The 286,092-nt window shown below is 35.0% G+C and overlaps 1 protein-coding gene and 1 pseudogene across 1 annotated transcript; one reads left to right on the top strand and one right to left on the bottom strand.

Annotated features, from left to right (window-relative positions):
- The first annotated feature begins 62,552 nt into the window (after window positions 1-62,552).
- On the top strand, window positions 62,553-274,901 carry LOC129069486 (neuronal growth regulator 1-like). Its single transcript, XM_054572219.1, has 4 exons — window positions 62,553-62,616; window positions 79,158-79,278; window positions 96,369-96,520; window positions 269,537-274,901. The coding sequence occupies exons 1-4, from the start codon at window positions 62,553-62,555 to the stop codon at window positions 269,659-269,661; spliced, it is 462 nt and encodes a 153-aa protein (XP_054428194.1). The 3' UTR covers window positions 269,662-274,901.
- Window positions 235,101-258,759, bottom strand: LOC129069250 (Y-box-binding protein 1-like; annotated as a pseudogene).
- Window positions 274,902-286,092: the final 11,191 nt, after the last annotated feature.

Below are 286,092 nucleotides of genomic sequence, written 5' to 3'. Positions count from 1 at the left end.
AGGGGGCAAGGGAAAGGGGGGGGGGGGGAAGGCAGAGACAAATGTATTTTAAAAGTAAATAAATTAATAAAAAAAAAAAACAAAAAAAAAAACAAAACACAGTTTCATTAGAATTCAAATTAAAAAATCAAACTTGTTTTTTCATGAAACTTGACAAGTTACTTTTAAATTTTTTATTAATAATGTAAGAAATGTCTGAAGAAGAAAAGTCGGTGAGCAAGTTACCCGAACAAATATCAAAATTCATTATAACTCTATGGTGATTTGAAAGCGTGATACTAATACAATAGATAAATATACAACCAGCACAGAACAGAGAGCACTTAAACGAATCCATGCATATATTGAATTATGATATATGAAAGAGCAGGTATTATAGATCAGTAGGGAAAAAATAAGCCACTAAATAAATGGTTTGGGAGCAATTACTTTTCATAAATAAAAAAAGAAAAATATACTTTGCAACATAAACAAAATCAATTCCAGATAAACTGAGGATGTAATTGTGGAAGACAAATTATTAAAATCCTCTAAAATACAATGTAAGAGACTATCTTTCAATATTCCGTAGGGAAATTTCCTTAAACTAAACATTAAAATAAAAACTCTTAAAATAATGACATACATTATACCACAATAAAATTCACAACTTCTTTTATGAAAGAGAACAAAAAGAAAAAGTATAAATTGGGAAAGATATTGAAATACATAAAGCCAACAAAGATTAAATATACATAAAATATAAAGAACATCTATTTAAAAAATAAAAAGATCCATGGAAACCCATAATGTGTCACAGAGTAAAGCCTAATGGATCATATATAAACATGTCCAACCTCATTTTTGTTATGAAAATACAAATTAAAACTGTAACACATATCATTTCATATGAACAGCTTAAAAACACTTTAAATCTTTAAATATTACATTTTTTTGAGAGAATGTAGTACAAAAAGAACTCTCATACTATTGAGGAGGATGTAAATTGAAACAATAACTTAGAGAAACAATTTTATTTCACCTAGTAAAATTGAATATGCACATACCCTACAACCTAGCGATTTCTTTCCAAGGTATATGTATATGTATGAACCAAAGGGCACATACAAGAATGTTAGTAGAGACATTTTTTATAGTATCAGCACAACTAAAAACAACCCAATTGTTCATTAACATTAAACTGAGTATAATAGGTTTCTATACAGAAATGAAAGCATATATATAATATCTTACATGAATCAGTCTGGATGAATCTCAAAAATACAATTCTAAACTAAAGAGAAAATAGAAAAATACATATAACATGGCATTGTTTATATAAAGTTCAAAAATAAACAAAACAATATACTGTTTAAGGATGACCACATAGGTGATAAAACTAAAAAGGTGTGTTTCCAGAACTTAGATGAAAATGAAAAGAAATGAAAACTATGAAAGAGATGATGGATTATTTGGAGGACACTGAACTCCTGTCTAATATATATGCATTTCTAGGAAGAGACAAGAACTTTAAATGTGCTACCTTAAATGGGTTTGAAACACCTACAATTACCCTACATTTGGGCAAAATCATCTCACTGCTGCTGCCCAGAATTTGAGGGAATACTTTACTGCATATCACTAGTCAGGAAAATATCAAAATTTAAAATTCAAAGTATGACTGAATATCGCTTTGCACCATCATAAACTTGAAAAGTTATAAGTCAAACTATCATTAAGTTGGAAATCATTTGAATGAAGTCTTTTTAGAAAAGAAGACATAGGAGTTATTTACAAATTTACAAATGCTTGGAGAAAGTTTGATTTAAAACCTTCATCCTTTGGCATATCAAGAAGTAAATAAGAAAATAAAAAATGTTATAATATTAGTGATGTTGAATATATATATTCATATATAAATGTTTATGCATATCCATATATATATATATGTGTGTGTGTGTGTGTGTGTGTGTATGTGTGTGTGTGTGTGTGATTTTGCACCCCTAAAGAATAAACTATGTTTCAAGGCAGCCACAGAATTTTTATAAATGGTATTTATCTACAAGACCATAAAAATATCTCAAAACATTTCCCAAAACAGAAATTGTATGGGTCATATTGTCTGATCCAATTTCAATAACAGATGTTTAATTCCCCAAAGCACAATGACAAGACTGCAAACCTCTGGGGAAAAAGATCTTAGGTAACTTATTTGGTGCCTTTTAGGAAATAGCAGGAGCGAGTACACTATATAACAAAACAGACCAGATTCAGGGAAAATTATGCTCAAGAGTAACTTTATAAGTTTAATTGTGTTTTATTAGGAAAAGGAAAAGAATACTAGAAATGAGGTAAGTAATCACCATGAGAAGTGAAAAAACAAAACCTGAGGGAGATTTTCCTGTTAAAAGCTTATTGGGTTGGATAGCCAGGGACAGTACTCTAGAGTGCGACAACTTAAAAGTGCTGCTAATTAACAAACTGAACAAACAAGCAAAATAAAGACAGATTCGTAGAGAGCCGTCTGCTGGCTCTGGGAGGGTTTGGTGGGGATGGGTAGAGGGATCAAGTGAAAAATAAAAAGAACTCATGGACATGGGAAAAAAAAAAGTGCTGGACCGCTGGATAAAATTTCAAAGGTGTTTTAAAATGCATCACGGTAGGGGATCCAAGATTGCGATGGGGTAGGTGGAAGCTATATTAAGCTCCTCCCAGGCCCAAACTTAAATACAACTAAATTATACAACAATCATCCTGAATAACCAACTCAAGACTAGCTGCAGAGGATTTACAGAAGAAGCCACATCAAGATTGTAGGGAGGGCAGAGATGTGAAAAAGGCTGGCCCTGTTCCCACAGGCAGCAGGTAAGATCCTGGAGGAGTATATCAATTGCCAAGTTTCCTCCTGAAGAGAGTGGGGTCTCAACCCCAAACCAGTATTTCCCAGCCTAAAGCACCAGTACCAAAGCCAGGAAAAAGCACCCATATAACATGACTGTGAAAACAAGTGGGAATTCTGTCTGCCAGGGAAAGACAAGACTCTTATAGAGACCTAGACACACTCTTAAAGGGCCAGCAAACAAAATCTTGTTAGCAGCCACTCACCATGCACTGACAAAGAGAGGGCAGAGTAGACTGGAGTCATGTGAAGATAGACTGGGCTTTGTAACTCAAGAGAGCTGAAAGGATGGCTGCCAATGTCCTTTCTCTGAGTCACTCTCCTATACCATAGACACCATCTTCCTTGGGTGGAACATGACCTCTCCATATGGCACCAAACTGGGTGAAAGCAGTAGACCCACCCTCTAGGTTTTCTGTAACCTCACCCTGTAGAGTCTGCCCTCTGCTGAAGAATCAGCTGCCTCAGCTGGGGGTGCAGAAGTCTGGGAGACTTAGGGAGTGTTAGTGACTGACTAGTGTGGCCCTTTCAGTCACTGACCCTCATAGACAACCAGCAGGTGAAAGCAGACCTTGAGTTGCCTTGGGACTTCGGCTAGCCTGTCCCTGAACTCAGTGTTGGTAAAAATTAACTTTTCTTAAGTCCTTTCAAACTGTGCAGCCACAAACTGTGGATTGATTTGTAGCTGCAAACAGGTTACCCAGGACTAGGCACAGGCAGGGCCTGACATTGGCCTGCCCCAGAGTCCCTCACAAGAGGCCACAGAATTAGCACACCAAGTGGCTAGCTTCAGAAAATGTCATAACAAGATTCAATGAGCTTCACAAGTGGCATATCCAAAGGGAGACATCAGCAGGCAACTAACACTGCTGAGGCAAATCCTGCTTTGTGCAGTCAACACCTGCACAGCAGCTTATATATTGTGATCAGGGTTGATCCTCATAGTCAGTCAGCCTGAGGGTTGACCCCGTGCATGAACAGACCAATAGCAATCAAGACTCAATACAACAGGAGGGCCTACAGAACCCATACTAGGGAAATTACTGGAGCACCCGGTTCAGGTGATCAAGGATACCCACAGGACACCTACTACAAAAGGCCACTTTACCAAGACTTGTAGTCAAAGCAGATCTATCTAATACATAAAAACAAATCTGAAGAGGCTGCCAAAATAGGGAGGCAAAGGAACATTCCCCAAATGAAATAATGAGAAAAATATCCAGAAAAAGAGCTAAATGAAATGAAGGCAAACAATTTATCACATATGGAATTTAAAAAAGTTGTTATAAGGATGCTTAAGAAACAGAACTACAACTGCATATAAAAGGACATAGAAACCATAGAAAAGAACCAGTCAGAAATGACAACACAATATCTGAAGTGAAGAATACACTAGAAGGAATAAACAGTAGGTTGGATGAAGCAAAGAACTTGAATCAGCAATTTGGAAGACAAGATAACAGAAAACACCAAGTGAGAGCAGCAAAAAAAAAAAATAAAAAAAAAAAAATAAGGGTAGTTTAAGGGCCCTTTGGGACAACATGCAATACAACACCATCCACGTCATAAAGGTACCAGAGAGAGAGGAGAAAGAGCAAGGGATTGAGAATATATTTGAAGAAATAATGACTGAAAACTTCCATAAACTGGTGAATGAAAAAGATATACAAGTCCAGGAAGCATAGAGACTCTTAAACATGATGAATCCCAAGAGGCCCACAGCAAGACATGTCATAATTAAAATCTCAAAGGTTGAAAACAAGGAGAGAATCTTAAAATCAGTAAAAGAAAAACATTTGGTTACCCTTCAAGAGGATTCCCATAAGAACGTCAGTTGATTTCTCAACAGAAGCATTTCAGGCCAGAAGTAATTGGCATAAAATATTCAAAGTGTCAAAAGGCAAGAGGCTCTAACCAAGATTATTTTACCCAACAAGGCTATTATATAAAATTGTAAAAAGAAATAGTCTCCCAAATTAAAAAATAATAAAGTTTAATAAGTAAAATAATAATGAATAATAATACTAGTTACTACCAAACTAGTATTACAAGAAATGTTAAAGGGTCTTTTTTTAAAAAGAAGAAGAAAAAAACAGAAAAACATAGTTAAAAGAATAAAATGGAAATAAATATGTACCTATCAATAATCACTTTAAATGTCAATGGCTTAAAATGTTTGAATAAAAAGACACAGGTGGCTGAATGGATAAGATAGCAAGACCCATATTCATGCTGTCCACAAGAGACCTACCTCAGAATAAAAGATGCACAGAGAATAAAAGTAAGGGAATAGAAAAAAGATTTTTCAGAGAAATGTAAAAGAAAAAACAATATCTGGGGTAGTAACACATATATCTGAAAAAATAGATATTAAAACAAATGCTATAGAAAAAGACAAAAAGAAAGGCACTACATAATGAGAAAAATATCAGTCCAAGAAGAGGTTATGAACTTTGTAAACCTTTACACATCTAACTTAAGAGCACCTAAATATATAAAGAAAATCTTGGTGGACATAAAGAAAGAGATCAACAGTAGTACAGACAGATTAGGGAAATTTTAACACCCATTGAAATCAATGGATAGATCTACCAGACAGAAAATCAAAAAGGAAATGATGGCCTTAAATGACACACTAGAACAGATAGATTTAATTGATATCTTCAGAGCATTTCACCCCAAAGCAGTAGAATATACATTCTTTTCAAGTGCAAATAAAACAGTTTCTAGGATAGACCATTTGTTAGATCAAAAAGCCAGTCTTGATAAATCTAAGAAGATTAAATTCATATCAAGCATCTGCTCTGCCCATAATGGTATGAACCTGGAAATCAATCACAAGGGAGGAAAAAAACCTGAAAAATATACTAAGACATGGAGGTTAAATGACATGTTGCTAAACAATGAATGGGTTAACAATGAGATCAAGGAAAACATCAAGAGATATCTTGAAACAAATGAAAATGTGAATACAACAACCCAAAATTTATAGTACACAGTAAAAGCAGTCAGAAGAAAGGAATTCATAGCACTATAGCCTACCTCAAACAAAAAATCTCAAATTAATTGTCTAACTTTACACTGAAAGTAACTAGAAAATCAAGAAAAAACAATACCCTGAGTAGAAGAAAGAAAATAATAAAGATCAGAGCAGAAATAAGCAAAATAGAGTCTTAGAAAAACACTAAAGATCAATGAAACAAAGAGCTGGTTCTTTGGAAAGATAAACAAGATTGACAAATATTTAACCAGACTCATTAAGAAAAAGAAAGAGAGAAGATCCAAACAAATACAATCTGAAATGAAAGAAGAGAAGTCATAACTGACACCAAAAATTACAAAGAATTATAGGAATAGATTACAAACAGCCATATGCCCACGAATTGGATAATCAAGTAGAAATGGATAAATTTCTAGAAAATATGATTTGCAAAAACTGAATCAGGACGAGTCGGAGAATCTGAATAAACAGATTATAATTAGTGAAATTGAAGCAGTAACCAAAACCTCCCAATAAACAAAAGTTCTGGACCAGGTGGCTTCACAGATGAATTTTAGCAAACATTCAAAAGGAACTAATACTTCTCCTTCTCAAACTATTCCAAAAAATTTGAGAAAAGACTTCCAAGAGCATTTTACAAAGTCATCATTGTCCTAATTCCAAAACAAAATAAAGACACTACAAAGAAAGATAATTATAGGCCAATATTCCTGAAATTCGCAACAAAATATTAGCAAACCAGATCCAGCAGTACATTGGCAGGATCATACACCATGATCAAGTGGCATTCATTCTGGGGATGTAAGGTTGGAACAATACTCATAAATTAATAACATGATACATCACATAAACTAAGTGAAAGATAAAAATCACATGATTATAACAATAGATGCAGAAAAAGCATCTAATAAAACCCAGTACCCATTTATAATTTAAAAAAATCTCAGGAAAGTGAGAATTGAGGTAACATATGTCAACATAATAAAAGCCATGTATTACAAAACCACAACCCACATCATACTCAATGAGCAAAAACTAAAAACATTTCTCTTAAGATGGAGCAAGACAGGATGTCCACTTTCATCACTCTTATTCAACGTAACACTGAAATCCTAGCCATAGCTATCAGACAAAGAGGAAATAAAAGACATCCAAATTGAAAAGAGAGAAGTAAACCTGTCATTATTTGTAGATGACATGATAGGGTATATAAAGAACCCTAAAAATTCCACCAAAAAGTACTAAACCTCATAAGTGAATTCATTAAAGTAACAGGACACAAAATAAATATCCAGAAATAAGTTGCATTTTTATACACCAATCATGTGAACTATCAAAGAGGGAAACAGACAACAATCTCATTTATAATTGCATTAAAAAACTTAAATACCTAGGAACAAATTTAACCAAGGATATAAAAAACCTGTACTCAGAAAATTATAAGACACTGAAGAAATTGAAGAAGATACAAATAAGTGCAACCATATACTCTGTATATAGCAATGAAAAATTAATATCATTTCAATGTCCATACTACCCAAAGTGATCTATAGAGTCAATGAAATTCTTATCAAGATACCAATGGCATGTTTCTCAGAACTAGAACAAATATTCCAAAAATATATATGAAACCACAATAAGATAGCAACAGCAATCTTGAGAAAAAAGAACAAAGTTGGAAGAATCATGTTACCTGATATTAAACTATACTACAAGGCCATAGTAATCAAAATAGAATGTTACTGGCATAAAAACAAATATGATAGATTAATGAAACAGAATGGAGAGCCCAGAAATAAACCCACATCTTTATAATCAATTAATAGTTGACAAAGAAGGCAAAAAAACCCCCCAAAAAACCATATGATCTCACCTATAAGTGGAACCTAACCAACAATACAAAGATGCAAAGAAAATAAGACCAGCAACACTGAAAGGAAAAGAAACCAACAGAGACAAGAGGGAAGGAGGGAGGGGGGTGGGGGAAAAGGAAGGGAAGGGGAAAGTCAAGGAACATATAGCAAGGACTCATGGACAAAAACCAAAGGGGAAGAGATGAGGGAGGGAGGCAGGGGGCAAGGGAAAGTGGTGGGGGGTAGGCAGAGACAAATGTTTTTGAAAAAATAAATTAATTTAAAAAAAGAAAAAAATAAAATGCAAAAAACAATCAATGGGGTAAAGATAGTATATTCAATAAATGATGTTAGGAAAATTGGACAGATACATGCAAAACAAATGAACTAGACCACCTTATTACACCATACACAAGATAAACTCAAAATGGATTAAAGACTTAAGTGTTAAACTCAAGATCATAAATATCCTAAAAGAAAACATAAGAATTAAAATCTTGGACATTTCTTGTAGCAATATTTTTTTTCTGATATATCTCCTCAGACAAGGGAAACAAACATACATAAAAAGAAACAAATTGGACTATATCAAATTGAAATGATTTTGCACAGAAAAAGAAACCATCAATAGAATAAAGAAAAAACCTCACTAAATAGGAGAACATATTTGTCAATTATACATCTGATAAGGAAGGGGTTATTAACCAAAATTTATAAAGAACTTATAAAAATCACACCAAAAATAACCCCCAAAAATCCAATTAAAAATGGATAAAGGACCTGAATAGATACTTCTGTGAAGAGGCTTCTGTAAAATGGCTTATAAATATGAAAAGATGCTCAACATCACTAATCATCAAAGTGCAAATTAAAACCGCAATGAGATATCATCTCACACCTGTCAAAATGACTGTTATCAATAAATGAACAAACAAATGTTGGCAAGAACACGGAGAAAAAAGTACTCTCATGCACTGTGGGTAGAAATGCAGATTAATGTAGCTACTGTGGAAAGTGGTATGCCGTTACCTGAAAAATTTAAAAATGAAATTGCTTTATGACCCAGCAATTTTACTTCTGGGAATATATTCAATAAAATCTGAAACACCAATTTAAAAGAATATATGCATCTCTATATGTATTGGAGCATTATTTATAATAACAAAGATTTGGAAGCAGCCCAAATGCTCATTGGTAGGAGAATGAATAAAAAAGCTGGGGTGTATTTACACAGTAGAATAGTACTCAGCCATGAAAAAGAAGAAAATACTACTTTTTGCAACACTTTGGATGGACCTGGCGAGTATTATGATAAATGAAATAAGCCTGTCAGAGAAAGATAAGTATACTATGATTTCACTTTTATGTGGAATCTAATGGATAAAATAAACTAAGGAACAAATAGATATTCATAGATACAGAGAACACACAAGAGGAAACCCCCCCAAATGGAATTATCTTCTCGAGGGTGAGCCCCTTGCAATACAGGATTCCTCCACTAGATGAGTGTTCTAGGAACCCACCTGTATCAGTGTTCTATCTGGCATTGTTGTAAGAGGCTGAGTTTGGTCTCTGTGAATTTTTTTAAAGAATTTTTCATGATTAGTGTATTTATGAGTGTACCTGACCACACCATGCTGAGTATTCAACAGTTTTTGACCAAAAATGACATGACCTCCATCCCTACCCTCCTTACTCACCGATCTTTCCCCAAGTGACATTTTTGTTTTCCCCATATGAAAAAAGTCCTCAAAGGGAAACATTTTGTCATTGTGGAAGATGTAAAACAAACAAAGAAAAAAATGCCAGAAGTACTAAAAGGCATCAAAGTCAATGAGTTCCAAAACTTTTTTGAGCAGAGGAAAAAATGTCTTGATAGGTATATTGGATCAAATGGAGAGTTTTTTGAAAGTGAGTGAAGTTTAAACATGTAAGAATAAATACACAATTTTTTATAAATAAATTTCCTCTTTTTGCGGGGAGGTTTCCTTCAGACAACAGTTCTCAGATGGAAAAAGCATTGAGGCTGAGTGAAAAGTTGAAGAGATTAAGAAAAAAAATCTCCGGGACACAGACAACAATATGGTGATAGCCAGAGGGAAATTGGGATTGCTCGAGTTAGAAGAGGAATTAAAGGGAGGTGAATGACTTGGGATGATGATGATGAACACACAATAAAGTAAACAGATGATGAATTATAGCATCGTATATGTGCAAACTATATAATTTCATTAACCAATGTCACTTTAATAAATTCTATAAATATAAATAAATTAATAAATAAATAAAATGCATGATTGTAACTGAGTATTCAAAAAAAAAAATGCTCTGCCCTAAAGTTAATCTTTTAGAACAAGTAGGAGATAAGTAAGTTTAAAGTGTTAATTTTTTCCTCACAGTATCTGCTGAACTGTTGAGATTTTGAATGCCCATTTTGATGACTTTATCGGATTTATAGAATGGGAGATTCAGGGCCCATTGAAACAATAGAAGAGCACCCCTGAATAAAGCTAAGACTTACAAATGTCTAGATCTTAGAATATAAGAATTAATAAAAAAATATATCATATGTCTCAAAAGAAAACTTAAATAATTTTTCTTGTCACTAACATGGTTCTAACATCATGGAAGAAAATTATCCTGAGAATTTATTATCTCAACTAATCCACAAATAAGTTTGCAGCCACAGTCAGTTTTACTTAAATACTGGAAGTGGCTAATTGAGTTTATTGTTGTCCAAAATAGGTGAAACCCACAGAAAACTGGCAAAAAAAAGCAATAAGAGAAAATAAAAACAAAACCCCACAAAACAATAGCATCGTCTGAAGAATTACAGCTTCATTCTAGGCCTCAAAAACTCTCTATGGGTAAAATGTCAGTAAACTTAAAAGCTCAGAGACAAAAATAATAATTTACAATGAAACAATGAGACACAAAGGACAATTAGTGAAAACAATATACAAGAAAATTAAACTTACCAAAGCTTCAGATATTGAATTTCAAAAATACAAGCTTAAATAAGTAAGTATGAAGCATAAACATGAGTTAGGAATAAGCAGTTTTAAATAAAAATCTTACAGACTTCCAGATATGAAAATTATTTTTTTCTTTCTCCCTCTGTTTTATTTTTTTTAATTTTTATTTTTTGTTCAAATACATTTGTCTCCACCTTCCTACCACCACTTTCCCCTTCCTCCCTCCCCTACCTCTTCCCCTCCATCCTTCCCCACTTTGGCTTTGTCCATGGGTCCTTTCTACATGTTCCTTGACTTGACCCTCCCCTTTCCCTGCTCCCCCACCCCTTCTTTCTTGACTCTGTTGGTTTCTTTTTTCTTTCAATGTTGCTGGTTTTATTTTCTTTCTTTGTTTGTTTTGTTGGTTATGTTCCACTTATAGATGAGATCATATGGTATTTGTCTTTTGCCCCCTGGCTTATTTCACTTAGCATAGTACACTGTTGGTGGGAATGCAGACTGGTGCAGCTACTGTGGAAAACATTTTTGAATTTCCTCAAAAAGCTAAAAATGGAACTGCCTTTTGACCCAGCAATTCCACTGCTGAGATTATATGTTAAGAATCCGAAAACGCCAGTTCAAAAGAACCTATGCACCCCAATGTTCATAGCAGCACAATTTACAATAGCCAAGTGTTGGAAGCAACCTAAATGCCCATCACTAAATGAGTGGATCAAAAAACTATGGTACATTTACACAATGGAATACTAAGCAGCAGAAAGAAAGAAAGAACAACTACCCTTTGTGACAGCATAGATGGAACTAAAGAACATTATGCTAAGTGAAAATTAGAATAATTAAACTTAAAAGTACCGCAACCAAAGAACTGGAATAGATATAGCTAAAGAGAGAATTAGTGCATTGGAAGAAAGACTTGGAGAAATTATTAGAATAATATTAATAGATACTGAGAGATTTAATTTAAGAAAAAGATATAAATAATAGAGTACAAATATCTAAAATATATAAAATATAATTCCATAAAAACATGTCACAGTGAATGGATAAATGGGCAATAAGCAATATTCAAGAAACCTAGCTCAGAATTATTTTCATAATTATTGAAAAATATTTTAAAAACTGTAATAATTTTAATAGATCCAATAAAATTCAAATATATTATGTAAACTCTTAGTAAATTATGAAGAGAAGAAAACTTAGTAAATCTCATAAGAAGCATGTACAAAATTTCTACATCAAGTATCTTAACTAACACTAAAAAATTATATGCTTTCCTTTTCAGATCAGGAAAATAATTGGACCATTAACACCCTTACTTAACATTTCAGTAGAGGTTCTAAGATTGCATTACACAAAGACAAAGAAGTAAAACATTAAAAAACTTAAAAAAATACCATATTATTTTTATTTGTGGATAACTAGGTAAAGCCAAAAGAATCTATATCAAAATTATTAAAATTATTCATAGAATTTAACAGCAATATTGAATAACTCATCAACAATCAGAAACTGTAATTATTTTTAAAAATTTACTCAAAATTGCAAATATAATAAAAATATATCTTAGAGAAAATATGTAAACTTTCTATGGAAATATTACAAAGTTTATTGGAAAGAATTTAAGAGACTTTACATGAATACAGAGGTCTACTGTATTTTTTTTTCGGAAAACTCAGTATGTAAATATAGTGAACATATTAATTGTCCCCAAATTGATCTATAAATTGATGTGATTTCAACTGAGATTCCAACAGACACTTTTGTTAAACTTGATAAACTAATTTCTAAAATTAACATGAAGAAAGAAGCTAAGACAAGTCAAGATAATCCTAAAGAATGAAAACATTGGGAGGACACATGCATCATAATTTTGATAGTGTGGTGTTGATGAAAGGACTGATATATAGAACACTAAATAGATTAGAGACACCAGAAACAAACAGGCAAAACAACACCTGAAATGCAAATCTAGGTTTATTTGATTTCCCAGCTTCTCCATGTAATTTCCAGAGTAATGTTTACAAAATACGAGTCTGATACTGTCACTATTCTGCTTAAAAATCTGTGGCTTTCCATTCTTTCAGGACTATATCAGTCTTTTGACATGGCCTACTACCCTCTTCTGTCCTCTGCTTGTTTGCTGAGTCTCCTTCCCGAATCCCTTTTTTTTATTCTTAGTATTATGTCCCACCCATTCAGTGGTACTCAGTTTCCTGAATTCATCATGGTTCCTTAACTCTGAATGTTTGAACACACCATCCTAAAGACTTCTTTTCTTGTCATCCTATTGATGGGTTAATTTTCCACTGCCCTAAATTCTGTGCCTGGAACCCAGGAAATAGCTATTCAATGAAATGTTCAAAAAATAAGACAAAAAAAATGTCATATTCCTGGCAGTCTGTTCTCAATGGAAGGAAATTTCCACACACAAGTGTTATATGCATGTACAATTGAATTCTTTGATGTGGCTATTACATTAGACTTGCTGTGAACCAATCTGACAAGCAGTTTGTAAGGGGATATTATTAAATTTGTTGATGGTCAGTCACTCAGAATGTGTTCATTTAAGATAAACTTTGAATAAATACTTCATTAGTTCCTGCATTATATCAATTTTGTTAAAAAATAAATCACATTCTAACTATGCTATGTAACTGACTGATGAAATAGATGCTAAGCTTTAATGTAATAAAGAGAAAAGTTTTTAATATGAATATTCATTCTACCATACATCATAGCTGCTCAGTGTTTCAAATATACATAAGAAAACTATCTAGCTTAAATTATCTTTATCACCTTTTGATTACTTCCAACTAGACATAAACAGGTCCCTATCTTTCCTCATAGTATAAATATAATAATGCATACACTTTTCATTGCTTGTTCACATAACGAGTTTTGTAGGTGTGTGCATCCTTTTCCTTTTATTACTGCACCTTACAAATTTATCACTATGTATCTGCATGTGCTCTGCAAAGAAAAAGAAAAGAAAAGTTAATAGAATCTGAGGCTCAATCCATATCAGGACATAAGTTTTGAGGCCAATTTTCAAATTGACTTAAAATAGATAAGTTATAACCCAATTTCCTGTTACCAGTAAATCTTATTAGCATTTTTCCATTACATTTTATAGGGTAAATTCTGATTTATGCTTGATAATCTTGATTCTTTCTTTACAATTTGAGTCTCAGATTAACAGGATTTTAATGTATTAGGATGCTAGACTGCGAGTTATCCATGCATTACTCCAGCCCCACTAACTTTCTCATTTGTAAATTACATTTAAGGACATTACTAAACACCAGACTCAGTGTGGTCATGCAGAGACAGTGAAGAATGAGATGCATGCTCCATGAAACAGGCTTTTATTTTAATTTATGTTAAGTTTCCAAATCCTAAATTAATGAGTAGCAAATAACCACCTCCAAATGGGCTCATGTGGAAATATTTCTATTTGTGGCTATCTTTCTAAAGTATATTAAGGGTTTGCTCTTTTGTGGCAGTAAAATAAATGTGATAACTTCACACCAGAATCCAGTGCTCACTCAATGACAGTACAGCAGACTTCCAATAAAAGCAGCCACGCAACTAAAATTAAAGTTCAATATCATTAATTTAATTATAGTACATGATTATTTGACAGTGCTACGGATTGGATTTAAATGATGATATTGTAATTGATTGTTATTCATTGAAAAGCATGAAGTAATGATAATGCTTCCTGGGTGGTGGCGAGGTAAGAGTTTATCCTATTCAGGGACCAGATTGTGGGAACAAATGGTTCCTGTCACCATCAATGAATCATGGAGGATGGAAATTGAAACAGAGGGCTGTCTCTGAGCATGTAGGGCAGAATAATGACCACCATCATTAGAGAGCTAACAATGTGCCAGTCTGTAGCTAAACACTCTACACACATTATCTCATTTAATCTCTACAATAATCCAAGGGGATGGATAATGTTATCTCCCTTTTACAAATAAAGGAAATGAAATTCTGAGAGTCAAAGTAACCCACACACAGTCACACACTGCATAATGAGGAGTGTGATCTATCTGATTGGAAAGCTCAAGCTTTGAACTGCCACTTACACTCCCTCTGGTGAAAATTCGCAAAGTGAGCTACCTGCAATCTTAATGTTCTTGGTGTTTGCCAGTCACAACATTTATAATTTACATTCTAATGGCTGTTTGCTAGGCATGTTCTTCTTCCTTCCACATTCTTTCAAGCCTCTCTTCCCCCTTACCTCCTTTCATGATTTGCAAGGGGGGACTTAGTGAGTAAACTGTTTTATTTTTCATCTATTTTGTCAGATGGCTCTATCATACAAGAAAAAAAAATAAGAAAGGTCCTGTAATGCACCCTTTGGGTTAAACTTAAAAGAGAGAGTGTTAGCAAGACAGTGGAGACCACTGGCTGGGATATTTGTCCAAAGCAAGGCACCCAACCAGGTTTGAAGCAAGTGCTGATGGAGAAGAAATATCCTACTTCATGTGAGGTCACCTATAGTTTGTTATTGTTTTTCTTTGTCTTCCAGCAATCCTCATTGTAACATCAGTTTTATTTGCATCGATTGTAGCTCATTGGAACTTGGGCCTCAGAGGAAATATGATAGGGGGCTAAAACATATATTTTTTTCTTACCAGCTGCTAATAATCTGTTAGTTGAGAGATAAAATTTAGAAGACATTGACCTTCCTTATTTTCATTATTAGACCACAATACCTTTAAAGCACAGGGAAAGAAAATTATTCTTAACAGTAACTTACAGAATAACGATGGTCCACAATTTACAGTGTGTTCTCCCCAAAACATCTTTAGTGTCTTGGAACACTTTTCCCAAACAAAAAATAAGAGTAATTAAAATGTAGACCTTAGAAAACATTTCTGAATAAATTATCTCATTTTAACTCTCACATCTATTCTATATTGAAAATAGAATTTTCCTATTTTACAGATAGAACAGCTGACTTTTATAAATATTTAGTAATATGCTGGAAGTCAAACCACTCTTTATTATCAGTATTAAGTTTGAAATGCTGTTTTGTATAGGAAATTTTGTTCCTTGTACTCTGTGCCACATCCATACTTGTTTACCAGCTGGCCACAAAAACTACTTTATTGCATCTGAAGTAGGTGTCTGGTAGTAAATATTAGAGTATAAAGAGGAATTTGAACCCAGTCAGGTTTAGGAGGCTGTACCCTTAATAATTTTGCTATACTAAATTCAAAGATAAAGCTGAGTTCTAGTAAAATCTCCATCGAATAATGCACTTGTTGAGCCACCTTCTCTGGCTTCTCTCAACAAAAATATGAAGTACAGAAGATTTTCTTTAAAACCTTCCCATAATTCTTCTGTACAATATTTCTTCACATTTGGATAGCTCTCTTCATCAGAGACCCAGGCATAAAATTGCAGCTAGAACCCATATCTCCTGACCCCATCTGGACCTCTGTCCACCCTGTAACCAGATTGCAAGACTAATTTTTCCATCTGGCACCATATTTCTGGAATTGTTATTCACATTGTCACATGTGTGTACTTCACAGACTTTGATTTTATTACATAGTTACACAGAAAAGCTTAATTCACTACAATGTCTTAGAAACCAGCTTTTACTGTCACTGTGGCAGTTTGCATTGATTGCTCAAAACATTCTGAATTTACATTTCAACTGACTTACTCACATTGAAAATTAAACCTTTGTAATTTTAGCCTTAAACTTGCCAAGGAACAAATTATTCTGTTTTGGCATTAGGTAAGATTCTATTTATTCGACATATGGTTTCTACCTACTTAGGGAGCCTGACATTGGTCAAATGCACTGCCTTCTCTGTATAGCCTGCTGTTTTCTTTTGCTTTATGGACTTCAATTTATGACCAGACATAGTAATGAATATTTTTCTATAGGAAGGTACACTATAATAATATTAGATATGTTAATACCTAAGCAAATATTTGTTAATACCTACAGACAGATGCTTTCAGAACACTGGTAATTGGTTTGTTAAATATGAGGTCATGAGACTTTTTTTCTACAGACTCCTGTAGTTGGGAAATAATAGAATGGTTTTGGTAGCAAAATAAATCTTTGCTTAGAATGAGGTTTACAATGCGACTTAAAAATCATTGTTCAAAATTACATTTAAAGAATGATGAAATGAGGAAGTTATTCAGCCCTGTCTGCAGAACTTTCTCTGGTATGTAAAACCTTTGAAATAATAACAAGAACTATACTTTAGCATAAATTTACTTAACAAAAGAAGAGCAAGCTTTTACTACTGAGTAGGTATACTGCTAGATGGAGAATTTGCAGTAAATCCCAACATAATTGCAGTTTGGGCTTGAAATATTTCACCATGAATGTGGTTCTTTTTCCTGTGAAAGGCTTGAATGGCATTTCCAAAGATAAACACTGCCTATTCTATGCCCCAAGTGAAATAAAAATTCTGCAGTAACAGATCCAGAATGGATGTTAGTATGTTTCATTTTTAATGCTGACTGAGTGCCCATGCTTTGGCTTCTAAAGGAACTGAGTGTTCTATTCCATGGTGGGTCTTTTTTCCACACTTTGTGATCAAAGGTAGACAAATGAAACTCCCTCAAGGGCTTGCTTAGCATGTGGCTTCCATAAAGGAATTATTCCTGCTTTGAGACCCATGCTTTTTAATGCAAATGAGTATTGTCAGGAGTGGTCTTGAATATCCTAAAGTTTTTGAACGGTTTTCAGAACAGGGAAATGGTATAACAGATAAGGCCATTATTTGGAAGTGGATTGTAAATAATGTACTTGAGTGACTAAGAGGTGTAGATAATCAGGTTCCCTGAAGCATTTAGGTTCATTAGTGCATTCACATTGCAGAGCAGTGTCAGCAATTAATGTGAGTGGAGAATAAGATGAGACTGATGACTAAACTATTAACTTCTTGAAGGCAGGGGCTCTCTCTAGTTTACCATTGTGTCCCAAGTGCCTGGCAAAGAGTCTGTCGAATAAACATATTTCATGTTTTATGGATGCGTGAACCCTGTATTAGAATTTGACTCTATCATGTAGGCACCAGAGAGCCCATAGAATTTCAAAAAATAAAAATAAAATACATATCTTAAAGGAGAGTAACTAGGATGTTAAAAGCTCTGGAACATGTATTTTATAGATAACTGAAATAACTGGTACTATGTCACCCAGAAAAACAAAGACTTAGGGAGCTATAATTATTCTCAAAATATATGCAGTTCTATTCAATGCAAAGTGGAATAAATATCTGTGTAGTTCCAAAGAGAGAATCAGGACTGGTGGATGAGAGTTTCATGAAGGACAGCAAGGCTCAATTTAAGGGAAACGAGTGTTTGACGTGGGAACAAACTGCATGTCACCAGTGTGTGCTATAGCATGGCAAGTATTCGAGCAACGTCGAACATGAGCTCCTAAAAGTCAGGGACCATGTTTATCCCTCACGTCTATAATCATACTCATCCCATGGAAAGATTCAATAGATGTTTATGGAATTAATATAGCACAGGCTCCATAGAAATCTCTCAGAGATAGGATAGTCCTGCTCATTTCCCCCTTTTTAACCTATGCATCCATTTTATTTGTAGAAGGCCCTCTAGTTCCCTATAATTTAAAGCCAATAGGAAGAAAATTGAACTTAAAAATTGAACTAAAATAAGATGTATTTTTTTCCCCGACAGCCAAGACAAATGAAAATGGTGTGTAAAGGAAACTATAGTTTTAGAAAAATTAGTTTTATTATTACAGAATATTGTACTTTCGCTATCTAAGTATTTCTCATTTGTCAGATGAAAGTTAGCCTATTTTAAAGTGTTTAATATATTTTCATGAATGATTTAACTTTGCAAATAGCTTTAGTAAATATTTGATATGCTGTTATTAAATTTTCTTTTGCTGACCTAACCTTTTGACAGTTATTTTACTTTGGCCTGATCTTGTCAGATTTATACATTTCCACATTTGGATAGTCATATCAAAGAAAGATTTGATAGAAAATGTATGTTTAGGCCTTCTTATTAAAGGTTATCTATCCTAGAAACTTACATTTTTCTAGATAAAGTAAGTCCAATGGCAGGCACTATTCTGCTGCTATTCTGCTGCAATAATAGGATCAACCTAAACAGATCAAGGAAAGAGGAGTGTCAGAAACACAAAGAGATATTTTGTACAATATACCTTAACCTTGCCTGAGAGATGTGATCTTTTTTTCTCCCTAAGAGGCCAAATAACACAAGGCAAGGTTTTGATTGATAGTGAAAGAAAGTTGTTGAAATCCCACGAGGTTTCATTTTAAATTATGTTCAAAAAGAAATTAATAGACTTGATATTACTTATTTCAGTACAAAATAACAGACTTGACACATACATCTACTGCCCTTATCTTCCAAATTTCCACTGAAATTACAAAACAAAATAAAACAAAACTGTGTGTATGTGTGACTATAAGAAGTTGAGAAAATTACAAACTGGAAATTCTGGAGAAATCTTAGAAGACAAAATATTAAACAACATAAAGTTGAAGTAGAAAACAATGAAGTAATAAATGCAAGGATAGGAGCCATCCTTCCAAGTTCAGAAACATCATGTGCCAATTTCATCAAGGTAATTAATGAAATAACTACTTCTAGAACAGTTGGGATAGCCGGACTCTTCTTTCATCCCACTTACTTTCATTTAGCATATAAATAAAATCCAAGTGTTGTACTCTAAGAAGAGAATTTTCTGCATATTGTGAACTAATGATGGCAATGTGGGGACCTAATAAAACAGGAATATTTTTTGAAAATATTAGATACTAACCAAAGACATGAAGAGCCCAAATTAAAAAAGAAAAAAAAAAAGAAGAAGTCAATTGTATTTCAGAAGGAAATGAATAAGAGTTCTTCATTGCTGAACTAAAACGGACTTTTAACAAGCACAGGTCTCAGCATGCATAAGAGCTTCGCCCTCATGCATCCTAAAATGGAAGTGGTCAGTCAGCATATAGTCAGTATGCCCACATTATAGAAAACATTATTTCTCAAGAGAGTTACCTACCTTTTTAACATAGAAGTCTGATAGGGAAACAGTTGACCTACCTTCAGAGAAAACATAACACTACTACCCAGGTAAATAAACCTAATACTTTAATAATATACATATAAAATTAAGAGCAGTAATTTGGCTGTAGGATTTCACACAAGCCACACTATCAATCATGTGGAAAGGCAAAATAAAGACATTTTCAAATAGGCAAATATGGAATGTAGCTCAATTTCTCAATGAGGAACTCCAGTAAAATTTTAAAAGTCTACAAGAAACAAGATGGCATAAGACAAATTAAAACTTGACAGTTGATTGAACTGGCAAAGGCAAAGAAAATACAAAAGTAATTAAATGGGATTCCAGTAGACTTAGGCATTCTGGAATTTTTTCTTTTAGGAGTAAGAGTTTAATGACATAGGACATAGCAATTACCATATTTTGCCATCTATAATGAGGTTTTTTCCTCAAACTTTCAGGAAAAAAAATCCTTCCTTTTAATTTTTCAGTTTAATTTTTATTTATTTATTATGGTACAAGAAATTTTCATAACAAATAATTACAAAACACAAAAACAGATACAAGGTACAAGAAATTTTATGTACCACTAACAAATTTATGATATTTATGCATCATTAGTACTACATCTTTATTTTTCCCTCAAAAATGTGGGTAAAAAAGCATGCATTATATGTGGCAAAATATGGGTACCTTTTGTAATTAAGAATATTTATCTATCATAAATTGAAAAGATGGATTTTGTTGAGTTTAAATCACTAGGTTCAAGATATAAGCAAAGATGACAATTATAGATAATAATAGAATAAGTATATTGCAAACATTGATAATATAAAATAACATGACACAAATTAAAATGTAAGAAACTGAGAAGAAAGAAGGAATAATTCCTAATCTATTCACCTTTCTTCTCCAGGAGTGAATACATATAATTTAAATATGATCAGTAGAAATCACATACTATTTAAGTAATACAGATAACAACTATGAATACTAAAACTCAAAACTACTAAAACTAATTAACTTCAGAAAGTTAGTAAATAGCAAAACACATTTTGGAGGAGTTTCTATATGTTTTCATGTACAGATATTATTTTCATCAACCTGAACTAGTTTTAATTATATTTTTAAATTAATCTACATACTGAGGAATTTCAGATGAATACAATTTTTATATAAGTTAGATATACAAAAGGTCTGTCTAAAAGGTATCCAGCCATGTAATATGAAAAATGGAGACATTTATTGAAGAAGATACAAGATACAAGAAACACTGCATATAGGATAATCACACCACAGTCCTCTTCAAAGTAGGCACCTCAGGACCCCACACAATTCTTCCAATCATCATCAGCTGCCTCATCATATTTTCTTGAATCTTATCAATGGTCTGAAATCTCTTCCTTTTCAAAGGTGATTTTAGTTTTGGGAAAAACCAGGAGATGCAGGGCACCAAATCTGGGTTGTAGAGGGGCTGAGTCACCTGAGTGATTCGATGTTTCTCAAAAAAACTCTGCAGGAAATGTGATGCATGAGTGGGTGTGTTGTTGTGTTGAAGCTGCCAATCACTAGTTGCCCACAGCTGCAGACTTCTGAATCATCTAGTGTCCAGGGAAGAACGTTCAAGCTTTATGCAAAATTTGACACAGATTTATTGCCCCACTTGCTCAGTAATTTTGAATGTGACAGCTTACACAGTACACATGCTCATTCAACAGCGTCTACCACCCCCACTGACTAGTGCAGTGAAGTTGTCGTTGTTCACACATGAGCATTCCAGTCCACTCTCTTTGGCTGCCAGGTTATAGTTGCCATTACATTAATAACAGTTCGAATTTTTCTGGACAGATCTCGTATATTCATTGACACTTTATAATAGCTTTATATTATGAATTCCTATTTTTTGAGGTTATAAAGCTAATCACATTTATGTTTTAATTTATTATATGTTAAGTATTGATGCCCATAGTAACTATGTGATATACCCATTATTAATATTCTAATTTTGCAGTTGAAAAAACTGAGACAAAAACTTAAATGTTTTGTCAATAAGTGATATAACCAAGATTCAGTCTATAAGTCTAGGGCGTGGAAGTACCTAATATCTCTCAATATATGCTTCTTTGCAATAAAGGAAGGGAGCTATCACTATTCAACAACTGCTTTTCAGTTCCATGATCCACACATAATCATCTCCAAATCCTTTAAATACCATTGGATTTGAGAATGATAATAGCAAAACCATCTAAGCTTTATCAATGGACTAGAATGATGCTAACACTGTGTTAATTACATTTAATTATTTAATTCTTTCACAGTCGCTATAAGTACTGGCAATTGGTTCCATCTTATTGATGAAGAAAACTGAAGCTGAGAGTGGGTAAATAACTTGTTCAGTGCCTTGTACCCACTCAATGGTAGAACTTAGATTTAAACCATAAATTCTTTCAGAATAGAAAATCTGCTTACTTAATCACTAGACTATAGTGCTTCCTATAAAAAAATTATAACTATTTATTAAGTGTCAACCATGGTGCTGACCACTCTACTTATATTACTTAATTTAATCCTTACGACTCTTAAGAAGTACTATTGTTATCCTTATTCTACAAAGAAAGATTAAATAGTTTCTCCAATGTCACAATTATTTGGTGACAGAGTTAGATTTTAAAACCAAGTCTTTGATTCCTGAGCCTAAAATTTTAATCTCCATGAAACATTTCTGTTGAGCCATTAACCTAAAACCAGAGAACTAATAAGATATATTGAATAAAATAGAGAAAGAAATGTTTTAACTCTTAATATTGGCAAGATGGCAGGGCAGAAAGAAAAGACATAGAACTTAACATCAGATAGACTTATGTTCTAATTCTTATTTTTTCACAAATTGGCTGGCTAACTTTACACATTTACTTCTTTCTTCTGAGTTCAGTTCTCTTATGAAATGGACATAGTAATAGATAGAGATACCTGGCATGAGGATTAGAGACTATGTATGTAATATATGTGACATGTACATGGATAATAAATGTTAGCAATTTCTATTATATTTCCACTGATTCATCCTTTGGATAAATATCTCCACTAAAATTTATTCAGTGACCTACAGAATGAAAGATAAAGTTTTTACTAGTCATAGAATACTCATCATTTACATTAAATGATGTAAATTTAAAGCATAATTATTTGGTCCATAGTTTGATAATCTAGCTCTTATAACATGCATTATAAAAGATGATATCAACAAACCAAAGATGTTTAATATTAATAATATTTTCAATATGTGTAGAATTCTATAGATACTGTTTCTGGTTTGTTTTTTCACAATCAGGGCCTCAGGAGCTGATAGAGGAACCTTGAGTAAACTGGAAAAAAGCACCTTCTCTGGGCAGGTGCAGCCCTGAAGGGTATAAGCTTCTGTAAGCAGAAGAAATTTTGGAAAGGATAATACCCTCTCTCCTCTTGGTAGAACCCAAATCCAGGATTTGTAATTTTGTTGTTGAAGAACAGACTAGATTTTAAGCCCACTTGTTTTCCTATGTGGGTGCCTTCATGCGATGTGCAAGCTACTCAACTGTTTCTTGTTGCCCTGCTCAAATAACTGAGGATTAGAAATCTTCTTTGGCTGTTTATAAATTGAACTCAGAGAAGTATTTGAACAGGATCAAATGACAAGCAAGTAAGAATGTTGAATGTTCCAATTTCAATGATCTTTCCATGAAGTTACTACCTCCAATTCATGAGATTGGGTCAAACCTGTTTCAGAAAATTGAAGATTTAACAGTCTGCACAGTTGTGATACAAAAATAGTCTTCTAAACTTTAAAATCTCTCCTTATTAAGTGAGACTTCCTACTTCACATTTTGATTTTGCTGAAGAATTAGTTCGAGTAATAATTTTATGGCCTACAATAATATTTTCACATTAACTGTCAATTACAAAACTTACCAAAGTAAAATATATTCAGAAGTCTGTAATTCTCTAAAGTTTTTGGTCTTCCAGAGTTCCTTTAAAATGGCTTGAATGTATATTTTTTTATAAACCATAGTTAATTTTATTTTACTCTTTTCTGTTTATTATTATTTTATTTATTATATAGACCAGATAGAGTCGTCATCTTAAAAACGCTTTGCCCAAAAAACAAAAGATTACCTACATGAGACAGAGATGAAATAGACACCATTTGCCATATGAAACAATTCTGCAGCGCTTTAACACATGGCTCATAGTAAGTGATTGAGAAGTTTGGCACATTTACAAGGCGTTTGGCACAAACTTGAAAATCAGGCTTCTGAATCCTTGGTGCAAAGAAAAAAAAAATGTAGCTATTCTTGCCCACATAAAATTGTAATTATTGCCAAATTAATGAATAAATCATAAAGCATGTAGGCAACAAAAGTAAGTTCATTTAATTAAGGATTTAATTATATAACCATTTTTCCTTAAAAATAATAATTAAAAAAACCCCTCAACATGGCGATCTCTATGCATCGAACACTGTGCTAAATATTGTGGATCTATCTAGTGATAAATGAAAAATTCTTGCTTCTAAGGAGCTCAGTCTCTAATGTAAAACACACATGGGAGTATGCATTAATATTATGGATGTACAGAGCAATTAATTATGCTTTGAATGGAGCTGTGCAGTGACCATAGAGGGAAATGAGATTTGAAATATGACTGAAAATATTAGTCATTTGGTAGGGAAAGAAAGGATGTCTAGTCAAGGGACTTCGGACAAGTTACTGAACCTGTTTAGGTTAACGTTACTACACAAGAGTACAAGAATGTTGGTTTTCAGCCATGTTGTTGTAGTTATTAATTTAGTTGTAAATCTAACTACGGATTTTGAAAACTTTTCTTGTCTATTGTGGAAACACTTATTAAGCATTCCCAATAGTTTGTTGTAACAAACTTCCTCCTTATTATCTATTACCAAAGGAGGCAAGCCACCAGGGACAATCAAACCATAGAAACTGGCATATGTAAAGTTCACGCCTGGCTCCCTGGACTGCTCTTTGTAAGCTTGTTTTTTCAGTTGTTGGCATCTGCTCCCCAATCCTGCCAGGCCTCAAGTTTGCCTCTCTTTTGTATCCTTGCCTTTATTAAAATCCTTGTTCTAGAAAAATGTTGTTCTTAAATTAATTTCTTTATGTTGGACATTTAGAAATAAACTGAATGAAACTGAATGTCTCTTTCTAAATACAGTAACAAAATATTGGGACATCTTTTGTAACTCACAATTGGGTTTTATGGTAATATAAAGCAATAAATAAATGATTGTACATATGATATTTACCAGTGTGATGTTTAGAGCTAATATGAGTATTTAATCCACTAAGAACAGATGTTTGGCAGAGAATTCCATTTTATTCTTGATCTTCACATTTTCCAATACTTACTACAGTTTTTGTAAAGGTCGAGATAGAATCCTTTTGATCCATTGTTAGAGCCCATTCCCAAGGATGGTTCCTGTGAAGAAGCATGAGGTTTTGTTTCCCTTTTAAAGAAACCACTAGTTCTTTATGCTATTGTGCTTCACTGTCTGAGTGTAAAGCTATTTCAAGACATGTCTTTGTGTACTGCTGTTTCACATCTCCTTATCAAACTACAGTGGTCCATGGGGTTCCTTGCTCAATACTCTTGCATCATTCTATATTTTGTGTGACAACTCCTAGTTATTATTTTTGAAGTGAACAATATTATTAGATGTCTATCTTTCAATATTATGGCCTGGAGCCAACTTTGGGACACTCATTTCACGTGTTAATAAATGAATTAGAGGCATGCTGTAACTATTTGGAAAATCCAGGTCAAAACCTTCTCCAAGAACCTCACTAGATATTTTCAGCAAATTGAGAATCAGAGGGTTTTACTTAAATTATCAATAGAGATAAATCATCAAATTCTCTCCCAGGGCTGTAGAAGCTAATTAACAAAAGCTTTCATAATTGTAATGGCAGAAAGAGCCTAGGAGATATCTAGTCCAACCTCTCAGTTTATAGAGATGTTAAGAGAGTCTATCCTATGGCAGAGGGGCCAGGAGAACCATTGTGTCTTCTAATGGAAAATTCTGCCTTTTCACTGCATCATGAAGGGTGAATGATAATTAATTTTTATGTCAACACTCTGGATTTTTGCAACAGGCAATGCACTTGACTGGGGGTATGGAGGGAGCGCTGGGATTGACTTTTGGGTCAGTCAGCCTCCGCGAGAGCTCAGTTATGATTCTTAAATGCTCTGAAGTCGCACAAGCGTTATTCATGTTTTTCACCTTAAAATGGGAAAAATTAAATGGGGTTGTGTACTTCTAGCTTAGAATTCTGCATAAAATATGCACTTCAAAAGATAATAATACCAATATGTGTAATAATAATGATATTTAATGTTGCTAATGAAGCTTGATAGGGTAACTGCTCAAGAAATCTTGGGATAAGGATTGTGACAATGTTCTGTAACAGACTTTTATGGCATTTTTTCCTTTTCTTTTGTGGTGCCTTTACAGCTCTAATTAAACTATCATTTGTGAAATAATTTCTCAGTGCCTTCTAGACCTGTAGATGGACAAGGACTTGCTTGTTTTGCTTACAAGTCTACTCCTCAAGTAGCACAGTGCCTGCAAACAGGCAATACATGTATTATTATCCTGTTTTCTAACTTTGAAATAGCAGAGGACATGTGGAGTGGGGAAGGATAATGGAGGGAAGTAGGTGTTCAGAAATCCATACTCTGGATCACTGCAAAGCTCTGGATTATTCCCAGGGCAAGTAGGGGAGATGAATTTGAATCAGATTTTGTGAGACCTTCACAAGCACCTGAAAAAGCAATAATTGGTACTTCACCAGATACTCCTATCCTCTAGGAATGCAAGACTGCTTTGCAATACAGATATTCTGCTTGCTATTTCTGCAAAATATATATTCTGTGTTTGTATACATTAATGCTAGAAGATTCCTAATACTGTAGAATCACTCACCGCAAAAAGAATGGGAGTTTGCAAATTTCCTGCATTTGCATGCAAATGTATCTGTGTGAATGTTTTAATGCAATTTTTATTCAAGAAACCTATTGTTTTTAAGACTATCACAAGGCTTTAGGCTACAAATGGTGTCATTTTCATATTTATTCCTGCCTGTTTAGTATATTTGGTTTGATCACTCTGTTTTTCAGACATGTCAATACACAGGGCCTTAAAATTCATCTCCCCAGTATGGTAACAGCAGAATATTGTGATGGTAGGAAATTGTAATCCACCTCATCATTCTTTTGACATTGTTTCTGTAAGTGCAGACTCTGACTAATATGTAGCTTATAGATGAGCAGTATGTTTGTATAAGAATCCTAGGGACTAACTTCAAAAGTTAAACTTTGCCCTTTAAGCATCTCAGTTCTCAGAAGTTTGCTGACCTTCATCCATGGGGCCAGGATGATGTGAGGCCAGGATGACATACAGCTAGGATGACTAAACCTAGTCAGGATGGTGCACACGGGACCATCACATGCCTTATCAGAACGGACTGTGCTGGTCTGTGATTTGAGAACTTTGCAACCCTCTCCCTTGATCAATTTGTTTTCTCCCTCCTTATAAAAAGTTCTTCCTCCACTGAGAGGTGGAGATGGGCTTTGAGACATGAGTCCCCATATTCCCAGGAGATGGGCTTTGTGACATAACTCTTCCATCTTGCAGATGGCCGGCCTCTGAATAAAACCACTTTCCTTTATATCAGCACCTGCCTCTTGAGTACTGGCATTTATAGCAGCAGGCATCTGGACATATGTTTGATAACAGTACATGTTATTAATTCCTTTGCTTAAGCTATTCTTCCACATTCTGTAAGATCCTTAAATGTTTAGAGCATCACTATAATTTTTCTAAACCTCCTACCTCAGTAATTAGTCCAGGGCTCAGCCAAAATGAAGATACTTAATAAAAACTTCTTGAATAAATGAATACAAGCACACATGATAAATTCTCTTCTGAATGGAATTAAAACTGTAGTTTTGACTCCACAGGAGGAGTTTCATTTGGATGAAGCCAAATGCAAACCTGAAAATTCCACTAACAAACATGCAAATTCAAATGTATGTAGACTAGCTACAACTTCAACACTAAACCTCACGATATAAAGTATGTTATATTTTTGCGATCACCATTTATCTAGAGAATTTTTTGCCACTGAGAAAATACTTAGTATTCCATCACTGAACTCATGTGTTAAAAAAACTTCTCCCAAATTTATGTATTCATTGAAAACCAGAACCCCATAATGTCAAAACTTTATTTATGTTTAGAATGTATTCACTTACATTAATAGTATCACTTGTCATTTCTGTCAGAATGAGTTCAGAAATTATCTATCACTTGACCTATTTGATATTAACCGACAATAAATCTTGCATCCTATCTCCCAGCTGGCACTGCCTTTCTATATCCTACTGAATACATTCTGAGGACAGAATATGCACTTTCAAAAAAAAACAGATCATGGACAAAGGAAAGGAGTTAATTATGAGAGAAGTCAAAACTGTATTCATGATTTATTTATTATATTTCTTGTTGGAGTTTACTTTTAAAGACTTCTGAGAGCAGTTTTAGGTGTATAACATAACTGAAAGGAAGATACAGAGATTTCTCATGTACTTGCTGTCTCAACACATGTGTCTTGCTCTCAATTACCAACATCATTCTCCAGAATGGCAGACTTTTTTTTTTTTTTACCAAGAATGAACCTTACAATGACACATCAAAATCACCAAAACCCCATAGTTTACCTTAAGATTTACTTTTGGTGTTGTGCATTTTATGGGTCTGGACAAAAGTATAAGGACATATATCCATCATTATAATATACAAAGTACTTTCACTACTCGAAAAATCCTCTATGCTCTGTCTATTTATCTTTACACTCCCCTGCCCCCACCCCAAGAAACCACTCATCTTTTTATTTTCTCCCTGATTTTGTCACTGGGGAGACCTGAGTCAGCGGGCTGCCTCTCCTCACTTCTTGTCTTGCTCGCAAGAGAAGAATTCAAGAAAGAGACAAACACATAGCAGAATGAGATAGCAAGTTCATTTATGAAATACATAGAGGAAATAAGGTAGTAAGTTTGTTGGTAAGTTTGGTCTGTACACTTGAGCCAAGCTGACTATTGGGATTCAGGGGTTATATACTTTAGTCAGCTTATAGGTTCCCCCTCCACCTCATCTCACTAGACCTTGGGATTAATGTCCAGTTCCACGAGGTTTTCTTTCCGGGTTAGTGAAAAATACACACAGACTTTCATGGGCTCCCCTCCTCCTTCTCTCATAGTTTTGTTCATGAGGTTTGGAATGCCTGGCAGTCATATACGACCAGGCTCAGGACTGCTGGGTCAACAGGTGAGCCATGTCTGCCTTTTGTTTCTAGCCTCCTGTTCTAAGTTCTTTATTAGATTGTAATATTGGGAGCCCTGGTTTATTTCCCCTCTGGCTTCTCGTTCCTAGCTGCTACCTCACAGTTTGGTTTTGCCTCTTCCTAAATGACATATACAGTTGACTCTTGAACAACATGGTTTGAACTGCATCAGTTGCATGCTCCCCGCCCCAATAAACATATAGTCAGCCCGCTGTTTCCTTCGTTTTGCATCTTTAGATTCAACCAGCCTGGTTGTTGGTGGGTTTGGTGCCCCTAACCATATCCCCCAGGTTGTTCAAAGGTCAACTGTAGTTGAAATCATACAGCCTTTTTGATTGGCTTCTTTCACTTATTGAAATATGTATTTAAGGTTTCTCTATGTCTTTCATGGGGTGATAGCTCATTTCTTTTTAGCACTGAATAAAATTCCATTTTCTGGGTATACCCTATTTTTTATCCATTCACCTACTAAAGAGATTTGTTGCTTCCAATTATTAGCAATTATGAATAAAACTGCTGTAAATGTCTGTATACAGGTTTTTCTGTGGGCATAAGTTTCAGTTACTTTAGGTAAGTACCAAGGAACATGAGTACTGGATCTTATAGTAAGAGTAAGTTTAGTTTTGTAAGAAACTATCGGGCACCTTCCAAAGTGGATGTATGATTATGCATTCCCACCAATGATGAATGAGAGTTCCTGTTACATCCTCACCAGGACTTAAAGTTGTCAGTGTGCTGGATGTTGGCCATTCTAATAGATGTGTAGTGGAATCTCCTGTTTAAATTTGCATTTCCCTGACACACATAATGTGGTAAACTTTTTTCAAATGCTTATTTGCTGTCTGTATATCTTCTTTAGTGAGGTCTCTCCTAAGGCTTTTCTGACCATTTTTAATTAGGGTGTTGTTTTTTTTTATTGTTTAATTTTAAGAGTTCTTTGTATTTGGATAACAGTCCTTTATCAGATATGCTTTTTGCAAATATTGTCTCCCAATAGGTTGCTTGTCCTCTCCTTCTCTTGACACTGTCTTTCACAGAGCTTAATCTTTCTTTTTAATTTTAGTAAGTCCCATTTACCAGTTCTTTCTTGCATTGATTGAGTCTTTGGTGTTGTGTCTAAAAAAAATCACCACAGATAAGATAACTTAGATTTACTCCTGTGTTATCTTCTAAGAGTTTTGTAGTTTTACAGTTTACACTTAGGTCTGTGGTCTGTTTTGAGTTAATTTTTGTGAAGTATGTGAAGTCTGTGTCTTTATCATATGAGAATGTCCAGTTGTTCCTATACCTTTGTTATAAAGATGATATTTGTTCTATTTCATTGCCTCTACTTCTTTGTCAAAGATCAGGTGACATTTATGGGATCTGTTTCCTGGTTCTCTGTCTATTCCATTAATCTGTTTATTCTTTCACCAGTGTTGCACTGTCTTGATTATTGTCATTTTATAGTAAGTCTTAAAGTCACATAGTATTAATCTTCCAACTTTGCTCTCTCCTGCAATATTGTGTTGGCTATACAGAGTCTTTTATTGATATCAATAAAATAACCAGCTTGGATTTTGATTTGAGTTGAATTAAATATATAGATCAATTTGGGAAGAACTGACATCTTGAAAACATGGAGCTTTCCTATTCATAAATATGGAATATCTCTCCATATATTTAGTTCTTTGATTTTATTCATCAGAGATTTTTGTAGTTTTCTTCATATAGATTATATATATATATAATTAGACTCATAACTTTAATTTCTGTAAATAGTATTGTGTTTTTAATGTCAAATTCCATCTGTTCTTTGTTAGCATATAAAAAAGCAATTGAATAATATATATTGACTTTCCTACAATCTTGTGATAATTGCATAGTAGTTCCAGAAGTTTTTAAAATCAATTCTTTTGTTTTTTCTACAAAGATAAATGTCTTTTGTGAATAAAGCAGTTTTCTATATTTCTTCTCAATCATTGTACTTGCCTTATTGCATTAGCAAGGGATTCCAGTATGATATTGGAAAGAACATTGTGAAAGAATGTCTTTGCTTTGTACCTGATCTTACTGGAAAAGCTTTGAGATTCTCACCATTAATTGTGATGCTAGATGTAGAATATTTATGGATAGTCTTCCTCAAGTTGAGGATTTTTTCCCTTTATTTCTAGCTTAGTAAGGATTTTTATATGAATTGGTATTAAATTTTGTCAAATGATTTTTTTCTCCATCTATTGATATAATCAAGTGATTTTTCTTGTTTAGTCTGTTGATGTCATGCATTATATTGATTAATTTTTTAATGTTGAACAAGTCTCGAACACCTGGAATAGACCCCAGTTGGTCATGATATATAATTCTTTTTATACATTTTTGGACTCAATTTGCTAATATTTTGTCGAGAATTTTTGCATCAATGTTCATGAGAGACGCTAGTGCGTAATACTTTTTCTTATAATGTCTTAGTCTGGTTTTGGTATTAGGGCCACATAGAATAAGTTAAGAAGTATTACTTCTACTTCTGTCCTCTAAAAGAGATTGCAGAGAATTAATATAATTTTTTCCTTAAATGTTTGGTCGATTCATCAGTGAACCCATTTGGACCTGGTGCATTTTGATATGAAAGGTGATTAATTATTGATTCAGTTACTTTAATAGATATAAGTCTGTTCAGATTGTTTGTGTGTGTGTGTGTGTGTGTGTGTGTGTGTGTGTGTGTGTTTTGTCGGGGTTTTTCCCCCCAAGAAATTGGTCTATTTTATCTAGGTTATCAAATTTGTGGGCATTGAATTGCTCATAGTATTCCATTGTCATCCTTTTAATATCCATAGGATCTGTAGTGACATCCCTTTGTATTTCTGATATTATTAATCAATGTCTTCTCTTTTTTCTCTGTTATTCTGGCTAGAGACATCGATTTTGTGGATTCTTTTAAAGGACGAGCTTTTGGTTTTATTGATTTTCTCTATGCTGTTTTCAATTTCATTGATTTATGTCGTAATTATTTTTTTCTTTTCTTTTTTTTCTTTTACTGACTTTTGATTCAATTTACTCTTCTTTTTCTAGTTTCCTAAAGTAGAAAATTAGATTATTGAAATTAGATCTTTCCTCTTTTCTAATAACTGTATTCAATGCTATAAATTTCCCTCTAAAATCTGCCTCTCACAAATTTTGGTAAGTTATGTTTTTATTTTCATTCAATTCAAAACATTTTAAAATTTCTCATTTTTTTTGGCCAATGTGTTATTTAGAAGTGTATTGTTTAATCTCTATGATTTAGAGACTGTTCATTTATCTTTTTGTTATTGATTTCTAGTCTAATTCCATTGTCATATTATAACAAACATTATATGATTTCTATGTTTTTAAGTTCATTAATGTGTATTTTATGGCTTCAAATATGGCATATCTTGGTGAAGATTCAATGTGATCTTAAGAAAATGTAATTTTTGCTGTTGTTAAATAAAGCAGTCTTAGATGTCAATTACGTGAAGTTGATTGATGGTGCTGTTGAATTCAACTGTATCTTTATTGGTTGTCTGACTGTTGGATCTGTCTATTTCTGTGAAAGTGGTGTTGAAGTCTCCTACTATGATAGTGGATTTACCTATTTCTCCTTGCAGTTTTATCAGTTTTTGCCTCATGTAGCTTCATGATCTGTTGTTAGGTGCATAAGTTTTAAGGATTATAGGTATTCTTGGAGAATTGATTCCTTTTATCATTCAATATCCTCCTTTATCCCTAATAACTTTTTCATTTTGAAGTATATTTTGTATGAAATTAACAGACCTACTTCTGCTTCCTTTTGCTCAGTGTTAGCATGATATATTTTTCTACATCTATTTACTTTTAATCTCTATGTTGTTTATATTTAAAATGGGTTTCTTATATTACAGAGTTGTGTTTTGTGATCCACTCTGACAATTTAAGTGTTTTAATTGCTACATTTAGGCCATTGATTTTTAGAGTGGTTTTTGACATAGTTTAATATCTATCATGTTCATAACTGTTTTCAATTTATGTCTTATTTTGTTCCTATTATTGTCTTCCACCCTCTTTTCTGACTTTTAGATTTCAGTTGAGCATTTCATATGATTTCATTTTTTTCTTTCTCGACATATCACTTATACTTCTTTTTCTTTGTTACTTCTTTATGTGACTGCCCTAGAGTTGCAATACACATTTTCATGTAATCCAAGTCCACTTTTAAATAACATTATCACTTCAATTCAAGGGTAGTGATATAATAAGAAAATAATTGTAATTCTTTTCATTTCTTGTATTATTGTTGCCATTCATTTCATTTATTTATAAACATATGTAAGCATAAATATATATATATGTTTATATACATATATCATGCATAGCTTAATCAAATACATTATTAATGTTATTTTTGAACACACTGTTCTATCAATTAAAAATAAGAAAATTAAAAGTCACCATTATACTTTCACTTATTCTTTTTTTTATGTAGATACAAATTTCTGACCTGTATTATTTCCTTCCTGCTAAAGATTTATTTTAACATTTCTTGAAAAGCAGATATACTGATATCAAATTCTCTCACTTTTTATTTGTTTGAGAAAATCTTTATTTCTCTTTCAGTTTTTTAAGGATAATTTCAGAGAACACACAATTCTAGGTTTTTTTTTCTCATAACAATTTAATATTTCTGCTCTCTTCTTGCTGCATGGTTTATTAGTAGAAGTAAAAAATAATTCTTATCTTTGTTTCTCTGTATGTGTTTTTCTTCTCTTATGGTATTTATTTTTTGGATTTAATATTTATTGTAGTTTTTTCCATTACCACTTAGTCTCCTTAGACCCCCCTCCTCCCAGCAATCACCACACTGTTGTCCACGTCCATGAGTCCTTTCCCCTTTTTTTCAATCCCTCCACCCCCTTCCTTCTCCCCAGTTGTCATCCTACTCTTAATCTATAAGTCTGTCCCAATTTCCCTTGCTAGTTCAGTTCATTAGATTCCACATATGGGTGAAATCATATGGTGTTTGTATTTCATCTGGCATAATGTTCTCCAAGTCCATCCATACCATTGTAAAAGTTTCTTTCTTTTTTTTATGGCTGAGTAGTATTCCATTGTGTAAATGTCCCAAATTGTTTTATCTGCTCATCCATGATGGACACTTGGGCTGCTTCCATATCTTGGTGATTGTAAATAACACTGCAATGAATATGGGGGTGCTTATGTTCTTTTGAATTAGTGTTTTGGGTTCCTTTGGATATATTCCCAGAAGTGGGAGAGTTATGTGGAAAGGCAGATCAATTTTTACTTTTGGGGGTATCTCCATACTGCTTTTCACAGTGGCTGTACCTATCTGAATCTTCCAACATTTTTTTTAATGTTTGACTTTTTGTAATTTGAAAATGATATGCCTAGATATACATTTTTCTTTTTTCTTTCTTTTTTTCTTTTTACAGTTCTCATGCTTGATATTTTTTGAGCTTAGCTTCCTGGATCTGTGGTTTGATATCTGGCATTAATTTGGGGAATTCTTAGTAATCACTGTTTCAAATGCTTCTTCTGTTCCTTTTTCTTTTCTACTTCTGATATTTCTGTTATGTATATGTAATACCTTTTGTAGTTGTCCTATATCCTTGGATGTTCTTTTCTGTCATTTTCAGTCTTATTTTTTTTTGCTTTTCAATTTTCAAGAATTCTATTGATATATCCTCTAGCTCAAAGCTGCTTTCCTTAGCTGTGTCCAGTGTACTAATAAGCCCATCAAAAGCTTTCTTTATTTCTATTACTTTTTTTACCTTTAACATTTCTCTTTGGTGCTTTGTTAGGATTTTCATCTCTCTGACTACATTGTCTATCTGTTCTTATATACTGTCTCCTTTATCTGTTAGAGCTCTTAGCATATTAATCATAGTTGTTTTTTCCTGGCCTGATAATTCCAACTGCCTTGCCACATCTGGTTCTGATGCTTGCTCTGTTTCTTCAATTTTTTTTGTATGACTTGTAATTTTTTTCTTGCTAGCTATTTATGATGTACTACATAAAAGAAATTGCTTTTAATAGGTATTTAGCAATATGGTGGTGAGGTATGGAGGAAGGGGAATGCTCTATGTTCCTAAGATTAGGTCTCTTTTAAGGTGCTTACGCCTCTAGACTGTGAACTTCACAAGTGTTTCTTTCTTTTGAGGGGACAAGATGGCTAAAGTGGTCTGGATTTGAGTATTTTTTTTCTCCAAGTCAGTTAGGCTCCTCTAATACCCAGCAGGTTAGGCTTTGCTTAACTAGTTTCACCCAAGGGAAGGCGGGCTGTGTTAAAAAAAAAGTAAGTGCTCTGGTGTGTTTCAAAATGGTTCCTTTCCCCCTTCCCTGGCAGAAGCCTGAGGGAATTTTTCATAGATATTTACTGTGGGAATCTGGTCAAACTTCCGACGGTAAATCTAGCAATATTGTACCCTCACCCCCAACCAATAAAATGGATTCCCCTGGAGTTTTAAATTTTAGAGTTTACACACTGAGCCTCCAAAAATTCATCACTTACATTTAAGGTTTTCAATGCGGCACAGCTTTCCTAAGTGGTTTCTTCTGCTCCGGTTAGCTGTGGTTTCCTGTACTTACGTAGGTGTCTCTTTACTCTTGGGTGCAGCAGTTTGCCTTCCTCTCTTCTCCCAGGATCTAGGAAGAGTTTTTGATTCTTCAGTCTACTCAGCTTTTTAATTCATTTTTTGGACGGCGTGGCGACTTCCAAGCTCTTTGCACACAGAACTAGAAACTGAAAGCTCTAGTCTTTAAGTTTTAGGTCCAGGGTTGGGTTTAGAGAAAAATTGTGCAGAAATATAGTCCAGATATATATATATCTGGATATATATATACTTCTCCTACTCTCCTCTACTTCTCCTCTACTTCTACTTCTACTTCTCCTACTCTTGCCAAAGGAAATAAGATTCTTCTACTTGAAAATAAGTATCTAGAAAAGGAAAATAAGTATCTAGAAAATGCATTTCAAGAATACATGCATAGGATGATTTGAGGTATAGTGACAAGATTTATTAGAGTAAAAACAAAGGAAGGTCTTTGGCGAAATCTCATCCATCACCAGGTGGCTCAGTTTTATCTTGCTAAGAAAGAAGTCCAGCCTTGGGAGCCACCAGCCCACACTTGTCCCCACCAAGCCCTGGAGGAGGTCCAGGACCCAGAGCTGCTGTGCCTTTAGCCCAGTACCTAAGGCGTCAGTAGTCCAGCACTGTCTCTGATCTCATTTGGCCTATGATCGGTGCTACACGTGGGCCCTTTCAGCTGCTAAAGAGAGAGCAACTCAGCCCTTTTTTGCTTTGATTGTATTTCCTTGGGCTTGGGAGGGAGCAGGCTTTCTTTCAAACTATCCAATCTCTTTCCTGGATCTCCCCAGGGCTAGGCTGGGCCCACCCCCTTATCCAATCCCTCTTTCCCAAATTCGTCTCCTCGCCTTTGTGATCACCACTTTGGCTCCTGCTGGGCATGTCTCATAGTTCTGCTTGTCATCTGGCTTCTGCTGTGCATGCCTCTGGGGAGGAATTTCCCCCTTGCTGTTTCTGACCACCCCATAATTTGGGTGGATGTACCAGATATTCCCTTGGGTGACTGGAAAGCTGGTCCTTCTTCCCAGCTCAGAGAGATGGAGGGACGTTAATACCCTAGGTAGGACAACGCAGCTATATGTTGGAGTGTCTGGGAAGCTATTTCCTGACTTAATTAAGCTTAGCCAGCTTTCTTCCACCTCTTCTGTTAGTACCTAATGAGTTGCCTATTCTAATACTACCACCAGTTTCCTCTATTATTATCTTGAATTTGTGTGGAATATTTGTTACAATTGGTTTACCAATCTTGATATATATTAATATTAACTAAATTTATAGTTTATAGGGTTTACTTGATATTGTACATATTTTAAGTTTTGACAAATGCGTAATGTCATTTGTCTACCAACACAGAATAGTTTTTCCTTTCCTAAAAAATGTCCTGCCATTCCACCTGCTCATCCCTTACCCTTTTCTCCTGAAACCCTGGCAACTACTCATCTTTTTACTATCTTCAGAGTTCTGCTTTTTGAAGAATGTTGTGTAGTTAAAATCACACAATAGGTAGTCTTTTCAAACTGGCTTTTTTCACTTAGCAAGATATCTTTAAGTTTCCTCCATGTCATGTCTTGACAGCTTATCTTTTTTACATGATAAATAATACACAGACATTTGTGTAATGATTGTTTTTCAGTAACAAAGGGGGTTATCTGAGGTGTCATGTGGTAGAAAGAATAGTACTTTTGAGCCTTAGAACCATGGGTTTTAAAAGTAGTTTTGCCATGTTTTAGCTGTGAGTTTGGTCAATTACTAAAGATTTTAGAACTGCAGTTTTGTCATATATCAAATGAAAATATTATCCACCTTGAAATGATCATGATAAGAGAATCCCATGCAAAGTCTTAGCCCAGGGCCTGACCGTGCTGACCACAACAGGGGCAGCAGCTGTGACTGCCACCGAAGTAGTAGTAACGTGATCTTTCCAGTAATAAGTGTCTGCTTTTAGTAAATATCACTTACTTCATAAATACAAATAGACAAGTACAGTAATTATTAACAATCAGATAATGCTGTGCAGTCTATTGACCAAAAGTAAAATAAATAGAAAATAAAAAGCTTTTATTTTTGAAATAAAATTACTTCACATTTACTAAGTATATTCCAAAGAGTGTTTTAGTGAGATTGAAATCAAAGATAGTAGATTAAAAGGAGAGTCAAGAGTTACAGATTCATAGATTATGTTTACAGTCACCATTGCCGCTTTTTATTCTTTCAGCCTACTATTGAGATTATAATAATTTATAAGCCTGAAAATATTTGAGATTTTAAACAGAAAAATTGGAGAAAGCAGATTGTTTTTAGCATTGATATTGGTTACACTTTGTATTTGAAGAACCTAATACAGAGCTTTGATCTGCATCAATGAATTTACTTTGTGTTGAGGGGAGTGAGAGTCAAGTACTCAATGAATTCCTACATCTGCCAAGATGGTTTAAAATATTGAGTTAAAGAAAATGAGATAAGACTCTAATATAGAACACATGATGGTTTAGAATAGGGCCTGGCAAATTGTTTCTGCAAAGGGTTAAATAGTAAATATGTTAGGCTCTGTGGGCCTTATGGTCTCTGGAGCAACTATTCAACTCTGAAATTGAAATGTGTCAGTATCCACAGATAATGTGTAAACCAATGGCTATCTCACGGTCTAATAAAACTTTATTTATAAATATAGTCAGATGGTGGATTTGACCACAGTTTGATCACTTCAGGGATAAAAAATGAGAAAAAGAGTGGAAACAACCTGAAAACATTTTATTCAGATTACAAACTAAAATGACTAATCAAACTATTTTTTACTAAAGACTGATAAAGAATGATGCAGATTCATATTATGACACAGTGTAAATAATTAATAATTACAGATGTGAGAAGATATATAGTTTTTTTAAAAGAAGTATTTCTTGAGCACTTGGTAGAGATAATATACTCTTGTTTATTGGACAGTGGAAAAATGAAGGTTTTGGATTTGGAGTTGGACATACCTTTTATTTAATCTTAATTGTCATTCCTGTTTATATAATTTTGCTTATTTTATTTTACTTTTTTTGTGCTTTAGTTTCCCTGCTTGTAAAATACAGGTGTATCCTACATCAAGTAATTGTTTTATACAATAATCAAAAGAGCTTTTATAAAGCATAGACTCTTATTCTTAGAATGGAAAAGGTACACTGAAGGAATTTACAAGTAATTATTTACATGTTAGGTAACTTCAACATAGAACATTGAAGAAAAGTAATAAAAATACCTTATGTAAAGTTTTGAGGATTAAATAAGATAATGTGTGAAAAAAACAGTACAGTGCTTGGGACGTAGTAAATGTTCAATTGATATCAATTGCTGCTGTTGTTGCTATTACAACTAAATACAGTAATATACAATATATACACATATATATGCATTCAAAGTGAGTTCAAAATATGCAAGATAGAATGTGATAAATCCTATAACAAAGATATAAAAATTAAATCTGATTGAAGAATCAGAAAAGAATACATGAGAAATTACATTTGAACTGTCTGGGTAGAATGAATTGTATTTCAATTAGTGGAACTGAAAGTTATTAAAGATAAAACAAGAATGAGAGTGAAAAAGAGAAGCAGGGATTCGACAGGCATGTTCAGTGAGCAGTAACTTAATGTGATACTATTTATAGAATCTACCCATTTTCTTATTCAGATCTCAAAGCAACCATACGTGCTGGACATTATTGTACATACTTTGTAGAAAAGCAATCTGGATTCAAAAGATTTAATGACTTTTCTAAGGTTATACATACTCATCCTGGAATTGAATTCATATCACTCCCCTCACCACCAAGTCAGTGTTATTATCACTGTACTATACAAACTCTCTAAAGCAAGTGGAGCTTAGTGGAAGCTCAGTCCCCCATGCGTAGGTCAATTTTTATTCTTTGATTTAAATATTTTATATTGCATATTTTATTCATTAATCAAAAATATTTATATCCTTGATTTCATTTTCTTATTCATTCAAAAAATATGTTTTAATGCTTCCTGTGTGCCAGGCACTATTCTAGGAAATGACATACATCAGCAGAGAAAACAGATAAAGGTATTTGCCACTTAGTAATGGGATTCTATTGTTTTGTTTTATTATCTTTTTACTTTTTAAAAATTATTTTTAAGACTGAGGTAAGAAGGTATTATCAAAACACTTAATACATCTCTCAGAGAAGAGCATGAAGTTGTTTATTATCTAATTATCATTCTATTTTCCTAAATAAAGGAATTAAAAAAGCTGATGCTTCAAAGTCATTGGAAAACAAAATGACATATCTGTATAGTTCATATTAGCTAATATTTACTTTCATTTTTTTTCTTTTTACATTAAAAATCACAACTTTCAATATGATGGTGACATTGTACTTATCTTAATCAAAACTTTAAAAATACAACTAAAAGAAGAAAGCTTTATTAGAAGAATGTTCTCTTTTTGGAAAAATATGCAAGGCCAAAAGGAAAAGAAAGAAAAGTATTCTCTTAAGGAAGCTGCAGGTAGAAAGCTTATATGCTCGCTTCTCAATAACAACATAAAAACACAGGATTCACTTATGGTAAGAAAGACACAGATCTACATTTCAAAATTTATTATTTCTGCATTTGTTTCTTCACAGGTTCCAAACACTCTTTAAAATGTGAAACTTGTGCTTACTAGTTTTAGGCTTAGAGATAAAGATTCAACTTCCACAGAACAGCTGGATCTAATTAGAACCCAAAGTTCTGATTCCACTTGATCTGATTTCCCCATCTGTATAGAATCATTGCACCATAAATAGTGTAAGCTATAACTTCCAGTTCAAACCAGAAAGAAACTGGCAATCACGGCTCCTATTATGCAAGGGTCACTGAAATTTCTATTTAACATCACAGCATTTCCATTTAGGCTGACTCGATCATTTAGAACTTTTCCACCAATAAGTGAATATAAGAGAAATAAAAATTTTTCTGTCATACTTTTATTCATTTATTTTTGTATGGGGGTACTTAAAAATCTGAAGTGTCAGACTCAGTAATAAAATGTTCTCTAGTATCAGCAACAACTCCTTATCATATACTTTCATATGTACTCACTTTTGTTTTATGTTTTGTATACAAGAGTACAACACTAACATTTTCTCCCTCTTTGGTTTATAAATTGACTATTTAATGGACTTATAGAATAAACAAATATTACAGATATAAAAAAGGCCATCTTTCCCAATTATATCATTTTAAAAGGTGGAGGCTGAAGGTCAAAGAAAGTTGTCTGATTTGTCATTTGTCACTTACGAGATGTAAGAGTGAAGCCACAGACTTCTGACTTCCCTCATAGCATTCATCTCAGTATTCAAACGGATTGGACCAGGAAACCCTGCTGTAAAATTCACAATTTGGCTTCTTCTTTTGTAATAGTAATATAAAATAGGTTTCACAAATCAGAGAATAAAGAGACAAAGAATCTTTATTCAAAAATAATCAGTTAAAATTTTAAATTTTATTCCATATATTCTGTGCATATAGTTCTGCACCTTTCTCATTTTAATATATTTCATCCTGTCCTCAGGTAATTAGATATTCTTCATGAACACGTTTTTTGTTTTTTTAATGGGAGTTTTATTTATTTTTTTAAGGATTTTATTTATTTATATTTAGAGAGAGGGTAAAGGAAGGAGAAAGAGGGGGAGAGAAACATCAATGTGTGGTTGCCTCTCGTGCACCCCCTACTGCAGACCTGGCCTGAAACCCAGGCATATGCCCTGACTGGGAATTGAACCGGAGACCCTTTGGTTTGCAGGCCGGCACTCAGTCCACTGAGCTACACCAGCCAGGGCATAAACATGGTTTTTTGTTGTTTTTTTTTTAAATGGTTAAATGGTGTCTTAGACCAGTGTAACACAATTTAAAACAGCAATTTTGTTGATAGGCTGTTTTCAATTTGGTTATATAATAATATATGATGACAATCCCTATACTTGCCCTTTTGAACATCTTTATTTATTTTCTCATGATAGATTCTTTGAATCGTAATTCTTGGGTCATAAGATATGCTTTTAAAGCTTTCTGCTATGTGTTGCCAAATGGTCCTTCCGAAAAGACTATGGCAGTTTAAAATACACTCTTGTTACATGAAACATTTGTTTTTCTGCACACACAACTCACACTTAATATTATCATTGCATAATATTTCATATCTCATATGTAAAATATAACATGAAATTTAAATTAAATTAAGAGTAAAATAAGACATTTTCCATATGATTTTGGGGCATTTCTACATATATCTAAACAACCAGAGAGTGGTGAATTTAAGAAACTGTGGACAAGAAATAGTCAAATTTCAGCTGAGAGGATCAGAGAAAGCCTTGGGCTGCAGTCTAAAACAAGTCATTGGAAAATCATCTGAGTTGTGGAACTGAACAGAAAAAAAAATAAAATTGAAGAAGTAAAAAGAAGATTTAGGTGACATTAGGGAACGGTAACAATGAAAACAAAACATGGTGGAGATATATAAGGAAGTCAGAGAAAGGCAAGTCAAAGTTTCCCTATCCAGTCCTGTGAGATGTTGCCAGGAAGAGTTTGTGGTCAGGGCCCCATTAAAGGCTCATACCAAAAAAAAGCAAAAGAGAAACAATCTAGCAATTTCTATGCTTTAATCCTGGGTGTCAGAGTGGGAAGAGTCCTCTGGAAGTGTTCTAGCTCAACTGCAGCTTCCACATGAGGAAACTGAGCAGTTAAGTGCTTTGCCTACAATCTCATCTTGTTAAAAGAGCCAGAAATAGAATTCAAGCCTTCTAATTCCCTACTGAATGATCTCTGCACAATTTGATAGGACTACCACATCTTCCTGCAAATAGTTGTAATGTTATGTTTAGGTCTCGAATGGATTATTTAAATTCCCTGAAACTCAGTTTCCTCATTTTTAAAATGAGAAGACAGAAACAAATAAACATGGACATTTTTTGCTTTAAGCAAAATTATTGTATTTCATCTGCTTATAGCTGACACTCAAGTTCTTTGTTTTCTGGGCCATCTTAGAAATCTGTAGATTTCTAATCTTACACACACACGCGCGCACACACACACACACACACACACACACACACATGCACAACGCATTTCTCTGCATATACACTTTTAAATAGTTGGACTGCTTTCTTCCCTGTGGTCAGGTAATTCAGAAACTGTTGTGGTTTTTGTTTTAAATTGAATTTCCTGAACAAAATTGTTTCTTGGCCAAGATGATTTATAAGGTATTTGAGCCCCAAAGCATTATTTTGAGAAAGTTATAAACAACTGTGAATGGGGACAGTGCCAGTTGACTATGTATTTTTTCTGGCTCAAGAAAAAGTAGTCGAATACACTAAATATTCTTTCCTATGGGAAATGGATTTCCAATTGCTCCATTGCTTTCATATATATATATTTATATATATATATATATATAAATTTTACCTTCTTTCCTTACTGTGTATGCTTTTATGAATAATATTTGAAGTAATGACATGATTTGATTTTCTAGAAATAAGTGTCACACTCATATGCATAGTGTGCTAAGGGTAAACCCTGTCACAGGGCAGATTGTTTGACATTTGTACGTATCAGTGTATGGTGCTAATAAGGCTGAGATCATGCATTCAATTCTTGTTCTTTGATTCTCTTTCATTTCTGGCTGCAAGAAGTAACATTATTTGTAACAGTGAACAAAGGAAAAGGTGTACAAGAATCTATGTAAATCTATCACTACCACAGAGAAAATAACAAATAAACTAAAGATCACTCCTGAATCATTGAATGGTCATTGGAGCTTGTCAGGAGGCGGGGGGAGAAAAATGGCTTATGGGTAGTTCATCTTTTAGCACAAAATCAAAGTAGTTATTATATGTAGCCTCAAATGTTTATTGTAAGCAAATGACTATTTCTTCACCAATAAGGATATAAATAAGATTTTGAAAAAGATGTATGACTCTCCTTTCAAACCAGAGATAAGGACAATGCATATTTTGTGGATTCAGTGGAATTTTGGCTGGTCAAATTTCTGAAAGTTGTTCTCAAATCTAGGTTAATGGACCTCTGGGTTAGAGAAGAAATTACCACATGCAAGCATTTAGAAACCCTACCAAATGAATCAGTGTTGCCAGGTGGTTTTCAAAGATAGAAAGTGGTGGGGGGAAAAGTTCCTATGGCTTAGGCTTGGGACTGGAAAGAGCACACAAAGAATGACTGGAGTCTTGAACACATTTGGTACAATATAAAGAATTCTGTCGGTTTTTCTTTTTTTAGAAAAGAAGTTGGTTTTTTTTTTTCTATTGGCATATCTTTTAAATAAATGTGACATGGCTAGAGTCAACATATTGTGAACATAAAGATTATTTTTCCTAAAAGTGAAAGACTAGATCCATAGCTAACTTGTTCCTTAACATTTTCACTCATACACAGTATCTGTAATAATGATTAGTAAATATAAATATATAGAGGGACAGTATTTTAAGTTAGAAATTTTAATTCAATTTAATGCAAATTGCTCTCTTTTGGTCTCGTTCACAATGCTGCAGTATTTCTGTTGGAAAGTCCTGAAGATCTCTCTCAATAATGCAGAAGCATTCTCTCTGAGACTTCGATATTATTTCTACTCAAGGACAAACAGACTCCTTTATGCCTGACTTTGAAACAATATATGTATTTTTAAACATGAAAAGAGAAGCCATTTTTCAAATGCATAGTGCTCATTAATAATTCTCTCATACCGTGAACAGATTGTCTTGCTCTCTTCTACACATTCTACTTCTGAGAGCTAGGATGAACCAATGTGTTAGGTCTGCCCTAAGATCAAGCTTTCTCTTAATTGTCATGTACTGTATAGTTCTCAAGAGAAAAAAATCAGTTAATTTCTGTATATTTTTGGCATATTTTCCTTTGTAATGAGAGGGTTCAGGTCAGTTACATTATAGTTAAATTCTGAGGCAATGCTCTTTTTCTAGAAGAAATATGCCAATGCAGGGTGACCTACCAGTGTAGGTTCACTATCTCTTAGGAAACCACTGAGAAAAAACTGAAATGCTGCTGAAAATATTAATGTATGTGAGTCATATCTAGAATATGTATGTATACGTGTTTATATACATAAATGTATATATACAAATGTACACAAATACACATTGTTGGAAATAGCAAACAATCCATGTCTGAAAAGTCCAAAATATTACAATTCTAACCTTTCACAATTAGGGCAAAGTGCCAATACTCTTTCTACTTCTGTAAGATAGTGGGAGCATTAAAAGAACAGGATGACATTCTGAGAAGTGATTTTTCTTTCCTAAGAATGTTAGGATCCAAAAATACCTGTCTAGAGTTCATGACCTGTGCTGGACAAGTTGGGCGACCAGTGATTAAATATGGAACTCTCAATCACTACTCAACTTCTCACCAACCCAGTATATATCCACTGATTAACCCTGAGTGAAATTTAATACCCATTTTCCCTATTCTATGTAATCTGTCAAAGAACTACAGACAATGTGGAGATAAATATTAGCCCCTTACTTCTGGTATATTTTTCAAATGTCCAGAAACTTCAGGCTTAGTCATTTTCTGTAAAAGAAATTAAATCTTACCATGGACTTCATAAATGGTTCCACTGAATATTTAATAAGCATAAAAAGTCCTAAGGTAATGATCTATTTCACTCATTTGTTACTTTATCATAAAAAATAATTGTTGGGAGACTACTATTGTTTACTGCTGCAGGAATTTGAAAAATACCTAATTCAGTAATATGTTGCATTCCTAAAATTATGTTATATAAGTAACACCTAATATGTGATAAATAGCACTTGTATTGGTCTCGTATAATTTTCTGCATCCGAGGATTAAACTGTTTGTGGAGACACTACTATCTTGAATATTTAGACTGCTATCTTGAATATTTAGTATACTGAGCTGTTACGCTCAAAATATATCACAAAGCTTGATTTACTTGCTTTCAACAAATGTGCATACTATGTGCAAAGTGCTGTAAAGGTGCTTGCACTTTTCAGAAGTCAGAAAATGAGAGGTTAATGTAAAAATAACTCTAAAAATGTAATCTAAGATTTCTGCTCAAATTCAAAAAAAGGGAAAATTGAAAGGGTATAATGTAAACCTGACCTATTACTTGGGTTGGTTTCTAAGTTGGATTTGAGGGGTTCAGTGCATGAGAGAATGTCTTAATATGGTTTGTCAAGATAGCAATAATATATAGACTTCTATAAATGGTATCAGAACAGCCAGTAGGAAAAGCCAGTATAAAGACAACTGAAGAGGAAAATTAATTGTGTGATGGGGAAAAATAGTTCTTTCTAGCAAACTTCAGAATGCTTCATTAACAATATATGAACAGAGACTACTCTGGGGAAATTATCGGATTAAGCCTCTGGATAAGGATCACTCGGGTACTGGAAGTTAACATAAGAGGATGTTAGAAGATCCTTTCATTGTTAATAATAAGAATGTTATGGATGTTGTGCCAGGCTTGATGGTAAGCACTTTGATGCCTCTCCTACTTAATCCTCACTACATCAATATCATTTCCATTTAAAAGCTATTAAAATTGAGGTATGTATTTTAAGTATCTTTCTCAAGATCTCACGCCTATTATACTCATTCATCAACTATTCATTGAATACTTATCACATGCCAGACACTGTCTTAGAGTCTTGAGATACATGGGTAAATAAAATAGAAGCCTCTTTCATGGAGCTTTCACTTCAGCAAACAAAGATAGCTAATATAAGACTGGCATAAAAAACTAAACAACAAAAAAGTAAATTATATATCAGAATGTGATAACACCATGCAAAAAAAAAAAAAAAGTAGAGAAAATGAAGAAAGTCTGAGGGTAGGGAAATATTTTTTTAATGGAGTTCTTCCTGTAGGCCCCTTTAAGAAGATGACATTTGACCAGGGACTTGAAGGAAATGAAGAAGCTGGGTAGGTGGCTATCTAGGGAAGAATATTGTCAGCTCCAGGGAAAACTAGTGCTGAGGCCTGAAGGCGAGAGTAATGCAATTGGAGAGAAATTAAATCAGGCAAAGAAGCAGTCAGAGTCACAAGAGTCAAAATAGAGGAGAATGAGGGCCATGGTAGAGGTTTTGGCTTTTGCTCCCAGTGGAATGTGGAGCTCCCTTGGGTGGGTAGGGTCTCTGTCATTGTTAGCCCTATGGAAGAAGCTCTCACTGGGCAAGGGAGGAATGCTCTGTCACTTTGTGTTCACCTCCTTCTGGCAGTTCAATGTTTTTTCACAGCAAACATTTCCCGTAAGTAATTAAAACTGCTATAAATTGTTTATTGTTCATTTAAGTGACTGGGTTTTTATAAAATCCATGAGAAAAGCTAATTAATAATTTCTATTGACTGTTTATTATTTCAAATAATATCAAACACCAGCTCTGAAGCCATTCTATTTACCACTAAATGAGTCTGGATTGTTTCTGAGGCCCTATTGGATTTAGGAAAATTACACTATTTCTGAGCCAGAATTCAAAGAAGCTTGGAGTTTGCAAATTGTAGCAACCACCCACATGCATATACATTTGTGTATGAATTATGGAGTCATCAGTTTAAAGAATAACAATATCCTCCTCTCTCTTTCCTAAACACTGATTCTTTCCTCATCTATCTAGCTTCCTAAGAGTGGGTCTTATATTACAGAGGCAACATAATAGGCTAATGTATTTCTTTCTGGTAAGTTTAGCCCAGTACGATTGAAAAGTCAATGATATATGTTTCAATGCTGTCAGGAGCGTATGTTCATGATATAGTCTTTCCTATAAGTCAGCCGGGCAAGGGCTCCGCTAACTGCCTGCTGAGCAGCCCAGCATTGAGGAATAGACAAGAGTCACACACAGTAACTATGCTATTCACTCAACTTTTATTGAATGCAAGTTCACTTAAAGTAGAACATCAACATACATAAATATCCTACTCACACTCTAACAATCTAAGAGAATCTCACACACACACACACACACACACACAGCAATCAGTGGGGGATAACAAACCCAAGTACCAGAGTCTCAGTCTGCAAGTCCAGGAGACAGCACAGTGGGCAAGGGGGTTGTCAGTGGCTTGCACAGAAGGATCTCTGGAGCCAGGTGGGCTGCAGGTCACATGGAGACCTCAGTCCAGCAGGGCAGAGTCTCTGATGGCCAATGGAAAGAGAGATCAGCATGGCATGGAGCAGCACGCTGGTAGGGGGAGCTCAGCTGTCTCTCCAGTGGTCTGGAACCTGCCTCAGTTATACCCTGAATATGGTGTATTCTATCCACCCTTTTGGGACTTTTCAATAAATGTCTTGACACTCCTGATGCCACATGTGGAATCTGCCCAGGAACCTATCTATGGTGGTCTTGCTCTGCAGACATGGCTATTCTGATCACATGTGCAGATATTGTGTGTGCCTCCTTGCCAGATATGTCTGCTCTGACTTAGGTAGTTTCCCTCTTGAACCAAAGCATCAAGGCTGACAGACATTTTAGTTGACATAAGAGACTCCACTTTGTTCTATGTACTTTATGCTATCTTGATTGGACCAATGCCATTTCATTTTTCTGCTCTCCACAAATGTAATGTTTGCTGCTTGACTTTGTAATGTATTCCAAAATTTAACCACCAATTTTCCAATGGTCCATTTTTCTCTGAAGTATGAAACTGCTATAATCACTATATCATTAATACCACCATGACCACTCAAAAGATATGTTGCTTGACACATAAGGTCTCTTTTGTCCAAAAAGTTGCATTCATATACTTTGGAAATTGTATTCTGTAGACTTGTTGACAAGCCTAACATCGTGGGAAGAATTGGGGAAACTTCAGAACAAGTCAGAGGAGAGCAAAGGAAAATATTTGGGGGTACATGTGGTTTCATAGCACCTTCTGTCACACTAAAGAGTAGGCTGCCTACTTCGTCAGGCTGACCTGGCTGCCCAAAACAGGGTAGCAATTATCTTATTTAAAGGAACTGGGAACACCAAATTTATGGTTTTACTACTTTATCTGCTCTCTTTTACTTCTCTTTTTTTGAATTCTTAATTTTCCTTATTCACTTCTGAGTGAATAAATATAAATAAATATATTTAACTCTGCCTAAAAGTCCCAGTAATACTCACAAGCCCAATCCTAGATATAACAGTGACTATTTATCTGCCCAGAACTTTTGCCGCTACAGGAAAAAGAAACATCAAAAGAGATGAGGAAGAAACACATTCAACTTTTATAGAAGAGATATTTATATATTGCCTACTGTAAGCTAGAATAAATATTTATAGATTTCCTACTGCACACTAAATACTAAAGCAAGGACAGTCTATTAATTCTAGCAAATATAAAAAATGAATGAATGAATGAATGAATGAATGAACAAATTAAAACAAGAAACCCTGCTGCATTAATTTATTTGTGATCTCATTTACAAAATATTTTATTTATACCCACATGATCTCTTTCTCTTTCTCCCCCTTTTTTTCTCATTCTCTCTTTTCCCTTTTTCCTTTCTCTCTCCCTTCCTTCCTCCCTCCTTCTGCCTTCCCGCACCCCCTCCCTTTCCTCCTTCCTTTCTTCTTTCCTTCCCTTCGTTCCTTCTTCCTTTCTCTCTCTTTCTCTTTGCAGTCACCAAATTACAATTCAGTGTCCCTCTCTTTTATTTTTAAACATGATCTGCTCTATAAATTATCTTTATTCCATGGTTTAAACATTTTATAATTGGTTCAAACACTTATTTTCTAGCCATGTTTCCACTCATTATTAGCAGCACCTGCACCAAGAACAGTTGGGTTTGCCAGTCGTGAGAGTTACAGCCCTGGCAGCCTACCCTAATCAATGTCTGAGTGTAGCTGCTATGCTCTCCTGACCTGCAGGCATGTTGGTTATTCTGATCCTGTCTCTCATTTGTATAGAAGCCAGAAACTCTGCCAAATTATGTGATGATGACAAATGGGAACTGGGACAAAGTGATCAGGTAAATGCATTAACTCACCATACTTCCTAAGTCCCCGAGCATATGGATCATTCTAAGGAAGAGCTTAGGGACATAAATTAGTGAACCTTACAGAGGAGTTCAAATGAATGAATCTGGCACTTCCTGTTCCAGCGAGATGTCATCCTTGTCACTTTTCAAGTAACCCCAGAATATGTGAACTATTCTTATCCCTACATCTCTACTCTGGCAGACACCCTGTGCTGTTGAAACAGACGCTTTTCAGCATTGAAGTACATTGTGAAGTCTGTGCTAGGTAGTATACACCACACTTACCTGCTTTATTCATGGCTGACTATGCTCACTGATGTCATCCCCACTTGTCTCATGGTACTTCTTCTATCCAAGTTTGAATCTGAAAAGGGATCTTGCCCCCAGCATTTTTCCTGTGACAGTCCCAAGATTTAAGAAGTAGACTGAATGGGCTTCTCCCCAAGGTTCTGTTTTCACTTTGGCCTCATTTGGTTGCAAATAAAATTCTTACAAGAAGCAGACTAACTTAGACAATGCACAGGAAATACACACCACTGGGGCACCCATCATGGCTTTCATGTGCACTTTTGTTAGCATCCATTTTTCAGTGTACAAAATGTTTTTATACACTAATGGGCCTGCTTTGTAAGAACTTTATTCTTTTTTAATGTAGTTCATAGAGCTGTAGCTTCTCAGCCTTTCACTGGTATTCAGCAACTGTCTTATTTTTTGTGAGATACATATGTGTATCAGCTATAACACACTGTCAGTGAACAGTGATTTTCAATCAAATAGGCTGTCAGTAAAGCTGATTCACTAACAAGAAAGCTGTCAAGCTGTGACAGCTGCTGTCTTTGCTACCCAAACAATCTGTTCTGCACTAATGGTGACTTGTGCACTCCCATTTATTATACAGTCGTAATGAGCAGTGTCCTCAGAAACACCATCTGAGTTAGTGGATTTACATTCTTTGTTGAGTGGGTTCTGCAAAATCAACACCAGCAGAATTAGCATCTGGTTTTCTACAAAGATTTTGAAGGAGCTTTTTTGTTCAGAAGTTTTGGTTAATTGCTCAATGGTGAGGAGTCATCCACCACCCATTCCATAAGTATCTATTGAGGTTTTACTATGTGTCCAACACTCTGAAATATTGGCAGCACACACAAACATAAGAATAATGTCTGTTTGTTTTTCTTTTACCCATTAATTTCAATCTATTAATACAGCAGATGTCTTTTCACTCCAAGTTAGACTTTGTGTTGTAGTTAGAAACTCTAAATTTAGTAAATAATAAATGACTTCTTAATTTTCCAAACTGAGGTTGAATATTTAAGGTCTTATATATTCAGCTCTTGAAATAATTTCCTCTAGTTGATACTGAATTATTAATGAAGAACTTTATTTTTCAAGTAATTGTCTCCTTGGGAAAGATTTAGATTGGTGGGAATATTAAATTCCAGAGAATTAAATTTACCAACCACTTCACATGCTCTATCACTTTTGTTAAGACAGGAACTTCCTAACATTAATGGGAGCCAGGATCTTCCATTTATGTTGTTTCCTGGTTTGAATCACTAGGGGTGACTGGGGAACAGTGTGAAGGGAAATAATTCACTCTGATACTCTGAGACATCTTCTCCTCTGCAATCTATCTTTTGAAGCTAAGAACATTTCAGTTTCAGGGAAGCTCCATGTTCCAGGAAGATTAGAGGCCTAAACTTCATGAGTCTCTCCAGAGCCAATTTTGCATACACACAGCTCTCTCCACAGCCAAAGTTTCTGCTCCCTTTGTGATAGCAGTGTGGCCACAAATCAACCAAGAGAGAATGCCATGTTGAATTGCATTTAGTACATAATCTGCTTCTGCATGAAGTAATCCATGGTGGAAACTGTTGACTAGACAGCAGTTCATTCACATTACAAACAATATTTGCTCTTAGAGAATAACAATAGAGGCCACATAGGGGCTTATAATTATGTCAATTAAGGGCAAGCAATACATAAGGTTGGAATTGAACATTTCAGAAAAGAAGCAGAGCAATTTTGTTTTGATCCATGGATGTTTGTTTGCAAACAACAACAAAAATAAAAGTAGAAATCATCCTTAAAATTCAAGTAGGAAATGTGTGCTGAGTGACCTACTTATTCTCCTTGGAGAGCCCTGATTGGTTTCATGTTCTCCTCTCCCCTCCCGTAACCCCTCTGCTAATACATCATGAAGACACTGTAGATGAAATGTACATCTCTATTCATGCTGCCTCTGGTACTCAAGTGCATGAATGACACATGCTTGTTGGGCCCACCGCACATTGCCTGGCAGGTCACGAATGCCTGGAGCCCAAACACAAGTGAGTGATGGTTGGTGACTCTGATTTCCCTCTTCACCAGCAGTGCGGTATTTGCTCTGAGAAAAGGTTTTAAAATAATGGTGTCAAAGGAGTATACTCACCTTCCATCTTCCTACACAAACACACAGTCTTCTACCATACCGCCAGACCATCATACACATTAACCTTCATACCACCCGAAACATAGAGACTGAGAAAATATTGACAAAGTGTCTTCAACAAGAGCAACAAAAGAAATAGGAGCACAAACCTTTGTGATGGAAAGGGGTTTTGTTGAACTAGCTCTTTGTAGCCACATATCGAAGAGTTGTGAAAATGTTCAGTAATTACAACTCTTTTTTCTGCTTATGAAAATTATAAAGCATAAACTCATGTAATTAAAAAAGCCACTTGATTTTTTCCCCATTTTCTTCCCCCCGTACCTATATTTATTCTCAAGTATGCAGAAGCATTCCATGTGAGGAAGGTCTAGTTTTCTGTTTACTCTCGCAGTACTCTGAGCACAGGTGCATGTGGCAGAGAAAATGAATGTGCCTTCCCTTTGATACAGTGGTACATGCACATGAGAAGCTTCAGCTTTCATGTGGGGGTGTGACTTTGAGGTGTAAACTTATTGTCATGCATTATATCTTTATTTTATTCCTTCTCCTTGTAACAGGTGAAATGAATATGAGTATAGCTATTAAAATCTACCAGCCATTTTTCCCTCAATGTTCAGGCACTGTGGTATTATCCATTTACAGATTCTGAATTATGTGGAACATGGGGTTTTTAAAGGATACAGCTTGTATCGTGGCAACATATGGAAAGATTACGGGAAATGTCACAGTGTATTAATAATTGTCCTCTCTGAGAATATAAAGATTTTTAAATGCAAAGGTTTACTACCCATATGATAGTAGTAGTTAAGAGTGTGATCTCAGACACTTTGTTTCTCTTTCTCTCAGCTGTGAAATGGAAATCATAATAATACTAATGAAATGTTGTGAAAGTTGAATGAGTTGGCACATGAACTGTGTTTGCTTAGAATAGTTCCTGGCATAAAATAAAGTGCTCAGTCTTTGCTACCTTTTGTCATGTACCTTGTCCTTCATTGGGATGGGATATAATGGGCTAGATTTTAATTTTCTGTACTCATATATGCTCAGTCCTCTGGTTAATTGTAAGGATATGACTATGTCCTTGTTGTCTCACACCCTATTTGGAGAATCAAATATGAAACAAAAATTTATTGCTTTTGAGTTCCTTTCTTGAGCCAGACACTTAAGTGCTTTATTTTTATAATCTAATTTTTACAAAAACTCTACAGCGAAGGTGTGTAGAGTTTTCCCATTTTACTAGGAGTAAACAGTATTATGAGGTTAGATAACTTGCTCAAAGACTCATACAGAATTTAACTCTGTTCTAAAGCTGTACTGTGCTGCCATGGAAACAGGTCCCAACTGATCCACAAGATGGGGACCTACTGGAGGGAGGGATGATGTCTTTCTGCAAGGATTTACCCAGGCTTCAAGGAAGAGGTGATATCCTAATGAAGATATCTATTTTCTCATGGCAAAATTAATTGATGAGAGTTAGCCATATCCAAACTGCTTGTAGAATAATCTATTTTTTACCTGTGTAATGAAAATTTCTGGGTGAGAAATATCTGGATTTCAATCTAATTTGTCAGCTACATAAACTTGGGGGGTTACTCAACCTAATTTCAACTTATTCATCCTTAAGGTAAAAATAAAATAACTTCAGACACACATGTTCTTAAGACAATGCATTTAAAGAACTTTGCTGCTTCCAACACTTTATTATTAATTTAGATTAATTCTTAATATAGGTACTTAGCTAGGAACAAAATGAGTGAGGACGGATTGGGTTTATGAAGCCTAGAGATGGCAACATGGGTTAAGTGACTTATGTAAATGTTTACTAACTCTATTATCCAGATGATTCTTCCTCTCCTTTCTCTTCCCCTTCATCCTCTTCCTTTCATTATTTTCTTCTCCTTTTCCTCCTAGAGATAAACTTAGTAAATTTTGATTAATCATAATGACAGCAGTGTGACTGCTTTCCTATTCCACCTTCATTATAATTATAATTACATAGCATATGAAAGTTTTATATATATTTTATGTAATTTCTATAAGCAGTGAACATTTAGACTCTTTCCTATCATTATCACCTTGCTATCTATAGAAATTAGATTGCCCAATACTAAATTATATACCTAAAAATAATCACCTCTGTAAAGTCCATCTCAGTTAAACTAAGCACTCCTTTAATCTTTTCTTCCTTTTAATTTAACATATAATAAGACAGTGATATGGGAAAAGCCTCACTCTTTGAACTGAGAAGAATTTGTTTTATTCATTGGTAAATGCCCTAAATTTCTAGGACATATAAGTTACTTGATGAATGTCTGTTTCTAAAAAACTTGGAACCTGGCAATATGTCATGATGTTCTAGCTTATTTGGATTGTTTAGACTATACATTTGAATGAAGGGAATATCAAAGCCATCCAAATGAATGAGATATATACACTATATTATTAGAACCCCATAACTCTAGGAAATATTGTTAAACCAATTATTTTCTGTCATAAAAGGGGAAACATAGAAATAATATTGGTTAGCAGTCTTCACACCATACATTTCATATGATAAATTTCTCCTTATTTACCCCACTCCTGATCCCCACATAAATACTTATAAACATGTGCATTCTCATTTATTTCAGTACTCTTCCTGATTTTGAAGACCTGGGTTACTATTACAGAAATAGGACCTGAGATGTATAGTAAAAGGTTCCTCTAAAGATCTCCAAGTACGTTTATAAAAACTATCTAGATTATTGCTTAATGGAACACATATGGTTTATTGTTATAACTAAAATTTTCATTGAATAACATTCAGTTATTAAAATAGTTGTTTTAGAAAATTTTTGAAAATGACAAACAATATGATAACCAACTCAAAATAGTACAGGCATTCTATAAAATCAAATTCCAATATACCATGAATGTCTGGAAAATATTACTTGATAATATCTCTTAGAAAGCATTAGAATCTGATAGAATTTTATGGAATCTTCTCTCAAAATGAAGAGCTTGACTTTGAGTGCAATGATTCAGTGCTATTTCCTATAAAGCCATCTTTCCATGATAAACCTTGCCCTGATAGTAATTCTAATCTTTTATAGTTTTACTTGTCACATGAAAGTCTATTTACCTTTGTCTTTCAGAAAAATATTTCCACCATTTTGATAATAAAAATAAAAACTAAAAGACATAAAAATGAAACTGTTTAACAAAAACTAGGAAGGTATGGAATATATGTAGAACTCTTATATTATTAATTTCCCTGAAACCAATTATAAATAGAAATTATTCTCTTCATGTGTCTTGATTTTTAAATTTCTTCTCTTATTTACTTTCTCTTTGACAAGGCAAACAATATATTTTTTTCTCAAAACTTACTGTAACACTTTTTTTATACAAAATAGTTAGCTGTTTCTGGGTCTAGTATAATACTACCATTCTGAGAATTTCTATTCAGAAAATATTTAAAAGGTATGAAAAACCCATCTATATATGTATCATAGAGATCATTATATGTGCATAAGATTAAGAGCACTTTAAAAATAACCAACTACTTCTATGATTTACTGTCTCTTTGAATATTTGTTTTGTGTTTAAAATTCTGTGCTTTTATACAATGTTATTTCTCCTGGGACAAGAAATTATATATATATATAAAGATCTCATATGTGTAGCATGACATAGACAATATGAAAGATTCTTAAAGCTCATAATAATAAAATAAGAGACACTAGTTTTTGAAAAGCCCTCTCTTGATCTTGCAATCTCATGCCTACCCATAACATTAATTAACACCTTTGCACACATGATTCAAACCTTCATAACCCCAAGCAGGCTTCTTCTCTGACCCCGAGACCTTTCTACCCATGTCTTCATCTGATATTGACTGTTGGCTATCTCAAGAACATTTTAAACTCACTATGTTCTCAAATCAAAATTAGGATTCTGAATATCTTTCTGTCATCAACCATTTACATTGTTCTCCATTGTTGTGATCATACATCTTATTGTACTAACCAAAAACTCTTGAGTAATTTTAACATCTCTGTCTTCCTCTCCACTCATATCCAATCTGTAACCAATCCTATTCATTTTGTCCCTGAAATAATTCTTTCAAATCCTTTCTCATCTTTCATCTCTACCACTATACTTCTGTACATCAATCTTGATTGCTACAATATGTTCCTGACTGTTCTCATCCTTTCTGGCTTTCCTCCAAATTACATTCACCTCACAGCAACGGTAATAGTTTTTTTTTTTTTCTTGTTTATTTGTTGTGAAGGATATTTATTTTGAGCTAGTAACAACTAATGCATATCTTTTCTGATACTCTAATTAAGAACAGTCAAACTGGATTTTTTTTCTCCTATGTCTTTAGGTTTTTATTATGCCATGTTCCCTTTAATATCTATCTGTACTGATTGCTACAGGCTCAACTATTTTGCTGAGAATCCCTCTCCTACTATTTAATTAGTGTGGATGCATTTATCTTCTATTTTCATTAATTTATTGCCCCTCAATTATGACTAAAACAAGTGCTTGTATTTCTTAACTTCCTGAGAAAACTTGATTTCTTATTTTTGTTCAATTCTTTTGTATACTACCTTTTAATTGTTTGAATCTGCAGCAATATTATTGTTATTTTTCTACCTTTATTAAAGGAGATGGAACATCCTTTTTATAATAATAAGGGCCCTCATTCCTTTTTACTTATTAATAAAGTCTAAGACTCCTCTATGAATAAAACTTTGGATCTCAGCAATCAAAAGCCATTTCCTGAGTCCATGGAATTAGTAAATTCAGATCCAACTTGAGACCACAATAGTGAGGAATGATCCTTCAGAACCTCATATTTCTAAGGTTAGCTCTTTCAGAGTCTCCCTTTTCAGTCCTGATATAAATTCAAAACATAAAAGAGAAACAGAATTTTAGTAACTAAAATAGCAGTTTCTACCTATTTGGGAACTCAGGATCTCTGCAGTAAGGATCTGGCCTTCTATCCTCCAGATGTCACTGAAAAACACCCTTAAAGTGTGAAAGATTCCCACCTAGTCTACATGACCAGGCTACATGTGACTGTAGAGTTTAATGTTAAGCTTTAGCCATTTACACATTAAAGTTGTTGTTGCCTGACCAAGTCCCTATCTCCACCTGTTTTCTCTGATTTTCTTGGTTTATTATTCAAGTATTTTGCTGAGGTCAACCACTGGGAGCAACTGCTATTTGCGTAAGGTCAGACCATGGTGGCCCACTATGTTACTCAGGTCATACCTGTTAAATTGACTCTTTATATATAATATTTCTGCTCATCTGTATCATAAAAGTCATTCTCTTAGGACAAAGACCCATACGCTAGTGTGAAAATCCCATATGGCACACACCTAAGACCTAAAGCTGCATTCTTGTTCATAGCAGTTCAAGACAGCTATACAATTATAAAAATTACTCACAGAGCACTTATAACCCCAAGTTCAAAACAACCTAGCCCTTCCAAAAACCTCTCTCTCTGAACGCTTAATTTTGCTTCTGAAATCCTTCTCTTTGCCTGTTCCTCAAGGTTTCTGCCCGCATGCAGTAGGTGTAACACATAGGAGAAAAGTGCTGATCTTCCAGAGACATACTAGGAAATCACAGGCGTCTTCCCCGCTTGAGCTAGCTGGTTTTGTAAACTCTCCCGTGTCCTGTTGAGAGCTGGCTACTTAAGAGTAAAAAGACAGATGGAGTCAATTTGTAAATGACCACGCCTCTCCACTTGCAAATATTAGCCTTCTTCCTCCTTTAAATGGGAAAAAGCAAGTGGGTGAAGCCAAATACATTAAATTTAAAATCCCTCCTCTGTCCTTGACTTTCCATGAGAATGGATGTGGATGTTTCTCCACCAGCTCCCACATTCAGTTAATCCTTTCCCCCAGACCTTTCCAATTCTGTTGAAAAGTCCCTAATTCACCTCTTAATGATGAACTAAACTGAGCCAATTTTCACCTTTTAGACTCAAATTACTACAGTCCACCCCACCCACAATTATACGAGATTCAACTTTGCACCACAGGAAAATACCAACAGTACAAGTAATGAGCCTTTGAAATCACTCAGGGAAAGTTAAGTGGTGTAAACATTAGAAGCAACTACCAGGGGACTGTAATATGTAATCACAGAAAAGGTGACAAAGAACTCCTGCTGGCAAGAGCTCCAGGCATAGAAAAGGTATGCACTGTTTAATTATGAAAGCAGTAAGATTAGGCATGTTCAATCAAATCCATACATGACAGGGAAATGGGAAGAAAAACAGAAAGCATTTTTATTTCTTCTAGCATTGTGTATTAAATTACCACAAAAAATATACAATTTGGCACAAACTAAACTTCAAAATAATTTAAGCTTTTAGAATTAAATCTATTTAGAAATACTTTAAAAGACTTAGGCAGTTATGTAGATTTCCTAACAAAATACTCTAATAATTAATTCATGAAATTAAATAAATATTCAAAGACTCTTGCCATGAAAACACTTACTGGATTGGGATGAAATTTTGTCTGTCACTTTATTTTTCCCCTCACAGACTTAAGCTATTAGACAAAAAACAAATCTTAAAAAACTTTCCCAAAAGTCAACAGATTATGCAATAGAAAAACTTCATTTATTCACTCAAATTATAAAATTTATTATGTGTAAAGCATAATTCTAGCTGTTAAAGCCATAGTAGCCTACAAACAGTGAATGCTCAATAAATGTTTGTAATTAACAGAAAAAAATGATAAATATGACTTAAACCCTACCTTAGAGGTTATAATATACTAAAGGAGATAATAGTATTATTAACAGTGCTGCTATACTAATAATATGCTATATTAATATACAGCTATATGTCTTTTCTATGTATAATTAAATACCATAATTTGCATAAAATAATGCAATGGTTATATATAATGGCTTTATTAGTAATAATACAGCTATCATAGAAATTAAATAATATCAATTAATATATATAAATAGCATACATCTATAGAAGATTGTTTTCATAAAAGTAATGCAAAAGGTGAACTAGAAATATAAGTAAATAGCAAAAAAATAAAATGGTATATGACATTATTGTATCTCTATCCTAAATGGTCAACTAATGACAAGTTAGTGATTTAAAAAATATGCATATACATATTTATGAATGCATACACATATAAACAAATATAAATACATAGATGCATACATACCAAATTCATCAATGGATAAATGATACTGGAGGGTTGGAGGAAGATGAATGTTAACTACCTATATTGCTTTGCCAAATAAACAAACAATCCCTCTGGATAAGGGTGGCGGTAATGTTGTGTGATAGCACCTCACAGTTTCAAGTGTTCATTACATGCCAGGCCTTCCTGGTGTTCATTCTTCATATACTCTATATACTCATTCTGTGTATAAAAACCTCAAAAACAATAAAATGTTTAAATTGTTACTATGTTTGTGTGGCACTCTACAACTAGTAACTTGTTGGATTTTTAATTCAGAGCCCGTAAATGCTAGACTATATAGATATTTGTATCTAGGAATTTTTCAGTTAAGAACCTCCTTGCTAATTCTTGTATGACCTTTGTCTTTCATACCCTCTCGTGTTCACTGAAGGCAAATATTATCCACATCAGGAATAAGATTGTCTGGAGTTCAAAAATATAGACCTCCTCTGACAAAGTTATGGTTTCATTAGCATTCAAGTTCTGGTTATTTTTATTTATAAGTGAATATGAATTTTTACAAAGAAATCTTATTACCATCCTAATAATCAATTAACATATATTGATTGCCCACTTGATGCAGGCCCTCAACTAAATTTTAAAAATAGCATATGAATCTGGAGCTATTAGTATTTTTTTTAATATGAACAAGTTGGCAAAGACTTGTGGAAATACATTATGGCAAATGGGAAGAGAAATTCTGTTGATAAATGTCAAGGATTCCTATTGTTTGTAAAATGTGAAAATTATCATTTTTAATTGCATACCTCTGTGTTTGGTATGGAAATAAGCTGACGTCTCAGCAAAGCACTCGGTATTACCTACCCTAGCAGAAAGCTTACAATCATCTGACATTGGACTCATTGTCAAAATGTTTTAAAAAGCCTGCAATCTTTAAACAATTAAGACAAATTATAATAATTTAATGATTTTGAAATGAGCTTGTCTCTTAATGAACAAGCTAAGGAAACTAGAAATAAAATATGATGGAAATTGTCAAAATAACAACAACAAAAAAATGAGGACACTGCTTTTGACATTTACAATTATTTCGTCACAAATATTTGTTTAATTAGACAATGTGGTAAATCACCAAGGTGAGACTGAAAGTTACCAAAACTGAATTCTGGTATAAAAGTTAATAATTTGAGTTCATAATTATTATGCACATGCTAGTTATAATAATTTACTGTCCATACCAAATCTTTATAAGCATTGTAATTAAATATAAAATGCATATTAGAATTATAATGAGTAATCAGGGCAACATAACTAATAGGCATGAAATTCCCAAAGCTCATTAAAATGTTAAAAGACAAAACCTGTTCTACCTACTGTTTTTGCATATTTTCTATAACTAAATGAATGCCAACAGAGTCTGTCTATTGTTTTACCATTTTTGGTTTTATGAATTATGCATTTAAAAGGCCTCGCAAACATTTGGTTTAGTTATCAACTACAGGCGTATTTTCAGTTTGGAAGTAACAGAGCTAAAACACACACACCATATGCACACACAACTACATTGAAATTATTTATTTTCAGGCTATTACTAGGCCATCTCAAAAGATTTACTTCAGTAAGAACTTATGGACATTACAGATATGACAGAGAGCAGACACTTGAGTGAGAAATAGATACTGACAGTCATATGTCACTAAGAAGTGGTTATTTGTTACATAGCATTGTTGTAGCAATAGTTGACTAAAACATGGCATAAGCCCAAAGGTTACCTGTGATTGCTTTCTGAATCACAATAGATTAGGGGAAGCCATAGACAAACACTGCTTGATTTTTTTTCTAGAACCCTGATGTCCAGATATATAGTATTTTAATGCCAAGTCACAGGGTGTTATATTTGATATTGTATTATATATAAAAATAAAGTGCTGAAGTTAACCATTTATTTTTAGATGATTTGTTCCAAATAGTATTTAAGTACTCTAAGGAATATGTTAAATTTAATTATATATAAAAATAGGTATATTTATATATAGTATATACCAGTGATCAATATATAAAGCATCAGTTGATAGTAGATTAAAACTGTGGTACATTTACATAGTGGCCATAAAAAAGAAGGAAATTCTACCTTTTGCAACAACATGGATGGACCTGGAGATTATTATGTTAAGTGAAATAGCCAGTCAGAAAAAGATAAATATTGTATGAGCTCATTTATATGTGGCATCCAATGAATAAAATAAAATGATAAACAAAATAGAAACAGAGGCATAGACACATGGAACAGACTGACACTTGTTGGCGGGGAGGAACTGGATGAAAGAAGGTAAAGGGATTAGCCAAAGAACATACGTGCAAAAAACGCATGGACACAGACAACAGTGTGGTGATGGCCAGAAGGAAGGAAATGTGGGTGATGGATGGAGGTGGGCAAAAGGGGGAAAAAGGGGGGAAAAGAGGGAAAAGCTGTAATAGTATTAACAATTAAAAAATAATTATTTATTATATATTGATAATACATATATTTTATGTATTTATCTATGTATAAAGGGATGAAAAAACAAGCTATTATTATATAGCAAAATATCAAAAGCATGAAGGTGACATATTTGTTGACATTGCATGATTCATTTCACAGGCACACAATTCCTGTATGGATTATATTTCGCAGTGAGGGAAAAGATGCAATCATCAAATAAAGAAGTAAATGTATACTATGTCAAACGGAGATTATTATTATGGAGAACAAATTAAAGGAAGGTTAAGAAAGAAGGGATTGTAGGTAAGGGGGTAGGATTATTATTTTATATGGGGCCTCTGTGTAATCCTCTTCAGGAAGGCGAAATGGGAGTAGAGCTTGAAAGGAAATGAAGATGGAAGCAAGACATAAACATGTCTCAGTGGCAAGTATTCCAGGCTGAGGAATTATCAAGTACAAAGAACCTGAAGTAGAAACATTCTTGTTCCATGTTCCATAAATATCTAGTAGTCCAGTGTGACTAGAGCTGATTGGGCAAGAGAAAATGGACAGAAGTATGGTCAGAGAGAGAGCAGGGAAGTCAGATTACTTAGGGGTCTTGAGATCACTGTAATGAATTTGACTTGTGTTCTGAGTGAAAGAGGAAGCCAGAGTGTGGCTGTGTGTCATAGTACAGTTGGGGGACTGGACTTGTTTTAACAGAAACGCTGACTGCCATATTGAGAATGGCCTACAGAGTGAGCAAAGACAAAACCAGGGGTTACCAGTTAAGAGATTTGCAAGCAAGAGGTAATGTTGGCTTGCGCCAGCATGATAGTTATGGGGTGGTAGGAGTGATAGTTATGAGGTGGTAGGAGTGGTAGGTGGTGGATATGGGGTGGTAGGTAGGTAATATGCATTTTAAAGGAAAAACCTACAAAACTATAGAGTCTCTCAAGACTTGGAAATTTTTTGTAATGGCATTTATGAACTGGAAATAGCAAGTGTTCATCAAATGCACAAATGAGGTTTACAGGATAATTGCAGTAAATAGAGAGGAATCTCATGATTTTTTACTTAAGGGGCACTAAATAAGATTTAGATTGAAAGGAGGATATTGGCTGAAGTGTAGGTGTATATAATATGTGTGTGTGTATATATATGTGTAGGTATGTGTGTGTGTATGAAGGGGGATACAAGAAAATGGAATTTTAAAAAAATTATATATTTATTCTTAGATGTTTAAACTTCAACACCTTCAAAGTACTTTCCATTTGATGCAATACACTTATCGAGACGTTTTTGCCACTGTTCAAAACAGTAGAACTTAATTGACTTTAATACCTTTTAGTGCCTCTGCCATTTTTTGTTTTATTTCTTCCATATCAGCAAGACATTTCCCTTTGAGGACTTTTTTCATCCAGGGAAACAAACAAAAAAGTTGTTCACAGTGAGATCAGGTGAATAGAGAGGGTAGGGGACATACTGTTTTGGGTCAAAAACTGGTGGACACTCAGGGTTGTGTGGGCATGTGTACTCATAAATCACCCATCATGAAATGGGCAAATGTGTTGAAAGAGTCTTCAAAAAAATTCACTGTAGCCAGATGCATCCTCTCACAACACCACCAGCTGGTGAACTGATACAGGTGGGTTCCTAGAACACTCACATAACAAGGGAAGCCCGTACTAAAAGGGGTCCACTGTCCAGAAGATAATGCTGGTTTATTTTGGGATTATATCTATATCTATCTACATCTATATCTATTATCTATTATCTATCTATCTATCATCCATCTATCTATCATCTATCTATCTATCTATCTATCTATCTATCTATCTATCTATCATCTATCATCTCTTTCTGAGCAGAAGAGGAAAGAGCCCAAATATTTTCTTTAATAATTTATTCATATGCTGCTGTTGTTAACATGGAATTTCTTATTTGTCAGTCAGACTTTTCTTCTCTTGACACACCTTTCAGTTGTCAAATTACTTTGGCTATGAGGCAGAGTTTTCTCATACTATATTTCACTTAATCTTTTTAAGAAGGATGACATTTTCTCCTTATCAAACATTCTTATCCACAAATAAATCCACTGTATTGTTTATCAAAATTATAGTCTTTCTACCTTCCTTCCACATTTTTTTATTTCTTTAAGATACACTATTTGTAAGTAAAATGTCTCTTCTAATTTGTCTTCTTAGTTACTACTTTTGCTTTTAGTTACTATTTACTATGTTTGTTGTGATTTAGCTTTCTCCATAAATAGAATTTTCCAAAACTGTGTTCTTCAAATGTAAAGAAAAATTATCTCTCAATTCTATGTCTGGTATCACTTTCTGTTATGTTGTTTTTCTCCTTGTTCATAAGTTCATTGCAAGTTTCACAGTCATGATCTTGGTTGCTTTACTCTTTAAACCATATAGAAGTATTATAACAAAGAAAGCAACTTCCACAATGCAGGTCTAAGAACACAGCTGATTGCCACCTCAAAACAAATGAAGAGGTAGAAGTGGTTCAGTTTAATATTCATTTTCTTACTAGGGAGTCTGTGCATATGGTTTTGAAAAATGTCATTGACTTAACACATTCCTATATTCTCACCAGACTTCTAACATTCTCCTTCATGCATTTCAGGATGGTTGTCAGGGAGAAAAGAGTAGTTAACACCAGTATTTCTGTAATATAAATCTTACTTTTGTCTTTAATTTTTTTTATTTTTCTCTCTATGCAAAGGTTTTCGTTTGTTCAAGATGTGTTTGCAAAGTAACTCTTCAGATATATTAGCAATGGAATTTATTCATTTTTTTCAGAATTAAACAATTTTAGTAACTGACTTTTAATCATCTTTTAAAATGTCCCATTTTAAGATTATTGAAGGTCACAGGTGCAAACAGAAAGGATAAGCCATTCAGTCAACTAAAAAATCTAATCCAGTGAATATTCTGAATAGGGCAGAAGTCATAACAGCTCAAGGCTCCCTAGCCCTTCAGATTTACCATTAGGTCCATGGAGAAGCTGGCCCTGAGACAAGGGAAAAACCTTGCCTCTAGTGAGATCCAGTGAGAAATTAGCCTAAGGAAAGATCCCACCAGTGTTATCCCCCTCTATTACTAAGCACATCTTTATTGCTATCATTTTTATATGGATTGACTGCAAAAGTCTTAAATTTATATATGACTAATTTATTTTGATCTTCAAAAATATACCATAACTTAAAACATAAATATAAACAGAATAGAAACCTAAATAACATATCTGAACTGATACAACTAGAAAATTTTCCCCATGAAAAAAAATTCCTCCCAAATTTTCACATTTTATAGGTAATTTAAATAAACATTTGAACTCTTTTAATCTTTATATTTTGGGGATTCACTAAAAAATAATTTATAGCAGGAAATGTATTATGACTTTAATGTGAAAAGAATACATTCAAATGTTTAAGGATTCAGACAAACTTTGTTACAAGACAGTCAAGATAGCATGTGCTGAGAGAATAGAGATGCCTTTGGAGAATCCCAACTTCACAATTCCTGCAAATGTGTCCAGCATAGCCAAATCAATCAGATACGGCTGTAATTTCAGCATGACTGATAACAGAGAAGAGATCAAATCATGAGTGAAGTCTAAAGAAAGAAAGCTTGAGTTCACCAGCTAGGAAAACAGTGAACCATTTAATTCCTATTGATAAAACTGGTGGCCCCATAAATTTCAGGCGTTTTACAGTGGATGCCTCCCTGGAGTGAGCGTTGCTGACTGCGAGGGGACCGCATCTTCACATCGTAATTTCACTAGTGCTGGCCCTTGCCAAAAGCATAGGAAGGAATTCTGCCTAAACACCAACAGACTCCTCACTGTATAACCCTTTCTCCCCTGACTGTTCTTTTATCAGCTTCTTCATGAGTTGCAGACAACCTAACCATTTCATTCTTCAGTGGCTTCTAGCAGATACGCATTAGTAATCAACACAATATCAGATCCATTCACACCACAAGATACCTGATTAATGAGAGCTTAAGTATATTTAACCCCTTGGAAAGGGTTAATTATTCTAAGAACATTAAACCATGAATCTAGGAAAAGAACCCCTTATTGTTATAGTTTTAAAAATGCACAGTTTTTTTTTCTTTGAGTGTGTAGGGGACCAGTGCAAAGGCCTTCAACAATGCCCCTAGAATCAAACTTAATATGCAGTGACATATCTTAGCTCTGAAGTGTTTTACAAAATATTTTTTTATGTACCTGCACAAACATAATGGAATCAGAGACCACAGCTTAACATACTGTCATATTGGATGCTAATGTTTAATAAAACCATTGAAGTCAGTTTATATGTGAAATTCCACTTATTATTGTCTTTCTCCTGAAAGAGCAAGTGATATCATCACATGCTTAACTGAATCAATACCTTGATCTTTTATATGTCCTGACACCTAATCAACCTCCACAATTGTATGTTTTCCATGAAAGGAAACCTTTGTGTTCCATACAATTTTTATTTTGTATCACACTTATAAACCCAAGCCTCTTTGAATTTTGTTGGTTAGCTACACTAAATAAAGCAAAATATGAATGAAATTTGGGGAGGAAAGTGATATACTAGTCTAGCTTTTAATTAATCACATGTTTGCAGTACCTAGACAGTGAATCTTTTAATGCTTTTAAAAACTTTTTATTGATTTTTTTTAGAGAGAGGAGAGAGAAAGAGAAACATCAATTTGTTGTTCCACTTATCTATGCATTCATTGGTTGATTCTTGTATGTGCCCTGGCAGGAGATCCAACCCGCATATTGGGATGACGCTCTAACCAACTGAGCTACCTGGTCAGGGAGACAATGAATTAAAAAAGAAAAAAAAAATCAGTTTCCTTTTCTACCCATATTTTCTCATGATTCTATGAATTTAAAGGAAGAATAGCTGTAATACCCTATTCACTTGTAATTATTCCTGTTTAATAATAGCTAATGTTTTCTCCTTAGTGAACAGCACTGTTGGATAAGCACTTTGCATAAAGTGGTTTATACTGTCTATACAGCAATCCTGTGAAGTAGCCACTATTCATCTTACAGGTGAAAAAAACTAAGGCCTAAAGGGTTAAGTAAACTTAGTGAATGTTAGAAACACTTTTGTTTGACTGCAAAGTAAAGCCTTTTTACTCCACTATTTTGTTACTGTGTAAATGTTTAAGGTCATGAGGAAGCTGGAGGTACTTACAAACTGGATTATTTTCATCCCCTGTGAAAGCAGACAAGGAGTGTAATTCAATGTGAAAGCCTTTTACGTCATGAAGATTATAATTCTACTGTATTTCAGTAGTATGATTTAAAAAATCTTACTAAATATAGTTTTTAAATTTTCTCTCAGCAATAACATGGAGTTGTCTGCAAGAGCAAATTATTCCATAAAGCTTCAAGCTTTCCATTTGCTTCATGGAAAATGTTTATTGACCTTGTAATCCATTTCTGTGGGATCTATGATAACCATTTAAAGGTTATCAAATTTTGTAACTATCATTAATCTCATCTGTAACAATAACTTATTGAACATGTCCTATAATATGTGTTTTATGGTAGGTACTAGAAATCTTTTTTTTATTTTCTAAGACTGTCCATTTATTTGATCAAGGCTGCTTTAGTGTGGCTCACAAGTTCTAGAATTTAGACCAAGATCAACATGCTTATTTACCATGGTGTTTTCTTATGTAGCTTCTGTAGGATGAATGTCTTCATGACTTATTTTTCATTAGTATTTCTCATTCTTCTTTATTGTTGTCATTATTTAACATGACACTTTCATCATCACCCATTATTTTGAGAGGGCATGGTGGTGTTCAAATTCTTTTGCAATTGAACTCAAACTCTTGTTTCATTTCAACTACCTTAGTTCACTAAACCTATTAAAGTAATATTTGGACTTACTTTTTTTTAAATAATAAAGCTCCCTTTGAGGATACCAAGAGAAGAAGGTCTTTGTGGCTATTGTCATGTAATTAAGAAAACTTGAATCTCAATTAGTTCTGTTGCTTGCACCTGCAAAGCCTGGAGTTTTGGATGAAGAACCTTCAATTATTTTCATCCTGAAATGACTGGCTAAACAATGAAAGGAAATAATCCCACTGAGTAAATGAAAAAGGAAGAATGCTTTTTTATGAGCATCTAATTGCATAGGTGTTAAATGCTCCCTCCCTACCCTTTCACTGCTGGCTTTTCCCAACATCTGCTCTTTGCTGTTCCCCACATCTGTCTAATAACAATCTTTTAAAAATTACCTTTTTACTCTCCAATTGCTGCAGCTCACAGTCACATACAATTTTACCCAAGAGCAGTATATCTAAATTTCAGCAATACACATAAATCAGTTTATTCCAAAAGATGCTATTTGTACACATGAATTTCAGAGACCTTCTTTGCTACTTTGGTGTAACTGAAAGACATTACATTTGAGCAGAACAAAAAACTATCTAAATGGAAAGAGAAACAGCTCAAGAAACCCAAACCCATAGAGAGGCACACATCTGCACTCCCACTCCCTGTAGACACAGCTTACATTGCTGGGCCAGGGCCAAAATTCACAGATCAATGGAGTGTGATGGTAAAAGAAACAAGCTCTAGGAACAATCCCTCAGGTTGTACTATTTCATTGTCTTTTTTAGGAAGAACCCAATTTGATGTCTTAAGACATGGAATATTTCAGTGGAAAATGAGTGTTTTGTACAACTTAGCCGAGCATGCTTATAATTCACTATTGTAACTCCAGTTGTAGAATTAGTCATACGTATGTGTTCTGAGGTATATATTCCTGGCAAGTAAGTGAGCATATCTTTATGATGCAAATAATTGAGGATTTTTCTTTATGTAAAACTATGAATACATAATAGGTCTTGAACTTTTTGAATTAGTGATGATTTTTGACCTGAAAAGTCATGGATTACACAACATAGCTTGTGGAATAGACCTTAGACATCTACTAGTCCATTGTCCAGGTTACTAAGAATATGTCCCAAGAAATACAGGCCCACAAGAACTCAAATATAAAATCTCTTGCAATTTTGTGGTCTTATGTGTTTGGAAAAAGCTCTATATGATAAGAAATTCATAAGGCAAACATGGAAATCACAGTTTCTGACATATGTTCTAGAAAAGAAATTTACTGGACATCCTCAGATATTTCTGTGGTCACAGAACTCTTTTATTTATACAAATAAGATTCAGAACGGTGTAAACTTGGAACTTTCACTATAAATGTCCTGTCACTGCCAGTTAACTAAAGTGAGTTGTCTCAGGCCCAATGTGACTAATGATCTAATTAATTAAAATTTATCTCAATCCTGCCTTTCCTTTGGGTTGGCCAATGACTTCATCATCCTCAAGAGCACTGTAATAGTCTCCTGGCTGTACTGCCTGTTTCCTCACCTGCCTCTCTGCAGGTCATGTTTAACACAGCAGCTAAAAAATCTTTATAGAATGTTCATCAAACAATGTCACTACTCTACTGCAAACCTCTAAAACTTCATCTCCTTAGAGTAAAATTTCAAGACCATCTTATTCCTCCTTTAATCTGTTAAGCATGGTTCTATCTCAAGCATGCTTCCTCCCAACTCAGGTCTTGACTTCTCTCTTATCTCTATTTTAATAATTTCCTACAGATATCCATATGATTCTTTTTTTCATGTCACTCAATTCTCTACTCAATTATTGCCTATCATTGAGGGGCTTTTCTTTTACCCCGCTCAATTTTTATTTTAGTTCATATCAATCCCTTACTATTTATTTTTTATTTACTGTTCACACATGCATGTACACTCCCCCAAAATAATAAAAAAAAATCCCCAAATTCAAAAATATTAGTCCTATGAGGCCAAGAATATTTTTTTCATTAATGTGGTCCCTAATAAATGTATTTGTTGAATTGATGAAGGTATTAAAAATAAATAATTGGATTACTCCTCTTCCTCTTAAACAGTCATTTTCAATAGAGGCAGAATGATATGAATACGGGTTTATTCACGCTCCCAAGAAAAATCAATAGAACCTTCAAGTTCAAGTTGAAAATTTTTTCCTCAACATGAAATCCATGTGAGACTCCCCTCCAGATTGATTATTCATAGCTCATAATAGTTTAATTCTGTAACACAAAAAATACCCTTTTGATTTTTTATTATGTTCAATTTTAATTGTTGATTCATTTTTATATGCTTCCATATGACATTTTAGGTTATCTTTCCACCTATGGTGTTCATCACAGCAGCCCACGAACCCTGGACAATAAGATCATGTTCCTTTAACTTGTGTGGTAAAGCACCCAGTGCTCATCCATATGCACACTGTACTGCATAAAAGCCTTTTAATGACAAATTAGATTTTTATTTTAATTCATTACACCTGGGTTTTCAGGCAATGTTCCAGATTTTATGGCTTTGTTTGTAATGAGTCATGGCCCCTTTGACAAACAAGAGACTAATTAAACTAACCAGCTTATCAATAGAAGCTTGTGATGGGTCTCCTATTGCATATGGTTATTTCGTCTTCCATAACAGTTGGATATCATAAAAGAGTATGGCCTGTTAGTGTGACAGGGAGAAAGAGAGGTGAAAACTTGTGAGAACAAGAGTGAAAATACTATCTTACCTATACCTTCACAATCAAAACAGTGTCACAATAATAGACAAATAAGTGCGGTTTTATTTATACATGTCTTCTGTATACATTATTGTCTTTGAAAGGGGAACATGAATGTTTGTTTAACACAGAAATCATTATTAAATGATTCCTTATATGGCTGAGTGTGTGTGTTTGCATTTATGTGTGCATATATGCATATATAGTAAATATTTACACATATCCATATATAAAATTGGGTGTAGGTATATTATTACATAATATTTTCTTATTCAAACTTTTTGTGTAAACAATTTTCATTTTTTTTACCATTGTTACCAAGTACTTTAATAAAAATATTTCTTTGGGAACATTTCTCTAGAAATTTAAGTTAAACCTTTAATATTAGCAATAACAATACCACAGACGTATAGAGGTGCTATAATTTCAAAGTGAAGTATCACTCTTAACATAAAATAATGAATTTGTAAGGGTATTTTTAAAAGTAAAGGCAATGTTCTATTGTAAGAGTGTTTATAATTTTATATTCACCACATACTGAAAAATCATTAAACTCTGTACTTTTTTATTGCTTTCTAGAGAAACCTAAAATATATGCAAAGTGCACATTTACTCAGGTTATTTGAATGAATTAGTATTTGCATCTTCAAAGTTCCTATCGTATTGAACTTTTTCTCATAATGTTATTTAAAATATGTACTATGTTAAAAAGTTTGGTAGAAAAGAAAATATTTATGAAAAGAAGCATGCGTATAAAATTCTAGAAGATACCATAGAAGAAAATCTAGATGAACTTGAAATTGGGGATGACTTTTTAGAGATAACACCAAAAGGCATAATCCCTGAGAGAAATCATTGATAAGCTGGACTTGATCAAAATTAGAAATTTGACTCTGTGGAATACACAATCAAGAAAATGAAAAGACAAGCCACAGACTGGTAGAAAATATTTTTAAAAAGCATGTCTGGTAAAAGACTGTTATCTAAAACATAGAAAGAGCTCTTAAAACTCAACAATAAGCATATAAACAACCTAATTTAAAAAATGGACCAAATACCTTAACAGACAACTCACTGAAGAAGATACATACAGAGATGGCAAGTAAACATATTTCAAAAAATCATTCCATACCTATGTCATTAGTGAAAGGCAAATTTAAAAAAGAAATACCACTATACACCTATGAGAATGACTAAAATCTGAAACACTGACAATCCAAATAGTGGCAAAGATGTGGAGCAATAAGAACTCTCATACATTGTTGGTAGTAATGCATAATTGCACAACCACTTATGAAGACAGTTTGGTAGTTTCTTGAAAAACTAAACATACCCTTACTATATGATCCAAGAAGGGCAGTTGCCCTCCTTGGCATTTACTCAAAGGACCAGAAAATGTATGTCTACACAAAAACCTTCACACAGGTTGTTTATAGAAGCTTTATTTATAATTACAAGTGCTTGGAAGTAATCAAGAAGTTTTTCAGTAGGTGGATGGATAAACTCTGGTACATCCAGACAATGCAATTTATCCAGTGCTAAGAAGGAAAGAGCTGTCACGCCATGAAAAGACATGGAGGAACTTTAAATGCATGTTACTGAGTGAAAGAGCCAATCTAAAAAGTCTACATATTATATGATTTAAACTATATAACATTCTGGAACAGGCAAAACTATGGAGACAGTAAAAAGATCAATAGTGCCAGGAGTGGTGAGAGATGAATTAGCAGAGTACAGAGAAATTTTAGGGCAGTGAAATACTTTGTATGATATTATAATGATGGATGTATGTCATTATGCTTTTTTTCCAAACTTAGAAGGCACAACACTAAGAGACCCCTAATGTAAACTATGCATTTTGACTATCATGATATGTCATTGTAGATTTCTCAATTATAGTAAGGGATATGGATAATGGAGAAGATAAACATGTGTTGAGGCAAGGAATATATGAGAAATTTCTGTACCTTCTGCTTAATTTTGTGTGAATTTAAAACTGTTCTTAAAAATGACAGCACTTACAACTCGAAATATTTCCACTTAAACTCTTATACAGCCTTCTCCAACTCAGTATCTTAAGTGTCCACTTCAGCCAAATGAAGTTACCTGAATTCCTCTCTTTGTTTCACATCTGTCAAGAAATCCAGTTGGCTCCAAGTTTATAACAAACTCCAAAGCTGATCACTTTCCACTACCTCCAGTGCTATCACCCTAGTCAAAGCTGCCAACATAATTTTGCCTTGTTTACTACAATAGTCCTCAGCTTTCATCCTGGCCTCAGTGTGTGTGGTCTTTTCTCAACACATGAGTCAGAGTGATACCTTTAAAACAAATATGACATTAGCCCTCCTCTATAGTGGTTCACCATTTTACTAAGAGTGAAAGTTAAGTCATTAAATTGACCTTAAAGTCCTGTCTGACGTTCCATCCTTTGGCTCCATGTATTAGTCAGGGTTTTCAAGAGAAACAAAACCAATTTTATACACACACATACACACACACACACACACACACACACACACACACACACGAGTTAACCCTTGAACTATGTCAGGTTTAGGAGCACTGACTCCACTATGCAGTTGAAATACACATATAACTTTTGACTTCCCAAAAACTTAACTACTAATAGCATACTGTTGACCAAAATTTCTTCCTGATAATATAGTCAATTTACATATATTTCATGTCTTATATGTATTATATACTGTATTCTTACAATTAACTAAGGTAGGGAAAAGAAAATGTTATTGAAAAATCACAAGGGAGATTCTAAGATAGCTGTAAAGTAGATGGATACATCCACATTCTCCTGGCACAAAACTGGATTTACAGCTAAGTTATAGAGCAATGGACCTGCATAGCCAACTGAAGGCCAGCTAAACAGAAGTATTATAACGAAGGATTTACAGAAAAGACTACATAAAGATTAGTTAAGAAGGGTGGATATGTGGAAAGGTTTGGCCCCACATCCACATGTGGTGGCTGAGAAACCAGAGGGATATTTCACCTGCAAAAGTTCCCTGAGTTGGGGTCTCAAGACCATGCCAGGATCCCCAACCCAGAGTACCAGGGACAGGAAGAGGAGTCTGTAGAGCATCTGGTGATGAAAATCAGTGGGAACTCAGTTTGCCTGGAAGAGAAGAGAGTCTGCTAGAGACCCAGAAGCTATCTTCCTATGGCTGAGCACTCCTATTTTTACAACACCAGCCTGGTGAAAGCACTACCCCATCCTCCAGCTACCAGTAACACACCTTGCTGAGCTCAAGTCCTGCAGAGGGGTCTGCTGACCATACCTTTGGGTGCTCTTTTTCTGGAGAAGTTCTTGGTAGAGGCTCAGACAGTGATTGAACTGTTTAACTTAAGAACAGGGGTCATTCTTCACAACTTCGTGCACACTACCCTCTCACCTGTTAAATCACTTTGCCTGTTCTTCTACTCTCTGTGGCCCCAGCCTGCTGAGCTCAGTCCCACAGGTGAATCAGAGTGCTGCACAAAGCTGGGACCTTGAAGCATGTCTCCATGGAAGGCTCTTGTCCAGTATTCAAATAGGCACTGTGTTATACAGTTGAGGTGTGGAGAGAGGAGATATTTGTGCTTCTACTGTAGGTTTGGCTGGTGCCACTTCTCTGATACAAGATGCTTTTGATCTTTCTTCCCAAGTCCTGGTGACCCCACCCTGCTAAGCTTGCTGCTTGTAGAGAGTCTGGCTGGCTTCATCTAACCTGAACCTGCAGTGCACTCCTGGGAGACCTATGGTTGGAGACTATGGCAGAGACTGAATGTATGGCTCTGGAGTAGGGACCACTCCCCCCCGCACCCCATTGAGTTCCTGACCATGCTACCCCCAAGCAGGAGACACACTAGCCTTGTCCTCCCAACCCTAGTCACTCTGCCCTATCAAGCTTGCACCTTGTGGAGGGGTCTGTGGGTTGTAACCAGCTTGGGTCCACTCTACCGTTTTTCTACAAAATGTTCTTGAGGAAGATCAGGCAACCTCAGGGAGTGCTGCTGTGGCCAGTAGGAGAAGAGAGAGCTCCGGGTACCTTGGAACTTTTACTGATCTGCCCCAGGCTCAGAGCTGGAGGAAGCTAAACCTTGTACACAGCTTGGTACCTCCCATGTACACCCAGTACCAGTAGAGGCAGCCACAAACAGTGAATTGTGTGGTAGTCCAGACAGATAGCCCAAAGCTGGTTACAGGCAATGTCTTACATCAATCTGCACTAGAAACCAATCCAAGTGCACCCAGAACCAACACAACTAGTGGAGGGATTTAGAACACACAGAGCTGACCCCAACTAACCACATAAGTGACATACCCAAAGAGAAATCTTAGCAGGCACCAGAATCTGCTGGAAACAACTTCATCTCAGAAGACAGTCAGTCCCCACATGACAACTCATACATTATGATGAAGGTCTATTCTTACAGTAAGCCAGCCTGAAGTTTAACCCCACCCATAAGTGGCCCCATAGCATTCAAGACTCAACTACAAGAAGAGGGCACACATAACTCACACAAAAGATATTCCTAGAGCACCTAGCTCAGATGACCTGGGAGACTGCACCACTGACCGCCAAAAGACACCTATATCAAAAAGCCATCATAGCAATTTTAGGAGTCTTAGCAGATTTACTGAACACACAGTGACAAACACAAGAATGCAGATTAAATGGTGAGATACAAATATGCCCCGAATGAAAAAACAAATCCCCAGAAAAAGAATTAAATGAGTTGGAAGCAACCAAGATACTAGATGCAGAGTTCAAAACAATGGTTGTAAGAATGCTCAAGTACCTTAGGGGAAGAACGGATGATCCAAGTGAGAACTTATAGAAAGAGAAAGAATGAAAAAGGACATAGAAGCCATAAAAAAGAACGAGTCTGAAATGAAGAATACAATACCTGAAATGAAGAACATACTAGAAGGAATAATCAGTAAGTTATAAGAATCAGAGGACTGAATCAGCAATTTAAGGACAAAATAAGAGAAAACACCAAAGCAATACAGGAAAAAAAATAAAAAATGAGGAAAGTCTAAGGGATCTCTGAAACAACATTAAGGGTAACAATATCCACATCCTAGGGGTACCAGAAGGAGTAGAGAGAGAGTAAGGAATCAAGAACCTCTTAGAAGAAATAATGAAAGAAAACTTCCCTAACTTGATAGAAGAAAAAGACACCAAGTCCAGAAAGCACAGTGTCCCATACAAGATGAATGCCAGGAGGCCCACACCAATAATAATTTTAAAGAAAAATAGAGAATCTTAAAAGCAGCAAGAGAAAGATAACTAGTTACCTACAAGGGAGCTCCTATAATGCTGTCAGGTGATTTCCCAACAGAAACACTTCAGGCCAGAAGGGACTGGTATGAAATATTCCTAGTGATGAAAAGCAAGGACCTACGACTAAGACTACTCTATCCAGCAAGGCTATCATTTAAAATTGAAGATAAAATAAAGAAATACACAGACAAAAAAAAAGCACAAAAAACTAAAGGAGTTCATTACCACCAAACCAGTATTGCAAGAAATGTTAAAGGGCCTTTTTTTAAGAAGAAGAAAAAGAAAGTAATAAAGACAGAGAAAGGAACATAGTTAAAAGAATAAAATGACAACAAATACACACCTATAAATAATCACTTTAAATGAAAATACCCTAAATTCGCCAACCAAAAGACATAGGTAGCTGAACATATGACTCATATATAAGAAAATATGACTCATATGCTGTTCATTGCAGCACTATTTACAATAGCCAAGATCTCAAATTTGCCCAAGTATCCATCAGTAGATGAATGTATAAAAAGTCTGTGATACATTTACACAATGGAATACTAATTGGCGGTGAAACAAAAGGAAATCTTATACTTTGTGACAGTATGGATGGACCTGGCGTGTATTATACTAAAAGAAATAAATCCATCAGAGAGAGACAAGTACAACATGATTTCAACCATATGTGGAATCTAATGAACAAAACAGAAACAGACTCATAGACACTGAGAACAGACTAAAAGCTGTCAGAGATGAGGCAGGTTGGGTGGCTGAGTGGAAAGGGTGAAGAGATTAAGCAAAAAGAAAAAAAACTAAAAACAAAAAACAGTACCGTGATTGCCAAAGCAAAAGGAGAATAGTGGTGGGAGGTAGAATAGTGCAAATGTGGGATAAATGGTGGCAGAAAGAGACTTGACTTTGGGTGGTGAGCATACAATGCAGTATGCCGATAATGTATTAGAGAACTTTACACCTGAGATCTCTATATTTTTATTAACCAGTGTCACCCCAATAAATTCAATTAAAAAAAGAAAAAACGTGTGGATGTAAAAAATCTTAAGTCAATACACTTACATTACTGTACTCTATTTATTGATATAATAAGCTTATATCATTTGTTTACTAGATGAATCAGCTGTCAGTACCTATATCAATAGTGTCTTATATGATAGAAAACACTATAGATGGTATATGTATTACTATTACTTTCATCAAAAATGAAAAAAATAATGTGAAAAAGAAATTCATATCTATTTACCTGTGTAATGATTCATGCATTGATAATAAAGAAGCAGGAATATGATTGCCTGATGGTAGCCTTGAGTGAGGTATATTTGTTTCACAGTATTAAGGAAATCTCAAAAAAATGTTCCAATATATTTATTGAACAAAATCTGCATATAAGCAGACCCATGCAGTTCATACCTGTGTTGTCCAAGGGTCAAATGTATGTATATATGTGTGTGTGTGTGTGTGTGTGTATTATGTTATGAGGAATTGACTCTTGTAATTAGACAGACTGAGAAGTCTCACAACCTGATGTGTTTAAGCTGGAGACCCACGAAAGCCAATGGTACAGTTCAGCCCCACTCTGAAAGTCTGAGAACCAGGGAAGCCAATGGTATAATTCCTACTCAGAGGATGTCTTAGCTCAGCAGGGGCAATTTCTCCCTTCCTCTGCCTTTTGTTCTCTTCAGTCACCTAAGGAATTATATGATGTGGACCCACATTGGAAAAGGCAATACGTTTTCCTGAGTCCACAGATTCAAAAGCCAACATTTCATGGGTACACCAAGTAACGTTTAGCAAATAACTGGACACTCGGTGACACAGTCCAGTTGACACAGAATTACCCATCACACCCCATCTCCTGCTACTCTCTCTCTTTCTCTTTCCTTCAGCCACACTGATCCCCTTGGTATGTCTCAAACAAATCAGGCCTACTTCAGTCTCAGGGTCTTAATGTGAGCTGTTTCCTTCTTCCTGGAAGACTTTTTCCAGATATCCACATTGTGGATAAATGAGTGACTACTCATTTATATTTGTTTTGTTTTTAATCTTACTTTCTCAATGAGTCCTAGTGAAACTACCCTACATAAAATTGTCATCCATCCTTTGTTCTAATCTCTCTTACCTTGCTGTATTTTTACCATATCTAAATTACTTATTTAGCCTACTTACTGCTTACATTATCTTCCCATCCCCTACCCCATCTAGACTATAAGCTTCATCATGTCAGAAAGTTCAATTGCCTTGTGTCCTTAGAAATACCTGACAATTATTGATGGCTCAATGACTATTTGATAAATAAAGGAACAGCTATACTATTTTTTAAAATTCTTTCTCTTAAGTGTTTTTAAAGATTTTATCTATTTATTTTTAGAGAGAGAGGAAGGAGGGAGTGAAACATCAATGTGTGGTGGTCTCTCACATACCCCCTGCAGGAGACCTGACCCACAACCCAGGCATGTGCCCTGAGTGGGAATCAAACCGGCAACTCTTTGGTTCACAAGCTGGCACTCAATCCACTGAGCCACATCAGCCAGGGCTAAAAAAAACTTTCAAGCATCAGTTTGTGCCAGGCTTTGAGCTCTGATCTCTGAATATGTAAATTGAATCAGCTATGTACCTGCCTTCAGGAAGCTAACAAAGAAGCCTGAACTACTCATAAATAACTACAAGATATAAATAGTTGGGTATGAGAGATTTATAAAAACTACTCAGAGAAAGGAAAACTGTTTCCAGTGAGAGCAACAGGGAAGAGTTTGGAGACAGTGACACTTAAATTGGTGCTTGAACTGTGGAAATGAGGAAGAATAGTATTCCAGGTAGAAGAAACCACATTATTTAAAAAAAAATCACTAAAGAGCTAGGACATGGGGAGTAGACAGGAACAAAAGAGAATATTGAAAGAGTTCAGGTTTTGAATGAAACAGCCTGACTTCAAATCCAAATTCTACAACCAAGCAGCTGTGTGACCTTAGAAAGATTATTTAACCTCTCTAAGTTTCAGTTTCCACATTTATAAAATTGGGATAACACCATCTAGCTTAGAGGATTAAGGTGAGGAAATCATGAACAAAAATCACCTAGCCTGACTCCCAGCGATCACTCAGTAACTGAGAGCTATTGGAGCGTAGTTCGACTGGAGAACAGATGAACTGTTTCCCTCATCAAAGCCATTTTCCAATAGGCAGCAAGGCCAAAATGTATTGCATTTACTCTACACTTCCTGGGAACATTCATCTATTGTCCAACTTGAAAAATGAGGCTGAAAGTGACTGACTAGTCTTGTATTAGAAGCATAAAACACTGAAAATGTGATGCATTGGCCCATCAGACATAAGATTACTTTGAATATAGAAGAAATGGAAATATTCATGTGTTATATTTCTGCTGAAGATTATTTTAACTTACCCACAGTTTATTTGTTTGTTTCTTTTTCAGTTGCTCCTACGATTCAGGAAATTAAATCTGGCACCATGTCCCTTGGACGCAGTGGATTGATAAGATGCGAGGGTGCAGGTGTGCCGCCTCCGGCCTTTGAATGGTACAAAGGAGAAAAGAAGTAAGGACTTTGTGATTGTTATTGTGTTCCAAGCACTTTGAGCTAATGTTTGTGTTTCAGATACTTACTTTAAGCAATTTCTTTAACTGGCTTGAATGATTCTCAACAGCCTCCTCGCAGGCAAGCAAGCTGAAGGGGCCACGTGGGAAGTAAGAGTAGCTAATAGCATCCAGAAGAAACGTCCACTTTGGTTTATATGATCTTAGAAATGCCTGCAAATCCCTCATCACTCATCGTTTCATTTCTTTTCCTCCCTTCTGAACCAGCACACCATTGCTTTTGCTAGCAACCATGTTTAATTGGGAAGTAAACCAGCTCTTAAAGGACTTGGGCACAGATTCCATGAGAACACTCCAAAAGCAATCGGAGCTGCTGTCTCTGCCTGGCTTTCTTGATAAGCCTTAACTCTTTTACCTACCTTACTCTCCCTCAAGACTTTCTAACATGTTGTTTTATAGCTCACTGTGTATTAGATATTTTGTCATTAAAGGGGCTGTAGAGGAAATAAAATACATGGTTAAAGGACTATCCACCATAATTTTAAGGTTACTCTAACTTCAGCTCTGTATGATTGCCCCCTTGAGAAGCCTCGGAAGGCCTTGGCAAGGGCTGTTGAACAAGAGAAGTCAGGACTTGACTACTTTCTCTTTATTTTCAACCAGTAAGCTCATCCAAACCTCTTTAGCTGGTCTTATCAGCTATCAAAGAAGAGTGGTATCCCTGTGTATTAAGTGGAAGATGGAATACAGATGGAAAGGTGTTACCTATACTATATATTCTTACTTTAAAACTAGGGAGGGATATATTTGAGAAAATGTTAGGTTGAACCACAACTGTGGTTTTACCTAAATTTTTTTGCAACTATTTTGTATGAAACCTCTTCTACAATTTGGGATATTCAATTTTTCATTCTTTTTACTAATTAATTCATGCTGTTACTAATTCTAAATTGAACTATATGTGGCTTCATGGAAGCCCCCGTATTTCTATGCATTTAAAATACGATAAATGACAAACCTCTCTGGGGTCACCTTGTCACACCATGTAAGATTAGATATCTGTTAATACAACTTTTCTCAGACTCTGATTATCCAGGTTGCAGTTTTTTCAGTTTGTGATTACCTTTATGGACAATCACATAGAAGAGTGGTTCTTAATCCTTCGAAAGTTATGAAATCCTTTATTCAAATGCAATCTTATTTGGAGGCCCAAAGAGTAATATCTATGAAAGTAACACTCTTCTGGTAGGTATGGAGTAGGTGACTAGAACCTCAATTCCACGTGTTTAGAAGTCTCCCACACATGTATAAGATGTCCTCACAGTGCACCATTCCCCCGCCCCCCCAGACCTGCCCTACGCTGGTTCTCCACAAGAAATTTTTTAAAAATTTAAATAGTGAGAAACTATTTTACATATCTTTCAAAGCTACTTTTGAGTTTGTATCATTCCTTTCCTAAAGGCCAACAAACAATTATCCCCAGCAGTGCAATACTAGGAATTGTATTACCGGGCTCATTTGTTAACGTTCACTTTGCTTCCGAAATTTTATGAGTTAATGTCCTGACTATTTTTTTGGTTGTTTGGTATCTTGGGTTTTTTTTTTCCTTTGCTCTTTCTCTCACCCTCTTATTCTCTCTCCCCTTTCTCATTCTCTCTTTCTCTTCCTTTCCTAAATACAGCAATCATTAAAAAAAAAGAAAAGTCTACAATAATCCTTACTCTGTTTTTTGGCTCATAGAAAATATAGCAAAATGCCAATTGATGCTCAAATCATAACTTCAGTGATTTTTTCTCCTACTGAGATGGACTGTATCTTTTATTAGATTTTCAAAGAAGTTTAAAATCACTCCTATAAAAGGTAGATTGATTTTCCCCAATGCCCTTCGGCAATACACTTACACACCAAGAGAAAATCCAGGAGCTGTGAAAATCAAATGCACTTGTAAAAGGCAAACATATTTTCATTTCAGGGAAAACTATACATTTATCATTTGTTAGGGTTATAGCTGAGTAAATATTCAAATTCTCAAACACCTTTAGTAGATATAAATTCATCTCAATATTATAGTAAAGCACATTTGAATATTTGTAGGAATTAGTAGAAAGAAGGATTCTGGTTGCTGAGTGGCTGTCATTATGCTCACTAAGTGGGTCTGCCATGCTAGTTATAGAGCCAAGCCATTCAACTATTTACCTCATCACTAACAAGCACCTGTTATCTGACAAGCAGTGTACTAATTTGTTAATAAAAATTAACCAGTTTATTTTTATTATGAACCTATAAGATAGATACTATTGTTTTCTTCATCTGGCTTGGGAGAAACAAAAGCAGAGAATTTTTAAGTAATTTGCACAGGTTGATACAGTTAGTAGCAGAGCTGGGGTTGGAACCCAAGAAGCCTTGCAAGTAGAGTCCAAGTAACAAGTTAACCCAAAATTTAGCAATTTAAAATAATAAACATTCCTTATCTGAAACAGTGTTTTCAGTTTTGGGTCAGGAAATCAGGGGCAGCTTAGCTGTATGTTTGTGGTACAGAATCTCTCATCAGGCTGCAGTCAAGATGCCACCTGGGACTGGTCTTCTGAAGACTGGGGGAGCGCTGGAGCCTCTGCTTCCAAGACAGCTCACCCGCATGCTGGCATGTTAGTGCTAGGTATTGACCGAAGGCTCAATTAATCACCATGTGGACTTCTTCATAGGACTGCTTGACTGTCAGCATGACACAGCTATTGACTTACCCCAGAACTAGAGATCCAAGAGAAAGCAAGTTAGAAGCTGCCATATCTTTTATGATCAAGTCTCAGATGTCATGCTCTGTCATTTCAGCAAGACTTGATTGATGACATAGGGTGGTCCAAATCAGTGTGTGTGAGTGGAGGAACAACACAGAGGCATGAGGATCAGGAGGTGAGAATCATCAGATGCCATCTTCAAAGATGGCTCCCACACTGTCTCCCTCATGTATAATATAGTTATTTTTATTAGAAATATTAACCACTTCACCTTAATTTATTGCATTGTTTAGATAAGCATCATGAAAATGACTCAAGTTTTAATGTTTATAATTAGAATATTATTTCATGCTATACAAAGATCATTTTTAAAAAATACTTTAGTCTCTTTTAGCATACCTGGCAAGGACAATCCAATTAGACTTAATTTTACTTCATATACATTTAAGTATTGGGAAAATAAGAGTTGTGTGTTCAATAATATTGGGAACCACAAATTTAATTTTTTTACTTAAAATAGAGAAGATTAATAAGAGAAAAATACACACTTCTGTAGTGAAAACATACTTTTGGAACAGGCAAAATACTATTAAGCAAATCATATTTTTGATGACATGAAATTAAGTTAATCTATGGCTTAAGAATAGTACATTCATTTACAATTAAGACTATAAATATAAATTAAATTTTAATGGACTAATATTTAAATAGGTATTGCAAAAACATGGGATCTGTATCACTTTGAGAAGATATCATTATCCTATGTCTTAGATGAGAATTTTGCAATTTGTTTGCTTGTTTAAATTTCCTTCTTCTTTTAAAGATATCTTCAAATCCCAGCCTGAGGTCAAGAAAGACATGCCTACTGATTTCTAATGACATTTAACTGCTCCAGGCTTTTTAACTAGTATTTTATTTGCTTTGCCTGTATTCAGGCAAATAACCAATAATAGCAATTCTTTTTGGAATTCTTTAATAACAACAGGCTTTCTTTCTTAATCTTCCATCATAATTTAAGACAGGGATATGAAAGTTACAAATGAGGTAAGTACAAATTAACTCAATGAATGAAAAACAAGGGCACAGTAAAACATTAAAAAGTATCCACATATCAGTTAAAAAAAAAAACAAATGTGCAGCTAAGAAATTGAGTATTTTGTATTTGATAATGAGTACCTGTAATATTTGGACATTTTGAACAATAAGTTTCAAATTTAATCTATGCACTTTTAAATAATCTTTACCACAAATATCTTGTCAGTATATCTCTCATTTTTGAATCCTGTTAATTGTTCAGCTTATACCACGGCTTTAGAGGAAACCGTGATAAGCATTACCATTTTGTTTTGGATTAGTTATCTATGTGCCTAAAACATGCATGAACAGATATTTACAAAATGTATTCAGGTACCATTGAATGGATAGGAAAATGTCTAAAATCAACCATGTAGACTGTAGAGTACACAGAGGTAGGATGACCTTTTCTGGTCAGGTCAGGTTTTCAACTCTGGGAATGGTGATTTTTCATACTTAGTTTTACAGAGGTGAAATGAAGTTGAGAATTCATAATGAAATGAAGTGACCTTTTCTCTCTTTTTTCTTATTCTAGATATATACTACCCCATCATCTAGACAGACCATAAATTTTATCTGAGTATTCACTTTAAAAAAAGAATATGAGAGAGAGGGTCTTCTCCCCTTCCTTTATTTTCTAGGAAACCAGAAAATAGGTTAAAATATTTCTTTGTACCTACAGTGTTCCTCTTTTTTTGCTGTATTTTATGTAACTTATTTATGTCAAAGGTAGGCATACATTACATTTGTATAACACATTGTGATATTCAAAGCATTTTCATATATGGCAGTTTTGCAAAATGTGCTCATTTTTACCCTTTACTTACATACTGTCAGCTCTTCAAACTTGGAGTGCTGCATGAGAGAGATAGAAAACAGAAAGCTATAAGCATATAACAATAATTCAAATAATGTAGACTTGCATACTTCTCAACCGATAAATTTCAGAAAGACATAAAATGGAAAACTTTGTTGTCCCTTCAATTGGTCTTCATTTCCATGTACTTCTGACAGTGTGTCCCTCCATTGTAAGTGATAGTCTCATGTCAAAGATGTGTATTTAATATAACATAGTCCTAAAACTACTACTTTATGTGGTCCTCACCCATGAGTAGTGATATAAAAACAATAGTCTACAACACTTTTGGAAAATATATCCCTATGAGTGAAATTTAAGCCTTAGCAAAAACTACTGATACTGCATACTTCTTTACAAATTATATATATATATATATATATATATATATATATATATATATATGAATTTCTGAACTAGTATGCTGCATACATTAAATTATGTACAACAAATAACACTTAAAAATGAGATATTAATGGACATAAATGGACATTAATAGATGAATGTTCTGTCACTTTCTTCCCACGCTCCAACAGGTTACTTTGTACCCACCTTGGGGTAGTTCCCCTCTATTTTGGAGACTCTTGTAAGTATGGCAGCTTAAAGTAAGGAAGTTTAAGGAATTTTCAAGGCTAATTTTAATTGCATGTAACATGCAACTTTTACCTTACATGCTAACTTTGCAATCTTACTTCACACATTATATAATTCACTCTATACAGTCATACCTATTCCTTGCATCATTTTAACTGGATTACACTTGAGGGGGGGAAAGATCCTGTATCTCATAAGGTTAAACAACTTGTGGAAGCAAGGTACATGATGAGGAGTAAAATCTAATTTCTAGGAAACCTTGGAAGGTGATGAATATGCTTATGGCCTTGGTGTTGATGGTTTCACAAGTGTATACTTATGCCTAATATATAACCAGCTTTGTATATATCATATGTACAATACAGGGTGAGGCAACAGTAGGTTTACATTTGTGAGTATGTGAAACACAGAGTTTATTTTCATATTATTATTTACTAAATACTGTGTTACTTTCCATACAAACAACTTTAAACCTACATTTGCCAAACCCTGTGTAAATATCTACAGTTCTGTATATGTCAATCATGCCTCAATAAAACAATTCTTTTTAAAACAACCAAAAAAAAAACTCTTAATTTTCTGACTCATGTCTGAATATCCTTCATCTAGATTTTACACCACAATGTTGATTACTCAGAAGAGCAGAAAAGGCTAAAAATAAATCTCTCCTCTCTCTCTCCTGTCTCATACTCTTATTTGCAAAGCCGTTCTTACAAGAGTGAGCAGAGACATGTTTTTATATAGAATAGTACTGGAAATAACTTTATTACCACCCCATGTTAAAGATGGTTTTCCTTGCTGAGCTCATATTTTATTCTTCATTCAACATTATGCATCGGGCACTCTACGTGAGATACGGTGAAAATTTTGGAAGGAAATAAGTTCCTACATTAAAGGAATTTGAATTTTTAATGTTATCTCATTATTATTTTATTGTGTTTATTTATTTATTTGTTATTTTATTAATTCCATGCTGTTGATATTTCACTTCTTTAATGGGGCATCTGTAATAGTGTGAACAATAAGAAAAGATTTACAAAAATAACTAGAGTCTTACCAGTACAAATCCATCTTCCCTGTGATGACTTTGTCATCTGAGGCCGGGAAGGTAAAGGGAAATATGTGAAACGAGTGGGAGCATTTCAACTACTGAGAACCAGAGAGCACATGTCTCTGTAACACATAAATTCATGCTATTTTATTTAAAACTTGGGGCTAGTTAGGCAATGCTGAAAGTGGACCGTCTCCAGGATGCATCTCCTGACTTAGAGTTTATGATTCGTCATAAAAACCACCACAATGAACTAAGTACTAAGTCAGAAAATCCTAAGGGAACTCTAAGCCAAGTTTGGTAAAGGTGCACAGCAAGGGTCCGTTCAGCTGAAATCAAGATATTAACAAGTGCTTTGGGGAAAGGTAGCGTTTGTGTCGGACACCAAACGGTGAACAGCCTTTCCAAACATTGCAAGGGATCAGAAATAATCGCAGGCAAGGACATGTGAGCAATGTCATGTAAACATTATTTGAAGAGAGTTTTTTTTTTTTTTTTAATGTCCTGTGGTACAGGATATGAAAAGAAGTAAGGTTAGAAAGGCACTTCAGGCAAGAATTGGAAGGTCTTAAATGTAATGCTAAGACATTTGGACTTGATTCCACAGGCATTGAGAAGGCACTGAAGGCCTTTTCACAAGTAATAAAATGACCCACTCCCTGTCTCACAAACTGTTTCTTGGAGCAGTTGGGAGGAATGGAAGGGAAATATATACAATTGGCTGACACTAGGGTATTGGCCATGCAGTTAAAAGAAAAAAAGTTAGCAAGAGAGAAAAGGTGGTATTTGTATATTTCAGTGACTGATTAGATACCAAAAGAAATGACAATTTGAATGTGATTCCAAATTGTATATCTCAATAACAAGTGAATGACAAAACCATTAGCTGAGGCTGGGAACACAGGAAAAGAGGTTTGGGATGGATCAGGCTGAGTTTGGTGTGTGACACACTGAAACAGAGATGTTAACACTTATCGTGAACAAGCGAATGTCTTCAAAAAGAGTCACTCACACATATTTGTGTCTTTCCACAGTGTCAGGTTTATTAGGGGAGACCTCGCAATGAGCCAACTGAGTTTCACAGAGGTTACACGCAGAGAAGGGAAGCTTACACAATAGAAATGAGCACAGTGAGCATAGGCCCAAATCCTGGTCACTGGCCATATCTGCAGATGGAGATACAGGCCTCAGTCTCAAGCGAGGTTTTTACAGTCGTGGCGCATGTCTGGTGGACAGGAAGTCTGGCAGGGATCCGAGTATACCCTTGGTACAGCCAAGCTTTAGCACCGGGTGGTCAGATCTCTGAGTTCTTATAGCCACAGGGGCACGAGGTCCCACTCATGTTGGTATCCAGGTGGAGTCTTTATCCAAGTGTCCGAACTTGTGGTTTGGAATGTTCCAGGCCCTTCCTAAAGGCATTCTTGTTATATCCCATTAATCTCAGTCTTGACATAGCACTTGACATAACTGTCATGACTGACAGGGACTCCAAATTTGATTGCCAATGGTGACCAAAAAGTCTACTCTGCTCTTGCTGCTCCATATGATACTGCGTACACAGTCCCAGTAGGGACATTCCATACACAGTAGGAATGTGCTTGTGTCCTTAAATTGATAGTTACAGTTTCAAAATAAATATCTGATCTTATCACTCTATTCTTGAATCCCTTCAATGGTTCTTCATCGTCCTTAAATAAAGTTCCTAATACCACAATATTACATGGTAAGCCTGTCTTCCTGTTCTGGCCCCTGTTTACCTCTCTGGCTAGGAATCTTGCCATTCTACCCTCTTACAAGAAGAACAATAGTCATCTGAAATATTTAATTCCCAAACTGTGACATGATCTTTGTCTTTCAGGCCTCTTCATACACTGATCCCTTTTCTAATAAGCCTCTTCCACACACACACACTTATGCCTAGTTACCTTTGGCTGGCTTTATTCCACTAGTCTTTAAGTCTCAACAGAGATGTCGCCTTCTCCAGGGAAACTATTTTTTTAAACTATTGATGGAAGCTCTCCAAAAATACCCCCATAAACTTAACTCTATCAAGCACTTACTAAACCGTACTCACCTTTTTCACCCTTCCATCACTCTTTGTACACTAGAATCTACCTGAGAGTGAAGATTCTGCCCCGTTCACTGTTGTGTGAATACACTCTATTGTAAGAAGGTGTTGGGTAGCTTTGTAATAATAATAAAGTAGAGCCACTCTTATTTGAATACGCTTTAAATTCATAAGAGGATATTAGTACAAATTCATCCTGCCATCCTAAGTTGAGGGCTGCTGGAAGCTGGTTTCTATTGCTCAAGTCCAACCCCCCAGGATTTCTTTTTTTGTGAATGTGGTCTCTGCAAAATGGCTGTGCTGGTATATTGTAGGGTGAAATCTGACATTAAAATCATGGACACCTTGATGTTAGAAAAGCAGCTCAAGCAGAGGAGAGAAATCTAGTCAGAGGCCGGGTTGTCAGGGATACAAGATTCACTGCCGTCAGGAGAGGACTGACATCTGCACTGTAGACTTGGTGTATTTGAAGTAGGGTTAAAAGGCAATATCTTTCCGGTACTGATTCAAACTGTCACAGAAAGGCAGCCCAAAGGTCTCTAATCTAAAATTATTGATTTCATTAGAATTGATAAAGTAAATAAGACATGCATTTTAAATAGCCTAATAAAGTCTAAATCATTAAAGTGTCCTAATATATTATAATAACATTAATTTATTCAAATGTGCAACTAAAGATAGATACCCCTTGGGGCTAAAACAGTGATGCATGATCTTCTTCAGTCTGTTCTTAGGAATAACTGATATCATATTGTTTTTGAGCCTTGAGTACCAAGCAACATGAAAAACCAATAGGTTGCTATAGCAGCATGCTCACATAAATTTTCATTTCTCTCTAGTTTCTTACTCTTCCTTTTAACTTTTTTTATCTTCCCTGCACATCTGTGAAAAGCCTCGATGAGGTTGATAATGCACATGTAATTGATACTGAGTTTGGCATATCTTAAAATCATGATGCCCTGATCTTTTCAGTCACTCTCCTACATCTTTTCTTTAAAAATAATTTCCTGTGTGCTCAATATTTAATATTTTGCTGCCATCTGAGAGAAAATGTATCTGTTCTGTCTCAGAAACAGACTCTATCATTAAACAATAATAACACCTATCATATATCTAGTGCCTACTTCATTTGATATATATGTGCATAGATATTACATTTTATATGTTTAAAAATATTACCTCAACACTTTGAGACTGGCTTTATTTTTCCCATTTCACAGATGAAATAACTAAAAATTATTAAAATGTGAAAACATCATTTATTCAGTCAAGCACATAACAATTACTTACTGTGCACCTACTAAGTACCAAGCACTAAGCTATTCGCTTGGAATACAATGAATAACAATACCAACCAGAAACCTTGTCCTAATAGAGTTGCGTTCCATAATCATACTAATGCATGGAAACTTACAAAAGAAGTTCTGTCACCAAGGGAAATATTTTATGTTATGATGATGATTTGACCAAATCACTGAAAACACAATAATTCGGTAACATGATTAGCACTTGAATTTAGAGACTCTTTTGGAATTACCTAAAAATATTGCATTCTTGCCATTTGTCTGGGTTGTATTTTTCTGCCATTCTCGTTACATATTGCATGTACGCTATAGGGAGAGATTTATTACCACCCAAATATTTAGTGAACCTAGGGGAAGAAAACAAGCAATAATTGCTTAGTAAGGTTTGTGTGCTGGGGGGGGAGGTAGTATGGGGAAGGAGGAAGGCAACAGCTCATTTCTTGCTTCTCATTTGGAGACTGCAAGTAGCCTGAAAAGTTGGAGGCAGAAGACAGACTCTGTAGGAAGCTATATCGAAGGGCATAACTAGCCCCAAATAGATAGTTAAGAGTTCAGGGAAATCTCCAGATAGTTCCCTGAACTGAACCCTACATTTTTCTTTGACTTCCTACCCCATTAGATTCACCCCATTGATTGAACTTGGCTTTCCCTTGAATGGATGTCACATAACATTTTGTTTAGTTGTTTGTTTTTTTCCACTGGTTTTATTTGATTTCCTTGAACAAAGGTGATTTCTGACTTGTTGCTCCAAAGGCAAATACCATACTCTCATTTGTACATGATGATTTGAATACCAACAGATGTTTTGGGAGAATACCAGTAGTAAAAAGACATGCATTTGAATTTTGGTTCTGCCACTTGTCATATGGTGCAAGATGAATTAACTTAGTATTTTAAAATCTCTTCTCTCTCATCTGTAAAATGGTCTAATAATGCATATTTCCTAGGCTTGTTATGATGATTAGTTGACACACATTTGAATATGCTTAAATGTTTTCTGAACATCATCATCCCATCTGTGCTGTGACTGTTCAAGACCAGACAGGTTCAGGGTATTTATAGAGACAGAAGAATGTTCACAGAGCCACTGGGATGTCTGACATGCCTTTATTCAAGGGTGGATGATCCACGCACGCTGCAAGCTGCATGTCACACTGCATGTCACCTGTCCCCTCTGCATGAACCCAGTGTGGGCCCTTAAATTCCCCCTGCATATCTGTGTCTGCGCCCCACTCACAGAAGTCCATACCTCCTTAAGTACCAACACAAGCAAAGCCAGCCTCAGGCCAAAAAGTTAAGTAACAATCCATGAGCTGTGTGTGTGAGCCAACTTCATGTTACGGGAACTGTTTATCGGACCCAGACTCAAGGCTATGAGAACACTGCTCTATCAGACCCTTTCAAAGTTGTGAGAAACTGCTTCCCTTAGTTACCCAGACACCTGGGTGAGAAAGCCAGACTGCCTCCACTTACCCTACACTATCCATACTCTTAACATCAATCTTTTTTGTACAATGTTAAAACTTTTATGTTAGATTACTTTAGTCATACATGTGTTAAGAACAGCTAACATTTTCCATACACAGAAAGCATTTGTACCACAATGAGAAGACTGGAAGTACAGCCATGATTTAGAAACAAAATATATGTAAACAAGAACTCTATCATTGAGAGAGGCATTATGAGATGTATTGTGCCCTTGGACCTATATATACTATCTCATTCTCACCTTCAAGTCTTCAGATGGAGCTAAGGTCCTTTAGATAGTAATTATGTCATATGCCTTTCCTTCACTTTGGTTTCTAAATCAGTGTCTTAAGCATAGAAGGCAATTAATCATTATTTGATGAACAAACGGAACTTCATTGCCATTAAGACCTTATCAAAGTTCTACCATTGTTACCAGATGGCTTCGGCACCACAGGCTGGCTCTGTCCCTGCATAGTTTAATCCCTTTGCATGTCAGGAGACCTCCAGGTTCTTAAATTATGCAGGCAAATTTCAAGACACAAGTCCAGGTGAAAGTAAGAGTGAGTTTATTAAAGCTTGGAACAGTGAGACAAAGGAAGGACCCCTGGTGACAGGATCAGGAGGGTAAATCCAGGACCAGCTACTGCTGCCCGTTGCTCCCCTGGGTGCAGTCTCATAGAGATTCTTGGAACTTGGGATAGAAGAAACAAAGTACATGCCTGAGGAGAGGGAGGAGAAGGGGCAAGGGCTCACTCAAAGACGAGTGTGCACTGGCATCCTTTGTCTTGAGGGTTTTATCTATTTTCTATAGATGGGAATTTTAAGGGAGGTCCCAGGGAGGATCTCAGCAAAACATTTATTAAATTTCTTTTTGTGTCATTTAGATGCTAATGTATTAAAATAAGTGTATAATGGAGTTTAGAATCAATCTCTGGTTAGTTTCATCTCTTTCTTGGATTAGTCTGGATAATCTTTGTTGTTGTTGTTATTTATCTCCCTGGCTAAGGCCATTTACACCACCTGTATCTTTGGTTAGGGAGGATAGAGTCTTGTGATTTATCATGTAGCTCTTAATTGCTTAGCTGTTCTAGTCATTTGTTCAGCAATTTGTCTCCATTTCCTCATTCTACTTTCTAGGGAATTTTCCTGCTTTTTTACTAACCTGCCTCACCATTACCCATGATTTTTTCTAAATCTTTTTTTCAGTTATATCTTTAGCTCATACACCTCTTAGAGCTCCATAAACCTACACTCAATTGCTGGGAGCTACATTTCTTTCTGTAAAAATTACTTGTATGATTCAAGAACTACCTTCCTTCTTGTACTGTCTTTCATCTATGCTAAAAGATTAATTAATAAGACCATATTAATTTTACCCATTTATACAACATAATATATTATTATCATATTCCCTCGCAATCCTAGTCTTATGAAAGGCTTATTATTATTTGAGAATACCTCTACCATTCCAATTCCAAGTTATTTTAATATTGTAAATGTTGCTGTCTGATACTTTCATATATGTTTCTTATATTATCAATGAAGTTTTTCTGTGACTATTTGCACCTGAAAGTTTGATCTCTAGAAATATGTATTGTTACTGCTGATATGGAAAGGCTGTGAGTAAATAAAAGTCCCCAAATGTCAAGGGAGGCTGAATTTATAAAAATAAAAAGGATGAGGTTCGGTGTAGCTGTTCCATTCATTTCTGCAATCTTAGCAATCAGTGACAATGGCTATGTGGTCAGTTTTGCTGTTGTGCTGTTGCTGTGTGCTCCCCTGGCCATCCTTGATAGCTACTGACTGAGAGAGGTTATGACTGCAAAGTTCACGAACATTTCATGAGTCAGAAATATAAGTAATGTTAGTTATTAGCATACTGTCTATGACACTTGAAAACCTAAGCAGTTACTCTAATTCAGAACTGGTGAGTTGATCAGGCTGTGTCAGTTATGAGTTGGCAAGCAAATGGCCTGCTGTTCACAGATTTGAGGCATTAGCAAAAGGCAGAGGAAGCAGATCAAGGCCAATGGTCTTCAGTACGTGTCTTTGTCCATTTGGGTTGCTATAACATGATATGACAGACTGGGTCTCTTAGGAACCACAGAAAATTATTTCACAGTTCTAGAGGCTGGAAGTCTGAGGAGGTCAAAGTGTCAGCATATCTGGTGAGGATCCTCTTCTGGGTCACAAACTTCTTGTTATATCCTCACATAGCAAAAAAACCTAAGGATCTCTCTGGAGCCTCTTTTATAAGGTATTAATCCCATTCATAAAGGTTCTACCTTCATGACTTTTAAGCACCTCTCGAAGACCCCACTGACTAATAACAACACCTCTGGGTATTAGGATTTCACCACATGAATTTGGAGGACACAAACTTTCAGATTATAGAGATATAGAACAAACGCCTATTGTTGGCAGAGGCTAGGAAACCAGAGTAATAGAAAAATCTCATAGCTATGAGGTCCGCTGAGTGGCAAAAAAGTGAAAAAATAAAAATGGCTACATGTTTCTTAACAAGCACCACAGGCTGCTGATCTATTGCAGAGGAATGAAATGCTATATTTAACTCCTATCTCAATGAAACTAGTTTCTCTCTCCTTTCAGGGGGAAGAGGAATATAAGAAAAAAAAAATCTCTCATTTTATAATCTAAGTCAATACAAGAATGATTCACTTAGAACTCAAAAGAATTAAGTGTTCATGAAAAAAAGGTACATAACTCCAAATAAGGCAATATTCTGAATTTAGTTCTCTGGCTTTATTGAAAGGTATATTATAAACTATTGCTTGAGTTGTCACTTTAGATGTCACATCACCGAGGCAAGGAAATCTGGTTTCAAACAAGTCTGAAACAGAGTTGAAAATCTATGAGGCCAGTATCGTCTGTGAACTGGCTCAAACGTACACGCTTGAAAACGATCAAGGATTTTCTTTAACACAAAATAACAATTCAATTCACCAACTCTATGTTTTTATTAATAAAAAGAATTATTATATTTACAGAAAATATAATTATTTCCAACCATATTGGAATAAATATGTTTCTTAAGGAATAAAGCGCCATCAATTAAAGAGCTCTTTTATTATTTGTTTTTAGTCAAGGGGTAAAATGACATTAGGGCCATACTGATAGGACCTCTTGGTGTGGCTCAAATTTCTGTATCAAGTAACAAAGAGTAGATGTGTTCATCTTAACAGGGCCTCCACTGTAACTAAGATACCCTTTGTTTTAAGCACATGTTTGTATGTCTGATTCTTATCTTCGGCTTCGACCTTCTCAAGGCCTTCAAAAGTCTTCAAAGATCAGGTGTTGCCCAGCCTAGACCCTAATCACACAGCACAGAGCTCATCTTTGGAGCAATTTAAATGACTATTTTCAGAATTGATATAGCCGAGAAAGTCCTTTATTCCCCCAGGATACCTGCAGGAAAATCACAGAAATACACTCTTAAGAGATACATTCTACCTCAGAAGTCACTCTCCCTCAAGGTCAGCTTTGCAGAGGCTGTCGCAGCCATCCACCAGGCAAAGATAAGCTCTGAAGTGGTGTTTGAGGAGTCAACATTTTTGAAACTCCCAACTATATCAGAACAGAAGCTTTGGATTTTCCAGTAATCTCAGGGAGCTAGCTTTCCCTAGAGGGAAGAACATAACCCCAGGGAAGATACTTTTCTTTTTTATTGGCCATAATCACCTGCTAGGCTGATCAGAGCAACAGGGGTTAGAGCACTAATGTGCACTGCTGGCCAGAAGCCAAAAATGGGCCTAGACATGCAGAACATGGATACGATGCGTGATTTAGCAACATCTGTGGTTTAGACATCAGATACATTAAAGGGCAGAGAACTGGAAGCTGGTTTAGAGGGACAGCCATAAGGAAGATAAGCACACAGCGCCATGAAGTAACTGAATATCCTCCCTTGAGATTTTGTCCCCAGAGTCTAGCCAAATGAAGACACTGACTTTTTTTCTCAATTCTCTAGCAACAAAATGAATCTTGGTGTGGTCGACGAGGCACAATGGGGATTTAGTAGTCTAGGGAGTTGCTGCGTCCTCCAGAGCGCAGCATACATGTGAACAAATTGATTCAAGACCAAGGCTCATGCTCGTAGGACAATAAAACTGGGATTCTAAAATATATAAGAAAATAATTGGTTTACAAGCAAGTTATTAATACAATATAGAAAAATGAGCAATAATCACTGTGGGAATTCAGCATAAATTTTGATAGATTTGTAGTTTGAGAGAGATGAGTAGAAGCTGCCATCGTTTTAATATTTTATGCCCTAATTTCTGTGTCACAGTTCAAGATCATTAGGTTTATTGCTCACATTTAAATTTTTCAACACTTTTTCAACCCAAAGTTTTATTAATCTGATTAAAGTTTGAGTTTTAGATAAGCCGAATCCAGCCAGTACGTGAAATATAAGTAATCCCCAGAGTAATCAAGCATGGCTACTGATTTGAATCTGCATTTAACTGCAGGATATCTTATCTAAATTCAGATGCAAGTCACATAACATAATGCAAAGGACTTCAACCTAAACTCTCAGGGGAATGCCATTTATTAGCATCTTAGGAATTAAAGAAATATGTAGTACTGAAACTTGAACACATTAAAGAGGTAAAACTAACATGCCTTTTGGCATGTTGCAAGTGTTGCTGGCACATCTTTTTTACAATAAACATAGGGGTTAGTTAAGGAGAAGTTATCAGCTGGTTGGTATCTTCATTATAGCAGAATTCATCATGAGAGAGCATTTCTTGAAGGGGCCACTGACAGGGGCTTACTAATCCCAGTGTTGTGGGGACGTCACCCAGACTCTATTGACCTATGGGCTATTTAGTATTTACTTAGGATACTACCATTAAGTGCAACATAGGATTCAAATATAAAATAAAGTAGGTCCATATAGCTGTGCTTTTTGAGGAATTTAAAGCAATTGAATTTATTTGGGTTGAAAAGACTTATGTGTGTAGAAACTGTGAGAGAGAATAATTCAAGAATTTTTTTTGGCTTTGTAATCTCATAAAAATTTGGAAAGAAACATGCAGAGAGAAAGAGAAGAGAGTCATTTAAGGGGCATCAGAGAGAGGGAGAGAGAGGACTAGGTAAAGATTAAATGAGGAGGAAAAGCCCTAGGTGGCAGAGATAAAATGAGATGATGACGACGGAGTGTAGATTCAGGAAAAGAGTGAGCAGGTGTGGCCCTGGCAAACGCTGGAAATGGTAACGCGATACCAGCCACCGTGAGAACGAGGGCCTCTGCCCACAGTCTGCAGAGAGGTTACTGGGGAGCCTGGGAGGAATCCGGTAAAATTGAATCCTACATTAAGGCTCAGAAAAGTTAAAGGGCTTTCCCAGGCACATTCCTAAAATACGGCAGAGATGAGACTCTCCTTTAAATACTATCCTCAATACTATACCGCATCTGGGTTATACAGGGCAGCGGTAAAGTGGTGTTGACCCTGAACTCAGAACCACCCTATCTCAGTTGTAGGGTTAACTTTAATGGCAGTTAACCAACAATATCATCTGAAATGGTTCTTGACATATCCCAGCCAGTTTGTGCTTTTAATAGACTCTTTATACTTAATTCCTTTTGCTCTTTTTCGACTCTAACAGATGAGATGCCACGTTCTGGTATGTTTCATTTTCTAACATACAAAACAATGTATAACTAGCAAATGTATATATCAGCTCAGTTTCTTAAATAGTGCAAATAACCCCATAATAATGGTCTACAGCTGTCATATAGCCTCTCCTGCCAGTGTCTACTAATGAAAGAAAAATACAGTTGCAACATTATCTCACTATGTACTATATTCACCAGTTGGCAAAACTTCCCATAGGATGCCATTACTATCCCATCTAAGATAAAAATGGAAATCATATTTATAATACATATTTACCTATTTTATTTTATCTTCTAGGCTCTTCAATGGCCAACAAGGAATTCTTATTCAAAATTTTAGCACAAGATCCATTCTCACGGTTACCAATGTGACACAGGAGCACTTCGGCAACTACACCTGTGTGGCGGCCAACAAGCTAGGCACAACCAATGCGAGCCTGCCTCTCAACCGTAAGTAACACAGTGCTGCCAAAATGCCCCCATGGGCCTGTTGGCTCCTTGCCATCAGTAGAGACAAAACATAACAGGATATATTCATTTTAAGACTCGGCCTGATGTGACACGTTCCTTACACAGAAGAACTTGGCCACAAAATAGTATGTGTTTAGAATTTTACAATCTATACAGAAGTCTACATGTGCTTAGAAAAATGTCTTAAAGCTGAGAAAAGAAAAAAAAGGCTTATATAATAGAACGCACTAACAAATGTCTTCTGGATAAAGACAATTGGTTTGGTGAAGGCTTTTTGTTCTGTTTTTAAAAATGCATTATAGTATCTTGAAACATGGATTGATTTGGGTTGAATTTACTCTTGACTGGTTTTCCTTGGATGCTAATCTGGGAATAGCAAGAATTTCACATGCCATAAATAAAATGAAATAGTAAGTAAATGATCATGTACAAAAATATTTTATCTATATAGAGAACACTTTCACTCAAAACTATATTTTAGAATACAGCTTAAGGTTTTACTAAAATAAAGACTACATTTATAATGTACCTTAGTTCCTAAGGACTAGAAATGAGAAAAAGAGATTCAACACAAGGATGAGTTGAGGGGAGAGCAACCTATTGTAATGTTTCTTCCTGTAGTTTATTTTGGTGCTTTTTAGAAGCTCAATCACCAAAAGAGTGTTATACCATTAAATAGCCCTGATTTGAAAATGTAATGTTTCTCCACATGTTCAAAGAAGATGACAGAGAATACACTATCTTTTCAGCTTCACAAAGTTAGCTGAATCATCCTTATCTCATATATTTTTATAGAAACCTGGTGTATATATTTATGCAATCATCCTGTGATCGTAAGCTGTCTCTGAAAAACACAAATATTGTGGAGTTAATCACAGACATGATCATTTTCATTTCTCAGAAATAAGGATGGGGTATATAATAGTCTTAGTACTTACAATATATCATAATAAGAAGTTTTTTGATTTGTGAACTTTGAATAATTATGATTTAGGAACTTCTGATGCTAAATGAATGTAACAACTTGTTAATAAAAATAATCATTCGTTTTTTCAGCTTAATATTAATGTTTTATTTTTATTCCTTTTTTAATAATTTATTCTTCAATTACAGTTGCCCTGCTTCCTCCCCATGCTCTCCCTTGCCCCGCCCCCTATTCACACAGTCCATCCCCACCATTGTCCATGCCCATGAGTCCTCTATACGTGTACTTAATTTTTTTAGCATCGCCACTCTGAAAGGAAAACATTGCTTACAACACAATAGGTGCTCGAGTTTCTCTCATAAGGATGATATATTTAGTGTAATTATAAATAATATAAACCATTGAAAATATTATAGAGCAGTGTGAATTCCAATTTAATGTAAATATTGATACTTCTTTGGTATGTTATTAATATTTTAAGTGGTTTAAATATTCAAGAATCTGAAAGAATAACTGAATTAAAAATGCCAAGTAAAGAAAAATTTGAGTTAATAACATGTTAAGTTTTTGCTATTTCAATTTCTAAGCAACATTCTAATACTCAAAACTGAAGTATCAATGAATGTAACAAATTAGGAACAAATGTCACTTATTTAAGTGTTTTACTCTGGCTACCTTAACACAATCATCTGGAAGTGAAGCACTACTCAAAAGACTTCTAAACTTGGTATCTTCAGAATGGACTTCAATGATTTCTCTCTCTCTCTTTGCCACTGGCTTCCTGTTTGTAGAGGTGCTGTGAAATACCAGTGTGATTTGATTTACTTGTTTATAAAGACATTATATGTAAATATTCTCTATAATTATGAACACAGCCCTGGAAATTTGAAGAAATATCCATATATAAGAACTCTTGTATGCCCTCATCTGAAGATCTTATTGAATTAAGCCTTTCTGTGTACAATAATTATTTTTATATATTTTTCATCTCTTCACCAAATTATGTTTGTTAAGAAGACATACAAACAATATATGTCAGATATCAAATTTAAGTATATGAAAGGCAAATGGGGTCAATGTTTAACTGAAAACATATACAAAAATTAGACTTCGGGCATTTAAACACATTTTTATGGTATTTCAAATCTCCTTGGAATGGTGCAGTTATCCAACACAGGCATAGTGAACCTGAAAACTATATGTGGGGAAAGGCAGCATTCCTAAAATACTTACAGTGCCAGCTGGAATGAAAGCAATGCGTCCCTTGATAAGAACTCCTGTCACATCTTTACAAGATCTATGAATGGGAGGGTCTTCAACTTCTAAACTGATCCAAGACTAGAAGCCAGTCTAAGATGATCTAATACTGGCCTATGATCTGTTTATATAAATACACACACACACACACACACACACACACACACACACACATATATATACGTATATATAAATAAATCTATTACTGAAGATCAACTATTTCTATAGTACGTGAAACAAACTTGACCATCTTCTTATCCAGGAGAAAGAAAGTAGGCTCTAGAGTCTACACCAGTATACATGGTGATATTTGGAACATGCCATGAAAAAGAAAATCTTCCTGCTTCCAGAGTTTGTATTTCTGAGTAGTTAATATGCTTAAAGACAGGGTAATTAAAAAAATGAGAGTTACCTAGCATAGTGCTTATATATAGCACACACTCAAACTGGTTGATAATAGCATTTCAGCAGAGCCTTATCTGCTGGGAATCAGCTCCCCACCCATAGTTATTTAGGGTAAATCCCAAGGCTGTTATAATCTACTCCTAGTTTGTAATAAACTACATTTTCTAAGTCACCAAGAAGACAAAAGACAATAAACTGTAATCTAGAGCTTTGTCATAGCTAACACTGTCCAATATGCAATGCAGCAATTTTTGTTATGTAAATGTTTTAGTGTGAATGTTTCACATAAAGGGAATCAAGAAATTCTTTGCTTGAACCACAGTTTTACCACATCAGTTGTGTGTGACTTTGAGGAAGTTACCTAAATGCCAAAGCCTCAGTTAATTCATTTATAAAATGGAGGCAATGATAGCTCCCACAAGGATGAAAATTAAATGAAATGATGCATATAAAGCATTTATCACTCATCCTGTATCAAAGTAAACATTCAATAAATGTTAAGCATTGTTATTATATTATATCCTCCAAGATCACTCTCTTTGTTTCAAAAAGTTGTATATAGATGGCTGACTTTATCTGATGACTGATCACCAGTACTTTATTGAGTATTTAGATGATAAATTCTTACTGGCAAGCCAGAAAGAAAGCATGCAAATTTGAAATAATATCCCAATTCTAGCTTATAACCTCATCTCTTGTTCAGTGCCTGACCCAGACCTTGTGGCACTAATTGCAGACTAAATGTGATGTTGGAGACTAGAATTTTATACATCTGGGGGATTCAAAAAGTAAAAGCAGAACTGAACCAATTGTTCTATTTTGAGGCCCAGGAAATTCATTCAATAACAGCATTCATTTTTCAAGTGTATGTATATGCGTTTGTGTGTGTGTGTGTGTGTGTGTGTGTGTGTACTGCCTACAATGTGCAAAGCATTGTGTTAGATGCTAGATGCTGGAAAGAGAAGGATGAATACAATTGGAGTCCCATCCTCAAATAATTCTTAGACAAATGAGATAATGGGGATAAGAACACAGGCAACTGTAAAGCAGTATAGTCAGTTGTACTGTACTAGAGTAGAGAAAAGGCTGATAATTCAGCCTTGAGTGTCATGGAAGTACTGTCCTCTGAAGCAGGTAATATCACTATGCACATTATAACGGAGACAACTCAAATACCATTTTAGCCATCATTGTCTCATTTTTAGAGGCAGAACTTTGCAGAATTTATTCCACAACAATCATCAGCACAATGAGGGAATGATCAAGTCAGTCTTAATGACTCAGGACAAGCTACAGAGGAGATGACCCTTGAACTAAGGATGTGATTGGGTTGAGCCTAGGTGTGGGAGTGGTGATGAGAGAGGGAGAAAGAGAGAGAATGAGAGAAATTCTTTAGTAAGGAACTGCATTGATATGGCAATATGAAACTGACACATTTGAAGACATGATTAGAGTAAAAGGTAAAAGAAGAGAATGTTGAGAGATGAGGCTGCACAAGTTGGTAGAATTAGGACAGGAAGGGGTGCAAATGAATTTGGACTTCATCCCCCTAGTTTTGGAAAGCCAAAAAGAAAAGGATATAAAGAGATTTAGTTTCTGAAAAATGTTCTTAGTTAATGTGGAGGGCTAAACCCAGCTTATTACATTTGCAATATTAAAGGCAAAAGAAGATAATTGCACAAAAAGAGCAACAGGAATGAGAATTGAAAGATAATTAAGAGAGAGGAGTTCACGAATAGACACTAGGAAAGGAATTGGAGGACTCTAGGTAACTCCCAAATATAGAGAGAATAAAAGGCAATTGCAGGAATCTAGGTAACTTCCAACATTTACTTTAGATGACATTAGCCAGGATAGAACATAATAGGAAGATGAACACTTTTAGATTTGGGAAGAAGGTAGAGATTGAAGGAAAAGAAATGTTTAATTTTAGACATATTCAGTTCGAAGTTATGTTCAGTAGGTAGCTGGATATGAAGTCCAGAAAGGTGATATGATTCAGAAGTTATCACAATAGCGGTGGCAGTTTCAGTTATGAGTATAAGTAATATTTCTCATAAAGCTCATGTAGAGTGAAGAGAAGGGCAAGGGCCAAAATCCAAGCAAAATCAATATTGAGAAGATCACGGAGGACTGAGCAGAGAAAGAGAAGCATCCTGTAGAAGCATGTGTTGATGGAGAGGCAGAAGATCAGTACTGTGGAACCCATGGAAGAAGACCGGGGTGAGAAGAGGGGAAGCCAGCAATGTTGATGCTACGTTGGCTCAGAGAAAGACTGAAAATCAACCACTGTGTCTGACCATTGACACTTATTGGTGATCTTCATCAGACCAGCTTCTGTAGAAAACTGGCACTAGATGTCACATTGCTGTGAATCAAGGTTAAATGAGATGAGGAAGCAGAGACACAAGCAGTTATCTCCCCTTCCACAGGCTGGACTAGGAAAGGAAGACCGCAGGCCGGAGGTCTGCCTTGATGCCCCCGCAGCTGGCCAGATTGGGGCTTTTTAAGGCCGAGTCACCGTATACCTATCAACAAGTCCCTAACCTAAAAGGGTGCAGAAATCCCTGCCTTTGGTGAACTACTCTTGCCATTCTTCTTGCTTTTTTTGCAAGCCTCCTTCATTCCAGTTTGTCTCTTTTCTCGCATCTCTCTTGGGTCCTAGAGAAACAATAAAGTGTTTGATTTTATATGAAGTTACCTGCAATGTCTTTGCTTTCCATGGCTTGTAAACCTTAGACTGTAATTATAAGAGGGACTGGAGTTGCAAGTACAGAAGCTAGCAACTTCATCTATGTAACTACTTCAAGAGGCGTATATACTTTGTCAGTAAGGAGAAAACAAATTGTATAGTGAAAAAATGCAGCAAAACTAGTATACAATGAATCATCATCTAGACTATCTGCCCAGAAGTTTCTGAAATATGTCTGTGTTTAAAAAGCCTCTTTGTGTTTGTGTGTGTGTATGTGAAAGAGAGAATATGAGTATTTTGCAGTCACTGTAGATCATCCTCAGGGAAGAAGTGTTTTAACAAAATTAATAATGGATACAATATGCCAAGTATTCATAGAAAAAAGTTTTATTAAGTAAAAAACTGGGATTCATAATTATTTGGTATTTTATTTTAATTTTCAACTGTGTTTTGCTTCCTGAACCTGAGCAACTGAAAGAGATGATTTGCTTAAGTGTTCTCCTTAAAGAATGTGAACTGAATGGTCCCATCCTGCCATCTATGGGTCCAATTCATCAAATGTACACCACCTTTTGATCAGTAATGTAATAACCAATAAAAGTCACATATGTAAGCAAGATATTTTATATATGTTTCAATTCCCACTTTCACAAAGGAACAGATATTTATTACAGAACACGTATTAAAGGGCTCATAATCCGATGGGAAATAAGGAAAAACAGTTAGAAGGAGGAAATCTTAGCTACATAAACCATGTGCTTACAGTTTGCATATAGTTTAATACAAACTTCCCCTGAGACCCAATATATGAAAATATTTGGGATAATTCTAGCTTTAATATTAGCAAAGTCTTTGTTTATAGTCCCAAATAGATAACAATAATATTATTACAATGTGTGGATGCCAACCTCCTCTTTAATGTGTTCTCAAAAGTGCTGTGTCAAATCTTTTGCTAGAAGATAAGCCTTAAAGATGATGTAGAGACATCTTTTCTTGAGTGTGTATGTGTGCATGTACACATGCACATTTATTCCAATAAGAAAGCATTTGTCTCAGAAATAGTACACATAAAATATTCAAAGGACCCACCAAAATGGTCTTTTCCCTGACTTAGCAACCCTGTGGAGACAATAATGAAGTTCCAATTTTAAATGCTTTATACAATTAGCTATTTAACTTTCTGGAAAATCTCTTATGTTAGAGAATATTGCTTCCCAGTCAGCTTAATTTGATGGACACCTCCTCTTTGAGATTAAAATTTATACACATACACATGTATATGTATATACATGCACATGCATGTATATACATATACATATATATACATGCATATATACATATACATACACACACGGAGTATAGTGTGTGTGTGTGTGTGTGTGTGTATCCAAAAGGAAAATGGAAGAGACTATTACAGAAAGTAAGAATGTGGGCAGCATAACAGTGTTTCCCTGTTTAGATCTGACTGATGCAGGCAAACATTATTTTTTGACTGATTTGTTGAATATAGAACCAGCTGTGCCCTTGTAAGTAATATTTCATCTTTCTGCTGGCTTCAAATGTCCCACATGCCAGTTAGCAATTGTATGGGCTCTGTTATTTTTGACTATTATAACGAACCTTGATTTCCTGTGAAAAGTGATACCACAAATCTGAATGATTCATGTTTTAGATTGAAGTTGATCTCCCCTCCTGCAACTTAAAAGAGATGGCAGTAATAAATTTAGACTTGGTGATTTTTGAAGACAGCATGCTGTGTGAGGCAACTTGCTTTATCCTTACAGCTTTATGTTAAGAGGAAGACTTTTGAGGGTGTTTTAGTAATAAATATTCGACAAAAATTAGGTTTGCAGTTGCAGGTCGATTTTGATATAGCTAGATCAGCTTATCGAATGGCACTACTAAACAGCAATACACAGGCACTGACATAATTGTAAAACCAACCAGTTGCCGATGCAAACACATTTGCTGCAATGGAGTATGAGTAAAACAAGAGGACTTTCTTTTTTCCCCAACCTTACCTAGAACTTCTGTGTATTCTCAAGAAGCCAGACGCAAAATGGTCATTCAGTGCCATTTGCGAGTAATCCAACATATTGAAACAGAATAACTGTTCGAACCTGTGACGGCCCAGCTCGCCAAATTGCCACTAGTGAGGACCAAATACAAGTACTAACAGAGCTTTAGCAACCCATGTCAATTGTCAGAATGTTAGAGCTGGAGTAAGTCTCAGGTATTACCTAGTCAATTTTTTTCAACCTTTTTAAAACAATGGATTTCTTACTTTCCTTAAATAAAACCTATGCAAACGTTTTTATATAAAAAATATAAAATTGTACTTACTTTGGTTGATTTGATGGTGAATCTGGAAAATTCTCTCTTTTTCCTCTTATATCGAATGACACCATGACCCTAAGGCCTGCCAGAAGTCATAGAGTTCCAGAAAATTTGGTTTTAAAATTTCTGGTTTAAAATTTTGCTTTGTAGCTGAGGGACCGGAGGCCCAAAGGTGAGTCAGAACTCAAAGCTGGACATTGTCAGTGCAGATGTAGGGCTAGAACTGAACTTAGCTTACCCTACTTCCAGTGTTCTTTCCACTGTACCCCCCAAAAGCTTTGGACTCAAACAAACCTGATTTGAAACCACAATTCCACACTGCAGGATGCCGACAGTTCTCGCAACCCCAGCCCTTAAGCCTCAGTTACCTCACCTATAAAATTGGGAAAATAACTTATTTTATAGGATATTTGTGAGGATTAAATGAGATAGGATATATGACTCATATATAGTGCCTAATCCAAAGGAAGTGCTATTTAATTGTTAGTTTCATTTTCTTTTCTCTGTTATGTAAAATCTAAACACTGAAGGGTAAACCCAACGAGGCACAGATCTACATCGCCTTAATAACTGTGTAACTTTATCTCACCGAATATCCCAGAACAGTACTGGTTCTTTGATTCATTTATTAATGCACTTATGTATATCACTATGATATTGTCTTTTTTGTTAGAATTATTAATTAAATCAGCCATGCACATAAGCATTCACTTGCACTGATGGAAAAAATGATCAGGTTGATAGAGAGGGTTGTACAAGATTAATTGCTCCACTAATGTATTTCTCTCAGGTTAAGAGGCATTTTGACAGCTGCATCCTCAAGCTACTAGGACTGCACATATGTCCCTATAACTGACAAAGAGTCAGTAAATACCAAAGAGCAAAGTGAGTGTTGGTATTTGCCACTGTCATTGATCAGCCTTGAAATGTATCAGCTTTGTGGAAATTAGGTGTCAAAAGATACATTAAAAAATTAAAAGGAGTTTCAAATTTAACCATAAAATTTTATTGGGAGCCCTAGCTTAGAAGTGAGACAGTTTAAGTTCTAGCCTTTACTTGTAGATACTTAGGTAAAACACTGACTCTCTGGCCTAAGTTTCTTCATCCATAAAACAGGAGAGTAGGATAACGAATCTCCAAGTTCTCTTTCACTTAAAATGCTTTAAGGTTCTAAGAAATCTATATGTTTTAAAATAACATTTATTAATTGATTGTTATTAAAATAGTTACATTTACTCCTTAACAAAGTAGAAATGCTGCCAATATTTCCCTTCTGTATATTTTTGTTGTTGAACTCAAAATGATTTTTATTGACAGAAAAAATTGTATTTTAATGTGTTTTGTGCTGTGGTGAGTTTCCATAAAGTTTAGCTCAATAGCACTGCTGGCCTAATCATGTTGTCATCTCTGCAAAGAATTTTGCTCTTCAGGGAAATTTCCTTTATGTTCGTAGTTTCAATTCTGTTGGCCAGTAACCTATGAAAAGGCACTAGAATCGAACTTTTGCTCACTGTTTTATTTCACAAAACTTTAATCCTATAACAAATTAGGCCAAAACGTGACCCTGTATATATGGGAATTGTGGCTATTAAGACTTTGAAAAAATAAAAATATGCCAACATTTCCAGTCTTAAAAAATCATATTACCAGCTTCTGTTTCAATAGTGCCTTTGCTAGTCTTTACTCTGACAGACTGTATTAGAGGTCATTGAGAGATTCCCCTCTCATTATTTCTAAGAAGTTTCTTCAAGAATATTTACACAGCATGCACTCTTTTCTCTGCTGCTGTGACTAGACTTGAAGTATGATCTAATGGTTTGATTGTATGATAATGTCCGAGCTACTCTCCCACCTCCTCTTCTGTGCTGCAATTCTTTTTCTAAAAAGTGAAAATGAGGTCCCTAATATAAGATCTAAGAATATGTGTGAATAAAATGATTATCATAAAGTGCTAAGTGGTATTTTTTATAAAACTTCGTATTTCTCCTAAGGCAATGTGAAGCATAATTAATAGAGAAGATCACCAAAAGAGAAAGTAAAGTAAAATTACCCTTTTTCCTTTGTTTTGGTGTTCCAGATTTAGGAAACAAGAGAAAGAATTAATTGTGAAAGCAATGATATTTCAATGGGCCATGTTTTCTCTAAAGTGCTGTAAATTCTGTTTCAGTAGCTGTAAAACTGCTGGGAAAGCAACTGAAAAGGCCGTGTCCTCATTGAATGTGTCCATGCAGCGTGGACTGGATTTCCTTACTTATAAATATAATTCATTCAGGATTTCCCTCCAGAGACACAAACTAGACACCTGCCCAATATATACTTAAGTAAGATTTGAACAAATCAAGCAAGATTTGCTTGCACAGAAATGTTATTTCACCTATGGCGTGGCCAGACATTTTTAGTAGGTTGGATTTTTCCCAATTCTATACTTTTTTTTCCAAGTTTTCTCTTCCAGCAGTTTTAAGGAAAAGAGGTAACCTTGGTTACTCCGCTCTAAAATGTGTTATTAGACAGTCACATGCTCTTCGGTTTCCTTTCTTTAATTTTTTAATCAATCAAATTAGTGCATATGTGGGGCAGCCTAATTAGTGAGGCAGATCAGATTTCTTGTCAAAGAACCATTAGAGTATCACTCAGTCCATTTACAAGGAATCACGGGTTTTCTGAAGTACTTTGTAAGACAAGCTCTAACAACATATTTCCCTAAAACTGGAAGAATAATAGCTTATGTTTTAAGAATTAGTGGCTGTACCCATAGGGAAATTTATATTTTCTCAAAAAAAAATCGTAACATCTTGGGAGCACTGTAGTTTATGATATAATAACATGCTTACCCATATGTAGATAATATCTATAATCAAACTATTTAGCTGAGTAAATATATTTTTAAGAAGACTTGCATAAGCTATTGTTGCACAACTCTGCAGGCTTCACTCTGTTGGAAAAAGATAAATTGAAAGGGTTTATTTCTCTCAAGCTAACATACTGCCTGTAGGAGTTCGGATTTGACATTCTTTGTTACACCAATTTTATTTCATACTTCAGAAGCACCTGTATTTCCCCAACATCCCTCCTGCCAGCAGCACCCGGAAGCATGGGTCCTATATGCCAAAATATTCTTAGACTGCCACATGTTACTATCATAATAATCTTCCATCTATTATTTACTTTTCCTTGTTAGCATGTTCCCTGATTCTTTTTTCCCCTCTTATCCTTGTCATCATTATATGTATTTCAAAAAGACAAAAATCATTACTGTCTCACACACTATTAGAGATAGGCACTCTCATGTCCTATTTATGTTCTGCTTTCTGAATTATTCCCTGTTTTTTTTTCCTTTCTTTCTCTCATTTGTCCTCAACTCTTGGACTTAATCATTACCAAAACAGATAGGTAGATGCTTCTCTAACCAGGAGTATAGATTTGAGAAGCAACTAAACAGTTCCTGAATAGGCAAGCTCAAAATTGCTTTTGAAAGCTTCATCACTGAAAATGTAATCAAACTTAGCTTACCCAAAATTGATTTAAGTTGCAGCCCAAGGGCCAACCTTTGACCAGGGCAGCGTTCACACTAGCATTGATTCTGCCTGCAATTGAATTACTCAGGCAATTCTGTGCACTTTCAGCTTCAGCCCTGGAGTGCAAATGGCCAATTTGGGAAGCAACTTGGTTGTGCTTGAAATTTGCAGGAAGATTTTCTCATATGTTCCTGGGGAAAAATCATGCTTACTTTTTAAAAATATTCTCTTAGTCACAGAATTGGCTGCTTAAGGATATTTGGTTTATTTTTATGTTTGTTTAGATTTGAGAAAATGTTGCTTTTCCCATGGAATCTCTTCTGACTTAAAAGAAGAGTTCTAACCCTTTGATACATGTACTAAAATTTAGAGAAAATGAAAATTAATGAGGGAAAAATAAGGCAATGTAATATTATGCTATTAAATAGAGAAAAAGCCAAGAAACACATTGAATTTTATAGTTCTAGAAGCATAAGATAAAACAAGAATATGTTTATTGTAGTGGAAACAAAAAAATCTTCTATAGGTCTCCATATCATTGCATTCTATGACAACACCTCCCTCTCTTTCTTTCTAGAACATTTTCTAAGAGTCACGCAAAGAAACATTACACATACTCTTCCAGACCATAACAGGCTTTCATTATGCATTTCTATTTTTTTATGTTTACCTCATTGTACCACATATTAATTGTATAGCATCAACCCTGTTCACAAAACTACTTTTCACACAGAACATGCTATCTTTATGCACTTATTTTACATACTTAAAATTAAAATTAATGATAAGATTATATAATTATAAAGAAGTTTTGAGCTGTTATTACACTTGTTTTTTTATTTGCTCACTTAGAAATGGACATAGCTTAACATTAAACAGAATATATATGTAAAGCACCTGGTGGCTAGTAGGGATTAATTAGTTGTCTTTCTTTCATAGCTTCCATCCCTCTTATTATATCCGGTTTCTTGAACTTTATTGTTAAGTAGTGATAATTTGATTTAGTCTCTTCAAACCCATGTAACGCCCCCTCATACACCTGGGATTTTATTCTGTCTTCATGATAAACCTAAGTGTCCACACAAACACACAACATTCCTTGTTTACATTTGCTGCAAAACAAAATATTGTCCTCCTAAAATGGACTACCACCATGTTTCATTCCCACTCTACATTAATTTTTAAGCAACATTTTACATTAACACCACAATATATTTCAGACCCAGTGTTATCTCTCTGCTAATCTGTCTAGAGTCAAGGGAGGTGGAATACCTATTAAAATGCTTTCCAACATAGGTGGAATCAGTTTGTATTATATCACCCCCCCCAAAAGATTAAATTATTTTCTTTTCACATTCTTCTTACTTATTTACAATAAGAAAACTATAGTTCATAGGCTGCATACCTTGAGACTTAATGTCATAATTTTAAAACTTTAGTATTTATTCACTTACTCAAGTTATTGACCATTTAACACTAGTCTTGTGCTATCTTTAATATACAGAGGTGAGCTAAGAAGACTTGATTCCTAACCTTTGAAGACTGTTATGTTTAAGCCTGAGGCTAGGGACACAAATAGTTACCACAAAGTGTGGTCTATTTGTAGAGAAGAGAGAGAAAGGGGAGGGGGTGAGAGAGAGAGAAATTATTAAGGAATAAAAGAAATTCTATATGGATGGAGCACTGAGGGCAACCAAAGGAAACGTGGAAAGATGAGAATGGGGAGAAAGGCAGATGATGGCTCATAAAAGGCCTTGTAAGCAATCGATACTTTCTTTGCCATATTATAGAAGTGCCATCAGCCAAAATCTATTTTTATATATTACTGATTAGTTTTAAAATGTTAGTGACAAAAAAAGACATATAAGTATTATTGGAATGTTGTAATACTTTGGTTCTTAAGCTGCCTTATGTATACTAAAGCAACCCCAGTTACGAAGATAAAGGCTACGTTTGGTCTGAGCCTTAATTCCTCTACCACTGTGGCACTCCTCAGACACATACGACTATAGTTTACCTCCTTATATGTTTCTAGAAAACCATAAATGCTGTGCCAATTTTCACTTAAAGGAAGAGCACTAAGTTCACTCTGTTGATCTGTTGTGCTGATCAAATAGTAAAACAATTAGTACTGAACTATTTAACGAGATTTTTAACTTTTTAAGATATCCCCCTAATTTTTTTCTAGTACACTGTTAATCTGTTAATCTATTTGCTAATGTACACTGTAGTTGTTTGGTCTAATCTCTTTTTCCTTCAAACTATACAAGACGCTAAACAAAGCTCTCCAAAGAGACTTTGGAGCAAAATCTTTAATATCTACATACAATAATAAAGTTAAATACTCTTGCCCCTGAATGAACCCATAGAAAACTTCTCTATATACATTTATAACAAATTGTTTTCTGATTAGAGAATCATGTAATTAGTAATGTCACAGTTACAGCTGATAGCTAACCGTAAAAATGATTTTCATTTCTTGGAAAACAGCCCGTAAAGATAGTTTTACCAATTTAGTTATGGTCCCTTCTTTCCAGTGAAATATTTGACATAGTATGTACTTTCCTAGGTGAGAAAGCTAAACTGCTTTAGCACAAATCCAGCCTCTTTATTAATCTGCAAATAAATATAAATGCCTGTGCATATCACACTCTACTCATTGCTGAATGGTAATGTAGGGAAAGAGAAGTGTTAGAAGAAACATATAGCAACCTCTGTTCAGTATGGCAGGTTGTGAGATCAAACTTAGTATCTAGGCTCAATAAGAGAGTGAGGAAAGGCAAAATGTAATGCAGTGTTCCATCTAGATAAGATAATCATGGCTTAAGGAGTTTAGACAGAGTATTGGTACTAAAAAAAAAAAGAAGAAGAAGAAGAAAGAAACTAGCTTCTAGCTAGTATTCTGCCGATAGTGATTCAAAATCACTCCTTTGTGTTCTCTTTAAACACAAAGAACATCATTATTACCCTTTGTAATTTATAATAGTTGAGTTCAGTGTGAGGTAGGTCTAAACTTTAATTATTTTGAAACATAGTATGCTATGTTATTATTATTATTGTTGTTGTTTTTAGAGGAAAATGCAGCAAAGTGACAACTTTTTACAGAACAATCTCAAACAAAAATTTGGCTGATTACCTCATCGATGGAAAACAATAAACTGCTATCTTTTATTATGGTGTTTGGAGATGATTAATTTAACAATGTGTGTGTGTGTATGTAAAGCTAGATTAAAAATCAGCTAATATTGATTTCAGTTCTTCATGATCATCATAGTGTGTATAGCTTATAATTGTTATAATCCATTCTAAAACACCATCAGATACATGGTCATTTAAGCACATTGTCACGTTTATCACTTATAGGAGCTTGGTTGTTCCCTCCAAATTGTCGATAGCTCGATGGTTTCAGCCATGTCACAGGCTTCCTCACAGTTGAACCTTTAAAGCTATAAAATTCTAACATTTGTCTTATTTTAAATGACCTTTGAAACTAAATGTTTAAATCAAATGCCTAGAAACAAAAGCAAGTAATTTAATCTACATTCTATTTTACCATTAAAAATCTATGGAACCAAAGTGCTTAGAGACCCTCTACCAAAAGGAAAGGAGTATTTCATGCACCCGTTTATCATTTTTATTCATTAGTATTGAATTCCTATGAATAACTTTCTAGATAATGTTACTAAAGCATCAGTTTTAGGATTAGGAATAGTGGCAAATGACAAAACCCAAAATAATGACTTAAACAAAATATAACTATATTTCTCTCATGTGTAAGCCTGAAATAGAGTCTGGAGCTGAAATGGCTACATATATCAAAGACATAGCTTCCTTGAATGAGTTTGTTGCACTTTGTAGAATCTGTGTCCAGGTTGCTTCATGGTCAAAGGTATGCCATTTCAAAGCATCCTATCTATACTTCGCTCTGCAGGAAGAAGAACAGAGAGAAGGAGAAAGTCTCAACATTTAAAAAAAAAAATAATTCCCAAAATCTGTATACCACTTACACTTCTTTTTTTTCCAGCAAAACAATGTTTTTTTTACAATTTTTAATAAAAATTATTTGTACATATGTATATTTAAAATGTGCAGTATGATGATTATTGTGTGCACACATGTAGTGAAATGATTACTCAAGCTAATTATATCTCCTACATAGTTATAATTTTTGTGTGTATAATGAGAGCATCTGAACTCTCTTAGCAAATTTCCAGCATTTAATACAGTGTTATAACCTATAGTTATCATCTGTACATTAGATCACTAGGCTTAATCATTTTACATAACTTCAACTTTAAACAACCTCTTCCTATTTCTTTCCCAAGTATGAGTAAGGAAAGCAGTGACATTTTCTGAAAGATTCACAAGCCCCTTGGACTAAAATAGGGCATATATTTATTGATATTTCCACACCAAAAAATTGTGCTGAATCTTGGGGGGGAGAACAATAACAAAGAATTCTTAAGACATACACCCTGTTCTTAAGGCACTAAGCATCTATAAACTCTTATCTACTCTTCATGCTTCTCTTCCACTCCTCATTTTATACATGAAGAAATCCTTCCACAGAGATAATAACTGTTCTTTGGCATAACTAGTTAATAGTAGGACCTAGATAAGAAATCAGATCGCCTAGCACTTTACTTTTGACAACTCTGCTAAAAAAAGGCTAAGGAAATCTGTGTCAATGTCTGTGAAGTGTCTGAGGTTGTACCCTACTTATAAACTAGTGTTAGCAGCGACAGTTTCATGGATGCTGGCAGAAAATGCAAGACTCTTGGGTCAGGGATGTGAGACTTTATTACTCACAGTAGCCAGAGAGTCACCATGTTTGCATCTGTTCCCTGAGTCCCAGATTCCCACAGAAGCAACATGAATGGCCTACATGGGTGCTGTCGGTGCCGTGAGTTCTGTTAAAGGAGATTGCTGAGCTTTGGTAACCCAGTGTTTTATAGCAGCCAGTAAGCAAGCCTGCTCAAAGGGAGACATTACCTGATTCTCCAAGAAGTGGCTTGAACAAAGAGCATTTACTCTTTATTCTTTGCTGAGGCCTTGCATTCTCGGCATTCCCAACAAAACATGTAGCAGTGTGAAAGATCCATGAGGGAGCGTGTTCCTACAACCTGGGGAGGTGGAGAGATAAACATGGTGGATATATCCTCTAAAGTAGCTCCTCCCAGACTGCATTAAGCACAATAACATACTGAAGACCTTGGCAAATGCACAGATTCAGCAACTCTGAAGCAGAATCTGAGATTCTAAATTTCTTCAACTTCCCATGGATGCTAATGCTGTGAGACCAACAAACACCCTTCTTTAACTAGTAAGGCTCTAAGGGCAGTTTGATTAGGTCTGAGAATGGCTTATTTCAGTCACCATATTCTAGATTCTGGACCCTCTCTCTCAAAGGCCCAGAGAGGCTCTCTAGTTCACTGGCTAGGATTTAGCAGACTATGAGAAACTGATACTTAATAAAAATATATGAGTCCAAACATATCTGAGTAGACCCCAGCATATTACTTTATTAATTTACAATAAGAGAGTGACTTGGATTACAATGTTCATATTATCATAATCAGCTAATTCTGTTCCTAAAATGAAGCTACATGAGAAGCCATGTTATAATCAGAAGTCATTTTATTAGTTTATCATGACATATCACTATGTGACAAGAGAAAATACTTGAAGTCTGTAAGATTAGCTACTCACTCCCTGTAACCAGCCCTGCATAGGACACCAAATCATAATCAGCAGGTTGCTTGGTGAGCATGGAATCAGGACAAGGGGAGATAAATAAATCAAATATTTAATGGTATCAGTGTAAAATCAACATTGTTTCATTCTTTTTAAAAAATGGCAGTTTTACCAGTGGGATGAAATATGCATAAAGTTCAATAATTCCAGCTCTCTTTTCTCTGAGTGGTATATACATCACACCCATCTCTAAATCTCTCCTCTTTCCGGGGTTACCTCTGTGGCTTTTCTTTATCTATGTATGCAGCTGACCAGATCCTAGGTCTCTGTTTCTTTACCCTCAGGAGTAACATGTTCTTTGTTTAAATTTGTCATATAGTCAAACAGGTTTCTGTCAAGTTCTGTTTGCTATATAATTTTTTTTTGTCTTTAAAAGGTAATTTTGCATATATTTATTCTGATCAGTTGCTTTCATAACTTAACTCTCAAAGGGCAAGCTAATTTCCATCATTTTCAATTCTGCAGGTGAGATGAGGCATAACCTATCCAAAGGGCATTCAGTCAAACACCAGCTAATTATCTCATTGCTTATTTCTTCATCTGATTATTTGGATTCTCTTTAAAAATTAAAACAAAATACTCTCAAATAAAAATTTTAAAGTGAGATTTTTATTTTCCTTGAAGCAGTTTTAGGAAAGTTGCCATTGCGGGTCACATTTATGAATTACACTATCACTGTTCAAACCACATCAAGTATTGTGCAATGTTTCTATTAATTTTTATGTCTAATATGGTCAGAATCTATATGTACTTAGAAAATGTCTCTAAAACTTAATATTATGGAAAGACATTAATTGTACACACACACACACAAACACAGCCTCTCCAAAAGTTATTCAGTCATGTAACATGAAAAATAGAGGGTATTTATTGAAGAAGATACAAGATACAAGAAACAATGTACACAGGACAATGAGGCCTCAGTCCTCTTCAAAGTAGGTACCTTGGGACCTCACACAGTTCTCCCAATCACCATCAGCTGCCCCATTATATTTTCCTGACCGTCATCCATGGTCTGAAACCTCTTCCTTTTTAAAGGTGACTTTAGTTTTAGAAAAAGCCAGAAATCACAGAGTACCAAATCAAGGATGTAGGGGGGTTGAGTCACCTGGGTGATTTCATGTTTCTTCAAAAAATATGCAAGAGAAGTGATGCATGAATGGGCACATTGTGATGATGAAGCTGCCAATCACCAATTGCCCATAACTACAGCCTTCTGAATCATCTAAATAGTTTCCAAAGAGGAATGTTGAATCTTAACGCAAAATTTGATGCAGATTCGTTGCTGTACTTATTCAGTCATTTTGCTGTACAAAATGCAGTCATTTTGAATATGACAGATATACAGTACACATGCTCACTCAACAGCATCTACCACCCCCACTGACTAGTACAGTGAAGTTGTCATTGTTCACACATACACATTCCAGTCCACTCTCCTTGGCTGCCAGGTTACATCGGTGTCACGCAAACCGTTGTCATATTAATAATGGCTGGACTTTTTCCGGACAAGCCTTCAGACATATGTAAATAAAATCATACTATAACCAAACAGTCTCTGCACATAAATAAACCACGTTCTTTGGAAATTATTGGCATATTAGTCTACCATCTGAAAAGTGGAATATCTTTTCTCTACAGAAACATACATTTATTCATCCTTTCATTACTAAATATGGACTCCACTAGAATCTATATCAGTTTTTGAGAATTCAATGGCAATAAGCCAGCTGTAGCCCCAATACTCAAGAAATATATAATCTGTGGAAGATATTAACATGTTGACAGAGAATATAACACTCAAGGGTCCGGCATGACTTTCCAAAGAAATTGATATCTAGTCTGAGACTTTAGAACAAGTGAGTGTTAGGCAGAAAGGAGAGGCTGGCGAGAGAACTTCAGGGAGATGACACACTATGTTTAATCCCCAAGGCAAATGAGACCATTTCTCAGACAGGTTCATAAAAGTCTGTTTAATCCAAAATACAGTTGAAGTAAAATCACAAATTGATGAACATAAGAGGAAGAAAAATATCTAGTTGCCGGATCTTAGGTCTGAAGACCATAAGGGTGCTAAAAAGGTCATTTTACCTAACCCTTACTATTTGGGATGGGAAGACTGCAGAGCAGTAACAAGTCTGACATATCACAAGAGTTAGCATCAGAGCCCAGACCAGAAGCCAAGTCACCAGAGTTTCCCTGAAAACGTGGCCTCAGTGGTAGAAATCACTATTCATTGGAATTTGCATACAGCTGTACAATTGTATTCAGAGTTCCAATTTAAGATAGCATGTATTTATAGTATTACACGTTAGACTCAGAAACTTTAATTAATATGCTCTTAGATGAACATATGTATGCTTATCAGTTAGGGATTCAATTTCATTGCTAGTAAGAGATGTCTGATAAATAGTGTCTTAAAAAATTGTGGTTTTATTTTCTTTGTGCAACTAAAAATCTAGAGGAAATAAAAAAACCTGGTCTGTTATGTTGGCACTACAGTTTTAACAAAGATCAACAATCTATCCCTTCAACCTTAGCATGTTTGGGTTGTCTCATTTGCACATGATGGCAGACAGCACTCCAACATCACAACTGTGTTCCTGTGTCCCAAGAAAAAAGAAGGGAAGGGCACAGGCTTGGTAAAGCTGCTCTCTTTTTAAGAACTTTCCCAGAAGCTCTACCTAGTGACCTCTACTTATATGAATACCACTCTTTTTTGTAAGAAAGACTAGAAAATACAGTGTTTATTCACAGGTCCATTGTTGCCCTGACAGAATCACCTGTTAATGTCTAAGTCAGAAGGTTGGCCAGGGACTCAGAAGATGTTGCTTCTTTTCCTAGTTTAACCATTTTCTTAACATTTGAGCAGGTCTCTCCATGTCTGTGAAATGTTTCCTTCATTTTTCAACTAAAGTGCAGTTAAATAGTTTAGTTTTGAAAATTTCAATAAACTAAATAGGTTCCTCAATCTTTATTGTGGTTAACCATTTTACCCAGAGGTTTGTCAGGAAGAAATAAAAAATAAAAAGAAGGCTCAGACCCCTAAATGGAGAGTTTGCTCTCTCCTGCAATGCTTACACCTTCACCCAGGAGAGGCTGCGAGGCATGGTCGGGGACACAGAGTCAGATAAAAACAGATCGGCCTGGCAAGCTTGCTGGTTTACACAATACATTTCAGACCTCTGGATGTCATTGGCTGGTGAACAGAATGCTATAAAGGCCTTAAAGAAATCTTTTAGCCTTTCAAATTGCTATCATGAAAATAAAGAACATGAATACCCCAATGTCCAAGCTCCTTTCCCTCCAGGAAATAGTTCTATCTGTTCAAGTAATCGTAATCTACGTGGCTCTCATTTTAATAAAGACCATTGTTTATTTCTACATAGAGCTCTCTTTACAGTCTTCTCAAGTGGCATGAGAAGATTAAACTCATATTTTATGTCTTATATATAAGTTAGTAGAACAAACTTCCTTAGTTCAATTTCAAACTATTTATATTCTTAGCACAACGGCTCATACCCATATTAAACAAACTCATTGTGTTCTTAAACCAGAGGAAGTGACATGTGACTTCCTACGACGGAGAGAAGGGCTACCAGCAATGAGGATTCTCCTCAAAACCCTTATTTGCTACAAGAACTCAGCCCCTGGAGGTTTTGTTTAGTCCTGGGCTTCTCCAGGGACACTTCCTTTGCCAGTCATCTCAGGAACTGAAAATTGCTTTAAAGAAGATATTAGCAAACCAATCTAAAATAACCATCTTTTTTCAACTGTTCATTGATTACTCCTCCAGGGATCCCTTTGAGAATGTAACAAACCCGAAGCCAAGGTGCCATGTCTATTATTTTATTAGTGTCTAATCCAATGATATGTGCAGTCAGGCATTTATTACCTGGCACTGTTTCCATAGTAATGCCTCTAGCCTAGAGTAGGCTAAGGCACTTGTACATTTGCAAGCCTAATAGGCACATTGAGTAGTTGTGATTAAGAATAGGGAATGGAGGAGATCTGAGAGGTCACAAATGTTTAAATGGCTTGTTAGAGTTTTAAACTCTAATGAACAACTTGCAACAGAGCTAAATAAAGCCTATTTAAATCCAGGAATCATCAGTGTTCTAATACAAGATAGAAATCCTGACTCTCAAAGCTAATTTGAACAATTAAAGTTCAGAACCATGGCTTGAACAAGTTATAAATTTATAGTATAAAACTTTGCCCTATCCCAGGTTTATACTGGGTATTGTATGAAAATTAGCTATGATGTAGGCAAGGCATATTTGTCTGTGGCAGTTTTATATGACTGACTCTTGAAAAATCAATGTTATAAAAAGTGTACTTTGAAGATATCAGCTTTCCGTATAATCATCTCACATTTCAAATTCTAAAGTTTTTATTGTGTTTGTTAGTCTTAGTTTTGCATATTTCTGGCCAATTATTTTGTTTGACCTGGATCATGGCAAAGTCAATTTGGTCAATCATACAGAAAACTACTTATAGGTAATTTTAGTATCAAAAAGAGACATCAGTAAATTGTCTTTTTTCACGAATGTAAAACAAACCAACCAACAAAGACCACACAAGCACAAAAACAACAAAAAACAATTACAAAAGCTTTGAACTAAAGTATCAGCTCCAAACGAAATCTTTTATTAACTGTTTAACCTTTCAATTTAGTTAAAGCTTATAAACACTTTAGCTAATTTTCCTCTGGGGAGTACGATGATTTGTTCTATAAAATTTGTTCATTATCTCTTTATGTATTAAATAAAAAGATGTAGCTAAAGTCATACATTAATATTCCAGAACATTTTTCTTTAAAAGTAATAGTAATAGGAAGTACCCAGTATAAACAAAGCTTATAAGTATTATGAAAGAATAATTTTACCATGCAGCATAGAATAATTCAACCACTGAAAGTATGCATTTACAAATAAGAATAGTTTTTATAATACAGATTGCATATTTTATCTTTTACCAAAAAGATATTGCATAGTAGTTGTATGTCACTTTCCAATTTGTAAATGTAGGTAATTTTAGTACTTATAAAGCCATTCAGACCCAATATATTGCTCAGGTTAATGTACCAGAGCTAGTGAGGAAAAAAAATGGTATGTGTATTCAGGCCCCCAATGAGCTATATAATCATAGGCAGGGAGGACAAATATAAAGTTCTGTGAGAGTGACTGTGGCATTGGGGTACACATGTAATTATGTCCCACTTGCCAAAGAGAAGGCCATGTGTAAAAAAAAATCCAAGCCTATAATAGCAACAAATTAAAAACAATTTCTTGCTATAAAAGACATAAAAAGTACTAAGCTACTCCCTTCCAGAATCTTTTTAAAACATGATCTCCCCCTGGAAAACTCCTCTGTGTGTCAATGGATTGTGAAACACAATAATAGATGACATTGCCCAGATTACACTAACTACTTAAAAATACCTTATCTGGTCCTCAAATTTTCTTGCATAAAAACATATTTTCCTGTTTTTCAAGAAAGTGAGTCATTGAGAGGTTAAGTAGTTCAAAGTCACAGAAACAGTTCAGTGAACTTTATGAAGCTAGAACTTCGTTCTGTAAAATCTAGTACTTGTTACCCTATAATCAACATGACTGGAAAAGAAATAGTGCTTAAGCAAGAACGGGGGAGAGGAAATGACCCCACTGGTGAGCCACACATATGTCTAACCTGTTTTGAGTGTCACCTGAGACACAGTCTAAGTCACCAATTTATAGCTCAGTGGGGAAGAAAATCCCTCATTGACTTCACGTATAATGATGCTTTTAGTTTCCTTTTTCTAGAAGACAAACTGCAGCTCTCTCACAGTAACCCAAATAAAATCCAAGCACCAGATATTTAGTACACTTAGTAAGGGCAATAACCTTGGGTAACCTCACTAGTGGGGAAAATGAAGAGCACCTGTTAGCGTCAACAATAATAAATAAATATTTTGGTATATGAACATCCTCACGTGTGTGGTGGGGTGTGTGTGCGTGTATCTCCTCACCTGAGGATTTTTTTTTTTATTATTTTAAAGAGAGAGTAAAGGGTGGGGGAGAGAAAAAGAGAGTAACATCCATTGACTGCCTCTTATATGCACTCCGACAGGGGATTGAACCCACGACCTAGATAAGTGCTTTGACCAGAAATCGAACCCACAAGCTTTTGGTACACAGGAAGATGCTGCAACCAACTGAACCATCTGGCCAGGTCCCCACTAATATGTTTTTTATTTAAAACTAATCTCCAATACAGAACTCATCATAATTTCAATAAATATTTGAGTGGCTAATAATGAACAAATTACTTCTTTTTGAGTTTGCTCATTGACATGGAACCTCTAAGTTTCTCAGGAACTCCTGGAAGCCTGGCCTTGTTCCTGGCCTTCCAAGTTTTCTCCCTAGGTCTCTAGGTTATCTTTCAGGGATAAAAATAGAATCAGAGACACAAGGACTAAACGTTTGGCAGGAATTATTCTTTTCTAGAGCTCATCATACTGTAAGGTCCTGTGACTCTCAGGTGTAGAATGCATATTGCCTGTCAAGGAAGGCAGAAAAGTCCTCTACTCTGCTCATTTCATAAACAGGTTAATAAAATGACTTCCCTAAAACAGTGAAGGAAAGCAACAATCCACCAGACAACAAACAAAAGTGCCTTTTCTCTTAATACACAGTGTGATTGAATGGGTGGGATGAAAATGCTATCATTTTATGAATCTTTGAACTTACTCATTGCATATGCTGATATAATTTATTGTGAGAAGAACAATGACAGATCAATTACAATGTGAAATCTGGAGTGAATAACACAGAGGAACTGTGAATTTCTACATGTCTCCACTATGTGGAAATCAAGCATCAGTACAGCAATTGCACAGTTTACCTGAGTTTTATTCTAAGTATCAAGAAAGCAGAAAAGCAGCTGCATGTAAACAATCATGACTAGAAAATATAAGTAATTATTCAAAAAAGCACAGATGATTGAAGTATAGATAATAGCAAATGCTTATCAATTCTATATCATTTTCTGCTTTTTGCTGAAAATATTATTTTTAGAACAATCTCCCCTCAAGTCATTTTTCTAATACTCAGCTGCTATATTCATAGCAGAATCTATATTAAAAAGTGCTTTTTTGAAACTTCACCAAACTCTGCAATATTTAATAAATTTTATCTCAAGTAGATAATTTTGAAATATGATATAAATAAGGATAGAAAAAGGAAAGCATAACAAAAAGCAAAGAAAATAATTTTGGTGTGTTTGCATTTCTCTAAATAAAATTGAGAACTCTCTCTTTTCTCTGTTTATTCTCTAATTGTCCCAAGGGAATCAGAACAGTTCTTTTTGACTCTTACTGTTTAATCTTTTGATTCCATACATCACTGTATTCTGTATTTCTGAACCAGTATCAGTTACAAAGCTTTTAAGTGAAAGTGGATTATCTTTTATTCAAAAATTTAAATGTGGCCAACAAGAGAAAGAGCAGTGAAGGCTAAACCACAGATTTAGAATATTAATAAGAGGCATCACTTATTTTTCTCAGCTCAGGGGTGTCAGGTTTGTGCATGCTGCCTCCCATAACATCAGATGTGGGAGGCTGAGGCCATGGTCTCCTATGATCCTACCAGATGGCCTGTCAGTGTGGTGATGTAGTATCCACATGGGTGAGAGCAGTCAGGAAGGGATGTGGATATCTCTTCCTCATCTAGGATCCGTTGTCAGTGCCGTCAACTGATGGATTTTAGAAAAGACAATTGTGGAGTTCCCCGCTGCAGGCAAAACAAGGTTATACATGGACCGCAAGTGTTTTGAAGGCAAAAAGCAAGAGGCAGAATGGCTCCTTGTCCCCTGTAAACTTGTCCTTTACAGCTTTCTTCCAGAGTCCACTCATTTTTAAGCCACTCCCTCTCCACTCTCCATGGTCATTCTTTGACAACTCTCTTCAGACTCGAGCCCAAGTAACACAGAACTTAGTGTAACATTTTCCTTTGTTTCTCCTCAATATGAGCAAATCCTCCCTTGTTCTAGCCTCTGTCACACCTGCTTTATGTTTCTGTGCAAAACTGTTATTCACTTTCCTTCCACAGAAGACCTCACTGACAAATTAAACCAGACTCTAACATTAGTATGGAGAACAGGGGAAACGTTTGCATTCTGTGATGTATAAGAGGTGCCCTACTTAAATTTTTGGTTTTTTGCTAAACAAAGGCCAAGTATATTTGTTCCTTTCCTCTGTAAAATACTTTGCCTGAGACTCTGCTGTTGTTCTTAACCACCACACGACTGCAGCCAAGTACTTTACAGGTTTAATTTTTTTTTTTAATTCTTGAAATGCAGCAAAGAAAATAATTAAAATAAGATATTTGTTTTTAAATTCAATGAAGTAAAATCTCTGTATCCTATTAGACTATTCTTGTAGTTTTACTTCCCAGGACTTTTTCGTGTCTGGGCCCCTCAGTCCAGACTTAAGCTTAAGCAGAGGTCTGCAAACTACTACCACAGAACAAATTCAACCACTACCCATTATTGTGTGGCCTATGGACTAAAAACGATGTTTGCCTTTATTAATAATTGGAGAAGTTAACTGAATAATAAATCATGGCAAATGAAAATCACATGAAATTCAAATTTCAGTCAATAAATAAAGATCTTTTTTTCTTTTTTGGCACATAGCCTTGTCTGTTTGCTTATGTATTGTCTGTAGCTACTAAGAGCAGAGTTGAGAAGCTGCTAAGGAAGTCATTTAGCCTGTGTTGCTATCTGGTTCTTTACCGAAACAGTTTGCTGACCCCAACCTCAAATTGTGAACTTAGACTAAGACCCAAGTTTAAATCTAACTCTGTCATTTACTAACATGTTACTCTCTGTGATATAATACCCACATCACAGAGAGCATGGTTTCTATGAATAAAAGAGAAGATGCACGAAGACCACCACAGCAAATTATCTGATAAAGAATAATGTTAAATAATTTTTTTTTAAAAGTTGCCTGAAACATTTATTACTAATTGTTACCTTCTCTGTGCCTGGGTTTCCTATCTACAAAATACAGAAAATACTATAAGATATTTTGTTCTACCTTTTTGACATATACTTCTAATGACAAAATAACATTAAAAATATAGTTACTTTGATAGTTAAAAGTATTATTCAAAATTCATTTTCCTAAATCTCTCTATTAGCGTCTAGGGCTGTCATTACAAATTCCCACTAATTGATTGGCTTAGATCAACAAAAATGTATTCTTTTACTCTTCTGGAGACCATAGGTCCAAAACCAAAATGTTGGTAGGGATGGTTCTTTCGGGGGCCCTGGGAAAGAATGTGCTCTGTGCCTCCCTCCCAGCTTCTGGTAATTGCAATCAATCCTTGATGTCTTTTGGCTGGTGGCAACATATATTCCATCTCTGCCTGACTTTAATGGCCTCTTACCTGTGTGCCAGACATTGTGCTAAATCATGGCATATATTTTTATGATTAGACATAGATCAGCAGGAAAATATTATCAAAATATACATAATAAAACATCTATAATATTTTGAATTACTGTATAAGGCTGTTAAAGAGCACATTCCTACCTGAAGTATTTCTGAGAATGTTGTCTTCTCCAGCCAAAAGTACTCCCTTGCTGCCCTCGTTAGCATCCTCTCTTTTTGAATATCTACAACTTCCATTTTATTCGTTACATTTAGTCCATGTTCCTTTCCTTTCCTCGGGTTTATTTGTTATTTCTTTTTCCATGTACCTGGTGAAGAAACTGAATAGTCAGCTGGTACTCTGTGTGTTCCTGTCTGCAAGCCAATACTTGTTGCTCTGCCCTATTTAACAGGCCTGCGTTCTTGATGAGAAAATATGCTCTGCAGAGAGACCAGTACAATGTGGGCAATCATATGGAGAGACACTTATTTTCCCTGCTAAGCAAATAGCTTATTACTGAAAACCACTAAGAACTGAGATGAAGTCTGTGTACAAGAAATGACATGAATCATAAAAGTCTTAGTCAGGCTTAAACCATTGTGTGTGTATACATAGAAGCATTCATAAGCACACAAACCCCAGCTGTTTATTTTTTCCTTTTCTTTTCTTTTGAATATGCCTTAATTCTCTAGTAACCTCAAGCCAAGGATTAAGTCAAGTAAGATCTCAGTGGGAATTTGATCCAACCCTGTTTCTGGGTAGAATTCATAGAAAGGCTCAAAGCAGTGGAAGGATGGCCTTCTCCCAGGAACCATCAGTGAGTGTTTTCTTTAGTACTAGTTTATTCTACATGGTTACTTCTCACTAAATGAGCCATTGGTTGGTGTGAGGAGGAGATCTCAGCACTGGTTATTTACCTGAAAATACCATGCAAAATGTGTTTGCTTTTTTAAAGATTTTTAGTTCACAGGTACTCTTAGCCTCCTTTTGGAGTTAGTATGATGTGTAGTAAAAATAGATGAACCCTAAGCTGAGGATCAGAACACCTGAATTTAAAACACAGTTCTGCAAGAGCTTCAAAAGTCACCTAAGTTCTCAGGACATGAGGTAAGATTCTCTCTGAATCTCTTTCTAGCTTTGAGTCAGTAATTATATGATCTGTGAGTTCAGTTTTACTTTTGTGGGTCATAACTAGTCAATCATAGCCACATTGTTCTTGTTGCCTTGACAATTTTATGAAAACTATTGGTATACAGAAATGATAAAGCACCAATATTGATTAAAAAAATATTTCTCTGAACTACAAAAAGAAATTATGTTTTTCAGGGGTATCTTTTGAGTGCCTGCTGTATATCTTTGTACTTGTGAGCACTAAGGGAGGGGAGAGAGATAAGAGAAAATATTAATAGAGGGGGCACCAGGTTTTGAATTGTATAAAAATGGAGGTGTGAAAGAAACAGAGCTTTTCTTTTTCTGTATTCAAAACAAAAAAATAAAAGGGGGAGAAATAAAAACTAGTGGATTCACTGGTTACCATGTATATGATCTTGCTGTGGTTAGGACTTTGTGGTGATGATTATGCAAGATGATGTCCTTACATTCCCTAGTGAGGAGCTGGTCATCCTAAAGAAGTGCTTCTCTAACTCTAAAGTTCACTCAACTCATCTGGGAGTCTTGTTAGAGATGCACATTTTGATTCAGTAGGTCTGAGCTGGGGCCTAAGATTCTGCATTTCTAACAAGCTCCTACATAATTAATACCAAAGTGTTGAGTAGCAAGGGAACAGGTATTTGATAAACGTAGTGCTTTTGTCCTTCTTTTTTCCCCATCCAAGCTCAAGTACGTTTACTTTGAAATGATAGATTGGAAATGTTGTGGTTTTTTGTTTTGTTTTGTTTTGTTTTATTCTCATCAGTATGCCTGTTCTGTATCAAAGTCATCTATCACCTATAGTGAGGCCAAAGCACACCAACAGTGCATTATTTTCAAGTCATCTTATGTCAACCTGCTGGGACAAGTCCCCCAACTTTTATTCAACACTGTGATTCTTTCTCCTTTAAAGCTACTACTGTCAGTTCTCAAATACTAAAAATTATTGATTAAAGTTGTCAACCTCCTTTACACTGGAAAGGCACGTTCCCAGTAAAATTTTATTCTTTTGCTTGTTTTAGACTTACCTCTATTAAGCAAAGGTAATACAAAATTAAATAAACCTTTTGCCTACCTCCAACCTCATGGTTTTACCATTTTTGATAGTCTTCTGTTTCTTCAAACAATAGCAAAAGGCCTAGAAAACATTTACTTGTTTTTCTACTTTCTTTTCTGTAAATAATAAAAGATAATTTACTCTCCCTCTGTATGATTGAAGCATATTTTAAATTATCTATTTAAGCATGGTCTGTAATTAAAATGATGTGGACATTTAGGGCATTATTCTCCAAAACTGCTCTGTGAGTATCTCTGAACTAGCTCATAGAGTCCAGGTACAAAGCAGCATAAACACAGTGAGGGAAAAATCAGCCATGTCTTGGGTTTATGCACTGACCATTTATCTATCAGCTCCCACGCGAAAGCTATAGATATGTCTTTCCAGGAGATTAAGTATCTCCCAGAGTCAGCAGGAAACCTGAATCTTCTCTCGCTTCATTTAAATAGAAGGTAGTTCAATCTCTTTGTGTTCCAATATGTAGCATGGAACAATTCCTCTTTAAAAATAATAATGATAATAACAACAACAATAAACAAGGAAGCATATACCTCTGAGAGATTCTATTGTTTTTCATAAATACTCACTTCCCTCCGTGTAAGAGGATTATTTATCTCCACCAACTACTAAATGATGTGAAGGCCTCCCTCCCCTCGACATCAGTGTTCACCACATCTGGACAGAAGCCCTGAGAAATTTCAGTAGTTTGTCTCAGGCTTTTCCTCTATCATGAGGGCATTAACCAGGTAAGAGATATGCCTTGAAACTAGCCCTAGAAGGAAGAAGACAAATGAAGAAGGAAGAGAATTACAGTTCACCTACTGTCAACAAGTTACTTGGGCAAGAAATACATTTTTTTTGTGGGAGACACTGAGAGCTTAGGACTATTACCACAACATAGTCCAGCAAAAAATGATTTATGCAAATGATTTAAAGGAAAGGAGAATGAAACTCCTTTTATAGGGTGAGATATAACCTAAATAGCCCAGTAATTTTCTACAGAAGTTTTAAAAGGTAAGTGAGAATTAAGAAGTCACATTATGCCTTATGTCTTAGTAAATCTATACTAGGGAAGGTATATAGATTTAATGTGGATCTTAGTGTGCTTACTTGGAATTCCCTGTCTTAAATGCTGGGATAAAAATTACTTTGAGGTATAAAGAAAAAATCAGATTATTAATATTTGCAGGCATGTGATGGGAGTAATGGTGAGCATAGCAATATATTTGCTAACCTTGTTCTAGAACCAGGAAAAATTCCAAATTAACCTTAAGATTTATATGCACTATTTTAAAGAATAAAATCATATTTCTCTAGGTAGATTCTAGGGAAAATTTATGCTTTTAAATGAGTGTAAAGATAACAACAGAAAAGGTAACAATGTAGAGTAAGTTCTATTAAGAAAATTTACTCTTTTCACTCTTTCAACATCATCATTTTCAAACCAGAGAATATTATGCTAAGTGAAATAAGCCAGTCAGAGAAAGACAAATACTATATCATCCTACCTATAAGAGGAATCTAATGAACAAAATAAACTAATTAACAAAATAGAACCACAGGCATGGAAACATGGAACAGACTGAAAGTGATCAGAGGGGAGGAGAGAGGGAGATAATGGTGGAAAAAAGGGGAAGAGACTGGTCAAAGAACACGTATGAATGACCCATGGACATGGACAACAGTGTGGGAATCAACTGTGGGAGTGGGGAGGAGTAGAGGGCAAGTGGTATAAATTGGGACAACTGTAACAGAATAACAATAAATGATTAAATAATAAAAAGATAAATATTTTGCCAAATAATCTATTTGGTTTATTCATAATAATCTAAATCAAACTTTGGCACCTATTTTGAAACTGAATAGCTTTTAACCATAAGGGAATAATAAGAACTTTACTAATTCATCATCTTGATGATGATACATGTTGACATCAAGATACTTCTCGAAGACCGTATCTTTGTGCCTCCATTTCTCTTCAGCCCAAAAACCAGCAGCGGAATAGATTTTTTAAAAAGTGACCTCTAAATAAAGAAGTGTAATTACTCCGAATCAAAAGTATGGTTAATCATATGTTTGTTTTTTTTTCAACTCCAGCAAAAGTGCAATTTAACAGTCTCCTACATCTCAGTGATTCATGAATGCTATGTTTATGCATATTCATGAAAGAAAGACTTAAAAAGAATACTTTGTCACTTTTTTTCCTTTTGATGTAGGCAGAGCAGATACTAAAATGACACCTAAGCCATCTGTTCAACTCTTAAAACTTTAGAACTCAACATGATTGGCCACTCAGGATTTCGAGTGTCTGTATGTTCATGGTCAGTGCTTACCTTCAGTTATTTGGATACCAAAGTATGTGGAGAACAATGATATTGAAAACTGGGGACCCTAAACACTTCTATTTCATATGACTGTTTGCTTTAACAGGTGCTTCATTTCAATTCTACAAAATGTTTAGGATTATCAATTCAGATTTGATTTGAGATTGGCGTTTTATACATTCAAATAGCACATAATTTTTTCCAGTTCAGTAAACCTCTGTCGTTTACCTTTAAGGAGTAAAAGACGGTGGATCTAGTGAATGCAGAAAGAAAAACTCTTAAATAATGTGATATTACAGCTTATTATCCAAATTTGAAAACTTTTTAGAGTAAAAAAGGGACCTATTAAAAACTATTTAAGGATTGCCTCACGCAACCTATGACATAAAATCACACTGACTGTGGGAATATTTGGAATCTAAATGCTAAATCAAAATTAAGAGGACCATTGATCTTTGTTAGAGGCTTGTTTTAATAATGTTCCTGGTAAACTCTTTAAACTCACTCAATCACTTTGTTGGCTAAAAAGGATGTGCGGCTGTTGAAATAGCTCAGTGAGATGAAGAGCTGTCTGCCCTAATACTTACTCTCATGATCATTGACAGGATGTGCTAAGGACTTTATACATAGCGTATTACTTAGTTGTTACTGCAATATTATGATATAGTTTCCCAATTTTACAGAACATAAAATTGAGTCTAAAAGAGATTAAATAACTTGTCCAACTCCATATTGCTAGTGAATAGTGAAACCTGATTCAAAACCAGTCCTAGCTAGCTAGCAAAAGCTCCATTATTTTTTAAAGCTCTTGAGAACTTTTCCCTTAGGTGTAGCCTTCAGAGGAGTGGCCTGGGAGACAAAAGTCAGAAGAATCTTTTTTACCTAAGAAAAGAGAATGGATATGAAGCTCACTCTTTTATATAGCTTCAAATCCTGTCTCATTTAATAACTGTTGGAGCCTTGGCTGTTCCTTCGTAAGATCCAAAATGTTCACTTTCATGAGACACAAAATGTAGAGTTTCAGAGATAAGGGTAATTCTAATCATCTTAACAAAACTCCAGTCTGATCTAGTAGAAAGAAGATGAATTTGTGCTCAATTTGCTATTCAATCTGGTGGGTGACTTGGGAAGTTGTTCTGCCTCTCATAGTCGCTGTGGCCTCATCTAGTGATAGTTACCTTTCAGAACTGAAGAATGACAGTAAATTGAATAAAATATATGATGGAAAAAATTATACAATGCCTGGTGCATATTAAGATCATATTTGTAATGCAAGTTGACTTTATTAGTTTTCCCCTGGCCCATAGCACAGAAGGGATTTGAAAAAGAAGATCTGGGTTTAAGTCTTAGATCTGCTATTTATTAGCTTTTTAGCCTGGAGATAATCTTTGAGATTCAATTTCCTCATCTTCAAATGGATATTGTAATAATAGATGCACTTGATATCTCTACATGTCACTATAAGTTGCATTAAAAACTTTTTTGTAAAAGTGTATAAAAATGTTCTGTATAAATTGCTTATATATAGTTATCATAATAATCATCATTATTATCATCATCATCACAGTTGTCATTATCATCAGTACAGCCTTTTTGTGACTAAGGCAATATCTATGAAAGTGGTAACCATGGACACTAGACTTCAAGTTAAGGTGAGGCTGCTGATCTTCAGACAATGCTTTGAGAATACTAGGTAGAATAAAGTAAGTTAGGATGGAATGGTAGAATAGAAAGTTGAAAAAGTAGGTCCAAACTGAGATCCTGGTAGTCTTTTAAAGAGTATGAAATATGCATAGCATTTGCAATCCCTGAAGATTGTGTTTGCCAGAATGTAACCTGAACTATTTTGTGATTTAAGAGAGATTAGTGTAGAAAAATACATACACTTAATGGTGTTTTGCTGAGTATTAAGTTCCTTGCAAATAGTAGGATCTGTCCAGAGCAAATCACAGTCCTACTTGGGAAGCATGTCACAAACCAATTTGAAGAATTTCATTTAAAGCTTAAAGTGTTGTTATTGTTGTTGTTTGTTTTTTTTTATTTCAAAATACTTTGGTAAGAACTTTTGGCATGATGAATATATTCTGCCTAGTACTGTCATAGTAAATACATGACACTATGTGCCTTTGTCAGAACCCACAGAAATGTACATCATAAAATAAGCTTTATTTTATGAAAATTAAAAAAATTAAACAAGATATCATGGAAATTCAAGATGAAATGCAGACTGTGACAAATGAATTTAACTGTGTAACAAATAAATCATATAACCACACTGAAATTAGTGTGGAAAAGTGCAGCTGATTTAAGGAAATTTGTAAACTTGTCTTCAGATTTGATACTGTAAGGCTAAAGATAAAAATTAGCTGTATTCTAGTTAGTACATTTATTTCTCATACAATTATGGCTAGCAATTCTGAAATCAATATTACATGTATACTGGGTTGAACAAATAGGTAATGAGAGTCAGCTTTTCTGCTATCTAAGAAAGAAATTACAAATGGGCAAAGACAAAATGCTAGAATTAAGTATGTGGTGTTTGATTAGGGTTGAAAATATCAATCTGAACTCATGTTGATTTTAATATAGATACAGATAGACATATAACTCAGTAATGATGAGCACATCTCATACCTAAGTCTTTGTTTCTAATACCATTCTCTAATAATAGAAACTACATTTTCTTGGAGAAATGGCTGATTCTAAAACTTGGCATGGAAAATGCAAGGTGAGCCTAGAATACTTTGTCTAAAAAAAATGGTTGAAGAGCAGTAAAAATGACACAGGGACTACACAAAAGAGTTCAAAATGACCAAAACTGGAACAATTTAAGCTACAAAATATTGATAGCATTAGATTATAACTCAAAAAATAAAATAAATATCTGTGAGTCTGTACTGATATAAATGAATTATGTAATACATATACAAAGGGTGAAGAACAATTCTTCCTTACTGAAGAATTGTAATTAATCAATGTAGGAATGCAGGAAATACAGAACACCATAGTAATTAATGCTGCAGGTAAGAGCTGATGTCTATTAAAATGAGTGTGAAAATTAGAAACAGGATATTTGCAATCCTCAAAGTATCACCCCAAAAATACATATTAATTTGTGGTGAGTTAACACATGTCCACAAAGTCTTTGATACTCTACCCTCCCGAGACGGAGTTTGGTATAGACTGGACTAAGTGACTCACTGCTAATAAACAGAGCTTGAAAAAGGAAAAAAAAGTAACTTTACAGTGAAAAAGCTTAACAAAAACTGCTATTGTAACCAAACAATTAAGGCTAATATCACCAATAATAGACACATTGATAACATATACACTCATATGGTAGAAAGAGAAGGGCAAGGCACATCAGCTCTGTGGAATCTTTCCTCAAAATATAATTTTAGTTTAATTATGAGAAAACCAGAGAAATTCAAAGTGAGTAATAATCTGTAAAATACCAACCAGAACTCTTCAAAGTTTCAAGGTAATGAAAGACACCAGAGAAATATCATTGTCTGTCTTTAGAAAGACACATGAGAGCTTAATGCAACATGGTTTCCTGGATTGGATCCTGGAATAGAAAAAGCTCATTAGTGGAAAAACAAGGGGAATCTAAATAAAATATATAGTTTAGCTAGTGATATTGTACCAATGTTAATTTCTTGGTATTGATAATTATATTGATTATTGATAACTGGTATTTGGTAACTGTCTCATGGCTACATAAGATTTTACCTTAGAGGATGCTGGGCAAAGGGTATAGGTGGGTTGTCTGTTCTATGTATTGAAACTCCTTTATAAACCTAAAATTCCTTCAAAATAAAAAGTTAAAGAAAAAAATATCAAAATAAAGACTTTGCTTGATTAAATTGATGAGCAACTTAAATTAGTCTGATGGAATCAAACAATTAGAAAAACTATAAGTATTTTACCAATATTTGCTTTCTCCCTCATTTTGATGTATTTTCCCCAAATACTTGATGTAACTGTCAAAACATTCAGAACTTGATGTCCCCCTGATCACATATCATTCCCAGCTAACATTTGTCTGGAACACAGCCAAATTTTTCAGGCTTCACCGTGCTTAAAAACCAACAATTCCAAGCCTTCAGATATTGACTCAGGATTTGAGACTCCACTCCTTTCTATCTCTCCACCATCTCTGCCTGTTATTTTGTGCAGTACTCAAGGTGGTTGATTCTCAAACGTACCCTCCCAAAGGTATTTGTGTTTTCTAAAGAGAAATGCGAGAGATGAACTACCTATACCTCAAAAGGCTAATCCTTTAACTACAAACCATCAAGCCTCACAATATATGGGTGTATGCAGTGAAAAAGGTCTTTAAATGGATCCACAGAATGTTTCTAAAACCATTCCAATTCACAGCCTTCCTAACTTAAGGACTCTTCACACTTTGCAAAGTGTGTTCTCCACATTCCTGTTTTTTTCATGCAAAGTAAAAATGATACATCTGTTGAGGTGTTTTCATTTTATTTTACACACCTATTGTTCTGTGACTCTTCTTATTAGGAATATTTGTCACCATAGGTAGTCATTAAAAAGACATGAGAAATTGGTTAATTAAACATTTATGTCTACTTTCAAAACAGAACATATATTCCTCTCCAGTTCTTATTTGCACTTTGGGATTATAACCCTCCCTCTTTTTCTCTGTGTTTTATTTTTCCTAAGTGTGGTTGTGTAGGTGATTTTGTGGGTGTGTGTATTATTCACCTGTGTGTATAATTATGAAATAGGAAACTTCATTTTAAAGCACTAAAAGGATACAATGATAAAATGTTACACATTGATGATTTTTCTTAGAATTTTATGTATATCCAAGACAATGTGTGCACAAGGATTTATACATTATCATAGTAAATGCTTCTGGAATTGCTAAGTAAACCATAACATTAAATTTTACATAATGGCCATATTACATTAATTCTTCAGTTGAGAAGTTCTTCCCTATTAATTAATAGAGTTACGTGCACCTCTCTCTTCAGCAAACACGTTCCACTTCCTGTTTGGCCAATCTCTTGACTAGGTAATGAGCAGACTGCCTGAGACGTACAAGACAAAAAGAGTTTTCAGACATATTACATGGAAATATGAGTTCTATGCTTCAAATGCTAAAATCCAGCTGGGAAACCCTAGGTTTCAATGCAACATAGAGACTGCTCCTGTGCACTACATTTTGATGAATCTGGGCTATCAGAATTCATCTAAAAACTATTTGATTTTCATTTCAAGAGAAGAGGTCTGGTAAATGATATTTTATAGTACATTAAGTAATATTCTCCAAGTAGGTATGTCAAGTTCAGAATGTTGTACCATCTTTTATGATCTAGTACTATCAAGCATGAGAGGATCTATAATCATATTTTCTTTGATTATATAACATCATAAAAAATATCTTTTACTAAGTTTATAGGCTGATGTTAGAACATTATTGGATAGGAAACCAATAAAAATCTGAAAGAATTCCTTAAGGATCCTTTCCGCAAACTTTTATATTACTAATACCCCAGTGAGGGTGAAGGACATTGGAGTATAATCTCAGCTCCTAGGGTTACAGAAAGCAACAAAGGAATACCAAAAAAATGACTTTTATCCATTCAAAGACAGAGTGTATGTTGTCTTACTGGAGAATATTTATTTTATTTTAATGAATTTTTGTTTACCTTATTTTTGTCTACAAAAGGAATAGAATTTGGCAAAATATTAAACTTTGAGCATTGAGACCGGCCAGTATCCTGCTCTGTGCGTACTCAGAGGTGCCCTTATCCAGTCACTGTTAAGCAGAGCAGAGTCATTTCTCCTTCCTTGTGGGCAGAGAACACATATAGGCTACTTTTACCTATAGATCTTCTGCAAGTAATAAGCATTCTATCTTCATATGGGAAGACTTTATAAAACAAGATCCAGAAAGGCAATTATCTCTCTCTAAACTAGGGAAGGTAACATGACATGTGGGTACCTCCTTCTTTCTCCTCTTCTCTTCCGGCAGGTGTGAAGTAGAGCCCTTTTCTCCACTTAACCATGTGTGGCTCCCAAACATGCACTACCAATAGTCAGAGTCAGCATGCAAAGAACACTCATTGGCCTAAAAGATACTTGAAAATGACTAGCTGGGAAAAAAAAAAAAAGAAAGAAAATGACTAGCTGTTTAAGAACATATATGCATAACTCATAGACACAGACAGCAGTGTGGTGAATGCCAAAGGGAAATGGGGGTCGGAGGGTGAAGGTAGAGGGAAGGTAGGCAAAGGGAGGGGGAAATGAGGACATCTGTAATAGTTTAAACAATAAAAATAAGTAAAAAATTCTAATTCTCCTTGGAAGTCCAGCTTACGACAGGTACAAAATGAAACAGCAGTAATAAAATCATAAACTGTGTCAAATAAAATGGCTAGCTGTTTAAACTGGATATGATGTAAAATATATAATATGTGTAATTTGGGAGCAAGGAAGGCACAGGGCAGCAATATCCAACTAGGGCTTCTCAATTTAGTACTCGAAAGGCTAGCATACCTTGTCTCACATTGAATTCTAAGGGGCTGCTCTCCATCTTTTGGAGAAAAAAATGATTCTTTGAAAGAATGCACTTCCAGGAAGGGATATAAAAACAAAACTTTTGAATACTTGGGGTACTTTTTGATGTTGTTCACCTGAGATGTTGGAAAGCTCGTGAGTTCAAAGTTCTAGTTTTCTTGGGACTTTGGTGCTCTGAGTCTTTCACTTTGAATACTTGAATGCTTTAATTTCAACCTGCTAGCCAGCTCTACCTACAGGTAACTTTAGTTCTGGCACCGTAATTGGTGAAATTTAGAGAAAAAAAGTTCCAGGAGCTCCGTGCTCAAAATCTATTCTCTAATTAAGAGAAGCGATAAATTGGACCTCAAGATTTTTCTTCAAGATGATTCAAATCTTTTTACCAGGAAAAGGAGGAAAGTAGGGGTCTGTAAAGAAGTCCTATCCAATAATAGAGATTTAATACCCTACATTGTATGTTTTGGAATTTGAGGGCAATAGTAGGATTCAGAAGGGTGAGAAACCGCAATATCTCTGCTAACTGAACTGTTAAGAGAATAATACAATCATTTGATTTTAACATTAGTATTAAATTCTTTAAAAATATTGTCCCTAATTAACAATACAGTGTTGTTCAATTAGCAAAATAACATGATCTGTAATTAGCATTTGACTGACACCTGTTTCATTTATACCTGATTAATACCCTATTTTTCAATAATAGAAAAAAAGACAATATTCTAAAAAATGTTGTAGGACTAAAAATGTAAAGTAAATATATTTATATAATGATAAGTCATTTTTATTTATCTACTCTAGCATCTCATATATCTGAAATGCATAAAGATGAAAGCCAAACAAAATTATTTTTATTAATTCTCAAATATATTAATTAAAACAATAAATCTTCATTTAGAATGCTGACTTGGTTATTACAGTAAAAAGTTCTCTTCTAAAAGCCCAATTTACTATTAAATTTTACTTTTAAAATGTTCTATAACAAAAGTGTTCAATACTAACAAAAGAAAATACATTAAACAAGGAAAGGAATTTTATACCTTAATTAAATGTAACTATTCGTAGTATGTTACTAGTATAAAGACACTTGGTCTATATCTACACACTCAAATTTGAGTTGTCAAATAGCAAGTTCTTTTGAAAGCTATCAACACACATTATTTTTTTCAGATTGCCTTGTCTATACAACTGCAGTTTCAGGTAAAACTTTTAGAAACTGTGCACAAACCAATGTGAATCCTCATCTGTGTTTAGTTCCTAGCAAAAGATGGAGCCTGTTATGGAAATATATTTCAGATGTCTTATGTCTCAATTCTGACTTAAAAATATCTCCATTGTACCACTCCTTTAAACATTTCATCTGAAAGATTTATCTTTGGGTCAGATTTCTCCACTTATGACACATTCTGATAGTGTCTGGCCTACTTCCACAGTCTAAAGAGTGTTCATTAAAATGAAATGCATTAACATATAAGCCACAGACAAGGAAGATGAAATTGCCTTAAATAACTACCAAGGAAGTAGGTGTAAATGAAAACAGTTATAAGTTGAAAATTAATTCAGGCATTAATACTTTGATACTAGACAGATTTCAGGCTAGGCAATTAATTACTTATTCTAAAATGCTTAAAATAGCTTCATTATACAAAGATACAAGAAAATTTAGATATAAGGTTGGTCACTCAAAATGAAGGTAAAGATAAAATATAAATACTATAGTATATGCCATTAAGAACCATATCCTATGGGAACAATACAGTTAAAAATATAACCTTATTTCTAGAAAGTGTGTACCCAGTAGAATTTTTAATATTAGGAGGAAAAAAAAAAGAAGCAGGAAATTGAACTATAGGCATATGTAATTTTTACAAGCTGACTCAATTCTTTTGTGGAAGGATATAGAATGTAAATAAATTAACACTGTGTTGCAAAAGGTAAGAATAAAAATGTGGTATGTGTCCCTATATTTAGGTCAAATGCAAAAAAAAATCTTTTTCTGACAATCCCAACTTTTCGTATAGTCAAAGAATTGGGTAGTTTCAATTGTTGAATTCTCTTGACAATATACCATAAAGCAAAATGTATTTTTGCTTATTTATATACAATATATTCAAAGAATGAGAAAAAGAAGAAAATAGTATCTGTAATTAAAGATTTGGAAGTTTTTATACTCTTAACATTTGTTTTATTTACTATTAGCCTCATGACTATGAGTGAGTTATTTCTAGGATCCAAATTCTTTCAATATGAAAGAAAGCACGTATTTTTTTTTATTGTTGTTCAATTACAGTTGTCTCCACTTTTCCCCCATTGAAAGAAAGTATGTATTTTTTTTTTAATGAAACATTGAGTCATCTGTTCAGGATGACCCATGGACTTTATATCAGCTGTAAAATCAAATCAATTGAAGGAGCTCCATGCAGTCTGGTATTAAAAAGGGTTTGAGACCGTCATCCTGGCAAGCAGAAGTGAGCACCCTGATCGATTAGCCATGTCTATGACATGTGGGAGACGGGAAACTAGCATACCTGTTCTCTGCTCTGATTTAAATTTTTCATTCTATAGCTGGCTAAACAAAGATAAGTAATTTACCTAAGATCCAAAACATGAATAAGTGAGAAAAGAACAAAACCTCAAGTCTTGATTTCTTGTTTGGGGTTTTTTTTTGTTTTGTATATTACATTGAATGTAGCCGAATATATTCTGTGTGTGCATATTCATATGCTGGGAACATGCATATGTGTATGGCCTTCCTGAAATGCTTTTGAAGCACTTAACTATATGAGCGGCCCATCAGGCAATGTAATTTTCAACTTTGCTTTCTCATTATTTATTTAAAACTTTTAAATTCCCTCAAATTAAATTATGATTGATTTTTCCATCGTGATTGTCTGTAATAGAATGTGATCTATTACCAAAAACTTTTAATAGTTATATTTTTGAAGAAGTAAAGATCACTATGAAAGAGTAATGTTTGTATATTTTAAACAAGCAGTAATGTTTGCACTTTTATGTTAAAACAGGAGACATTACTTGGCAATCCTGATGGAGTAAGCAATATCATTTAATTAAGTACTTATAAACAATATCCATAAAAATTCTTCATAAAGGCATAAAATGTAGAGTACCACACTGTGGTCCAGTAAATTCCTTTTATAATGCTGGTCTCTGTGACAACATAATGCCCATGATGTAGGAGTTCTAAGTTATGCTCAGAGAGATGTATTATACACTTAAAGCAGTGAGAATATAGGTAGGACTAACTTCATTGCTTCCCTAGGTGGTATATTTCAGGGCACAGGAGAGGGAACAAAATTTCGTAATCCCTTCCCACAAGCCTTCCTATGTACAAGGAGACTTTTTCTGTATCATCAAAAAGGATAGTCCACGTTCCCCTGACAAGTGATTTTGATAAGGAGCGGAAAGTGAATGGTGGAGGGTAGCCCTCAGACATTAGCTCAGGCTCTGGCCTCAGGAGCTAGAGCAGAGCCTGACCATGGATACTGGGCATTATAGAGAAGCGAATAAAAATTCGTTAGCCAAGTGTCTCGAGATTAGACGAGAGCCCCGTATTTGCGGTCACAGTGTTCTGGACTGAAGGGCAGGATTCAAGAAAAATCATGTTCACGGCAATAAACAGAGAAATTGGGTCAGCAGCAAAAAGTCAGCTTCAAGATTCTGACAGGAGCAAGTGAGTTAGAGCCCGAATGGTCTTTTTTAAACAATCTAGGACCTAGGAGAGGAAAGAGCTCTTAAGAAATAGTGCAGCAAGGTCCAGGCAGTTTCAACTTTAAAATGCCATTTATAAATTAACAACAGTGAAAAAAAAATAACCTGTGAGGGGCTTAGAAGGCCATGTGACAATGATAAGGCATGTGAAAATGATCATAGATGGAGAAATTACTATGTCTCCATCTTAACTTGGGAGCTCCAAACAAGACATATGTGTGGCAAAGAAGGAAGCAGCCAAAATAAGGCAAAGATGAACTGACTACTTCACCATTTGGCCTAAGAGAGTAGAAATGTTTGTCCCATAATGCTTTTATGTTCATGGAGGAGTGAGAAATGTATAATATAGTTTAATCTTACTGTTTTACTATATAAGTGAGGAAGGAAGTAGAGATCGTTGGAAACTTTCTTGTTCTTCCTAAAGCAGCATTGGCTGTGTCCTTTAGATGCTGGTATATATAGTACTATACAATGTGTTGTCACAAATTAGATATCCATTTAATAGATTTGAACCAACAATCACTGAATACTCACTATTCAGTGTATTGCCTGGCACAGTACTAGGAACTTGAGCTTTCAGTGGTGGTTAAATGCTGACATGGTCCCTGCCCTCACTCACTGAAGGAACATGAAACAAACATCTGAAAAAATCCATGAAAGAAATTTATGCAAGCAGAATAGACACATTATGACCCTTCCTCTTCTTCCAGGTAGTGCTGCTATAAGCCAAGGATTCTTTTCCTCATATCGTAAACAAACACAGATCCCGCTGCCCCCTGACTTTGAAAGCCAATACTCAACAGACAGGTGCTGACGTAAAGGAAAGTGGTTTTATTCAGGTGCCAGCAACCTGGAAGATGGGGGGCTTTGTCTCAAAGACTACCTTAGCATCTCAGGTATCACAGACAGTTTATATAGGGGAACCATGAGAAGAGGGGCACCAAAGAACTTCTGGTGACATGCAGTTTCTCAGCTCTGCTCTTGGGCAGTTTCAACGTTACCTCTTGTATGTGTGGTCATGTAGCTTCATCCCTCTTTCTGCAGTTTCACTGCTGATATCTGGGAGCCTGACAGGCTGGCAACACTTCTGCTGGTTGTGATATGAAGCACCAACACTTGCCCGATTTCTTGTGGTCAGGGCCGTTCTTTAGTTAAGCAGAAGTTGCAACTGCTGAATTCTACAAAATACTTATGAGGAAATTTTAATACATGAATCTTCTATGAATTTGTTAATACAGCCTATTCTATCATTGCAACCTGATTAGTAAATAATCTTTACTTCAATCATCATTACAATATGTATTGCTGAAGATGAGGAGATTTTGGTTTTAACAAACCTAGGTTTAAATGGACCCAGTTCCATCACTTATTAGATAAATGGCTTTAAAAAAATTACTTTATCTCTCTGTGTTATAGATGCTCCACATATAAAATATGTCTGTTTAAAGAAAGTATTTTAAAGATGTTTAGTAGGAAAACCTAGATCTGGCTCTCCTCTCCCTCCAGGCAGTTAGGAAGATTTGAAGCAAGATCATGTGTCTTGTTCCAGCTGATAAGATTTTGAGCAATCATGATATGTGGCTCCGATATCAAAGTGTAGAAGAGCCAGTATGTAACACTGGCTCTTTCCCTCTCAAACTGATCCAGGAGAACATTTATTCTTCCCAAATGGTATAATAACAAGACAATTAACCTGATCTCTGTTGGATATATAGATCTGCATGTAGCAAGACACGAGTAAACATTTTTAAAACTAAGTCCTTCATATTTTAAAGTTGCTTATTACTGCAGAATTTTCTAATTTGTTCTGGATCAAATAAAGCATTTGATATGGTTTAACACAATGCCTAGGACTTAGTAAGCACTCGATAAATGCTAGCCTTATTCAAGACACAGATGTTTTCCCTGAAAATGTTTATTTTCCTGGTGTCCAGGAGTTTGAAGTTTTAGTCTTTCTTTTTTTTAGTGTTAAAACTTTCCTATTCTCAGTATAGAGAAGCTATCAACCTCTCTCCACACACAGACTTATGTGAAATGACTAGCTCCTTCTTTTATTTACATCACTATACATTGACAATATTTGCTGTACCAAAGGGGCTCATGTTATTCAGCTTTACAAAGTCGCAAATAATATATATTTGAAAACAAGTGGTAGCTGATGTAAGCACCAGATGGCTCAAACATAAAATCAAGGGAGCTGCTTTTAGCTCTACCCCAGGGCTCTTACAGCCGCCTCCTCAGTGCTCCTTTCTGTGTTGTAGTTTATTTCTGAAGTGACAATAAAATCGGGAACAGCAGAATGGAAAGGAGCACCACAGCTTCAGCATGTTTTAACAATCTGCTCTGCATATGAGATGAAATGTTGCCATCGCTAGAATCAACAACATCTTGACACATGATTCAAACGTCAAGAATATCCAAGAATCTAAGATGTCTTTGAAACAACCAGAAGAAACTGGAGTCAAGTCTAGACTGGCACCTAATGTCTGAAAGTATCTTGTTTCCTCTTTTCTGGAAGTGGAGAAATTTGGAGGGCACCATTTTGGCCTTGAGAGCTGAAACCCTATGAAATCCATTATTACAAGACCTTGCATTTGACAGCCACATGGAATGTACCTCACTTAGTGTGAAGGTATCTCAGAGAAATGTTATGCCCAAAGCAGCAAGAAGATTGCTGCTGAGAAAAGCCACCAGCTATGGAAAGGCTCACCATGAACACAGAACCAGTCTCATCTCAAAAAGAGAGGTACTGGGACTATTCTGGCTTTGTTTTTTTACATAATGAATTATCCCAAACTTATTAGCTTAAAACAACAGACATTTGCTATCTCACTCTCTCTGGGTCAGGATTCCATGTCTGCTTTAGCTAAGTGGTTCTAGTTCAGGGTCTCTCACAAGACTGCAAAGTGACAACTGAGCCCTGACTGGTGTGGTTTAGTTGGTTGTGCATCATCCCGCAAAGCAAAAGGTCACCAGTTCAATTCCCAATCAGGACACATGCCTGGATTGTGGGTTCTGTCCTGGGTTGGGGAGTGAACCGATCGATGTTTCTCTCTCACATCAGTGTTTCTCTCCCTCTCTCCCTCCCTTCCTCCCTTCCCTTCTCTCTAAAAATAAATAAATAAAGTCATTTTTAAAAAGCAACAGCAGATGCTGTAGTCCTCAGGTTTGATGAGTCTGGTGGATTTGCTTCCAAGATCATTCAGAGTAGTTGCTGGCAGGAGATCTCAGTCACTTCCATGTGAACTTTTCCATAGAGCTGTTCATAGCATGCCTTTTCCCAAGCTACTGATCAAAGCGGGTGGGCAGTGCATGAAGCACCAAGACAGAAGCTACATTGGCTCTTTTACTCTAGACCAAAGTGACATACCATTACTTCTGCCACATGCTGTTGGTCAAAGACACCAACTTTAGTGCAAAGATCTGAACAACAGTAGGTCAGGATCATTGCAAGCCACCTCAAAGGCTGGCTGTTACAGAGCTGGGAAAGAAGTGGGGTTTTTTTTTGTTGTTGTTGTTTTATTTTTTTTTATTTTTACTGGGTCAATTTTCTAAGACATGAATGCAATTCCCACTTCTGTTTGGGACCACATGGATATGGAAGAATGTCCTATTTTTTAATGCCTTATGTTTATTTTAAAATTTTGAACAGCTCTAAGTATCTTTCACTTTATATTCTCTTTCTATGGTAGACCATTCTTGTTTATCTCAAAGAGACATTAAACAAGCTATGAGTCCAGTTTTTAGAAGACCTCCTCCCAAAAAGGAAAGACACAAGAATAGATAGACTATGAATGGCAGACACAGCCTATCCTCTTCTACTCCAGTGACTTTGCGAAATGATAAAATACATGTTCTCTCATTTCTAATTAATCATCCCCAAACCAATACTCTTCAGTCTATTGTCCCTGTCTCTTGACAAATGAACAATTTAGATGGACAGCATCAGACAGAAAGGGAAGGGACTGTTGCTTTGAACTGGCAGTAAAATTAGGATTCAAACCAAGAAACTTCAAGGAGAAAAATAGGAGAGATATTCATAAAAGACTTTTCCACCTCTTTAACTATATGAAAACATCAAAAACATCAAAACATTATGGAAGAAAAAGAAGTTGGTAGGCACAGTCATTAGCTGTAATAGAAAAGATCTTTTAAAAATAAAATAAAAGCAACTTTTACAGAGATTAGGGTGAGCTTCCCTCCAGTTTTGGGTTTCTTTGTTTTTTTTGTTTTTTTTTATTTTATTATTTACCATCTGAATTTGTGGCTTGTAATTACAGCAAGTAATTAGAAATGATTTACAGAGGCATCAACCAACAGAGCATTCCTTCATAAATAAAACTAATAATTAGTAATTCAGGCCATAACTCTTCTTCTTAAGTCCTGTAGGCTAGCTTTTCTACCCAGTTATACTGAAGAGCACGCTTTACCCAATACCTTCAAAGAACCATGATACCTTCTAAGGCTTAAGTGTTAAACAAACAGGCTATGGCGAATCCAGACCCCCTGGACTGAATCCTGTCTAGGCCACTTACTTTGTATGTCACCTTGGAGAAGTGACTCAAATTTTTATATATGCATAGTTTTCTTCTATTTAATAATGGAGTAACAATAGTGTCTACTTTCCTGAATTGTTGTAATAATTAAAAGGGTTAATATGTTTAAAGGATTTAGAACATTGCCCAACATGTATTCAATACATATATACTACTAAAATTACCACCTTTAAAAATATATTTGCCTTCTACATTATTCCATAAGTATATATGTTTTATGTTATATAAATTCTTATGTTCATTATTTTTGCCCCCACTTGAAAATGAGTGTTGTCCTATTTATCCTTGTACTTTCAACACACAATATAGTACTTGACACACAGTAGGTACTCAGTGAACTTCTGAATTAAGTAATTAATAGATAAATCAAGTGATTTTATTTTTCACTGTCAAATTTTTATTTTATTATCTATTGAATGAATGAACATTAAAAAAAATTGTGTCTGCCATGGACATTCTTTATTGATTTGTATTAAAGAAAAACTTGGTCAATTCATCATTATCCTAATTATAACAAACCCTGGTTAAATAACTTGCTAGAGACAATAGCAGCTGAAGAGCTGTTGTGTTAATTTATCTTAAATCTAACATAAAAAATTACTTTTTCTTTTGCTAGGGTACCTCTTATGTGCTTATCACAAGAGCCTATCCTTATTAAGGCTAAAGCTATGTCTTAGGGGCCACTTCACACACAGCCTGAGTTTCTCCCAACAAATCCAATTCTTCCTATAAAGGCAGCTACTAGGGCTGCCTATGTCATGTTCCTCCTCAAATTCCCAGGAAATGGAAATATTGAGAGATTTGTCACAAAATAAATCATGTACAAAAGTGCTACAGCTCCCATGTCATTAAAACAAGGATCCCCAGCCTCTGGTCTGAGGACTGGTACCGGTCTGGGTCTGGCTGGGACCTGGCCACACGGCAGGACGTGAGCTTAAATGTAATGCACGTCAATCATCCTGCAACCGCCCCTCAATCCCTGCTCCATGGAAACATCGTCTTCCATGAAATCAGTCCCTGGTGCCAAAAAAGGTTGAGGACCGCTGCATTATAAGAGAAAGGGAAAAAGTTAAGGCAAGAATATGTCAAGAGAGAGGAAGAGACAGCAAGAAAGAAGTAAAGGGGAAAGATAGCACAGCAGACAGTAGACTCTCTACAAAATCGGTATTAAAAGGGATATATGAAACAGGAAATCAGCACAGGGAACTGGCTGCCAAAGGAATCTAATCAATTCCAAGTGGGGATAGTTTATGAGAGATTTTCTTTTCCACAAAACTTTTTGGCAGTTGCCATGGAAGCCTGGGAAACTCAAAGCAAAACTCTAAAAAGTAAGGCACATGTGTAGTATTCCCCTGTCTCATAAGTATAAAGCGTCCCTTGTTCCTTCTGCAGACAGGTCAAAGGCAGACAAACAGGTTCTGATCTGTGGTTTTGAGCTCAGCTGGGGTTCTTGAAATCCAACAGGGGATCCCCATACCCCAAACCATTCCCCCCTACTAGGCTAGGCTTCATGCGGCAGAGATACTGCCTCTTCCTGCACACTGTTATATCTCTGGCATCTAATATAATCCTTAACAGATGATAATTAATCATCTTTGTAGCATGAACTAATAAATGAAGTGCTTCAGATGGAGACAGCAGCCAATTAGCTGCTAAAGCAGGAGACCTGACCTGCAGTCAGAAAACCAGAATTCTGATCTCCGTTCCGACTGCAACTAGTGTTGTGGCAACTGATAAGTTATTTTCTCTCTTCACTCCCTGCTCCACTTTTTGATTAAGGAAACAGCTCTAGAGAGGATGATAAGTTGCCCAGGGCTTCAGAGTTAATCACAGAGCCAGGATAGAGTCCCAAGTCTACCTTCTTTCTGCTGTAGCTTACTGTGTTCCTATAATGTAAATTGAATCTCAGTGGTATTGTAAACTAATTCATTGATACCAACCATAGCTATTCAGACTGCCTTTTATCCACCTCCCCAACAGTTTCCCCTCCTGGGTTATCATTAGATAGGAAATAATAATAATCACAATAATCAGTATATAATGTGTACGCAATCTATTTACATTATGTTAATAATAATTACTAACCTTTAGATACCTGACACTATGCTAAAGTCTTTACAGAAATTATTTAATTTTTACAGTCACCTTATGAGGCAAGTTATTATTTTCCTTATTCTACAGTTGAGTGAACTGAAGCCTAGAGAAAGTTATTTTTCCAAGTGACAGAGTGAAGCTCAAAACATTTATGACTTACTCCAAAATTACTAAACTAGTAAATGACACTACCTGAACTCAAGTACTAAGTGAGCAGGAAGGGAAAGGAGAGCCTGCACCTTAGAAGAAGGCTGAGGAGTTTCTGAACGTGGCAAGACATCGTAGTACAGTCCTTCCTTAGGCATGGTTTCACTTTCTGTGGTTTCAGGTATTCACTGTCAGCTGGGGTCTGAAAATATTAAATGAAAAATTCCAACAATAAACAATTGATCTGTTTTAAATTATGCCCCATATGAGTAGTGTCATGAAACCTCGTGTTCCAGCTCCATGCTGCCCAGGATGTGAGATAGCCCTTTGTCCAGTGTCTCCAGGCTGCATATGCTCCCTGTCCACCCTTTATTCACTTAATAGCTGTCCTGGTTATCAGATTAACTGTTTGGTGTCTCAGTGCTGTGTTGAAGTTACCTTTATTTTGCTTAACAATAGACCCAAAGCACAAGAATAGTAATGCTGGCAATTGGGGTATGTCAAAGAGAAGCCATAAAGTACTACCATTAAGTAGGAGTGTACATAAGTACAGGGAAAATATAATATATATTATATATGTATAATATAATTATAGTTATAATATATAATTATATATATGTATAATTATATGAGGGCTGTCTGGGAAAAGTCCAGCCATTGTTAATATAATGAGGACGGTTTGTACAACATTGATGTTACCTGGCAGCCAAGGAGAGTGGACTGGAATGTGCATACATGAACAATGATGACTTCACTGTACTAGTCAGTGAGGGCAATAGATGTCATTGAGTGAGCATGTGTACTGTGTGGTCGTTGAATTCAAAATAATTGAGCAAGTAGAGTCATGAATCTGCATCATATTTTGCATTAAGCTTGAACATTCCTTCACAGAAAACATTGGGATAATTCAGAAGGTCACAGTTATGGGCAACTGGTGGTTGGCAGCTTCATTAGGAAAAGGAGGCTGTTCATGCATCACGTCTTGTACAGGGTTTTTTGGTATATATATGTATTGTATTTTGCTGTGTATAATGCACACCCAAGTTTTTGGCCCAAACTTTCAGGAAAAAAATTTTTTGTTTTAATGTTTTATTTATTTATATTTAGAAACAAAGCCAATCATCATATCCCAAGGTATTATTTTGCATATGGGTATCATTATTGCGCTCTAGAGTTACATTTTTAATGCATAAGCATAAACAAAAGAATTTAAAACACTTATATAGATACAGAATTAGTACTACCCAAGTATAATGAGCTTCTTTATTTTTCCTTCAAAAGTTTTGGCAAAAAAGTGTGCATTACACATGGAAAAATACAGGTATATACAGAGGTCTACCCAGAAAGTTTCAAGGCATGTAATGTGAAAAATAGAAACATTTATTGAAGAATATACATGATATAAGAAACATTGTATGTAGGACAATGATGCCTTAGTCCCATTCAAAGTAAACCCATTTGGACCTCACACAGTGCTCTCAACTGCGATGAGCTGCCCCATTGTATTTTCCTGAATCTCATCAATGGTCTGAAATCTCTTCCTTTTCAAAGGAAATTTTAGTTTTGGGAAAAGACAGAAATCACAAACAGCAAATCTGGGCTGTAGGGGGCTGAGTCACCTGGATGATGTTTTGAGAAAAAATTCTGTATGAGATGGATGCATGAGCAGGTGCATTGTTGTGATGAAGCTGCCAATCACCAGTTGTCCATAGGTGCAGCCTTCTGAGTCATCTGAATAGTCTCCATGGAGGAGCATTCAAGCTTAACACAAAATCTGATGCAAATTCATTGCTCTACTCACTCAGTTATTTGGAATTTGATGGCCACACAGCACACATGCTCACTCAACAGTGTATACCCCACAATGACCGGTACAGTGAAGTCATCACTGTTCACACATGCACATTGCAGCCCATTCTCCTTGGCTGCCAGGTTACATCCATGTCACACAAACTGTTCTCATTATATTAACAATGGCTGAACTTTTTCTGGGTAGGCCTTACACACACACACACACACACACACACAGGGTTTGGTACCATCTGTAGTTTCGGGCATCCAGGTGGGATTTGGAACGTATCCTATGCAGACAGGGGGCTACTACATAGGTAAGGGTGTTTTCTTCCTTTCTTTTTCTTTTTTTAACAATTGTTAATTTTAAAGAGGGAGGAAGGGAGATAGAGAAAGAGAGGAACATCAATTGGTTGCCTCCCATACACACCCTGACCAGTGATAGAACCTGCAAACTAGGTATATGCCCTGACAGAGAATCAAACCCCCAACCTTCTGGTGTATGGAATGACATTCCAACCAACTGAGCCACGCCAGCCAGGGTGATAAGGTTGTTTTCTGACAATTGTGTCAATGGGTGCATCTTCTTAAAATAGAGTTTTGGCAAAGAAAGGAAATCAAACAAACGAATAATGCTTAAACCAACTGTTTTTGAATTCATATAAGGCATAAAACCTAATGTGATTTTAATAGATAAACATCCTATCTATCTTAACCAACTAGTGCTATACTCTGGATTCATTTCCTAAGAGTTTAATTCTGTATGCCAAGAATAACTTGCTTCACTGAAATGTGTAATTTGGGGTAAAAAAAATCAGTCATAACGGATATTTTGCTCAAATTTTTAAACAAATTGCTTCTGAGTTTGTTAAAGGTCTTGGTATTAATAACACCCACTAGGAGATGCAGACCAATTTATAACTAAATATATTGAGCTTGAAAAAAGTTTATTCCCTAAAATGAAACTTGACTGAAATCATGTGTCTCTCTTTTATGTATGTATAGTAGATTGTGCAGCTAGGACACATTTAAGTCTAATTCATTATGCCCTCCTGCATTATCTATCTTTTCTTTCTTTGTGATAATGAAACATTTTGGAATTAAATGGCAGGAGACTAAAATATAGTAAAGTTATATGGTCAGGGTAGTAAGAACTTTGGTCAGGCTTTACTATTTCATTTTGCATAAAAGTAACTTCTTTAATCCTGCCTAAGAAGAAAAATCTTTCTATTAAAAAAAAAAAAAGCTTTTATGCAGGCAACGCTGAAGTTAAAACTTCCATTTGGACTCAGTAATAGAATTCTTCTCATCTTGACAATCTATTTAAATTGTATTCTTAAGATGTTTGGTTGGATTCTGTGAGTCATGAATCTTCCTGTTTCAGTAGATTTTGTGGAGTTGTCACATGTGCTTCGAACGTATGCATGAATAAATGTCCACATCACAGTATTCCAAAACAAACAGATGCACCCTCATATGTATTTGCAGTTGTACACATCTCCTTTCACTCATTTGAACATATTTGTTAAGTATCTACTATGTGCCAGGCAGCATTTCAGGCATTGAGAATACAATAACAACACAAAGCCCCTGACTTTATGGTGCTTATATTATAATTACAAACATGGAAAAGAAATAAACAAAAAGGTTTGTCATGATATGTATATTCATATAATGTAACAGACATGTATGCATCGAGAGTGTGTAACATTACATACACTCTCACGTTATACTCCATTACACTTACCTTACAGTCTATTATATACACATATGTACATTTGCATTTTTTCAAGTCAATTTGAGACAAAGTAGAAAATTTTCCCAATTTGAATGTGCACCAGAATTAGTTGAGTCAGATTTCGATGCCAAGTAAAATTGATTGTGGAGTTCTTGATCTTCAGTCACTTGCTCCCCTTCCTCTATAGAGTTGTGAGGAACATGTGAGAGGAGTAAAATTATGATACCACCTACCCTGGCACATTACTAAGAAGACTTGCCTCTCTTTGATTGCTATTTTTGGACTAATGTTGTTGGTAGAGCATTGCAAAGGTTTCTGTCTTCTTCCTTGTCACTGGGTCTGGAGTGAAAAGAGCTTCTAATTCCATCTCTGTAATTTACTGGCTGTATGACTTGGGCACATCACTGTATCTGTCTGAGACTCATTTTTCTCATCTATTAGGTGAACTGGTGGGATCAGGATAGCCTCAAAGACTTCTTCAGGCTGTAACATCCTCTGTTACTAACTGAGATTATTTACTTGGTACCTTGCTATTCATAGAGCACATCATGCCATGTCCTCTCAACATTCCATAGTCTCAAGAGCAGTGCCCGCTGCAGACTACACAGTAACTAAACTTATTAGCAGACTCACACCAGCAATGAATCCATCGAACATCCCTTTCTGTAGTTGTTTGCCACCAGCCTGGACAAAGCACATAATTCAAACATGGAAGCTAAAGTTCAGTGTGTCAGCTCCTGGAGAGGTTTTCCTAAACCATGCATCATAGTTACATGATAGATACCCTTGTTACAGGCTCCTAGATTACCCTGTGCTTGTTTCCAATCATTCATACCACAGTGTAAGTTATGTGATTATTTTGTTATTTTATTTATTGCTCATCTCTCAAATATTTTAAATAGGAGGGAATTTGTCTTATCACCATTGCATTCACACACCTAGCATAAGGTCAGGGAAAGAGAATATATACAAAGACATGTTAAAACAAGAATTAATAACTTCAAGACAATCTGATTTGTCAGTGTGACTGTGATCAGGCACCTCTTCTCTAGGAAACCCTCCAGTCATCTCCTAAGGCTTTGCCCTTGGCCTCTCATATTTTTTCTTAGCTGACCCATAATCATAGCTGTTCCTTAGCAGTCCTTGTTTTCTGCTAGCTCTGGTACCCCAAAAGTTATATCATTGACACATGGCTTTAAACAGAGCAATGGGATGACTCTAGGAACACACATTCTGCCAGCCTTTTCTGTTCCTGCTGATCTATGTTGAACCTGTCCTTACTCACCAGGCTCACAGAAGCTGCACGTGAGTGTGACTTCAGTGCCCATTACAGATATTCCATACCCTCCTTCTTTGTCAAAGAGTTCACCATTGTAGTCAATTGCACACTGGCCAAAAGGTGGGCTCATTTAACATATCTTTGGTGAAGACAATATTCCAGTGACATTTGTCACCATTCTCAAACTGCCTTTTTTCTTACTAGTTTTTTTTTTCTCTTTATTGCCCAGTGTTTACAAATATATTGCCCAAACAGGGCCTAGGAATAGCTAGAGATTAAAAGCTTTCTTCCACAATATCAGAAATTTTGGTTCTTAATCAGAGAGGAAAGGGACATACTGTGTGCTAGTCACTCTCTGTTAGGTGTCTCATCTTGGTTTTCATCTTGAAAGACCCATCTGACCTATGAACATCAACTTATAAAAGATCTCACAGCTAGTATATAGCAAAGATTTCAATCCATTTCTGTCTGACTCCAACCATATTAAAAGCATATCTCACATGGCTAAGTCTTAGTAATAGTGTTGATTCAAATTCACTAAACTACCTTTTAGATCCAATGTGTCAAATGGATAAGTAATGTGCTAATGCAGTGAAATGGATATCAAAAAGCATCTGGCCCTTTGCCCACTCCTTGGGGATCCCTGTGCCAACAAAAACCCAGATGCAATCACAAAAAGCCATTACTCCATACAGTCACATGTAGGGAAGAACTGGAAAAGACTCACATGTTTCAATACAGGCCTTGAAAGCAAGTAGGATTTTGTAGGTTTAAGACAATAAACAGTCCAAGTATTAATTACCAGCTTCCTAGGCTCTGTATTTCCTTCCATAACATCAATACAATAGACATTTAAAATATATCAATGGTTAATACTCTTCCTTTGAAACCATGTTGAATCCTTAACTACATTCTTTTGACTTTGTTGTTTATTCTAATTAGTATTAGAAAGGAAAATCAGTGTGTTTGTTGAAAGCTGAGACTTTTTTTGTTCTGTGATATTGGGAAGTATGTTTCAGAAATAACACTACACTCAGATCCTTTCTAGAAATTATCTATAGAATGGCATCAAATTGCTATTGAAATATTCACTAAAACCTAAAGGTTTCAACAGCCTTTTGAGTCAATACTCTATTTACTGAAAGGTTGTAGTTTATTTAGAAGAAATCTGGGATAAACATTTTGATCCATAGTAATCCATAACATGGACCAAAATTCTTCCAAAAGTGTTCTCTTAAAATATGACCCAGTAGAGAAACATATTAAAAGAATTGTAATATGTCTATAAAGTTATTTTATTAATATGATTATGCATATGACTGTACCATTTATTAGTAAAGCTCCTTTGTCACTATAGAAACTGTTTTTCTCACTCAGGACTAGCCTTGGGTAGACTGAGAAGGTACTTTATATTCACAGAAGTAGTTTTGACCAAGATTAAGTATAGCAACATTTATACTGCCTCAAGATATTTACCAGGATGATAATAGACATGCTTATTTTAGTTTTGACATAGGGCTTTTTCTTCAAATAGATGCTGGAGGTATACACACATGTAGAGATACTTAATAGAATACTCTAATTCTTATGCCTCTGTGAATTCTTCTTTACTCTATCACATACACACTCAAACATCTGCAAATAATAGCTACACGTAGCATATTCCTTCCACTAGGCACAGGAGCGTCTTCAAAATAAATGCAGAAAAATCTTGCGTATTTGTAAAGTTACAGTGAATTTTGGTGGGTGAGTGCAGCTAATGTTGACACACAGGCTCTCCTTTATAAAAATATAGAAATAATTTTGTAATTTTTTTGTTAATAGAAATGGTTTTCTTGAGAAAAAATATTTACTTTTAAGGTTAAATTATATGATAGTCACTTATAATAACAAAGTGTTGATAGTGCTGTAATGATTTTAAAGGTCATTTATCATCATTTCAAATTAAAAATAAGTTAACTTTTATTGAGCCATGTTAAATTATTTGGCAGGCAGTCACTGTGAGAAGTGATTTATATGCATTATCTTATTTACCCTCACTATAGTGTTGAATGGTAGATATTATCATTATCTTCATTTTATTAAATGCACAAACTTAGAGAGGGTGAGTAGCTTGTAAGTATGAGACCCAGGGTTTGGCCCTAGCTTAGATAAGTTTCCTTTAGAGGCACTATTATTAACCACTGTACAAAACCATCTTTTAACCTACAATTATGTGATGGAAACAAAAATAACTCAGCGAAATATGTGGGCTATTATAATTTCCTAATTATATATCAGAGAAGTGAGCTTGGGTTAGAATTACACACCCAAGGTTAGCAGATAGAGTGGAACCTCAGCCTCCTGATTGCCAGGACAGTGCTGTCTGCGTGACTACTACTGTGTGGTCACTGATGTCAGCTACAACCCCATGATCAAAAAAAGCATGATGTCTAAATTGTACTCACTGCACAAAGCTTCTGCTATTCCAGTGCCCTGCGAGGCCTGACACACACTTCATTGGCCTCCCCATAAAGGTAAAAGGAAGGGTCACCTTTTCTGCCTTCTGCGTCCAACCTAACTCACAGCCTGTCTTCTGTGGCTTCCGTCAGCACTGACCTTGGTCATTCCCAGGGCAACATCCTCCTTATTCTACTGTGAAATGACATTGCTTTCTCTCCACAAATATCGGGAATCAGAGCCTTCAGATGAAACCATGGCAACCAAAAGGATTAATTTCTGCAATGTCTCAATACACAATCATGGTATCCCTCAATAGTCTAAAAGATAACTCACAGATATCACAGCTGTATAATAACATAAATATAAATAACAACCTATAAACCAAATATGATTTTCCAAAATATGTAGAAATAAAGGGGTTTGATACTGGATAATTCTAACACTCTGTCGGGTGTGCAGAGTTAACATTTTTTAAAGCAATTGTTATTGAGATCTATAGAAAGGCTCATTACAAATGACTTCTTAGAATGCACTCTCTTTCCTCAACATCTTGTTTTGATAGCATTTCCTCCTGTCCTGATCAAAATCACATTTACTAATCAAGTAAAATCTTGTTTGTCATAACACCTCATTTTCCCACATGACTATAGAAAATGTATGTCTTGTTGAACTTCTCTTTGTCTCATATACGATTAAAACCATCTCTTTGCTGAGACCATTCCCTACAGTAATACGATTGCCTGCAATGATGTAATTCTGCCGTTAACCCTGGAGCATTCACTCTGATTCTCCACATAATGAGACACATGAGAAAGTCTCACTGAGAACATTTACTGTTGTTTGTCAGGAGAGCCCACTTGGCACCTCCTGAAAAATATTTCACTGCTTACAAACTGATTACTAGATGAAACAGCTCAAATTTGACCCATATAAAAACAACCAACATTCTTGAAAGGTAAGCAATATCTGGTCAAAATGTGCTAAAAAAGTAGAAGTAAAAGTAGAAGTTTACAAGTTCAAGATTCTTATTTGATCATGTAATCCAGTTATGATTGTGTCCTCTGAGGTATTTGGAGTATTGTTCCTCACTGGCATTAAGGCTCATACAGAAGCAAACAACTGTGTTTAGTGTTGATTTGGAACATGAGCACAATATTTAAAAATTATTTGTTACAAACCATATTCTCCATGCAAACCCCTTTATTATAGAAGACTCCAACATTAACATTGTATTTGTCTCTCTTCCAAATTTGGTGACAGAAGCCACTCATATATTAGCTACCTCTAATATAATGACTGACCTTATTATTGGGAAAGCTAGTAGTAGTAAATAGTTGTAAAGGCCCTTGCATAAGAATGCCCAGTTTAAGGAATTATAGATATAACAAAAGTCATCATGGTATTTCTTCTGGAAGGTGACAAAGTGGAATGTTAAGACATTCTATTACAGGTTTCTCCCATTTCTATGCCTTATGAGCTGTGTGACTATGAGCAAGATAGTTAACATCTCTGTGCTTCATTATATCACCTGTAAAGGGGGAATTGATGTTAGTGAGTACCTCATAGAGTTTTGGGGAAAAGGAAATGAGTTAATGTGTAGTTAATATGTGTAACTGTACCTGGAAAATATTAAGAGTTTAATAAATGTCAGTAATTTTAATTAATATAATAATAACTACTGTTGTTATAGCAGCTGTTCAAAAAGTAGTTCCTGAAAAATTGAATCATTACCTGAAAAGTATAAGGAAATCTATAGCAGATTTATTGGATCTAGTCACCTTCAACTATTACCCAGACTATATTTTCTGGGTAATAAAAGATTTTATTAAAAAGAACTTGGCCATATTGAGTTAGTGGAATCATTATACTTTGTTTGAAGATATAAGGGGGAAATTATTTTAAAATACCTCTGTATATCTTAATAATGCATGCCCACAATTTGGCACAAAAGCCTCATTTTAAGATTAAAGTGCATTTCTCTCAAAACTGGTAAGAACTTGATCTATAATTTCCTACTCTTACTTAAATCAGAACTGTTAAATACCTTGAAATCTATAGTTATTTTCCAAGGGCCTATGACTCCTAAACAATTACCCAAAGGCATAATATATTAACTTTTTTAATTGGAAAAAAAATCAATGTTCACATTCTAGGTAGAATTGTGTTATTTATATAGTTTTACCCACTCATGATGTTCTCTGTCTACTTAGTAAAGCTAAACCTCCCCAAATCCTAACACTTTACTTTTCTTGCCATAGATTTGGATAATAATTTTCCCATTCTCTTCTAAAAGTAATAACCAAGATTACTTCTGCTCCTCATTCTCACTTGATTGTCTACATAAAGTATCTGTAATCCTATCGACAACCCACCAAAGTAGGGGTTATTATCTAAATTCCATAAAGGAGGACACTGGGTGTTTGGAGAGCTTTGTTAAGTTGCTCATGATCATACCTGAATAATGGCAGGTTGGAGAGTTTAATCCCAGTTTTATGTGGGTCTTTCTAACTCACCAAACTGTCTCATCCACAACCCTCAGCAGCAGCTGTTCCTAAACTTGGTGCTTTGACCTCATTTTCTCTGGTTTCTCTTCTGCTCATTGCCTACCCAGCCCTATGTGTGACCTCTAGTTTTTTATTAAATGAATCTTCAACTCAACCAACTTGTCTGCTCACAATTTTTGTTTTACCTACAATTACCTTACTAGGGATTCTACTGTATCTTGGCCTACATGGGAAAAAAATATCTTGGATTGGCTATGAAACTAAATTACATGTTGAATATGAAACTAAACTAAATTATGAAATGAATCCAATGTACAACATAATTGTTATACACTAAATTTTTATATTCTTTTAAAGACCTTTCTATAAGACAATGTGGTTTTACATAAGCAATTTAGCTCTACATAAGCAAGCACAATGAACAGCTTGGTTCAAAGAGATACCTGTTTGTTTCTACCATTCTTTCACTGAGATGAAGTTGTAGTTGTATGCCACACCATCTTTTTCAATGAACACTCAAATAAGCATGAGAAATTCAAAACAATGGATACAAAACAGTTGAAGAAATTAAAGTGCAAATGTCCAAATTTACTGAACATGGAAAACTGTTCACTGTCCTACAGAATTTAGGTTTCCCCTGAGTAAATATTTTGATTAAGTTTCTACTTTTCAAGACATTTTATGATTTCATTTTTCTTCTGAATTATAAAAACTTTTTCATTTGAGTATACACTCTTAGTGTATATTTTTGAGATTCACTATGCATTAAACTAAGTTTAACATAAATTTTAATTTTTTAAGAAGCATTTAAAAAAATTAAAACCATAAATGCATAAAAATATTTGGTTTATTCAACCTAACAAAAGAACAATTTTTAAATTAGAACAACATTTCTCTACGATATTTTATTTAAAATTTTAATTTTTTATAAATAATGGAATTTTGACATAAAAATTAAATGTCCTAATATTTTAAACCCTACATTATACAATCTATAAGCTCCATGAGAGCAGACATTTTTAACTACTTTATTAGCACCTATAATCCCAGCACCTAAAATATTGCTTAATGCATAGAAGGAATTGAAATATTAATTGTGATACATTAATATACATAGCTGTCCTTGAGTGACGAAATTAGAAAAATTCCCACTTTTTTATGTATCTAATGCAGAGTTGTCTTAGTTGTTACTTCCTGATGACATCAAATCATACTGTCGGATGGATGACAAAGCTTTGGAATTTTTAATTGTAGTCTGTTATCTAATTATTTGGCAATGTCTCCTTTCAAAAGTTATATCCTCCCTTCCCACATCTACTGAAACTTAAGCCATGATCTTAGTCAGCTGTCCTCAAACGTCTCACTGGATCCATTGGCCCAGTCAGGAAATGATTCAGGGAATCAGTCCTGTAGACTGGGACACACACAGACTTAAGTCCCTGCTAAAACTGACCCCCAGAAAAGTTTTTGGAAGCTTCATTTTATAATTCTTGCTTAAACTAGGGTTTTATTATTCAAACCAGTAGTTAAAGTAGACTATTAGAGAAGGAGCTTGAGTTCATTATTGAATGTCATGGCCTTCTCAGTGGAATAATCAGCGAAAGGCAGCAAGAGCCCCAAAGAAGTTAGCAAACTTACTTTTGTTGTTCTTGTTGTTGTTTTGTTTTGTTTTGTTTTGTTTTTGCCCTGCAAGGTCTCTTGTGGGCCATGGGATCATAGCTGAGCAAAGAGGCAAATCTTGCTCACAGGTGAAATTTTTATGCACATCCCTGCTTTTACCTCTCGTAGCCGTACTCACTCTGTTTTGTTCTAAGCATCTAGACTGGTTCTTTACTATTTTAGGACATGCTTGTTAGCTAGGTTAAATAGCAGTAGGTTACTTGTATGTAATTAGTACTGAAGTATGTCTTTCAGGAGAATGCATTATTAGAGTATATAAAAAATGCCATGTTTTCCTGATATTTGCATTCTCCTTTAATAAAAATTGTTCATATCCTTTAGGACTGCCAATAAGTGTTTAATCTTCGTATTGTTATTTTTTTCATGATCATCTGCATTTAACACTTGAAAAGAAACAATCCTATTAAAAAAATTAAAAAGGTAAATCTTAAATAAAAGTATATACATGATTTAAAATGCTATAAAGTATATTATTTGTTAGATACTTGCTAGAAAATTAAATTGATACACCTGTGGCACGCTTACCTTTTAATTTTGTCTAGACTGAAGCCAGCAATACCTTGTAGTCATAAATGTATTTCAGGTAATTCAAAATGTGTACATGTTTCTCTGTGTGCGTGCGTGCGTGTGTGGGGGGGAGGGGGTGTTTGCTTTTTACATAGAGACTTGAAAGCAGACATAACTAGTCCTCTAAGTGGCCAATTCTGTCAGTATGCTTATAAAATATGATATTTACCTTTAAGAAGACATTTTGAGTTCCTTTGAATTTTACGCATTTTTATTTTTAGTACATGTTAAGAAGCAACAGTTAATGGGATGACTTTATAGGAACTGGCATCAGCTCTCTCAGATAAGGCATTGTACATACAGGTTTTAGTGTTTTTCTATAAGCAAGTTTTAAAAACTGTTGCTTGAGAACTCTAAGGGTCAGTCCTTGACTTTAGCACAGCATAACATGATGCTACAGTTTGGAATATGGGAAGACTCCTAAATGTTGGCTCACCATGAAAGATGACTTATTATCAAACACAATGATTGGGGTTTTGTGTAACCTCAGAAACTGAATTATGTTCATTGGTTTCCAAGATCAGGGAAGCCTTCTTCAAATAAAAGCCCACCTGTATATATGTTGCATGATTGTTGATTGTCTCATGAGTGTTTGTCTTTTATGTATGATTAATACACAAAATGTTTTTCTTTTCTTTCCTTTTCCCTTTTTGTAGAAATTATTGAGCCTACTACCTCTAGTCCTGTCACAAGTCCAGGTCAGTATCCACATACATTCACAAAGTATGTCTGGGTACTTTCTCAATTAAACTAGACCTCTTCATTGTTACAGAAAGAAACTCAGTTGAATATGGGCCACATGCTTGCGGTGCTGCTCTAATGTCTGTTACTTGTCCTCGTCTGTCTGTGATTTGTCCTCCCTCTGGATTTTGTCATCTGACTCTAATTTGAGACTAATATCTTTTACTTTATTCTTTAGGGCTTATGCAGTAAATCTGTGTCACATTGTGTAAGAGTTACAAGGTGATTAGCTTCTGCAATATCTCTGTAAACGGATCTGTAGAGAGTTTACAATGTTTCCTGAGTAGCTATTAAAAAACTATTTACTTTGGTTTAGTATTTCATTATTATAAAATCATTACAAAACAGAACAGCATTTAGTGCTTCTAAAGGGAACAATAACTGGGGGAAAAACCATACTTCTACTCTTGGAATGCAGTGCAAGATTTTGGTCTCTTGAAGCTGACACGTCAAAGGACTTATTTCAGTTGAGTTTTATTTTCAGATTGTTCTTAATTCAACAGAAATACTCAGTCTGAAAAGATAGGCCATTGGTGTAAGTGTGCTGTTAAGCGTTGTTTTTGATTGTGAACATTCCTGGGTGACATGAAATCAAGATAAAAGCTATTGATATTAGAAACAACCTTTATCTTGTTATATAGGAATTTAGCAGTTCATTTTGAACGTTGGCTGCTGGCTCTTTAAAAAAGAAAATGGAAGTGCTAAAGTTATTTAACTTTGGAAAGTTCATAGGAATTTCTTGTAACTGCTGAGTAAAAGAATTTGTTGATGCTGCCAACCCATGAAGAGGTAAAAGTTGGTTAAATAGTTGTTTCTCCTCTCATTCCAGAAATGGCTCTAAATTTTAGTCTAAAACAAGATTTGCTGATCTGAGAAACTGAGTGTTTTAGACATGAAAAAAAAGACCTCAAATTGTAATCAATCAAAATGCTTAAAATTACTTTAGATGATTATGAATTACCCCCACCCACCAAATGAACAAGTTTGAGTAAGTCTATGATTATGTATTTAAAGAATCTCATAATATAACACTTTTTGGTCAAATTATAGAATACATTTCATAATCCCTCAAACTGAAGTATATATGAATAGTCTATTTTAAATAATTTATAGTTGATACATACAAGGTTTACATTATATAATAATAACATTTTTCTATTTTATGAATAGGGTTAAGAGCTTCCTGAATTTGAGTGTCATGTTAATATATTTAGAACTATTAGTCATTTGAATCTGATTTTTCTTGTAACTTACAAAAAGACTCACTAAGTCTGAGTACTATGAATACCTATGGTTTCTGCAGAGTTATGTAATTTCAGATTCATATAAGATTGTAGAGTTGTTCCTCTTGCTAGTAAACTTTTTTATCTCTTTTTCTCCATTAGTTTTAGAGAGGATATTAAGTAAATTCCATATCACTATGTTGCCTTGTGCATTGTAGTGAAGATTAGATAAGTACTTAAGTTTCCTTCTTAAGCCATTGTCCTAGTTATTGAGGGAGTTCTGATAAATTAAAAGGATAGATTATTTTCCTTACTTATTCAAATAAAGTGAAATGCAAAATATTTTAAGGAGTGGTGTTTGGAGGCATTTAGTAACAGTATTTGCTGACTTTGGAGAAAGTTTTATTAAGGATAAGTTTAAAAAGACTTTTTCAGTAAGCTATTTATACCAAAAGTTCTTTCAAAAGTAGGGACGCTTACCAAAAAATCCACATCATAAAGCAAACAAAAGAATTGTTCTTGCCTCTGCAAAGATTCTTTCCTCAAATAATACATAACATAAGGGTTAAGAACATGGAGTTTTCAATCCGCTGTCTGGGTTTGAATTCTAGGTCTCCTACCATTCAGGGGTGCAAACTTAATCAAGTTATTTATTCTCTTATCTTCAAATTCCTCATTTGTAAAATGGGAAGGAGTGGGATAATAATAGTATGTACCATACAGAGCTATAATGAAAATTGAGCCATGGCTGGTGTGGCTCAGTAGATTCAGTACCAGATGGCTAACCAAAGGACTGCGGGTTTGATTCCCAGTCAGGGCACATGCCTAGATTGGGGGCCAGGTCCCCAGTGGGGAATGCAGTGGGAGGCAACCTCATATATTGATGTTTCTCTCCCTCTTTTTCTCCCTCCCTTCCCTTCTCTCTAAAAATAAAATAAAATCTTTTTAAAAAGACATTATTTTAAAAAAGAAAATTGAGTATGTCAATATTGGTAAAGTATCTATAAAAGTGCCTAGTACATAAGAAGTATGATAAAAGTGTAGGTTAAATTTCAGAAAAAAATATATAGCATATATGTATATAAAATATACATATATAATATCTATGCATATAAAATATTCATATATATGATATATACATATAGATATATTGGGTTAAATATAAATAGGACTATATAGTCTCTCAGTTACTCTGAGATCTTAAAATTATTGCTACTGCATATGGAGTGCCTAAAGCAACAGGCATTCAAATGGTCAAATAACCATTGACCTCAAATTGGCCAATTCATTGCTAAGATTCAATGTTTTGAAACTATGAACAAGTGAAAATAATTTAAAACTGAACTCCTTAGCACTGAAATCTTTGAAGGAGATAATGGAAACTTTAAAAAAGATTATTATAGGAAGATTATTATAGAAAGATTAATAAATATATGTTGAATTGAAATAAATTGAAGGATGGAAAAACAAACACAACTTCCAATGAAACTCATCCTTCATTAATTGTGAATTTGTAAAAGCCTCCAGAGTTTGCTTGGCTTCATCAGGAATTTGAAGAGCATGTGGTTATAGCAGGATTTAAAGAGTGGTATAAATAATAAACAAAAGCTTTTTAAAATATGTGCAGTCTGCTGTGCAAGATACAAAAGAATTTGGCAGTATGTATCTCTAAGCAAAAGATCATTAAAGGTAGATAGGAAAATAATTTACTCTGTGAATAAAACCAAACTGTTAAAAGGCCCAGTCATTTAGAACAAAGCTTTGAAAACATTTTATCCAAATAGAAATAGTAAATGAAAATTCTCACAGAAGTATTTAGGGAATAAGAAATATCTGATATCTAAACTAGCTCATTTACTACTTTTACATAAGTGGGAAAAGAGAATGTAAAATAACTCAAGGCAGATCATATTTTTGTAATATTACTGCCCAAGAGTTAAAGCAGAAATAAAGTGGATACAGTTATAAAAATATGGAACACATTGAACATATATTGAAGAAAGTGGATTTATATCATTTATCTCCATAAGTTCTAAAGAAATGAAAGTTCTGAAGTCATAAGTAATATTTTTATATATCCTTGACAAGTCAGAATCTGTTCCAATTGATGGGAATGAAAATTAAATTATTAAAATCATTATTCAAGAAAAGGTCATGAAATATATTAAGTAATAAGAACAAAAGAAAACTCTTCTTTGATCAGCCTCAGAGTCTCAAAGTTCGAAATGTACAGAGCATTTTTTATGGTGAATGAGATATGCAGTGAATTTGAAAATGTAGACTACTTTTATAATTGCCATGCTATATGCTATTCTGGGTAATGATCTTAAAATGCCTACCTTTAGGCAAGTAACAACAGCATCCTATAAAAGCAACCTAACGATATTCATTTAATTTTTTAAATTTTTAATTATTTTATTTTATTTTTGAAAACCACATATTCATTTATTAATTCAAACACTACTGAGCTCCTACCTGGGCTCAGGTGATGAATAGGTTTCATCACCACATCATCTGCCGTGGTGCTGTGGTTAAGGACACTAGCTGAATTTGATAAAAATGTTTGTTGTGAGAAAGAAGAGTGAAAAGATGTTTTCACATACTTGTCTCTCCTGCAAAATAGCCCTTCTGCATAGTTAAAAGGGATTTTGATGAAAGTTATTTTTTTCCTTTTTATTGAATTTATTGGGGTGACATAATTAACAAAATTATGCAGGTTTCAGATGCACAATTCTACAACACATCTTCTGTGCACTGTATTATGTGTTCACTACCCAAAGTCAAGTCTCCACCCATCACCATTTAATCCCCCTACACCCTCCTCCACTCTCCCCACCACACTTCTCCCCAGTAATCACAAAACTGTTGTGTGTGTCCATGAGCTTTCCCCTCTCATTTTTTCATCTTTGGATCAATCCCTCCACCCCACTGCGTCCAGAGACCCCACCCCCACCAATGGCTCTCAGCCTGCTCTGTATCTATGAGTCTGTCACTTTTGTGCCTAGTCGTTCATTTTGTTCATTAGATTCTACATATGAGTCAAATTATATAGTATTTGTCTTTCTCTGACTGGCTTATTCTATGTAGCACAATGCTCTCTTAAGGTCCACCCTTGCTGTCGCAAAGGGTAAGATTTCTTGCTTTTATAGCCGAGTAGTACTCCATGGTGTAAATATACCACAGCTTCTTTATCCACTCATCTCCTGATAGAAACGTGGCTGCTTCCAGATTTTGGCTATTGTAAATAACACTGCAACGAACATAAGAATGTATATATTCTTTTGAATTAGTGTTTCAGGTTTCTTCAGATAAATTCCTAGAAGTGGAATGGCTGGATCATAAGACAGTTCTGTTTTTAATTTTTTGAGGTAACTCCTTACTGCTTTCCCCGGCAGCTACACCAGTCTACATTCCCACCAAGAGTGCGTGAGGGTTCCCTTTTCTCCACATTCTCGTCAGTACTTGTTGTTTGTTGATTTATTAATGATCAATATTTTGACAAGTGTGAGGTAATATCTCACTGTGGTTCTAATTTGCATCTCTCTGATGATTAGTGAGGTTGAATGCCTATTCATATACCTGTAGGCCATCTTTACTCCTCTTTGGAGAAGTGTCTATTCTGGTCCTTTGCCCATATTTTAGTGGGATTGTTTGGTTTTTTGGTGTTGAGTTTGATATGTTAACTCCTTATTAAATGTACCAGAAAATATATTCTTCTCTTCAGAGGGTTATATATATATTAGATGGTTTTCTTTGCTGTGCAAAAACTTCTTAGCTTGATGTAGTCCCACGTGTTGTTGTTGTTTTTAATTTGTTTCCCTTGCCAGAGAAGATATATCAGAAAAATATTGCTACAAGAAATGTTCGAGAATTTATGGCCTAAGTTTTCTTCAAGAATTTATATGGTTTCAAGTCTTACATGTAAGTCTTTAATTAATTTTGAGTTTATCTTTGTGCATAGTGTAAGAAGGTAGTATAGTTTAATTTTTACACCTATCTGTCCAATATTTCCAACATCATTTATTGAATAGACTATCTTAACCAAATTGTATGATTTTGCCATCTCTATCAAATATTAATTAACTATAAAGACATGGATTTATTTCTGAACTTTCTATTCTGTTTCATTGATCTATAGTCTACTCATTTTTTTTTTTTGCCAGTATTATGTTATTCTGATTCTATGGCTTTGCAGTATAGTTTAATATCAGGTAGCATGATTCCTCCAACTTTGTTCTTCTTTCCCAAGATTGCTGTTACTGTTTGGGATCTTTTATTGTTCCACAAAAACTTTTGGAATATTTGTTATAGGTCTGTGAAATATGCTTTTGTTATCTTGATAGGAATTGCATTGAATCTATAGACTGTTTTAGATAGAATGGATATTTTAATAATGTCAGTTCTTTCTATCCAAGAACATGATATATGTTCCACTTATTTGTATCTTCTTCAATTTCCTTCTTCAGTATCTTACAATTTTCTGAGTACAGATCTTTTACATCCTTGGTTAAATTTATTACTGGGTATTTTATTCTTTCTGAAGTAATTGTGAATGGTACTGTTTTCTTATTGTCCTTTTAAGATAGTTTATTCATGGTGTATAAAAATGCAACTGATATCTGAATATTTATTTTGTATGCTTCTACTTTACTGAATTCATTTATCACTTCTAGTAGTTTCTTGGTTGAATCTTCAGGGTTCTCTATATACCATATCATATCATCTGCAAATAATGACAGTCTTACTTTTTCCTTTTCAATTTTGATGTCATTTGTTTCTTCTTCTTGTCTGATAGCTGTGGCTAGGACATCCCATACTTTGTTGAATAAAAATGGTGAAAGTGAACATCACTGTCTTGTTCTAGATCACAAGAGAAATGCTATAGTTTTGGCCCATTGAGTATGATGTTGGCTGTAGGTTTTTCATACATGGCCTTTATTATGTTGAGGCATGTTTCATCAATTATTATTTTCCTGAGAGTTCTACCATAAATGTATGCTGCATTTTTAAATGCTTTTTCTGCATCTGTTGATATAATAATGTAGTTTTTATCCTTAATTTTGTTTATGTGGTGTACCACATTTATTAATTTGCAAATGCTGTACCAACCTTGCATCCCCAATATAAATCTCATTTGATCATAGTGTGTGGCCTTTTTAATATTGCTGGATTCTGTTTATTAATATTTTGTTGAGGATTTTAGCATCAATATTCATCAGGGATGTTGGTCCATAATTTTCTTTCGAAGTGGTGTCTTTATCTGGTTTGGAAATTGGGATAATGCTGGCTTCATAACGTGAGCTTGGGAGTCTTCCATCCTTTTGAAATGTGAAGCAGTTTGAGGAGGAGAGGTGTTAGTTCTTTGAATGTTTGGTAAAATTCACCTGTGAAGCTGTCTGGTCCAGGACTTTTGTATGTTTGGAATTTTTGTTTTATTACTGCTCCACTTTCACTAATTATAAACTATCTATTCAGATTCTCCTGTTCTTTGTGATTCAGTTTCAGAAGATTGTGTTTTTAGGAATTATCCACTTCTCCCAGATTGTCCAATTTGTTGGCATATAGCTGTTCATAATATTTTTTTTACAATTCTTTCTATTTCTTTGGTGTCTGTTACTTCTCCTTTTCATATCTAATTTTATTTATTTGGGCCCTTTCTCTTTTTATCTTGATGAGTCTGTTTAAAGTTTTGTCAATCTTGTTTATCTTTTCAAAACACCAGCTTTTGATTTCATTGATCTTTTGCATTTCTTTTAGTCTCTGTGTCACTTATTTCCACTCAAATCTTTATTATTTCCTTACATCTAATCACTTTTGGCTTTGATTGTTTTTCATTCTCATGTTTCTTTAAGTGTAAGGTTAGATTGCTTATTTGAAATTTTTTGTTACTTGAAATAGGCATGTAATTCTATGAATTTGCCTCCTGGGCTGCTTTTGCTGTGTCCCATAGATTTTGGGTTGTTATGTTGTTATGTTATGTTTTATTTGTTTTAAGGTATTTTTCCATTTCTTCTTTGGTCTCATTGTTAAACCATTCATTGTTTAGTAACATGTTATTTAGCCTCCATATCTTTGTGTGCTTTTTTAGGTTTTTTTGTGATTGATATCTAGTTTCATGGCCCTATGATCAGAGACAATGTTTGATATAATTTCAATCTTCTTAAAATATTGAGATTTTTTTTTCCTAGCATGGTCTATCAGAGAAAGTGTTCTGGGTGCACTTGAAAATAATGTATATTCTGCTGATTTGGGTGAAATTCTCTGAAGATATCAAATAAACCCATCTGAACTAGTGTGTCATTTAAGGGCACTGTTTACTTGTTGATTTTCTGTCTGGAATATAAACTCCACATAAGCTCCACAGGGTGTAGAGAGAGGGAGTCTAGAGGGTGGGGCTATTGCTTTCCCCAAAGCTGATGCCACATGGAAGAAAGTGCTCCACCCAAGAAAGATTGCATCTGCAATTGGGGAGAATGAGTCAACACAGAGATCCTGATGGCTGACTCTTTAGCTGTCTTCCAGAACCACAAACCCCAGACTTTCCTCCAACAACTCTAGTCTGCTCTGCCCTCCCTCTGCCAGAGCCCAGGGTGAGTAGCTTAAATGAAATTTTGAGTGTTGACCCTTTAAGATGGTACCTGTGTCTCTAGCAAACTCCTGCCTCTTGCTGGCAAACAGAATGCTGCTTTTCACAGCAAAATGTTATGCCGTCACCTTTTTCCACCTCTGGTGCTCTGGGCTAGAGAGCCTGGCATGGGGTTTTGATCCCACGCTTCTCAGGGAGAATCCCCTAGAGTTCAGATATCTTTCCAGAATTTCAGCCTCTACCCATAGGACTCTTGCCAGTTTTTTTACTTCTCTGCCATTACTACCAATCTTGATGTGGTTTCTTCTGTAAATCGTTGGTTATAAGACTTTTCTTCAGCTAGTCTTCACTTAGTTATTCAGGCTGATTGTTCTGTAATTTAATTATAATTCCAGTTTGGTCTTGGGAGGAGATGAGTGAAGCTTCCACCTACTCCACTGCTGTCTTGGATTCGGCAAGTCTCTCCCATTTTACGTCACCATGACACTGACTCTTCTGCCTCCCACTGCCACATGTAAAGACCCTTGTGATTACCTTTGACCTACTAATATAAAAAAATAATAATCTCCCTATTTTAAGGTCAGTTGATTTGCAGCCATAATTCAATCTGCTACCTTAATTTCCCTTTGCCATGTAATGTCATAAATTCACAGGTTCTAGTATTTCCCAGTAATATGGACATCTTTGAAAGGCCCTTATTCTGCTTACATATCAGGTGATCCAATAATTACTTTTCTCCATATCTAATGTTTTCCCTCAGAATCCAAGTCTCTTTGGATTTTTCAAATATGTAGGTAATGAGTTTTTGAAAATACAGGTTATTTGTGCATTGGATTTTATGTTAAATATTTATAAGCATCTATTTCATTGTACACAAGGTAAAAATATCTTATTAAAGAGATCATGTTTACCAGGACACATTATTGCCAACAATATTACAATACTTTATAAAACAAATGAGCTGATTTCCACACACGCATGCGCGCGCGCGCACACACACACACACACACACACACACGCACACACACACAGAAACCTAAAAGATCTTAATGTTAAAGATAAATCCCAACTGGCCCACTGGTCAATTAAAGAAAGAATCTATACAGGAAAGAATCAGAAATGCTAGTAAATCTTGAAACAATTGGAGTTAATGACTTTTGGTGTAATTAAGTGATTAGTCTTTCAATAATACATACAGGAAACAGTTCCTTTGTTCTTAGATGCAGGATTCAGTGAAAAGCCAACAAACAAATGCTTGTTTTTAGTTATTCTAAGGAGGAATATATATATTTATATATTCCTCCTTTTAGTAGATACGTACTAAAAAACAAACTGAAAAAGAAAATATGTATTTCAATGAAGATTTTGCACTTAAGAGCACAGGGTAAAGTTGCTTAGAGGTAAGATCTCTGATTTCTGCTGTTCTCAACCACCTCCCAAGAACAACAGGCCCCTTGCCTCCTGTATAATATTTATATTCTCAGTTCATCTTCACAGCCAGAGCTTCCCGCTGTACTAAAAATCCAAGACAATACTTATAGTCCAAAATGAACAAATTTCAGCCAGCTGCTATTAGTTGTTAAACCAGTGTATTTTGTTATGATTGTCTTAATGACAAACTCAATTATGCACCTTGCTAAGGGTATTTGTTTTTTTAAAAGAAGCTACCTACTTAACTCTGAATAATTTATTTCTAATAGTGCAAATTTCTAAGTTAACCATGCACACTAAGGGACTATTTTAGTCAGGAGAACCTTTCTGTTGCCATGTAAATCACCAGAAATACAGATCCTAGGCCTCTGCCTGGTCATCTTGTCAACTGGAGTAGCCAACTTAGCATCTTTCTCCCATTGCTTGCCTGTAAGTAGACTAAATAGAGACTTTGCAAGTACAAATAGAAAGGCTGTTTTATGCTTTCTTTGAAGATGGTGATATATATTTCTCAAATTCCAATATGAATTACAGTTTTAAAACTTATTTTCACAAACACCTACTTCTCAAGATAATCTTGTGATATGCAAATTACTTGTAACAGCATGTTGCAAATAAGGAATTTAAAGCTCAGAGAGATTGAAGTACCTACCCAAGGATTCTGCAAATATTTTCTTTGAAAGGGTTTTCCCCACATTGTATTAAGTGTTCTATTTATAGTCTCATCCCAATGTCACATCCGTCTAATGACCCAAACTCAACTGCTCATTGGCTCCTTGATGATGATCACAAATCTGAGCCATTATAGATTGAGAGCTCCCTGTTTGGGCTTTTTTTCCTACTCATATACCTACTAGTTTTCTTCTTAAAGTGAACTAAATATATTTTGCTCCTCTAAACAAACAAAGAAATGCCATCCTTAACATAACATCTTGTGTCTTAGAGGTTTTAAAGAAAGACGATGTCAGTAGTTTTCAAAAAAAAAAAAAACAACATTGATTGGTTTATCAGCACATGGATTTTCTGCTTCTGATCCTGTAGCTTGGCAAGCAAAAATCTTATCAATTCATGAACTTCCCATTACATTCATTACATTTACTTATAGCTTTTTATTGTATCTGAGTAGCACTAATCAATTCAGCAGACTGTGTAATTTGTATAATTTTTAGGAAACCACACATCTAAGCATTTAAACCTGCACTTTTAGTGTTAAGCTTGATTTTTAAAAAGCATTGTATGTATGTGTGTGGGGAGGGGGTGGAGAGAGAAGAAGAAAAAAGGGAGGAGGAGAAGGAAGAAAAGAGGGAGACAGACATCTTGTGCACACATTTTACAATTGATAATAACAACTTGACTAGGTCCACATCATAAATGACTATATCTTATTAGAAGTGATTTCTGCTATTACATTACAGCAATTCTCAAATCATATTTCATTTATTGTATTTTTTGGCCCTTTTTCTGGTTTCACTTCATCAGCCACTCTCCTCAACTTGAAACACAAAAATCCCTTAATTTCAAGATTTCTCTCAGATTCAAAATGAGATTGTACCTAAATACCCAGATGGTAATCTCACTACTGGTCATCTGGACAGTTAATACAAATTATACCTGTTCATATTCAAAGGTACTGTTGTTGTCTCAAAATTCCTTAAATTCAAGGATTCATGTAGTTATCCTTTCATAAATGCATTTACTCATTAAACATCCCTTGTCAACTATTTATTATGTGATATAAAGTTTGTAGACATGTGGTATAAAGTTTCTACCCTTTTTATCATGTCATATGTTAAAAATTCTCTTTATTGGATTTATTTTCAACTGATACTATGTACATCCATAACGAGTAAAGCACTTGGATGGATACCTTACACTGGTTTGCCTTTGTGACTTTTAAAGGCCTGCAATGCATTACTCAGCTTATCTTCTGCATTTGACAGAGCAGAGCAAATTATGAATAGACATTTTGTATTATTATACATTCAAAGATGGCCTGAAATATATGCAAATCTTATTCTGTATGCTAATAAATCTGTGCTTTTCACAGCCAGAAGAAAGCAGTCACTAGGTGGCACCTCTTTGCTGTGTTCTCTACTGAAGGCTCACAAGTATCCTTTCCATATACTGACTTCTGCTGGAATTTTGTAACATCTTCTTTTTTCTCACAGTAATATCCCTCAGAGTATGAGTTGCACTAACCCCTTGAGCAAGTGTTGATCTAATAGACTTAATAGTAACATATTATAATTGTTCATACCCACTGCCAATTGAAAAATTGAAAATTCAGTCCTGTTGCCTATTTGTTAAAATACACTATGCCATACCACATATTTGCATTTAATATTTTGTTTGTTTGGGGCTGAATGTTACAGGATAATCCAATTAGGCAATATATTACAATGATTAGGGCATAGTTATCTAAAGCATGTAAAATCAAGTCAATGACTTGTTTAGGGTTTCAGGCATGTCTCCACTTATTCATGAGCATTGATGATTAAGATGTGGCCCTTGTCCTCAAGGAACTCTCATTCCCCTGGAATATAAACTCTATAAAAATGGAATGATTGAGCGAAGTGATCTTAAAGTATGCTTTCAACTTTTAAATTACAATGGCTTTCCTGCAAAAAGGGTCTGAAAGGTCTATGGGTCTGAATCAGCTGTGAAATTGCTGAGGTGTTTCTTATGGGCTTCATTAAATTGATTGTTTCCCAGTCAGAGGGTCATAGCACTTTTGAGAATATAGTTTATTCTGAAATATCTGAATTAAATCTGGAAATTTAGAATGAGAAAGATTCAACTCTGACATAAATCTCTGACCCAGGTTAGAGCCCATGAAACTAACCACAAGAGAGAGAAAACAACCCTACAAATTCTTGAATTATTAGATTACTAATTAAAATTCCCAAGAGTGGCAAATGACAACTAACTTGTCCTTTATCATGGCAAGACACAAAAACTATGGGTCTTGTGCAAATGCAAAAACTACCAGTGGGCACCTCTAACCACAGATCAATGAACCTGTCAAGACCTCCTACAATGGGATGGAATGACAGAAAGCTCATGGTGGCAAATAAAAGAAGGGCACTTTCTACCTTATTAGGACACATTTGAAATTACCTTCCCATTTTCTCTATCTGCTCTCCCCTCTTGCCTTCCCATGGCCCAGCCATGCCCGTGACACCAGAGGAGAGATGTGGATTAGTTGATTTTACGTATTTTATACACAAGATATTATTCATAGTAGGCAGTGCACAAGAACAAAAATGAAGTGCTACCTTAAGAATTTGGAAATAAGTCTGCTTTCCAAAAGTAGAGAACTGAGGCTTAAACATTATCTTGAATAAGCAAGCAACAACAAAAAAAGGGTTCAGGCCTTCGACTGCCTTGTATACAGTTCAGAGATCTTAACAGACTGTAGGTGTGTATTTGTAACCTGCCAAGGGAACCACTGAGACCAAATATTGTGTCTTTAAGTCCTGTGCAGAAAAGATATCTCTGGCAGACAAATGCATGGATGCTTGGGGCTGAATCTGATTCCAGACTTGATGAGCAACATTCTAATAACTGGGAGGATGTCAGTAGGTGTTAGTAGACAGCACTGAGGGGGGAATCCAAGTCATAGACATTACCATTGATTAAGCAATTACTCTATAGCCAACACTGTGTTAAATAATTTTAAATACATCATCTCAGTTAACCTTTATGACAACCCTAAGGATAGATATTTTTATACCAATTTATAGAAGAAACTAAAGCCAGAAGAGCTAATAAGTGAGTCATTGTAGTCAGGGTTTATCTGACTCCAAACTCTGTGAGCTTAAAAAATAAGCCTATTTCTCAACTGACATCTTCACCCATACCCTTACAAGCCCACAAATTTTATGAGAATTTTAAATTTTTAATTTTCATATTAATGACAATCCTTAGAGCATCATTTTGCTAGATATTAAAAAAAGACATTGCCCTGCAGTGAATAATCATCAAGTTTTACAAATCTCAAGTCCATGCATGTAGTCTCAGGTCCACAAGAACATATTGTCTCTTTAAAAGGAACTTGTTTTGGGAAACACTGCATCAAAATAAACTGCCTAAGACCTTGGTTTGAATTTGATTTGGGGGATTACCAGCTGTGTGATCTAAAAAAGGCTACTTAACTTCCCTAAACCTCAGTTTCAGAAGGTAAAAACATATACCTACTAGGGGTTTCAGATATTTTAAGAAAATATCTATAAATTCTAATCTATTTAATAAAGTTAGATATCAGTTTAATGTTGGCTTTGCCTTCAAAAGAAATGTGCCGATCAACCAAAGTTTTTATTTTACATTTTGAAATTCTTCTTCATTTTTTTCTGAATTTATGCTGCAAGAGCCCTTGACCTATTTTATTAACTAAAGAACATAGAAGAAGTAGGTTTCTGTTCTCACAAAACTGAAAGCCAGGACCCAAGTAATGGTAGATTTGCCAAGATAAAATCCACTGTGTACTTTTCTTCACAGCTCATTTTTTTGAGGGGTCAGGGTGAGGAAAGATTTCTGTATCAGAAAGAAAATAGGAAAAAAGAATATTCAGCAACATAGTGAAATAAATATGCCTAATTAACGCACAAAAAAGACCCAGTTTTTAAATTTATGAGCTATTGTATAAAGTCAACCTGCAAAGTAATAAAACAGATTTCAACAAGATTTGCCTCAATTCATCCTTTCTAAATCATATATATAAAATCTTCTACCAGGGGAAATTATTTAATCGATCGTATTTATTAGTTTACTATGTATATGTGTTATTTCTGGTCTATGTTACATAGATAACAAAATTGTTAGTTTCTTGATTATCATAGATTCTATTGCATATCTTATGCCTATAATTTATTTTATATATACAATTCTTAAAATTTTGTTAGTATTTGTTTCCTTCTAAGTACAGCTAAGCTTAGGAATCTCACACATAGTTTTCCTGTGAACAGATATTGCACAGGTTTTGTGTGTTGCTGACAGTCCTTGCACGTGCTACCCTTTAAGTACAAGGAGGGGGGCAACTATTTTTACATTTAATAATTACAACAGAAAATATTTAACATTAGAAAATATTTATTTTAATGTAATTGACAATTACCTTAAAAATATAACACTTGATTCTACAAAAAGGAAGAGTATTTCTATTATGAGAAGAAAATAATCAGTTTTGGCTTTAAAGAACAGCAATGGTACTCTAAGCAAACTTTTATCACTTTCCTCATGCATCATATTTTATCATTTACTTCCATCTAAAATACCAGTAATTTTAATTTTTAAACATTCTCAATGAGTCCAGCTATATGACAGAATATAACCATAGATGTTATAATATGAACCCTAAATTAGATAAATCATTTAAAGGTTTATTTTTTAAAATCCTGATGTAGAATTTGGCCAATTTAAGTTTAGATGTTAAACAAGATGTGCCTTATTATGTGTTTAACCTACAAAGTTATTCATTTCAATTATATTTAATATTGGTTCTGTGTGCTATTTGACCAATCATTTCAGTGCAAATATGTATGCTGATAGTTTGTGGCCATACAAATATTAATAAAAGAACACACTATTTTAAATTCAGCTTATCTCAACAGAACCAAAACAGCATTTCTTATCAGATGATTTATTTTACAACATCTATTTTACAACATCTGGAATGATCTACATAGGCTCAATAAGTGAAAATAATACTTCAACTCTGGAATTTCTGTGGAAGTATCTGGGCTCTCAGGAGCTAAACACTTTACACATTGGTTAAGACTCTGATGAACAATTAAATGTAATACACGTAATGTATAGTAGTGAAATGAAGGTTTTTGAAGACAGAAGGGGATTTATATACTTGACCACAAATACTAGTCTTGTGGCATATTTTAAGACAAAATGGTGCTGTTGGTCAAATAGATTTGGAGACTCTGCATATTATATTATTGTCTTGAAGAGTCAAGTTATATATTAAATACACTAAAGATTCTGAGAAATCCTGCAATAAAGAAACCTGTAAACTATTGGAACACTACTCCTCCTGTTTTGTTAACCAACATCTAGCTTTTCAGAGCTTGGTGTCGATTGCTGTTAAGGTGCCTGAAAAGCAGACAAAATGCTCTCTTTTCATTTTGCTCCATCTTCCCAAGTCACACTCCAAAATTTCTACAGAGACTGAATCTGCAAAGTCATCAAGCCAATCCCAGAATTCAGCCTTAGATTTGGGAAACATTTTAACCATGTTTCAGACCACAAGAGTTTTATAGACTAAATTATGCCTTAGGAAACATTTCATAGCCGGAAAGTATTGTGAAACACTCAACGTACCAGCCTTCAGGTAATACCTAGAAAATCTGATATTTGTTCTTTGGTACTATATGCATATTAATATCCTTCCTATTGCAGAGAACAAAATCTGTGACGGTTTTAAAAGACCATATAAGGAAGTTACAACATAGTATTTCAAATTAGCATATTTAAATATGCTATTATTCTTGCAAATATTAAATGCTGATAGATATTAGAGAAGAATGTTTTGCAGTAGGCTGAAATGATTAAGGAAAACTTTTGGGATAAGATATTTTATCTGCTCTATGGAAGTTAAAAAAGATTTACACAGGCACAGAAAACAAGATCTCTTCATGTATCAGATGTGGAGCAATTGATTAACTCCAAAAACAAGACATTACCCCTCTCAAATATTAAGTTTTCACTTTGAAATCAGATTTAAAAAATAAAACTGGAGAGTTCAGAGTATGATAAAATGAAAAAAGTGATTTCTGTCATTTCCTCATATAGATTAATTCTATAAATCACTAATTTGTCCATAAGTGGTTTTATTTATTCTCAGTCTGACCTGACACTAGTAGCTGAGACTAGAACTTGCTCAAACCAAGATGTCCTTGACAATATTATATTCAACACAATTGCAGCCATATTATCCTATGATGTAGTGAGTTAAGCAAAATTTAACAACATATTATTTTCTTAAAATATGTTTATATTTACAGAAGAAGAACCATGAGAGAACTATACAACTATTCTGTTTTTCTTTTTTTGTTGTTATGTTTGGTTTTGGGGTTGATAAAAATTCCTCTGTTAACAATTTGTTAACAAATAAGCTTTTTAAGATGTGTTTCTAAGATTGAAATTTATCTCAATAAACAGAATCACATTTTTTGGCAGTTCAGTAAGACTCAGTGTTGACAAGAGGTGTAGCTTAAATAGTGAAGGGCCCATACATTGATCTGGTATTTATTATAGCATAAATATTTTGATTCAGGTATTTCAGTGTAATGTGGTTTGGACTTTATTTTGTGACTGAGCTACTTCTCTGTCACTGATAGACTGCAGTAGGTCAGAGATGTCGAATAGTCTTATTCTATTACTTGCTTGCTCTTGTTGCTTGATAGTCACTCTCCAGAGCAAAGGTTGAGAAGGGCACCATTGCCATGTCAGGGCTGCGAAAGAAATGACGCTGTAACAAATGTACTAGTGTTTCTATCCCCACTAGAATGTAAGCACCATGAGGGTGGAACATTATCATTTTTGTTCTCTTTTGCATCCCGAGTGCCCATAACAGTAGCCAGCATAAAACAGACATACCTATAACCTACATATTACAATATATACATAAATATATATTTAAAATATCATAATCTAACCCATTTTTAAAATAAATCTTTGAATACAAAAAATGTCAAACAGTGATTTGAGAGATATCACAGCCCAACAAATCCCAAGAGGTCTGATTTTTAGAAGACCATTCTATTGGACACCTGTTTGTAGTTATTCTGTTAGTATATTTTGCCACATTGGAGAGAATAAAACTCTTGCTTTAAACTAAAATTACTATTTTTTAAAAGTAAAACAAAAGAAGCCTGAATTCTCAATGTACTTAAAATCTTTGTATTTACCTTGCTGCCTTAGAAGACAGTGGTCAGCAGACGGTTTCTCGCTGATAAGGAATATTTGCCTTTGAAGCGACTTTGGATAGAATTGGTGGCATCCCAGAGATGAACACAACAGAAGCCAGGAGACCTGGCAGGCAGCTGTGTAATGGGCACCCTCACAACTATCCCCACTGAATGTATTCCCTACGGCGGAGTAATGATCTAGCGTCTCCTATGATTAAGGCAAATAATCTTATGAGTGGTCCTAAGTATGCACATTGATTGGGTCTGGCAGATTGCATAATCAACTGCAAATTAGCTTTGGAAATGACTGGCTGTACCCAGTAGGCAGAAGAAATGGAAGCAAGGGGATCTGGCAGATAGAAGGTGCCCACGGCAGCTGTATGAATTACATTCCCATAATTTACTGATGAAGGAGCCAAGCTGGACCTTTCAGAGCTCTGCTTTTCATTTCTGCTTTTCTGAGGGATTGCAGGAGGTTGCTATACACTCAAGCAATTTATCTTCAGGTTGGTAGTAAGGCAGAGTGAGAATGTCCTACTTATATTGGTACAGCTCTTGGAGCATGATAAGCACATCCCTTTTCTTTATACCCAGCAGAAAAGCAAACATCTGCTCTACTGATAATTGGATACCAGCCTTGTCTGATGAAAGGATATTAATTTTCACTTCATAGATTAAGAGACCTTGGGAAGTCAACTAGTCCATCACACTATCTTACTGCAGTATACTTCCTAACCCAGAAGGAAGTGTTTGAGAGAGATAAAGGCATGTTTTATGATGTTATGATTTTGATTATGACAAACTTGATCTTAATATATAAAGAGAAATGTTAAGCCATTCCAAGAAAAGGGGATACTAGATGACCCCCACTACCTCTCAGCTGTGAAAACAGCTCATGTTTTCTGTTTGTGTATTTTTTAGACAGGCCGAAGCTTGGACTTACAGAAATGATGTCTATTTCAATCATTATTAATGAACTTATGTTGAGTTTGTGGTGTTCTGTTATGGATCATGGGGGTTATTAGTTCATAAGTTTTAATTCAGCACACATTTGTTTCTGATGGAAAAAGAAATGACTTAATATCCTGTCCTGACTGAAACATAGGAATTATATAATTTAACATCTTATCCTGATTAAAACATATATTAACAAATGCAAAATGAGACCCTAATCACAGAAAACATCAACGTTAGGTTTTATTTACCTGGGATTTTTTATTTTAATCTATCTATCTTCATCTTTTACTGTGGCGCATGTATTTATACCTATATTTGCAATTACATTTTTTCTTCATCCTTTTTATTTTGCTTGTCAAAGAAGTAGAGAATGCACATTGAAAAAAATGAGTTCTTAAACCACCCCAATTTAAAGAAACAACAAACCAAGTCTACCCTGGGGAATCAGCTACCTTGAAAGTAATTTATTCATCTGATTTCATAAAACAGATTGAAAACCCTCAGTTTTAAAAAGATTCTCAAATTGTCCTGAGAAAAGCATATTGAGAAACTTTTTTTTTTAACTATGGGATAAGAGTAAATGTTTCTGTTTGAAGAAAAATACACACTTTAAACAATGTTTAGGGTAAACTAATATTTCCATATATGTTTATAATTCACATACACATATAGTATTTCAGAAGATTATTTGAACACAATCATAAAAATATTCATTGTTGCTGGATAAATGCATCTCTCATATCTTTCAATCAGAAAGAATTTTTTTTTTTTTACATAAAAACAGCATTATGTGTCAATTGATGAGTACTTACTGGCCCAGCATGTAAAGTCCCAGATAGTATCACTTAATTAAAGGTGCATTTCTTATTGTAAATTTAAGTATTAATAAGTTTTCCCCCCAGTTGTTTCTAGTATATCGGAATCAGATAGTATTATAGAAACTGGATACAGTATGCCTTCCTTATCTGATTCATAAAGCTAGTGTTTCAAACGGAAACCAGATTAAGCACATAAAAATCTAATGCATTATTTTGATTGATCAATTTTCCAGTATTGAGGATGGATGTTAGCAAAGCAGTAGGTGGTTTACCTATATATGAAGGGGACTAGAAATGTGGAGACTGCCTATAAAGAAGGGATTTACACATTTATTCCATTGATAGGTTATCATAGATCTCTAGAAGGCAAATAATGAATTATTGCCTTGTTACCAATCTACTGCACATCCCCCTAGCTCAGCCAGGGTCTGTAGTGTTATTTGAACAGAACATGCAGATATTCAAACATTATGTTTTTACAAAAATTGCCCCAATTTAAGGTGTTTTAGGACCCACCAGGATGCCTATTTGAAATGTTTTGGTTTTTTTTTTCTGAAAAGCATTACCTTGGAATAAAAAAAAGAATGTGGTCTGTCATAATATTAGCCCATGAAAACATAAATCCTGGTCCCCTTATCTATGTAAGAAAAGTAAAAAATAAGACCAGGAAAACAAGATGTGTCATACAAGAAAAGTGTATCAAACTTCTGGCCAATGAGTACTATCATTCTTCCCATCCCCTCTTCCATCCCACCTGCTGCTGTATGCAAACCAAGAATCAATCCATCACCATTTCTAATTTCAGAACTTTTCTAAGTTTCCATGGATAGCTTCCCCAAATTAGCTGCAGATGCCAATGTGAGCCCACTTCAGACCCTTCAATTCCTTTATTCCTTCTGGTTTCTTATTCCCTATTTCCATCTGTGTATTAGTTACTTACGAGCTCCACTTATGTGCTGCTCATTACTACTCCTTCTATTCTGGATTATCTTATATTTTTTAAAATTATCCCTTTCTAGTAAATGGAACAAGAGCCCTACACTGACCATTGCCATTTTTATATTAAAAGGAAGTTGAAAAAAGTTATAATTAAGAGGTAAACTACCAGTCGCAGACAGTAAGCATGGAGACGGTCTTACTCAGCTGATGTTGAAGATGCAGGAAAGACAGATCTAGGTTGATTCCCAAAGACTGAAGCCTCAAAAATAATTTTCTGTCAAAAAATGTACATTATCAGGTACCTTCATCAAATATTGTTGGCACATTTTCAATGCCTAATATGTGCTCAATAAATGTTGATAGAATTGTTAAACTATTTTTTAATGCAATGGTTCCTTAGGAAACTAATGCCTTCTTGTTAACATTACTATCACCTTCTTTTCCTTTTCCATTTTTTCATAGCACTATATATAGTCTATTTTTCTTCCCTTCCCCCTTTTTCACTTCCTCCTGATCTTAGAAGTTACCAGAGTACTAAATTTTGTGGCTAACAAAATCCAAATGTTTGCTGGTACTTATCATACTATCTGTTTAATAATTAAACTGCAATGATATACGTTTATGACAGATTTTTGTAATGCTCAATTTAAATACTATAGCTATTTAGAGGAAAAAGATATCAGTGAGGAAGACAGTAATTAAAAGATTCTTCAAGAAGTAAGTGATTTTTTGCAATGAGTTTAACCAACTGTGCCATTTGAAGGAACAGTCCCTGCAAAACCGCCTTCACTTTAGACATAAGATGTAAGTTTGTGGATATCTAGGACCACCTACACTTTGAATGACTATGAATTCAGGGGTCCCAACAATCATCCTCATGTTTGAAATTCACTAGAAGGTCTCAAGAACTCATTTAAAGCTATTGTACTTATTGTCAATAAGAAAAAGAATACAGAGCCATAGCTGGGTAGCTCAGCTACCTAGAACACTGTCCCAATATGCCAAAGTTGCAGGCTCTACCTCCAGTCAGGGCACATACAAGAATCAACCAATGAATGCATAAATAAGTGGAACAACAAAATCGATATTCCCCTCTCTCTCTCTTTTCCTCTCTCTCTCTAAAATCAGTCAATAAAAAAAGTAAAGGATAGAAAAACTTAGCCAAAGGAAGAAATGCATAGGGCGGAGTCTGGGAGGGGTCCAAATCATAGCTTCTGGCCATCCTCTCTCTGTGGAGACATGAACAACATTACCTCTTCCTAGACATACTATGTGATGATACACAGAGTGTACGGCCAACCAGGGGAGTTCACTGGAGTCTTTGGTGCCCAGTTTTTATTAGGGCTCAATCACAAACTGCTTGTGTGGCTGCCTGTTAGTCTCCAGCCATTCACAGCAGTCAGGCTTCCTTTATTCATCAGTTCCTCCAGAGGCCACGACTGGTGTAGAATGGCCTTAAAGACCTTGTCATACATCATATTACTAGACTGCCTGGTAGTGGACGAATCCCCCAGGCAAACAAAGACACATGTATCAGGCAGGATATTCCAAAGGCCCAGAGATCTTCTCCAAAAGTCCAGGGCTAAAACCAGACTTCTCTTTTGGCAAAATTGGATTCTTTGCAACACAGTCTAGAACTGGGTGTTAAAGAAAAGAGAATATTAAGATAGATAGGTCATTTTAGGTAAAAGATAAAGGCTTAGAAGTGTAAGTGAATAAATGAAAGGGACTGTTAAGGTGAACAGCTTGTTTAGCTAAGCCAGAAGGTACGTGAGGAAGCCAAGATAAACAAGCTGGGCTAAAACAGAGGGCATCAGTTCTGGAGTTGTGCTTTGGATTTACAAAAATTGAGACTATTTAAGATTCTTGAATTTGTGGGATGAATGCAATGATGAAAATTCTATGTAGAGAAATTTCATAGTATTGTGTTTTTGGATACCACATTTCAAATAATGCTGGTAATTATAAAGTACTAAAAGGAGGACAATCAAAATGGGGAAAGCTAAAATTTATATCAGACTCAATTATTGGAACAATGTACATTTAGACAGTTATTTTTTAAATAGGTATTTAAAAAGACCAAATATTTTTCTTCAAAGGCTTGATGAAATTTCATATGTCAAGTAAGCAAAAATAAGATTCAATGATGAAAAATAAAGCAAGGAAGGTATAAACTTATCAATATAGGAAACTTTTTAATGAATTAAAATAATCTTTAAATTTTAAAAAATTGAGGAATTAGGTTCCTATCAATAAATATTCAGGTAGTAAATAACTATTCACCCACATTTGCAAATTTATGTGTAGAGATTTTTGCTTTGGAGGGCAATGTCTCTTCCTATTTTAGAATTCTTTGTTTTTGTTTTTGTTTTATTTTTATTTTTTGAAGTACATAAGATGATTTAGGTGAGGAAAGGCCTGGATCCATAGACATCTGCTAGGAAATTGCAGGAAAGTAGGTATAAAGTGATTCAGTTGTGGAGTAGGGAGGTGGTAATGACTATAAGAACAGAAGGATAAAAGAGATGTTTCAAAGAAAAATGAACACAACTTGGTGAATGGCTAGATAGGGAGCATGAATCTGAGGAAAATGCAAAGAATGCCCATCTTTCAAGCCTGAGTGACTAGGCTAAGTGTGAAACTGCTAGTAGAAACAGTTATCACAATGGAGAACAATTTTTGGAGGAAAGATGGTATTAAATATGAATTTGAAATGAAGAAAGAGGTTCAGTAAGCAGTAAGCAGGAAACAGTTTACATTTAGACTCCAGTGGGAGGCCAGTCGCTTCTATTTTCATTGCTTAAAGATTTTTTGCTATGACATTTATCATAGTGTGTTTTATATTAGGACTATATAAGTATCTGTCTCCTAAACTTGATTCTGCAATTCTTGAGCGTAAGGTCAAAGTTTTATGCATTTTTTTTTTTTATTTTACCAAGCCAGTTTTCTGTATTGTGTATTTCCAGTAAATATTCCTGTATTAAATTACTTAGATAAAATGCTGAGAGAAATCCATAAGTATAAAACCTATAATTGAACATAAAGAAAAATAGAAAGGGGGTACTGACTGCTTGGAGAGGGAGGGGAAATTGCTGAGTTAGGAGCCCTATATTTGGAGACAGGAGAGAAAGATCAGAGTAGTACATGGCATGGATACTTGAAGGCTAGAGCTGCAAGATCAAAGGCTGGGCTAGCTGTGAGATTTTGATAATGAGGACAGAGAAAAAGCCTTAATGTTTACTCAATTAAGGTTTAATTGATAATTTTCAAGAGGTACTGGCATTATTGTAAATGTTTTAGAGCTTCTCATTAGAAGGGGAATATCTATGCCTGAAGGACACTTACAGATATGGGCAGCCTCTCTCCCTGTGAGTCACATATATTATCTTCAGTGTTGTCTTTACCTTTCTCCCTCAAATGAGACTCTTTCTTTCACTTTAGTTTCTATTTTCCCCTCGCCCAATTAAATGAACCTTCAACAGACAAGTTTCTCTCTCTTAGAATGCCAATAGAAAAACGAATAAGCACATTCTTCTGTTTTGTTTTATATTTTACACATTTGGTGGCTGTCTTATTTTCCATTTTGAAAATGTAGCCTTTTGGGAATGGGAGAGTGTTTGCTAGTGTGGTGCCTATAGGCTAGGAACGTGGAGGGCCAACCTTCGCCATGTCAGGGTTGAATGACATTCACACTAGGCTGACTGGTGAGAAAAACAAAACGCTCTGCTGTGAGTTCATGTTTTCACTCCAAGGGAAAAAAAAAAAACTGGTCAAGCCCTGAGGTGGTCACTAGAGGTTTTAAAATGTGCTTTTTCTTGTATTTGCCCTTATCATATCACTTGTATTATATCCATTATTTCCTTACAGTCACCCTCACTTATTGTCATTCTTAGCTCAAATAAATATGGATTCCAAATAAATATGTTTCCTCGAGTCTGTAAGCCCCAAATAATGTTAACCTCCTGGCATTCATTATTTATTTAATAACTACCACTTGAACATTCACTATGGGCCGGTCATTGTGCTAAGATCTTCTGTGAAATACTTGCTTTATGTATTAAGTTGTTTTGGGCTGCACCCAGCAGAAAATCTGAAGACAAACTTGTATAAACAATAAGGAAACATTATTTCACATAACAAGAAAGCAACTCAGGAAGTCAGCTCTTTCCATGAATGTAGCTCTGTGTTCTACTAATGGCCTTTAAAATCACAAACTGACTGCTACAGTTTCAGGCTTTCCCTGCAGACACATCAATGTCTGAAGAAAGAAAAGGAACCATTTCTTCTTCCGTATTTCCTTTTATCAGTGAAGAAACATTCCACAGAATCCCTCAGCAGCATTTCTTTCACATGGCATTACTAAGATGCTACTCCTTGCCAAGACTGAGTCACATGTTCTTTCTTCAAGCAATGGGGGAGTGGAGGTGGATGAAATCACCTAGACTTGCTTAGACTAATGGGGTTTTACCCCGGAGTCACTAGACTCTGCCAGCAATGCAACAAGGAAGAATATATCTGCTATATTTTATATCTATAAATATTCTGTTAGAAGATAAAACAGGTCAATGAAGAGTGAGAGAAACGATGCTCATTTAGGTCACACTGTGTGTCTTACATGTTGCTTTGTAAAAATAATGTCATTAGCCATGAACATTGTGTTCTATTGTCATAAGCACTATTTGAATAAGAATATTGAAGTTTCATATTAGTTAAGAGGGTAAAAATGTATATTAGTTCTAAATTTGTATTTCAAAAATGAAACAAATATATGATAGTTATTGTAATTTCATACAATCTTGTTTTAAACAGAGTCTTACAAAAGAATAATTTAGAAAATAACACTCTTTTATTTAAGAACAAGAAATTCGTGTCTGCTATAAACATCACAATGACAGTTTAAAGATTATTTCATAATGTAAAGAACTATACATAGAATGAATCAATTCAAATTATGAGTCATACATTTAAATATCAAGTGGGTTAGATTAGTACCTACGTGATAATTAGGTACTATATAGATTAGTACCTAAGTGGTTAACATAAGGTTATTGCTTCATTTGGGTGAAGGGCTATTTTTTTCTCTCTAGTAAGTTCAATCATTTACATTTTTATTCCTTTTTAGTGCTGAGGTGTGATGAGTTGAAAGCAATGTAGCAAATCCTCCTCCTTTACAAGTACATGGACTTTTGTTTTCTGTCCTACTTATTTCACAGAAACTCAGACTGGCTTGAATAGAAGCTTCTTGGGTATACTCCAGGGAAATGAGACATGTTAGACAAATTTGAGTTTAGTGAGACAGCTCCCTTTAAGCAGAAAAACAACTTATACTAGGGTTTTGCAGTCAGAAAGACCCAACTTTAAATCATGGCTGTACTACTTAGTAGCTATGTGACCTTGGATTAGTAACAAAACCTTTCAGTGGCTTAGCTTCCTCTTTTATGGAGTAGAAAAATGAATACCAGTCAGTGTTCTTTATAGGAAACCAACTATGGAGAATGTAAATAAAAAATAATTTATTGGAAAGATAGGTTAGTAGCTAACAACATCAGCAAGAGACGGGGAACCAGGCCTAAGAATGGACAGGGAGCGAGGGAATGCTCAAAGGCCAAGAATTAGAAAATGGGATGTGCAACATGAAATTGCCTGGGAAGGACCCACTCCTCTTCTCTTGATATCTGTAATGAATGAACTCCAACCTATTATACCAAGAAGATTTCAAATCTCAGGAAAGAGTTCCCAAACCACTCTATTTAGACCATGGTTCCTATCATCTCTGTGGCCTGACACAGACAAGGAAATATTTACTTCCTTTGGTTTCTGTTGTAGAACCTTTCTGTCTTTACCACTTCATTATACAATGGAAAAGAATTCTCCAATAGGAAAGACATGGGCTATATTCATGTGAATATACTATCTCATTTAATCTTTATAAGAATCTATAAGGTATTTAAATCTTCAGAGACAGATTCAGAAAGGTTAAATAATTATTCCAAAGTCATACCAATAATAAGTAAAATGGTAAAGCCAGCTTTCAAGTCCAGATTTTTTGTTTCCAAGTACTACATCACTTCATCATACAATACCATCTTTCTGGGGGAAAATATCTCTAATTTTATTGAATCTTGAATGATATCATTTTTCTGGTGCATTGGTGGTTGCAGGCAACAGACACTCAGAGACAGAGGAGTCTGGGATGGCTTATCTAAATGGTCTGTGCCTGGAGTCAGGGAAAATGTGTTTATAATACAAAAAAGATTATAAGTAGTTCATGGTACATAGTGGCAAAAGTGGCAAGTATGTTTGGTTAATTAGGCCAAAATTGGATGAAGTGCTGCTTCTGTGAATTGCTGAATGACGACATGGGTAGAAAATTATGGCCTGCTTTGGGAAAAGAGTAGACTTTGAGCAATGGAAGGGTAACTCTGGAGAAGATTCAAAACCATTCAGCTCCTCACACCCCAGTTTCAAGACCTCAAACTTGAGTCACTGAATGTTCATTCAGTTGCAAAAACCTCTGTAGTATCAAAAGCAGAAAGTAACTTTTTACAGAGAATTATGCTGACAAAATTGTTGGAGAAGGCTGCAATAACAGACTCTAGGCTGGCCTCCAGGATTGGCTTTAGAACATTTCATACCTTCCCACCACAGAAACTACTATACTAGCCAATATCAGAAAGCTGGGGAATTCAGGAAACCCATTGCAAAAACCATTGCCTCCGGAAAAGCCCTGCCTTAATTGGGAGCAAAAGGGACCCACATACCACTGCCTCCCTGTCTATTAAACTAAGTTCTGAATTTAAGTCTTATATACATCTGATTTGTGAGTTATAAATCCCATCTGGAAACCTAACTCCAAGGGAGTCAGTGAATGCCATTTTTAGCTTTTCAGCGTTTGCAGTACAAGAAGACCCATCGGAGGGGCGTTGGAAAAAATGCCAAGTAAGCTAATCTGTTCTGTTCACCACATCATTAACATGTTTTATAAAATGTGCATATCAAATAGAAAGACCATAAGATTAATTACATTGTAGAGAAAATTAATGAACAAATAAAAACTCTTAAATTTCAAGGAAAAGTACCTTTTCTTAAAAAAAGGAAACGTTCATTTTTTAACAAAATGTTTTTGTTTTTGTGTTACTAGATGCTAGGGTATCTAAGCAACATACACCACTTATACCATAAGCAAAGTTTTTGGGTAAAACTTTGTCATTTTATAAATCAGTATTATTTACTTCTCAGCTAGCTTATTATTTTCATTTTGAAACATCCTGGCAGCTTTCATATTAGTAAATGTGTCTAATGTTACAAAAATACGGGCAAATAGTGTGGAACAAAGTGTGCAAACTCAGAGGGGTTTGAAAGACCTGGATTACAAGCGGATAAGTGACTTGTGGAATTCAGGGTAACAAAGTGCAAAAGCCGTGAAACTAGGACCAAAATAATCAGAGGGGCTGCAGCTAAAAACGGTTTGGAGAACAAAGCACATTTCAAGAGAGAGCTCTTGAGTAGTTACAGATATTATACTAAAATCATCCATCCTCCTGGGAGGCAGCAATGAGGAAAAGAGGGGAAAAAAAGCAGCCCCTCAGTAGCTGGAGAGGAGAATGAATCTTCAGATGTTATTGTGGCATTAGACAAAGCATTACTAGGTAGGACTGTGCCATCAAGAACATTCTTGATTCTTCTCTGCTGGACTCTCACAATAATTGCTAAGGATTGCTTCCTAAAAATGTAGTGTAGTCTTATGAAAAAGACTGCCTGAGTTTAGGATAGATTTTCTTTCATTTATATATAACTTAGAAGTGTAGAAATCTTCTATGTATTCTGTCTCTTTCTCTTAAGTTTTTTTTTCTATCTCTGCATGGTGTAGAAGTGGTCAAGACCCTTCTAACTGCTCTATAACCTGGCTGTTTTGCACAATCAACTATATACACAGTCCTTCACCTGGCTGATGTCCCCAGACTATCATAGAAAATATTGGAAGGGAAAAATAACTAGTGATGTAAGAAACTATGTGATTTAACATGATGCAAAGAGAAACAGTAGCATTGTTTTCACTTATAATTTAAAATATTGTTAATATTATTATTAATAGCATTTATTGACTCTTTACTGTTGTCAGGAACTGTGCTGATTCAGCATATATGTTTTTATCTCTAGCTCTTACACTTGGTTTGAATTCAGGGGGAAAAAAAGATGCTGAAATGTCAGTGTAAGACTCATATAACATACCCTTAAGAAAATATTCCCCTAAAAACCAACTTTCTAACAGTGGAAAAGCAGAACTAGCAATGGAAAGTTTCCAGAGACTAAAAGGGCAAGGCCTGTTTTGTGCCAGTGATGCTGTGTTTCAGTCTGAACGTTGTTTTGTTTGGGGATGTGCTAATGAGTGTTGAAGCATCAGCTGAGTTAATTAGAAAGGTTCCTCACAATCTTTTTGTATTTTTTCTCAAGCCTAAACAGATAAGTTGAATTTTCTCTTCTTTTATTTCACCGTGAAAATTATAGGGTAAAGGATATGGCCAAAAGGGAGGGGAGTGGGAGATGGTGCAAATTTGCCTGCCTTCCTTTCTCCACCTCCCTCCGCTGACAACTCCTGCTCTGCCATCCCTCCCTTCTCCATCAACTCCCGCATTTATCTACTAACTAAAGACTGAAATGACCAAGCTCAGAATCCTGTTCCTCATCTCGCTAAAATAACCTCAATCTTGGTGATGGTTATTTAATTAGTAATTTTTGGCTGATATTAGAAAACAGTCTGTAAATCTTTCCATTAACCAAAAAATATCATAATGAACTTATCACCTCCAAATATTAAAGGCTGATTGTGTTCCACATGATAACAAGGAAGTTGGAGACAGAGTTTCATATATGAAAAATTTGGATCAAGTTACTGGAATATTATGAAAAGGTCTTAGTGAGTTAAGATAAGTAGTTTCTTGTCTTTGTTGCTGTTATTCACTCTCTGGACCTCAGTTCCTCCATCCCTAAGAAGAAGGTGTTGGAATGGAAGACTTCATTTTGTACAATCCTGTGTCCATTTTCTCAGCTTTGAAAGGATAGGAGATTATTAGTGCTATTAGACTAAGGCTGATAATATATTTCTAAAGGAAAAGCTTCATTGAGAATTCCACGATAAATTGTTGTCTTAGAACATTTGAGTTGCACACACTTTCTGATAATATTCAATATATTAAAGGCCATTTGTAAAGTCTCCATATTTTGATTTATTTTAGTCTGCGATTGCTTTCTGAAGGCATAATCTCATTTATGATATTGCCTTTTTAAGATGTAGCAGCATTATACAGAAAGATAAATTTGTACTGCCTGCTAAATGCAAATGATTGCTATTTTGAAGAAATCATTTCAAGGCTTTATTTTATACACATGTATATGGAGATTCATATGTATTCTTTAAGGGTTACAGGCAGTAGCAATAAATAAAATTAGTTGGCCCTGGAGATGAAAAATATAACATTATGTGAAGGGGAATATTATCCCAACAGTACTGGAGGGTAACGTCTACCTTGTATTTTATGCATGTGCCCAAATGGAGTCACTTCAAGAATTCTCAAATTGCCATGAAAATTGGTATATGTGAAGCCTATTTCAAAAGCTGAAATAGAATGGAAAGCTGATATTAGCAAAACTAGTTATCAGTTAGTGCTCAAATTCCAGTCATATCAAGTTAACAATTAGTTTACCTTTAAAAAAAAACCCTATATGGTTTTCAAGTTTATACTCTGTAAGAACATACCAGTTATTTCCAAAGTGTATAGAAAATGAGATACATGTTTGCTACTTTGTGCTAAAGAACAGATATCTTAGTGAAGAAAATTCTTAATGAAAGTTCCATTTTCAGAACCATTTTAGATATTGCTATTGTAGAAATTAGAGTTAAATGCTAGCCACCAAATAAAATTTATTTTATTACATAAAATAAAAAAATTATTTATTTTATGTATTTTAAACCAAAAGAAAGTCTTAGCTATTTAAAATCTACTTGTGACAACTGCTTTTAAACAGAGACTGAACAATCTGACATCACCACCGTGCCACCTCCCACAATTATGAGATTCTTGCCTCCTGAGCCTGAACATGGCCTTAGACTCTTTCTCATCACAGCACACCTGGCAGTCACTACCAGTGGATGAGAGTTGGCACTAAAGACAAAACCTATGAGCCATGCCACCTTAAAGGTTTGATGTATTTGTATGTATAGTTCTACACACACACACACACACACACACACCACATCACACATGCGCGCGCGCGCGCACGCACGCACGCACGCCTCATTGGAGTCCAGTCACCTCGGAGGTGAAGCTATAAAATGTTGATATCATCATCTCTAAAATAGATTGTTGTAAAACTTTCTAAATGAGCCCCATGCTACAGTTATTGCTCCCCTCTCGTCTATTTCCAACTTTTAAAACAGATCATATCATCTCATTCCTTTCCTCAAAGCTCTCCATAGGTTCCCCTTTCACTTAAAGTAAAAACCCAGAACCATGTAACAGTTTGCATAAACCGACATCATCTGGCACTCTGCCACATTATTCAGTCATGTTTCCTAATCCTCTCTCCTTTGGCCAGTCTAAGGGAATCACACTAACCTCTGTGCTATTCCTAGAACACCCCATGCTAAAGGGACTCTGTCTCGTAGTTGTTGCACTACCTGGAATATACTTCCTGCAGATATCCGCATGCCTTTTCAATGACCTTCACATCTTTACAAAGGTGTCACCTCTGGGGGTGCCCTACCCTGGCCAGGCTCCTTCTAAATGCACCCCACACAACCATTCGCAATTGATCTTCCCTGATTAATTTATTTCTTTACCTTCCTTACACTAAATAATTTTTACATTTCACATTTGTGGTTCCCTTAGTCAACTGGAATGCAAATTTCATCAAAGCTGTGCATTACTCATGACTTTATCCCCAGCACCGTATTGCAGATTATTGTTACCTGCCAATTATTTGTTGAATTAATGCCTGTATGACTCAATGAATTAATAAACTATGCCCACCTGCAAGGACTAAGTGAAATAGGTATTGAAATAATCCTGATAAACACAACTTCTATTTGCCATGTCCAGTTTGGAGACTTGTTACTTGTGGCTTAAAAATGTTAGATATCAAAACATTTTTATTTCATAATAAACAATCTCAAAATCCTCTACTGGCACGAATTCCCATAACAAATTTAAGAGATGAGAATTGAAAATGGAAGGGCAGAATAAAAATATCTTAGTCATATCCTTTGATACCGGAGTTTGTTAAAATAGCGATTACTTTCTCAACAAGTATAGCTATAAAGATTTTTAAATCAGAAAAGATTCTGTGAATTAGGCAACTATATTTCTCACTATTTTCCACTTCCAACAGTTTGTTCTATTTTATTTAGAAAGATGAGCTGTGACAGGTGTTTTTTTTCCCTCCCATGTTAAAAAAAAATCCTATAAATGCAAGATGTTTCTCAGCAATTCTGCCCAAACTACTTTTTTGCTACTGTTTTAAAAACTAGTTACTTAACATTAATGTGTTTCTGCTTTGGCAACAAGAAGATGAACACCTATTTGTGGGGTGGTTTTGTTTTTGTCTTTCAGCTACTTAGTGTATAGAGGTACCATTAAAAAGAGCTAATGGCACTTTAAAAAATAAGCAGGGATTTAATCTTCATTGCTCTTGATTCAGTGTTTCATCAATATCAAAGGACCTAGTGCTTGAAATGAGATGGTACATTAGTCCCATAGCTCAATTGCTTGTAATTTGCTCCAGAAATTGGGCTTCTGGTCTTCAGAATTGGGCTAGTGTCCAGGAAGAAAACAAAAAAAAGGTACAGGGAAAATGAAGATCAGAAGGAGAAAAAGAAAGAAACAAAAGGCAAATTAATACATTTTAAACCAAAGACATGAATGTAACTTTAACCTACAGCATGACTAAAACATTTCTTCACCAGGCAACTGAATAAAAGAGGCAAACAATTTAAGTAAAAATTTATACTTATAAAAGCAGTCTCTCAAATAAACACTTAAAAGGGAAAATATCAGAGAGAAGAAGATCAAGAAAATCAGTGCCTAAGATTACACATTATCTCATCAATACAGTTTACAAAGTGGTTTTATTTTAAAGGAACATACAGTGAATAACTGCAAAGTTTCTAAAGTCTTCATTGATAGAAATATCCAAGGACTACTCATAAAGCCATGCTCTAATTTTTCAATTGTCATTCTTTTTATTCCTTTCAATTATATATATTTTTTAAATTCCTTTAAGGGGGCGAGTGGGGACTGAACACCCATTTGTGCCAGTGTCCTGCAGGGGCTTTCAGAAGAAGGCAGCACCAGAGTGTGGGAAGGCCTGGGTCTGAGTTTTCTGAGGTGCTTTTCTCACTGACCAGCTATGTGACCTCAGTCAAGTGCTATACCCATTCCCTTGCTTGGTGAAGGCTTAATAATAGTGCCTGCATTATGAAGCTATGAAATAACATTTAGTATGTGAAATAAGCATGCAAAACAGTTCTAATGACGTTTATCTGCTAATAAAGATTTGCTACAGTTATTTTATAAAATAAAAGAATTAGAGTTTAATAGAAGGAACCTAATATTTGAGTGTGAAAAGAGCAAATGAGGCTCAGGCTTCAACCTCTACTCATCATATAATTTTTAAGTAAGTCATTTGACCTCTCTGAGTCTGATTCTAAACTGGGAATGAGTATTCCTACCTTTAGTGTTCCTTGATAAAATTAGAGGTGAGGGATATAAGAGGCCCAGTTCCTGTTGTGGCCATGATCCATGTTATTATTTTAAATACCTCTTTTTTGTCCATAGGGCACAGTTCTACTTGTCACTTGGTTCTGAGGCAAGATGGTGTTGGGGATAAAAGCAAAGACTCTGATGCCAGACACACTGCCTTTAATGGTGGTGCTACGACTTCATTCATTCAGTTTGCAAGTGGCATTGCCTACTCACTGTGTGCCCTCACCGTTCCAGGCCTGGTGTACAGCAGTGAGCAGAGATTCACACCCGCATGGACCTCCCCTTCTAACAGAGGGAGAGAAGCAATAAATATAACAAATCAGTTAACTGTATAGTGTTTTAGATAAATGTTATCTAAGAAAGAGAAAGGAGGGAGGGAGAAGGGATGAGAAGAAAGAGAGAGAGCGAGGGAGGAAGGGAGGACAGAGATTTGCTGTTTTACTTATTAGTTACTTACTACCTTAAAGCTTTAAACAAGTTGCCTAATTTTTCCTGCCTTAATTTCTTCATCTGTAAATTGAAGGAAATAATATTTCCATTAATAGGATTGTCATGATACTTAAATGAATTACTCCTTATAAAGAACTTAGAAGAATGCCTGGTACATAGTAAACTTTCAATAGGTGTTGACTATTATTAGTAGTAGTATTTATTATTATTAATAGCAGTTAAAAATATAAGGCCACTGTAATTATGTGGGTTAACTGAAATGTAGTCTATTAATTTGATTGTTTCAGGCTATTCTAATTACCTTATTTTCAATGTTTTAAAAGCCTGAAAATATTAAGTGAGCTATCCTTTAAAATTTCATAACAAAGTAAAATTTAGATAAACGATGTTAAAACATATAAATATTCAGAGCATACTGAATAATTGTGTAGCTGTAATTTATTTACATATAAGCAATAGCATAGCTACAAAGAATCTTTAATAAGCAACAACAGCATTGTAGATAACAAAATCAATGACAATATTAATTGCATATTGGCAGAGAAAAATGATTTGTTACCAATCAGAATCTCTGATTTTCTCATGAATAAAAGAATACAAATAGTTTAAAGTATATCTACTACCTATAAATAAAGATTTTAAGCAAGAGATATTTAAACCATAACTCAATTGGACTGGGATTGGTGTAAAAATAGTTTCCCAGAAGCAAAGTTCTCTCCATAAGCATATATTTACCTTAATTGCCCATCACAATGCAGGACTGGGTGTCAGAAGAACCTAATAAAAATGAATAAATAACACCTGGATTCCTATTAAATATTTAGCCTGTCTAGAAGAGAAAACAAGCAAGTAAGACATACTTTTATAATGATTTTTTTCTACTGATTGATTCTACTGAATAGTGAATTTATTTGAATTACATCCAACCAGCTAAAATGGGAGGCTGGTTTTCTGATTGGACTTTCATTCTATGTCAGGGTGTTGCTGTAGTGTATAAGTGCATCCGAGAGATGAAGCAGGTAAAGAGGGGAGCGAGCAGCAATAAGACAGTAGGAAGCAAAGCCAGGCCAACTAAAGGAGCACAGTGAATATCATTAGAGCAGATTCAACCAACCGGCATAGCTAACCAGAGCCTACAATAAGTAGATTTCATATTTGAAAACTAATAAAGCCCAATCAAGTATCTTGATCTATATTCTTTTTATATTAGTGAAGTAAAAAGATTAGTTCTGCATAGTTCTATTTTCATAGAACTAATTTTAGGAAAATATTTTATCAATAAAGAAACTTTTATATTTAGATTATACTTTTTGTCTGTTTTAAGCAGTCATTTGTAAGACTATTGGCTATATTTTAAAATGACTTCATGTAACTAAAAATATAAAAGGTGCTGGCTTCAGATAAGGTTTAACCTATAGTATAACATTTTTCAATATATAAGTTTATCACATCAACACATTGTACACCTTAAATTTTACACAATGTTATATGTCAATTATATCTCAATAAAGCTAAGGAAAAAATAAGTCTAGGCTTGGGTAGGGTTTGATCTAGCTGCTCATAGTGTCACTGAGAAATTATTTTTCCCCTTTGTCTATTAATTGTCCATGATATCAACTTTATCCTCACAGCCTCCACTAACACCCAACAAATCAAATTCTCTCTCTGAGGTAGCAAAATGATAGACAAGTTTTATCTCTTATTCTCACACAATATCATTGACTGGTGGAGGTGGGCCTTGGGCAGGGGTAGGGATATAGTGAGAAAGTGATTTCTTCTGGTTGTTCCTATGTATATTCTGTGACTTACTTTCCCTTTGTGACCTAATCTGGTTTATTGACAACTTACTATATCCAGAGGAACAAGATATGCTAACATGTTGAGTCACATAGGGGGTTAATCCTACTCAAATTGGGACTAGAAGAAGAGTGCAGTTTCCAAATAAATATCAATTTACTGCCGGCAAAGGAGAGGGACATAGACACTGGCAAAACAATAAAAAAAAATCCTTTCAGAGGCTCAACCTATTTACTATGAAAAATGTGTATGAAAGTCATATTCACAAATAATCATTGTCATGTGAAGTATTTTTCATAAAGCTAGAAAAAGAATCTATGGGCTAGATCATGAAATGTCTTAAATGCCATGCTAAGGAGTTTGAGATTTTTTGTCCTTGCTATTGAGGATTTTGAAGGATTTTAATCAGGGAAGTAACATGCTCAGCCTGTATCTTTCTAGAATGGTCAGAGTATCTTTACACCATAGACAACACGTGCACAAGCACACACATCTTTATTTGCCAGTCATTGTGTCTTTTAGTAGCAAAAGAAAGTGATACAAGAAAGGGTCAGTTCCTTGAGAACAAAATAGGGTAAGGAAAAGGATAAAAGCTTACATTCGTCTTATGAGGAACCCCAAATCAACAGAAACAGTCTTTGGCTTATTTGAAAGCATTGATAAAGCAATAAGATCATTGTGATTTTTTTTAATTCCAGAGTGAATTATCATCTATTTATTGGGCTATCTTCTCATTCTCTCTATGAGACATCTGAGATCAAAAACCAGAATGTATACTGAAAATAAATATAATGAAGCACTATAATCTAAAATGAACAAAATGCCTCCATTAGAAGGTCCATGGAGTTTGAAGTACGGCCTTCCACTAACCCTGCTTCTCCTTCAAACCACCCCTCTGCCCATCTAGCATCAGCTGCACTAAGTAAAGTAACTGGACAGTTTCTCCCATAAATTCAGTAGACAGGCATAAGTAAAAGGTAAAAGAGGAAGTCACCAGCAAAGCAGGAAGGGTGGCAGCCAGCCACGCTGCAGGCATAAACAGTGCTATTAGAGGCAAGAAGCATGGACTCCAAAGAAGCAAAAGTCAGGAAAGGCTAACTCGCCTTCAGCACTCTGGCAGCCTCAAGGGAGACAATTAACACAGTGTCACCAAAAGCAAACCTCAGCCTTTGACCAGTCCCTGTGAAAGGCAAAAATAGCTTTTCATACACAGTTGTCAAGAAAGTTGCTGAACAAAAACATCTGCCAAATTTTCTGCCCTAAAGATGGGTTTCCAGTGAAAGTCAACCAAATTTGCTGCTAGAACACACATAAATGCAGTCTTTGAAATATCTGCCTCATATAATCAATATTAAAAGCAAAGCTGCCTGGTTGTTGTTTTTTTAACACTTCCAAACTGCAGACATTAAGCAATTTTTAACATAAGGATGCAAACCAAATAGCCTTGGTTAGAATTGATTCGTAGACAGTATTCTTCTTCCTGTACATATCAAGCTGATACTCAACAATACTGTATGATTATTATTGACAAGCCATAGTGAAAGAAATAAACTTCTCATGCATTAAGTACTTTTTATTTTACCTAGTGTTATTTCAGTGGGTTCCCCAAACCAACGACTCAAAAAATTAACTGAGAGCTGTTGTACTTGTGATTACTCTTCAGTACAGATAAGGAATGCACGTTCAAATCATCCAAGGGAAGATCATGGGGCAGAGTCCAGGAAAAGTTCCAAACATGAGATTTCCATTGTTGTCTCCCCACAGAGTCAAGGCTTACTTTCCTGGCACTGACACGTGAAACATGCACGGAGTATTGGAAGCCAGGGAAGCTCACCTGAATCAGAATGCCCAAAGCTTTTACTGTTGCTCTATCGCATAAACACTGTTGACTGTCCACAGGATGGATGTCAGTTTTCAGCCCTTCAATACAGCTGATACCTTGTGACCCAAAGACCCCACCCTCAGTCACATTTTTTATATGGCTGAAAGGTTCTGGGTCACATTGTTAACATTATCTAAGACCCCCAAGCAAACAAAGACCTTTTTGTCAAGTATAATATTCCAAGGTCTTAGATGTTACTTCTCAGAAGCCAGAACCAAAAGACAGACTTCTCCTTGGGCAAGGTTAAATTCTCTGATGTACCCAACAAAATATAAATGGTCATCTATTGTTTTTCAAATTTCATTTTATTTTGATTTGTATCATCATAAGGGACAATTGAATGGTAAACGATGTGAGTCACAAACAGACTGTAGAGTCTATTAAAGCTACTAAAGACCCATATGATCTTCCTGTCTTTTTTTTTTTCCTGTCATTCAGTTATAAACCAATCAAGTAGCTTACATTATCTTCAGACAGATCAGGTTGGTATAAAAAAAATTCATCAGAGATTATACAAAATATGGCACACACATAGAGTCATGATCAATATTTCAATTAATGATGGACTTCATATATGACAGTGGTATGCCTTATAGTGTGGTAGCCTATACCACCTACATTTGTATAAGTGAACTCTATGATGTTTACACAATGACAAATTGACTAATGATGCATTTCTCAGAATGTATTTCTGTTGTAAAATGACACATGTCTGTATACACTCACTGATTTTATTATGTTTTCTTTCTTCAACAGTTAATTAGCTTTACCAAAATATATCACTTTCTATATTTACCATAGTTTTTTGTTTTTGTTTTTTGTTTTTTTGTATTCTCTTTCCCTCTGAGTTAACTTTTCTTTTTGTTAAAGTATATATATTTTTTAGTCCTTCCATTGTGACTCTGTGGGTGGCAAGCTTTTTTACTCTTGGTATACTTGAAAATTTGTTCAAGATTTTTGAATGATAGGTGTTTTAACCCGAAGGGTTGGATTGTCAAAGAACATTCCTGCACATTGTAGATCTAACCCAGTAACAAATGTGATTAATGATTCAAAGGATACAGGCAAGGAGTAGGCTTAGGCAAAACATTCATTCCTTGCAGGAACTCAAAATAAACATATGCAGCATCTAAAAATATTTCTTTCCCTATGTTAGGATACGTTTCTATTTTAGATAAACAGAATAATGTTGAGCAATGTACAGGGGCAGGCAAAAGCAGGTCTACAGTGGTAATACAAATAAATACAATATTTAGTAAATAAAAATACAAAGATAAAGTCCATGTTTCACATACTCAAAACTATAAACTTATTTTTGCCCTCCACTGTATGCTGAATTTTTCATAAAATAACCCGTTAAGGATTTGGAGCACTTTCATTTTATACTCTGATAGTTACACAAATAAGAAAGTACTTAGATGACTACCCCCCATTCTCCAGCAACCCATTCCCCATACATCCGTAAAGTCCAGGTTCATTTATAAGAAACAATCTAGTTAAGCCAAGTATATCCTGTGCAAAATATTTTCTAGATAGCACTGGCTGGGTGGCTCAGTTGGTTGGAGCATCATCTCATACACCAAAAAGGCTGCAAATTTGCTCTCTGGTCAGGGCACATACTTGGGTTACAGATAAGATCCCCAATTGGGGCACATAAGGAAGGAAATGATCAATGTTTCTCATTCACATCTATTTCTCTCCCTCTCTTTCTCTACACCTCTCTCAAAAAAAATCAATAAACATATCTTTAGGAGAGGATTTTAAAAAGCTTTTGATAGAAAAAAACTCCCTTTCTGTGGTAAATACCGTTATCATACTGCAAAGAGGTCTTTTCAAGGTCATTGGCATTTTATAAGGAAGTAAGGTGAAGGTCATTCATTCTCCCCAATAGCACCAACCAGGTCCCCAGTTGGAAACAAGGGAATCACAGGCCCAATGTTAACACTTTGCCTCTCAATTGTTTTATAGGGTGTCTAATTCTGAGTTGACAGGTTTTTCATTGTTTAAACACTCAGTACTCTTCGAAGTTGTCATTCTTTATCTTCTGACATCTTACTGTAGTGAGATATTTTCTGTCAGTCTAATTGTTGCTCCTTTGTAGATAGTCTATCCCCTCTATCTGGTAACTTTTACAATATTCTCCCTATTATTGTCTTTTGCAGATACATTACAAAGTCATCATGTATCTAAGTATGTACTTAATTTTATTACCTTGTTCAGTCAGCATCTTTAATCCTAGGACTCATATGTTCATTTAATTCTGGAAAATTCTCATCTATTTTCTTATCTAGTATTGTGTCCCTATTATTCCCTGTTTTCTTCTGCAAAAATTCATTTCAGACATGTGTTGGAGCTCTTCAATCTACCTTCTGTTTTTTTTTAATCTAAACATTTATGTACACGCATCTTTAAAAACATTTTATCACTCTTCCTGTGAATTTCTTTCATGGTTCACTTTTTCTCTGTTTCACTATATCAAAGTAAAGTTTGCTGCATCTTTAATATTTTATTTTAATTCTTTACTTTTAGAAGATCTAATATAGTTTTCCATATTTATACTTTTATTTCACTTCTACCTGTTTTTGTTTTATAATTTTTTTGACTGGATGTCTAAGTGTCTAAGTGATATTTCCCAAATGTCTTCTGAATTCTCACTTAGTGAATATAAATGTACTGTCTGCTTTTTTATGGCTCAGAGTGAAACAAAAATAGCTTTTTTCCATCACCATCTCCCAATCTAAGAAAGACTTCCAATGTACCACTCTTTCTAAACAAATAGAAACTAAGAGAACTTCAGATCAGTCAGCTTGTATCTACTGCCTGGGATGATAATGGAGCTACAGATTAATCAAGGTACACCCAATTTTCAAGTCCCTAAAGATATTAGAGCACTAAAAAATCAAACATCTCACTAAATCAATTGAATATCACTTTTTTAATATCATAACCATGATTCTGGAGGATCAAGAATCAAAGGCTTCATCTATTGAGATTTCACTAATGCTATATTAAGGCTAACATCAACAAACAGTGGAAGAAGCTAAAGAGAAAGTCAAGTTTGTAGTATCTCTAAATTAGGAAAAAGATAATAGCCAGTTTGGATTTTGTGGCAGCTCTATCATTAATCAACATCATTCCATCTTTTTTAGCCAATACCCCCCCATCTCTCACTCTTAATAACACTGCTGGTACAGACTCAAGGATAGATATTAATGTAAAAAGATTCAAAGGGAACTTAAAGATCACCTAATCCCAATTGTTTAATTGTATTATAAATTTCCCACAAATGTTAGTTCAGGTGAAAACTAAACTGAAGAGAGATTTTAGTATGAGGGAACAGCATGTAATTAAAAGGGTTAAGATGTCAGCAGAGTAGAAGTTCCCCCAGAGGGTCTGGAATACAGAGTAGGTAAAGGAGAATTGTAAGTGATAAGGTAAGAAAACTCACTGGGGCTCTACTTTGAGAAGGTCTGGAATGCCAGATGAGAAAGAATGTCGGGACACAGGTCTGTTAAGATTGAAGAAGTGTAGAAAACTGGCTTTCAAAATGTCGCTGATCCAACATGTTGATAAGACAGTGCTGAGTTTGTTGTTCATGTAGGTAACTGAGAAGACGACCTTGAAAAATTTGGTAGGGCCCCAGAGGCAGAAGCCAAAGTTAGATTTTATTGAGAACTTAATGTTAGTTTAAGACAGGTCTTTCAACATGGGACTTGGTAAGATTAGGTAAAGATCACAATACAGTAGTTTAGAATTGGTAGACACAGCAAGAAGATTTTGAGGTGAAGAGTTCAAAAAGTCTTAGTGTATAAGCTATTGATGCTTTTTATTGAAGAATTGATGTGTCTTTCAAAAGCCCCAGTAATGAACAATTTTATTTATTTATTAGGCAAGAATATCCTTTGATAATAAAGATAATGGAATAGTAATGCCACATTAATGTCACTAGTAAACTACGTAAAGATAGATGATGTCAGTTCTCAAAGCCTTTGGAGGTTTCCGAGTAGAGGCATAACTTAATGAGATCATTGTATTTAACAAAGATTTTTTGAGCATTTATAATGGAATTTATAAGATATGTGATAGACAGAAAACAACATTAGCTGGGAAAGAGTTTTGCAATACAAAAAAGTAAATTTATCTGAATATATGAAACAAAATGAGGAGAGAGAATAAATGGAAATCAAAGAAGGACCAACAGTTGGTAGGCTGATAGTAGTGGGATGAGGGAAGATTAGAAGATGTTAAGAAGAAATAGAAATTCAAGATAGTGCTAAATTTTAAATGTAAATGACTGTATGGAATCACATCCCACTAATAGAAACAGGCCTTTCTGATATCGTGTATGAAGATTGCCCCATTCATTGCACATCATTTGAGCACTGCATATGTCAGCTCAGTGTTTCTTAACCCTGGCTGCAAACTGGAATGTAAAAAATACTAGGCCCTTCTCCAGCACACCTGAACCTGCATAGATGGAAATAAGGTCTAGACATATGGACATTTTTTTAAACACTCCCACAAGATTTTGATACATTGTGAGTCTATAGACCCTAAAGTGGAAGATTTACATCTAATGCTTGGTCCTTGACTTCAAGGGACTCTAGACTTTAGCTAGAAAAAGATATTACAAGTAAGGTCCAATTCATTTCACACAAGCTTGTGATATCACCAAATCTTTCCAGACTTTCTGAAAGCAATATGACTAAAGAGTCTACTATTCAGTTTCAAGATTAATGGGTGTCCAAGTGTAAGCATGTTTTGTAACTTTTGCTGACATACCTGTTTCCTGGGTGGGAAAAAACTTCATCAGTGTGGGAAAAAACCAACCTCAGTAATTATTGGCTTTAGCTTATTCGACTGCATCACTTAAATATATGCACATGAACTTTTTAATAATTCTTGGACACTAAATTAATATATTTAATACCCTCTTTTCTGCCAAATACACTCTTCTTTAGAGAAAGCTTTTATGATCTCTGCTACCTCATTTGTCCCTTTCACTCTGTCCCAGGCTATCTCTGATCATATTAATCAGGCTGCGGACAAAGTCTCTGCAGGATCTACAATGATATCAGTGTTTTCTGATGAATGGGTTTTTTCCCCTCAGATAGCTTTAATTCAGCTTATAGTTTTTCATTTGCAACCCGATATTTTCATGCAGACACTAAATTCAACTGGAGAATTTTCTCTTCTCAGAAAGTTAAACATCTGCTAATGAAAAATGACCAGAAGTAAAGTACTTATTAGAATTTAATTATAGAGCAAATTATGTTTTTTAATAGTTTACAATGTGATCCTGCTTACTAAAAGCAGTGCACTCTATTTTACAAATTTTTGACTTTATTCCTATGCAACAACCAAATTATCTTAATGGGTGTCCAAGTGACAAATTAGATGAATGCCTTCCCCCTGAGTCATTTTCTGATAAAGACACATCGTTTAGTTGCAAGATGACAAACTATGTGTTCAAAGTGACAAATCATTTAATTAAAATTTACAAGCGGTTAAATACTGTTTGACCCAAGTGGAGGTTGTTATCATGAATCAATTTCAGAGGAGGAACACACTTTTCAGAAAAATCAATTCCAAATAACTATAGCACTTTGAACATATTGTACAATCACTTTATGGTATTTTTGAACACCTCTCCAGGTTAGTGGCAGTTTTTACCTAGCTCAAAAAGAATTTCAATCTAGTCAAAAAGAATTTGAGTTTTACTTAGTGCTTAAACTCGATTCAGTTTCATGAATATTTAATACCACGTTCAATGTTTAAGCAAAATGCTCTTCTATCTTAAGAGAAAATAGCTAAAATTTTGATGAGTTATGGTTTTTCATTGCATATATAGGCCAATGGAAATTGCAATCATCTTTCATGAAAAGGCTGGGTAGTTTTTATTGTTTGAGAATAAGAGCAGCCATTGCATTTACTTACTAGTACAGTAAATGTAAAATTGCTTAAGTAACATGCTTTATTATTTATGCTGCCAACCACATAATGTGAGGGTACTTTCATAAAAAAAAATAAATTAGAGAAATTTCACATGCCAGCAGGCTGTAGATCTGTTTTATGGCTCTGACTTAGCATGTGCCCTTCTATTTTAGTTGTGCCCTTTAATGAAGTACATATTTAAGCCGTATTGAAATGCAGATAAAAATATGATGCATATAAGGCAAGCCAGTTCCTTTCTCCAGAGATGTTGTACTTTACAAGCTCCATCATTAGTAGTTAATGACTTGGGATACTTTTCATCAGTTCAACTTAGCTTTTTGCTCATCTGTTCCATGTCAAGGTTGATAAGGTCTTAGTAAATGTATTTGCTCAGTTTTGGAAGTAAGACTTTTAGCATTGATGGATTCATCATATGTGGAAGGTTCATTAATGGATAAGAAAATTTATTAATAGTCAAGATAAGACATAGTCCATGAACTGTCTAAACTAACATAATGATTAGAAATAATCAATGAGACATAAAAGTATTCATCTAAAATACATACACCATTTCTTTCTCCCGAGTCATCAATTTGATTATAAGAAAAAGACAAATGATACTGCTGGATCATTTTAAGTTGTTAATATTATATTTGTATATGTGTAATCTTTTTTTTCTTGTCTGTAGGATAAGAAACAAGTTTTTCACCTTTAGATATATTAAGAGGGATAATAATTAAGCATGTTGTAAAGCACAAAATTTTTATTAAATGATAACAATTTATTATTTGCAATATATGACTATTTAAAATACTCAAAACCAATACAGTCTGATTTATGAGGATGATTATCAATGGTTACCACCAAATATTTAGATTTAAATGTGTTATATGTAAGTCAAGAGCTTGTTTACAATGCCAGATATCAATTGAAAAGATAGCTATAATTTGACAAGCAATTTTCCAAACAGGGAATGTTATTTAAAAGGTCGAAAGTATAATGTTTCATACTTCATTTGAATTAATGGTTTAACTAATGTTTTTAATGCTGTTTACAGTATTCTAAAAAAAAAACATAGCCCCTAATTATCTATAGTAGTCATAAATAATTATCAAAATGCAAATGGGAAAAATTCTATCAAATTGAAATAATTAGTTCACTAGTTAAAATTTCCCCCTATATAAAAAACCTTTTACTTTTTAAAATATGGCAATAAAAAATGAAGGAGTCCTTTAGCATACTGTTACTAAAGATTATTTAAATTGGACTCAGTACTACAAGCCCATATGACAGAAAACAAGAGCAGTGCAGGTTATACAATCCTCTGGGCATTCATTTATTGTCATTCTCTGTTTTTACACTATGACACCTTCATTAAGAAACTACCTTAAACATCAACACAAATTTAGTATCCATTCATATAATCCCATTTCTAAATTTAACCTCTTGACTAATCTAAGGCAATTCATCAGCCTCACGAAGAGAAAAATGCATGACTTCGGAGAAGACACAGGCCAATTTTACCTTATTTTCCTTTTATCTACTAATTTCTAAGGTATATTTTATGAAGGCAAGTTTTTAGTATTACTGCATAAACATTGAGCATGGACAAGGACTAAATCTTCTGGCTATGACATGTAAAACAAAAATCATTAAAGTTGTGAAAAACACATTTCCAGATTTGCTTAAGAGCTGGCTCAAGGACAACCTACAATTTTTTAGTGCAGGGTTGACCATCTCTTTTTCAATTTTTTTTTATTTTACTGTTGTTCTATTATAGTTGTCTCAATTTTCCCCTCATTGTTCACTACTCCTCTCAAACTCTGCCTCCCACTCCCACAGTCAATCCCTACTCTGGTGTCCTTATCCATGGGTCATTTACACATGTTCCTGGACTAGACCCTTCTCTTTCTCTCCCCTCTTCTCCGTCTTCCCCCTCCCCTCTGGTAACTGTCAGTCTGTTCCTTGCTTCCATGCCTCTGGTTCTATTTTGCTTGTTTGTTTTGTTCACTAGGATCCTGTTATAGGTGAGATCATATGGTATTTGTCTTTCACTGTCCAGCTTATTTTATTTAGAGTAATAATCTCTAGTTCCATCCATGCTGCCATAATAGGTAGGAGTTCCTTCTTTGTTTCTGCTGTGTAGTATTCCATTGTGTAAATGTACAACAGTTTTTTGATCTACTCATTTACCGATGGGCACTTAGGCTGTTTCCAGAACATGGCTATTGTTTATAATGCTGCTGTGAACATAAGGGTGCATAGCTTCTTTTGAATTGGTGTTTCAGGATTCTTAGGGTATAATCCCAGCAGTGGAATTGCCAGGTCAAAAGGTAGCTTCATTTCTAGTGTTTTGAGGAAACTCCATACTGTTTTCCACAAAAGCTGTACCAGTCTGCATTCCCACCAACAGTGCACTAGGGTTCCTTTTTCTCCACAACCTCACCAGCACTTGTTGTTTGTTGATTTGTTAATCATGGCCATTCTGACCACTGTCAGGTGATATCATTTGGTTTTAATTTACATCTCTCTGATGGCTAGTGACATTGACCATCCTTTTATATGTCTATGGGCCCTCTGTATGTCCTCCTTAGAGAGGCGTCTCTTCCCCATCTATGTGAACAAGTCTACCTGAAACTATATTACTCCACAACTGGATTCAGATTCTTCTCTCCTCCATCTAGTAAGCTACATCAGCAGTGGTCAAAGTGTGGTCCGTGGATTCCTGTAGTTTCCCAGCCATGCTATTATCTTGGTAATTTACCTCCCCCTTTGCTTACTTTATTCCACGTACACTGCCCTCCCTGCTGCCTTTAACTATGCACTGAACATGACCCACTGCAGGACTTCATATTGCCTCTGTTTGCAATATTCTTTCCCCAGACATCATATGACCCTCTCCTCAATTCCTTTCAAATATTTCTTTAATTGTCACCTACCTCAATGAGGTCAGCTCTTACCATACATGTATATTGGCTGGACTTCCCAAAATGCTCCATTTCTTTTATTATGTTATATTTTGTTTAGAGCACATGTCATGTTCTATTTAGAACTTAACTGTTATGTTTCTATTTTATAGTCTATCTGCTTCTACTAGAATGTGAGCTCTGAGAGGGCAGAAATTTTGGGGTATTTTGTTAAGTAAATGTGTCCCCAGGTCCCAGAGCAGGAAAAAGTTGTCAGAAAGTAAGTTATCAATAAATATTTTTTGAATCAATGGATTGAAAATAGTGAACATATTCTTCAAACCCTGGACATTGATTGATTATGTGCAGGTATATAATATTTCAGTAGTACTATCACTACAACTACTGCTGTTCCTTATTTTACTAAAGGCTCTTACTTGGTGTCTATATAGTGCATGTCAGGCACCATTAACAGTTTCACATAAATCTTCACATTTCTTTTCAATGCCCCAGTTACTTGCATAGTATTATCACCACTGTATTGATCAGGAGGTTGAGATTCAAAGAGTTTAAGTTATTGCACAGCTAAGAAATGGAGGAACTAGGAGTAAACATGGGTCTGTCAATCTCCAAAGATTTTACTATTAATCATTAGGCAACACAGAAAATGCTCATCTCTGACATCAACTTGGCAAAAGTTAGTCATAATAATAATTTTTCCTCAATATCTTTTATATATATGAGGGTAACTCCTCCCCCAAAACAGAATTATCTTCTGGAGGGCGGACCCTTATAGTACAAGCTAGTCCCACTAAGGAGTGTTCTAGGAACCCATCTGCATCAGTGTACCAGCTGGCATTGTTGTGAGAAGCTGCATTCTGCTTCAGTGAAGTTTTTTTTGGAGAATTTTTCAACACATTTGCCCATTTCATGATGGTTGATTTATGAGTGCACCTGCCCACACCCTGCTGAGTGCTCAGCAATTTTTGACCAAAACAGAATGACCCTCGTGCCCCGCCCTCCATATTCACCTGATCTTGACCTGAGCGACGAGTTGTTTGTTTGTTTGTTCCCCTGGTGAAAAAAGTCCTCAAAGGGAAACATTTTGCTGATATGGAAGAGGTAAAACTAAAAATGGCAGAAACACTAAAAGGCATCAAAGTCAATGAGTTCAAAAACTCTTTCGAGCAGTGGGAAAAAGTCTCGATAGGTATATTGCATCGAATGGAGAGCACTTAGAAGGCAACGGAAGTTTAAACATGTAAGAATAAATTCTTACTTTTTTATAAATAAATTCTGGGTTTTCTTGTGTTCCCCATCATACATTCTATTTCGAGGACTTATTATTTGTCACATAAACTAAGATAATTTCCCAACTAATATTTTTTTCTATTCCTATGAATTCTATAACCTGTGCTAATTTTATCTGCCTAAAGTATAACTATAACAATGTCATTAATCTGATCAGAGGACTCCAATGTGTCCCTATTGAGTATGTACTTTATTATCTGACCCCAGTTTGCTTGCCCGCTGATGCAGCTGTCCCTCCCAATACTCACCCCAGTAAAACAGGCAGGCTTGAAGAACCAAATAAAGAACCAAATAAACCAGTTATATATAGAACCAAATAAAGTTCTATATATAACTTAATGGGTTCATAAATATACAAGTTTAGATAGGTTGCAACCCTGGTATCATCATTATCTTCAAGAAGATCATCGCTTCTTTTCTCCACATCAGCATGTGTGCATGTTGTTAAAACAAGTTACAGGAGAACAATGGTAGATCCGGTACCTAAATCGTAACCACCTTAATAGTGACCACAAAGACAGGGGACCAGCTGTCAGAAGGTTGCAGCACCACTCAGCTCCTGAAATAATTAAATAAATAAGTGAAGGATTATTTTGGCAAACCACCACTCAGGAATAACTGCAAGGCCCATGAGCGCAGAAACGGTCGTATTCATTGCTGTATCCTCAGTGTCTACTGCAATGGCTGACACAATATAAGGCAATAAATAACTTGACTACATTGTTTTTCTTCCTGTGGTTTTCATCAAAGCTCTAATTTATCATTTTTTCCCCATTATTTGTACTGTAATTGCAGTAACATTGCAGGAGGTGTGGGAATTGGAGATCTCAAAGGAAATAAATGGCACAAATTCTAAGGTCTGAAACAGCATCAAAGCATTCCCAGGCTGATCTTCTCCTCCTGAAAGGAAGACAAGAAGTGTCTTTCTCTGCCCTGAAACCTTAATCCTCTTCTGAAGATAACTGATTTGGATAGTCTTGAGGGAATGAACAGGCAAGCTCCATTCCCTCCTGTGGAACTGTAACACCACACTGCCTTTGGTGGTGTTTCAACCATTAGAGATAAAGTTTCAGTTTATTATTAACTTAGATTCCATGGTGTAGACCCTCAGCAAGTTCCCAGAGTGAAGTGCTCTGTCTAGTCAACAACATACAAACAATTGAGGCAGCATGCTTTTATTTAATTATGGAAAGCATATTTTTCCCAGACAAATTGGCTTGCAATTCAGAAAATGAATGTGCTTCATTTTCTGTATTCTGTGGAGAAAGCTCTTTAATTTATATTACATCTAGGTTTTATATGGACTTAAATCGGCAATATAGCTGTATCCTTGGGAGGATTTGGTACTCTATAATAAAAACTCTAGTTTTCCACTTTTGATAATTTTTTTAAAAAATGCCGGTTTAGTTAATTTGGCAAAGTTAAAATGGAAATGGCACTAACATGGATAAAGCCAAAGTCAGCCTTGGGTACCCATGAGCTCATGGACATCCATGTATTCAATCATTTGAGGATCAAATGCATTCAGGAAAAAAATTGTTTCATTGTTGCAGACATGTACTATATAGTTAGGCCTACGATGGATGTGTGTATACTGAATATGTGCAGACTATTTTTCTTGTCATTATTCCTTGAACAATACAGTATCACAGTTACATATATATAACATTTACATTATATTATGTATCACAAGAAATCTAAAAGTGATTTAAAGTATACAGCAGGATGTGGTAAATTATTTGCAAATATTACACCATTTTATTTAAGGGACTTGAGCATCCACAGATTTTTGTATTTGCATTGGTGGGAGTGGGGGTCCTGGACCCTAATTTGATTAAGTATCATTCATTGCCTTTTTTTAAATCTTTTCCTCAACTTTTCTTTTGGTGCATGCTCTTTTAGTTTTATTTATTTTTAGTTCATTTTGCTTACCCTTTTAAACTTAACAATGTTGATAGTGATAACTAAAAGCCATTGAATCTTTCCCAATCCAACAGATTTTCTATATTCCTTAATCATTCTCAAGCAAACTTAAAATCAGAGGAATGTATGCTATGGTATGTTTACTGGGTACAGTGATATGTAACTTAGTAATAGCAATATGTAGTGGCGTTGCAACCCTGACTTGATGATAAAATGCTGGGTCAACTTTGACCTGCTAATCTGTTTTGTTGTGGACTGTTATTTGTTTGTCTGTTTTTTTGTTTTTTTTTTTTTAATCAAGAGGCTACATAAGCAAGCTGTTGACAGAGGATGAACACTTAACTATAATCTACTTTTATTAACTGCATGGAGCTTTTGCAGATGTCTCCAAATCCAAATGGGGCTTAAGAGCAACAAGAGCAGCCCCGAAAAGACGTGAGTCTAACTTTGACCTTCTCCAAAGAGGACGTGTCCCGCTCTGAGTGATGAATTTTCTCTTGGGTTCCTGGCTATACAATTCATCTAGCATAAGCTCCATCTATTTAATTTTAGTATTCTTGGGGGCCTTTTCTCTCTAATTAGAGTATAAATTCCTTGGGAGTTAAGACAAGAGTCTACCAAGAGCCTTGTACAAAACACATAGCTGCAACATTTTGTCCCTGTGTAGAACTGCTTTTAATGAACTATGAATTTACTTTCAATATGCCCACAATAAGAAATGCAAATAAGAAACTCTCCTAGTGAATTTGTTCACTACATTTCCCAGTTCTTGTGTTAGAGGAGCTGTGGAAAAAGTTTTATATGCTAGAGTTCTCATGCTCAGGAAGAGTTTCTCCACATTTTCTAAGCAATGGTATTAACCATGTGACTGCTATAATGCAAGGATTCAGCAAAGTTTTTCTCCAGAGGGCCTAATTGTGTTTTAGGCTTTGCAATCTTGACTCAACTACAATCTCTGCTGTTATAGCAAGAAAGCTGTCATAAGCATTACATTATGAATGATAGGGCTATGTTCCAATAAAACTTTATTTATAGACATAAAAGCTGAATTCTATATAAGTTTCATGGGTTGCAAAATCGAATTTATCTTTTATTTTTTTAATCACTTAAAAATGTAAAAATTCTTTTTAACTTGCAGACTGTACAAAACAGGAGGTGGGTCAGATTTGACCTGTAGTTTACCAACCGCCTGCTATATATAGCTTCCCATTGTTTAACACTGTCTGCCGGTAGCCTGAGAAACAAACTAGCAGCCTGGTAGCCTGAGAAACAAACTGGCAGCAACTATCTAAAATGGACTCAGACCATCTATACTTCTCAGGATGGGTGTCATAGTGAAATAATAAACAACATCAATTGTGTTTGTTGCTTGCTCACATTGCACGACCATCAGGGCCGGCAGAGAGCATTGTTCTGGTGCTCCTACCCCTGGCCTTACGAACCTCTACCATCTAGTCAGTGATTGATTGCCACATGAGGAGAAAGAAAAGTTGAAGAATCACCAGTTTCTCTTAAAGTTTCTATTCAAATGTGACACACGTAATTTCTGTTCCTATTCCATTGGAAAAAGTGATCACATGGCCATGCCAAAATTCAGCAGGGCAGGGAAATTCAGTCCCATCATAGTTTTGGAAGCAGATGAACAAGAATATAGCACATCTCCCTAATGATTAAAACACCATCCTGTTTAAAAGTTTATGCCCCTCTCTCCTTTCACTGCTTAATTTTGTTCCATAGCTTTTGTCACTTTTTTATGTACAATATATGTAATTTACTGAGTTATTATGCTTATCCATTCCTCACTCCCATCAAACCTGTATTGTAATTTTCATGAGGGCAGAAATTTTTATCTTCTTTGTTCACTGCAAATTCCCAGCGTGTGGAGAAGGGTCAGGTACATAAAAGACACTTAATAAATATTTGTTAAGTACATGACTGATCCAATAAAGAGAAAAAACTACACAAGTCCTTATAGCATGCTTATTCCTAGCTTTATCTTATTTTCTCACCATTGTTTTCCTTTATTTCATCATACATATTATCTAGTGTGACTGTAAACACATACACAAATATGCACACATGCAAACAGACATCTTTATAAATCTTCTCAAGTTGGGCACTGAATGAATTACTTCTTTTGAAAATCACAGTGATAGAGTTTGTTACTAAAACTTATCATCAACTGACCGACTTTTTAAATAAGCGGTACTGAAAAATGAAAATAAATATGGTCTTTATATTTTCTTATAAAAAAATTGTTGGGGTTCTGGCTGGTGTGGATCAGTAGATTGAGTGCCAGCCTGCGAACCTAAGGATCACAGGTTCGATTTCCAGTCAGGGCACATGCCTGGGTTGTGAACCAGGTCTCCAGTGCGGGGCATGCAAGAGGCAATGACACATTGATGTTTCTCTCCCTCTCTTCCTCCCTTCCCTCATCTCTCCCTAAAAATAAATAAATAAAATCTTTAAAAAAAAAGAATTGTTGGGGTTTTGGTTTTCATCATAGCTGAATGTCTCCTCCAATTACTCCTCTAATGAGATCTCTAGTTTTTTTTCTAATTATTGGGGTGACATTGGTTAATATAATTATATGGGTTTCAGGTTTATAATTCTGCAATACACCATCTGTATATTATATTGTGTGTTCACCACTCCAAGTCAGCTCCCCTTCCATCACTACTTATCTGCCCTTTCTGTTCCTTTCTTCCTCCCTCCACCCCCCTTTCTTTTTGGTAATCACATACTATTTTCTGTGTCTATGAATTGGGGGGGGGGTGGGGGTTTGCTTAATTCCTTCACTTTTCTCACCCAGTCCCCCAACCCTTGTCCCTCCTGACAGCTCTCTGTTCTTTGTGTCTATGGGTCCATTTCTCTTTTGTTAGTTTATTTTATTCATCATATATCACCAACCTCTGGCTTTTAATAAGAAGCTCTTCTTACTACACTCCCATGGTAAAAACCATTTGAAGAATCTTCTGTGAGTGGCCTGATACTCACAGTCACCAGACAGTTAGGGGCTCATCCTGCTGGGCACGGGCTTGTTTTCTAAAGCCTGCTTTGCACTGCAAAAGGGAACTGCCTCGAAAGCACCTATTAGTGCTTGATTTTCCTCTTTTCATTTATTTCTGACACACTGGCACAAAAGGGCTCTTTTCCTAAAAGAATCTGTTGAATTTCCCAAATACCAGCTATTAAATCTTTACTTGATCTTAAAAGCATGTTCCTATCCTGAAAGAAGGATAAAAGGTATCCCCAACAAATTTTGGCTACTCGTACTTAAGGAACAGTTATGGGTTTCAGGCTGAAGCTGCTGAGTATTTTTTCCCTTCAATGCATTAGATTACATCATTGATTTTACTGATCAGTGAACTTTATTTATAATTGTCTATTACTCCAATAATGCTACCTGTTCTGTAAGACCTGGTTTTAAATAATGAAAGTTAATAGGTTAATGTAACCAAACCCATGTATGATTTGATGATTAAAATCGTAAACTCAGGAATGAGACAGACTAGGGTTTGAATCCTCTTCTGCCATTTTTTCTGACACTGGTAGCTTGGGCTGTTATTTAACCTATTTGAGATCCCATTTACTCACAGGCTAAAGAGACTGTAAAGATTAAATAAAAAGAGTTCTATAAGGCCTTTAAAACTATGCCTAGCATGTGGCATTCAGCGAGAAAATGCCATTGATTCTACTTTCTCTACAATATCTTAATATATTTCTGAATGCACACCCTCATTTAAAGCTCTCTCCATACTTTTATGCCCTCTGTGACCTCCACACCTCAATAATCAGTTTCTTTCAAACTAAAAATACTTCTTCTCTAATCAGCCTTTAAATGTAGATTGCCTCTTCTCAGGGACACCTTATGGATATTTGACATTGGGCATGTGTCTGAGATTCACTTGTGACATTTATATAAGTCAGATGGGAAGATTAAACATAAGTAAACAGTGTGTCCCTCTATCAACATTTGTTCAGCCTTCTGTGGGAAATACCAAGAGAACTTATTAGAGTAGTTTGCAAAATTTTCTGGGCCAGTTTGCTTTTTCAAATTAGAAACTGATTATGCCTTTAAACTTTATGAGAGAATAAATTATTCAAAATTCTTCAACAAAAGTGGATGTAAGACCTTCAAATTTGGCAATCATGACCAAGTTCAGGATGTTAATTTAGTTTAGCTAATTATGCAAATCTTAAAGACAATCATTTAGAAGTGATCTGTCTTATGTTTAAAAGTATGCATTAGTATAATGTACAATTTTGGGGGAAAATCTTTGTAACATGATTGATTGGCAAGAAAAAATTTTATGATATTTTTGCTAATTTAACCACAGACATGGAACAGCTACCTTTCTTGAGAATAGCAATAGACCATAATGTTTTTATACATTAAGGAATTTTACAGTTGATGTAAATAGGTAACAGTAGATGAACATCTATTGATTGAAAATAAAGAAGCAGTTTTCCTATCACAAAGAAGACAAGACCCTGGCAGTTGGTTGGAGTGCCATCCCCTAAACCAAAGAATCGCAGGTTCAATTCCTTGTCAGGGCACATGCCTAAATTGCGGGCTCAGTCTCCAGTCGGGACAAGTACAAGAGACAAACAATCGATGTTTCTCACATTGATGTTTCTTTCTGTCTCGCTCTTCCCCTCTCTTACTCTCTCTTTAAAATCAGTGAGCATGTCCTTGGATGAGGATAAAACAATAAAAATAAAAATAAAAAGACAAGCACTGAGTGGAAAGATCATCATCCATGACAAAGACGAGAGAGCATGATGAGAGCTTCAGACACAGTCAGCCTCAATAAATATTTTATTTGGCAATAATATGGAATATTTTTTTAATTATACAACTGAAAATAAAACAAAAACAAAAACCTCAATACTTGTTTTTACTGTTAGTATAAAATTCTTCAGGCCTAGGAAACTTGTGAGGTAAGCAAATGAATTGTTTTTAACATTTTTTTAGTACTCTCTCTTTTATACTTGCTATTTATATATTTCTTCCAACTCTCTGGAGTGCCTTCTGACTTGTTTCTCCAGATAACTTCAAAATTTTCTCTGCTTTTTCATGTCATGTAAACCTACCTTGGGCTCATTCCCTCAAGGCCTTACTCTAGTCTTGGTGACAATAGGTAATAAACCTAAGATCTATTGATAAGTCCTGTACACCAGGTAGACTATCATTTTATCTCATAATATACTAAAAACAATCTTATATGGTAGATGCAATTTTTTAAATCCTCATTTTATAACTGAGAAAGCCAGGGTTGTGACAGAAATTAAGGAAAATATCTATCAGGACTTAGAGACAGGTGAACGAAGTGAGGTACTCAGGATGCAAAATTTAGTGTGGTACTCACTCTCTGAGATGTAAGGACCTACTTATATTTTATACCCTAACCCTGGGTGCCTTGTTTGTCCCGCTGTAGCCCAGGCCCTGTTGCCCATGGTCACACAAATCTTCAGAAGAACCGAAGCAATCTAACGGCCTATTTGTTCAACAATACATCCCAACTCAGAAATACTGCTGGTATTGTTCAATCGCTGAATCACTTTAATATGTGATCCTTTCTAGGAAATATTATCCATAGCTTGCAAATATATGTTTACTCATTCACTTATTCAACTAATATTAAGTACCTGTTACAATCTAAATACTGTGTCATGTTAGGAATATGCACAATGATGGGGGGGCGGGAAGAGATATGGTGGCTTGCTTTTATGGCACTAAAAAGTCTAGAGGGAGAGGCAGACATTAATGAAATAACCATTCAACTGAAAGTAAGTTGCAACTATGACAAGTGTCATGAACAAGTACATAGCACTATGAATGAAAATAACACTGATATTTGACCTCCACAGGTAATTCTTACATGGATTTTAAGGAAGTGATGATTGAGCAGATATCCCAAAGTTTAAGAAATTACAATATGCAGAGGAGGGTAAGGAGATTCTAGCATAGTAGCATGCAGGGAAAGATATATGCATAAGTAATTCATACCCAATGCAGAACCTAATCGATTATTCAAAGAAATCATTATGAATGTTCAGGTGAGGGTTCTGGTTAAGATGATTAAGAGAAGCCCCATGGAATAATTGTCACTTAGTCTGTGTGTTAGTGGATTCGCAAGATTTGAACATGCAGCCATGGGGTAAGCAGAGCATGCTAGACTGAGGGATTTATTAAGGACAAAGGAACCGAGATAGGAAAACTTAGGAGGAGTACAAAGAAAAGTTTGCTAGAATAGTGGAATAGTAGGCAAGGTATATAGCAAACTAGGACTTTAAATCAATCATCAGGGGCTTTAAATGCAGGCTAAGTTTGATGGGTAGCAGAAAGTCTCGAATGGTTTTGAATAAGAAATTTACATATTTAAAGTATAAATTTAATTGTGAAGTCTCATAGGAGAGAAAAATGAAAACTGAGATATAAACACTATGTAATCTCAGATTTATAAACCATTTGATGGATAAATTTAGTACTTACAAGGAGAATTTGTGGGGATTTTTTGGTTTTTAATCTTGTTAGTTTCTTTTTTTTTCCTTAGAAGAGGGTCAGAGAAAGCTCTCTGAAAAAGAAAATCTCAGAGTTGATATTTTTAAAGTTAAGAATTGCTGTAATTGGAAGGAAAGGTATCCCATCCCCAAGTTGGAAAAGTATTTTTCAAAATATTGACTAAAAGATAGAAGGGGGAGAATTTAATTTTTACTTAAAGAAAGAAGATGCTTAAAGCAATGAAAAGAGATAAACGAGACAAGAAAAAATACTCAGGACTGATAAAGAACTTGAGGCTTGCAATCTGTATATTAGTTTGGTTTTGTGTGTCCGGGGAGGGCTTTGAGGAATGGGATGACACCATCCAAGAGGCAGAGGGGAGATAACTTTGTCAGAGACACATGAGACTGATGGAAACCGGGAGATACTGAAGCATGAGAGCTGTTAAAGAGAAAGTTCAAGTCATTTAGGTAACAAATAACCAAGTTCTGGATCCAATATAATTCTGTGTCAAAGACGTATTTGATTAACATTTGGAGAAGGACCTGGAAAACGTATCCCTTGTTACCATGAGGAAATCAGAGTCCTGATTCAGTCACTCATTCATTTAGGGAATATGTGTTGTATCACATACACCAGACCCTGTGATAAGAATTGGGTTCACAAAAGTAAGACATAGTTCCTACTTTCAAGATACTATGCCTACTGATATGATTAAAGCCATATCAAAATTGAGCAGTAATGAGACATTCTGAATGAATTATTGAGAACATGGTAATGCAATTTGACAATCAAAAATAAATGTTTAAGGAGAACCTGCTGTGTGTAAAGCACTGCTATGGTGAACATAACAGAGGTTACTGTAAAATGTATAACTCAATCCCTGTCATCAAAGAGCTCACAATCAATCTATTGAGTTTGCAAGACACAAATACAAAATACATTAAGATAAGACAATGTTTAATCTAATGACAAAGGGCTGGTACAGATGATAAGAGTTTGTGGGAGTTTAGAGACTATTATGACAGGAAGAGAGTACTTGATAGAGCAGTCAGGTCTTAAGCTGCGTGTTGATGGATCAGGTGGATTTTCATGCAGCCTAGCCAAGAGTCTCACAGGCTCTAAGAATGAATAAATGAGCTTCTCAGAATAGCAATGTGACCCAAGGTAAAGAACACAAGCTTTGCAGTTAAATAGATCTAGGATGAAACATTTGTGTATCTGTGTGATGTGTGGTTTTTGGTAGTAATGTAGTTCTCTGAGCCTTATTTACCCTTCTTAAAAAATATGAAAAATAATTAGAGGTCTTATTTCACATAGTTGTTATAAGAACTAAAGGAAATAATATATGTAAATGCAGGTTTAAATATGTATGTCTTCAATGTTAGTTTCCCACTAAATCTGCAATAAGGAGAACTTGCTAGACAACAATATATGTAAGGACAGACACTTTCTCACTCTTTTCCTCTAGGACAGCAATTTTCAATCAGTGTGTTGCAAGAATTTTTAAAATATGCAATACCTGACTATTTAGTCAGGGGGGCTGATCTTTTTACCCTTGGATTGTCAAATAAAAAAATAATAATAACAACCAACACAACAATGACAATCAGGTGTGAAAGAATCAAAGCTATACTTATTTTTTCTCAGATCAGCAAAAAATACGTATATTTTGGTGTGCCACAGAATTTTAGTAATTACTTTATGAGTGCCACAAAATGAAAAGTGTTGAAAATCCCTGCCCTAAGACACAGCACAATTTCTGGATCATACAGGAAATATAAATATGTAGTGAATGACTGAAAAAAATTAAAAGTGGATCGGGTGTCATGGGCATATCTGTTTGTGTTGCAGAGCCCATGGTGGAAAGAACTGAAAGAAAATATTACAGCTTAAAGTAGGAGGCTGATCCTGATCCATGGATCTTAGCTTTTTACTTTAGGCAGTGAAACATTGTTAAAAGGCCTTAAGAACAGGAGTGATGTGATGAGGTGGCACATTGCAAATATTATACTGGTGTCTGATAGTGGGGAGAAATAAGGCAAACTTAGACCACGAGAGTGGAAGGAAGGAAAGAGGTAGATGTGAGGCCTGAGAAAGAAGAATACTAGGACCTAGTGACTGAATGAAGATAGAAAGAAAGAAGGAAGAAATATGAGGATTCTCAGAAACCAGAGGAAGGTGGTGGTGCTTCCAGTAGAAACCAATCAGGGAAGAAGATGTGGTGACCAACCATCTAACTCATCTAGGTCAAGGACCTTCCCAGGACAGGCAACTTCAGTGCTAAAACTAATAAAGTCCCAGCTAAATTGGGATGGGTTGGTCATCCATTCCATTTCATGAAGGTACAGTCAAACTGCTGGAATGCCAAACTGAAACATTTTAAAATTGGGAAAAGGTGGCATACAGAAAGGGAGAATTATAAGAAAAGAAAAAAGGAATGAAATTCATCTGTACAAGGTATATAGCAAAATTGCCATGACATGTTCACTGATGTTTATTGTAGTTATTTGTGTGTCTTAAAAGAAATCTTTCAGAATTTCCTTTGCCTCTCAAATTTCCACAGAATTTTGTATAAAAACAACCTAGATAGTTCCTACAGATATCTTGTCATTGTGAGGATGAAAAAATGATTAAGGCACATTCCGAAATAATTAAAGCCTTTGTAACATGAGCAGATCTGTGCATGTCTCATTACACTGGACAACATATGCTGTACCTACTATGACCAAAACGGGATGGAGCAATGAGATCTTCCACTAAAATGCCCTCACTGAAACCAGCACTGATTCCTTCCTGTGGGTCAGATTTTTCACAAGGGCTCTGCTTTCGAGCTATCGCACTTAAGCAAATGTTTAAATATGTCTTTAAACCTTAAATATCTTAGAAATAATCTAATTTGCCTCCAGTTTCAAATTTTAGTTATATTGCTTTATAAGATTTTTTATTCCCATTTATTGAGAACTAATTACAAAGGTATATGCTTTTGTTAAAAAAAAAAGTGCTCGTTATGATTAAGGGAACTTTCCCATATTTTGAAATTCTGAATCAACTGGTATTTTTGAGGAGCAACACATGATACTTTATTATCTAGCAGTGATATATGCACGTACTATAACCTCAAGTTTCATGGCTTTGGGCTCATGCGCCACAAGAAATTGAAAGACAGTAAGAAAATAAGTTTATTTTTTATTTTTTAAAGGTTTTATTTATTTATTTTTTAGAGAGAGGGGAAGGGAGGGAAAAAGAGAGGGAGAGAAATATCAGTGTGTGTTTGCCTCTCATGCGTCCCCTAGTGGGGACCTGGTCTGCAACCCAGGCATGTGCCCTTACTGGGAATCAAATTGACGACACTTTGGTTCACTGGCCAGCACTCAATCCACTGAGCCATACCAGCCAGGGCAAGAAAATAAATTTATGATTTAACAATAATGAGAATTTAAACTTTAATTTGGAAACATGAGAAGATAACAAAGAAAGTGCAAGTAAACGTACCAGCCTCTTAGTCAAAAGATCTTAACTGAAGTCTCACCTTTGTTAAAAGTTAACTGTATGGACCTGACCAGTGTAACTCAGTTGGTTGGATCTTGTCCCACAAAGTGAAAGGGAGCTGGTTCAATTCCCAGTCAAAGCACCTGCCTGGGCTGCAGGTTTGGTCCTTGGTAGGGGCAGGTATCAATCAATGTTTCTCTCTCACATCAACGTTCCTCTCCCTCACTTTCTCCCTCCCTTACCCTCTGTTTAAAAATAAATAAATAAAATATTTTTAAAAATAAATAAGTAAAAACTAACTGGATGAACTTGAACAAACTGTTTAATGATAATAGATTTCCATCTGATCACCTAAGTTCATTTACTTAGTCATTTAGTCATTCAATTAGTACTTACCAAGAGTGTTAGGAGTAACTAACTAGTGACAAAGTTAATGTATTATGTACCCAGAACTATATTAGGTTCTAAGGCAATTTTTCTCAACCTCAGCATAGTTGATACTTTAGATGAATTGATATTGTAGGAAATACTGAAAAATGGCAACAAACAGTTCTTGGCTTATACATCACAGAAAATAATGGATAGCTTCTTTAGAATGCCATCATTGGGTTCAATAAATTTCCCAACTGTTATTCAATATTTAAGCCCCTGGCAGGCAGTTGTATTGGCTCACTTGCATTCTAAGGCAATTGACATGGGGTCTAATTGGCCAAGCTTAGATAGTTTGCTTACCCATAAGGTAGGGCTAAAGAAGCCTAGAGCCACCCCAATTGAACCACAAATTGTGAGAGGGAAGGAATGGCGTCCTAAGAAAGGATTCTGAGTAAGTTAAAACATCCTATGCCCTCTGCAGCAGTTTACAAAGCCCCAGTTCACTCTGAGGTATAGGTAGGGTAGATATCATAAGTATCTTAATTTTCTAGACAAGGCAGTAGAAAGGAGTGATTTGTCCAAACTTACATAGTAAGTGGCAGACCCAGATATGAAGGTGGCTCATCTGGTCACAAATGCTATTCTATTTTCCCATGCTCCTCTTGGGAATTTTCTATGCAACTTGGGGTTTTGAGATCCACACTGTAAGAATGATAGGCAAATAAAAGAAATTCCCCCAAAGAAAGCTAGATATTTTAATAAACTGTAAAATTCCATGCCCTCCTAAACAAATTAAAAACTTATTCAAGGAAGTAATGTGATTAGATATTAGAACATGAGAATATGTCAGAGAGTAGAGGTAATATGTATGAAAAGTATGTATGTGGAAGGTATAAATGTTTAAGACTCTTCCTATCAAGTTATGGAATAACAAGCTGTACCAAACAACAAAAAAAGTTGGATTTAGAATTAATGACAATAGACAGTATTACAAATAAAGGAGAGGGGAGAAGAAGAGGGGAGAGGAGGGGACAGGAGAAGAGAGGAGAGGAGGCAATCACTGTAGTGAGACTTTCTTAAACATAAAATGGAGAGGAAATGCTTAAATTTGGTGAAAAGTATGAATCATTTAAATTGCCATTTGATGCTGCCTGGCAGAGTTGCTGTTAATGGGAGGGGGAATAAATTAAGACTATGGATATTCTCCAGAAATGGAGATATCAAGTCTAGAGAATGTGATATCAGTTTAAAAATAAGAAAGAGAGCTCTTGAATTAAGGCTGAAGAAAAGAAAAAGAAATGAAAAAAGCAGAGCAGTTAGCCACCAGTTTTTGTGGGTAAATGTGAGACTAACATTTGCAGCATAATTGTGATTTAGTTTAGAGTAAAGATCAGAGGTTATTTCTTTTGTGTACAACTCTGAGTTCCAACCTTTCGACTACCGAGTGCGGGGCTTTCTCCATTTAATGCTGTTCCCTGTCAGTGAACAATCTGCTCAGAGCCAGTCCAGATTTCATGTTGATCCTTATTAGTTTTTCATTTCCCTGGGAGTCCCTCTCTGATATCAACAATACTTTTCAGTTACAAACAGTTCGGCCACATAAAATACCATGAAGGGCAATAGCACTTATTTGCACTTCTTTTCCCCACATCTTATTGAAAAAGCTGCTGGAGTTACTTCAGATCCTTCTCCAGCCTGGCAACAATTATAATACCACTACACAATAAGCTGATACATCTCCTCTTTTTTCCTATTTCTTGACCATCTTGGCATAAAACGTGGTTCATCACTATTACCTTCCCATGAAACTAAATGCAAGTTTATTCACATCCTAGGCATTGACTGATATTTTATACTGAGTATGTGATACCACATATGATGATTCCCTCATCACAGGGCCAGAGATTTCAGGATTTCAAATGCTACAACCAAAGGTTATGTAATATGGCAACCCGAGCCCTGCAACCCAGGGACAAGTTACTCTGACTAAAAGAGCCACTGCACTAAGGCCCCACTGAATGTCCTTGGTTGTGGTTCAAGTAGAACATAAAGATGACACAGAACTTGTAAAAAATGAGTGAGAGAATATCCTGTTCCCTAAATCCATAAAGAAAATCTCTGACTCCAAGCCTGTATCATCTCTCCTTAAATGCATAATAGCTTCTTCAGTCCAATTGTCACTGCATTTCTGTATTTTAAAAAAGCTATTGAGATACTTGGGGTATGAAAGATGCTATATAAAACCAAATTTAATCCTGTACTATTCCAGTAATTTGCCTCATAAATACTTCTTGAAGTGGTGAAATACTTTCGGTTAAAGAAATAAAACTTATGTATTCATGACCTACGAATTATTTCATCTTCTTGGAAGTCAAAGGACTCTTCCAGTGTTTATGCTACTGAAATAAATCTGCTATAGGTACTTTCATAAAGGTTGTTAATACAAGTGACATTGCTGGAGCCAGAACTATTATCTGTTGAATATTCCTTGCGATCATTTTTTTTTACTTACCTTTCTTAGCCTTTTTAAATAAATAGGCTTCAACTTTTCCTAATTAATTACTACTTTTATTTATCTGAAACTTCATAATTTGATTGATGGTAGGCAGTGTTAATGTGATCCGATGGCCAAGGAAAAGGCATGGGGGAATGTCCATCAAGATGGGCTTTAGAGTCACTAACTGGAGAGATATTATGAATCCTATCATAGGCAAGGGACATGGATTTAATGACTACTCAAGGCCATATTTCCTCCAGTGAACGGCGTCATCACACAGTGTTTTCTCCTACCCTAAGTATGTCTAAAGACAATCTTTTCCTCTTGCCCTTGTGGAAAGTCCTGATGTATCTGAAACATTACATGAGAAATTTCAACACCTCATTTATAAAAGACAGAAATTATTTTCAAAACTTGTAGTAATATAGATTACAACTTTAACAGGAAATGTTATTAAAATTTTACAATTAAGACATTTTGTGGCATTTTATGTGTAGTGAAATCATTAAGGACTATCTTCATATCTCTACACTAGAAAAATCTAATGGAGTGAGAATTAACTACCTAAATACATACTTAAAAGAATAAAATAAAAGGAGGTTTGTGGTAATCATGAGCATATGTGTGTGAGTGTGTATATTTGTATCCGGAGTGGTTTATTAATTGACACAATTTATCAGTTATCAGGAGCTACTTTTTTCCCCCACAATAAAATTACAGCTATTATCAGTGTAAAATGAAAGATACCTCACAGTGTTTGAATGGAATTTATTTGTTCGATTCAGCTGATAATTTTCAGCCACTACCGATGTTGAGGAATAGGGCATGGGTATAAATATATATAAGGAGATATGGACTCTACCCTGAAAGAATTTACAGTTTAAGGAAGATGTACTAGAATATAGAATAGAATTGTTGAAAATGATGGGCATAATCAAATTTTAAAGGATCCTTTTTTGAAGGAACTTTAAATATTGCTTTTATAAGCCTGGTAACGTAGTTTTCACACAGTCTCCTAAGGACAAAGACAAAGCATAGTATTGGCCTCCAGATGAATAGTCAAGCTGCAAAATGAGTGAGTAGTGATTCCACCTCCTATGAAATCTGTAGCACCTACTGGACACCTGTTGGTTCCACTGGTTCTTTCCTAAAATCGTTTTTTTCAGTGTAGAATAGGATAAAGAAAAGAAATCCAGATTTTTGTTAGAATAGTCCTGAAACAATGTAAGAACCTCTATTTAAAGCTTATCTTGAACAAGCAGATATGACCTACCTGAAGGAGCTCTTAAGGACTCTGGGGTTGGAAGGAGCATCTTCCAAGTGCCCAGCTGGTGTAATTGATTAGATGTGAAAGGTAATTCTTGGTCTGGAGGAGAGGAGGTAAGAATTGGACTGCTCTCTGAATTCTAATGCACTAGGAGTTAAACTAGACAAATTTATAAAACATTGAAGACCATGAGGAGGTCATACATTTTCTTTTAAAACATACTTTTTCAGTGCTACAGTATTACATAGTCATTAAAGACTACCTGGAAAGTATAGAAACATAAAAGAAAAAAGTCGCCCATATTTTTAATACCCAAAGATAAACACTATACACACTTTTTAGCACAATATAATAGTCTCTCTTGAGAAAATGTTTCTCATATTTTAATTTAATACAGTATTTATAATTTAAATGCTACATCACATCCTTCCTTGATATGCATTGAATGAATGACAGAAAGATGCCTTGTTGGTAAAAAAAGAAAATAATAATAATAATAATCTATATAAAATCTTAAGCTCTTAAAATTTTTAAAAATAAACACCAAATATAAAAATAAAATTATCTATTTTTTTTAAAATGTTATATCCCAAGTTTATATTACTCAATAGAAATACAAAGGAAAAAAAGGCAATCCAAGCTGAGATAACTACATTTAACAATGTGGTTTAGGATTCGGAGTTCTGAAGCATAGGTTTGAGTCCTGAGTCCACATAATGACTATCTAATCCTGAGCGCATCAATAAATCCCCTTGAGCCTCAGTTTGACCATCTATAAAATGGGGGAAAATAACACTTGCCTAAAGGTTATGAGTATTAAGTGACATAATGTAGATGGGATTGTGTTATAAACTTGAAATTGCTCCTCAAATAATGTTGGCATATAATTTAGTTAACTTAAACTTTAGCTCTTAAATTTAACTCCTAAAATTGAATATATATCTTTGTATCTGTCATTGCATAATGGTTCACAGAATCTAACTTAAAATTAGTACGACCAACAAGTTCTGTCTTTCAAGTTAAAAATTCAGAGGTGATTTTGATGCTCAGATTGGAACATCATAAAGTGACTCTTCTATCCAAATTAACAGCCTTAAAAGCACTTTTGTTTTATTTTTCCCATAAACTAATTGTTCAAAATTTGCACAACTTTAAATGTAGGTTCCACTGAATATAATTATAGTCACTATAAATAGTGATAAAGTAATAAATGTTAAAAATTTCTAATCAGGCTAGCTTATATTGTGAAACAATAAAATTTCCTTACAGATGATTGAACTTTTGCATTCACTCTTTCTCATATCTCTCCCAGCCTTAATATTGCTTGCATTAGTCAATATGAATTCTGCTCTGCTGAGGTTAGAGTTGGGGGAGTCACTGATGATATGAAGTATCTAACACCTACATCTCATGGGTAGTGTATAATGGCATGATGCCTCCATCTGCATAGTACACGGACTAGGTCTGAGAGCATTATGCATTCTGGCTACCTATGTGACGATCTCATGTTACTCTTTGACAACTCAGATAAATTTGACAAAGACATAGCCTCAAAATATAAGCCTCTTGAAAAGGAAAAAAGTAATGAGATTTTTATCCTATGCTCTTTTATTATGCAGTTGTCACTGTAATCAAAGATTTTTGAAAGCTCTTGGTGATGTAATTTACAATGTTTACTACAATACAGTCGGAGCCAAGTATATAAATTACATACATCTAAGTTGAGGAGCACCTTAACCTTCTTTGTGTTTTTGCCAGACTGTGTTTTTTAGGCTGCTCCGCATCCATTGTGAGACCTTACCTACCACCTGCTTTAAGGGTTTTCTGCTTCTGGAATGTTACATCACCTTCTCTAATCTCTCTCAGCCTCTTCTTACCAAGGAATTCTCTTATCTGACAGGGTGTAAGGAACAATGGCTTTTTTTTTTCTCAGCAAGCACTGCAAGCCATCTCTTTCTTCTTCCTAAACTCTGTTAAGCCTCATTTCTATCCTTTCAACACTTCCATCTTTCAACAATGACTAAAAGCACCAAATACTAACATTCCTAAATAACTTTTCAAAGACAAGTAAACAGGTCAGGTAGACAAAAATAAAACATTTATACTGTCCTTTGCTAGGGTCATGTTTTTCTTTCCCATAGGGTTCTCATTCAGACCTGTGAAAGTATCAAATTGCAGGTTTATTGAAGATTTCTCTCCTTAGTCCTCATGTGCATATATGCCTTTATCTTTATTTTTAATTCTTTCTTGTGATAGGAGACATCATTTCTGTGATCAAATATTACTGATTGTTTGCAGTATTTTGAAAAAGAAAAGAACCTTCCAGAAAAGAATAGTTTGTTCATTCACTCACTTAATAAATTTACACCAGACACTTTGTTGGGCCCATTCTAGGTGCTGTGGACAGGAAAATGAGTAAGACATTAGTCTCTTAGGGAGAGTAAGACATCAGTCAATTAGGGAGAAAATTGTGTAAACAGGGAGATAAGTATGACTTGTGTTCAAATATTTGGGGAGCCCAAATGGTGGAATTAACTGTGTTTGGAACGGTCGGGGAAAGCTTTGCAAAGGTGTATGAACAGAAATTTATAGGAGTCAGAGTTGGGCTAGAAGAAAAAAATAGGGGTAAATTCTTCTAGGTACGGAAGGGTGCTACCCCTTGGCTGTTCAAGGAACTGCAAGTGATTCAGGTGATAAAAGTAGCTAGCAACATATTATTCATGGAGGTTTATGTTGGACCAACAGGTTTGAATTTTATTCTAAGGCCTTGCAATGTTTCTATCTGGGAAGTATTAATGCACATTTATAAAGACAACAGGGAAGAGGGCATATTTCAGGAGGTGGAGCAGACATTTCAGGAATATTAGTCAAGAGGATAATGTAATATAAAAGAGACTCCAAGGAGTCACATGCAATGGAAGAGAGGCTGTGGCATAGAAATACTGGATATGAAACACTCATACTTATAAAGTCAGTAAAATGTAATAATTATCTTTATTTTCAATGATCTTCAGGCCTTTGAGCATTTATTTATATTCAAAATTGGAAAAGATCATATTTTAAATACATGAATTTAAATAATTAATTACAAACAAAAAAACTAGGACACAATTAATTTGATAATGAAAAAGTAGAACATGTATTATATATTTTTTAATCATACTTTTGGAAAAAATTTCTAAATGGAACTTTGCAATATGGGCCAGATTTGAATATGCTGATGAAATAAGCCCTTCTATCTGTGACTCAGACACATGACAAGGTTTATTATAATGAGTAGGTAAATAAATAAGCAAATAAATAATTAAAGATAATATTAAAAAGTGACAATGTCTTCATTCAATAATGTGACATGACACAATAAAAAGTAAAAAGTTTTGGAGTAGATATTTGTCATACATATATTCATCAAAGGTCTTGTATCTCAAAAAAAAAAAAAATCCCATTCACAGTAAGATTATGGATGACCATGTAAGAAGAAAATGGGTAAAAAAATGTGAATAAGTGCTTGACAAAGAACACATCTAAATAATCAATAAATGCATCAAAAGATACTTAATATCATTAGTCATTAGGCAGTAAAAATTAAAATCACAATTTGAAACCTCTCCAGATCCAACAGAATTACTAAAATGAAAAAGACAAAAAGTACAATGTTTGGCTAGGATCAAACAAACAGGACTCTTAAACACCTGGGTAAGAGTATAAATTGGCATAGCCATTTGGGAAAACTGTTAGAAAATGTCAACTTAAACTGAGTATATTCTTACCCTATGACCTAGTAATTCTACCTATAGCTATAGCTACAGAAATAAAAGACATATATTCACCAAAAGTTATATACAAAAATGTGCAGAATAGTGTTATTCATAACAGCTCAAATCTAGAAAGAAAACAAATGTTCACCAACAGACTAGATAGACAAGTTTTGTATTATCTTTATATAATGGAATTTTATACACAAATGAAAATGAATGAACTACAATTGCATACAAGATCATGCATGAATTTTGCAAACATAATGTTGAATGAAAATAAGCCAAACATAAAAGAGTATATGTTATTTGATTCTGCTCCGGTAAAGTTAAAATATTGCCACAATTAGAAGTCAATATAGTAATGACTCTTAAAAATCAGTATAGTTACCAGAACAGGGACACAGTGGCTTCAGGGGTGCTTCTTAATCTGGATGCTGGTTGCATGGATGTATTTCCTTTGTAAAAATTTATCAAGCTATACAATTACAATTTGTATACATTTCTGTACCATTTCAATTAAAGTTTTACATTAAGAAAACAAAATAAAGTAACAGAATAACCAGCTTCTATTATAAACAAACAACAACCTAATATTGTCATCTTTAATTAAAATCAAAATGTGCCAACTAAAGTTGTAATTGCTTAAATGGGTCATAGAGACATAATCCATGTAAAATATGTCAGTTTTGAATTATTTCCCCTTCTCAATAGTGTTGTGTACAATTCTTAAAAGTCAACCTTGTCAAAAATAATTTATTTTACCTTCTCAAAATAATGAGCACATTGCAGAGGCTTGCTTCCTGATTTTATGAAACAATCACTATTTGATGACATTTAACCAACCTCCCAGCTTTGTTTTCTGAGATGGTTTTCTCCAGACAAACTAAATAGAAATCTATTTGGAACACAACTGATTTGAAATGCCTCCTATTTCCTCTTCCTCACGGCTTTCTGTGGAATGATTTCCAATGAGTTCATCTCAAGTGAAGCAGCTTGGCTTCTAGTAGAAGGAAAATGTCTTCTAATATGATCATACATGCTCTATGGACCACATAAAGTCTTCCATACTTATTAGTTTTTACAGCAATATTATTTGAATTTTATCTTCTGAGCTGTCCTGACTATTTTACAAGCAGCAGTAGTGTTAATGTTAGTGCTACTTTGACAATTTCTTACAAAAAGATAGTCTAATAAGTAATGTAAAAATGTGAGTGGGGATTTGAAAACAAATACACAACATAGCTTCTTTTCCTTCTTTTTCTTTCCTTTTTAATTCTTGTAACAGAAAGCTAGGAAATTCAGTGACACAGGTTTTGCACTATTGAATCATACTGCATAGAGCATTTACTAAATGTCCTTGAGGATACTGAATAGGTCATATAAACATGACTGAAGCAGTGTACTTGACAGTTGGATTTCTCCCATGCAGGTTCCCATCAGGAGGCCAGATTCTTGCTAAAACATACAAATAAGCATATTGAGGCATTCTATTTTTATTTGAAGCCGTGTATATTTCCTGTATTATCCAGTATCATAAATTGAATTCTTTTCAGGTATCCACAGTTTAGATTGAAGTTTCTTGCTTTGAAAGCTTTGCTAAAGACAGAACACTCAGGAGTCCGTGTGTCAGATCCCAAGCAGATCACTTACTCTATCTAGTCATAATTTCTAATTCGTTTTTATAGTCCATCAACCTGCGCCTCTATAACCATAAATCCTCAACTAACTTCAAGTGCAACAATATTTAGAGATATTTATTTCTAGGGCTCCATAGAGAATTCCAAATTTCTCTAATTATTTTGTTCTATTATCTAAAAATCTTTGCTTTAAGATAGTTTTGATATCCTAAGTTCATTTAAAAAAAATACACTGAGGCTCTGTCTTAACTTTCAGCTTGTCTTTTCTCCCTGATTTATTATAGTTTCTGAGAAGTCAAGGTTTAAGCTTTTCCTCCTGATAAGTCATTAACCCCAACTAGAATTCAAATGGGCAGCTGTTAGCATCAAGCTTGGACAACCCTAAAGGAAGATTGTCAGTACTGCTTCTGCCATTTCCACTTTTGCTCAGAAGCCAGGAGTATTTATGGAAATCACTTGACTGTACATTACTTTTATGTACTATGTTTGTGCATGTTTATTTGTTATTATGTGTCTCTCGTCCAGAAATGTAGACTTGCTGAGGGCAGAGATTATGCCCATTTATATCCTTGGGCTGTGGTCAACTGGTACCTAAAACACTGCTCAGCACATAGTAGTTGTTTAAAATGCATTATGTGAGTTTATCAATATCATTGTGTTAGCATATGTGTTGCTTTGGGGACAAATACATGTCTTATATTGTACTTTGTATAGCATGTCACTTGACTATTTCATGCTTTTTGATGGAAATATATCACTGTTTGAACCAAGGATTGACAAACCTTTTGAACGGCCAGACAGTGAGTAAGTTTGTTTTTGTGGGTTTATGTTCTTTCTCACAAGTACTCTACAGTAGCCAAAAAAGTAATTGCAGACAACATGTAAATGAATAAACAGTCAGTCAGTCTACCCACCTCTTGTTTTTGTATGGTCTTTCAGCTAAAATGGTTTTTAGATTTTTAAATAATTTTTAAAAATCAAAAGACATGACACTTGAAAATTTTATAGGATTAAAATTTCAGTGTTCAGAAATAGTTTCATTGAACATAACCATACCCATTAACTTCATATTGTTTATGAATGCATTTATATTCTAATGGTAGAGCTGAGTAGTTGCAACTGTTAATAGACTATACAGCAGAACGTTTAAAGAGGGGGACTACAAATGATAGGGAATTTGTCCTTACATTTTCTGGCTATAATAATTTCCATATCTTCAAGACATGTAAAAAAGTTCAAAATATTAGGTTTGAAAAACTGGGATTCCTATCATTGAACTTAGTAATAATACAAGCAGGAAGAGTAAGATGCATCTCCACCCCTGCTGGTAAGAATCTGTAAATACAGAACACAATTCTCAGTTACTGATAATTATTGATTCAAGAATCGAATGCATAAATGATGTCCACAGCTGATGTTAACAAGTCACAGAAATCAATAGGGCTAGGCCTCTCATCTATAAATTTACAATAATTTTTCCAACAAAAACTGAAATTACCTTTTTATTTTAATCCTCTAATACAATTGAATGTGCTAATGAAAAATCTAGAAAGTCTGTACACGAGACAATCAAGAGTTGGCTATAGACTACCATATTCTATAAACCAAACAAACATCAAATGAACAATATTTATGTCTATTAGAAAAAGTAAACTAACGTATGTTTCACACAAATTATAAAAAACTGTTAGCATGAGGTGAATATATCCAATTGATAAAAATACAAGAATGTGATCTTTTTCCAATTAAAATATAAGCTTCATAAGAACAGGCACCATATAATTTCATTAAAAAGTTAATAAATGATGTGCACAAAGCCACTCATTTATTCATTCATACATTTGATCAACAAATATATATTGATATCTATTCTGCACTAAGTGCTATGGGGACACAAAGATGTATGAGGCACTCTCTCTGCCCCTCAACAATACTTTACTTGGGGAGATAACATATAACTAATAAAAGTGGACCTAATGAAAGGTTTTAATATAATTTTGAGATAAAAGGTATTTGAAGGCAATTTTTTTTTAAGTGCCAAATAAGTAATGCAAGAAATACAGACTAGAACACTTGTGAGGGGGGAATGAAACATTAAGATCTAGAATGATCAGCAAAGGCTTTCTGGCAGAAGAAAGACTCACAAAGGAATTTCAAGGGTGAATAAACACCCAGAAAATATTTGGTGCATAAATAAATATCTAAGGTTTGCACAGCTGAAGAGAAAGAAGGACCAGTAGGTAAAATTGTCAGCTCTCTGGACCTTGATCCTATATCCACTAGGAGATTCAAGGTAAACAAGTATCTACCCAGTGATAGAAATCATCAGTGCTGCCCTTTTTCTACCTGCTGTCTGAGCACTTCAGTGTACAGATAACAGGTTAACTTGAATATTGCAGGGTCATGAGTAGGGGAGGGTGTGGAAAGAACAGAGGACTGTTTCTGCTAAAGACACTTTAACATCAAAGAAGATGATTGTCTACAATAACCCTCAACTGATTCTGACAAAAGGTCGGAGTCAGCCATAAACTTCTATCAAAACAAGGCCCAGCAGATGGATTCCTAGTGTTGTCTCAGAACTGTCCCAAGTATTTGGCTTAAGCTTTTCCAACCATGACTAATTCCCGCTACCCTGGCCTACTGCCACTGCAGTTTTAAAAGGTTACAATGTCTATTTAATAGCAGCAAATTATTTATGTGTTTTTAAAAGTAATCTAAAACTATTTTAAAGTATTTTAAAATGCTTCACATTTGCATTTTTATATAAGGAGTGGAGTTACTATTTGGTAAACATTCATATAGAGGTGATATTTTATTTAAGGTGATTCATGGAAATGTGTTTCCTAACATGGTAAATGAACACCTATACTTTCTGTGTTTGAGTTTCTTTTATAGAACATCAGCATCAGCATTTTTTTTTAAATATTGACTTACAGCTGACATAGGCCTATTTAAATTACCACTTGACATATTTACCAAATATCAACCTTATGTTCAGCATAGAGTATTCAGTGTTGGATCGTTTAGATTTCCATCTTCAAGAACCAAAAAGTACTAAAGATGTGGACAGTATAAAACAATATTTTTATAATTTTTCAGGGTTTCTCCCCATCTGATTATTATCTTTTTGGTAAATGCTTGTCCAATGTTGTTCTTGGTAACATATTGATATACCTACCCATTTTAATTACCACTTGACATATTTACAAAACACCTTGTGATTATATGGAAGAACTCAAGGATAGATAATATAGATTTCCATCACTAAGGGGCTAAAAATTTAGTAAAGGTATTCCGATAGCTATGCTAAAGAGCAGAATGGGGTTTCTTAAGAACTCTCCATCACTAAAAATAAAATTGAATTCTATTACTATTGTCTACAGGACTTGGAGTGCTCTGATTTCTGCTCCTCAACCGTGGCTTCACGTAATGCACTCTTGCTGATCATAGTTCACCAAGATCTTTTGATCCCTAGGGTCAGACCTGGCACAGTGTCATTTCTATCTCATATCATTTACTTCAGCAAGTCTCATGGCTGAACCAAATTACATGCTACCTACAATGGGAAGCTCTGAAAAGTACTTGGCAAAGGGCATGGATTCAGGGGAGGCGACTGGAACGGGGTCAATAACACAACCTACCACACCAGGTTATGTGAAAATGTACATGATTTGTGTTTTTCTGATTTCTTACTCTTTTTTTGTACCCAATCACACTGACTTGATAGTTGATATTCTCACTTTTGAATGATCATTGATCACATAGCACATTGGTCATGTGGTTGACCACAGTTTCAGACATGGCCATGGATTTTGTTTGGAGATATATATTTTGGACTAATTTATATAATAATGATTTTGGACATATGTCTCCTAGATTCAACTGTACGTATCTTGAAACAAACATGTCATCCAAGAGATTCATATGTTAATTTCTAATGACCTTGAGAGCCTTATCTAAATTCCTGCACACAGTAAACATCCTAAAAATACTACCTTTTAACTGACTGCTTTATCCCACTTCAAAATATAGGTGACCACTGTTTCTGTGATTCTGATCACATGGAAACAAATCTTCACAACCTTACTAAGCTTCTCACCTGCATCAACTAAGCTGATTGAGGTTGTAAGACCAATCAAGAACAGACACAACAAGACTTTATTCTTTAAATTCTATAAATATGACATTTCTAATTTCCTTGATAGAAATAAAGACCTAATGTCATGCCTCTCAAACTTTAATATGCATTTGAATCACCTGGTGATCTTGTTAAAAATGCACCTGGTAATTCAGTAGTCTGTACTGAGTCCTAATAGTCTGTATTTCTAACAAGCTTCAGGTGATGTTGATGCTATTTGGTGCTCAAACCACACTGGAATGGCAAAGGGTCTAAAGCAGGGGCATCTCTGGGCCACACTAGAAGAAGAATTGTCTTGGGCCACACATTACATACACTGTGACACATAATCACAAAAAAAAAAAACCTCACAATGATTTAAGTAAATTTACAATTTTGTGTTGGGCCACATTCATAGCCATCCTGGGCCACATGCAGCCCACAGGCCACAGGTTGGACATCCCTGGAAAGGATTCAGTGGTATCTGTTTCTGAATAAAATTCTTATCCATGAGTCTTATAACAACTGAATGTAAAGTAACTCAACATGTAAACTATTGTAGGATTTTTTTTTCATATATCAAAGATCAGCTGTACTTTTGTATGCTGAAAATGAATGGAAATAACAACTACTTTATGTTCTATCGCAAGCTCTGGTTGTTGGCAATGAATGCAGAATTACACCTGGACAAGTAAATTAGATCAATGCTCATGAGAATTTACTGATAATTCACTATTTCTCACTTCAGAGTAAACCATCAGTTGTGTTCATCAACTAACAAAATGTATTGATTTGCTTGTAGAATAAGATGCAATATATTTTGGATGAAGACACATTTTATTTACTCAGAAATATTTAGTACCTACTAGAACATGACACAGGTACTGTAGGTGAAACAATGATAGATGACACATCACCTATTCTCAATGGGCTTACAAACAGGGAACAAAAATGGATAATCAAGTAACCATAAAACAGAAATGCTAAGCAAGTCTATAAAAGGAAAAATAAGAGTCTCTCAGCCAGTCCTGTTTAGGATCTTTAATGAACCGTGGTGAGGTAAGGATACATAGCATCAGTTGAAGTACCCAGTACGCTTTAAAATTTATTGAAGGAAGGGCAATATGGTCAAATTCCATTCACACCTAGAAACTCGACCAATAAATTATAGTCAGAGTTTACACTTTTGCTCCTATCTGAACATTTCTCACTCATCTTTCTCAGTCTTTGCTTCTGTAAAACAAGTTGATCTTCCAATCCACAGAGCTCTACTCAAAATTGATTACAGAGCTGTACAGTGAGCAGTTTCTCAAATAACTAGCATTTAGTTCAGTCATTTGATTATAACACTGATGAGAAAAAAATAAAGAAATCAATTCCTGGTTGAGGTCACTGTTTATATGGAGTTTGCACATTCTCCCTGCGCATGCATGCAATTTCTCCAGGTGCTCTGGTTTCCTCCCACACCGCAAAGATGTGTGCATGAGGTGACTTAGCATGTATACATTGTCCCAGTCTGTGATTTTGGGTGTGGGCATCCAGGATAGATTCCCTCCATGCATGCTGAGCTGCTGGGACAGGCTCTGGCCAACCACAACCCTGAACTGGAATAAGTTAGTTGAGAAAAAATTCTTACTTGTTTTAATTAATCTTACTTGAATGTTTGAACAGCTCACATTTATTTCTATGTTTTATATTACAAGTGTTTTGAGTCTCTATTAAGAGTTCGGTGATGTATTTGTGACCAGAAATACGCCATAGGAATTTGACTCCTGTGTATATCAATTAGGTTATTATAAAATTCGCTTCCTTATACAAAGCTTTGACTAAAGTTGCAGTCCTAAGAACCTCAACAAATTAAAGACTTACTGTATAGTGCTTGAAAGACATGATTAATTAGGATAGTTTGGAAAAGAGTAAGAACAGTGATAGAAAATGGAGCCAGGAGTAAAGATGAAAGAAAATGGGATTTGGGGATTTGTTCATTTCAAAAAACCTGTAGGGGAAGAGCTAGCCATTTGCTGGTCAGGGCAGGACAAAAACAAATATAATCTAGCTAGACAGATAAGTAAGCACCCTTTTTGTTTCTGACCCATGCAGCCTGCTCTTCCTGTGAGCTACCAAGAATAGGCAGGTTTCCACTGCTCTGTTACTGGCCAGGGACACTTGCCAATCTTTCAGAACAGCATTCAGGTTCTGTCCATAACAACACCAAATAGGGCCAGGTGCTCTCTCAAGTGTCTGGCGCCATTTTACTTGTGATATTCTGTGAGAGATCTCTAGGTTCCTTTGACAGCCAAAATTATGACCTTGGGTTGAGACCAGTTCATCACAGCACCCTAATGCAGGGCCATCTTTTGTGTGGTACTCCAAACCAGTACAAAATGCTATTGTGCTTAGGGACTTTTTCAACCTAAAATAATAGTAGTAGTAGTAGTAATAATAATAATAATAATAATAATAGAAAAAAATCTTTTCTAATTGCCCTGGAAGTTGTTCTTCATCCCTCTTTTCAGTAAACAAGGAGACAATTATGTTTGTTTAGATAGTTTATTATTATGCAAAGTAATTTTTCAACATGACAGAAAATAAAGTGCTCAGATTCATCACATTAACAGTATCATTATAATCTGATAGAAATGCTTCACAATAGGGAAATAGCTGGATAAAACTACAGATACATATTTTTACAAGAGGCTGTTTGAAATACCTCTGCATAAGATTCATTAATTCTTAGTGCAAAATTCAAGCACAACCCAGATATCAGAACACCTGTTGTTTTGTCATTTGTACACCGCCAACCTCAGCAATCTTTGACTAAGGGCTCATAAGGAATAATTATGCATCCTCAAATCTATCCAAATACTTTACATGGATTGATCTTATTACAATAGTAACTCACAAAAAGCATTGTAATTTGGTAGGTAGCTGGTTTAAACCATGATTGGCAACTATTGCTAATATAAATAGATGTAAGAATCATGTTCATCAGGGCATGAAGCCCCTGTGAGAAATTATCTCCAGATAAAAAATATTGCTAATAATGAAAATTCTTAAGAAGACTCTGAAAGGCAGTTTTGCATTAGGAAGACATGTTCACTATAAATCTCCTTCCTTTGACTTAAAGAAAGTCATACATTTTCTCAATGCCTGGTTCAATGACCTCTCCTCATCTGAAATTTACCATAAGCACAAAGGATACTTCAAACAAATCTTCTAGACATATATTAGACAAACACAAATTCAGGCACTTAATTTCTATGGAACAGTTAATTAATGATAAATGATAATCAATTGATGATTAATATACTTTTTGTCTTTGAGTTCTTGCTCAACCTGACTTCCCCCTCCCCAGTTTTCCCTAATATAAAATATAAAACACATAGACAAATATAGTTATTCATAAATGCAAAGTAGGCAAAAAGTTTGTAAACATTCTCATAAAAAATTTAGCTTAGATATACTTTAATTCCTTGATTCACTGATGCATTAGATTTTTAAAAACATAAATTTATATGGCCATTGGTTTCTATGGGTAAGACGTCCTCCGTCAGTTTCACCATCATTTTGGGGGGGTAGCAGCTATTACAATATAATTTACATACCATACAATTCATCCATATAAAGTGTAAAATTCAAAGGTTCGTAGTATGTTCAGAGTTGTGAAACTATAGCCACAATCAATTTTAGAACATTTTTATTACCTATAAAAGAAATCTAGCACCCTCTAGCTATCACCCCACCCCAACTTCCCTTCCCACTCAGCCCTAAGTAAGGACTAATCTTCTGTCTCTATATATTTGCATATTCTGAACATTTCATACAAATGGAACCATAGGATATTATAATGATTTCTATTACCTTTACATAGATAAGTGTATTTCATATTCTTAAAAGATATATGTTCTTCTGAGCCATATATTCACAATGTCATATACCTACAATGTTTATAGGACTACCATTGTTACCGGACAATAGACCCATGGGGAGGTGCCCAGATGCTGTTACTGAAACAAGGTTCCTCCTTTCCCGGGGCCCCTCGGTTGTAGGTCCTTTGCCCCCCACCCTTGGAATTATGGCTCTCAATGGTAGAGTTTGGTGAAAAAGAAAGGAACTATTTATTCAAAGGTCATACAGGTTTGATTAGTGGCTAAATGTCGCTCTTAAATCTCAAAATCCCTTCAAAATACCCACCATTTAAAGCACCCATGAACTTACACAGTCCTGTCTTCCCCCACTTTGCCCAGTTAGGCCAGTCAGGGGTACCGTCCTTTGGAAGAAAAAGAAACGAAGTCCAGGGTTTGGCTAGGCAAGCCTCTCATGGTCCTCAGCTGCATCCATTGCGTTGCTGCGATCTCCAGTTCTTAATCCAAAACCATGTGGCACCTTTTCACAGCCCAATAGCAAGAATCCTTTCTCCCCTTTTCTTCCTGCATGACTTTCACATTGTTCCCCAGAATACGTGTCCCTTTGTCTCTCTTCTCTTAGTTATATTTTGTATTAAGTCTTTCAAACCTTCCTGATTAGCCTTGTTGAGATGCAAAATAACCATCTTTGCATATGAGGAATGAAGCTATCCAGCTTATAGAGACATGCAAAGTAATTCTCAAGGGCCCTGCTCCATCCACTTCAGGTAAGAAGCTGGCCTGTTACTGATACACAAAGTAACTCTCAATGGCCTTGCTCCAGGCCTCCCAACCCCTATGGTGGCCTGTCTTGGGGCAGGGAGAATATCTTATATTTTTCTTGGACACCCCAATTTCTGGACCCCATTAGAAACACCCTTTGGGGGGCCTGGCTGTGCCCCATTACACTATTATAGCTTATATTTAAAGCACTGAAAGTGAACATAGAGTTGAGAATATATATACATGTACTTTGAAACAAGGTTTATTTCTAATTTACTAGTTTGTAAATGATTCAATAACCTCAATATAATTTTAATTTTTAAAAATATATTTCATTAAAAATACATTTTACATTTTTACATTTAAAAGATACTTTTTTTATTATGTAAGACCTTTATTAACAGGTGATCACAGTTTGTTGACTTTTTTGAAAAAATCAAGTTGTAAACTTTTATTTCAAATTAAAAATGAGGTTCTTAAAAATCTCAACCTGATAAGATATGAAAAAATTTAAAAACCTTTAAAGGTGTACTGAGAAAAACCAGGCTTTAAAAAACCAAAAACAAACAAACAAACAAAAAAACACATTTGTCATTACCAAAAAGAGACGCCTTTAGATAAAAACAAAAACCCCATACTGCATAGATAATACAGAGTTCCAGACATCTGATCAAACGTCAAAAGTAAGCACTTAAGGCCTTCAGCTCCAGTCTTTTGATCATTTTTTATTACTGGAATTTCATTGTCATTTTTTGTTGGATGACTAAACCGAAGGATGGTAGAGATGGCAAACAGCCTTTACTCAGTCTTGCCCTGCTGAGCCTCGAGAACGGACAAATTCTCAGCTGGTGGATGGGCTGCTTTTGTCTCTTTGCCATCTTGTGGTTTAGGGTGTTCTGGGCATCTGGGTACGTAACTGAAGTTGCAGCGGTACCGACGTTGAGCTGGCTGCTGACCTTGGGTCTCATCTCCTTGGTTTTCCTTATCTTCTTCCTCATCGTCGTCCTCTCTAGGCTGTCTTTGGCAAGGAAGGCCCCAGTGAAATAGTGGTCTGTAGGCCCGATACATATTCTGTCTCACTGGTCTACCTTGGTCTCCCGCACCCTGGTTGTCAGCACCCTCTATCACTTCTCCCTGCACGAGAGGGTTGGAATATTGTGGTCAATGGCCCTAAGGTCTCCGCCTGTGGTAACCGTCACCTGCAGTAGGGCCTGCTGTTGGGCCTGGCCTTCAGGAGCACTTTCCGATCCCTCATTCTTTTCCCCACTATCATTGTTTTGGTAATTCTGCTGGCAATTGCGTAGGGGACCCCTACAACACGGACAGCGTCTACAATGGTTACAGTCTGCTGCACATTTACTGCCTTGCACTGGAACTCCACCAGGGCCTGTAACAGGCTGCCTCCGCACCCTTTTCTCCTTCAACATCCAACTCCACAGTCTCTCCATCTCCTACACTGTGAAAGTACTTCCTGGGGTTGTTCTTCTTTATAGCAGTCTGGTGTACAAATACATCTTCCTTGGTGTCATTCCTGTTGATGAAACCATATGTGTTTCTTACATTGAACCATTTTCCTATTCCCAAAACCTTCCTTGCGATGACCTTCTTGTTCCTTCGGACAGGCACCCCTCATTGTGAGGCTACCCTGGCCGCTCCCTGCGAGGGTGCCCTTGGTGCCGGGCTTCAGGTCAGCAGTACTGAGGGTGGGGACGGCCTGGGGGCTGGGGGTTGGTGACAGGGCGGTAGACGGCTGCTGGGTATGGGCCTCGCTGCTCCCGGTGGCGGTGGCGGTGACGGTGACTGGGGCCTCGACGGAAGCCGCAGCTCCTCATGCGATGTGAAGGTAACTAGGGTTGTGGCGCTGGGGCTGCTCAGGGCTCTCTGGGGTCCGCTCTCTGCTCCTGCTAGCGACCGAACTCTAAAAAATACATTTTTAGTCAAACATATTTTCCGTCGTTTCTGTTTACTTATGAAGTTGCTTTGAAATATAGGGAACAACCATGTTTATTATCGGTAACAACAAAACTAAGCTTGCAGTGAAGGGCAGCCCCTCTGTCTAACGTGCACACCGGCCCCAGTGAAGTTATTGGTCAGTCACACAGTGACTGGCGTCTACTTTAAAGCTTCCTTAAAAGGAATTGCTAAAATATATTTATCACTTGGATATGCCTCTGGACTCCTAAATTTTCTCCCCAGCTTCCGACATTGCTTCAGCTTAATCTACTCTTTACCCAAAATAGCCCAAGTGATATATTTAAAATGTATCACTCCTCTGCCCAAAATCATTCAATAGCTTCCTGTCTCACTAAAAGTAAAATCCGAAGTCTTCACTGTAGGCTGAATGATTTAGTCCCAAGTTCTATAACCTCGTCTCACAAATCACTCTCATTGATCTCTCCTACTGTGTTCCAACTACTCTCATTTTATTTGTTTTTGCTTTATTCTAGTTTTTGAAGTTTTTATCCACTCTTGTTTTTATAATTTTTATTGTATTTTTCCATTACCATTTATCTCCCTCCCTGCAATAACAACACCGTTGTCATGTCCAGAGTCCTTTTTCCATTTTGCTCAATCCCTTCTCCTCCTTAACGTCCCCTGCATAGCTGTGAGCCTGCGTTTTATCTGTGAGTTTGTCTCTATTTTGCTTATTAGTTCAGTTTGTTCATTAGATTCCACACACAAGCAAAATTGTATCGTATTAGTCTTTCTCTGACTGGCTTATTTCACTTAGCGTAATGTTCTCCAGGTCCATCCATGCTGTTGCAAATGGTAAAATTGTCTTCTTTTTTATGGCCAAGTAGTATTCCATTGTGTAATTATCCATTGTGTAAATACGTATTTACATTGTATATGTAAAACAAATCAAATATAATTGTTTTATCCACTCACCTACTGATAGATACGTGGGCTGCTTCCATATTTTGGCAATTGTAAATAATGCTGCACTAAACATAGAGGTGCTTATGTTCTTTTTGATTTAGTGTTTTGGGTTTCTTCAGATAAATTCCCAGAAGTGGAATCACTGGGTCAAAAGGCAGTTCTCTTTTTTATTTTTTGAGGCATCTCTATATTTATTCCCACAGCAGCTGCACCAATCTGCATTTCCACCAACAGTGCAAAAGGGTCTTTCTCCACGTCCTCACCAGTGCTTGTTGTTTGTAGATTTATTGATGATAGCTGTTCCAACAGGTGTGAAATGATATCTCATTGTAGTTTTAATTTGCATTTCTCTTATGATTAGTGACATTGGACATCTTTTTTATATGTCTATTAGCCATATGTGTGTCCTCTCTGGAGAAGTGTTTATTTAGATCCTTTGCCCATTTTTTAATTGGATTGTTTGTTTTTTTGGTGTTAACTTTTAAAAGTTATTTATAAATTTTGGATATTAATACCGCATCAGATATATCAGCGAATATATTCCCCCATTGTGTGGGTTGTCTTTTAGTTTTATTGATGATTTCCTTTACTGTGCAAAAAATTTTTACTTTGATGTATTCCCATTTGTTAAATTTTTCTTATGTTTCCCTTGCCTGAGGAGACATATCAAAAAATTTTGCTACAAGTAATGTTTGAGATGTTTTAAAATTATATTTTGTTGATAATGCAATTATAAGTTGTCCCAACTTTTCTCCCTTTGCCCCCCTCAACCCAGCCCCCACCACTCCCTCCAACAATCCCCATAACCCTTGCTCATGTCCAGGGGTCATGTATAAAGTTCTTTGGCTACTCCATTTCCTCTACTGTACTTTACATGCCCATGGCTATTTTGTAGTTACCAATATGTACTTTATAACCCTCTCACCCTTTTACCCATTCCCCCACACCTCCTTCCTACCTGGCAACCATCAAAACATTCTCCGTATCCATGATTCTGTCTCTTTTCTTTTTGTTCACTTAGTTTGTTTTTTTTAATATTCAATTGTAGATAGATACATATTTATTGGCATTTTATTGTTCATAGTTTTGATCTTATTTTTATTAAATAAGTACTTTTAACATTTTATATAATAATGGCTTGGTAATAATTAACTCATTTAGTTTTTTCTTGTCTGGGAAGCTCTATATATGTCTTTTGATTCTAAATGATATCTTTTCTGGGTAGAGCAATCTTGGCTGTAGGTCCTTGCTTTTCATGACTTTGAATATTCCTTGCCAATCCCTCCTAGCCTGCGAAGTTTCTTTTGAGCAATCAGTTGACCATCTTATGGGAACCTCCGTGTGGGTAACTAACTTCTTTTATCTTGCTTCTTTTTTTTATAGTTCTCTCTTTATCTTTAAACTTTGGCATTTTAATTATGATATGTCTTCGAGTGGGTCTCTTTGCGTCCATCTTGTTTGGGACTCTGTGCTTTCTGGACTTGCGTGTCTATTTCCTTCACCAAATTAAGAAAGTTTTCTTTTATTATTTTTTCAAATAGATTTCCAGTTTCTTGCTCTTTCTCTTCTCCTTCTGGCATCCCTATGATGTGAATGTTGGACCTCTTGAAGTTGTCCCAGAGGCTGCCTACACTATCCTTTTTTTTTTTGGATTCTTTTTTCTTCTTCTTGTTCTGTTTTTTGTTGTGTTTTTTTTTTATTTCCTTACATTCCAAATAGTTGATTTGCTTCTCAGCTTAATCCACTCTACTGTTGTTTCTCTGTAAATTGTTCTTTATTTCAATTAATGTATTCTTTATTTCTGACTGGATCTTTTTTTACACTGTTGAGGTCCTCACTAAGTTCCTTGAATAAGTATCCTTATATCCAGTGTTTTAAACTCTGCATCTGATAAATTGCTTTATTGCATTTTGTTTAGTTCTTTCTCTGGAGTTTTGATCTGTTCTTTCATTTGGGCCATGCTTCTTTGCTCATTTTCGCAGCCTCCTTGTGTTTGTTTCTATTTATTAGGTAGCACTGCCATGATTCCTTGTCTTGATAGTGTGGCCTAATATAGTATGTGTTCTATAGAGTCCAATGGCACAGCCTCCTCTATCATTCAATCTGGGTACTCAAAGTGTGCCCTTCATGTGGGTTGACTACACATTCCTCTTGTAGTTGAGCCTTGATTGTTGTTGGCAGGTCAATGGGAGGGATTTTCCCAGTCCAGTCAGCTGCAAGGACTGGTTTTGACCACTGACCATCAACATCCGCACTCCATGGAGGATCAGCTGTGCAGAGGCAGGGTGGTGATGCTCCGACGTGGTCTGTAGCTGTCCACTAATTATGCCGGATCTGGCATTTCCCACATGGTTCAGGCGTAGGTTGGTCCCCACATGTGTTTTGTTTGGAGCCACCCTGCCTGAGCTATAAAGCAATCTGAGATGCTAGTATACAGCATCTGAGCTATAAAGCAATCTGCTGCTAGAGCCAGGCCTGGGGCCATGTAGCAAGAGGTATGTATAGGGGTTTCACTGAGGTCAGCTGTTGCTTGTTTGAGAGAATTTAGAAGGTTGTCAAACATGAACCAAAACCAGACACTCATATGGAAAAGTCACTGTTAACAGCTTGGATGGGTTTGTGGGTTGGGTGGGATGGGGTGTCAGGGAATCTCCAAGGCAGGGCAAACTGTGTTAGCCATCTTAATGGAGTCCCAGATATGACATCCACCTGCTCACTCTGTGGCTCTGTTGAGGGAGGGTTCAGAAAAGGGACAATGGCCTCTGCCCACCTTTCTGTCTGGGTCTGAGAGAAAGCTGTTCCCCAGGTCTCACCTTGATGCCAGACATTTTGCTTCCTCCCTGTATGCCACTGGTGCCTTTTAATCCATTACCTCAGTGATGGAGCTGAAAGGGAGTGAGTCTGAGTAAGTCTGTGTGTGGGTTCTTTAAGGAGCAGTTCTTGGAACTCCAGAAGATTCTTCTACTGACTAAATACTCACAGGTTTTGCAACCATAAATTATGGGGACTTATCTTCTCGATACTGGAAACCTGGGCTGGGGAACTTGGTGTGGGGCTGGGACTCCTCCCTCCCAACTTATCAGTCCCAAATTTTTATCCACCACAAGTGAATATGGGACAAGCCCATCCTCATCTCCTCTCCTTCTACCAGTATGGATGGATGTGGTTTCTTTAATTCTGTAGTTGTCAGACTTCCATTCAATTTGACTTCTGATAGTTCTGAATGATGGTTGTTCTATAGTTTAATTGCAATTTTGATATGATTATGCAAGGAAGCAAGCCATGTTTACCTATTCCACCATCTTGCCCAAAAGCCCTTTACAGTTTAATTTAAAGATTTTGCTGCCTATGTTTTTTTTTTTTTTTTTCCCTAGGATTTTTATGGCTTTGGGTATAACATTTAAATCTTCGATCTGTTTTGAACACATTCTTGTGTGTGGCTTAAGAAGGTTGTCTAGTTTCACTTTTCTGCATTTATCTGTCCAATTTTCCCAACACCATTTATTGAATAAACTATCTTTAGTCCATTGTATGTGTTTACTTCATTTGTCAAATATTAATTGACTATAATGATGTGGGTTTATTTCTGGACTCTCTATTCTATCCCATTGATCTACGTGTCTGTTTTTATACCAGTACCATGCTGTTTTGGTTACTATGGCCTTATAGTAAGTATAGTTTAATATTAGGTAGCGTGATTCCTCCAACTTTGTTCTTCCTTCTCAAGATTGATGTTGCTATTCAGGGTCTTTTGTAGTTCCATGTAAAATTTTGAAATTTTTCTCTCATTTCTGTGAAATATGTCATTGAAATATTGATATGAATTGCATTGAATCTATAGATTGAGCAAAATGGACACTTTAATGATATTAATTATTCCTATCCATGAACACAGTATTTGCTTCCACTTATTTGTATCTTCTTCAGTTTTTTCTTCAGTGCCTTATAATTTTCCAAGTACAGGTTTTTTTCTACATTCTTGGTTAGATTTTTTTCCCTTAGGTATTTCATTCTTTTTGAAGCAATTGTGAATTGGATTCTTTTATTAATTTCCCTTTCTATAGTTCATTATTGGCCTATAAAAATGCAGCTGATTTCTGGATATTAATATTGTATCCTCCTACTTTACTAAATTTATTTATCAGTTCTAGTAGTTTATTGATGGAATCTTTAGAGTTCCCTCTCAGACTAGTTCAAGAAATTCAAGAGGAGAGAAGACTGCCAAGCTCATTTCTCCATGCCGGTATTATCCTAATTTCAAAACCAAAATAAAACACTAGAAAAAAAGAAAATTATAGACCAGTATCCCTGATGATTATAGATGCTAAAATCCTCAACAAAATATTAGCAAAACAAATATACCGATACGTCAAAAAGATCATACACCATCATCAAGTGGGATTTATCCCAGAAATAGAAGGTTGGCACAACATTCTTATATCAGTAAGTGTGATACACCACATAAACAAAATAAAGGATAAAAACCACATGATCTTATCAATAGATGCACTTGAATGTCAATAGAAAAAGCACCCGATAAAATCCAGCACTCGTTTATGATAAAAATTCTCAGTAAAGTGGGAATAGAGGGAACATACCTAAACATAATAAAGGCAATATACAGCAAACTCACTGCCAACATCATACTCAACAGGCAAAACCTACAAGTCTTCCCATTAAGATAGGGAATGAGTCAGGGATATTCACTTTCACCTCTCTTTTTCAGTATAGTACTGAAAGTGCTGGCAATAGCAATCAGACAAGAAAAAGAAATAAAAGGCATCCAAATTGGAAATGAAGAAGTAAAACTTTATTTGCAGATGATTGGATACTGGACATATTTCTGTTTTTAAACATACCAAGCACACTCCTGTTTTGTGGCCTTAATGCTAACCTATCTCTCTGCTTAATACAATTCTCCTTCAAATATTTTTATAGCTCATGTTTACACTTTATTCAAATCTCTAGTCAAAAGTCTCTAAGTTCCTGACCATAAATGAAATAGCATCCTTACACTATTTTATTTTCTTAACATAACACAACCTAACAATTGATTGATTTTTGGTCCTTTCCCTGTCCAAACAGAAGTTCCCTGATTACAAAAAATACTTGTTTGTTTTTTGCTCTATCCCTAGTGTGTATATAATACCTAGATAATAGTGGGTGTTTAATAAATATCTGTTAAATGAATGTACAGATGAATAATTAGACAAATGGGTGAATAAGTGAAAGGAAAAAAAATAATGACCATTTTCCCTTCAGAAAAAAATCTCCAATATAGAAGTATGGAATTTCTATAGGACATTTTTTTTCTGAGTACAAATCAAAATGATTAACTCTGCTTTCAGGGCTACAAACTAGCTTTGTGCCCTAATATTATTTCTGATATTGTATAATATAAGCTGAATCCTAGATGAATTCAGAACAAGACTTTGAAAGAGTCAAAAGATAAGAGAGTTTTCTAATCAGACAAGCTAACTGTAAACCTGGCTTTAGCGCTGGCATTTTATAGTCACTGGATGAAATATTAAAAGCAATGAGGAAGCTTGATCATTAACATTCTTCAGTAGGGTCCTGCATAGACATCTTTCATCTCTTCTTCTTTTATTATTCCATGTTTTACTAGAAAAATTGGAACCTTATAACCATTTTTTACTTTATCTAAACTATACATTTTGTGTATTTTAATATTAAATGCTGAGTTCATGATTTATAGCTGCATCATATTTCTAGATACTTTTGCTTTAAATCAGTGTTTATGGGTTTTGAATAAATCTAAACAATGCCAAAGAATATGTGTTTATTGCCTGAAAACAAAAATAATTGCTCCAACTTTATTCTTATATGGAGAGTCACAGCTATAAAAAAGCTGTAAGACACACCACCTCTGAAAATTTAGTAATATGTATGAATTACATACTTTCATTATTACCAATCTAAAATGTAAGTGTTTTATAAGCAATTCTGTGCCATAAGGGCTTTGGCACATCTGAGTAATCTAAGAGTTTTATAGTGAAAATACAGTATGATTGCTTTAACTACAAAATATTTAATTTCATTTTTAAAAATCTAAAACAAAACTTAATTTTAAATAAAAACATGAAAAAGGGCACATTATAACTCCCAGTTACCTAATTAAGCCTCAAGACAAAACAGTAAAGAGATGCAAATAAAGGGGGTATTAGAGCAAAGACCAGGAGACAAAGTCAGATCAAGAAAGCAGAACCTCAGGCCAAGATGGAGACATAGGAAGATACACTTTGCCTCCTCACAAAACCAAAAGAAGGACAACAACAAATTTAAAAACAAGGAGAACTGCCAGAAAATTGAACTGTATGGAAGTATGATAAACAAGGAGTTAAAGAAGAAACATTCATCCAGACTGGTAGGAGGGAAAGAGACTGGCATCCAAGGCAGAAAGGCCATGTGGCAAAGTGGCAGCTGAAGGAGTGAGTAGGTGATGGCTGGAAGACTGGGAGGGTGAGACAGAAGCTGGCTGTCCCACATTTATATGCAGATAAACTGGGAGGAACGGCAGGGGAGCGAGACAGACTGCACAATCCAGGGTTCCAGTGCAGGAAAAGAAAGCCTTGGACCCTCTGGGTATAAACACCTGTAGGGGTTGCAGTGGTGGGAGAAACTCCCAGCTTCACAGGAGAGTTTGAAGAGACCCGCAGGGTCCTATAATGTACATAAATCCACCCACCTGGGAATCAGCACCGGTAGAGCCCAATTTGTTTATGGATAGTAGGGGAAGTGACTGAAAGCCTGCCCAGAGCCACTCAAGCAGCACTGTTCCCTCTCTGACCCCTCCCCCACAATGCAGTGAAGTGGGTTGCCCCACCTTGGCAAATACCTAAGGCTTCGCCCCTTACAACGTAACAGGTACACTGAGACAAAGAAATATGGCCCAAATAAAAGAACAGATCAAAACTCCAAAAATAAAGCTAAGCAATGAAAAGAGAGCCAACCTATCTTATGCAGAGTTCAAAACACTGGTAATCAGGGTGCTTACAGAAATGGTGGCATATGATTGCAAAATGGAGGAAAAAGTGAAGCTATGCAAAGTGAAATAAAGAAAGATATGCATGGAACCAAGAGTGAGGGTAAGGGAACTGGGACTCAAGTCAATGATTTGGAGCAAAAGGAAGAAAACACTTAACCAGAACAGAATGAAGAAACAATTCTTAAAAATGAGGAGCAGCTTAGGGACATCTGGGACAACTTTAAATGTTCCAAAATACAAATCATAAGGATGCAAAAAGAAGAAGAGCAAGAAATTGAAAATTTATTTGAAAAAATAATGAAGGAGAACTTCCCCAATCTGGCCAAGGAAATAAAGTTCTAGGAGATCCAGGAAGCTCAGAGAGTCCCAAAGAAGTTGGACCCAAGGAAGCACACACCAAGGCACATCATAATTACATTACCCAAGATTAAAGATAAGGAGAGGATCTTAAAAGCAACAAGAGAAAAGGAGACAGTTACCTATAAAGGAATTCCCGTAAGACTATTAGCTGATTTCTCAAAAGAAACCTTATAGGCAAGAAGGGACTGGAAATAAGTTTTCAAAGTCATGAAAAACAAGGACCTACATCCAAGATCCCTCTATCCAGCAAAGCTATCATTTAGAATGGAAGGGCAGATAAAGTGTTTCCCAGATAAGGTCAAGTTAAAGGAGTTCATCATCACCAAGCCCTTATTATATGATATGTTAAAGGGACTTATCTAAGAAAAAGAAGATCAAAACTATGAACAGTAAAATGACAACAAACTCACAACTATCAACAACTGAACCAAAAAAACAAAAACAAGCTAAACAACTGGAACAGTAACAGGATCACAGAAATGGAGATTACATGGAGGGGTATCAGCACAGATGGGGAGAGAGGAGACAGGGGAAAAGGTACAGGGAATAAGAAGCATAAATGGTACGTACAAAATAGACAGGGGGAGGTTAAGAATAGTATAGGAAATGGAGAAGCCAAAGAACTTATATGTATGACCCAGGACATGAACTAAGTAAGGAGGGAATGCTGATGGGAGTGGGGTGCAGGGTGGAGGAGAGTAAAAGGGGGGGAAAAAAGCAGCTGAGGTCCAAAGGAAACCAAAGAATTAATAGGTATCTTCCTATTATCTAATAGAAAGAAAAGATATCTTACAACTAATAGACAAAGTTTGCCAAAAGGTGCCAAAAAAACACAAAAATCAGAGATGAGTTGCCCAAATGACTTAAAGGGACAGTTTCTTCTTTGGACACTGCAGCACCAGGCCATGGACAGTGGTCCAGCAGTGGTAGGTAGGTGGGACTTGGCACTTTTGTAACATTTTCTTGGGCATTTGCTTTAGCTGCCCTACCAGGCAGTTGGCATTCTGAGAAGAGAGACCATACACACAGCCACACCAGGTGATCCTTCTTAAGTTAGCCCAGGTAGCCCACAAGATATATTTTTTACATTAAAACAAAATACATCTCTTAAATATTTCTCTTGCAGAATCACTTTGAACTGAAAGCAAACACAAAGTTTCCATCTGAAGACTATTTGGGGAAAGTTTTCAGTATCACAAAGAAATGTGTTTGTTTTCTTTTTTGCATGGATTGGCCTTCTCAACCATACCATAGTATGTCATCCCTACTACGATGTAATAATTGCCGCCATTTGTCTGGCTGCAGAATAATGAGGTATGGACAGGACTGGGGCTGGCTAGAGAGCTCCCAGGGCAAGAGCAAAATGGCACGCACTGTACAGTGGACCTAACAGATGGAGAAAGCCTCCAATGGATGGCTCTCTGTTCAGACCACCTCAGAGCCCACTGGCTCTGGGTGATTTGGCTTAGGCTTATTAACAAAAGGAAGTCTTACTCAGCCAGTTTTTCATCAGTAAGGATTTTATTGTGTAATCTACTGAGCATTTGAATTAAAAATGAAATGCAGTTTAGACTTGCTTAAACTTTCAGGCTTTTTTTGTTTTCATTTTACCTTAAAAATAAAAACTGCTATGATACAGAGCAATGTATGTTCCTAACTTGTAAAGCAATTCATTTTAATACTGGGTGGTAGTTAGTCTCTTCTTTAGAAATAGATTGTTCACTGAATGGAAGTTCATTGAAAATAACATGGCTATGCTTTCCAGTATCAGCATTCCTAGTCAATGTGGTTTATAAAAAATATCCCGAATTACCCAGATGTTACCTCTTAATCATAGAACCAAAAAATTATGTGTTGATTATGCCAATGTTCCTCCTTCTGTCACATTGGTTTGTTATAAAAGATAAATCTTTAAAAAGCTTTATCATCTAGGCTGTAGGTGCTAAAGATTTTTAAAGGGCGTTTTTTTCTTTATTTGGAAAACTACAAAGGTAGTTTTGTTTGTTTGCTTTTAACGGTAGATCTTATTCTAATTTTTTTTTTTACCTTTATATTTTTTGCTTATCTCTGAGGGGTAGCATAATAAAGTGGTTAAAGCAAAGATCTCAAAACCACATACACTGGGTTAAAACTCTGCAGCACTTACATATATCAGTTTATCCCATCTATAAAATGGGGAAAATAATAGATTGTTGTAAGGAGTAAATAAATTTATAAATGCAAATTTTTTTAAATTTTTTTATTTATGTTTAGAAGGAGGAGAAGGGAAGGAGAAAGAGAGGGAGAGAATCATCAATGTGTGGTTGCATCTCGCGTACCGCCTTCTGGGGACCTGGCCTGCAACCAGGCATGTGACCACACTGGGAATTGAACCTGTGACCCTTCGGTTTGCAGGCCAGCACTCAATCTACTGAGCCATACCAGCTGGGGCCAAAGTTTTTAGAACAATATTTAAACATAGTAGGCCAATGTAAAAATCAGTTATTATTATTTTGTTCTAAGTCCCAGAGGACCCAAAACGCGCAAATTGTTTTTGTTTCTTAGCTCTGTATTTCACTGATATTATATCCTCAGCATTTAAAATTATTAGGGCTTATATTCAGTGCCTTGACACTATAGCCGTCTTATAGATAAAAAGACAAGTCATTTTTATTTTTGGGAAGCTTTGCATCAGTTACTACATGTGTGCTATTTAGGAAGGCTCTTAACACAGACTGCCTTTGCAGCAGGTGTGAAAACATTTAGCCCACAGGCTAAACATGAACCTCAGCTTAATGTCTTCTAGCCAGAAGGGCAAGCACCAAGAGCTGGCATTGCCATTTGTATTTTCTGCTGTGAAAATGCAAGAGGACACTACAAGCCTTTTGGAGCATTATCCAAAAACACACATGCTGCAAACCCCCACCACCACCCATAACTATAATTCTCAGTCTTCCTTTGCCCTTTTGTTGTGTCTATGTGTGTCTCTGAAACAGTCATATGTATGAGGAGTATGGGCGTGTTGTCAATGTGTGTATTCTTGTGTACGGCTACTAGTTATGTTTGAGCATCTCTCATTGTTTTTCCTACAGTTTTTGTTGGGTATTCTTTTTGGGTGGCTCATACCATATTAAAGTGCAGCATTACTCTCTTCATGTCATTGTCTCAGTCTATCACTTAAAATTCTAGGCAGTTAGAATGGCGTATTGACCTATTTTACACTTGATACAATTCCTTAATACAGAACTAAAATTTATATTTTATTGCTTACTGAATTTATTGAACACAACTCATTTACTCAACAAACAGTTACACTATATGCCAGGATCAGGAAATAAAGCTTGTTTTTAGAATTCTCATTTTTAAAATGTGCATGAACTATTATATATTTCTATTAACTAAAACATAGCTAGTAATTTAGATGTTTTCTAACCTATTATTTCCCTCGGTAAATTCTTCATAGAAAAAGTAAAGCATTTCCCCTCCTGCTCTCAGTACAAAATAAGAACTTATTGGTGAAAGAATAAGAGTAGATATATATTTACAAAAAGATTAAGCTATGTTAACACAAGTAAATGTAAATCCATATTAGGAATGAACTTCATTAACCTTAACATCAAAAGATTTTCTTTTTCAGAAAAAGGAAAAATGAGGACAGTTCATCCTATTGGCATGATTATTGATTTGAGATCCTTGTGCAACCTTGCTCACAAGGGTTTGTCTTCCCTTACTTAGACAAAGCAAATTGGGCCATGCAGAGGTTTGTGTGTCTATAATGAAGACAATCTCTGAGTTTGGGCACATATAAATACCCAACTACTTGCATTTGCCTCCATACCCTTGAAATTTAAAAGTTTAGGCATACAGACTCAGGCATTTTTAGGTCAGTTTACAAAGTAAACACCAGTTACTCAGACAATCAACCTAAATAGGCCGAAAGGATATGAGGTAAGGAGTAGTGCAAACTATGAAACAGATGAAGAACTTCAACATGGCTGCCAGGTGGGCTTCCTGCTCCTCACTTGCATTTCTTTGATATGTGATTTTCAAAGCAGGTGCTATTTTTATTGCAATCACATTGTCACACTCCATTATGAGGAAGCAATTAAGCCCACAATAAGTAAAAAGGTGATGTTTGGTATTTTTTTTGTTTTAATTTCACACAACCATGGATTTGTTAGTTTCTGAAAACAGATAGGAAAATTTCAATTATACCCTGTAAAAATAGCTTTTTTTTTTTCATTCTAAGTGTTTGAAAAGCAAATGTATCTTGGATCCAGTGCTTTTGTGTTTACAAATCTGGATATGATTTAGTAAGCTTTAAAGAGATAGCAAACGCAGAGTAAGGAAATCAGATTTACATAATTTTCTGCTTGCTTACAGAACACTGAAGTTGAGATTATCTTTTACATTTGGGAAGACTGTTCTAATATGATAAGATAAAATACCACCTACAGTATGCTTGATCTTGCTAGTTTGACTTCTTAAAATAAATTATGGGCTGATTTGTCATACTGACTTTTAACATAAATTGCTATTATAACCTAAAGAAGCAATTCTAAAGGAGACTGCTTTTCACCTCATCTACATAAAAAGATTTAGGCTGTTTCTACATGTATTCTTTTCTCGTGCAATTTATTTGCTCTAACTTTACATGGCAGGAACAACAAAAATCCATGCTTTGTTCATCCCATCCATTCTTCTATTCATGCATGATAAGTAGCAAAAAGCAGCTTAAATGGAGAAAATGCACAAGTGAAAAAATGTCAGCTTTGCTTTTTGTATATTAAAGAAGTGTTTTTTAAAGGAGTATGTATGTGGCTTTTTCCCCATTGGAAACGCAATTAGATCGTCACCCTGGGAAAATAAGATGAGCCCAAAGCTTTACTCTTTATCTTCTACATATTTATTTATTTATTTATTCTTGCAGCTTCAGTAGCTACTGTAAATAATGAGTGTTATACTCCAAACATCTTTTAGCTGTAAAAGTGTGATTGCTAGAAAAAAGAGGACACCACTCTAAACCAAAGGACTCCAGAGGTAGACCCACTTATGCAATCATGAGCCTTTGGGGGCTGTTTGATGTCTTTTGTCCTGATTTTTGCTTTATGTTTTGTTAGCAGTTTGCTTGACTAAGCTTTCTGTCACTGCATCTAAATGCTATTTGTCCAAATTTGCCATGATGCCTATTTTCTGCAGTATTTCTATTTATTATTCGACCGTAAAGGAGTTAGAAAATGAGCATGGTTATGGGCTTACCAGGATTAGTTATTCATTGATAAGTATTCAGTTGCAGGCCTTTTATATTTAAAAGGTATAAATGAAATGCCCATACAAGTTCTGGTCAAGCTTTCTTCCAGTACTCTGGGTAGAGATTACATGGATGCAAATTTTGTCTCATTCAGAACTCAGTATGTGATTGGAGTAATCTTGAATTTATAAGTGGCTCATGATTATTTATAATATTTCCTTTACACTCACTGGGACAATAGGACTGACTTCTGAAGTCTCTGACTGGAAACTTTGTTTTTATAGTTTGCAGAAGTGAAGAAAATTTTGTAGAAAACACAGACAACAGATATAGCACAGGGTTATAGAATATGATCGAAACAAAAACTTGAATTGAAGATAGACAAATAGTTTCAAAGGGAGATTTATTTGAAGTAATAAGAGAAATTCTGCCCTGCTTAACATTCCCATGCTTTATGTCCCCCTGCTCTGGTTAGGAAGAACTCAAAACTGTCCAGCCACTCTGAAAGAGCTTTCTTGGAACTAGGAACACTTATTACATGTGCTCTCATTTGATGCTCAATCATTCCACCTTGACATGTTTTTTGGTTTTCTATTCTAACTTTTGTCTCTTTAACCCTTACACTGCTTTCAACAGTTTATGGGAAGTGTCCCAGTGTGAAAGAAGATCGATCATTGATTGCATTGGCTTTTTATTGCTAGGAAATAATTACCATGAATGCAATGGTTTAAAACAACACAAATTTATAAGCTCACGGTTCTGTAGGTCTGAAGTGCAGTATGACTCAACTGGGTTCTCCATGTATAATTTTGCAAGCTGTCCACAGGCTCTAGGAATGAATCCACTTTCAAGTTCATTCAAGTTATCATCAGGCTCCAGTTCCTTTGGTTATGGGGCCGAGGTCCTCATTTCCTTGCTGGTTGGCAGACTGAGGAAGTTCTCTGTCTCTAAAGGCCACCTGCATTCCTGACACAAGAGCCTCTCTGTCCTCAGGCCAGCAACAGCAAATTGAATGTCCCTCTGGGTTTTAGTCTCTGACTTCCTCTTCTGCCACCAATGGAGACAACTGCCTACTTTTAAAGGGGCTCATAATATTAAATAGGCCCATCCAGATCATCCCAAATTTTAAGGTCAGCTGACTTGGGACTTTAATTACATTTGTAAAATCTTTTCACAGCAGTACCTTGACTAGCATTTGTTTTATCAACCAGGGAATGGGAATCTTGGGAGATAGGGTTTACCTGTCACACTCAAACAATTCTGTGCAGAGCAGATATTAAATAAATATTTCCTAAATGAATCCAGAGATGCATGAACAATTAAATAATAAAAGAGACACTTTCAGAAGTCAGATACCTCTTCACACCAATTCTAACAGATAAAATTGAGCCTCTAGGTAAAAAGAATTTGATGGTCATTACACTTCACTGTACGGCCTTGTGAATTGATCACCTGAAGAGTACGATTTGTTTAGCAAATGACAACAAACTTAAAAGGGACAGTTTTTCTTTAAAGACCCAATTGTCAGCACCTGAGAATTATGACCTGGAACCAGATTGCTTTTATAAACTGACTTATAGAGTACAAAACATAGACACAAACTTCCAGTGCTCACACTAACCCATGGTTATTAATAACCCATTCTACAGACTGAAAATCAAGGCCCACAATACTTCAGTATTTTGCCTAAGTCTTAATTCTTTATACTAAAAAAATGTCTAAAAGCAGTTAACTTTGCCAAAAAAAAAAAAAAATAGAGGGGGGAGTTACATGATGTAATCAAAGAATTAAAGGAAGACAAAAAAAAAAAGAAAAAAAACCACTCTGGGCAGTCCTTTACATACTTGCCCAAATGTTTAATAAATATAATAAAATAGTTATTCCACTCTGTATTTAACCCTGGAAATTCATCTCCTCTGGAATTAAAATAGTAGGTTATCTATGTCAAGTAGAAGAATCTAATTTTTTTCCTGCTTTAGGTGTTACCAGTTGGAAAGGATCACTGATCTTTACCTACAAATGAAATGATGAAAAGTTAATCTCTTCAAATGAACAACAGGCAATTAAATGTCTTTAATTTACACCTAAGAAATTTTGACATTCAATTTTTTTTATCTGGGGTTTTGTGGTTTTCTCTTTTTAAAAAATAGCTCTTTGAATCTATTTTCATAATTCAGTGATGTGGAGATCAAATTATATTTACTGACTTAAGATTTCTTTTTTAACACTTACTTTGCTTCTTCTCAGCAACTCCCTTTCACTTAATTATGCTTTTCATAAAAAGTCCACATTATATTGTATATTATTTCATTGTCAGCAAAAACAAACTAAGGTTTTTCACGGGTTATTTTTCTGTATCTGGTAAGTCCAGATCTAGCCTGAGGTAGTTTTCATAGTCCTGTAAGTGACTTTGGGCTTGACCTAGGACCCTACCTTTAGCACTGGACTGTGAGATTTCACAGTAATTGTCACCTTGTTCCTTATGAAATAAAAATGGCACTATAGCTCTCTTAAAGAAGAAAAACCTCACCCAGAAAACATTATGACAAATTGGGGGATGCTGAACTAGTCAATTTGTGCATTTCATTGAACATTCTGAACAATACAAATTTGAATGAAGCTTTCAATACACAAATAAGCCAGTTGTGTAACAATAGGCACTGCCATTGTATACCAGACATTATGCATAGTGCAGCCAGCTGCATCAAAGAGATGGGGATTTGGGATTTGTATTCAATGTTAAATTGCAATCTTAAAAAAAAAATATTATTGTTGCTCTGTAATAAACAGGAATTCTGCTTAATGAAAAATTCTATATTTACTGTTGGTGAGTTTCTTGTTCCTAATTCAGACATGTGGATAAAGATGCTCTATTATTTTTTTTATAATGTGGTATCGGCCATAATGCTTGAACAATGAATCATCTTGTTCCCATGTGAAGAATATCAGAACATTTTAAATAGGGTAGACAAGAAATAGTTTAATATAGAAGGGAATTCTGGTAAGATTAGTAGGAAACATGCACAGTGCTTATTGTAACCTCTTTTTCTTTTAAATATATTTTATTGATTATGCTATTACAGTTGTCCCAAGTTTTCCTCCTTTGGCCCCCTCCACCCAGTACCCCCATTCCCTCCAGCAATTCTCCCCACTTAGTTCATGCCATGGGTCATGCATATAAGTTCTTTGGCTACTCCATTACCTATACTGTTCTTAACATTCCCCTGTCTATTTTGTACCTAATAATTTGTGCTCCTTAATCCCCGCACCTTTCCCCTTATTTTCCCCTTTCCCCCTCCCAACTGATAACCCTGCAAATGATCTCCATATTTATGATGTTCTTGTTCTGCTTGTTTGCTTAGTTTGTTATTTGGATTCATTATTGATGGTTGTGAACTTATTGCCATTTTAATGTTCATTGTTTTGAGCTTCTTTTTCTTTTATAATTCCCTTTAGCGTTTCATATAATAATGGCTTGGTGATGATAAACCTCTTTAGCTTTACCTAGCCTGGGAAGTACTTTATCTGTCCTTCCATTCTAAATGATAGCTTTGCTGGGTAGAGTAATCTAGGTTGTAGATCTTTGCTTTTCATCACTTTGAATATTTCTTGCTTGTCCCTTCTACCCTGCAAAGTTTCTTTTGAGAAATCAGCTGACAGTTTTATGGGAAGGAACTCCTTTATAGATAACTGCTTTTCTCTTGATGCTTTTAAGATTCTCTCTTTATCTTTAACCTTCAGCATTTTAATTATGATGTGATTAATTGGTGTGGTCCTCTTTAGGTCCAACTTGTTTAGGACCCTCTGTGCTTCTTGGACTTGTATATCTATTTCCTTCACCAAATTAGGGAAGTTTTCTTTCATTACTTTTTCAAATAAGTTTTCAATTTCTTGTTCTTTCTCTTCTCCTTCTGACACCCCTATGATTTGGATATTAGTACGTTTAAAGATGTCCAAAGGTTCCTAAGTCTCTCCTTGTTTCTTTGAACTCTTTTCTCTTCCTGCTGCTCTGATTGAATGCTTTTTCCTTCCTTGTGTTCCAAATTGTTGATTTGATTCTCAGCTTCATCCCCTCCACTGTTGGTTCCCTGTAGATTTTTCTTTATTTCATTTAATGCAGCCTTCTTTTCTGCCTGGATCTTTTTTATGCTGTCAAAGTACCCAACGAGTTCCTGGAGCATCCTGATAGCCAGTGTTTTGACCTGTGCATCTGATAGATTGCTTATCTCCCTTTTGTTTCGTTCTTTTTCTGGAGTTTTGTTCTGTTCCTTCATTTGGCCTGTATTTCTTGTCTCCTTATTTTGGCAGCCTCCCTGTGTTTGTTTCTGTGTATTAGGTAGAGCTGCTTTGACTCCGTCTTAGTAGTGTGGCCCATTGTAGAAAAGTGCACCTGTTAAGTTGTATGTGGCGGAGCCTTAGGTAATTGCCAGAGCAGGGCAACCCATGTCACCTCCCTGTTGTTCTGTGTGGGAGAGGGCTTCAGAAGGTTCAATGCTACTGTCTGGACTCTACAGTTTTGCCTGGGAGGAAGCTGTCTCCAGGCATTCTCACTTCACTTTCTCCCCATAAGTCCCTGGTACTCTTCCAGCTGTTGCTCTGGTACAGAATCCCAGAGGGGATAGATCTGCATGAGTATTAAATCCAGTGTGGGGCCTTTAAGAGGAGTCTCCTGAGAATCCTGCAGTTTCTTCTGCTGCCCCAACCTCCTCTGGTTTTTACAACAAGAAGTTATGGGGGCTTATCTTCCTGGCATTAGAACTCTGGGCTGGGTGGTCTGGCCTGGGGCTGGGGTCCCTCACTTCTGAGATATCCCTCCCATTTTTTGTCTACCACGCATGGATATGAGACTGCTCGTTCCTATCTCTGCTCCTCTCCATTCCACTCTGCATCACCGCCCCTCCTACCTTCCTGGATGAATGTGGCTTCTTTATATCTTTGGTTGCCAGACTTCCAAACAGCTGAATTTTCTGACAATTCTGGGTGATATTTATCTTGTAGTCTAGTTGTATTTTTTGCTATAGTTGTACACGGAGACCAGGTGTGTTTACCTATACCTACATCTTGGCCGGAAGTACTGTGGTAACCTTTTTATATCCCGTTTCTTCAGGGAAAAAAGAAGTGTAACAATGTGATATTAACATTTAATATAGTTTCCTTTTTTGGTGAAGGAAAAAAATCATCATCTAATTTTAAGATTAAAAAGAAAGTACAACCAAGTTCAGTTACATAGCCCAAATCTTTTTATAATTAGACATGTCTCTAAGAATACATAAGAAATGAATAGTTTTATGGTTGTTTTCCTCAAATCTTACACATACATTTATAGGAAATTTTAGAAAGTATTTTTAACCATTAGAATGATACTAAATTTTCTTATTAATTATGATTATAATAATTAAATTTGGTATAAAATGGAAAATGTATATTAGAATGCACATATATAAATATGGCTTTTTGATTTAATTAGCAATGACTTACTTACAAACTGGTATACCAGAAAGGTAAGAACTGTTAATACAATAAAACCAAATGGATAAATTTATTGTTTTTATAGTAGACTTAGCTCTGTAGGAATCTATGTTTCTCTTAATTCCTTTTCCATTTTTCAAGTTTTCAAGTCCTGATCTCAAGCATAAATAATAAACTAAAGCTGAGTCTTCACTTTTAAAAAAATGCATTTTATGCAGAGATATTCTGAATGTTAATTTTCTGATTTCATTTGTACCTTTGAGAAACTGAAGAATCAATACATAATCTAGACACATATGCACAGTTTTAGAGATATCTATTCTTTTTATTCTGGGCAATGTTTTTCTTTTTTATATAAATAAATTAACCATTCACATTAGATTTCTAATATGACAATTATTCAGATATCACTAATATTTATTTCATCAAGTATCATGAGCTTCAATATGCTTGATGCATTAAAAACATCCAAGTTGAACACATCATGAGAGATGTAAAAGCATACATAGAATATAGATCTTAGAAATTATTTCAAACACATGATATTTCAAAAAATAACTATCACTTCTCCCATGTATATAGAACAAACTCATTTTGTGTTTTGTTTTGTTTTGTTTTGTTTTGCTTGAAATGATGAGTTAAATTGGTGTGTAACTGCTAGGTAATTTATTAGATTACAAAATTATTTTTATCATATTTTATTTAAAAACACTTTAAGATTATATTTGCTTTATTCAATATTAATAAGCAGTAAGAGTTATAAAGACCTGAAATAATATATTAAATAAGTTAATGTGGGCAGTGCAATGCGCTAGAAAAGACGCAAAACTCAAAGTCTGGAGAAATGGATTAATTCTCTTTGCAGCTCTTCCCTCTCTGGGCTTCAGTCTCCTGGCTGTATAATGGCATAAACCTAAAATACCTTCCTCTAACTAGATTTCTGATTTGATTATACTTGAAAAAGGGGACTAGAGTCTCACAATGTTTCCTTATTAAAATTATTATTAGTAGTAATAATCATCAACTAAAACACAGTTGAGCCTTGAACAACACAGGTTTGAACTGCATCATTCCACTTATACTTATATATAGATTTTTTCCATAAATACTGTAAATATATTTTTAAAAATGATTTTCTTAACATTTTTCTTTAGCTTACTTTATTATAAGAATACAATATATAATACATATAATATATAAAATATATTTTAATTGACTAAATGATAATTGACTAAATTAATAAATGATATATTAAAATCCCTGGAATTTTAATAATACATGATTTGGTTAAAAAAAAAGTATCCGTTTTCTTCTAGAGTAGAATATTTTTGTTTCTACTTGACTATAAAAGTTCCTCAAAGCCAAGAATCATGTCTTGTTCATCTTTGTGTATTCAGCACTGAGCACAATGCCTAACACAAAGCAAGTACTCAGTAAGCATTTGTTTAATAAATAATGTGAATACTACTATAAAAACCAATTATTCCTAAGTTTCTGATTTTCTGACTTATCCAAGTCTAAGATTAATTTTTCAGTTTGAGGTTTAAATGAATATAAAATCGTGCTTGAACAACACTGGGGTTAGGGGCACCAATACCCCATGCCGTAAAAAATTCATGCTTAACTTTTGACTCTCCCGAAACATAACTACTAATATTTTACTGTTTACCTAATTCTTACCAATAACTTGAATAGTCAATTAAAATATATTTTATATATTATATGTATTATATATTGTATTCTTATAATAAAGTAAGCTAAAGAAAAATGTTAAGAAAATCATTTTTAAAAATATATTTACAATATTTATGGAAAAAATCTATATACGAGTATAAGTGGAATGATGCAGTTCAAACCTGTGTTGTTCAAGGCTCAACTGTGTTTTAGTTAAGGATAATTGAGAATACTGATAAAGTAGTGGCATCTATTAATCAATTAAAGACTTTGTCTTATAAAATGACGGTTTCTCCTCATGATTTGTGATCAAAGGAACTGTGGGTATATTAGCTGGTAGACTGAAAAACTTATTAATGCAGCCCCAGAAAGCCTGACTTCAGTTAGAGTAAAAAACTCTTTCAAACAATAATGTAGGTGATCAAATTTGCAACATCTATAAAAAAATGAAGCTGAAATAAGGTTTTTCCAATGTAATAGCGTGAAAACTTTCCACCCCTTGTAAAAAATATCTTGACTAGTAATATCTCATTTCTTGACAAGATGAGCATCATATCACCTCTATTTGGGGGAAAGAAAGTTACTAACCATGCTTAAAAATCAATATTAATCCATAGTGCATAATGTGTTCAGTTCTAGAATCACTATGCAAATATATTGATTTTTTTTTCTTTTTATCCTTTGATAGACCATCTTTGGACTAGACTTCCCTAACATCTAATTTTTGGGTACACATTCCCAAGTTCCTTTCACAGTAATTGTACCTCCCATTTAATAAACTGAATCATCTTAGGCAGAAACTGTAAGGCAGGCTGAAGCTTTAAAAAGGAGCATTTCAAGGTTGTTGTGAGTTGAGTATTTTATAGTTGAAATCATAATAGAAATTTAAGAACCATGAGTGCTTTCAAATATTTAAGGAATACAAGAGGAGACAGAAATTTCATTACACAGTGTTGCTGGTATAGCAAATACCAAAATGATGATGGTGTAAAACAGTGGGTAATATTCCTGGGATAAAATCTACAAGGAAAAAAAAATCAGATTTAATTAAGATTTTAAGACCCCTTTTACAGTACCAAGGGTATGTGCCTGCTAACAATATAATTGTTATAGACCTCATAAATTCAAAGCAAGTGAATTACTATAAGCTAAAAAGAATTGAGATGAAGAGAAAGGATAATTGTTTACTTTCAATCAATTTATCCAAAATTGATAAAAGTAAATTTTATCCAAAATCTGCTATGTGCGAAGCATTGTGCACGGTGAGCGGATATGAGATTGCACTAGACACGGTACTTATAACCTGTTGTTCTCTGTTTCATTCATGAGTGTTGTCTTTGTCTGGGTCCCCTCAGAATGAGCAGCTCACTTACAGGTGATTATTTTGGAAAGGAATCTCAAGGAACACGGGTGGGAGATTGGAATAAGTTAAACAGAGAAGGAAGAACAGCCAACCCAAGAATGTGTCTTTGAGCTGGTTTCTTCTGTGGGTCACTTGCCTGCATCCTCCTGGGGACCCTCTGCGGAACCATGTGGAATATATCTCAGAACTGATTGCCTTGCACACAGCAGGTTGACATAGCAGCTGCTAAAGGAAAAAGGTAGTAAGAGGATATAAGGCAAGACAATGAAGATATGTGAAACAAATATATTTTGCATATTCACCTCATGAGGAGGTAAAAGAAGCAGTTATTTACTAGACCATTATTATATGCATCACTGTGTTAGCCACTAGGGAAGAAGAAAAAGAGAAGTAAAGAGAGATGAAAACATCAAGGTCCCTGCCCTTTAGGAACTCACAGTCGCAGTCGAGGAGGCGAGTCCGTGAGCAAGACCATAAAGGTGGAGTTTGAATTGCAGTGGGGCCTCAAGGGAGAGAATAAGCAATGGTTAAAGGGCCAAGTAAGTTATCATAGTGGTAACCCTTAAATTAGGTCCTAAGGAGAAGTAAAAGTATGCCATATGGAGACCGTAAGTTTGAGAAGTAAAAGAAGGTAATTCCAAGGAGAAGAAACATGGATTGCAACCCACAGGGTTAATGGGTATTCATGGATCAGAGCATTGTGATCTACTTAAAAGAATTATATATGAAGACTGTATCCCAGTGCAAAAAGCAGTATTTAGAGCACAATAAATAGTCAGTAAATATTTTTAGGTACTCAAGCATTATTTGTTTAATGAATAAGTTTTCTAATATTCATTCTTAGAACTGTGCTTTTAGAAAGAACATGTTGGTGTGATTGTTACTGTGTCAAATTTATAGGATTTTGAGGTACACATGACCTCATTCCAACAACTTTCTTGGGCCAAAGTAGGGACTTACATGGGTCTTCTATAAATACTAATGCATTTTAAAAGCTGCTATCTAATAAATATTTAAATGAGCACTAGCTAAGCACTTACAAAGCAACAGTGTGAGGCAGATACTTTTATCCACTTTGTTCAGCTGAGAAAACTGAAGCTTAGAGATGCTAAGCTAGTATATGATATGCTTGAAAGAAATACAGCCACCAACCATAATTAATGCATTTAAATGAAAGTCACAGACAAGAGCGATTCTTCAACAGTTCTCTCAGGGTATATGAGTGTAACTATGTTTTGGTACGATGTCTGCAAAGACATCTAATAATACAAGATGCTTCTCAGTAACAAAAACCATCTTTTTCTACAATGGTTGTCAATGTTTGCAAATCCTGAATTTTTGATTGATGATATTACCTCCCTTATAGTATGCCTTTCTTTTTCTTGAGCTTTATAGTAAAATCTTATTAAACTGCAGAAATTAAAGCAATTCATCGACAGTTTTGTGAAATAAATATTTTACTATGCCAATCACTTGATCAAATCTATGACTGATAGAAAACTAAATTAAATGATTTTTTGTTTTCAAGAAAATTAGATGCTCTTTTAGAAGAGATAAACATGGAAATGATAAAGTATAAGTAAAGGCAAATGGCTGTATGAGAAAAGAAGAAATGACAGATTAATTTAAACTAGAGTTGGGTAGCAAATCAGGGGGGGGCTACACAGAATTTGAAACACAGAAAGTCAGCATATACCTGAGTTCCAGTCTTATTTTTACTTCTAACTTAAGCACATCATTTAATCTCCACCAGATTTCATCTATTTCATCTCCTCATCTATACAATTGAAAGGTTGCATTAACCCCTCCCCAATAATCTTTGAAGTTCTTAAAGTTTCTAATTTTGTTTGCACTTTTCATTTGAGGTGGGCATTGAAAGATGGGTTCTATTTCCACATGTGGGATGAAGAAATCCATCCCAGAAGAAGACAGAATGTGAGCAAAAACACAAATGCCTGGGTATTCCTGAGAATGGAGAGCCTTCCTGACTCCAGTGACTAGAGCAGACCTTCCCAAGGGACAATCAGCAATAGGGCTGGGAAGGTAGCTTTGGGGAAGTTACAGAGGGGCTGAATTCCATACAAGGTCATTGAGATTTTATTAGAGTTTTTTAAAATAACCAAAAGATAATGGAAATGATTAGGAAATCATTGAGAGCAACTGAAAATCAGCCTGGAATATAGCAAGTGCAACAATGTAAGTGACTCAGAACTGCAGGGCCAGGAAATCACTGGCCATTACTGCATTTGAAAAGCTAAGAAAAAAATTAGAAGGTCAATGGGGTATTCAAAAACAATGGAAGAGATAAGCCTTCTGAAATTCTTGATCTTTAATACTAAAAGAAAAATGTTGCAGAATAACAGAAAAAATAAAGCTAGTTTAGGATACTTTTCCTAACACAACAGAAATAAAGAACAAATCTTACTAAACAAGACAATTTGATCATTAAGACTCTAAGTTTAAACACTAGAAAAACCAATAATTTCACACTCATATAGCCACACATATACAACCTTAAAAATTCCTTCAACTTGCAAAAATGTTTACTGGTTTGCAACTTCTCCTATATTTTACCACACTAGCAATGTCACATTGATGATACAGCTGATGGCAGTGACTATTAGTGACCCTAAGAACACAGCTGTGTTTCTATTTTTATTTCTGTGAAAACCTCTTTTCTTCAGCTAGATGATGTCTTAAAGGCCCAAACTAAAAATCTATGCATTCAGAGCAGTTTGTATTGTATGTTTGTGTATATATTTCACACAATAAATCCAACTTTTAAAACACTAATACACACTTGTACACACACTGTAACAACACATATATGGAAACCCATTTGCAAACCCACCTGGACTGAATAACTGTACTTTGCTCAAGTTCAAAGAACCAGTTAGGGTTATACAAAATCACCTCTTTTGGCAACACGCTTCTTTTGAAGGCCTGCTATTGATTCATGTAATAACCTCTGATTTGCTAAATAAGTAAACAAAAAATACAAGACATTAGAAGATATCAATGAACAAGTCAGGCTTTGAAATTTTCCAATGACAATGAAGGACAGAACAAAGGCAGCAAATTTGTTTCTAATTGGGTGATTTCATATTTATTCACTTTAGCTCAGGTTAGAGGTAATAGTCTTGGAAAGCTTTATCTAGCTATTTGCAAATAAAAGTATTTGTCTACAAATAGGCAGATTTCTGAATATGGGTAATAAGAGACAAACATATGATTAATATTCTTCATGTAGTTGATGTTGAGTAAATAAGATTGTGTACCATGAACTTTGGCAAAATCACTATTCAGCAAGCAGAAAAGGGTTCAAGGATGATGGTTTGCCAGAGAAATCACTTGATAGTGGCTAAGAACAAGCTGAGAGGGAAACCCCACAAGTCATAAAGAGAGGAGTGGTATGATGTCTCTAGACATTCTCATCATTGTTCATAACATGAAATGGAGATCCTTTCTGTGAAAATAATTATTTTATATTTTCATGTTGGTAAAGGTGTGGTCTATAAAAGATGTTAGAACCTCTACAGGCATTCATTTTTTAATCTAGTGAAAAAGCTTTTAAAAAAATAAAATATTAGAATAAGTACTACACATTTTCTATAATCTTAGGCTTCTAATTTGAGAAAAGTGCACCATGTGTGCACTGTTTAGCCAGATTTCTTCTAAAGATGATAAAAATAAAGGCTGACCAGCAGGAGTTCAAAGCCCTTTATACAATTCTTACTTTCTCTCCCTATATATGAGTACAACTAGCTATTCTAGGGGCTCATAAGTCAAATATTACTCTACCAGACTAGGAGCTGCTTGGAAAGTGGACCATGCCATGGTTATCTCTGTATTTGAGGAAAGAGTGTTATAGTACAATAAAGGTGTCTTGTGTAAAAAAGACTGTAAACACATGCACTGGTGTCCCAACCACATGACAACTGTGGTACTCAGGCATTCCTCAACTCCAAAGTCAAAGGAAAGAAGGTCCTGAGGGTCTATGTACAGGAGTATGCAATGTCCACACAAACAAAGCCCTTCCCTTGGAAGACACTGTGCCCCACACATGAAATGTACATGAGAAAACATGGTTGGTCTGTGCTGTGTTTTTAACACAACACATCCCTCTTTTAGGGCCTGGACCATCTGATTGCCCAAGAAATAATACAAAAATGAATAATGAAATGATGTCATCTATTCTGAGACTTGTGTGATTCTTCCAGGCACCATCATTAAGAATTGTACATCCAGTTATAAATATACCATTCTAGTGCTCTAACTCCCCTAATCTCCACCCAGCGTTCAAGCAGAATTAAGTGATACCAAAAATCTGGGCATGATCTGAGCTTCTGGATAGCTCCTCCACGTACTGATGGTTTTAAAGCGTAGATACTGCTATAGAGAAAGCTAAAACATCTTTTAAGCAAACTTTCTCCATAATATGTAATGAAACAGAGTTACACTGTTTTTAATTGAATCAATGGTACATAATTTCTGAGTAAACTTACATGCATTCTATTTTGAATCCACATTAGTCACTTTCTTTTATATGATCAAATCTAATTTAGGTGTAAATCATTCACTTTCCATTAAGACATAAGCTTCCTCAGTAAAATATAAGTTGAGTCCAGTTTTTTTATTATGGAAGTAGAGTTAATGTCACTTAAAAAACTCTACCTAAGACTGCAACAAGAATCTTAAAACTATGACTCAAAGCTACTTTAGTTAAAGCTTGAGTAATTTAAGGAAATTGCCTAGGCAAGTAATTGGTATTATACCAAAACTAAATATTTCACAGTTACATTTGCTTTTGCCTAAAAATAAAAACTGGAGCAATACAAGGGCAAACTGCCAACACTGAAAATAATATGCAGCAGCTGTAAGTAATTGGGAGTGATAATCATAATTAGACAAGATGTAAGATATGTGTTAAAGCCCAGATTGGATCTTCCTGTTGACAACTGGGAGAAATCCCAAAGGACTGGACTCCACACCTAGCCCAGGTGCTTCTGCTCCAGGCCTGGGAGCCCTGCCAAAACCAGGCTTGGCGCTCGATCAGCCATGAAACCACTCGCTACAGGCCACGCACCACATTGTTCTCCGTTGGAAAAGGGAGGGGAAAGGAAAAAAGGAAGAGGTCACACTCCCTGCCTTCAAGGAGCCTGGAAACCAGAAGACTGGACAATTTTGTATCAGTAAATAGCATTAAATAAAAGAAGCCCGGATAATGAAGAGAATAAGTATTTTTGGAAGATAACACAGCTTTGTACAACCAGAGAAAGATTAATTTCTTAACCAAGTATAGATTGTGAATGAGGTCAAATGTGCTTGCTCCATGAAAAAAGATCTTAAGCTAAAGAGAAAGTGGGATAGGGGCCATTTCTATTTTGCTCAGAGACTGCTGAACACATAGCACACATTTAATTTGCTAAATGAATGAGCCAATGAGGAGGGTTTATTCTGTGTTAGGTGCTGTACTAAGTCCTTTAAATGTATCAATACCTTTAATATTCATAACTTCTGAGACCCTACCAACCTGCATTTGCAGATGAAGATACTGAAGTAAGCACAGTCAGGAAATGTGCCTTCCTATCTAGTCCAATTTGAAAGAGGTGGAGTTGGACTTTGAACTAATGTCATCTCAATCTATGGTCCATATATTATGTACATGGTATTTAAAAACTAGAATGCCTTTAGCTTTACTAAGACAGTAGGAAGAATAAAAAACAGCCTATTCTGTTGTTTGTCTTAAAGTAGCTTCCCTGACATACTCTATTTCATTCCTTCTTTCTCTTCTTTTTCTTAAAATGGTGACCATGAAAGCATCTAGCACATTGCTTAAAAACCAGATATTCTCTATTCTCTCTCTCTCTCTCTCTCTCTTTCTCCCCCTCTCTTCCACCTTCTCTCTCTCTCTCTCCCTGCTTTAAATCTTCAGTGTTTTGTTTTCTGGCTCCTTTGTCTTTCTTTTTCTTTCTCCTTTCCTGCACAATTTAAAATTCTCTTTTCTTCATTCTTCTCCTCAGAACCAAAGACAATTTGATAGGTTGTAAGAAAGAAAAAGAACAGTTTCCCTTTCATATACTTTGTTTTGCCTTAAGAGTAAAAATCATAGGAACAACTACTGAAATGAGGTATTTTATCAAAGTTGTCTTGAATTAGACAAATGCATATTTAAGAATAGTTTTTATATTTAATTCCATACACATCTGTTGAACACAATTATATAAGCTACAGATGCACACATTTTAAGGAGAAATGTTCCATAACTTCCATATGCTTATAAACCAGTCAAGTAGAAAGATTTACATATATAACTTATTATAAGTTCAGAAAGAACTATTTCTGAAATCAGGAATAAGCAGGAAAATAGCACTTCTTATTAAGGAGATTAGGTGGTGCCTCACAGAGGAAGTGGTATGTTAGATCTTTAAGGATCACTAAAATTTTGGTGTGTGGGGAAGGAAAATAGGAAGAAAGATCATTTAGGCTTAAGGATATAGAATGTGCAAATGACAAGGAGTAACAAAATGAGTTTGGATAAGTTGACTAGAGCCACATAGCAAAGATTCTGAATGATTAGCTTGAGAACCTTAGCTTCTCTCAATAGTCAGTGGAGACCCTGAAGTTTTAGGATAGCATACGGTTCTACTCTTGCTTCTGCTAATACAACCTATTGATCACAGAATACACAATCATTTTTAAATATCAGCTAACCTCCTCTGCTGAAAATTCTCCTATCTCTTCCCATATCACTCAAAATGAATCTGAAACCCTCACATGTCCTATTCCTCCAAATTTTACTTCAGATGAAAAGCAGTATGATATTCACAGGCAACTAAAAACATGGCAGAGAACATATAAAAGATCTGACGTCCCAAAGGCACTGCTGAATGTCTCCTATGAAATTCAGAATTCTTCGGCCATGGGTTCATCTACATTCCCCAAGTTTTGCTGCAAGAGAATGATGCTACAAAATTTGATGCATGCTCTTTCTTCCCTTATATAGGGTGCTTTGTGATCTATCTTCTTGCTCAAATGATGAAGGAAAGGATTCTGACTCTGTATAGGTCTTAGAAGGTAAACTATGAATGGTGAAAGACATTATTCTTCTGAGAGAAGTACTCAAGACACTGTGTCCCCTTATGTGTTTATGGTGACAGTACAGGAATTGGATATAAAACTTATCATTCATCAAATGTTATTGAACATTTCCTAAATACCAGACTACTTTCTATATCAATAATAAAGATACATATAATAAATCTTGGCTTGTAGACATTCTTGATCTAATGAGGAAAAATTAATATGTAAATATGATGTGGTAGATATGTAAATTAGATATCAAATATGATGCCAAATTAATTTGGCAAGTGGGGTTTTATAAAGAGTTTTCTCTTTTAAAAGAGAGGCTACTTGAACTGAGTCTTAAAGCTAATTTCCAATAGCTAATTACTAATAGCTAACATTTTCTGTAATTTCTTAAGAGTTTCTATAATTTCTTATAAAGCTGATTAACATTTAACATGCCAAGCAAATCTAATTAGTCCAAATAGTACTGAGACTCTTTAGTACAATTAGGCTTGTTCTCTAACTCACTGAGTTAACAAGTCACGACAAAATAAATAAATATATATCCGTCAATGAGACTAAGGGTATATAGTAATAGGATACCCCAAGCCAGTGGACCAAAATGCCACCATTTAGAAAAGTGAGATATATATGTACTAAAACGTGTATATCATTGCATCTTGTAAAATAATAATTAATAATAATATTTGTATCTGCTGCTTGGACTACTTACCTACCATGACTTTTTGGAGAGCCCTCTCATGTTTGTTCACTGTATATATTCTAATGTTCTATATTTGCCTTTTTATTTATATATTCAACAGGAATGAAACTTTCCTAAGAGTGGAGTTTTATCTTTATCTGTTCAATCCCCAGCACATAAAAAAAGTTCAATATATACTCAAAAAAGAGCATGAATCATGATGCAATTTAGTATTAGATATTTGATCTCATGTTTTCTTGACTACATTTACTTTTTGTTTTTTTTGGCCTACTAATTGTCAATAGCTGTTCTACAATCTATTTCTTAGAGTAGTTACATTCTAACAATGCAGCAACAGGCTCCTACTTTATTTTAGGAATAATGGAAATATTGCATTCACAAAACTAGAAAGTACATTAATTTGAGACATCAATGGACAAATATATATACTGTTAATTGCAGAGTAATATTTAGTTTTTAAATATATTATTGATATACCTTTGTTGTCTAAGACAATAAGAAGCTGAGTAGAAGATAAAAGTACACAGGAAAAAAAGAAGGCATTTAAGGTATATGAGGGATAATAAAAAGGAATATATATGGCCATATATGGAATTAAGTAACAAAAGGACCATATTTATCACATTAGCTATTTTATTCACAGTAGTTAGTACAGTGTCTGATACCTAGTTCAGTACATATTTGCTGAATGAATGAAAAAGGTGTATTGATTCTCTAGCCATTAGGCAAGTGGCTTGCTTCAGAAGAAATTCTTTTTACAAAAGAAGAGTACCCCTTTTAATTCTGATCTATTTATTTATTTACTTATATTGTTCAGTAGACATTTCTTAAGCATCTACTAGGTCTTCTACTAGTATCTACCAGACTTTACCAGGCTTTGTGTCTGGAAACACCAACGTAAATAATATATGAACCAGGAGAGTTTACAACCTGGTAAATAAATATGTATAGAAATATTTGCAATGCAGTATTATAGTTGTAAAAAAAAAGGAATAAATAATGATGGCCTAATGACACACTAGGGTAATCTGCTCAGCGTGTTGGAGGAGATTTAGGAAAGTTTGCCACCAAAATGCATTTTAAAGAATAGACATGGGGTTTTGAGAGTCCTTTATACTCTACCCACTTAATATAATATTTAATTAGTCAAGATAATAAAATTTTATCTTTTCTCTGTGTGCTTGGCTTTTAAGATTTATTTCTTATTTATGAAATCATTATATATGCTTTGCTTATTATTAGCCCTTTACTATTGTACTAGTTTTATTGCACTCAAGATTCTTTTAAAACAATAGCAGAAATAACTCTGAAATAACTGTCATTGAGAAGTCAACAAACCAATTAAATATTTATTTATATTTTTAAAAATACATTTTCCTAGGTCTTCAACAAAGAAAATAATTTGAGTTTTGTGGTCTTGTATTAGACTTTTTATATATCAAAATTTGAAAAGCTGTCTGTTCTACGATATAGACTTATCTTCTTGCCAATCTTTTCATTCTTTAGGACTCATTTTGATGCAAATAGAAGCATTAAATAGTTGATTTTGCTCTGTGTTTACTAGAGAGTAGTAGTCTCAACCCTTGAATCTCATTCACCTAGAACCAACAATTGTACTATTAAGAAAATTTCCCACTGGAAGGGGCCAATGCATCTTTCATCACCCTCTGATTTCTTAGAAGTGTAAACGAAGAAATTTATTCTTCTTGTAACATGGATATATATATAGTCAGTGATGAAAGTTCCATTAAAAACTACTTGCTGGTAATTCAAATTCAGTGACTAAAACTGCTCCAGGATTTGAGTTATGGATTTGGGGGTGAAATAATACATTTTTATTTTACATTATTTATTTTATATTAGAAAACAGTGATTGAAATTCAGGTTTCATTAAGAAAAAGTAGTTAAAAGTATGTCAATGAGGTTTTTTATTGTTACTGTAATAATTACAGTAAATGAGAATAAGTCTCAGGCAAGACTGAGCATGTCTGTGACATTCAATTTATGGAACAGTATAATTCACATTCAAAGAGGCAACTATCCTCTTGTGAAATTAAATGGAATTCATTGAGTAGATTCCCACAATATTCCAAGCTTTGTGAGTCTCTAGGTGAAACTTCTCAGCTAAAATTCAACATGTCTATTAGCCAAGCACCACATGAGTTTCTCATGTATAAAACTATGATCTGTCTAATGTGTAAATGTGATCTTACAATTCATCAGCTCCAAATTCTTCAAAATCTCCTTTATTACAAAGAGCTAAACTCTTTTTTATAATAAGCAAGATCATTCTATCTGCCAACAGTCCCAGTTTCAATTCCCACTATTTCAGGCCTCAGCCTTTGTCGTCCAGCAAGACTGATCTACTTTTAGATCCTAGAATATATGTTGTGCTCTCTCCTCTCCTCATGCCTTTGAGTGTTCTTTCCTCTACCCTATTGACAGTCTCCTTTAGTAAAACTCTCTGTTAAATCATCCTTCCCTTGCCCAGGCAGATTTAAATACACAATTTTCTCTGTCACTGCAATTTACCCATGCAACTCTAATATTTCTAGGATTGTATTATATTCTGTGAATACCTTTTCTTGCCTCCAAAACAAATTGTTCATAGAGAGGATCTTTTATTTGTTTTATATCATTTAGCACAATATTTGTCCAATAAAAAAAGATTCACAAATATATGCATATATATGTATAATGTCACTTGTATGTTCAATCCAAAAAAGCTGAACTTTTAAAAAATAGAATAGAATGTTTACCAGATGCTGGGGGTTGGCGGAATTGGGAATTATTGTTTAAGGGTACGAACTTGGAACTAGTAGATAAATAAGTCATGGATATTTAATGCAGAGCATAGTAGTCAATAATATTGTATTATAAACTTCAAAATTGTTAAGAGACTAGATTTTAATTATTCCCATCACAGGAAAGAAATTATAATTACATGATGTAATAAAAGTGCTACTTAACACTGTGGTGGTAATAATATTGCAATATATAAATGTATGAAATCAACACCATTGTACATCTTAAATTTATATAATGTCATACACCAATTTTATCTAAATAAAAATATTTTTTTAAATATGCATGGATGAATACTGTTCACTGATACAAATATGTATAATGCGTATAAGAGAAATAATGTTAGCTGTGATATATTAAGCACTTAGCATGTATTCCGCCCAGTGCAATGTGTTGTATGTGCTTCATCTCTAATACTCACTGCGGCTTGCCAAGTGGATTATGTTATCTCTGTTTTTCCCTTAAGAGAAGTGAAGCTCAGAAATGTTAGTCAAATAGGCCGCACATTGTCATACCACAGAACCAGATATGAACCTAAATCTGTTTGACTCCAATGCCAGTGCCTTCCCCAATATACCCAGCTGCCTTTGATTATCCTTAAGATCCTGAAGGATACAAATTAGATTTTGATTTAGTCTTTTCCATTTCTTTTCAGCTCCAAGTACAGCCCAGTATGGAATTACCGGGAGCGCCGACATTCTTTTCTCCTGCTGGTACCTTGTGTTGACACTGTCCTCTTTCACCAGCATATTCTACCTGAAGAACGCCATTCTACAATAAATTTAAAGACCCATAAAAGGCTTTTAAGAATTCTCTGAAAGTGCTGATGGCTGGATCCAATCTGGTACAGTTTGTTAAAAGCAGCGTGGGATATAATCAGCAGTGCTTACATGGGGATGATCGCCTTCTGTAGAATTGCTCATTATGTAAATACTTTAATTCTACTCTTTTTCTGATTAGCTACATTACCTTGTGAAGCAGTACACATTGTCCTTTTTTTAAGATGTGAAGGCTCTGAAATTACTTTTAGAGGATATTAATTGTGATTTCATGTTTGTAATCTACAACTTTTCAAAAGCATTCAGTCATGGTCTGCTAGGTTGCAGGCTGTAGTTTACAAAAACGAATATTGCAGTGAATATGTGATTCTTTAAGGCTGCAATACAAGCATTCATTTCCCTGTTTCAATACGAATCAATCCATATTTACAAAGATGCATTTTTCTCTTTTGATAAAAAAGCAAATAATATTGCCTTCAGATCATTCCTTCAAAATAAACACATATCTAGATTTTTCTGCTCGCATGATATTCAGGTTTCAGGAATGAGCCTTGTAATATAACTGGCTGTGCAGCTCTGCTTCTCTTTCCTGTAAGTTCAGCATGGGTGTGCCTTCATGACATATTTTCCTCTTCGTCTTCAACTAATAAAAATGTATTGCCAAATTCTACAATTGAAAGCAAAAATAAACTACAGAGATAAAGTTAACTGTATCCTATCTCTAAAGAGCAAAGTAGCTATAGAACTGTAAAATCCTCTTCATTGTGAGTGGGGTTTGAGAATTTTGCCCCACAATAACTCAATTATGTGATGAAAAACAGTTTAACTAACATAGTACAGGTATATTTACCATATGATTTCTTTAGTTGAAGCTAAATGCAAGATTCACTTTGGGGAACAATTTCCTTTAAAATGACAACACAGTCCAGCAAAGAGATTGCCTAGTAATCCAGCATCTTTTCCTTTCACTATTTCAAGCCAAACATTTTAAGACAGTTTTTCAGAAAAGAAAAAAGTCCAATCAACTAATGTTACATGAGTTGCTAAGCAATGAAAATTAATTTGGTTCTGTGGCAGGTAAGCTAGTATGATAAGGTGCTCCTGCGGACAGGAGCGTTTGCATATTTTCCATCTGAAAACATCACATCAACAATAGTTTGGAATGCATGTCATATAATTTTTTTTCAAAATACATTGTAACAAGTATTTCTTGCTGGTGTGCAGTAGATAAATCCCTGAAATATCTAATTATATAATAAAATCTTTCTCTATAGCCATGTCAGTTCAAACAAGTTAGGCCAAAAAAAAAATTTACCACGCTTTATTTCTTCTTGCATGGTATATGTAAGATATGATAAAATGAAAACAAGACCAGTGATGAGAATATGTTAAGATATATTAACTATTAAATTATCATGAATATTAAATTTCTATCATAAAGAGTAAAAAATTACATTTTTCACATTTTTGAAGAAAAATGCTGTTATCTTAAGAAACATTATATTACAGGAATAGTTTGATGGTTTTACTATTTACTAAAGAAAAAGCATAGAGTTGAAAGTCATTTTAAAATTTTGACAAAGTTACCAACTTCATTATACTTAGAGAGATTTCCACAAATAATCAACCCCCTTCTGCAAAATCTACTAATAAAACTAGATACCAGAAATTTCACAGAAACTATACATATTTAAGATATCTAATATTTTGCCTGGAAAGAGATACTGTAACTTGAAAATTACAATTTCTTTCTAATAAAATTTAATCCCAAAGTACACTTTAAATCTATTTTAATTAAAAAAAATGAACCCTAAATGAGGAGGCATAAAATACAGTGTTTTCACAAAATGGCAATAATATGGCATGATGCTATTAAATTTACTCACTGTAATAATTTATTACATTATTTTGACTGATGTATTAAAAATATTTTTAATACATATGACATTTTAACTTTGATTATTATTGACTTGATTTTTAAAAATATTCCTTGTGGAATTTGTGAGTAAATTAGAAAATATTATTTTGTATTGCAGCTTTAAAGTGGCACACTCCATAATAATCTACTTACTAGAAATAGTGGTGCTACCACAAAAGAGTTAACCATCAGTACCATTGACTGGGAGAAAGAAACAGATCAAGAATGCATATTATACAGTGACCACTTTCCTAGAGTTAAAAATACCTCCTCTTTGTAAGGTTTGTAGGGTAAATGTGAGGTAAATCGAGATATAAACTATGGATGAACCAAATAATTAGTTCAAAGTGTTGTCATGATTCCGAATTTGTGGAGTCTGGTGTTATTACCATAGAATGTGACAGAAGTACAGTCATAGCTCAGTAGCTATATGTATTTGCCTTTATGTTAGAAGAGACGTTCTTGAGTGACATTTTTAAATAGAGGAGGTATTCACTATGTTTTTCTGTATCACAGCAGCATTCCTAGTCCTTAGGCCCCTGGACAGAGTGAAATCATGAGTATTTATGAGTTCAATATTGTTCAAATAAGGCTAAAGTATTTGCTTTTTTGTGTGAATGTATTGCATATAATGTTCAAGTAGATGATTTTACATTTATGGACATATGAAATGTCTGATTACTTCATTTTATCAGTCCTGACTGTACAAGATTGTTACAATTTCAGAATAGCAGTTTTATGAAACTGATTTATCTTTTAATGTATAATAATTTTCTAGCTATTCATTTCAGCATTATATTTCCACAAGTTACATTTGTGGGATTCCTTTTCTTGCCCCTAAATTTTTTTTTTCAAAGAAAGAAGGAAGAAAAATAAGCAATTGAAAAAGGAGAGTAGAAAGAAAAGAAAAAGGAAAAGGAAAGAGGTAAAGATAGGGAAAAAAGAAAGGAAGAAGGAAGAGAGAGAGGGAGAGATGAAGAATTAGAGAGAGGGACAGAAAAAGGAAGAAAGAACGACGAGAGGATAGAAAAAAGAATGGGAGGGAGGGAGGAAGAACCAGAATATTAGGGTAGTTAACTTAATTCGTTTGCATTCTTGGTTTAACTGCAAGTGGTATATGTTTTACAGTGATCCCATTCAAAACATAAGTCCTGTTACACCATGAAGTTCCTATTATGCAGCAATTACATAAAGAAAAGTACTACCCAAATTATAGTATTGTGTATTTTGGGGGACTCTAAAAATTTGAGAGAGCGAATATCAAATTAAAAGCTACTTTTGGGGGGTTTAAAACTTAACTGAAAAATTAATGTTTTGTCATAACATTTAAACTATATCTAGAAAGTAGACTGGAGAACTGAGAAAATCACCCAGATAATTCAGGACAAAATATATATATATATAAACAAATAGCCCAATGTGTTAACTCAGAAAACTCTGAGAAATTTATCAAAGCCAATCCTCTATATTGGTCAGACTTATTGAATTGTTAATTTATCCATTGTGCTTAGCTTTGTGACACAGCCAAAAGTTACCTATTTAATCTTTTCAATAAAAATTGTTTTTTTTTGGAATTCAGAAATGATTTAAAAAGAGGTCAGGTTTTTAACTATTTATTGAAGTATGTGGATGTACAGTATTTCAATAGATATGAATATGAATAAATGGTATGCCTTAAGATCCTTTGAATATGTATTTACTTTAAAGACTGGAAAAAAGCTCTTCCTGTCTTTTAGTAAAACATCCATATTTCATAATCTGATGTAAAATATGTTGTACTGTTTCCAATAGGTGAATATAAAGTCAGTTTATCAATTAAAATATGTATTTGATTTATTTTGAAACTTGGTTTAAGAGAAAAAAGGAAAAAGTAATAGTTTGAAGATATTTCTGCTATTCTCTTCTTTATTTCTTGTTTCCCCTACTGTACCACACTTCCATCTTTCAGGTACTCCAAAGCATATCAAAGGGCTCCATGGTATAGCCTTTCTGTTGTTGATTTCCAAAAGGTTGACAAGCTAAACTACATCTAGCCTAAAGAAGAAGTTTTCTGGAAAGATTTCAATTATTTAGAACTTTTACCTGCTGAAAGCAGCAGAGTTAGCAACAAAGACCAATGAAAAAATCCTACTGGTTTTACAGGCAAAGCATCTGAAAACTCAAATGCTTCTAGGATTCATACAGACAGCATAATTTTATAAGATAGCTGGGTATAAAACAGAGAGCATATACTCCACCTCAAGGCATTCATACAGTTTTGTTAAAAACTTTGTTTTCCAAGCAAAACATATGTCCGAGAGCTCTTAGTTTGTGGGTTTAAATTATTAAATGATTGAATGATTGAAGCTCTCTACTCCAAATCTGTCCATCTGTGATAGTCAACCAAATAAAAAGGAATAATGTGGCCTATAAACAAATCAGCAAGCCATGAAAAATATTCATACTTGGTGAAATAAGCTATTTTGAAATATGGGCATCATTGCTATTCTGAGGAAACCATACCTACCAAACCCCTTCCCTCCCATAAAAATGAAAACACGCTAATAAACTTCTGATTTTCCCACTGGCTAATTATTTCTCTCTTTGTAACTTTTATCCTGCACTCATTCATTGGCATGGAAGCAGAAGCATGAAGTCTCAGACCCTACAAGTGAGCATGTGAGGCAGAGGTATTTTCTCTCTGAACACAGCAGGTCAGAACACAGATACTTCAAAACAACACCCAGGTATTTGGAAAATAATTACTTGCTTTAGTCTGTCAGAGAGAAATTTATGAATTGTAGGAGAAAAATTTCCAAGAATAATTCATTTAAGTTAGTGGAATTTGATCCAGGCACCAGTCAATGTACCCGTCCCCCCAACCAAGAACTTCCCAAGAGGTATGTGCTTTCACATTCACATGCACTTTTTCTAATAATTCCAAATTTACTGAAAATATTTAGGAATTCACATCTCTAGTGGAAAGAGAATCAATTGACAGATGAATCAAATAAATAATTTTCAGTCTTCCTGGAGAGAAAGAAGGAAGGAACACTTTTCAGTTCTCTCCCTAAAAGCTCTGCCCACACTCATACTAAGGCTAACACAACTCTCCCATCATTAATCTAAGAAACACACTTTACCACAGAGGCAGAGGTGGCAGCCAGAATTACCGATGAAGAATCACATCTATCTCTATCTTACATTTTACAATGTCAAAGCACTTTAGCAGACATTGCTACTTTGGCTTCCACAGTATATTAAAACATTACTACTATTGCCACATATTGATGATGGAAATGAGATTTGGAAATTTTAAGTCACTTGCTGAGGATTATACTTCACTGAGTGGCAGATATGAGACAACTGTGCAATACAAAATATTCCCAATGTGTTTCTATTTCCATTAGCCTCCCTAAAACAGAAAAAGGATGCAATTACATCTCTAGCTTCACAAACAACTATAAGCATATTTATATTTATATATAAGTAACTTTGATTATAGATACATATTTATTCTTTAGTGCCATCCCTTTATTTTCCAATGTCTCCAGGGGGTATGTGATTTAAAGGCAAATCATGTTATACATGTCATCTAAAACTTTTGGGGGTATGAAACATACAATGCAATTGCCTTCAGACATACAGCCCTTGTAATGTTAAACCCAACACGCCAAATAGAGGATCTTGTCATAATCATATGTATTTTTCTAACATTGCATTTTGAAAAAGGCCTATCAACTTTCAGTTAGTCCACTAAGACTATCTGCCAGTAATCTGCAATCAACAAAATTCTTAGGGAAATGAGGATCAGAATACATGTACACGTTTTTTTAAATTCACAGTAGAATATTGATTTTAATCTTGAGTGATATTTAAGACAATTTATGTCAAAATACAAATTATATGCATATCTGCTTGTGCTAAGGCAGTCGAAAAACAGAAAGATTCTAACTTTAGAAATCAATACATACAAACTGAGAAATACATTCACATTTTGTTGTTAAAATACACATATAATACAAATCTTATGGACATAATTCTTTAGTTTAAAAAAATGAAAGGTGTGACTTTCATATACATATAAAATGAACACATTTTATTAATGAAAAGTAAGATGTTACGACCAGATAAAAGAACAATCCAAATAACAGGTATATTTATAGGTTTAGAATATTGAAATTCATATGCTAATGGGAAAAAATAGGTTTTTTCCAGGGAAGGAAGCTGTCAATTTAACCAACAGAATTTATTTACATGTTTATATACAAGATACAGAGTGTGGCAAAAGTAGGTTTATAGTTGTGAGTGGGTAAAATAGAGTTTATTCTTGTATTATTAGTTATTAATTATTGTATTATGTTCCATACAAACAACTGTAAATCTACTTTTGCGTGCCCACCCTCATATATTTTGCCTTAGTATCACTTAAGTACAACTTGTAAAATAGCTCAAATGCAATGAAAGGTAAAATCCTCATAGAATTAGAATCAGGTAACCTGGAAGGATGTGATCTAAATAGTGCATGGATTTTTCACTGTAACACAAATTTCCCCTTAAAATTAGGAGGTGTAAAAATCTTAAAAGCAGTTGAATTAAATTAATTAATGATATTTTGATGATATAGTAACCTCTGTTGTAATGACACAGGGGAAAAAAATATATTTTCTACATACCTGATAGTCTACACTTTGTATATTCTAATTACTAGTTTTCTCCCTTATTTACTTTGGGACATATAAAAGGAAAAATAAACAATTAAAACATAACAAGAACCAACTTGTTTCCAGAATCTACTTCATTGAAAAATGAATATATTAGACATATTATAAGAAAAAGTGTTCTGTCATTTGGAGAGAGGGGCATTTAACTTACAGGATTTAAAATCAACATCTTACATTAATAATAAGAAACATAAAGTAACAGTTGAAAGAACAATATTTCATCAACCGATTATAAAGATAACGGTGAAAACATTGCAAGAAGCTTTTACAAGAGCTGAATGGTCTGTTTCCACTTAATGCTGATGAGCTCAGTCCTTGCACAAATTTTGGTTTGGTAGAAACTATAGGAGGTAATATGGTTCATTAGGCTTTCAAAGCTTTAAAATGTTAAAGTGGTGGTTTTCCTCCTTCATTTCAAGTGAATCACTAAAAGCATTGGTAGATTCCTCAGTGGAACTTTGCATCTGCTAGTTCCTATATTACTTTTGACCTTTTCACATTTAAAAAAAGTTAACTTTACACTTAACCACAGCAGACGTAGACCTCCTGCAGTTTTTGAATTGTGTTTAAACAACTATTTCAAGCACATGGAATATTCTGAGAAAATTTGGGGACCACGTTTTTTAAATGGACTTACAAAATAGTCTTTGGAGACTATAATATGCTGATCATGGAGAACAAAGATTTCTTGAGGGTTCCAAAGCACCTTTTAGGATGCACAGAACTCTTACACATTTTTCTAAGTAGTTTCATAAATATGGACTGTGGTTGCCCCCAAACTTGACATCTCCCTACCAAAAGTTTGAGAAGTGACCAAGCAAAAACGTTGTCAATGGCTCATTTATTACATATTCCTTAAGACAATGTTGCTAGGGATTTGAAATTGCTTTAAGCTGATGTCTTTTAAAAGAAAATGCATACTCAACACAAACACAAAATTGTATTGCTGTTAGTGATCTGGAAAATAAGCTTCTAAGCCAGATATGTGGTGTTCTGGATAATTCAAAAAAAAGAAGAAAAAGAAGAAGGAGGACGAAGAGGAGAAGGAGAAGGAGGAGAAGAAGAATATGAGGAAAAGAAAGGAAGAAGAACAAGAGAAATGACAACAGCGCAAACAAAAGTTTATTTTTAAGATTTATTTACTAAAATTTTATCATAAGTAACATCTTGTGTTTAATTAATCAGAAAATAGAAACTAGATTAAATGCTGATATGGAGAGAAGCAGAATTTATTTTAAAAATTGAAATAAAATTTATTTCTAGAAACATATCTTTCCTGTTAATAGAAGAAAAAAACTAGTTTATGCTTCTGAAAATCTCATTGTCTAGTAACTTTAAATGTTGACAAAAAAAAGGACTAGTATTTTTTAATTTAGAATTTTATTTCTGGAAATGTATATTTTTAATTTATAGGTAAACTAGTGTGTGTATTTAGAAACTTCTCTCATAACACAATTTTAACAATATATTAATAAGGCCTTTATGGTTTAACATATGACAAATGTATGTCTTTCATTAATTAAATAACAAAGGAACTTATATCATGATCCATTTTTATGTTGAAGTACATTCTCAGGCTAGTATCATTTCAAAAAAACCTGTCATCTGTGGATTTGGGATATTTTAAAAATTAAATTTAGTTTAGACTAAAAAGACATTTACCTTATCCATTGTCAGATAACTTGAAAAGTTTATGTGGCATTTATTCATTCATTTAGTCACTTAAACAGTAAAGTGTAATTAGGCAACCTTCAAAGAGCCACTGGAAAGTAATCGCCTGGTAAAATTAATCTGGATTTTAAAAAACTATCATCAAACTGGAATAAAAAAGGCATCTGGTCCCCTAATCTTTTCTCTAGGAAGCCAACTTCACCTTAAATCTAAAAAAGAGAGAGGGAAAGAAAAAAAGGTGGAAAAGAAGAAGCAGAAAGAGTGGGAGGGAGAGGAGGAGAGGACAGAGATTGAGGGGAAGAGGGAGAGACAGAGAGAGAAAATGAGAGAGATATTGACAATGTGTGTGTATTTTCTCCTTGAAAAATAGTAGGAATGTAAACTGGTATAACCACTATGGAAAGCAGTATGGCGTTTCCTCAAAAAAAAATTAAGAGTAGCATTACCATAGGACCCAGCAATCTCTCTTCTGGGAATCTACCTGAAAAATGTGAAAACATTTATTCACAAAGATATATGCACCCTTATGATTATTACAGCATTATTCATAGTGGCCAAAACATGGGAACAACTGAAGTGTCCTTCAATAAATAAGTAGATAAAGAATACGTGATGCATATGGACAATGTAATACTACTCAGTGTAAGAAAAAATGAAATGCTGCTATTTACAACAACATGGATGGACCTTGAGAATATTATACTAAAAGAAATGTCAGTCAGAAAAAGCTAAGAACCATATGATTTCACTCATATGTGGGATATAAAATTATAGGCATAGACAACAAAACTGTGGTTACCAGAGGAAAGAGTATGAGGGTAATAAAGAGTAAAGGGTGTCAAATATATAGTGACAGAAAATGATTTGGCTTTGGGTGGCGGGCACACAATGCAACAGACAGATGATGTATCATGGAAATGTACACTTGGAACCTGCCTAATCTTATTAACCAATGTCACCCCTATAAATTTAATTTAAAAAAATAAATAAATGTTACCAAAGAAAGGCTTCTTTCATGTGTGTATGTGCTTCCTGCTGCCTAGATCTATTATGAAAAATAGTCTTCTTTTTGCACTGTGACTTCAGTTTCTACATTTATAATTAGTAAATACAGTGATGTGAATAAAAGTTGTTATTCTATATTTTCCAAGTTGTCATTCCTCTTACTTAAAGTTTAATTGTTATTCATCTAAAATTACATTTCGACAGCAGTGTGTTATACCCTTTTCTCAAGAAAATATGACAATATTCCATTTTATCACATAACATAATAAAAGAGATAAAACCTCCATTTCCCTGTGACTTTGTTAATGATTAATTCTCCTAGGCAATTGCTAAAACTGTTTAGTAGGAAAATAACATCCGAATTTGAATAGGTCACCAATTTATAACTATGAACAGTGAAATAAATTCCTATCTATAACTGCCAGGTATAAACTTTTGGTAATGTCTGTATAAAAGAAATCCTCAAAGCTTTGATAATTTAACTCCTAGTGCCAGGCTACCAGAAAAATAGAAAAATGCTTTTCAAAATCAAATTAAAATAAAACTTTATTATAAGGGGTGTCAGTGTTTCATAAGTCTATGGTATCAGTATATTCACATGTCATATTCTCAGTCTTGACTGCAGACACAGAGACAGACTTGCTAATTTGAGTGGAAAAGGAATTCATTGGAAGAATTCTGGGTGGCTCTCTGAGGGAGGGAAGGCCTGGATAAGAGGTGACACCACAACAAGAAATGCAGCCAATAAGCAGCTTAACACACAGCTGAGGTCATGCCACAAGTAAGGACACTATCTTCATGGACTTCTGTCACCTCCATTAGAATTTCAACTCTGCTACGGCTATGCTTGGTAATATCTAACTGTTCCCATGTCTGCTTCACTTCCTCCTGATCAAAAGTCCCAAGCAGCTGGCCATACCTAAGCTTATATACTCGAGAACTAAGCTACCAGATGCATGAAATATCTATCCCACCTTAGTTTTAGACTCAGCGGATGGGGCCCTTTCTTCCACTAAGATCCATTCACAGGAGACATTTCCAAAGAGGCATGGTGTTCAGATACAAGTTAGCCAAAATATGAAAATTATCCATTACACATGCTTGTAAACAGGCAAAGATAAAAAATTATACATGGGAAGCCATTATACATTTGCTATCATACTAATTTATTAAAGATTCTCTATTTAAACTATAATTTGAGGAAAAGATTCAATTATGCCTGCATATTTAGGGTCTTGTACACCCAAATTCTTCAGCTGTTCATCAAAGTGAATGTACTTAAAAATTCATCAGAATTTTATATTTTATTTGATATGATCTTGAAAAGTACAAGGGAGTTGACATAAATTCTAAAGCTAATATTTCATGAGAACTAAAAGTTCATGGTGGGGAGATAGATTTAGATATATGGATGGATGAATAGATTAGATGATAGATGATAGATAGATAATAAGTATAACTTATTTCCTCAAGATGGACATTTCTTAATAGGAAAAAAATGAGCAAACAATTTTTTTGCTTAATTTTCTTTTTAAAAACAACAATTAAAACAAATAGGCAGAAAGCCTTCTTCACTCAAAATATTTGTCTAATGCTATTTAGAAAAGAATTAGAATATTATTTTAAACCCAGTGACTTTTAGTGCATAGTTCAAATAGCGGTTTTCCTAGGAGTTGTTCAGCTTTCATGAAAATTATTTGTTTAAAGTGTAAAGAAGCACAGAAGATTTTATATATACATTTAATATTTTAGTTTTAATAGGTATTTTTCTTATACTCTAATTCAGTGCCTCAGACAGGATTGTCTGTGTGAATAAGCTGTAAAAGAGTTGTATTAAAAATTTATATCAAAACTAATCACTCTTGGGAAAGCAGCTTCACAGAACAACCTAGAATTCCAAATCAAATCAACTGTCTCAATTGAAATTACAGCGATGTTATTTTGGACACTGATAAAGCTCTCATGTCATGGATATTTTTAAAAAGTCTTTGAATTAAATTCCAAATTTCTGATTTAGATGGAAATTTTACCTAAATTATGTTACAGATGAAAATACTAATTCAATAATTTGAATAATATTAATAATGAGAAAAAGAGCCTTGTGCTATGTGTCTCTGTTGGTTGGTCATCATCCCACATAGCAAATGGTCGCCGGTTTGATTCCTGCTCAGGGCACATGCCTGGATTGCAGGTTGGTCCCAGCTGGGACACATTTGAGAGGCAACTGATAGATGTTTCTCTCTCACATTAATGTTCTCTTCCCTTTCTTTCTCCCTCCCTATAAAAATAAATAAATAAAATATTTTTAAAAATTAGAAAAAGTTAAAATCAGTAATCTGAAAACATAAAAATATAAAAGCGTAGTTATTAGTTGTATGGCACATTCATTATCAATTATTTTGTAGGTCTTTCATCTCATAATAAACATGACAGTGTGTGGCTATAAACAGAAAAATAGGTGTCATTATTTCCCTAATCTACCAGGCTTTAGATCTTCAGAAAAGTTAATGAGAATCCCATACTTGCTAGTAATCCTTAACCCTTTTTCATTGCCATATATAATATAGACTGACTTATGATTTATTACTCATTCATTCACCAGATGTTTATGAGTGCATACTTTTACCAATACTCTGTGTTGTTATACAAGGATAAGGGACTCCTAATGTAAGGAAAGAGTTGGAAACCTAAGTGACTACAACACACATCATATAAATGTTGCAACATAGTATAACAACAAAAATATTGCAAGTATATATATGAAGTGTTTGTAATACACAAAAGACACAGCAATTAATTGTATGAAGAAGGCAAGAAAGACTTCACAGAAAAGGTGGCATTAAATTGAGATCTTGCTGATTAAATTGAGTTTCAGGCTGACTGTTAATTGCAATAAATGTCCCCCTACAGCTCTTCCCCGACATTCATTTGACTCCAATCTCACAAGCCTCCTTACTATTCCTCACATATGTCAAGCATGCTCCCAATTCAGCATTCGCACTTGCCCTTCCTTCTGCTTGGAGTGAACTTGCCTTCATATCAGTGTGGAAAGGTCTGTACTTTCCTCTTGGTCTTTCCTCAAATTTTATCTTTCCATTGAAACCTTAGTCTCTTTAAAATTGTAATTTCTATCCCAACTATTTGTATTTCCTCTCTCTCTTTTGCTTTTCTCTTTAGCATTTTTTAACTAACACTGTTATTTAGCCATTTATAGTTTTATAGTTTCTGTCTTTCCCATCAGAGTGTGCTCCATGATAGTAAAGATTTTTTAAAAATATTTTGTTCATGGCTATACCTTTAAGATTTAGAAGTTGTGCCTGACACATAATAGTTGTTAAATAAATGAATAATACACAACATAAGGATTCAGGATTATATAAATCAATATCAATACTGAATATTTACTCACCTGTGTTCTGAGGAAATTACTAAAAAGGCAGTACAAATATGTGTATTTCTTGCCAAATCAGAGGCCCTTTCAACTGGGAGGGGGAAAGGAGTAATAAACCAAGGCACAGATCCCTGTCCCAAAATCTCCACTGATTTCTTCCCACATTAGAATTCCAGCTGCAAAGTTGAGATGGTGGAAGTTCTGAAGCTGAACCTTAACGACTGCCAGCATTCTTGCCATGAAAGAATGTTTCCCACTCTTTCTTCTATTTTCCCTAAAAACTAACCCAATTTTAACCTTGTTCGTGGACTTTATTTGTCTTGGTATTTCTAATTAGGATTATTCCCTCTACTGAAGACTTGCTAATACACAAATGGTCGATGTTGTATGCAATATTGTGATTTTTGCAATTTCATATTCTGTTTCCTTCCAAAAATTCATACCAAATATTTTCATTGGAATGTTTAGAAATGGTTCTCTTGGCTTTCCATGGCTATAAAAGTGGTGCTATTGAAAACAGAATAGTTGTTTAGTTGTTAAGATAATAACATAACCTAAAATTTTACAATTTCAAACACGATCTCAATTAAAATCAGCAATATGTTATATTGGATTTCTTAATCTTAAAAAAAAAAATACTATTTCCAGTGGGACTTTTAAAAGCTATGTATTTTGATTAGTATTTTTTTAGCTACCCTAACTTACATAACAGGTAAATACTGAAATCTCAGTGGTTTATCTCAATTGAAGTTTATTTCTCATCTATGCAAAAGCCAAATACTAACAAGGCTGAGGTGAGTGGTACATTCCTCCATACAGGTATTCTAGAACCAAAGCTGATAAGCCTCTGTCATCTTCAAAATGTGGCTTCTTTAGTCAACTCAGCCGTTCAACACCAACTGCAAAGCAAAAGGAGAGAAAAATGTCTGGGAAGACTTTATGAGCTAGGCTTTGACATGGCATATCTAAGTGAATAAAATAAAATACAGGAATTTTGGAGTTGAGAGGGATTCCTCAGCTAGCACTCTGACTTTGGCCCCAAACTGTGTAAAGGAAGGGTAGAAAACATGAACCAAAGAGAAAGAAGAAATGATTTTTGTTAAATTTAGTTAGTTTTTGCCATAGTCTTTTCTTGTAGTCACTAAATATTCACTTTAGTTTTGTTCCCACATATAGAACTCATTCTTTCACTTCCCTAAAGTCCTGCCCAGTCATTGCATCTGGCTAGTAGTTCAGTATCTTCTGGTGATGCAAAAATTTTCCAGTAAACCTCAATACGGCTCCTTATGAATTCATAACCTTGTGAATAGAAATCAAGATATTTTCATTCTTTATTCTGAAAACATACACATACCCAATTTACAAATGTCATAAAAAATAACTACTATAAAAGCTTTATTCAGAAAAAAATTATAAAGTGACTATGGAAAGTAAGGATTTATGAAATCTTGCAAGGCAGACATTTTGAAGGATCCTTATACATGAGGAGGGGGATATTTCTTCATTAGCCTCTGAATTTAATTTCTCAGAACATCTTCTTTACCTGTTTTTCCCCCTGGACACTTCCTTTACTCTGTGGAAACACCTGTGGTCTCTATCACCACGCCTGAAATTGATGTGGGAGATCAGGACCTCCTTTGGGGCTGTAGAGGCTTTGGAAGTCTGATTCCTGCTTCAGTAAGAATGCTGCACCCTTGATCTAATATTTGCCATAGGCTGCTGGATTCTCCAAAGCTACTTTAATTTTATTTTCAATTTATAAAATGTAGTGACAGCCATTTTCCATCCTTTTCAACTCCAAAATTCCTGTACTTTGTTCACTTTGATTTTTTTGAGCCAGGCTAAAAGTAGGATACACCACTCTACTCACAATCTATGGTCTAGTGAGACAGGCATCAGTCATGTGACCACACTCAAATTCAAAAAAGACTTAGAAATGATGTCTAGTGTGGATTCAGCAGAAAGGAAATCCAGCTGATTAGCAGCCAATTGACGCCACAATTATTAAGTTGGAAGGGTTGTTACTATCTGGAGAGTGGACTTTTTTTTTTTCTTGTTTCCAGGTAATATGCTAGAGAAGATGATGACGACAAAAAAAATTTAGAATTTTATGAAATATATAGTGGTTATGAGAATTCCTTTTTTGGAGAACTCTTGCTCTTATCAGCAGCTTGACTTCCTAAAGTGAAAAATAAGCAACAAATAGTATAATTTGAAGAAATTTAAAACTCATTCAGGTCTATCTTTTTTTGGCATAGGTTTAGAATCATGTCCTTTGAATATGCTTCTCATTTTAGCTCACAAAAGGCAGTTTGCAGTGTTATATACCCATACTAAACTTGGTTAATGTTCAAGATGCTGGGAAGTAGAAGATAGGAATGCATTCTTATAAATTTTTAAGAAATTAACTAATAACTCACAATATCCCTGAGATCAACTATGTGTCATTAATGAGATGTTTAAGCATCAGAAGAAACATGTTTCCTAAGAAAATTTGTTTTTCTTTGGTAAAAGTACAAAATGATCGAGTTAAGTTATATCTTTAATTTGTACATGAATGACTAGTGTATAGATTCTTTTCATGAAGAAGTCCCAGGAGCAATTCTAGGATTCAGACAGAGGCTTCAGTGTGGTGTTGTTCATTGCATCAAGTTCTGAAATAGTTTTCCCCATTAAAGCACAACAAATTCCAGTTCCCTGCAGAATTTCAGCTATGAAGAGAATTCAAGACACGAATAAAAATGTGAGCTTACTAGGAGATTTCACATACAAATAATTTTTTCCTTATGGCTAATGACAGAACCAGGAGTAGAAAATAAATACCAATAACTTAAATATCCTAAAAAGTTTTGACAGAGGCCTCTCAGGACAAATCTCTTAAAGGAATAATTAGGCCATTACCTCTAGTTTTAGCCTCTAATCATTATTTTAACCTCTTAAGTATTAGTTTTAATCTCTAATAAATAACCTGTGCAAAGTTAAGGCAATGGTTTCATTGTGAATCACTTTCAGGGTTATCACCCTGATATGGAATGAAAGTTTGTGTCTCCCAAATTCAAATGCTGAAATCCTAATCCCCAATGTGATAGTATTAGGAGGTAAAGGTCCTTAGGCAGAACCCTCATGAATGAGATTAGTGTCTTATAAAAGAGACCACAGAAAGCTAGCTCTCTCACCCTTTCCAACACCTGAGGACACAGCAAGAAGCCTGCCATCTATGAACCAAGAAGCAGTTCTCACCAGACTTTGACTCTTTCGACAACTTGATATTGGTTAGGCTTCCCAGCCCCTGGAACTGTAAAACAATAGATGTTTTTCATTTAAAATCCAAGTCTATGGTAATTTGCCTAAATGGACTAAGACATATCCATAGCAGTCAGGCTTTTGTCTATGGACATCTTCTTGAAGTTTTCTTCTGAAATTGAAGGAGAACTAATACTTTGGTATTGATGTAAAGACACAGTGTTTGTCATATTTCAGCCCTCCTGGAAGACATATATGTTCTTCATTACTCAGCCTTTCACAATTTTTTTTAATTTTCTCTGAATAACAAAAGACTCAATATTCTTTAACATACATATGTATAATGTCTACTAGAACCACTTCAACAAATTTCTATCACCACACTACAAATTGGATGAAATCGTGAAACATCTTACTTAGTAATTTTTCTTGCTAATTTCTTTAAAGTAATTAGTTTTATTTCCCTGTGACTAGCATGGACTTAGAAACTGGAGTTAGATG

Source organism: Pteronotus mesoamericanus, unplaced genomic scaffold (genome assembly GCF_021234165.1).
Source record: "Pteronotus mesoamericanus isolate MK-2021 breed Mesoamerican mustached bat unplaced genomic scaffold, CSHL_Meso_final contig_105, whole genome shotgun sequence".
In the NCBI taxonomy this organism is placed as follows: domain Eukaryota; kingdom Metazoa; phylum Chordata; class Mammalia; order Chiroptera; family Mormoopidae; genus Pteronotus; species Pteronotus mesoamericanus.
Note: the sequence above shows the minus strand (reverse complement) of the source record. Positions and strands in the feature narration are given on the sequence as shown.

What these genes read in the sequence shown, in the direction of transcription:
- LOC129069486 (XM_054572219.1), top strand. Translation starts at nt 62,553, where the DNA reads ATGGCCTACAGAGTGAGCAAAGACAAAACCAGGGGTTACCAGTTAAGA. An exon ending in TGGTACAAAGGAGAAAAGAA is followed by an intron (nt 79,279 to 96,368) that starts GTAAGGACTTTG and finishes TTTATCTTCTAG; the next exon opens with GCTCTTCAATGGCCAACAAG. An exon ending in TGCGAGCCTGCCTCTCAACC is followed by an intron (nt 96,521 to 269,536) that starts GTAAGTAACACA and finishes ATTTCTTTTCAG; the next exon opens with CTCCAAGTACAGCCCAGTAT.